Raw genomic sequence first — 288,358 nt, 5'->3', positions numbered from 1 at the left:
CCAGCAGGGTTAGGGTTCATTGCCATCCCAAGATAGTCAAGTGTAAAGGTCATTGGTCACTTTTCAGTATTTTTTTATTTTTTTTTAATTTTAGTTTTTGTTCCAGCACGAAGCCTTGAACTCAGGACCTGGGTACTGCCCTTTAGGTTTTTCACTCAATGTTGGTGCTCTACCATTTGAGCCACAGTGCCACTTTCAGCTTTTTGCTTGTTAATTAGAAATAAGAGTTGCACAGACTCTCTTGCCCAGGATGTCTTTGAACTGCAACCTTCAGATCTCAGCCTCTTGAGTAACCAGGATTATAGACATAAGCTACTTGTGCCAGGCTCAAGTCTGTAATTCTATAATTCATTGAGCCAACCTTATTGGTCCTTGCTACATCCAGTGTTGTCCAGAGCCCCACAGGATGGGAATCAGGCAGGAGGGTGGTTGAATGCAAATGTTCAGACCTTGTCATGTAACTTCCATATCTGCGTCTATACCTTAGCAAAATTTCCAAATGACTAGGGACACTAGAGCTGAGACGTCATATTGTGAATAACAGCAAAGGAACAAGATTCTGGAGTCTTTTTTTGGGGGGGGAGATCCGGTCATGGGGCCTGAACTCTGGGCCTGGGCGCTGTCCCTCAGCTCTTCAGCTCAAGGCTAGCGCTCTACCACTTGAGCCACAGCACCACTTCCGGCTTTTTTCTTTTTGCTTATGTGGTGCTGAGGAATCGAACCCAGAGCCTCTGGCATACAAGGCAAGCGCTCTACCACTGAGCCACTTTCCCAGCCCAATTCTGGAGTCTTGAGGTCCACAAGCTGGTTGGGAAGATGTGATTTATAGAATACACCATCATCAAACATATTCCTCTAGGAAACATATATTCAAAACCAAGTCCTGCCTCAGCCATTTACTCACTCTACTGAGCTCAACATCCTCATCTTGAAAGTGGAGACAACACTTGCTTTGTCTTCCTTATAGAAAACATAGAGAATGCAAGAAAGCAGTATACTGGTAGAAGTCACTGTTTAATGGTAGAAACTCTGAATGTTAGAGAAGTTCATATATGAGAGAATTCTGAATGGCTGGACAGTCTAGGAAGATCTAGCAGAAGAGTCTGGGGAGGCAGACGTATAGAGATGTCTACTAAACCAGGCAGTGGAGTAAAGCAGAATGGAAAATATGCAATTCAACCATGGCATCAATACAGCCAGTAGTCTGGGCCACAAGGAGCTTCCATTGCCCAGTGGATATCAACTAACTCCTGAAGGAGTCTGCTGAATGTCAACACCATGGGTCTCAGAGACAGTCAATATTCATGGGCTGCTTTACAAAATACACAAAGCAAACAGAGGTCTTTGTGGAAAGGCTGGCAAGAAGCCCAATTACTGCAAACTTCCCTCCAGATGGAGACACAGGAAAATGGATATTCTGTCATTTTTGTGGAACTGATCTGCAAAGATGACTAGACACTGCAAGCAAGAAGAATTAGGGAAAATAAATTAATGGGTGAGTTCATGTGTAATAGATTCCCTAGAAAATTCTTACACATGTTTGCTAGTTAGTTTTCATTTAATCCTTACCCCAGCCAAAAGGGGCTCTTGTCCTTATTTCCTAGATGAGGAAACTGGGGACTTGGGATTTGAATCCAGGTTGCTTTCCTTTCCAAAGTCTGTGACATTCACTGCAAGCTACACTGCTGAGGTAGTCAAAATCCCTATCCCTGGCCTTCCTTGAGCAAAATGGGAACCGGGGTAGCTGTGAAACCTGCTCTCTCTGACTTGCTGAGCTTCTCCAGAGAAATGTTGTCTTCTGGCAGGAAAAGATAAAAACAACTGATAGGCATGAGTCACACACTTGCTATAATTAACAGTGATGCAAGAGCCAGATGCAGAATAGAGGGGCCTGGAGACGCAGCTTTTAGTCTTCCCTAACTTTGAGCTGCCTTTCAGCGCTGAAAGAATCTCCATGACTAAGCTTCTGCCACCTCAAAGCACTTTTAAATGCAAACATGAAATTTAGAAAGCATGCTAGCTCCAAGATAATGAAGCTGAGCAAGCCACACCAAATGTATCTCTTTATTTACAATGGAAAACCATGTACCAGAACCATGAAGAGAGTTTACAGCTTATAGATAATGTAGATCTTTGCCTTCACACTGAGCTGTTCTGGGAAGTCTAAGCTGTTTTCCACCTGCTAAGATAATTTATGGAGAATACAGTTGTAAATTCAGTTGTATTAGGTGGTTAGCTTATAGGCCTCCTGATCTTAGGAATGGACCAGTACTTTCCAAAAAGACCAGTTATTATTAACACCTCTTTATTCTCTTTTTTGCTGGTGTCAAATTAGGAGTGATACAATGATGATCCAATTAACATACGCCATAGATCTCAATTCCCACCACACCATCCACACTCCCATCCAACCACAGTTTGCGTATAATCACCTCTTATGCAAGGTGGAGGTGTCCCCTTCTGCTTCTAGAACACAGTTCCCACCTGAGGTCTAACACAGCAAACTAAATTATGATCAGGACCTGGATGGGTTCACGAGTAGCTATTGGGATCAGAGGCATCTTTTTTATCTGTTTAAATGAGGTTTAGCTGGATACTGATGAATAACAACTGTAGTCCTAGCTAAATTCTGAGGATCCTAATTCAAAGCCAACCTGGGAAGTAAAGTCTTTGAGACTCTTTATGTCCAATCAAGACAAACAAAAACAAAAACAAAAAACAAAAGTGAAGCTGTGTTTCAAGTGGTAGAGCACTAGCCTTGAGGAGAAATGTCCAGGGATGACAGACCCAGGCCCTAAGTTCAAACATAGAAACAAACGAATAAATAAAATAGCTTTAACTGGCCTTCAAACCTGAATGAAATAGAGCTAATAGAATCTTGCCACTTCCTTTTTTCAACAGACTTTAATGGAGAGCAAAGTGAAAAAATGCAGGTTACATTTTTGTTGTGTTATTATCAATACACTGTAAGATTAACATCCAGACAGTGATGCATCTAATATTTAAACATTCCCTAATTTTAGTTGTCAAAGAGAAAAATCATATTCAGATACAGATATTTACATAGCAATTTCAAGCAACAGTAAATAATAAACTCCCTCCCTTAAAAAAAAAACAAAATGCACTCATACACATACATACACACACACAATCATCTTTAAACAATGGATTTCCTTCACAATAATAGATCTTATTTTTTCCCACATATACTTACAGAACCAAAGTTACTTAAGTTACTTAAGGACAGTCTTATCAGTGAAGATCCTGGACCAGCCCCTATTTTCTTTTAAAGACACTTTACTTTTTACAAGTTGAAGACACATAACTAGTGTGGTCTGTGTATTTGAAGACACCCAAGTGATACAAATAAATTCTACATCTCCTGTATAAGGAGAAAAACACATCTCTGAAAAAATGTGCCTTGGGTTTGGAGGCATGGCTCAGTTGGTGGAGCATTATTATCCACTGAGCAAAAGCATCAGGTACCAAGTTCAAGTCCTGGTCTCAGACCATTAAAAAAGAAAGAAAGAAAGAAAGGAAAGAAAGAAAGATGCGCCTAATTACAAGTCAAAAAAAAAAATCAAACCCACAAAAATCTCAGGACTTCAAACACGGTTTCTTAAGAGCATCATGTTAATATTAACATTGAATTAACAAAACAGTAAGATTCTTCTCGATTTCTATACAGAGGTACTGGTTAGTTCCAATTCTTTGTTCAGTGATTTGAAATGCATGACTTTCGAGTGTTGAATGTCACTTGGTGGCACTCACATCCTGCCTTCCAGGTTAGCAGCCCACTTCAATGTTAGATGAGACTTGTCCCCTCAATGCCTCCCTCTCTGATTTATTTCTTACCAGAGCCGTTAGTAAATGGCAACCATGACAAAGTTTACGTTAGCAGACGCACATGCACATCTTCTACCTATAAACATCCTGTGATGGCAATTGCGCCATCACTTCATTTCTAGTAAAAATGAGTATAAAGGAAGAAGAGGAAGTTAAGGGGACCTTATTAACAATGTTTTCTTTGTTTTTTTCTTACAATGGAGAATCGAAACCCAAGGGCCATGGGCTGTTAACTAACCAGACACTTGTCAGCCACTTTTCCAGGCCTGTGAGTCAATTACAAGTTGGCAGATCAGAGATCAACTCCTCTAGGCAAACCTGGTAGAATCCAGTGGTACCGGTCGTGTCTTGTCTTGGAGGTTGGGTGAAGGTCAAGGGCCACTTTCTTCAAAGACCAGATTTGAAAGTAGTTCACACACAGTCCTGCCTGGGACACCAAACTGTCCCCAAGTTGCGCCCTTCAAAGTGCCAGCTGGAGTTTGGTCATGTTTCTCTGGTGCATGTTGTGATGACGGACTAATTCATCTGACCGGGCAAACTTTTTCTGACAACTGGGCCACCGACAGCTGAAGGGCTTCTCACCTGTTGACACAATTGCTAGTCAGAGATATTTGTAATGGAGTGACCGGGCCCAAGTTTAACTAGCAAAGGCCCCTGTTAAATCATCACAGGCTCTTGCCTCAGATTCCTATAGGTCTCTCCCCTAAGCTAACAAGTGGATTATTAGCCTGGGCAGCCTGGGGTGGCACCTTTGGAGGGGTGGGAAGGGTTCTAATAATAGGACTCTTATAAGAATTATAAAACATTAAATCAGAAGACTTGGGGAATGGGAGAGAAGGAATAAATCTAGTTCATGGAGCTGTGTGGAAAAAAATTAAAGGAGAAACTATGTGTTTCGATCTACTGTTAGAATGTTTGGGGGATTGTAGACGTTACCTCAGTGCTGTCTAAGTGGGGAATTCTAGGTCAGCATTCTGGCTATTCCTAATCAATCCCTGTCCAGCAGTAGAGCTGCAACTAGCTTTACTAGCTCCATGCAGATATTTTCAAATAAGTTACAGATACCAGTGTATATGATATTGCCATAAAGTGTGCCTCTGCGAATCATCTGTTACATGGAAAATTTTTGTGGAGGTATGGTTCTGCTAAAAAAAAAAAAAAATCCAGGCTCCTCCATTTAAAGAGCCCTCATTAGGGATAATAACTAGCCTAATTTTATGCCATCTTATACTGTACTGGATATCACAGCATGTGTTGCTTCGTGTATTCCTTATAATAGCTCAAAAGAGAAAAGGCTATCTCCATTCTACAGATGAGGTTGGATGTCTGGTGAGGACAAAGGTAGGACTCAAGTCCAAGCTTGTCTAATTCTAAAGTCCACGCTTCTCTTGGGCTATCCTGAGGAAAACACCCCAGGAGCCAAATCAGAGTATGTTCCCAGGACACTCAGTGCTGGTCCCATTTAACTTTCTCTGACAACTGGTCAGGGCACAGGCTGAGAAATGTTCAGGAAGATGTGGTGTCCTGGGGACGGGCTGGGGGCTGGTCAAATATAGCATCAAACAGTTTGCTAGTGACCCGGGTCACTCTGGACATAAGCAGGGAATGAGTTGTACAGGAACAACACTTTCCCATCACCCTGTTAGCTAAGGGAGGAGAGCAAGACACCCATCTGACAATGCTTAAACACAGTTGCCTTGACTCTGTCTTTAAATGAGCAAGGATCTGGGACTGCCTGAGAGCTTATAATGTCATGTTTCTCTTCGCCTCCTGGTCATTGTCCCTCTTCCCTTCCTCATCTGGCCCCTCTCCCCACTCTCACCACCCCTTTATCTCAATGGTCCTCTTTCTTCTCCATCCCTTAGTAGCACTCAACTTCACTGACTGTAACTCTCTCCTCCTTTTTCTTTCTCCCTGCACTGCTTTGCGAAGTCATGGTTTTCCCAACAAATCAACCAAAGGTGTACAGTGTGCCACTCACTACCTTTGTGACTTTTCAGACAAGCCATTTGGCCACTACTGGCCTCAGACTCCACATCTGTACAATGAAGATAAAAGCATGCCTACACTACTTACAAAAAATGTCAAAGACAAAATGAAATAATCTAAGCAGTGTCTCTGCTTCCAAGAGCAGTCAATACCCAACAAAGATGGTGCTATTTTCATTATGAATGACACCAGCCTTTTAGAGAATAAGCAGCCAATGGATCTGTGAAAATCCTATTCCACTGTGTATAATAGTGCAAAGGAAATAATGCCTGTGCGTGTATGTGTGTGTTACTCTGGCAGAAACCAAGACTGTTCTCAAACATTAACTTTTGGAATTCACTCTCTAAACACGGTTGTAAAATATGGGTCCTCAGGAAAATAAATGCTGGGCTCGCTACAATTTCTGGGCTGGCGGCGGGGGAGGGGGATGGTTGTTAAGGTTAATTATCGTATCACACGAGTGATAAAAATGTGAGGTGACCACCTGGGGGTAGTAGGGACCCAGCTTTGCAGTTTCATTCTGGACATTTCCTTCTCGTCTCTCTCCTGCTTAGTACTCCCTCCACCCTCCTTTGCAAAACTTTACTACGTATATTTGAAGATAATCATGCACTATTCTTTCGCTCAAATGAATCTACACCTTAGAACTGTTCACACCATTTTCTTCTAGTCTCTCTCATCACAAACAACTTTAATCAATAGTAGTTCTTAAAAAAAATAATGAAAAATAAATGTGAAGAAAAGTTTACGCACTTGTTTTACCTGTATGAGTCCTGGTGTGGGTCTTCAGGTGGTCGGACCGGGAGAACTTTCGCTGACAAGTTTTACACTGGAATGGTTTCACACCTAAACGGACAGAGAAGGTCTAGCCTCGGCCCTAACAATGTGGGCACAGGGAGGCCCACCAGGTTGGCTCTGTGGTAGCTGGAGGACCCTCGGCATTTCCAGCCACACCTGTTGGTATCTACCTGGTCCTCAGAGGTTCCCAATTCCCCAGGCCCAGCAGGAACTCCCTGACTCTGCACAGTGACCTCGAGGACTTGCGTCTGTCTTTGGAAACAACCATTTCTTAACCACAAATATCCAAGGGTTTTGTTTTGTTTTATTTACCTGAGCCTAGGTCTCAGCTAGAACAGAGACTAAAAACAGTGAATCAAACTCTACAAGTCCAATTCTGTCCTCTACTACTCTTGGTTCTTCACTTATGTCTGGTGTTATCAACAGCCACTTGCAGTGGGAATCTCATTTGTTTACAGGAAAAATGTAGATTGTTTCCTAACTTTCCTTTTCTTTTTCTTTTCTTTTATGAGAAAAGAAAAGTCTCCAGGTGAGGAGAGAAAAGTAAACTCGAAAGACTAAATAGATGATATTCTCTCATCCACATTCAATAAGGAAGAGAACTGAAAAAAAAAAAAAAAATCAGCCCTAACCCAAGGGCATGTGACTGCCAGCAATGAGAAGTGAACCTACAAACCTGTATGTCTCCTTTGATGTCTTTTGAGCTGGTCTGAACGAGAAAACCTTCGCTCACAGTCCTTGAAGTCACACTGGTAGGGTTTCTCACCTTGAGGAAGACACATATTCTATTTGAGTACAATCCTAGAAATGCAAGCTCAGGAACGGCAACTATTGGGGTTGAAGGGATTCCAAAACACTTTGAGTGACTTGGGAGTCAGCAGGCAGCTTCTGAGGATAGCATTGTGCACTTTCTGGGCAAGAAAAGACCCAGCTGTGCACATACACGTGGACTCTGGGCTGGGTAAGAACCGGCCCTAACCAGCTCTGCCACTTACAACACCTTGTGAAGTGGCTTCCACGTTGTGAAATGGGGTCAATAATCTGACGACGTCAAAGAATTTATGAATAGATTAAATTAGGCCACCCATGTACAAGGCTCGGGCTAATGCCTAACAGAGGTAAAAAAAAAAATTAATTAAACATGAGTGGTAAATCTTTAGACAAATCAAAACCAAAGAACCTTAAAGTCCTAGATGGAGTCCAAGGCAGAATTCCAGAATGGATGTGCCTTGAGGCAGGGCCCATGAACAAGTGTTCTGAGTTTTATGGCCCAAAGATTCCATGTTCTATGCTATTGACTTCATGTTCTTGAGTCAAGCATAAATGACTCCAGGGTTGTGAGATGCTTCAATTAAACCAATAAATTAAATTTATCCAAGAGCGGCCAGCAGTGGAATTGCTCAATCCCTTCCTCTAATGGATAGCCACACCCCTGCCCTCCACAGAGAAAGTTCAGCCAAACATTGTGAACTGAGTCCTGAGTGCACTAAGCAACTGCAGGACCTCTCTCCTCTTAGGAGAATTCTATGTCACAACCTTCTGGGATGGAGTGGAAGCTACCTGGTTGGGGGGAGGGGGCAGGGGGAGGGTCTATAAGTCTTTCCAGGCAGCCCTACTGACTTTTGCCTCCAATCTCTGATGTCTCCCTGGTTCTTCTGTACTCCTGCTATAGAGGACTTCAACAATCTTGTACTTCGCACACACTCAGTGTACTCCATCCCTATACCCACATACCTATCCATCAAAGAGTGAACCTGCACATTCTCTTCAATGCCTGCTTGACAATCTCATGATAAAGTCAAAATTTCTTCCTTCCTTCCTTCCTTCCTTCCTCCCTTCCTTCCTTCCTTCATCAAAGGACTGATCCCATAACAACTAAGATAATAAGCCATAGTCTCAGTCTGTGGTCTGAAAAAATCCTAGAGTCTTTTCTTAGCTTTGGATTTATACCCAGCCCAGTGTCTTCTACCTCACCTCCATAGCCCAAAGGAGACAATACCCCTCTTAAATCCTATTTCTCGCACTTGCTGTTGATCTTCTGGTCATTCTTTCCTTCTTCTGCCTGACCTCATTAGCTTTGATAGTTAGTCCACGCCCTTCCTGCTCCCAGAAACATTCTCTGAAGCCAATAGCCCCAAACTACTCACTCCCAAGTCCATTCTAAGTCCTGTACGACTCCAGGCTCTCATTTAGTACACAAGCTTACACTTTGCTTTTTTCTCTCCCCACTTTTCAGGTGTGTCTATCCCAGCTCCCAAGTGGACTGGACACTCTTTGAGAAAGAGTGAAAAGGCAGACGTTTGAGTCTAGCTTCCACCGCCTCCTCCCTGCTTGATAATTAACTGAAATAATATATTCAGGTAGCCCAGTTGTTATGCTACTCTGTCCTATTATTATAAATGCAATTGAAAACACTGCACTCTTTCGGGGGTGGCTATAGTGAGGTTAAATACCAACCTGTGTAGCTTTGTCTCCTGCAAGAACTTTCTTAACCTCCAGCGATCTCAGGGTCTTGGCTACCTTGTTTTCAGCCTTTAATCAGTCATCTAATTCTTACTGATCTGTAAGTGTCTCTTTCTTAGGAAAAGTTTCTACACCCATATTGCCTTCACACATTCCCACTCCCGTTTCCAGGCAGAATTCTACCATTTTCCTTACAACCTTGTGAAAATAAGTGTAACTAGAACGTGCCACCAATGTTCTCATTTTAGCCTCAGTCTGTGGCCCACTGTGTATAAACTCAAGTCTGCCAGAATTGCATCCTCCACGTGCAATGATTGAGCCAAGTCCTTCAGCTTCCCAGCATGCAAGTCAGCAATAATAATTATTATTGATGATGATGATGACATTAGTCACCGCATGAAGCTGTCCTCTTGCTCAAAGCTAACTTGGACATACTTACCAGTGTGCTTCCGGCTGTGCATCTGTAGGTGGGACAGCTTAAAATATCTCTTATTGCAGCCCGGATAAGCACACATGAAGGGGCGTTTCTCACTGGTTTCAGATGCTGACCGGACAAGAGTTGGGGCTACTCCAGGCACACGCCGCACATCCTGAGAGTGTAAGAGGCACAGAGATTTTAAGCCACGATGAACATACGATTCAGTCCCAAGGGAAAGTGCCCTTGTAATACCACTACAGGAAGGAGATCTAAAACCACTTCCATCCACACCCCCAGATGCCTGTGACAGACATCACTAATGGATAACAGATCAAGACATGCTGTGATACAGAATTCTAATGTCATCATTACTGATTTAACAGAACTGAGAATTGAAGTGCAGCTTGTTTGAGGTCTCTGACATTGATGTTGGTGCCTGAAGGAGCTCCCAATCCATCCAGTGTCTCTGTATCTGCCCTCAAGACAGTAAGGTCTAGGGTCTAGAGTCCCAGATTAGATCTACTCTTTCCCAACTGATCCTGTGACCTTGTGTTTAATCTGCAAATGAGTAGGGAAAGTCTTATTAGAGGGGGGGGGGGGGAAGTGAGCTATTCAACAAGCCTTAAACTGATCCAGTCTTCCATAGGTAAACAAATGATGACAAAGGTGCCCCTGAATTGGATGTCCCTTGTCTGTGAAGGGAAGCTGAACCCACCAGCACCACCATGTGTAGCCAGAAAACCCTTTTTAAAACCCCAGAGAACACTGGACTCTGCCTTCTGAGTACTTCTGTGTCCTTTCCTTACAAGCTTGTTTGGAGGTTCTAGCAGGGCAGCGCAGCTACTCCTATACCCTTGACCCAAGACCTCCTCCTCTATCGGGGATGGCCGTCCTCTTTCACCGAGTGCACAGCTTTGGGAGGGACACACATAGAGCGGTGAGGGAGGAAGGGGACACCGGCCTAGCCAGCCAGATCAGCCGAATCAACCCTGGCAATCAATAGGATAACAGATGTCACAGCCAGATTGCCCTTACATCCTTTGTGTCCTTTACAGGGCCTAGATTGACAACTTTTTTACCTAGTAGGAGAGAAAAGCTGTCCTTCACGTCCTTAGGTTCAGTGAGTCATGCACATTTTGGAAGGTAAGTACCCTAAAGGGCCACAGAGCTTCCCTGTCCAGTCACAGATGGGCATGTCAAGGGCTCATCCATGTTTGCATCAAGACTAGAACACTTCTGAGCTTAACCAATCCCTGCCTCATATGTTTTCCACTCTATTCATGCTAATGTTCTCTCTGCTATTTCACATTGCCTTGCACTTCCATTTTTGCAAAAAGTGCTATAGTATAATGACATACAACATTGTGTCAATGGGTCAGTGTCCCAGGACAAATAAAATGGCAGGCCAGCAGTTTGATTGGTGAACTCCAGAGGAAATCAGCAGATAGTGAAACACTAAGTCAGAGTTTATTACAGGCAATGACAGAGGATCTGACAAATGGGGTCTGGTGGGCAGGAAGGCAAGGACATCTTTTTGCAATTCCTTTCATTATTCAAAATGCAGGACATGTGGGAATAGGACATTTAAAAAATGAGTTCTTGATGTCAGTCAGAGTCCGGGTGAAATGATGGATGCTGGCGGTATCTGTGGGGGAGAATACTGACACCTTTGTGGATCTTCATCAGATCTCTGTGTTTCTGACACCTGTGCTATTATTTCAACCTGAGGGAATACAATTTCATGACAGTTCTGGAAACTAATCAGGACAGTTCAGAGCTACTTGCCCACATTGGAGCATGGCCCACAAACAACTTATTTCTAGGCCATTCTATATCGATGATGGTAGCACAGCTGTTATGCTTACTGCAGCCACTGAGCCAACAAATGTGAATCACTGGTAATCATGGATGGTCTCAAAGAGGCTCTTTGGAAGTGGTCTTCCACCATTTGTACTGAGTTCTCTGAAATTATCACCTTTTCTGTTTTATTTTCTTTACTCTCCCTGAAGACTTCTCCCTCCTCCAAGCTGCTCACAGTCTCTGTCTCCCTAAGAAGCAGCACTATGTAATCATAAAAAACAGGGGTTCTATGGGCTGCAAAGTTGGCTCAGTGGTAGAGTGCTTGACTTGCATGCATGAGGCCCTGGGTTCCATTCCTCAGTACCACATAAACAGAAAAAGTCAGAAGTGGTGCTGTGGCTCAATGGTAGAGAGCTAGCCTTGAGCTGAAGAGCTAAGGGATAGCACCCAGGCCCAGAGTTCAAGCCCCACAACAGAAAAAAAAAAAAACAGGGGTTCTAGACTCAGACACAACATGTATTTTAGGTCAGTCTTGGTTCCATGACTAGCTATAGTGACTTGGGAAAAATCAATCATCTGCTGTAGGCTTCTGTTTTCTCATATGTTAAATGGAACTGACAACAGTACCCACCTCAAAGTGTGTACTGAGGATTAAATGAGGGCCACGTGTAAACATATAGGAATCTGAAATGCACAGGGCTAAATGGAAAAAGCCAATCTAGAAATGAAGCTACATAAATATGTTTCCAACTACATGACATCCTGAGAAAAGGTCGTGGTTATCAGGAGAAGAAGGAACAGAAAGGATTGTAATGAACGGGTGGAGTATTGAGTGTTTTTGAGGTGATAAACCTGTTTCACATGATACCATACTGAGATACATGGCATTAGACATTTATAACTATAAAACACAAAGAGTGAACCCTCATATAAACCACGGTCTGTAGTTACCAGTAATGTATCCGCATTGGATCATTAATTATAAAATGTCTTATACCCAATACAAAATGTTACTAATGGGGAAAACTGTGAGGGCGAAAGGGAACTCTCTGTTCTTTCTGTGAGATTTTTATGTAAACTTAAAACTCAGATAAAGTCCATTTCTGTGAGTCCACGTATAAAGCAACACATGGGAAATGTCCAGCCATAGGTGTACTGCAGTGATTGCTCTTATCAACATTTGGCAAGACCACTGACAGATGACCTCTGAGCCGTTTACAGTGCAGCCCAGATCTTAGAAATGGGTCTCCATTGTACAAGAGCCCACCCTGGAGAAGGATTTAAGCAGCAAAGGAGGTGAGAATGGGGAAGCATCTTGGTCCCAGTCAGCAGGAGATGGCATTTCTTAGCAAAGAGGAGGTACCTGACCAGCCCCAGTGAGTACAAAAATTTGTCCAGGCCAGATGATCCATTAAGCCAGGAACTGCAGGACACTTGAGCAGGGAAAGAGGCAGTGAAGGCAGCTTCCAGTCTGGTCCTCCAGTACTCACCTGAATGCCTCGGAACACGCCATGGGTATGTATTCTGTACTGAGCCCCACAGAGGATAGGTGTGGTGTGGCTCTCACTCTCGTACCCTGTGCCATGGCTGCAAACACAGAAAAGGGAAGCTGACGTTCAGGTTAGCTCATGGACCCACCTTTGAGAAATGCTAACTGTCAAGAAAACTCTTTTAAAAGTCCACAGCATGAGAATAGTTGGTCTTTGCTTCCCTCCAGGAGGCTAGTCTGTCCAACACTCCTGTCCTCACCACGAGGCCATCCCTCACCCTTCGATTCTGGCAGGCTCCTTGTGTGGATCTGGGTCTCACTCAGACACGCTGAGAAAAGCCCCAGTGGCAGATTTCATCCACAGCGAGTTGTTTACCATTTGAATGGTGGGCTGACAGCCACGGATATCTCAGGAATGAGCAGAATGCCTGGAGCTGAGTATGAAATGCGTTGGATTGTTGTCGGCACCTCATGACTCACATGTTACCAGATAGCACCAAGAAAGTGATGAAACTTACAAGAAGAGATGTCACGTCTTGGGGGGGGGGGGGGGGAACAAAGCTGCAGCCTTGTTCCACTTAACCTGCAGATCAGCTTTCCCAATCAACTTAACTCTTTGTAGCCAAACTATGCCAGGTCATCATCCTCCAGCATAAGACTCATTGGTCCCCTAGTTGGTGCTCAGGTGAACTTGGGACCAACTAGTAAGACCGGGGGAATGTAGAGTGTTCAAAGAATAATTTGGAAAAAGTGGTTGATCTGCTGCACAAATACTCTTTCCTTCAGGTACAATCCTTTCTGGTATCTATTCTGCAGTGATTCTATTCCCAGATGAAACAGAGCCAGGACAATAAGCCATTCTGGCAACACATTAGAATTACACTAAGAACCACCATGGGGATGGGGATGAAATTGCTTTGTGAAACATCTCTGTAAAATGGTGCAGCTGCTTCGGAAAGTGTCTGGCTGTCTTTCAAAAAAAAAAAAAAAAAAGATCTAAAGTTACCACATGACCCAGAAGTTCTGGGTCTATACCCAAGGGGAATAAAAGCAGATGTCTACATAAAAAAATATATATCCATTGTTCACCAACAGTATAATTATTTAGTAATAAAAGCCCCATACGAGAATCAACCCAAATGCGGATCAACTGGGGAAGGCACGAACAAAATAAAATATATTCATACAATGGAATATTATTTGGCAATAAAAAGGAACAAAGTTTTGATTTGTGCCCTGACAGGTACCAACCTTGAAAACATTATGCTAAGTAGAAGAAATTAATCCAGAAAGACCACTTGATGGATGATTCTATTTATAGGAAATGTCTTTAAAGGAGCAAATCAATAGAAAGTCAAGTCATGATTGATTGCCATTCCAACCTCCTCCAGGGCTGAGGGAGCTGGAGAGATGTGGAAAGTTGAAATGCCCTAAAATTGCAGGAATAATTATACAAATCTGGGAATGTAGGAAAGCCTAGAACGCTCACTGTTCATTCTAAAGGGGCAGGCTGCATGGTATTCGGATCAATAAAGTATCTTAAAAAAGTATGCATGAACTTTTTCTTAAGCCTCCAGGGAAAATTTACTGGCTATTGGGATTAAGAACCTGTATTCTCTGCCTCTATTACTGTAGCAGTTCCAGAATTGTGGGGCAGTAGGCAGATGACCTTGCAAAGCTCTCTGATGGCCGGGGGCTGCCTGGACTCACTTACCCAGGAGAGAAAATTCCTAGAAGGAAAGACTGAGCATCTGCCAGGACAACTGCAATGTCCACACGGCCTGGGGGCCACCACAGCTGTGGGGTTTCACATTTTATCCACGCATCTTAGAAAGAACTGTCTGCCTACATCGCATAATTGGGGGGACAAGTAGCAATTCTGTTCTCTCAACTGGCAGTACCTTGTCTTTCGTTCCCACTTCAGTTGGTTTTTCTCATTATCTTGGGCAAGAAGAAGGGATGGCACAAAGAACTAAAAGTAGGGTCAAACATGCTGCAATTGGGAAAAAAATGCCAAATCTAGACAGCACCTGCCTTTCTCACCCATGTGCTCGTGGAGAAAGCAAGGCCCTGCTCCCTTCCTGTCCATCATATTCACAGATGGGGGTGGGGGGGCGAAAGGGAGGAGGCTGTCCATGGCATGTGCAGAAGCAGAAAGGAGGCAGGGCCCGAATGGAACTGTCAGGACATGGCCTCAAAGGCTATGAGGAGAAGCTATAAGAAGTGCTATGGTTTCTGCATGTGACACACAGGGTCTCTAGGGTTAAGAGTTATGACATTAGTGGCGATCAGAATTATTTCCAAGTTTTGCCATGAAATAGGATAAACTAGGAATTTGTCTTTCTCTGGGTAATGTGTTTTTCTCGAGATAACTTGTCCAGTGACATCAAATGTTGTGTAACTCAGAACAGCATTAACCCTGGCATCCAAATGCAAGCCATCCAATGAAAGAAGCAACCATCAATAGGACTGTAACTGCCAACCATGCTTCCCGATTCTACTTTCTATAAATAAGAAAAACACCTGGTTCCTGCCTATTGGATCTTGTATTTCCAAAAGACAAATGACAATTCAAGTCCCTGGTGATTAGTCAGCTTCCACATGTGGTCTTCCCAGGGTACCACACAAAACCCATAGGCATTTAATTAGCAACAACAAGCAAAGAAAAACAAGGTGGTGGTCTTGGAACTATATACTAACAGAGGTAGAAAGGGCCTTAGGAAAGTCATGTGTTCTACCACCATTCAAATCAAGAATCTCTTCCACTTGGTGCTAACAGTTGTATGAAATGATTGGTAAGTAGTTTCTAAGGCAGCTTATTCTATCTGGGAAGTTTTGATTATAGGAAAGGCTATCCCAAACCAAGTTGAGTTCTACCTCTTTCTATTTGCCTTCTAGGCTAACTATTGAGTGATTATCACTACGTTAAAGCTGTCTCTGTACATCTTCTCTGCATGGTGGTAACTTTGGCCTTGAGTGTATAGACTCTTCAACCCTCTCCATCTTTTACTTCAATGACTAAAGTAGGCACATAGCTCATTAGTGTTTTCAATATGGACTAACTCTTCTTCCACATTTCAACCCTTCAGATATTTGAAGATAACATGCTAGGCTACCGAGCTGTATTCTCTCAACTATGACAATGTGAATCAGAGTCTTCATTCTTTTACTATCCCAATTGTCCTCTTCTGGGTCCTCTTCATTCTGTTAAGTCCTTCTTAAAGAGACAACTCAGGATAGATCTCAATACTGCAAAAGTGTGCTTCTATACAAGCTTTAAGAATCAAGACACAGCAAGGTACTGGTGCTCACACCTATAATTCTAGCTACTTAGGAAGCTGAGATCTGAAGATTGTAGTTGGAAGCCAGCCAGGATAGAAAAGTTTGTGAGATTCTAATCTTCAATTAACCACCAAACAGCAGAAGTAGAGCTGTGGCTCAAGTGTTAGAGCATTAACCTGAGCAAACAGAGTTCAGGGACAGTGCCCAGGCCTTGAGCTCAAGCTCCAGGATAGCACCCTTAAAAAAAATCAGGACAGAGCTGGGTGCCAGTTCTAATCTTAGATACTCAGGAGGCCAAGGTCTGAGAATAACAGTTTGAAGCTAATCCAAGCAGGAAAGTCCCCAGGGTACTCATCGCCAATAACCACTAAAAGGCTAGAAGTATAGCTGTGGGTCAAGTTGTAAAGTATCTGCCTTGAGCAAAAAAGCTCAGGTATAGTGCCCAGGCCCTGAGTTCAAGCCCAAAGAGTGGCACCAAAAAAAAAAAATCATGACAGTAATATAAATGCTTAAAACTGGTGACCTCACACCTCAGTGAAGGGATTACACTTCAGATCTTTTGAAATCAATATGTCAGTCAAACATGGTAGTCATTAACACATCTAAGAGCAAGTAACTTCATTGCACTCAGGTCATGGTGATCTTCCTCAGTCAAATCAAACCTCCAATTCCCCACCTTCATCCCTATCCCTGGCATCACCTAAGGTAGATACCTATAATCCAAAGTGAAATTGAGGGCTATTCTTCATATTTCATTCTAATTCTTCACAGGTCATCCCCAAATGCTGAAATCTTTTTCCACTCTGGATTATTACTTACAATACATTGGTTTTCCATCTCTATCTCATCTCACCTCTGCTTACAAAGCACCTTTTCTGAGTCTTCATAAGAGGAAACAATCTTCCATGCTGTTAATGGGGCCTCGTATATGTACAACACACATAAAAGATGTTTTCATGGTAGTGGATGAAGCGATAGGATTCTAGAAAGTCTCTCTTCGTGAGGAAATTCAGTCACTTGGACCAAGTACAGTCCACTGAGGCAAACATCATCAAGAGTTAATCCTGGGTAAGGAATGTGGCTTAGTGGTAGAGTGCTTGCTTAGCATGCATGAGGCCCTGGGTTCAATTCTTTGGTATCACATAAATACAAAAAATAAATAAAATTATTTGTTTTTAAAAAAGAGTTAATCCTGAAGGCTCAGGAAGGTGATGACTCTTGTTGGGACAGCCACTAACTTAAGACAGTCAAATAAAGCCATGCTTTTCTAAGACAGATCTGGTAACAGTATCTGAGAACTATGCTGTGAATAAACCAAGCAGGAATGAAGTAGAGGTCTGAGCCACAGGACTTCCAAGGAATGGCAAGGAATCACCAACCTAGTGAACATTTGTGGGGTCAAGATGCACGTTCCAGATAAAAGAATCACAGAGACCCAGATGGGTGCAGCATGAAAAATTAAAAGCATAAAAAAAATTAAAAGAAAACCACAGTAACTCAGAAAGTGAGGATGTTATCATTCATGGAGTGGATAAGCCTGGGTAAATCTGGACTTTCTTAGGATAAAAAGTTTATGCATTATTAATCTTTGTGTGTCTTGTTGTCTAGTTAAAAACAATAAGATACTTAATTGAACTGAACAACAGGAAGATGAGATTTGATATCTCCTGGGCCAAGATTACCAGGGACGTCAAAAAGATTTACAGTGAAATGAAACAGGTCAGGCACAGATGGGAAGAAAGTTGGTGGGCCTGGTACAGGCAGGTGAGGTTATGTTATGCCAAGGTAGCTCAGGTAGTGTGATTGTTTTTCCCATCATGCCAGAGGAGGAAAAACCATTCACTAGGTTCCCGAAGATGTTTCAGACAATGCCTTTGGTTTTGTTGCTCAACTAGGTGCAAATCATTTGTTTAAGCATTTAGCCCACTAATTCCCTATCATATCCACAGAAAAATCAAAAATAACCAGCTTATTTATAATACAGACTTGCAATATGATTTACTTTCTATTCTCAAACTCGGAATTCAACCACAAAAATTAAGTCTATGGCTATCTCCTACCCAACTTTGGCTCTCACTGATCTAGTTTCATTCCTGCATATACCCAAAAATCTGGCTGAATAACTTTTCCAGTCCATGCTCATCACATTGTTCTGTAGTTTCCAGAATCATTTGGGCTTATTCTCATTTGAAAACCAAGACATTTACACTGCCCCCCACCCCCACCCCCCCGACTCCATTCAGTGTCCAAAACCAGGACTCTAACTCCATACTTGCTTTCACTGACTGGCTAGCACTCTATTAAGTAAGCCACACCTCCAAGCCTTAATACCTGTCACATCTCTTATTCACCTATCTTTTTCTCCATTAAGTTCCAAGTTTTTGCCCAAGGGGGCAATTATTTTATGAAAGAATATAGATTTGACTTTTTTTTAGTTTAAAAAATCACAAGTGCAAATATTCCAATGGTGTTCAAATAAATTAGAGAAATAAACGCAGAAAAGCCCAGAAGAAATCAGATGTCTCTGAATTGACCAAGATAGTCACCCTGCCCCATGCTCAACAGAGACAGCCATGATTCAGCCCTATCCATCAACAACTGTCAATACTAACCTAGTGTTGTCACATGAAGAAAAGTTAGAAATCTAGGTTTCTCTAAGATCTTCTTAATTGTAAACTCTTGCAAATGACTGAAATTTTAAAACACATGCTTTCAAAGCCTAGTATTGAAGGTTATAATATAAACTGGAATACTCCATCTTGATTCTGCTGTATCTTACCACTAGGCAACAAAATTGAGGTGAAGATGTACATGATTCTTTGAAAACTAGGAATTAGAATCTTCTAAATCCTGAAAGCTTAGAAAAATGTTATCCTTACACAACAGAAGTGACCAGTGCAGTAAGAGAAAAATCTAGAAGCTTTTATCTTCAGGGATAAGTGGTTTGCCTCTTGTTTCACTGGACTATTTACACAAGGTATTGAGTTTACAGAGAGAAAACCCTATTTCCTGTCACAACAAAGTTATTTGTCTCCCATGACTGCTGCTGTTAATTACACAAATTCACTTTCTTGTAATTTTGGAGATCTTAGCAGCAAAATGAGCCTCACCAGATTCTGAAGGCAAGATATAGGCAGAGCAGCCCTCTTGAAATGACTCTGAAAGATAAATTTCTTTCCTTGTCTTTTTTTTTTTTTTTTTTTGCTAGTCCTGGGGCTTGAACTCACGGCCTGGGCACTGTCCTTGAGCCTCTTATATTCAAGACTAGCACTCTACCACTTGAGCCACATCACCACAGTTTATTGGAGATAAGAATCTCAGGGGGGACTTTTCTACCCAGGCTGGCTTCAAACAAGGATGCTGGGATCTCAGCCTCCTGAGTAGCTAGGATTTATAGGTGTGAGCCACCAGCACACAGCTTCCTTGCTTTTTGTAATGTCTAGAACATGCTTGCGTTCCAAGGTCCCTTCTTCCCATCACTCCCATCTCTTGCTGGCTCCAACTGCTCTTCTGTAGTCAAATAACCTTCTTACAAGGTTATTTGTTGTTCCATTTAGGTAATTCAGTCCACCCATATTATTCACCCATAAATCCCATATCAAGATCTTTAACTGAATCATGTCTGCAGAATATCTTTTGTTGCATAATGAAATACTCACAGGGTTCCAGAATTCTAATCTGGGTAACTCTGGGGTTGTTATTTAGCTTGTCATCCCAAGGGAGCTAGATCTGCCCAGTGTCTTGAAAATGGATTTGAGAAAACCAAATGAGTTTGGGTCCTGTATCTCTGGATTAGTCTGAGAACACATAGACTGATTCTGAAGATCTGGCTTCCAGACCCATTGCCACCATTCCATTCCTCTGTGAGTCCTCCAATCCCTCTGCATCACGGAGCCATCATTTGTAAAGCGGTATTAACAGATTTGCTGTTACAGATTTGTTTGAAAATCAGAGAGGTGAGCTATCAGAGGAACACAAGTCAAATACCATCCAGTAGCTTCATCCTAACAAAATATTCAAGAGGCCTATGACTATGTGCAATGGGTGACCAAGAACCATAAAAACTATTTACTTTATATTTCCTATGATTGAGATCACTAAATTGCTTACAACTGGAGGAGTTGTTTAAGGTGAACATGTCAGACAAATGATTTAGCCTTCCACTTTGATTTCGCTTCCACTTTGTGCAAAATAAAAACAACAACCTTACCAGCTGCTGGGTGGTTGACAAGTAGGTCAAGGGAGTTTTGGCAAATGCTTGGTCCATGGTAGGTACTAGGTAAAGAATGTTGATTATACAGTATCATCCCGCTTTACAGCAAAAGTACAGTGGGCAGAGGCTGACTTGCCCAAAGTCAGACAGAAGTTTCAGCACTCCCCTTCATCCTTCAGAATGAGCTGGGCAGCAGTGATTGGATAACCCCATTCTAAGGGTTCAATTCTATCATGACAACTGAATGACTCCCAGATCTTCTCTCCAGAGCATGAATGAACTTAGGCATCAGTGTAGTGGAGGAGTGAGCAGAAGAGCAAATTCAAAATCATCCCTTTCTGCTGCTGTTGTGAGGAGCAGTGTTTGTTTTTGTTTAAGAAAATACAAGGATAACTGATGGGAACGACCAGCAGTCCACATTGTGCCCAATTTTACAAAAACCAAGTCTTTTCCTTAACTGGAGAAATAGAAAAAGCAGACACAGCCATCAGCAGCAGAGCAGGTACCTCATGACTTCATTTCTAGCAGCAGCCTGGACTGGCTTTTTCTAAGCAACTTCAGCATATGTAAAAACGTATCCTGAGAAAGTTGGCTTTCCTAGACAGTTTTACAATGCATCTACACAAGTCCTTAAGACTTTGCAGGAAATAAAAACTGTCCCTTGAAGAACACAAATTATGAGTTTTCTTTCTGTGTAAAACATGTACTTTGAGGATTGGGTTAGGAAAAAAAAAAGCTTGAAGAGTAGCTTCTTTAGAAATGATTAATTTTGATATTCCACAGGCACAAGAAGATTAATAAAAAGGAATTGAGGTTTTACAGATGATGGAAACCAGAGCTGCCCTGAAATCCCTTATCAACAGGAGAAGTTTTAAAAAAAATTCTTTGAAGAAGAAAAAAGAAAGATAGAATGTAAAAGAAAAGAGACAGGGCTTTTTAAGGCAATTAGCATTTAATATGAATATTCAAAAGGAGAAACTTGAGCCTGTGATTTCTCTCTCCCACCTCTAGTTATTGGCCAGGTGGGTCCCTCACCCATCCTTACCTCTCTACAGTTCATCCGACTGCAGAAAAGTAATGGGAAAACCTCAAGCTCTGTATGCCCTGACATAGAATTTACCACAGGCCCACTTCTCTGTCTTTGATCCTCTTACATGGGAGATGCTTTAAGTGCCTGGTTCTTTCGATGTTTGACAATCAACTTTTCTATAAGCATGGCAGCCTATCAGGCTCCTTATCTAGCGTACCAGTTTCTGAGTAAAAAGAAGGAAGAAACCACATAAAAGTTGAAACACAAGAAATAAAGCTAAACTTGGTATTGCTCATCAATTATTCTTACCTAAAACAAAACAAAAAGAATCTACATAGAACCAACCCTCTAAATGTAACTATCTGATGATAGGAAATACAGGGATAGAGGCTCACAGTTAGGACACTGTAAAAGGAAGCAACCTCCAAACCCAGGTCACAGGATAGTCAACCAAACAATTGATCTATCTCCAACAAATCCACAGAGAGAAAAAGCAAAATGAGGGAGAGGGGGACTGTGGCAGTATCAAACGGATAACCAATACAATCTAATGAAACCATAAATTTTTCAGGACTGCTCATCATGCACAAAGGTAAACTAGAGATCCTTGGGTGGAAGTAACTAGTCTGAAGGACCTGGTGTCAAAAGACCCAAAGACCTCTCCTAAGAAGGCCTGGTACTCACTGCACAGTGCTTAGCTTTTAAGTCTGTCTGAATAAACATCCAACCTCCCTGTAGCCAGGGTAATTTCACAACTCATCTCCACATCCACGTCTAAGGTCTTACAAGAGAAATGAAGAGACGCAAGAATGCTCTAACTCAGAGCTGGCAGCAACCTGGTACAGGCACTTCTAAGTTCACACAAACATCCTTTGACTCTTCCCAGTTGTAATGAATGAAGGGCAATATTTTCATTAAATTTACCATTCTGCCTAGAAGTCATCAACAATACCGTCCAGCCATACTCTTTCCTTTGTGAGTTTGATGCAGCTTTTATAGTGGGACTACAACAAACTGATGTTAAAAAAAAAAAAAAAACCAAGTGAGTGCTCTGCTCTGGGCAAAATAAAAGGTAAAGTTTCTTTTGCTAATAAGCCAAAACAGAGAGTAAAAACCTAAAAGCAAAATAAATGAGTTAAATTTGATTAACTTTGAACACACACACACACACACACACACACACACACAGTGTGTTATCTGACAATTCAAAGGCATAAAACTTCCTTTGAAAATATCTACAGGAAAGAATGCATTATTGTGTTTTTTACCTGAACAATTTGCTTTCTTCTCTTCCCTGGTATTTCATTTCAGTTTAGATCTTAGAAGAAAACTGGGAATTTTGTTGCTATTGTTCTTAACAGAAACAATATACTTTAACTACTTTTCATTTCTAAAAAACACCCACACAATAGATACTTCTAACTAGTGTGTGTGTGTGTGTGTGTGTGTGTGTGTGTGTGTGTGTGTGTGTGTGTGTGTGTGTGTGTGTGTGTGTGTGTGTACCAGTCCTGAGCTTGAACTCAGTGAGCCGTGGGCACAGTCCTTGAGATTTTTTTGCCCAAGGCTACGGCTTTCCCACTTGAGCCACAGCTCCACTTTTAGCTTCTTGATGGTTAAATAAAGCAAAGAGTCTCAAACTTTCCTGCCTGGGCTGGCTTCAAATAGTGATCCTCAGATCTCAGCCTACTATTGTGCTTTTTGATAAGCATTCTTCCCAAGCAGACCACTACATTCTCCAGCCACACTACCCAACCTGGGCCAAGTAAATATCCTCCCTGGGTCTTTTCCTGGAAAAGAACCAATAGGGAGGCATTCTCCAAGCCAGAGCTGTTTTTGCCACAGCAGAAGGAGCTGTCTGAAAAGGTATCCAGTCCAGAGAACAGAGACAAAGACAATGAGCTAGTATTCTAACCATACTGCTTCAGTCCCTAAATCTAGACAAGGGTTTAAAAAATACAATACCAAGGCCGGGCCCCTGTGGCTCACGCCTGTAATCCTAGCTACTCAGGAGGCTGAGATCTGAGGATCATGGTTCAAAGCCAGCTGAGGCAGGAAAGTCCTTTAACTCCAATTAACTACCAGAAAACTGGAAGTGGTGCTGTGGTTCAAGTAGTAGAGCACTGGCCTTGAGCTGAAGAGTTCAGGAACAGCATTCAGGCCCAGTTCAAGCCCCATAACCAACAATAACAACAACAACCAAAAAAAAATAAAAAAACCCATAACCTACACTCTTCCTTAGACCTACATCCATTCTGACTGGGATTTTACCACCAATTATAAAAAAGGCCCTGCATAGTGATGCCTATTCTAATAGTAATCAGAAGTCCATAATCTATTACATTAAATCTTATTAGATTTATTTTTCAAAGATACATTAGAACATTGTAACTGCATAAGTTCTGATCCCTTCAAATTATTTGGAGAATGCCCCTTTAATCCAACCATACTACTAACCAAAACTTTGGTTATATTCCTCATTTCAAAAATTTCTTTACAGCTGGGTGCCAGTGGTTCACGCCTGTAATCCTAGCTACTCAGGAAGCTGAGATCTGAGGATCACGGTTCAAAGCCAGCCGGGGCAAGGAAAGTCCGTGAGACTCTTATCTCCAATAAACCACTAGAAAACCGGAAGTGGTGCTGTGGCTAAAGCACCTTAAGCTTAAGAGCTGAGGGATAGTGCCCAAGCCCAGAGTTCAAGCCCCACGACCGACCAAAAAAAGTTTTTTTTCTTTACAGTCAGGCCAAGTATGGAGGTATAAGCCTTTAATCTAAGCTACATGTGGGGTGGGGATGGGAAGAATGGAGGTTAGAGGCTAGCCTAGGCAAAAAGTTATCCAAAGAGACCCTATCTGGACACATAAACCAGACATGGTGATTCACACCAGTAATCTCACCTACATGAAAGGTATCCATAGAAGAAACAAAGTCTGAGGCTAGTCTCAGGCAAAAGATTAAGGCTCCATCCAAAAACCAATGAAAGCAGAAAAAGTGGCTCACATGGTAGAACACCTGCCTAGCAATTATGAGACTGAGTTCAAACACTGGCACTATCAAGAAGGATGGATAGATGGATGGATGGGAGGGAGAAGGAAGGAGGAAGGAGGGCAATGAAGGGAGGAGAAGAAGAAGGGAAAGAGAAAGAAGAAAAGTTTCTTTTTTTTTTTGGTCCGGTCGTGGGGCCTGCACTCTGGGCCTAGGCGCTGTCCCTCAGCTCTTCAGCTCAAGGCTAGCGCTCTACCACTTGAGCCACAGCGCCACTTCCGGCTTTTTTCTTTTTGCTTATGTGGTGCTGAGGAATCGAACCCAGGGCCTCAGGCATGCAAGGCAAGTGCTCTACCACTGAGCCACCTTCCCAGCCCCAAGAAAAGTTTCTTAACAGTCACAGTTTATCCATCTCTTTCTGCCATGCAGTCCAGTCTTCAGCCACAGTTTAATAAGGGACACAGACAGTGGTTAATAGCTGACAACTCCCTTGTATAAATCAACCCGTATGAACCATCAAGCTTTCCTCACCACTTGCAACGGTACACAAACCTCACCCAGCTGACCTTTATCCTCTTATTTCACACTCAAAGTAGAACTAAGAGACATTCTTTCATCGTTTCCTACAAGAGTTTGGAGGGAGCAAAGTTTTAAAACAAAAAACAAAATACTGATGTTTACTGCTGCTAGTGCTCCAAAGAACAGACTCACAGATCACATCAGCAGACAGTAGAAAACATTGCTACTTTGTCAGAATTCCAATTTTAATTTAACTCACTAGGTTCTATATTCTCAAGGCTTGGCTCTATGACCAGAGATTGCTGCTGACTCTGCCCAAACCCATGTGACAGATAAACCCTGCATCTCATCCCAGAAAGATGGGACAGGATCTTCACAGTCATGTTCTTAGAGGCTTTCATCCAACCTGCTCCCCTAAAACTCCAGGATCGGCACAGGGCTTTGAAGACTCACCTGGACAGATGGAAGGATCTAAGTAGAACCATTACTTCTGAAGGCCTCACCCTCCCAAGGGACCTTGAATAGCACAAATGAGCTGGAGGAGTGTCTGCCTAGCATTTGTGCCAATACCAGGATTTGAACTTGATCTTCTTGTTTGGTTAATGCTCTACCATCTGAGCCATGCCTCCAGTCTAGCTTTTTGCTAGTGGATTTGAGTCTAGTCTCACAGACTTAATTGCCCAGGCTGATTTCAAACCAAGATCCTCTAGAGCTCAGCTTCCTGGGTAGTTAAGATTAAAGGCATGAGCCACCAGTGCCTGGTTAACTTTTGTTTTGTTTTTTGTTTTTTAAATATCAGAAGTAAGCAAACAAGTTTAAAAAGAAAAATCCAGGATGGGAAAATGTTAAGCCATGACATAAAAGTCAAGAACTTGAAACTATGAAACTAAACATAATTCGAACTATTTAAAAAAAAAAAAAACTTCTGGCAGGAAAAAAAAAAAGTTACTGACAGAGCTAAGACACAAACCAGAGATGGCTGTTATAGTACAGATGGCAAGAAAAAGAGCTCTTATAAACAAAATTTACAAACCATTATTATTACTAGGTAAACTATCCCTGCTAAAGCCAACCCTCCACTTGCCTAAAGAGACTTTTCCCTTTCATCTTGCATTATTCCAATAATTCTTCCCCTCCCACCATCTTCCTGTTTGTGATGATCTGAATCAGCAACCAAACATGGAACTATTCTAAATATAAAAAGCAAAATAATTGTTTTTTTAAAAAAATCTCCAGATCTCTCCCCAGCAGAATCTCACTTCCTTTCTCCCCTCTACAGCAGAATGACCTTAAAGAAGCTGGTTTTATATCATGTCTCTAACTGCTGTCCTCCAAAGATGTCTCTTCCCCCAATACTGGGGATTAAACCCAGGATCTCATGCAGGCTAGGTTAGCACTCTACCACTAAGCTACACCTGCAGTTATGGAGATTTATTCTTCTTCTTCTTTTTCTTGCCAGTCCTGGGCCTTGAACTTGGGACTTAGGCATTGTCCTTCAGCTTCTTTTTGCCTAAGGACAGCACTCTACCACTTGAGCTACAACACCACTTCTGGCTTTTTCTTTTTATGTGGTAATGAGGAATCAAACCCAGGGCTTCATGCATGCTAGGCAAACACTCTACCACTAAGCCACATTCTCAGCCCTCTATTATTTCTTAAGGTAGTGTTAATAGGCCTTTTCCCCCTTCCCTCTAATCCATCCAGAGATAACTGTGGTTAATAGATAAGTGTTTCCAGTATCTTTTTTCTCTATAGATACAATGCACAATTTGGTGGTAAGATGACAAATGACTTTTCTTCTCTTCTTAATAATGTTTTGGTACTATCTGAATTTAAAAAAAAAAAAAAGACAAGCCTGCATTGATTTTCTGATCAAAAGAGAAAAAATAGTTGTTTTCATTTTAGATAAAGCAGCCAGCTTAGCTTCATAGAACACTCCATTTGTGATAAAAAATAAAGAATTAGGGGCTGGGAAGGTGGCTCAGTGGTAGAGCGCTTGCCTTGCATGCCTGAGGCCCTGGGTTCGATTCCCCAGCGCCACATAAACAAAAAGAAAAAAAGCTGGAAGTGGCACTGTGGCTCAAGTAGTAGAGCACTAGCCTTGAGCTGAAGAGCTGAGAGACAGCGCCCAGGCCCAGAGTTCAGGTCCCACAACCAGACCCAAAAAGAAAAATAAAAAAGAAGAGAATTAGAAATAAAGTTAGAATAAATAAATCCATTCACTTTTAGTAGAAAAACACCTACAACAATATGTAGTAGCTCCTCGTTTCTGAGAAATATTTGGGTGACTTTTCATTAGTGTAGATTTTAAATCAATATTTTTCTAGCTAGAGGTTATGATCTTTTCTTGAGCAGATGACAGGAAGGAGCATAAATAGTGAGCAGAGAGTCTCAAAACAGCAGGATAAGACTGCAGACCTGATAAATGCAAAATACTCCCTGGGGTCACAAAGGCATCCTCCCCCAGCCTAAGTTACCCTCTGCCCCTCCAGAAATCACATGCACACGCTCATCTTCTACTAACCAATCAGAACCTTCCTTAATCCCACTTCATCTCTCTGTGATACCATGATCTCAGTTCTAAGTTGTCCCCTTTACCACCACTTTCCCTGCTTAACTTTCCTACAAGACCTTCTACCCCTGCTACCCACATGTGAACAAACCTGTCCTTTACACTCACATTTATGAGATGAACTTATTTCCTGCTTTTAACACAAAATGGTTAGAAACACATTATAGAAACAACAAACCTACCGACCCCAAAATATTTTTTTTAATTTGGTATTGTTAAAATGCTTTTTAAAACTCAACTCTGATGAGGCTTCAAACTCAGAATTTACCAGAAGCCAGTGGTTCATGCCTAGAATCCTAACAACTCAGGAGATTCTGATGTGAGAATCATAGTTCAGAACCAGACAACGCAGACAAAAGTTCTCAAGACTCTTATCTCCTATTAACCAGCAAAAAGCTGGAAGTGGAAGTGTAGCCCAAGTGATGAGTGCCAACTAGGAGAGAAAAAGTCAAGCAAGAGATCAAAGCTCTGAGTTTAAGCCCCAGTGCTGGCCCCATAAGTAAATAAGAACTCTTCAATGCTCTATAAGTATGTACTTATGAATTTGGTTAGATCTAAAGTCAATTAATTTTTATAAAAAGGAAAGTAACAGAAAAAGATCTGAGAATGTGTACAACCCAATATTACATTATTTCATCTGAATTAATGGGGGAATTTTCCTTTCCTTTCCTGTATAGTTGTATGTTGAAATGTCCTATAATTTCTGTGATTAGTTACGTAATTTAACATTTATAATACATTATCTAGGTGTAGTGACACACATTTTGTATTAAGTACTCAGTAATCAGAAGCAAGAAGATCCAAGTTCATGGCCAGGCAGGTCAGTTAAGAAGGAGACCCCCATTTCAAAATCAAAATACAAAACACAAAGGCTGGGAGCATAGCTCAAGTAGAGAAGTGCTCCAGGCCCTAGATTTTGTCCCTAGAACATTAAAAAAAAAAAAAATTACGTAATTAAACACATCCAAACAGAAAATGCCAGTGGGGGTGGGAGTTGGGGAGAAGAAAATCAATGGAATGTAAAGACTTGAAGAGAGATTTATGAATTAGTCCTCACCAAGTGAGAGGGACAAGGGACATGACACTGTCCAGGGTCTCCAATTCCATCAAACCTAGGAGTTCACTTTTCCTTACGCTAGTCCAGCTATCAAACCCTAGCCAAAAACTGGATTAGAGAATGTAGCTCAATGGTAGAGTTCTTACATCTATGCTGAAGGCTCTGAGTTCAATCCCAGCATTAAAAAAATAAATCAAGCCCAGCACTGGTGGCTCACGCCTATAATCTTAGCTACTCAGGAGGCTAAGCCAGGTTCACCAGGTTCACCAGGTTCAAAGCCAGCCCACCAGGAAACTCCGTGAGACACTAATCTCCAATTAACCACCAGAAAAACTGGAAGTGGCGCTGTGGCACAAGTGGTAGAGCATATGCCTTGAGCTGAAGAGCTAAGGGACAGCACCCAGGCCCAGAGTTCAAGCCCCATGACCAACGACAACAACAACAACAACAAAAATGATTTGTGAGAAACACAAGGGGCAGAAAAGTTATGCCATGCTTGAAGGCAAAGGGAAAAAGTCAATTGCAATAGACACCTCCTGTCTTGTTCAGGTGCATTTCCTGTTGTCCACATCTACTTCAAGTCTCTCAAAATGCTCTAGAGTACACTGATGTGTCCCAGTCTCGCTTAGGGGTCTTTGTAACTGCTGGGGAACCTGAAGAAGCATTTCTCTTCTTGTATCTTCTTACAACTCACCTGTCCCTTTTGTTGAGGATACATCACGTGATCTCTACAAACATGTGACCTTTGAACACTTATATTAAATCACTCTCCTTCCCATCCCCATGGTGCTATTCTATCACCCTGTATTATTTCCTTCAAAGTATTCCCCAAGTGATCTTGTCGGTAATCTATTCTGTGTTTATTATATGTGGTATCACAGTAATGTGGTTATCTTATATGCTGCTGTCAGAGTATAGATGAGTATTGGGGACTAGGAAGCACTCACCAAATATCTTGCTGAGTAATTGAATTGTAGATCAGTATGACATCTCTGATGCTAGTCTTATTACAGTGTTTCAAAAGGAAAACTATCCAGATAATGAATCTAAATGTATGTTCAATTTCACATCTTCAGAGCATTCTTTGGGAAATGAAAATAATTTTGTGTACTCTATATACACATGTATCAATATCAATTAAAAACATTGATTTTAAAAAAAAAAAAGGAAAGGAGGGCTGGGAAGGGGGCTCAGTGGTAGAGTGCTTGCCTTGCACACATGAGGCCCTGGGTTTGATTCCTCAGCACCATATAAGCAGAAAAAGCTGGAAGTGGCGCTGTGGCTCAAGTGCTAGCCTTGAGCTGAAGAGCTGAGGGACAGCGCCCAGGTCCAGAGTTCAGGCCTCATGACCAGCAAAAAAAAAGGAAAAAACTGTTTCAATGCCAGGTGCCGATGGCTCACACCTGTAATCCTAGCTATTTAGGAGGCTGAGACCATGGTTCAAAGTTAGCCCAGACAGGAAAGTACATGAGACTCTTTTTTTTTGGGGGGGGGGTCCAGTCGCGGGGGCTGAACTCTGGGCCTGGGCGCTGTCCCTCAGCTCTTCAGCTCAAGGTTAGCGCTCTGCCACTTGAGCCACAGTGCCACTTTGGCTTTTTTTTTTCTTTTTGCTTATGTGGTGCTGAGGAATCGAACCCAGGGCCTCAGGCATGCAAGGCAAGTGCTCTTCCACTGAGCCACCTTCCCAGCTCCGTACATGAGACTCTTATCTCCAATTAACCACCAGAAAACTGGAAGTGGTACTGTGGCTCAAAGTGATAGAGTGCTAGCCTTGAGCAAAAAAGTCTAGGGACAATGCCCAGGCCCTGAGTTCAAGCCCCACAACACCCCCCCAAAAAAGAACTGTTTTAACATCATAAATGTAGCAGTCTGGAAGGAGGAAATGAACATATTCGTCCTTGGGGCACTGAAGGAGAAGACACTCATGAATGCTCTATTCACAGAACTGCTTATGCTGTGAGAACTGCCCCTTTCCACTTTTGTGTTGCAGCTCAAGCTCCAGGAGCCACTTAAATTTCAGGCTATCTGCTCTCAAGAAGTCAATCTCCTGGAAGGGTACCTTATGTTCATCAGAGGAAAGGGGAAGGTGTTGGGCTGTATTCTGGAGCTCCCAGCCAGAACCTCTATCTCTTTTGGCAGAGGTTGTGGAGGATGAGACTATGTCTAGAGGGGATTTTCTCTAGCTTTGACAACTTTGGCCCTACCAAAACACACAGCTTTGCTTCACCATCCATCACTCATCGTGAGGCTCCTCAGTTTTCCTTGTGAACATCCACAGGTCAAATACTGTGTGTTCCCCACAGTCTGTGAACTTCTTGGACCAGCCCTGGGACATTCATTTTGCTCAGCATGCCTTTCACATTTCCATTGTGTTCAATTTCCCACTCCCCCTACTCTGGTCCCCAGAGAGTAACTTCCTCCTTGTTTTAATAACTTGGACCACAGTCAAGGTTGATGTGTTTCTCCATTTTGCAGGATATTTTCTTCAGAAGAGACAAAACAGAGGCCAACAGGGTAGCCGAGCCTTGTCAGCAGCCTTAGAAGTCAGCAACCATTACGAATAAACCAAGAAAATGTTTTTAAACCAATAAAAGGCAGACAACACAAGACATCAGAGAAGTATTTATAATGGTGGGCTAAGGCTTAAATGCCTGTAATATTTTTTCCTCCTAGGGGCCCACTCTAAAAGAAATGAGTTTTATTTGTTTATAGGGGAAGAAAAGAAGGGGGAAAAGATAAAGTACTTTCAGCTTTCAGACTTAAGTTGAAATATACTGAAACATAAGATTCTCCCAGTAGCTCGGTCCCCAATAGACAGGTAAGGGTTAAAAAAAAAAAAAGTAACAAGCCAGTACCGGTAATTCTAAACTATACCTATAGTCCTAACTACTCCAAAGGCTGGAATCTGAAGCTCACAGATCAAAGACTGCCAGGGCAAAAAAAAGTCTATGGAGCTTTTATCTCTAATTAAGTACACCCCTCCCCCCCCCCCCACCCAAGAAAAAAATCAGAATTGGGGTTGTGCGTCAAATGGTAAAGTTCTAGTTTTGAGCAAAAAGCTCAAGGATAGTTCTCAGGCCCTGAGTTCAAAAAAATAAAGAAAAAACAACAGGCCAGGCACCGATGGCTCACACCTGTAATCCTAGCTACTCAAGAGTCTGAGACCTGAGGAGTAGAGTTCAGAGCCAGCCCAGGCAGGAAAGTCTATGACACTCTTACCTTTAATTGACCAGCAAAAGCCAGAAGTAGAGCTGTGGCTCAAGTGGTAGAATGCTAGCCTTGGGACAGTGCCCAAGAGACAGTGCCCAAGCCTAAGTTCAAGTCCTAGGACTTGCACACACAAGAAAAGGTGGGGGGGGGGGGGGAGGGAGAACAAGAGGAAGGGAGGGAGGAAGGAAGGAGAGAAAGAAAAAAAAGCAGTCTCACAAGAAGGGAGACAAGGGCGCAAGGGAGTGAATGACAAGACTAACCTCCCCACACACACACACACACACACACACACACGTGCCACGTCATGTTTTCCTTTCAGCTTACCACATTCTACTTATAATCCTGTCCCCACTGCTCTCTGACACCTAATGAAAAGCGTTTCTGTGGAATTGCTTAGGATACTTTGTGAAGGAAGTCAAGAATGAGTATTTACTGGTGTTTAGCCTGAAGTTCATGACCTTTAAATAAAAAACTGAATAATACTTCATTTTTACAAGTGATATGGAAATTGGTTTTTTCCTTTAAAACACAAGTCGAATCACCAGTTTTCATGTTATAGATCCACCAGGTCACCATGGTTTTTCACGCTATCGGGAAAAATCAACCTGTTTTAGATAGCTCCTTGAATAAAGTTTGTATTCAAGGAATGTATTTTCATTTGGGGAATCTTTTTCCAAACCAAGTGACAGATCAATGAAAACTGGTGCAGTTTTTAGCCCCTAATACAGAAGTGAACAAATTATTCATACTTTGTGCTTCATCCTGACAATACAGATTCTGATGCCCTAGTAAATAACAAATACCATGTTATCCAAAGACCTTTAAAAGTATCTAAATTACTTGAGCATGGTGGTACACCCCTGTAATTCTAGCTATGTAAGAAGCAAAAGTAAGTTGATGTCATTTAGATGACCAATCCTGGGCTTAAAGTTGAGACTCTAACTAATATGTGTCTGAGACAAGCAGAAAAGGTCAGATAAGCTGGTGTTAGGTGAAATGAACCTCAAGATAAGTATTCAAATGTTTTTTCTTTCATGTGATTGTTTCTAACATATTTATAAGATGATTTCTTTGTTGCTTTGTATGTCCCTCCCCCACGGTATAACCCTGCTTTCACAGTATTTGATGTTGGTATAATTTGTGGAGGGGAAGGGAAAAAAACAAATCGTTTAAATAGGGATACAGGTGGACCCACTGCAACAATGAGATGTACAAGTTGTTATGCCGAAAAACAAACTTTACAACTTTGGCAGGAGAGGGGGGGGGAAGGGGGAATATAGGGGGGCGGGCGGGGGGGAGATTAGAAGGGATAGGAAGGGGAAACAAAGGAGGCGGCAACAATGCTTGATAAGAAATGTACTCATTATCTTGCTCATGTAATTGTAACCCCACTGTAAGGTATTTTCACAATTAAAAAAACGAAACAAAACAAAACTTGAGACTCTATCCAGAAAGTACGTGGCTCAAGTGATAGGGCACTTGCCTAATGTAAGCACAAGGTCCTGAGTTCGAACTCCAATATCACTAAATAAATAAAGATATAAAAACTATCTATGGAACATCCACATTAGAATGCATTTCAAGATTCCTTACTTGTAATTTTTATAGATAATAAAAACCACCCAATCCTGTATTCCAACATAAAAGAAACATTTTTAATTGAAACACACTATTCCCTTCATAATCATGTTCCCGTCTGTTGCTGGCATTTCATCTGAGAGTTACTAATGTTAAGCAGAGGCCAGAGGATCTAGAAGGAAAGGGCGGGACCCAAAAGCCAAGAAATGGAAAGGAAGTTGAGAGCACGTAGAAAGAGAGAATGCTAAAACTGTCAGCAGGCCCTTGGATGGAAATGGCACGTGAAAAACAATTCCAAGCACTGAGGGCTTTTTTTTTCTTTTGGATCCAGAGGGAGGAAGTAGAGATCTGGATAAAACAGCAGAAAACTTGGGGGAGGTGGGGGGGGGGGGGCGGTGGGGAAGGGATCTACCAGTCAAGTCTAGGAGGATGAAAAGCCACTCTGTTGATCAGTGAGGAATGATCCAAAGACTGAGCCAAGAAAGGAAGAAAGATGGGGGCTGATTCTGGTCTTTAAGCAGAGAAAATAAAATCAAAAGAAAGAGCTACAGAACTTCCCCAGGATATGTTTCGAAATGGGAGAAAGAGGATCAGAAGTCTTTAGAAAGTCTGGCTCCAAATTTAGGTAAGCTGTCCTGGGAAATATAAAAAGTCTTGACTGATCTAAACAGAATATGTTTAATGCCACAACTTTGGTGTTTTTGAACCATTCACAAGGAATTGAGCAGTGTTCCTGCTGCACCATTTTTTCAAAAAAAATTTCCCCAGGGATGTGTGGATGAGAAACATCACCAATTCCACTTGACCCACAGTATGTGCACAATAAACAAGAGGCAGGGGGAGGAGGGGATAGATTTGCCCCATCCCCCAAATGCTACCCTGATTACCCACATCAGCCCTAACTCCTGCATGCTCAGATGTTAATTAACAAGGCCATGTCCACTCACTTGCTCTGCCCTTCTGTCCATTTCACTGAGCTGGAGCTCCCAGCAGCAACTCTAGAAGAGAAGAAGAGGTGGGGGTGGGGAATGGAGCATGCATGGCTCTGACAAGCCCCCCAGGTCCTAGAATCTAATGAGAAGCCACGAAATACACAAAGACATAAAGCTAGCGGACAAGAGTGTTGAACAAAGTCCCCAGTCCCACTGGGACCAGTGGTGGGTGGAAGGCTTCACAGAGACTGGACAGAGCTTGAGCACTGGAATCTGATTTGAGCTTGGAATACCAGATGTTCTGTGCAAAAGGATTTGGCCTTGCAAAAGGACTTAACTCTGGGTTTCATTTAGTTTAGTGATGCCATTAGTCTAATACAAAGATAAAGTGAAGCACCTGGTGCATTGTTGGTACTCCATGGGTATGATATCCAACTGCCATCTCCTCTGACTTGTGAAAAACTAAAGGCGAGTTCTCTCACCATTGAAAGCCTGCTCTTCCTTCCTTCCTTCTTCCTTCCCTCCTTCTCTCCCCTCCTTCCTTCCTTCATTCCTTCCTTCATTCTTTCCTTCCTTCCATCTCTTCCCTTCCCTTCTTCCTCTCTTCCTTCTGTCCTCCTTTCTTCCCTCCTTCTCTCCCCTCCTTCCTTCTTCATTCCTTCCTTCATTCTTTCCTTCCTTCCTCCCCTCCTTCCTTCCTTCCTTTCATCCTTCCTTCATTTTACAAATACAAAGCCTCTACTCTGGTTCAGCAACTGTCTTCTCCCTACGATGATCATACATCATGCATGAGCAAAAACTGTCGCTTGCAACAAGAGTGAGCATGTCTAGCTTTGGATTGTTCAAATCATCCTCACACAGATACAAATTTGGATCCTGGATTTTGTACATGCAAAGCATTTCTTGAAAAGATAATGTAATGGTTAACATCTGCGATAGCACTAGCAAAACATAAACGTTAAATGAGGTTACATGGACACGACATCTGTGAAGAATTCTAAAACATTCAGCAAGACAAGGCTCGGTATCCCAATTTCCCTGCTCCAGACCAAAAAAAAAATCCCTTTTACATTTTTGAAAATTTGATGCTGAACATAATCCATGAAGTAGACAAAAGAGCATCATAATGCTCCAGAGAGGTAGGCCCATTTTTCTGTACTGTGCTCCTTCCACAAGTGAGAAAGCACCTGGAAATTGTTTGAACGGGTATACATACTGTTGAAGTAAAGTGCTTACCCCTTTAAGGTGGCTCCAAGGTTCATCTGATTCCAGGTCATGCATTCCAGCTGGGAAGTCATTTGGTACAAGTTGTCACTGTTGGAAAACATCCAGAATTAGAAATACACAAATACATGTACACAAACACACGCCCACATGCACGCACATGCAATTGTTTCTTGCTGGGTGCTGGTGACTCATGCCTGAATCCTAGCTACTCAGGAGGCTGAGATCTGAGGACTGATGCTCCAAGCCAGCCTGGGCAGTAAGGTCTCTAAGCCTCTTATCTCCAATAAACTACCAAATGGCCAGAAGTGGAGCTGTGGCTCAAGTGGTAGAGTGTTGGCCTACAGTGAAAAAGCTAAGGGACAGAACTCGGACCCTGAGTCCAAGCCTTAGGACTGGCACCAAAGACAAAGCAATGGAGTTTTAGCTTGTGTTTATAAGCCACAACATTTTGTAGAATAATAGAGTATACTTGTCTGAAATGACTTTCATTTCACTCCATAGACCTCTACACAGTTATTCATTTCCCATACAGCAGAAGATTTAAAAGAGAAAGGAGGAAAAGAAGGAAGGGGGGAGGGAAAAGAAAAGAAAGAAGTAAATGAAAACACCTTAGAACACCAAACAATGGAGTTTCTGAAGAGGTAAACCTTGAAAAGAGGGTAAGAAAAGTGAGACTTTGAAAGGCAACACAGGCTGGATAACTCAACATTAAAGTTAAAAGCCTGAAACTGAGAGGAAAAAGACAGCAGATTAATTATTCATGAAAAGGCCATTAAGTTGTTTTAATCAAAAGGATAAGTATCTTGTGGATTATGAGGGTCTAAAAGTCACAGAGTGATGGGTGATGGATGGGCTGATTCAAAAGGATGTGACAAGCAGAAGATGGTGATAAAATCCTTGCACAGCTGAAAGAATTGCTCTCTACAGGATTTACAATCCTTGTACAAGTCAAATACAGTATGGACCTCTCCCCCGCCTCCCCCATCTGGCCAGACATTGGTGGCTCACTGCCTACCTACTCAGAAGGCTGAGATCTGAGGGTCCTGGTTTGAAGACAATCCCAATGAGCCAGCAAAAAGCTGGAAGGTATGGCTTAAATGGTAGAGCACCAGTTTTCAGAGGATAGCTAAGGGAGGATGCCTAGGCCCTGAGTTCAAGCCCCATTACTGGCAATAAATTAAATAGATAGACAGACAGACAGACAGACAGACAGACAGACAGACAGATAGATAGATAGATAGAAAGAAAGATAGATAGATATAGGCACAATTAATTATTTACAATAAGACCCCAAAGGAGAAAATAAAACACCAAAAGCTCTCATTGTCCCTTTATTTATCTTACTCCTAGCAAACGAGCACACAAATCAATTACTAAACATCTCCAACACTACCAAGCTCAAGTAGGAATAAATTTAGACCTGATCTTAAATAGTTAATTATGAAATCTGAAACCCCAGAGATTAATGGTTTTTCTGGGAACCTTTGGTTTTAAACACATCATAGAGAAAATTTTCACTCTACCTTCATGGCAGACATGAAAGGAGATAAGAAACAGTATCTAGGGTGTGATACCAGATCACAAACCCTAGACAGTCTCTATCTCGTCATGGCATTCCTTTCTGCTGCTTTATTGACAGAAGCAAGAGGAATTTTTAATTCAGAAAGAGTGTTCTTCAGCCAACTAAACTGGGAACATGGCGGGGCGGGGAGGGGGCTTGAGAGAAATTACAGCAACTGGGAAGAAATGAATACCGTGTAATCTCTTGACATACCTTGATAAATCATGGTAGAGTCTATTTGACTCACATATAATCACTCTGAAAATTATTTAGAACTCCTGTGTCGGGTATACAGGATAAGAAGGAAATCGGATCCAGGAGTGAATTTTGCATATGAAAAGTGGAGTGACTGCAAACTCAAAGTATGTGTAGTTTCATTAGTCAGTGAATATCTGGACCCCATCATTCATCCTGCGTCTGACTGGCTATTATGCTACTACAATATCCTACATATCAATGAAAAAAAATGACTCTCTTTCCCTGCAGCTTCCTGATTTGCAGCAGCGGCCCGTGCTGGCCTGTGCCACTACATTTTGCAATTCCACAAATTCTTGCTGTAAGGCTGATGTAATTAATTCCTGAAAAACCCCAACTTTTATTAGAAGTGCCAGCCTGCTGCATTTACCACAGGAGAGTTTCTTGAACTTTCTTTGGGCTGACAGTCCATTAATATGTGTCCTCCTCCACAATCTCTCCACTGGTTTTTGTTCTCCTGTGCCTTTTCATCAAGCAACCCATTTATTAATCTTGCCATTAATCTCAGCTAACAGGCTAACAGACATTGTATTCCCCAGGTAGCTCTATATTTTTTGTCACTAATTTTTTTTAAAAGATTGTCCACTCACTAAAATCACTCAGCCTCTGTTGACAATTTTCCTGGACCCTGTTAGGGGTGTAAGATCTTTCTGCAGTTATTTAACTCTTGCATATGACTAAGAAGCTGATCGCTTTCAAGAGGTTTGGGAAATAAAGATGGATGGCAGAGTGATTGCACAAATATCTAACTTTATTATTTAGGATTTTTCTCAAAGGACTCAAAGCATAGTTCCATGGGTTCCACAGTAGCTCTATCTAGAACGAATCCAAAGACAAAGCATTTTTTAAGGGCAATCCTTTTGTCCCCAGAAGGCAAACCTGCTCAAATATAGGGTCAGTGTCGTGTGTGTGTGTGTGTGTGTGTGTGTGTGTGTGTGTGTGTGTGTGTGTATGTGTACCTGTGTGTATGCACATTTGTGTGATGTGTAGGTCTTCCTTCTGGATACATAGTAAATCCTCTGTTCCACAATGCCCAGTACAGAAGTCATTGGCTATGTGTGGCCACTGAGCACCAGAAACTCAGCTGGTGCCACACACTGAAATAAGATTTTTGCTATAGTGGGTTGTGTAAAATATTTTAAAATTAGTTTCACTTTTTAAAAACAAATTTTATGTGGTTAACTAGCAAGTTGCAACTTACACATACAGCTTATATTATGTTTTGTTAAGCAATGGTCAGTTTTAGGACACTGGGCATATCACAGGTAAGTTTTCTCAAATGTCGAATAAGAATATTTGTCTTAATCTCATTTTACAGGGATTATGTGAAACTCGAAGAAGGTAAGGGCTCTTTAAAAAAAATGATACGATAACTGAAAATTGACTGATTTCTTTTTCTAACCTATCAAATTGTGTCCTACAGTTTCATACATTCTCAATACAGCTCACAACACCTTTGTGAGGTCAGTATAAGTATAATCTCTGCCAGGTAGTGGTGGCTCATGCATGTAATCCTAACTGCTCAAGAGGCTGAGATCTGAGGATTGCGGTTCAAAGACAGCTTGGACAAGAAAGTCCATGAGACTCATCTCCAATTAACCACCAGAAAACTGGAAGTAGTGCTATGGCTCAAAGTGGTAGATCATTAGCCTTGAACAAAAAGAGCTCAAGGACAGTGCCCAGGCCCTGAGTTCAAGCCCCGCAACTGACAAAAATAATAATAATAATAGTAATAGTAATAATAATAAGTATGACCTCCATTTGTCAGATGAAAACTGCCAACTAATGTTGGCATAACTGATTACCACCCCTCCTAGCTCTGCCCCTTTGGGATTTATTATCTGACCTCTGAACCTAGTCTTCTCACTATTGTAATAAAATGATGATGATGATGATGATGACGACGACGATGATGATGATGACACAAAAGGAGGAGGAGGAGGAGGAACGAGGGGAGGAGGAGAAGGAAGAAAAAGAAGAGAACATGCCCATGGGACCGTCAGAATCACAGACACTGCGATCGGGCAGGATGCCCACTGTAACCTATCCCTCACACTAACCACAATACTTCTTCTTCACACACTAATCACAGTACTTCTTCTTCAATTAACTATGATCTCAGTAAAACGTCCCACTTTGTGATTCAACTTGTCCTGGTAGCCCAGCCTACAAACCCTGGAAGAGGAAAGAAGCTGATGAAGACAGATGGGAGAAAAGGACTTCTAGAAAATTCCCAAGCTACTACAAGGTTTCCTGAGGCCAGCGATCAGATCACAGCACAATTTTCACCGCTGGCTGGATCTTCGAGGTGGCTCGGAGAATCAGCGAGACTGGCACAACCTTTCTCCTCCGCAAGTCAATGACAGTAACGACGGCTGGAGAAAGGACAGAATGTGAACTTGAGCTAAAAATACTGGGTCTAAGTATGTTCAGGCTCTGATCTCTTTGGGCAATCGGTCAACACCCAGCTCTTACCATGGAAACCCAAAGAAAGGGCAGCCACCTTTCAGGGAACATATGGCTTCTGGCAAATGAAGCATCTCATTATTAAATGGCCTCTCTAGGTGTCGACTACCTCATTCCCAAAGGAAACTGGACAAACAGGTGATCTCACTCACAATAACCATAGCAGTCACGTAGGCATTTCAGCTCCAACTGTCTAGCTCCGCCTGGTCGGAAATGAACTCTGAAATTGCATGCTGCCAAAACATATTCCAAAAGTCACGATGTCCTTTATTTTTATAAGTAGATCTTTTTTTTTTTTTGAAAGTCACTTGTTTCCTATGTGAGAAATGTTTGAAGTTAGAAGCAAGAGAGAGAGGGAAAAAAAACTTCTATAACTGGGATTAATGCAAGTTGGAGTAAAATAAAAGGAAGTCCGTCCTAGCAAAAAGAGGAACTTAAAAGGAAATCAGTAGTAGATCATATAGCGTTTGTTTTGGCCTGGACTGCAGTAATACTGAGTTCTCGACCTCTGTAGGAAAAGAAAGGAAGAAAAGAAAAACAGCTAAGCTATTATCTAGACCAGAACTCATCCACAATTCAAATGCATGAGTGACTCGAGAATGTTTTTATCTTTAAGTGTGCTGACTGTGTTCAACAGAACAAGGGAAAAGATTCATGTCACCACTGGATCAGAACCATCTAACCCAGTAGAGCTTCAGACTTTTTTCTACCACATGTTTACTAGCCTAAATGGCAACTTGGTAGAAATAGTTTTGAAAATGTTTTAAATGCCAAGAAAGCAGGGGGGGAGGGGGGGAGGACAAAGACACCTAGCAGCTGTGATCAGAACTCATGATCTTTCTGCTATCCTGACCCTGCCTTGTACCAAGGGAGAGATTTCAGAAGCTTTGTCTAGACCTGCCAAGCAAGAGGCTCACAGAGAAGGCTGCAAGTAGATATCCACACAGCCCTCTTCCTGCGCTCTTCCCTCCACGGCGCCTTGGAGGCTGCCCGCCCTGAACTTTCTACCCAGCAGGCCATGGTAAATAATTATTCCATAGACACTCTTTTGGTATTGTAATCTCTTGCAAGCTCACCAGCTAATCAAAGAAAAACCCACTGGGGATTCAATTTCTATTAATAAACACTGGGTCAGCACAAAAGTTACAGGAATACTTGGAACTAAATATGTCCCCTTCCCTGGAGACAGGATCAATTCAAGCCTCAATCTTTGATAACATTCCCCACCACCCTGGAAACCACTTCCCTCCTTCCTCCTTCTGCCTACTGGTGAAATGCTGTGTAAGATACACATAGATACACAAGTAAAATTAGGCATTGTAAATGATGAGTTTGTCTCCTTGGTCCATGAATTGTCACTTGATTTCTTTTTTTTCTTTTTTTTTTGGAGGTGGGGGGGTCAGCCATGGGGCTTGAATTCAGGGCCTGGGTGCTATCTCCGAGCATTTTGGCTCAAAGCTAGTGATCTGCTACTCTTGAGCGGATGACCTAAAAACCACTTCGGGTTTTTAGGTGGCTAATTGGAGGTAAGAATGTCACAGCCTTTCCTGCCCAAGCTGGCTTTGAACTGTTATCCTCAGATATCAGCCTCCTGGGTAACTAGGATAACAGGCATGAGCTATCATCAGCTTATCGAATTTCTTCTTATGTTGAAGCCCAAGTGGAAGTTGTAGCTCTGTAGATCCTAAGATTCCACAGAAAGTGTATGGCTTCTAAAAAGATATCTCAATGACTCACTGATTCCATCAACAACATCACTATTTAGGCATCAACAACACTCAGTTAAAAATACTCAACCCAACAATGATTGCTTCCACAGTTGAAGCAGTGTTAGCTGCTAATGGGCAAAAGTAGGATTCAAGGAAATACTATCATTTGAGCTGATAGCACTGTGAAGTTAAAAATAAAAAAGATATACATATTGATTATGATGCATTATACTCATAAATTGATAAGTTGAATGGAAACTCCTTTGTACTTGAAGATAATAGTTTAAGAGAAAGATGCAATGATAAGAGCAAAAGAGAAAAAGGGAAAGACTGGAATGTCTTTTAAAAAAAAACCCAGTTTAGTACAAATGGAAACATGTTTCAAACACAATGCTCAGAATTTGTCAAAGTAGCTATGAGGATGGATCCAGGAAGTGGGCACAGTCATGGACTGGGAATTCAAGGAGGGTCAAAACACAAGAGAAGCAGAGGGAAGAGGGAGCTAGCCTTGCTAGCTGCCTTTTCTAGGTAGAAATTGGATATTGCTGGGGCTGGGAAGGTGGCTCAGTGGTAGAGTGCTTGCCTTGCATGCATGAGGCCCTGGGTTCGATTCCTCAGCACCACATAAGCAGAAAAAGCTAGAAGTGGTGCTATGGTTCAAGTGGTAGAGCGCTAGCCTTGAGCTGAAGAGCTGAGGGACAGTGCTCAGGCCCAGAGTTCAGGCACCATGACTGGCAAAAAGAAAAAAGAAAAAAGAAAAGAAAAAGAAATTGGATATTGCTTTAATGAGTTAGTCTCCCCTTCTTCATGAGATCATGGGCTCCACCTTTCCCTAGAGCTTGCCTCTGGTCCCCCATCAGGGTTGCTCTTCCTGGGATAGGATGGACAGGGAGATAGGTCTCTGCCTGAAATTCTTTTAGGTACTCCAGGAGTTCATCTTACTCCAGAGGTAGAGACAAGCTAGAGAAGTCTGAGGCTTGTAAAAGCTACTTGGTAAGTTAGGATTTCAGGAAAAGGCTCAAATCTGTTCCTACTCATACTCATCAGAAAAAAATACAACCCCCAAACTACTAAAAGCTTTCTAGAGAGACCTGTAGGTAAACTAAATGGGGCTTTCACAACGGTGGGAAACATAGTCCATCCTCAAACAAGACCAAGCCAGATGTCAGCTACATAAAGAGAAGGGCACTTGGTCATATGAATAGAAGCAGGTGCAGGGGATAATAGATGAGATTTGGGAGACTTGCTTTCTTGAGTTTAAACAGCAATTCTGTCCATTTCCATGCCACTCTGGAGAAATTCACCTTGCAGTGCCTGTTTGTTCCTCTGTAAAATACAGGTGATGAGCCATTGACCACCTCCAAGTACCGTGTAGACTAAAGAAGTTCATACGTGTAAGGTGCTTACCAGTGGCACATAGTAAATATGCACATTTACTCTTGTTATTTATCACCCAAAGTTGCTAGCATGGACTGCAGAGAGGAATGATCCACATGAAGAATGCTGACTCCAGAATCACTCTGATTCAGAGCAGTCTTGAGCATTGAAATCAGAGAGATTGGACATCAGATCCTGGTTTCAAGGCTCACTTGCTGCGTGACCTTGAAAAAGTTACACCAATTCTCTGAATTTATTTACACCTCAGTAAAATGAAGATTATAGTGCTTGCCTCATAAAGTGGCCAGAAGGATGAAGTGAGCAAATTGAAGGAAGCACTTAGCCTAGTGCACAGTAGCACATAGTCAGGGGTTATTCTTCCGGGGACTATGTGTTCAACCAGTTCAATTTCTCAGTTCAGTAAGAATTAGCATCTGGCTTCAGATGGCTTAGTGACATTTAGTTAATACTCCACCCACTCTCAGTATTTTTGCACAGGTATGGGGTAGGGTGGTATGGAGGATGGGGACCTCTAGCTTCTCAGTGTGTAACTGCGAATTCCTCAAATCTATCACCTCAGAGGAGGGGATTCTGCAGGGATAAAGAAAGAGCTGGAATTTTGAGGCTCTCCTCAAAGCAACCCCCCATTGAATACTGCTTATTTTGTGTCCCAGATATTCCTTTCAGGTTTGAAAGGGAACCTAGGTCCCCAGACTTCGTTATCTCCAACCAAAAGCTTTGTTGATGAAAAAGCTGAGTCTCTCAGCTTTTTGCAACAAGGTATACTAAATATAAGGAAAGCCATTCCTAGGTGGTCCCAAGATTACATCTAAAAAAACAGTGGATTAATAGAATATCTAAAAAATTAAACTATTGAGCAAATTTTTCTAATATTTTCTATGGTTTTCAAACATTACAATCACAGAAGCATTTAACTGCACTTCAAACATTTTTGGGGAATTGGAAAGAAGGAAATACCCCCACTGCTCACAGTGACAATGGTTCACAAATTCAGTGTTAAGATATCCTTGTTCCTGGTCATTCATCACACTCCAGAAGAGATCAGACCTTGAGCTTCAAAGGCTCAGAGTGCACACTTCAAAGGATCAAACAGGTTTCCTATGAGGAGAGAGTCACAAGATTTTTGAGATGTTTCTATTTAGGAAAATTGTATAACAGGAGAAAATTGTATTTTTATGAGATACACATACAAACAGACCAAAGAAAGCTCCAGAATTACCCAGAAGGAAAAAAATGCCCAGAAGAAAAAGATAAACAACTATTTCTGAAAGATGAATCTGATTTTTTTTAATCGTTTCCTACAATGGTCAATGAAAAATGATTAGAAAATGTGAAAGTTATATGTATGTATGTATATATATATATATATATATATATATACTATTGAATAGTATAGTTGATTGTGTAATATTAATTCATGAAGCACTAGCTTCAATCCTCAGCACCACAAAGTTAAAAATCTGAAAAGTCACAAACACCTTAAGTCAAAAGCCATCAAAGGGATTCTCTTTGGAGAACTTGAATAAAACAAATGGTGGTCATCCATTTGATCCCAGCCTCCTCTTTCTGGGCTGCTCATCTCCTTTGATGGGTCTTTTCTTAGTCGTGTCCTTGAGCTAGTCTAGGCTTGGCAGAAAGGAGAGGAAAGGATGCAGCAGCATCACTATTGCCAGAGACAGCAATACCTCCCAGTCTCCCCACCCCTCCTTCCCCAAAGGAGGGATCCACCCCTCTCAACAATGCCCGCTCGCTCCCACACCAAGGTCTTCCTCTAGCCTGGGATGAAAACCAGGCTCGGTCTACAAGAAGCGGAGGCACAGAGGTAGGCCAAGGTCTTCCTGTGGGGAACGGGCCCAGCTGCCCCCCACCCCTTACAGCTACCAGAATAACCGCAGTGACACCCTGACAATGGGCAGCGGCCGGAGCAGCTGCTCCAGAAGGATGTCAGTAGCCCAGCTGCGGCGGTTCTGATAAGGGAGGAGGTTTACAGCCCAGAATGGATGTGAATCCCGAACCCATTGCGGTGCCTGGACCCCCAGAGGGGAAGCCCTGACGTGGAGGGCTTGGTTGGGGAGGGCAGGGCACGGGGTCTGCAGGGCCACAATAGTAATAGAATTGGTTTCCAGTGTCCAGCTAAAGAAGGATAAAAAGGATGTGTGGTGGGATCCTTTATCCGCACAGCTGGAGATTTCTCTTCCTTCTACACAAATCAGGCGAGTGGGGGCAATGGAATCCCAAATGCGAGGTGAGTTGCCAGATGGATTTCTAGATCAAAAGGAGGGTTTCCAAAATCCACACACACACACCCAGGCGAAGGTGTGACCCAGTCAGTACTCAGAACCTGTGGGGGGGGGGGGGGGCCTCCAAAACCAGCCTCGACCACGGTGATGAACAGCGGAGCAGAACCCCACAGCTGGGACGCGCCCCTCCTCCACCTGGAGGTCCCCCGGCGCAGCCATGCCCCCACCCCGCCTCCCAAAGCAGGCGCTCTTCCTTCCTTCATGACCTCACTGCCTCCTTCCCTTGACGTCAGCCCCGGGTCCTGGCGCAGCGGGGCGGGAGGGTGGGGATGGGTTGGGGGCAGTTGGTGTCAGGAGCCCCTTAGCACCCGCGGGAGGAGGAAGCTATGAGCTAATGTGCGCCCAATCCCCGGCTGCACCGAGCGCCGGCCGCCCCTTCCCACCCCCACCCCACCCCCGCCCCACCTTCTCGTGCGGCGCAGGCCCCGGTGTGCGCCGCAGTTACTTAGCAACCCTATCGGAGACGCGGGATGCCGGCCAAGTTCACCCAAAGTTGAAGAATAAATTGGGGGGCGGGGAGGGGGAGAGAGACGATAGAAAATAGAGCGAGAGAGAGAAGAGCCCGGGCAGGGGCGCAGGGCGGGGAGGGGCGGGGAGAGGCTACCCAAATGGGGAACAGGTTGGGGGCTTCCACTCTCTGGAACTAGAAAGGCGTGGGTGGGCCGGCGCGTCCCCACGCGGGACCCCACGAAGATCCCACTATGATCCCGGCAACCTTGCCTCCACGGACAGCCCACGAAACACTACCGCAGGTTGAAGTCTACGGAGTTGAGGAGTAGCTGGCCTTGGCCGGCCCCGGCCAATAGTAATAGTAGCGTCCAGTGAGACCCACTGGGGACGAAGGAGCTTGAGGAGAATCGCGCGGGAATGGACTCTTGTGTTTAATCTCTAGTCGGGAGGAAATTAAAGGCCTCCCCATAAAGTCCCTTATAAAAGTAACTCCTCCACGTACAGTTCCCTCTTCCTCAGCCCCGTACAGAAACTGCTCTCAACTAGAATCAAAACAAGACTAATCTGCAGGGGAGATCTACTTTAATTTGCTTCAAGTGGCTGGGTGAAATTAAGGCATTCTTTGTCTCCCAAGACCCCTGTGAATCTTGCAGTCAGGGCTGCCAGGGGGAGGGAGAGGCAGGGAGGGGTGTCTGCCGGTTCCAGGCCCCTCTCCCGCGTGGTGGTTACCCACACCCCGTCCCCCGCGCGCCTTCTTACCTGCTGTAGGGCGTCCTCAGCAGCAGAGCCTGGCTGCCCGTGCAGCTGTCGGTGGGCGTGTGACAGCCATAGACCGGAGGCGGCACCGAGTACTGCTGCTCGCCTGAGAAAAGAGCCGAGGACCACGGAGTGAGGGCGATCCCAAGGTTGAGGGGCATTGTGCAAGGTGGGGCACAGAGTAGACTGAGTTTTGGGGGGGCACTAGGGTGCCCAGCGGAGGCCACCCACCTCCGATTTCTTTCCCCTAGCACGCATTCCCCCTGGGGCTTGGAAAAGATCCTCGGGACACTGGCAGACTTGGAGTGGCATTTTGGGATTGGGGATGGAAAAAGACTGGATCTTTTTCTTTTAAATAGCGTGGGCTCTTTATTTCCCAGGTGCCTTTGGATGGATATCTTCTTCCTTCTCCAATGTGCCCTGGGTTGGAAATTCCAGGAGGGAGGTGTGCAAAAGGCGGGAAAGACCTGCGTCCACCCCACCTGCTTACCCAGCGAGCCTTGCTGGCCCATGGGGTCCTCGTGCTTGAAGGAATGGTTGGGGAACTGCGCAGCGTGGTGCGAAGCCGTGTGGCCATAGCTGGGTGTCCCATCAAAGGTGACCGTGCTGTATCCTGAGAGAGCGACAGAAACACATCCGTGTGACTCTTGGGGAAACAGAGGCAGAGGATCTAAACCAGAATTAGAGCAGCAAGAAGTAGTGCCTGACCCCTCAAATTCTGGCTTTCAAGGGAGGGGTGTATATACCACTTCAACTACCAAGACTTCTGTCCAGAAGAGCCTAAGTCCCAGGGACAGCCTTTGGCCACTAAAATCCTGACTCTCCTGCTTTTTTCCCAATCTATGTACACCCGGTCTTCCACAGTGACTGTAGCTTCCCGTACCCATAAAGTATGAAAACTTCACCAGCTTGATGGAGAAAGTATCTTCCCCCTCAGAAAAACAAACACCTAGGCTTTAGCGTGGAGGCTGCAGTGGGCAAGCAAAATGAATCTGCTCAGTTTGACCCTACGCTGACTCTAAGCTGTAAATCAGGAGCCCGTGCACCAACTTTCATTAATTACTCAGAGCCTGTTAAATGGCCAGCACTTTAAATGGGGAGAGTAATTACTGGGTAATGTTATCTGTCTGGGGGCTGCACAACCTGACACCATAACAGAGGCCCTGTTGGGGGTGGGGGGCTGGAGGAGAAAAGAAGGACCCTTTTCTGTGGGCAGAGGGAAGTCCAACTCGGACCACTGCTTTGGTGGCCAGCTTCCTTGTCCCACAGGCCAGAAACTGCTCAGGGAAATGTCTAGGTGTCCTTTCCTTTCCAGGGCAGTGCCTAGTGCTGCCTCGGTTTCCCTGCTGAGAAGCCAAGCTCCATGTTTATTCTTTGTCCCGAAAACACGAGAAAAGGAGGATTGTTTCTCAATTGGAAAACGTAGTCTGTTATGATTATTGTTATTAAATGACTTGGAATCGATGACTCCTTTGTGCCATCCCCAATCCTTCCATCCCTCTCTTCACCCCTGCTGTTAGCTCCTCGTGGGAACAGGGCATCCACACTGAAGATCAGCCCTGAGACCCTGAATCTTGGGGTGGGGCCTCTTCTATGCTCAAGGTCCAAAGGATGAATACCAAAGTCCTGGCCAAATGGCAAGCGGACACACATCGGCTCCCGCCCTGCAGGGCCAAAGCCAACTGAACCCCTCCTCCTCCCCCAGCGCGCCCCCCTCGGCCCTTTCCCTTCCTTCCGATCGGTCTCCAAATCCCACAAAATTTCTTGAGATCCCAGTCAGGCAAAAGACTTCCCCCACTCTTGTCGGAGTCTGACCCAAGTTCTGCAACAAGTGTTCCCGACAACTCAGTACCAAAACAAGAGGCTTAGTTAACGTCCACTTTCAAAGCGCGTCGTTGACACCCTCCCCGACAACAATCGAGATTCGATCGTTCACTCGGGGCCAAGAAAGACACAGTCCAGATAGTGGTAGCGTTTCCGAGCCAGAAGGAGGGAAAGAGAAAATCGTAATCACCTGAATGGTACAGGCCAAGCGCACGGCTTACGCGCCGCGCGCCGTGCGCAGATGGGTGTTAGGAAGCAAACGAGTTTTTTGTTTTTTGTTTTAAATTTGCGTGACCCTAGAAAGCCTCCATTTCTCGCCTGGTAAGTGAGCAAAGAGAACCCCCGTCCCACGAGCTCTCGGGCGCGAGTGAGCGCGCTGCGACTTCCTTTTGGAAGTGGAAGCTCGACCCTACCAATGAGCCTCCCAACGAAATTTGACTCCAGGCGCCCATCTGTGCCCAGAGAAAGAGCCGACTATCTGCAAGGGCATCTTCTGAATGAAGAGGGGCAATACAAGAAACAAAAGAAATTTTCTCTAAACGAACCCTTCTCCATTTTCGAGCGGAAGAGCAGGCAATGACTTCGGGGGGGGGGGACGCCCCCGTGCAACGTGGGACAGCCGCTGCTTAAGGATGCGGGGTGCTGGGCTGCGCTTCCTGGGCCGCCGGCTCCTTCTGCGATGGCCCCCCGAACTCCCGCGTAAGGATGCCGGTGCCCCGCGAGGCTCCCTAGCGCCCACTCTCTGAACGAGCAGACTTCGAACCCACTCTCCCTCGAGGCTCCCAGGAAGGGCAGTGCTGAAAACGCTCTCTGGACTGAGGGCTCTTTTAATTAGAGGCTTATCAGACCTGGGGCTGATTAGAGGCACACTGTCCCTTGGCCCCTGAGCTGGGCCTGGCCGGGAGGGTGAAGGCGGGAGCCGGGGGAGGAACCGCTGCTGGCTCGAAGGAGCTGTGTGTTCAAAGGCTCCTTGTACAGGCCTTGGGGCTGGAGGGCCCAGCAGCCAAGGTAGCGCCTTTCCCACGGTTAGTCGGGGGCCGGGGAGGGGAGTGCAACCTTGACTTCGAAGAGAAGAGGCTCGGAGCCTCCCTCCCCCATCAGTGGCTGCCAAGGAGCCCAGGTCCTTGCCTAGCTGGCCCTGGAGGAGTGGAGGGGTACAATGGACAGATGGACAGATTGTGGTAGAATGGATGATTGTGCCCACAAGGCTGAAAATGATCACTGTAGCTGCGATGTGGGGGGGGGGGGGGAGGGGGATGATAGGAGGAAATCTCCCCCAACGAAATACCCTCTCCCATGTGACCAAAGGGGGGCGCCTTTGGCCCTCAGGTTCAGCTTGTCTCCCCACATGACCCTAGGATAGCCTAGTAAGCCCAAGGCCTTGCACTTCAGTTTACCAGTCTGGCTATGGAGGAGCAGGACCTGAGTGGCAAAGTAGCCTTGTCTGTTCTGGGCCCCTTTCTAAACCTTGCATTCCAGCCAGGGTGAGGGAAGTCATTACCCGACTTCTGCTCTGAGAAACCATGCAACCATCAACACAGACAAGGGAGTGCACCTCCAAATTGGATAGAGGAAATTCATTTCAGCTACAGAGCCCCAGAAAACAGTGTGGTTTCAAATCCCACCTCTGTCACAACCTGAAAGATCTCTTGCACACTTCATCTGGTAGTGCCTGACTTTTTTCTTCCTTGTACAGAAAGAAGGTTCCTTCAGCCTCAGGCTTTGAGATTCTGTCAAAAGTTCCTGCCACTACCAACTGTCTCAATTAACATTCAGTCCCCAGTACCTGGCACAAAACAGAAGCTAAATGTTAGTTAAATTAATGTTTACAAGATTGGTCTGTCAACTATATTTATTTCGCCTATAAGAAATTTTGGAAGGGGTGAGTGGGCACCAGAAAGTGTCTTTGCCTATGGACCGGATTCTGAAGGACAAACAGCCTAGAGTCCTCTCCTTTGGAGTTTGGGCTTGGTGTGCTGATGGCCATAATCACAATGACACCTTAGCTTTTGCCAGCCCAAGCTACCTACCAGGCCTGGATTCCTGGTGAGAGAGCTACAGGAGCCCCTAAATCAAAGGACTAACTGTGGAAGAATCTTCCACCTTAAAAACCTACTTGTCTACTTTTTAAAGACGTTTTTAAAGAGTAGGGACTAGAAACCAAGTGCCAGTGTCTCACACCTATAATCCTAGCTATTCAGGAGGCTGAAATCTGAGGATCTCAGTTCAAAGTCAGCCAGAGCAGAAAAGTCCATGAGACTCTTATCTCCAATTATGCACCCAAAAGTGGGAAGTGGAGCTGTGGCTCAAGTAGTAGAGTGCTAGCCTTAAGGGAGGAAAAAAAAGCAGCTGGGGATAGTGCCCAAGCCTTGAGTGCAAATCCCAGGTCCAGCAAGTGTGGTGGGGAGGGATGGGGCGGCACACACACACACACACACACACACACACACACACACACAAATAGGGACTAAAGTGGCTTGTAAACACCACACAAATTCCAGCTCCTAACTGCCAAGTGAGTCCAAAGGGCTAGACAGGGTGACCCCCTTGTTTTGATTAGAAGGGAAAATGTAGGCTGAGGATAGGAACAAGTTTCTAGGAAAAGGTCCTAGTTTGGAAACGTCTTTCCACAGGGTTTTCCGCACGGGCAGGGTTGGTGAAATGTCTTCACCTGACCATCCTGGGCTTTGGCTGGTTCCCAAGTGAAGCCTGGCCTGTGTACTTGCGAAGACTCAAGAGTTTTCCCAGTGCCCATGGGGTTTAAGTCTATACACTGCACTACACTACACACACACAGAGAGAGAGAGAGAGAGAGAGAGAGACAGAGAGAGAGAGAGAGACAGAGAGGAGACAGAGAGAGAAAGAGAGAGGGGGGAGAGAAAAAGGGGGGCTAAGGAAGTGTAGGCACTTCCGCAGAATGCTGGACATAGGCGCCTAAGGCAAACAAGAATCCAGGTTTCAAAAGTACCAAAGGAACTTAGATGAACTTAAATAAAAGAGAATGGTGCACTAGTATTTTGCAGCCCAGGGGACTGGATCAGATAGCTCTGGAGCCTCTCCAAACACTCATCCAGCAGTCTCACTCACACCACACACCTGTGTGGCTCCGCTTCCCAGTGGGTGATGTTTCAGTGGGCAGCCCCTTGCCCTGAGCCTTGGGGAAGTCAGACTTTCACACCTATGGCTATAGTTTTATCAGGACCCAACCTCCAGGTTGCCCACCTTAGCTCTCCTTTTACAAAAAAGAGCAAAGGGCCCTGGAGATTCGCCAAGTTTAACAGTTGCCTGTTAAAAAAAAAGTGGCTGCGATCGACACTACACTGTTGCAACAAGCACAAAAGAATCTCAGAACGCCTTTGCATCTGCTCTAGACTCCTCCGTGGGTCTCAGGCCGCAGGCCCTGGATGAAGGGGGCAGTTTCGGTTTCACTAGGGCTTCGGATGGCCCAGGTGCTCCACAATCGGGCTAGACGAGGAATGACCTCAAGACATCCATTTAGGAGGCCGGGGAGAGAGCTGGTGAGAACAGAACCCTTAGGGCCAAGTGAAAGTTTCCGCACCTTGGCGATGGTCACACATTTTGTTTCTCCCATCCCACGCACTTCAGAACCACCCCCCCCACTCCTTAAACCAGTACGAATTCTTACACTTCAGGAAAAAAACATCCGCAAAACCATTTCCTAAAAGATCTAATTATACACCCAATTCGTTTGGGTTCTCAATATCAAATAAGTCAAATGAGAATAAAGAGATCTCACTCCAGTGGCTGGGCCCAAGGCGGTCCCTACGGGCTCTGCCGAAAGAGAGGTTGAGGCCAATGCCAGATAAGACAACAACAGATTTGCGCATGTCTGGGGGGGGGCACCTGCGCACAATCACTGAGGATGACCAACAAACCTGTTCTTGTCCTGACCCCCCCTCCCAAGTTCCTACAAAAACCTTCCCAGCTGAACCTCTAGAAAAGGCCTCAGCCCATTGCTTGTGATGGGACCAGGTCCCACATGATTTGTAATCGGATAAACCGGGTTCTCTTCCAGCCCCGTAGCCTGCCTGCGTGCCTGGCGCCTCCTGGAGAGGTGCCTGTTTTTCCATACCCAAGAGATAGATGCCAGACACAGACCTAAATAGTGGCCCATTCATTTACTCCGGTGTAGTGCTTGCAGCCCAATACTTACTGGGCGCCTGAGACCTCAAACCTCAGGAAGGACTAGGATACTCCTAGCAGAAGAAGGATAGGGAGCCTGGGGAGGGGGAAGGGAAGGAGAGTCCGTCCACCTCGCCCTGGCTCCCATCGGAATCCGAGGCCTAGATATCGGTAAAGCCCAATGCCCGTGACAACACGGCCAGATACCGAATACCGAATCTCCTTCTTCACTGCCCTGATGACTCTCGATCTCAGAATTGCCGGGCTCCTAGGGGCCCCCAGATGGCCTCCCGGCTCGTGCGAACTCATCAAGGGTTTCCCGCGTTTTGCTCTGCGGGGGGTGGGGGGAAGGAGAAGGGGAGCTCATGCCCCAGAGCACATTTTCCACCCCACCCCCCCACAACCGCTCCCACTTCTTCCATGGGGAGAAGCGCTGGGATTAAAGAAAGGCTAGGCGAGGAGAGAGGCGGGCCGGGGCGAGCTGCCCCGCGCGTAGGGGGCGCTCCCCGGTGTTACTCACCCTGGTTGCGAATAGCGGGCTGGCTCTCCAGGCAGCTGGGCAGGTAGGGCGCATTGGGGAACATCCTAGCCTGACCCGAGGACGCCTGGCTCGGCGGGGGAGGACCGAAGGGCCCGTAGCGGCAGGCTCCGGCGGTGCCGGTGAACTGACCGGAGAAGTGCACGGTGAAGGCGCTCAAGCATTGCTCCTCGTGCGGCTCCGCGCCGCCCCAGCTGGGCTCCTGTTTGATGAAGGAGTGGGGCGGCGGCGGGGGCGGCGGAGGCGGCGGGGCCGACGGCGGGGCCGGACCACCCAAGGAACCGTAAGCCGAAGCGCCCGGGGGCGCGAAGTCCAGCACCGGAGCCCATTGAGCCGCGCCGCTTACTGGCAGGGCGCAGCCACCGCCGCCCCCCAGCGAGGGTACGGCGGGCAGCAGCGCGTTCAGGTCCCGCACGTCGGAGCCCATTAGCTGCGGCTCAGACCCCGACAGCCTGCGGCTCCTCCGACCCGGCGGACGCTTGGCACTGGACTCGGCCGAGCCTAAGTTGTTGGGGAGGCTGCCCCGGCCTCGGCCCCTCCGCCGATCGGGATGCTGAAGGCACCCGGGTTCCAAGTAGAGCGCGTGCGGGACGCCGGCTTGGGGGGTGGGGGGCACACGTGGAAGAGCGGGCCCCAGCAGGAGGAGGAAGTCCGGGCTTCAGCAAGGAGGCGGCGGGACCCGGGGTTCCTGGGCTGCTGTCCCGGCTCTGGGTGGGTGGGTGAAAGAGTGGGAGGGAGGACGGGAAAGGAGGGGGGGAGCGCACAGGCGATCTGGGCGCGGAGAGCCCCCGGGTGTGGGCGCTGCCTTGAACTCCTTACCCCAGCTGCCTGGCTGCCCCCAGCTTCTCAAAGCTCAAATAAGAGGGGCCGGCAGCGGGGAAGGAGGAGGAGCCGGGAGGCTCGGCCGCTCCATTCACACAGCGGCTCTGGTCTAACGGGACAGCGCAGACTCTTCTGGGGCGCCCTCACAGCGGGGGCGGGGGGCGGGCCTGGAGGAACGTCCCTCTCGTCCAAGACACCCTCCTCTCCTGCCCGCCACGCGCTCTCCACTGGCCCGGATGGCGCAGCCCTCCCTCCCCCCTCCCCACCTCTCCTTCTGGGCCTTCGGGAGTGTGGGCGCCCAGCGGCACCAGCAAGTCCCTGCAGGTAAACGGGGTGTCCTCCCCCCCAGCCCCGGGACGCGGTAGAACAGACGGGGTTGTTAGACTGAGAGAGGGCGGGCTGGAGGGAGGGGCGGGTGGGCTCCAAGGGGGCGGGCACTTCAGCACAGCGAGGAGAACTCTGGAGGTTCAAAAGCCGCTGCTACCCCTGGTGTGATCACCGTACCCCCTGCGTCCTACAGTTCAACAAGCTTAGCTTTTGGTTGTTGGCGAGAAATCGGTTCCTGGAAGTTTGGGTGTCCAGGAGGGATGGCGTCAGTGATGACAAGAGGAAAGCCCCCCACCCCCACCCCCGGTCGTTTGGTGGAGATTTGGTCCCAGTGGAAAGTGGTCGGTGCTTACCTAAAATTGGTGTTGGAAGCAACACTTTAATTTTCCTTTCCATCTATTTCTATTCTATGATTAAACGGCAAGTGTGAGGGGGAAAGAAAGCCGTTGACGAGCAAACGCCTTGAGCCTGCTAGTTTAATCCCACTGTGGAGTTCGGGCGCCCCGTTGGGAAGGGTTTGGACACGGGTGGGACACGGTGTGGCTCCAGACGCCACTTGGCCACACACGGCTTTCGTTCCTGAGCCCTGATTTGATTCTGGATGCGCAGCGATCAACCCGGGAGGCGCACAGCGGTTAGGCTAACGGAGCCGTGGGCCTGGGAGGGCTCGGCTGGCCCACAGCCAGACGCGTGTTCACACCTTTGGCAGCGTGGAGCGCAAGGCAAAATGAACTCCTCCCTCCAGTTATTAGCTCTTTGGGAGCCCTGTGCCTTCGAACAGGTGTTTGGAGGTTGCTTTGGTCTATGGGTTGGTTCTTCTAATGTAGTCGGATCTTTTGGAGACACAGTCTGTAGGCGAAGGAGAAACGCTAGGAGTCTGGCGTGAAGTGCGTTTCTGGGCGCGTGGAAACGCCCAGGAGCGCCGGGAGGCAGCGGCGATGGCGGAGCCTGGGACTGCCAGGCGCGCCGGGCAGGAAGAGGCCGATTCCAGCCAGGACAACTGCACCAGGCTGTCTGGGCAACTTTTCTAGTCAAACCTAACGACGCAAAGCAACAATGGAGGCAACTGCTGTTTTACAAATAAAAAGAGCATCCCCGAGACCTTGCATTTGTTATACTTTGGTTTCATTGCACGGAGTAAACACAGTCGCCCTGAACTCTAGTTGCAGAAACGAAGTGCCGTGCCACGACCAACAATTGCCTCCTCTTCTTGGGGTTGCGCGCCCTGTAGGTGAAGACTGTGGGGTTAAAGGTTGAGAACCACACTTGTCTGCTACCCCGCCAACCCGGTGGTAGAAAACACAGCACTAACTTAGTGCTTGACTTTGCTGCGTCTTCACTTAGGACGTTGTTGTTTTTTCTTTAGAAAGGAGAGAGAGAGAGAGAGAGAGAGAGAGAGAGAGAGAGAGAGAGAGAGAGAGAGAGAGAGAGAGAGAGAGAGCGATCGCTGGGCTCTCCAGACTCCCCGGTGTGCCCCATCCCTAAACCTCCAGGGCTTGGCAGAGAGAAGCACAGAATGGTCGTTTTGGTGGAGACTCCTCATTTAAGACTAAACTTATCAAAGCCAAATTGACCTCCCAGGAACCCCAGCCGCCCCTTCTTCCATCCTCCTTTCCACCTCTTATTTCTACTTGGAAGTCATTTTCTTCACTAGGACTCAAGCACCGGCAGAGGGAAGAGAGCTCTGTGGAAAGCCAGAGTTTCATTCCCAAATGAAAAGGCTCCGATGGTTTCTCTTTTAATCGTTTTGCAAGGTTGGGTTTTGTTGGGGAGGCGGGGTGTGAGGTTGGTTCTCTGTTGAGAAGCTAGTTTGACGTGTGCTTTTGGGATCTCGAATCTCAAGCAGAGCAAAAAACAAATCTCTAACTGCACGCTTTACAAGCTGGTTTTTTTGCCTGGAGGTAGCCTTCCCAGGTGGGTGGGAGGAGAGGGGCGCTGGCAATTTAGGACTCTTCCGGCCATTTGTTTGTTTGATGGGGAACCCAGGAAGTGGGATGTTCATTTCAAACCCAGGGTGCCCCCCAACTCGCCCCGACTTCACCCCACCCCAGGGTGGGAGGAGTTCCTGGAAACCCTCCGGGAGGAGAAAGGAATACTCAAAAGTTTCAAGCCGCTCACCAACCAGGCCCCACCCCACCCGGTCGGACAGAGGTACCCTTGTACCCCCTCATCTTCCCTTTTCCGCGCACCCCGAAAGTCAACTCTGGAAAATCTATAAGCTTCCAAGGTTCCCGGGCAACGCGTTCTTTCCAAGTCTCCCTGGGACTTGGACTCTGCGGGCCTGCGCAGAAGCACCTAGGAGATGGTCGCGCTTTCCGCCCATCCTGCAACTGCTTCAGCCCGCAAAGCCCTTTGAGGTCCCAGAAAGATGAATTCTGTGGATTCCCAGACCTCGCTACTCCCCCCATTTCCCGCCGGGGTCAGCCCGGAGACCCCTTAGCAGAGGAGCTAGGTTTTAATCGTCAACGAATCAAGTTGGAGATTAAACTCCTGGTTTTAGAAAGGCGAAGTGTAGGACGCAGTGGTTAAGAGCAAGGGATTGGTGGTTTGTAAATCGAATGTCAGCTTCCTCCGGTCCTCAACAGCTGTGTCGTACTAGACCATGTCTGCAGCCCTTCCGAGCCTGTTTCCATAGGTAGCACCCACATGCTGCGCTACCCCGTAGGTTACATAGAAGCGCAAGAGTTGAGTTATGCAGCGGACAAACGGTAGTTTTTGCCTATTACGGTTCAAGGACACCTGTAGCAAGGCTATGCTGAAGCCCAGATTTCTCAACGTCCAGTTCTCCCATGGGGTGTCTTTAATTCTTGTCCTTCTGCTCTTGTAGAACTAATGGAAAGGAAAGGACGGACGTGGAAGCCCACGTTCAACATTGGTCAAGTAAAAACATTCCAGCCGATCAGGTGCCTAATTACTGCAATCTTAAAAACATCTCATCTCGGGGGGGGGGGGGGGGGAGAAAGTGAAGACCTCCCCGCCTTTCACCCCAGTGCTGTCAACTGCGTCTGGCAGAGCTTGGAGCTCAGCGGCTCCAACCGCGACTCCAGGGACCAGCGCGCACTCCCCGGCCGTGCGCGCCGGCCGTCACCCCGCGGCCGCGGACAACTGAATAAACATACCGAAGGGCAAGGAAGGACTGGGGCCACCAGCCCGCCGGCCGGGCTGCAGATCCCTAGCGTCTCCCCCCGGCCACCTCCTCCACCCCCTGGAAGGAACGGGCACCTCTCCCACCGGCTCGTGCCGAGGATCCCCAAGGGCAGGACAAACACCCCAACCGCTTCTCCCTCCCCTTTCAGCCAACTCCAACTCAACCATCTGCCTGTCTGCGCCGCTGGTTCCCATCCCGCATCGACGGCAAAAAGTTTAATTTCTAAAATTAATAATAATACATTAAACACGGGAGAGTCTTTTGTGATATACAGCCCGCTCCTAGGCACCCTCTGTTCACTGGAAAGTTATCTCGATCTATTTTGATCAGCTATTTGATCTATTTTGATTCACGGCTCAAACTCTCCTTTCTGATCTGATTTTGGGGCCCAGACCTATTGACGGCAGCTTGTTACGTGGTGCATTTTCCCTCTCCCCACTCCCCCACCCCCTCCCCAGCCACAGCCGGCGGTGCCTGGAGCCGCCGGGGTTACCCAACCCGGTCGGATCTGATGCGTCCGCGAGATGGTCCCCGAGTCCCCAATGAAAGGATTCCGCAGCGAGACCTCTATTATTATACCGTAAATCTTTTTAAATTCTGGAACTAATTATATAGAGGATATGTCTCAATTTGTTCTGCATTAATGCCACAGTGGGGATAGAGGCCAGGCCGTGGCCAGAGCAGATACGTAGGCCCATGAAATTGATGAACTGAGAGTTGCTTCCAGTCCTGGGCGCACCATCTGGAATTCCAGTCTGAGGTTACAATTAGAACTCCTGACCCCAGATTCAACTTTGCAAACAACCCGGGGGGGGGGGGGGAGTGGAGAATGGGGGGCAAAACACACACACACACACACACACACACACACAAGAAGAAACAACTTCTTTGCACCTGTAAAAAGAAAGAAGAAAAGAAAGGAGGAAGGGGGAAATCCCGATTTTAACATCTTTCCGTCTTAGAAATTTCTTTCCAAGTATTTCGTTTGTGTTTTTTAACCTATAAAAGATAATGGAATGTATTTTATAGGCTGGATTTTATCTTGTCTCCTTTCACTCTTCTGACTGCACTCGGTTTTGTAATTGTCATTTTCCCCTCAGCGTTGGGTTTGATTATATAGGACCAAAATAATCCTCAGTAAATTAGTTTGATAAGTATTGCCACTCTCATGATGTCCCTTTTGAAAAATAGCCTAATTATAGAAATCTACCTGGATCCAAGAACTCCTGTGTTTTTTTTTTTAATGCTACTTAAGCTTAACTGTAGTAATCAGAGATTTTATTTGTGCTGTAATTTTATTTGTATTCTAAATCCTTGGGGCAAATGTAACACACTTCTTTATTTTCCTCTCACTTTGACCTCCTGAAGAACTGAAGGACTAGGCAGTACTGGGAATTTGTTAAATTTATTAGCATACATGCTTAGACAAAACGGGATATAAATCATACAGATGTATTAAGCCATAAAGTATCCCAATGAAGTCAACCCCTTGCCAAGGACCTGGTGTGTAAATGTTCATATAAAACAAGGTATCAGTATTCTCTTTCAAACTGAATATGTGTTTTAGGAATACTCAGATGTTGAGTTAGAAATACCACAGGGAGAAGCAAGGCAAGGGATGGATGGGAGAGATTCTTTTGAACAGGCTCTTAATATTGTGGTGGCTCCTACATAGGCTAAGAAGACAAAATCTCAACAGTTTGCACTTGAAATGTTCTGTAGATGACTTAGGGCAGGTTGTTTGTTTGTTTTGTTGATTTTAAGAGATACATACAAGCTGTGTAATGGTAGGTAGCAAAAGAATAAGAAGGAAAAAAAACGAATAGAGGGCAAAAGGCAATGCTTTCTATAGATGAATTTCTCCCTCTAAAGTCAATTCAGCTTTGCAAAAAAAAAATCTAGTTAAGAAAGACACTGTATCTTCATAGAGATAACAGATTAGCCATTAGTGAAGAGCCACCTGGGCCTCTGTCTGCAAACCCGGATGTGCAGCTGGTGGACAGGAGAAGGATGTGTATTCACTGGAGAGGAGGAGCAGGCTGGGGGAGGGAGGAAGAGGAATTGATGGAATTCCAGCCTGAAGTTTACCAAGACAAAAATCAGACAAAATGTTGAAGGAGCTCATAATCATGTCTCTCTGTAAATCTCTGCAAATCAGGAGGCAGTCTTTGCCTTTTAGAAATGATGGTTCCCAGGGTGTTTTTAAGTCTAGTGTCACCGGATGAAGGGAATGGTCTCTCCTCTCCTCTCATTTTCAACCAGAGTTTCCTCATCCTTACTTTGCCACTCTCATTCATTGACCACATATCAGGCTTTATTGATACATCCGATGTGCAGTGTTGTAGCAGTGACTGGAAATAGGGCAGTGACACCACAACTCACCCTGCTTTCAGGGAACTTTCATTCCAGTGGCAATGACGAACCAAGTCACAAGCAAACTCATCAGATCTGTTCAGGAGTCATCATTGCTGTAAAGGAATGAAAGGATCTGAAGGACCAGAGAATGACTAAAGGGCAGACAAATATGGGGAGCAACAGAGAGCCCTCACTTCTTTCTGTGCCCACACTGTCCTGTCCCATCCTTTGGCCCAGATGCAGAACAAGTTTGAAGGATTTGGAATGCTTCAATTGGCCAAATCTTTACCTACAAGATGGGACTTCAGAGAGTCAGTAAGACAGCTATGAAATAAAGCTAAATTACAATAACCATTACCAGCTGAGTGACTTTGAAAGTTATTTAATTCCAAAGACAAACTCAAAATTTCTCTTCTTCAAGGTAAAAAGAACAACACAGTATTGAAGTTATGAGAACTAGGTGTGTAAGGTCAAACATGAACATTTCTTATTAGCCCATAGGAAGCAATCAGTGGTGACAATAACCTAAACAGATATAGGTTCTATGCTTTGCTTCTAATTAATTGACAAGTATCAGTATTCATGTGAGTTGAGAGAAGACAGGAATCTTGGTGCTTGTTAGACGAGGGAGTGAAACCTTTACTAAAAGGCCTGACCTTAAACAAGAGGGTTGCTATCTCAGTGGAATCATTTTGCCCAACACTCTAAACATGGGAAATAGATGGCTCTTTCTTCAAAACCAAGCTTAACTTCTTTCAGGCTACGTGGTAACACAAACTTGAAAAGGTCCGAATTGCACCAGTCACTACAGCCACATTTCAGGTGTGGAAGATGGTTCAGAATTTTTAAAAAATTCTGGTTCAAATCCTGGCTCTGCCAGTGATCATGACCTTGGGAAAAATCACATACATCCCTTAAGTTGCTATAATTTGTAACTGAGGGTGATAAAAAGTGAATTGGCTGAGCATGTTGGCTCATGCCTGTAACCCTAACTACTTGGGAGAGGGAGATGGGGAGGATGACAGAACTAAGCAAAGAGTTCTGAGATCCCATCTCACCCAATAAAAAGCTGGGTGTGGTAGCAACACTCTTGTCATCCCAGCTGTGCAAGAAGTGTAAATAGGAGGCTCTAGTGTCAGACTGCTGGTCATAAACATGAGATCCTATCTTTAAAAATAACAAAAACAGAAAGGAATGGAGACATGGCTCAAGTGGTTGAGCACCTGCCTACCAAACATAAGACCCTGAGTTCAAACCCCAGCACGGCAGGAAAAAAGTGGCTTAAAAAACTGTAGAATGCTAGACAGTGCCCAGAATCAGCACTGCTTCATGTGAACAGTGGAGAGGAAGATGTCTATTGAGAATTCTGGCACACTACTAGATGCCTGGCATGTTGTAGTCAAGCTTTCAATTTGTCTAATCAGATAATATTAATGAACTTTAGAAAAACAAGTCAGCAAGCTACAGCTTGGATCAGCATGATTCTGATTATGCATAGAAATGAATTTCCACTTTAGATAGATAGATAGATAGATAGATAGATAGATAGATAGATAGATAGATAGATAGATAGATAGATAGATAGATGTTGCTGTTCTGTTTTATTCTAGTACTGAGGATTGAACTCAAAGCCTGGAGGATGCCCCACGGGGTTTGGGGATCAAGGCTAGTGTTCTACTGCTTGAGCCACAGCTCTACTTCTGGCTTTTTGCTGAGTAATTGAAGATAAAAGTTTCATGGACTTTCCTGACATGTGGCTTTGAATTGAGATCCCTCAGGTCTCAGCCTCCTGAGTAGCTAGGGTTACAGGCATGAGCCACCACAGCCTGACTTCTCAACTTCGTTTTAACTTACCTGTGTCAAGGTGAAATCTCATTCTTTCTTATATGGAAAACTTTATAGTCAATGCATTAACTTTTAGATTTTTGACTATGAGCTCTTTAAGTTAACATTTAGAATCTCACTCTTAGTAAGAACTTTTGTGGAATACCCATCAGATATTAGGGACTCTGCTGAGTCGATGGTTTTCAAAATGAGCAGGAAATTGTTTTTAGCCAAAAGAGAGAAAAAAGTAGTTTGACCTTCCCCCAGAAGTTACCACATAACATTTATTAATAGTTCTATAAACAAGCTGAACATAGTATCAGCTTGCTGTTCAAGATATTACAGAAGTTTATGAGAAGTTGCTCAGGGAAAACAAGATAGTCATTAGAAATCTGATACTACTCAATAGTGCATTTATTCAAGTCTCCATAAATCACAAAGCAGTGAAACTTCATTGTGATCACTCTTCCAGATCTAAAGGACACTGCCCCCCCCCCCCCCCCCCCCGTAGAAATTAAATCCATTTCACAAAGCCCGGGATTTTTTCCTCTACCAATATAGAGGCTAATTACAAAATTTCCCAAGAGATAATAAATATTAGACTCTAATCAACACATATGACACAAGATAAATAAGCTTAAAACTTAATCATGATTTCCTATTTATCTTTAATTATCCCCCACCTGGTAATTGGATAAATAAATATTTTCTGTTTTACTTATTTATACCTAGAGTACCACACTTTAATTTTTCCCATGTCAGTCTCAGTTTAAGCTGCTCTTCCAACTTAATTATGAGCTGCTCTTTACTCCCAGAGTGTCTTGGTTTAATGATAAATGATAAGTACTCCATTTGCCTAAATTTTTATTTCATGGAAAAGGCAGATTTAATAAAGCCATGAGAGCATGAGCAAAAGACAAAGGGTTAAGTGAGATGAAAAGATTGTATTAATATTAGAAACAAAAGGATAAAAATAGTTACTAAAAATAGGACTTGGTTCTGAGCTTACTGACAGCCAAATCAAAAAGGCGAAATAACACTGGGTACATATCCCTCATTTTGTAATGAAGCAAGACATCCAGTTTTCAAAAGCAGCATTTTTTTTTCCTGGCACTAAACTCTAGGCCCATGAAACAATTGTTAGTATCTTCAACACTAACAAGAAAAATTTCAGAAGATATTGAGACATTCTCTAATTGATGGTTTCTCATTTCAATCCAATGGCCATATTAATATTATGACCCCACAGTATTAAAACTGTGTTCTGGAAGCTGTTCCTAAGACAACAGGCATGGTAACATATTCCCGTTTAATGGACCAGAGTTAATCTGATCTGATTCAAATAAAATCAATTTAAGTTTTAGAAATTCTCTTCTGGTAATTTTTAAAGTATTTTTCCATTCTTCTATTCATGAATTATTAAGCAACTTTGGACATGAACCCAAGCAAGGCTAAGGAGTTGATCCTTGATCTCTAGAATCTGAGTAGAATCAGAGGAGCTCAGAGCAGGAGTTTTCATTGAGAAGACATCTGGCATTGTCTAGAGACTTTTATGGACAGAGGGCTGCTGGCATCAGGTTGGCAGAGGCTTGAGGAAGATTCCATGTGCAATGCTACAATGAAGAGCTAGCCAGCCTAACATGTTGGAGTGGCTGAGAAAGTTGCCCTAGGGTATTCTCAGAAGAAGGTACTCTAAGTACCTACTACTGGGGTAAGTAGGAAAAAAAATTAGAAGAAAGGACCTTAGACTGAGTCTCCCAATCCATCAGAATACAGCCAGAAGATGGCTCTTCTTAAACTGGAGGAATTTTGGAAAAAAAAAAAAGAGTTAGAGTGTCTTGGAGGAGGAGGCAAGGCATGTGGTTGGGATGCAGCCTTCAGAGGGAATTGCAGATGAACTAGAAAAGAAGAGACTCCATGGAGAACAAAAGGGAGAAAGCCAGGAGAGTATGTGTAAATTTAGAGCAGAGTTTCTGTCCTGATGCTATGCTCCAAGACCTCTGAATATTGCTAGTATGTTTTAAAACCACACAAATCAAAAGACAGCATAAACTTTTATGTCCGCGAAGATCGTCTTTTGAATTCTAGCTGGGTGTATATATATGAATAAGTTCATATTTTGCTTCCTCTCCCACACATCATTCTTTTTTTACCACTTACATAAGGGGGAGTCATTGGAACGCAAGTTTGTATCACACTGGAGTTAAAAATGGGTGCCACCTTAAAAATATAACCTCTCAAGACTCAGAAAATTCTGGACCACTGCTGTAATTAGATGACACCATAGGAATCTCCATTAAGAAATATTATTCTGACCTAGTTCTCTATGTCACGCTGCAGATTGTCCTTCTCTTGAGTCATGGAACGCTTTGTGAGAAAAGACTACAAAGCTGAGTCTCTCGACACTAGCCATCTCACCCTTCAAAAGTTCAGCCAGGAGTGGGACACAACCCTCGTCACCGTGTTGACATGTTTATTTCTGGCATAGGAAAATATTGCTGTTGCCCAATTCAGCTTCCCAGTCCATTCACGTGCCTGGAGACATATATTTTATGTCTTCCTTTGATGATTTACAAATAAATTAGCACAATCCACTAAGGTCTGCCAACATATATGCATTACCAGAGAAATCAGAGATGTGGAAAAATGATGGTAATTTATTGTATCCCAATACTTTATCCTCAAGAATCAAATAAATATCACGGACTAGTTTCCATACCTGACATATTTATTGCCGCATTCCTGCTGAGAACTTCCCATTGTCGTGTGTTCTCACACATTGTTTTCACAAATTGTATTTTGAAAGAATTAAAGAGAAATTCGGGCCAGAGAAGCAAGATGTTATCTTTTGGAAAGGATGAGCCCACTGTAATGGAAGAGGCTAACCCATTCAGAATTTGGGAAAGGCAGAGTCCTCCAGTGGGTGTGATAAATCCACAGGATCTGAACCCAGGGTTTTGCACTGGGACCCTGAAGTCAGCATGAGCAATTCAGCATGTTCCAAATATCATAGTGTATCATTATTATGATTGGACAAGCATGAACCTCTGTTAGGTCAAGTTTGCCCTGTTTCCTTAAAGGCAGTTGGAGTCACTGAACCCTGTTCAAATTCCTTCTATCACAAACAGATCCAAGGTGCATATACAATGCCAGACCTATTCCTTGATCACTTCTGTGTTTGGAAATTAGATTTGAAGGAAGGAAAAACTCACCTGTTCATCTCAGTTTAAGTCCCCATGAGAGTTCCATAGAAAGCTGAAGTTCTCTTCTCAGTTCCACAAGTGTACTGTATTCAAAAGATGAGACATCTGGAATCAGCTGACCTTTTTTGTTTTGTTAAGTACTGTCCATGTCTTAAGTGGTCATGCAGAATATAAGTCTCACACAGTCACAAGCTCTTCATCACCCCCTTTGCCTAATTCACTGATACCTTCTCAACTATCACTCAGTTGGCACCAAATACACAAGACAGTTTTTACTCAGTTGAATCCTAGTTTACTAATCCTTTTCAGGGTGAGTCCTGGCAAAGGACTCTTGTGAAGACCCTGTGAGTCCTCCTTTTTCAGATAAACTGTATGAGTTGCCCGAGATCATATGCATTGATAGTGGTAGAGAATTTCTGAAGTCCAGGTCTGGGTGAAATGAGAGCCATCTTTTACTTTTTGGTGGTGGTACTAGGGTTCGAACTCAGGGCCACAGGCTTTCCAGGCACATGTTCTACCACTTGAGCCATGACAAGCAGAGAGCTGTCTTTTGAAAATGCTAACAGTATTCATCAACTTGAAGTACCTCGTATAGAGCCAGCCATCTGATCAGGGACACACAGTCTCAGCTCTAAAATGCCTTGTAGTCTGCTACAACACTTGGTTCTAATCAAAGCAGAACATTAAAGTTCTGATTAAGAACTGTCCTTGGAACAACCCTCATTCAAACCAGACCCAAGAATAGAATTCTCTTTGGTTTTCCCTGTGTTATTCAGAGAGACAATAAACCACTTTCTTGACTGTTCTGTAGAAGGTCTTTGGTGGGTATGTAAATGATTAGCTAATCACAATATTGTTAAAATTAGGAGAGTTTGGTTGTACCTTACCAGGACCCAGCCTATGAAGACGTGTGCCAGGCTGACAAGCTCTTTTGGCTTAGTTTAGCAACAAGGCTACCTGAAGGAGGAGCTCTTCTGGTTTGGAACTGAATTGGAATGACTTGGCCGATCAAACTTGAAAGCTCAAGTCTTTTATTTAGCAGTTTAGTCAAAGGAAGATAACCAGAAAGCCACAAAGAGGTTGTTAATCTGCTCCACCCTTTATTTTTGTTGCTTATTTGATGCTGATGAAATCCTGACATTGGGGGTAGCGGGTGGGGGTGAAGGGTTAACTGAGTATTACACAATGTACAAACATCACCGACATTTACCAAAGATCACATTCCAAGATGTAAAACGAAATACAAGAAAGAAAAGGAAAGAATTTCTCCCAATTGAATTCCCAGAGGATCTGAAAAGCATGTCCAATGTGTCTAGTAGGGCATTAAAAATAATTATCCCAGAAAGCTATCACTCCCTTGGTTGTTTTAATGTATTTTTGTCTACAAACAAGAGCAATTTTCTAAACCACTGCCTTGGCTTATTTTAAAAGGTCTTTAGAACAAAAATACTTGGATGAACCCAGGATTACTGGCAACAGCAACGCAGGGCTGTGAGTGAGAAAGATAAAAACCGATGATGCACGTTGTGATGTCAGGCTTAAAATATTGTATAATTAAAATAGGGTAAAATGCTGGAGCTTAGAAACAAAGAAATAATCCTATCAGGAAAATTAGCAAGTTTATTTAACAGGATGTTAAGTAAGAATTTTCAAAGCACAGTATAAAATTGCTCTTCTGCTGCCCAGATGGCTCCATGCAGTGACTTCTTCATGTAATTAGAATGCGCTCCCCTCCTCTTTCTGTCCTCCTCTCCTCCTCCTCCTTCTCTTTCTTATCCTTACAACAACAATAATCAGTATTATAAGTTATCACATACTGAGTGCTAGTCTTTCTCATCCATTTTCTCCACTTCTCATCATTTAAGTAAGCAGTTATTAGCACCATGTGCTAGGTGAGGAAGTTGAGGCTCCAAGGATTGGAACAACAGCCATTGGGTTGGATGGTGGAGCTTTAGTAGTCTGGAAGGAATGAAGTGCACTTAAGTAATGGTTGAGGATCCATTTCTGACACAAGCTCTAGTTGTAGTTTATCTGGCGATGATTCACAAGTCAAAGTGAAATTCAGTTGCTTCCCACTGACTGTTCCCACCATTCAATGTCAACTAAACTCTGCCCACCCATTTCCTGTTTGTAGCAAATTCTTACCTGTACTTTGTCCTTGAAATTATTATTTTTTTGTTAATTACAGAAAGCAACAGTGTGGATACATTGTGGAGGAGTTACCAAACGAATTTGCTACTAAAAGGAATCCCAAGGTGATGTTTTCCCTCTCTGAATCATTATTCTCTCTCCAAACTTGAGTTTTTCAATGCCAGGACTCAATAGAGAGGGAGAACAACAACAAATCCTCAAAGAAACAATTGCCCAATAAATAAGTGGGCTAAAGACTTAAAGAGAAACTTCTCTGAAGAGGAAACAAGGATGGCCAATAGACACATGAAGAAATGCTCAACCTCCCTAGCCATAAAAGAAATGCAAATCAAAACAACATTGAGATACCACCTCACCCCAGTTAGAATGGCTATAATCAAGAACTCTAACAACAACAGATGCTGGAGGGGATGTGGACAGAAGGGAACCTTACTGCATTGTTGGTGGGAGTGTAAACTTGTTCAACCACTTTGGAAAGTAGTATGGAGGTTCCTCAAAAGACTCCACATAGAGCTCCCCTATGACCCAGCAATCCCACTTTTGGGCATTTACCCAAATGATCACAAACAAGACCATACTAAAGGTACCAGACAACTATGTTTATTGCAGCATTATTTACCATAACTAAGATATGGAACCAACCCAGATGCCCCTCAGTAGATGAATGGATCAAGAAAATGTGGTATATATACACAATGGAATTCTTTTTTTTTTTTTTTGGTCGGTCGTGGGGCCTGAACTCTGGGCCTGGGCGCTGTCCCTCAGCTCTTCAGCTCAAGGCGAGCGCTCTACCACTTGAGCTACAGTGCCACTTCCGGTTTTCTGGCAGTTTATTGGAGATAGGAGTCTCACGGTCTCTCCTGCCCGGGCTGGCTTTGAACTGCGATCCTCAGATCTCAGCCTCCTGAGTAGCTAGGATTACAGGCGTGAGCCACCAGCGCCCGGCTTACACAATGGAATTCTATGCCTCCATCAGAAAGAATGACATTGCCCCATTTGTTAGGAAATGGAAAGACTTGGAAAAAATTATATTAAGTGAAGTAAGCCAGGCCCAAAGAAATATAGGTCCCACGGTTTCCCTTATTTGCAATAAGTAGTATATGTCTGAGACAAACAGAAACTGTCAGACAAGTTGATGTTAGGTGAAATGAACCCCAAGATAAGGATTCAAATTTTTTTTTCTTTCTTGCGATTGTTTCCAACATATTTATAAGATGATTTCTTTGTTGCTTTGTATGTCCCTCCCCCACGGTATAACTTCTGTTTTTACTGTAATTGATGTTGGTGTAATTTGTGGAGGGGAAGGGAAAAAACAAATTGTTTAAATAGGGATACAGGTGAACCCATTGCAACAATGAGATATACAAGACGTTAGTTATGTCGAGAAACGAACTTTACAATTTTGGCAGGGGGGTGTGGGGAAGGAGGGGAGATGGGAAGGGGAAACAAAGGAGGAGGCAACAATGCTTGATAAGAAATGTACTCACTATCTTGCCCCTGTAATTCTAATCCCTCTGTACAGTATTTTCACAATAAAAAAAATAGTGAGGGGGTAAAAATGTTGAACACACCCATATTGTATCTATAAATAAAGCAGGAGGCCTTTGAGCCAAAATAACTGCTCTGGTTTTAACAAGGTGCTTTCAAGAGATCTCAGAGCTACGTCAGTTTTGATGGTCACAGGAAGAAGGAAATACTCCTTCATAAACCCAGAGGCTCCTGAGTATGTGCAGCTATGCCCATGTAAGCCCACATGCTTCTGAATTATAGGAGCTATGGGGTGTGTGTGTGTGTGTGTGTGTGTGTGTGTGTGTGTGTGTGTGTTGTGGGCATCATCATCTTTTCCTTACATGCCTTTAATGTGATTCTTGTTCCTTCTCTTCCCTTTCACAGTGAACTCTCATTCACATTGCTGGTAGTTCCCATTTTTGTTCCCCAGCACCTTCACACAAATAATTCTGAAATTCTATTAACAAAATATTCTTTTCTTTTCTTTTCTTTTTTCTTTTTTTTTGGTCCGGTTGTGGGACCTGAACTCTGGGCCTGAGCACTGTGTCCCTCAGCTCTTCAGCTCAAGGCTAGTGCCCTACCACTTGAGCCACAGCACCACTTCCAGCTTTTTTCTTTTTGCTTATGTGGTGCTGAGGAATCGAACCCAGGGCCTCAGGCATGCAAGGCAAGTGCTCTACCACTGAGCCAACTTCCCAGCCCCAAAATATTCTTTTCTTAAAAAAGAAGCTGGCTCCATAGGCACCTGACACATACACTGAAATACAGAACTCCGACCAAAGTTCACTTTCTGGGACTTATCATGTTGTGGGTAGGGAAGAAGGGTTACACACTTCAGGCAAGGACTCAATGCTCCAAAGTGGACCCAGCTCTGGGCCCATGGAGCCATGGGTCCCCAGTCAGATCTTTGGGATCACAACTCCCCTAGGAAATGTGTCTGGGTTCCAGTTACTCCTTGATTTTTCCTGGAAAAGGGAAGGTCTGTGGGCAGGACTAAGAGCTAGCTATCAGAGGACACCCTGTCCAGCCTGCTAGGTTCAACCCAGAAAGCCTGAGCAGTGCTATTAACCCAAGCCACATGTGTGAGGCCTGGGTTCCCCTTTTGGAAACACGAATAGAACTTTAAGGCTTCATTTGGGCCACTTGGCCCTTTTGTAGAGCAGGAAGCTTTTGGCAAGCTAGCAATGGAACAGGAGGAGGAGGAAAAGGAGGAGGAGGAAGATGACTATATCTATAACCTGTTTATGACGTGATTGGCATGAAGATTACTGCTCAGGTCCCTGAATAGCACAGGTTCAAGTTAGCATTAAACTGTATATCTTTTCAATAACAACTTGGGGCCACAGACTTCAAAAGGCAGGCCCAGGAGATACTTCCCTGAGAACAAAGATATGTTTTGTTTTTAATGAGCTTATTGTTTTACAACAAGATAATAAGAGCTGGGAGAAGAGATTACCCTGTTGTAGGAACCCACCATCCAGTATGTTGTGGCCCTGAAACAGAACAATGGGTGACAGAAACTCTTTTGTGAGCTCTTTTGATGGAGCCAAAGTTGGTTGGCAGTACATGATTTCCACGGTCTACTGAGTGCCAAAGATGAGGATGGCTTGTTGCCATAAACTCAACTACACAGTCAGTCAGACCTAGTTTCACCAGCCTAAGGCTGCTCTGACTTTTGATAATTTTTTTAACAATAGAAATGAAACTGCCAGAGGGAGGAGAAGGAACAATGGTGTTTTGATAAATGGAATAAAGACAGAGTGTGACTGACAATTCAGGTCAGGAATAACAACAACAAAAATTAAGGCCCAGATTTATGTCCCTGTGCTGCCTGGCCAAGAAGCAAAGCCTCCAAGGGAGGTTCCCAGCGACATGGTGGATAGCTGGATGGTTGCCACTGAGACGCAGCAAATTTGTTGGATATTTTCTCCAAAATGACACTTTTTTCTAAAAGACTGCAAACACAATACACATGATGGCCAGAGAATCTCTGAGATTTAGGAAGGATGAACTAGAGCGAGATAGTGAGACTTCAGGCTAGTTGGAGATCAACTAGCATGATTCAGATGAGCTCTGGCCCATCAAACAAGTGAGGCTAAGAAGCCTCTAGCTGTCCTTTCTAGACTCAACAATCCTCTGAAACATGGCAATTAGGAAGCATTCATTCATGGCTTTAAAATATTGTTTATAAAAGTATAGCATAAAACAAGCTTGGAAGAGGCTTTATGTGAAAGTTCATGTGAGAAACGCAGCTCTTAGCACACATGCCATTCCCCACCTTGACCCCAAAAGGAATGTGTAAATTGTAACATATGGAATGTAAGCATCTCTGGAGTGTGGAGAAATTTCATAAATCTGCCTGGCAATGAGCATCACAAGCCTTGCATGAGAGCAGACCCCAGAAATAGAGAGATGGTGAATGTCATGTCTAAAGTTTACCTTTTAAGTTATTAATCAACCCAGAATCTGGCAATCAAAAAATTTCTACACAATGTTCCTTAATAATATTGATTATTTCCTGATAAGAAGGATCTTCTTTTATAGGATCTAGCCCAGAAATTGTTAACAGAATTATCTATCCATACATCCATTCAAAAACTCTCTACTGAGAGGCTGCAAGATGGCAGATAGTGTGCTATGGATTTCAGTGGAGAACAGGGCACTGTTGCTTTTGTGGGATTTACTAAATGGAAGAAAACAGGTATTAGAGAATAATAAAGAGTGCTGTGAAGGAGGAGATTAGCCTATACTAATATAGTGTAGCCACTTTTCCAAATCTTCTTGCATAGCTTATCTCATTTAATCCTGTACCAAATCCCCTGCAGGAGGCACTATCTCGAGCCTGGAGATGGAAGCCAGGAGGTCTTCGAGTCTTCCCCAAGACCACAAAGCTAACGGGTGGTGAGTTAACATGTAAAGTGTGAGTCCATGTCCCAAATTCTATTTTTTATGACCTGGATAGAGAAAAGATGCTGATTTAGATAAGAAGGCTCAAATACTTTCCAGGAGCTGAGGTTGGGGCTCAAATGGGTAGGACATCTGCCTAGCTAGTGGAAGGCACTGAGTTCAAACCCCAGCACTACCTCTAAAAAATACTTTTCAGGATACGATTTAGGGTTGAAACTCAAGAATAAGTAGGAATTTGTTGGGAAAAAGAAAGGTCAAGGGACAGTTCAGGATCGGGGAATCAAAAGACCCAGGAAAGTGGTTGGCCCTGGAGGTCCTGGGGACAGATGGATATTTCTGGAGGAGAGAGACCAAGTGGGGGGGAGGGGAAGATTGGAGAGGGAGTGAAGGGGCTGAGCACTTACAAGTCTTACTGAGACTATTTAACTAAATGCTGAGCCTCTGAGGATTGGGACCAAATAGCACAGTTCTGGGACATACTGCTACATCCAGGAGAGGTTTGCCCAAGGACACCTGCGCCTGATGCTGACTGAGTTGGTAACTCACTCTTCCTACCTGCCACCTTTGTAGGTAAGTGGGTCCTGGAAACTGTAACTTTAACAGATCGCTGTGCTCTGGTGCAGTGAAAAGACAGGGCTATCAGTGAAAGAGCCAAGGTTCCTTCTGCGCTCAGATCCGCTTCATATTAATTTCCCTTGTCATCATTAATTTGGGCATTGCCCAAACGGTGGGATCCTAATACAGTTTTAAAAAATGAGCAGGGCACTGGTGGCCCACACCTGTAATCCTGGCTACTCAGGAGGCTGAGATCTGAAGGTCACTGTTCAAAGCCAGCCAGGGCAAGAAAATCTGTGAGACTTTTATCTCTATTTAACCACCAGAAAACCAGAAATAGTGTTGTGGATCAAAGTGGTAGAGTGCTAGTCTTGAGCAAGAGAGCTCAGGAACAGCACCCAAGACCAGAGTTCATGGCCCACAGCAAAAAAAAAAAAAAAAAAAAGAAAGCAAAGAAAAGAAAAGAAAAGAAAAAAAAAAAGAAACATGATGCTTCCCCCAAATATCCATATTAAATATGGTAGTGTTTTCTTACACTCCCAGGACAGATACCCTGTACTTGTGTATTTATTTTGTCAGTTCTTCCATCCACTAATTAAAAGATTTCCATGTGCGTGGCACCACAAAGGTAATAAACTCAAAAGTAAATAATATGAAAGCCCTTGTGCTCCAGAGTGGAGTCTACTTCCAAGGTGGCTCTCATATCACATGATACCACCCATCCCCCATGGTAGACAAAATGGTGACTTCCCAGAGATGTTCTCAACCCAGTTTCTGGAACCTATGACTGAATATGATGGAAGTTGAAGGTCTTGAAATGAAAGCTTACCTAGGTGAGTACAGTGTAACCTCAAGAACCCTTACAACAGTGAGAGAGGATCTGAGTTGGAGAGAAAGCTTCCTAGGCAGAAATAGAGTGAGTGATGTAAATGCCACAAGGGGCCCCAAGCCAAGGAAAATGGGGAGTCAATAGAGCTGAGAAGGTCAGGTACAGATTCTCCACCAGATCCCCAAGAAAGAAGTGTAGAGTGCCAATGTCTTGATAACACCCAGCCAGGGCTTCCAGTCTCCATAACGGTAAAATGAAAATTGTTGTTGCTTTTAGGCCACTAAATTATTACATCAGTAATGGAAAACAAGGCCATTCCTCACTCAGACGATGACTGGACCCAGGACAGATTCCTATAATCTCTCACAATTTCCCACTGGGTCAAGAAACTCCTACAATCCTTCTTTACCAAATGCCTCCTATGAATCAGTGAAAAGCAATTCACTTGCAATCCATTAGGATCTATATAATTTATACCTGGCACCATGTAGATAGATTTGATATTTCTTTCATAGCTCTTTTTGATATGGGTCCCTAAAAGTAGTTCCTGAATTCTGTGCGTTCTTGGTCAAATCAGATACATCTCTTTTCTCTAAAATCTTCGTCTCTAAACTGAGTAGCAATGATGTCTATTTCCAGGATTACTGTAAAGATTAAATGAGCTCTAGATCAAAGCATTAGTGATAGTGCCTGGAGCAATGATGATGAGAATCGTCTTGGGGTTCAGTTCTGGCTTCAATATGGCAAACAAGGCAGGGGAGCAAAAGTGGGCACAATTTGACCAAATTGAATTGGGGGAGCAAATGGGATAAGGGTGATCATGGTTGAAATAGGAAGACACGAGTAGACCTGAGAGAAGTCTGAGGGGTGAACGTGCAAGCTTGTTAATGGATTGCACATGGAAATGAGGTTTGTCTGGGATGAGAGTAAAGAAGTATAATAATGCCAGGCACCAGAGGCTCAACATCAGTAATACTAGCTACTTGTAAGGCTAAGAATGGGAAAACTGAAGTTCAAGACCATTGCAGGCTGAGAAAGGATAGCTCCTTCTCATTCTATAGCTAGACACAATATCAGATACTGGTCACCCTAACCCCTGGAAGGCTGAGATTGGGAAGATTATAGTTTCAGACAAGTCACAGACAGAGTCTCACAGATTCTCAATAGAAGGAACTGGATACGCCTGTCATCCTAATTACAATGAGAAGCATGATTTGAGATCATATCTCAAAAATACCTAGCACAAAAAGGGCTGGATGCATGGCCCAGCAGTAGAGCTCTTGTCTAGCATGCATGAGGCCCTGAGTTCAAACTCTAGTACTACTGAAAGAAGGCTGATAATGACATGTAAATGCAATATGAAACAAATGTTTATCCTGCTCCTCTCGTTCCTTTCCTCCCATCTTTCCCCACTGTGATGTGTTTTTTCTTTCTTTTAGAGTAAAGACACAACCAAAAAATAAGAACAAGGACTCAAAGAAGGCTTCAAGTACGGAAACATGAACCATCTGACAACTTGTAGGAAAAACAAGAGATTCTTCTATCTGCATTTCAATTCGTCTGTGCCAGTATGTGAAGAAGGCATTGTAGGTGGGCAGAAGGAGGGAGGGAAAAATGAGAGAAAGAAAAAATAAAATGTAGATGTCTGAAATGATTTAAAAAAACAATTGTGTGGCATAAGAAAAAATGATTTTAATGCTTATAATGAAATCAAGTTAGAGCTGGGCTCCAAAGGCTCATGCGTGTAACCCTAGCTACTCAGGAAGCTGAAATCCAAGGATGGAGGTTCAAAACCAGTATGAACAGATAAATCTTAGAGACTCTTATTTCCAGTTAGCTAACAAAAAACCAGAAGTAGAGCTGTGGTTCAAGTGAAAGAAAAAGCTAAAGGATAGTACCCAGGCCCTGAGTTCAAGTCCTTAGCACAAAAGAGAGGGTGGGGGGAGACAGAGAAATTGGGTTGGAGCTGTGGTCAGTAGATGGAGATTAACAGGCCAGGTAGGGGGTGGGGTGTAGAGTGTTCTGAAGATGCAGGCAGAACAGGCGAACCCTGACTTTGCCCCAATGAACTCAGCCCTATATCTCCCCTTCTCCACTTGCCCTGCATGAGATGAGCTAGTACTTGTGTTTCTTGAGATAGGAAGGACCCCCCCAAAGACCCCTAATCGTAAGGAAGGAATCCTCAGGAACAATGTCATCCCAAGAAGCCCATCTAGTTTCTCTGGCTATACCAGCTTGGGGTGGCCACCTTACCCTGGAAGGACCTTCTGTCTCTGTCCTCCCAAAATACCTCCCTTAAAGGCAAAATGTTTGTGAGCTGGCCTACTCAGAATTGCTGAATAGTGCAGTATATCTGTGCATGCAACAAAATACCTTTTTTCCCCCTGACTTGGCTGTGCTCAGCAGAAGGGAGGCAGGAAGGTACACTTTGAAACTGTAGCCAGCAGATTGAATTCAATTTTAGATACAAATGTCAAGGAAAAGCTCCCTTGGCTCTGTGCTCCTTGCTTACTGAGGCGCAGTGTGATGCTCCATTGAAAGGCCTGCTGATCTGGCCAGCGTGGGGCTGATAATAATACAGGGAGGGGAGCGAGCAGCTGCCACTGCAGGACCAGTGACCTTCCCAAGGATGCAGAGGAAAAACTCTGCCAGAATCTGCTGTACTGCCTGGACAAAGCGAGAGAGCCATTTAAGACCCAGTATCACCACACATATGTTGTGTCACCCACTCCCTTAGCCTGGCCTTGGTTTTCCTAGCATTTAAAAGAACAAAAAGCTGGGCACTGTGACTCATACTTGTAATTCTAGCAACTCAGGAGGCTGAGATATGAGGATCCTGATTCAAAGCCAGACTGGGCAGGAAAATCTGTGAGACTCTTATTTCCAATTACTCACCAAAAAGCAGGGATTGGAACTACAGGCCAGAGTTGAGTGAAAAAGCTAATGGAACAGTGCCTAGGTTCTGAGTTCAAGCTCTAGTACCAGCCTTTAAAAGATAAAAATATGAAAGGATGGAAATAGATGATCTCTTAAGGCTTTTCTTTCTAGTATTTTTATGATCCTAGCATTTACAGCCTTTATAGAAGAACATAATTAATGTCTGCTAAAACGTGGCATAGCCTTGTGGTGGGTGATTTGATTGTAGCCTTTCTATCTTACAATAAGCATACCATTTGGCCCAGAATGTCAATTCTTTGCTGTAGTCTCTGGGAATCATTGACTACACAATGATGCAAACATGGATGCTTAGCACTGCAAACTATCAAAGGGAAATGATATACTCACTAGTAGGAACATGGTTAAAGAAAACTAGTACCTCGTAATCAGTGAGGGAAGGGTGGATTGGGACAGATGGGTGAGATAGGAAAGGGGCGACATTGTCCAAGATGCATTGTATTCATAAATTGCTTTGTTAAATAGCAACTCCTTTGTACAACTACTTAAAGATAATAAAGATTTAAAAATTAATAATGCAGATCCAATTAAAAAAAATAAGTGCAAAGCCCTGTAAAAAATGTATTCATCGTGGTTTTCTAGCTATTGAATTATAATTTATAAGCCAGCCTGGGGAAGGAAAAGTCCATGAGACTCTTATCTCCAATTAGCCACCAAAAAGCCAGAAGTAGAGCTGTGGCTCAAGTGCTAACCTTGAGTACAAAAGCCCACTGACAGTACCCAGGCCCTGAGTTCAAGCTCCAGGAGTGGTATACACACACACACACACACACACACACACACACACACACACACACAATTAGTAAACTAAAAAAAGAAGAAAGTAAGAAAAAGAATGCAGATCTGTATGAACTGAAAAGGAAAGAATAACAAAAAGGAAAAAAATCCTACAATGTGACTCTAGGTAAAGAAAATAGACGGTAGATTAAATCACACAGTAAGAGCATGATTTCCCTGAAAATGAACTTTAGGTATATATACTGTTATGTTATATATTATACTTGCTTTTCACACACTTGAAAACAGCAGTGGTATATATGGTAGTCACAGACCACATAGGGGTTTAAACTCAGGGCCTGGGCTCTGTCTCAGCTTTTTTGCTCAAGAGTATCATTCTACCACTTGAGCCACAGCTCCACTTCCAAATTTTTGGTGATTAATTTGAGGTAAGAGTCTCATGGACTTTTCTGCCTCCATCTGGCTTTGAACTGCAATTCTCAGATCTCAGCCTTCTGAGTAGCTAGGATTACAGGCTTGAGCCACCGATGCCCAGCTTTAACTATATTTTTTGGACAGCTGCTACAATTGAAAAACTGAGATATTAATTTATTCAATTTTAATTACTGCAAGTTTATTTTTTTTAATAACTGGCACTTAATTGAGTTATTGGACAGCTTTTCATATGTCTGCAACAACCTGGCTATGCAGATCCAGTTTTTCAACTGTATGTTTTATGAAATCTAAATTTTTAACATCTAAATGGAGATGAATACAAAATACACAGACTCAGGACAAAAAAGAATGAAAAAGTAGCTGCAATAATTTTACTTCTCATTATTTGATAATGTTACATATTGGAATGATTGCTTGGATATGTTGGATTTAATAAAATATATGACTAAGATTTATTTTACCTGTTTCTTTTTACTTGTTTAATGTGGCTACTGGGAAAATTTAAGTGATACATGTGACTCAGCTGAGATTGATGGGAGGAGGGAGGAAGGGAGGCCTAGACTTTCCTTTTTTACATTACATAGTTTTGTACTATTCAATTTTATTACAATATGCAGGGGTGACATTTATACTTTCATAATTTACAAAGAATAGTACAAACTTTTATATCATTGAAGCAAAAATTAATTTCAATTATAAACTGTGCGTGTGTGTGTGTGTGTGTGTGTGTGTGTGTGTGTGTGTGTGTGTACCAACATGTACCAGACAAGGGTTTAAAGTCAGTGCCTGGGCACTGTCCCTGAGCTTTTTTTATCTAGGCTGGTGTTTTGCCACTAGAACCACAGTTCCAGTTTTTAGTTTTTGGTGGTAAGTTGGAAATGAGAGTCTCATAAACATTTTCTCAGGCTGGCTTTGAACCATAATCCTCAGATCTGTCTCCTCAGTAACTACGATTACAAGCATAGGCCACTGTACCCTGGTAATAAACTTCTACAAACTAAGAAAATTTCTCCCTCTAATTCATTTCTTTTGTGATATTGTATCAGGGTCTGGAAGAAATATTTTGCCATCAGATGATTATAAACTAGAACTCTCCCTGGTGTCTTCATGATTTACCAGCAGTTTCTAATTGTCTAACCTTTTTTTTTTGATTACTGCTATCCTTGACAAGGTGTGATTGCCTGACAACCATCCCAGCTGTGTTGGGAAGGGAGATTTTTTTTTTTTTTTTTTTTCTCAGAGAGTAGGAGTTAAGCCCAGGAGAGTTGGGGAGAGGGAGAGATAAATAACCCTTAAAGAAATCTCCTCTTTCTCTCTCTAATTCCCTCCTTGCCCTGTATCAAGATTCCCCAAAGCCTCGGGAGCTGTAGCTTTAGGCTGAACTTCCTACCTCACTAAGTGACAAGGCCAGGATGTTACTGGTCCCCACACAGACACGTCTGTATTCTACATAAAGATGTCTGTGTTACACATAAACACGTTATGGCTGTAGCAATATCACTTTCAAAGGAGCACTAATCCGCTGAAGTCATCGAGTCAGAAAACATTTGCTTCTCCATGTCTGGTGTCTGAGCTGAGTGTGTGAGAGGGAGAAAGAGGAGGGAGGAAAGGATAGAAAGATAAAGAAAGAGCAATTGCGTTTTTATAAAACCTGACTCTGTAGATATAAAAGTATTCCTCTGGTTTCGTGTTTGTTATGGCATTGTTCTCCTATACTATTTACCCTGTGCTTTAAAACATGGATTATGATCTTTCTGTACAAACTTACAGATATCTCAAATCAGTGTTCTGGGTAAGAAGTAGTTGGGTTTGAATGGATGTCACAGAGTCACATGGGCAGAGAAAACTCAGCTGCAGTTCTCATAAAGCTCAGGAAATAACTGACTCACTGCTCCCCTAAAACTCTACACTACTCATATCACAGCCCCCATCTCCCAGATCATATTCGCCTATTTTTATTTGTCTGTCTTACTAGACTGAGCACACCGCGAAGCACCACTATCCCAGACACTGTAGACAGTAGGCTCTTGATTATAGTTTGTTGATTACAAGGAAGGAAGGAAAGGAAGAATGGAAGGAAGGAAGGAAAGAAGGAAGGAAGGAAAGAAGGAAGGAAGGAAGAAAGGAAGGAAAGTATAAAAGAAGGAAGAAAAGAAGGAAGGGAGGGTGGGAGGGAGGGAGGGGGAAGGAAGGGAGGAAGGAAAGGTAAGGGAGAAAGGGTTAGAGCTGGCATCTAACCATCATCACTAAAACATTAATAAAATGAGAATTTTATCACAACGACTTGTGGGATCTTCATCTTGATTAATACTATCATTTATATATGTATATATATAAATCCTATTATGGACTATAAGATGGCTAAGCAAATGTTAATTTTAACAAACACACACACACATCCCCGCTCTTGTGACATTTACAATCTAGGGAGAGAATAAAAGGCTTAAATAAATTAGAAATTAAAACTGGGGGAGAGAGAACAAAGGGGTGTTCAATATCCAAAAAGAAATGTGCTCTTTACCTGACTTATGTAACTGTAACTCCTCTGTACAGCACCTTTTTAATAACAATAAAAAATTAAAAATAAATAAATTAGAAATAAAAAATTGTTAGAGCATCTCTGAAGGATATGATCTAAAGCAAGGACGGCTGTTGGTGGGATGTAAATTAGTTCAGTCACTGTGGAATGTTCCTAAAAAAAAAAAAACCAAACATAGAATTATCACATGATCTGCCAATCCACTAATCCACTATTGGGTATATATCATTAGGACATGAAAGCAGTATATCAGACAATACTTGCACTCCTATTTTTATTGCAGTGCTATTCACAATAACCAGGAAATGAGATCCAAGGTATCCATCAATAGATGAATAAGATTATACATACACACATATACATACATGAATCTATGGTAGTGGTCTTTTAAAAATACATTTGTGTGAGTTCTACCAAAAAAATAATGAAGTGGTAATGGAAACTAGAGGGATAACATCAACTTAGCCAATCTGTGTTTTCTCTGAGGAAAAGACATTTACAGTGAGTCTCACACACACACACACACACACACACACACACACACACTCACTCACACACTCACACACACTCTTGGAGGGATGGAAACCATGCCCTCCTATGCTTAGCAGCACCATCATGAGCCATTTCCTTACACCAGGAGGCCACTATTAAACTACTTCTTTTTTGTGTGTGATGCAGGAATGGAGTAGTAGGAGAGAGAGGAGCTTTCCATGCATGCACTCAGCAACGGTTTTGGTTTTAGCGTTGCCTGCCTTTATGACTCACTGCTGAAATGAGCTATGTGATTTGAACTTGACTTGATTCATTTGGGTTTAAGAGGCCATGCTAATTTGCATGCCTGGCTAGATGTCAATGTCTGTTGGAAGCCATGCGTTCAGACTGTAAAGAGGGCCATTTCCCTTTTTTGAACGGCAGGGTGATCATGAGAGGTTGTTGTGGTAGTAGGTGAAGAAAAGGTGAGCAATGGTCTAGTGGAGTTCATTCACATCTTACAAAATCATCTCATGCCTCTTCTCACTAGTGTCAGTATTTCTGAACTGTTCCTATTTCCTGTTGTTCAATTTCTGTCTTAAGGATAGTTTTGTGTGTGTGTGTGTGTGTGTGTGTGTGTGTGTGTGTGTGTGTGTGTGTGTGTGTGCGCGCGCGTGCAGAGAGACAGTTGTTGATGAAGGAGTTCTGAGGATTCAAAAGTTAGAGAATTCTTACTTCTCACTTGCATCCCGTGCCCTTTTGAATATGTTTAACTATTAACTTTTTATAAACTAGTAAAATACAAATTGTAAACTATATGCAGTTCTATTTACCATACCATCCTATAACCAGGTGGTGCTTGTTTTTGTTTCTGGCTTTTGTTTTCTTCTGATGCAACACATGATCAATGCAACTAGATTGGAAATTTCATAATTTACTCATACAGAGATTACCTCCAATAATATTTCAATATATTTCTTCCCCAAATTCAAGGATCAAAATCTACATGAGAATTTCTTACCTGAGTTTTAATTCGGTATGTAGGCAACCTTCCCATGGTCATAAGTGTTAAAATTTTAGATTGGTATATCATACTTTAAGGTAAACCAGTTCCCTTTTGAAGGACACTTTGATTATAATTTTCAATGCATAATTAACTTGTAATGAATGTGTGTGAGTCCTGAGGTTTCAACTCCGGGCCTGGGTGCTGCTGTCCCTGTGCTTTCGGGCTTGAGCCACAGAGATAAGAGTCTCATGAACTTTCTTGCCTGGGCTGACTCTAAACTGTGATCCTCAGATCACTACTCTCTGACCAGCCAAGATAACAAGCATGAGCCACAAGTACCCTCCTAATTTTTAATCTAAATATTTACAAAATGTTATGTGCCTGTCAATATTCAACATAGCATCGATTCTTAGTAATCAAAAAATAAGATATTCTCTACAAGTAGTGAAGCATCTACTGGGGGCAAACTTGATATATAAGTGCCTAGGCTGAGCAAGTCAAATTCTAGATTGTTCCTAACTTCATAAATGAATTTAAATAGTCAAGTCTCACTTGGTTATCAGCTTCTAACAAGGCTGGCTGTGAGCAGCAGGGGAAAATGTCTTAGAAACATCTAATGATTGATTTTCCTTTATTATTTGCTTTTCAGTACTGGCATTTGAAGTGAGGTTATGCACTTACACATTTCACCTTTGTGTTAAGCTATTTTTCATAGACTCTCCAGCATTTTGTCCAGGATTAATCTTGGACATCAATCCCCCTACCTATACTGCCTAACTAGCTGGTATTGCCAACGTGAAACATTACACTTGTCTGTGCTTTGAGATAGGGTCTCTCTAAATACTTGCCTAAGCTTTTCTCAAACCACAATTATCCTAACTTCACCTCCAGTATAGCTGTGATTACAGATCTGAACCACCATGCCCAGATAATGGTTCATTTTAGACTGATTTTGTTTTTGTGGTTCTAGGGACAGATCACAGGTCCTTGTACACATGTGCTCTACCACAGAACTTTGCCAGGGCTCTGCTAAGGCTCCATTTTAAGAGCATCTTGCTTCATGGTAGATGCTAATCTCTACTTAAACCACAGTTTACCCTATGACCAGTAAATAGGGCAAGTTTGGATGTTGAGTTAAATGCTGAGTTCCAGGAGCCTAGGTGTCAGAAACAGAATGGGACCACACTGCCTGTCAGAAGCCCCCAACCAAGGTTGGGAAAAGGAAGTGTCACCAAATAACTTTTTTGTTTTTGGTTGGTAGTGGGGCTTGAACTCGACCTGGGCGCTGTCCCTCTATCATCTCAAGGCAAAGCACTCTACCACTTGAGCTACAGTACCACTTCCGATTTTCTGGTTAATTGGAGCTAAGGGGTCTCATGGACTTTCCTGCCTGGGCTGGCTTTGAACTGCGATCCTCAGATCTCAGCCTCCTGAGTAGCTAGGATTACAGGCATGAGTCACTGGTGCCCAGCTTACCAAATAACTCTTAACCAAACAGAATGCCAACTCCAGGCTGGATCAGCGGCTGTCTCCAAGTCTGAATACACACAAATCCATTCCTCCCTCAAACTTGACATTGCCCCTAGTTACAAGCCTGTGATTTCCAGGAAGACTGTTTTCTGTTTCTTTTCAGCTGTAGCAACCTGCTCTTTTAAATAGCTTCTTTATCTGCTGGGGTAATTACAGTCTGTGACTAACAGCTGCAGTTCATAAACATGAGTTTTGAGTTTGGGTCAGTAGTTCTCAGGTCTTTTCAGAATGGCAACTCCCCCGGCCCAGGCTGATCTTGGCAGTAGTAGAGATGCATCTCTCTTTCAGCACCCACACTGCCAGTACTCAGCGTGCAGTTAGTTCACTGAGGGCGGGAGTTCGATCTCCACTCATAAAAGAGGTCACAGTTTTGTTAAAAAGGCAAATCTAATATCAACACAAATCTCTGGATGTAGGTATTAATAGCAATTTTAATTTTTCCTTGAATTTTTTTTAATGCTCTCAATGGTTTACAATGGGCAAGCATGTCTTCTGTATTTAGGAATAAAATGGCATTTTCATAAAGCAATTCATTATTATAAAACTTTTAGAAGAAAATGTAGGAGAAGGCCGACATTAGCTTAGAAGCTAGGCTTGGGAAAAAAAAGAGTTCTTAGAAATATACTATATGTAGATATGAAAAGAACACAATGAAACGTATGTTCTCCACTTAAAAACTTTCTAGGAGCCTGTGCTGCTGGCCTTTACATCTAGCTACTCGGGAAGATCAAGGTTTGATGCCACCAAAAAGCTGGAAGTGGAGCTGTGGCTCAAGTAATAATGCCCTGAGTTCAAGCCTCAATATCGCACAGAAAAAAATAAGTTGTAAGAAAATTTTAAAAGGAGAGTGGGAAAGAGGAGGAAAAACAAAGAGCAATAGCAATGATGAATATGATCAACATAGATTATATGTATAATGGGAGTATTACAGCAAAATCTCTCACTTTGTACAATTGGTAAACAAGTAAAAATCTTTTTTAAAAAATCTCTTGATTAATTTAACTTATATTTGTATTTTAGCATATTTATTCATCTTCAATCATATATAGATGTTGGATTTTGTTCAAAATATTTTCTGCTCTACAAAAAATCTATTCTTAGAAAGCATCGAAAGCATAATCCTTAAACAAAAAAGGGGGTAGGTAAATTAGACTTGATGAAAGTTTAAAAAGAACTCTGGGAGCATCCATGTTAAGAGAATGAGATATAAACTACAGAGAAAATACCTACAAGCCACATATTCTAATAAGGACTAATATCCACACTAAAGAATTCTCACAAATCAACAGTGAAAATAGTCAAATTAAAAAAATGTACAAAAGATACAAAGAGTTTTCACTGAAGAATATATGCAGAGTGCAAATAAGCACAGAAAAAGTTATTCAACATCTTTTCCCCCTAAAGACAAAATGCAAATTAACACCACAAGGAAATATGACTACATACCTATTAGAACAGATGAAGTAAAAAAAAAAAAAAAGATGATTGCAGCTTTGGAAGCTGAGGCAGATGATCTAGTTCGAGACCATGTGGGCTGGATACTGAATTCAAGGCTTGGACTTGTGAGACTGTCTCAAACTAAGTCAAAACACATTTTTAAAAAACAGGACAGTAAGGATACTGAGAAATTGGGTCACTTCAACATTACTGTTAGAGGCAAATATTTGAACAGGAATTTCCAGTGGTAGCATTTTGAATTATCTCTATTGCTATGAGAGGCTATGGATTAGAAAAGAAATCCCAGAAATCTCAAAACTAACTAAGAAAATTCACTTTAAGTACTCTCAAAGTACCTAGAGATGATGTAGAATATAACCAGTGACTGGTTATGAATGTATATGTATATGCTATTATATCCAAGTAGAAAAGGTCTCAGGAAAAGCTAACAATGGAAAGGCTAGCATGTGAAGTGGGCAGGGGCAGATATAAGGAATGTTTCTTCAATTCTATACCATTGAGTGTGTTAACAAGAACAGATACACTTTTTAAAAATTATCTTTAAGCAGTTGTACGAAAGAGTTGCCATCTGACAGAGTAGTTTATGAATACAGCATATCTTGATCAATGTCACCTCTTTCAACATTTTCAGAAGACTTCTTTTGAAGTGGACGGATGGATGGAGAAATGAATAATCACTTTCCTAAACATTTCATGACTTCCAGAATTGCATAACTAGTGAGTTTTTCATTCATTTTGTTGGTGCACTTATCCACACTTTAACAGTATCAAGGAATTAAGACCCCAGAGTGACAAATGTGTGTCTTATGCTGTGTCTATGGCTGGTTCTTCAGTCCTTGGAAATAATGTGCTATGCCCAATTACTTATAACTTCCATTACACCTTCCAGCTTCGATGCCATTGTGCTTCTCTATTGTAATCAGTGTGTTTAAAGACAGAGCTCTGCAGCACTCCTGCCACAGTGGACAATTTCCACACGATTTTGTTAGGTTCTGCAGAGTATATTCCATATAAACTCATCATATCATTCCTAGAAATCTTGGTCACATGAGAGATAGACTTGCTCTTGGACAAATGTATCTGCTCTAGTAGGAAATGTATCTACTAGCTTTTTCTAGGAAGTCAGAGCAGTATCAGTGTAATTTTACAGACTGGGAAACAGAGGCATGGAAGGGTGGTCAGGCATGTCCAGTCGTCTGGCAGGTTAAAGGTGATGAGATAGTATGGATGCGGTATTAGAATCAGAACTTGGATTTCTAGTTTCAACTTGGAGCCACCTAGGGAGGTGGGGAGTTGTTTTGCTTTGTTTTATTGTACAGTTTAATTCCCTGAGCTCCAGTTTCCCTGTCAGTAAATCAAGTACTACAGTAAGTTTCCTAGAGTAATGCTACCATGAGAACACATAAACATTTTGCATATTATAAAGTGTCATAGAGCTGATAGGAGGAACAACCACCAGGAAATTACATACAAATAGTTACTACATTGTAGCTGACTATATAATTGTATAGTTTATATTTATATAGTTTATAATTATATAGTTTATATTTATTTATATTGTTTAGTTTTCTTAATGCCCCAAACAAAAAGAGTTTAAGGTCTTTTCATCTTTTTAGAAGCTAGCCCTCATTCTTAATTATTTATCTTATGGATTTTTTTCTTTCCACTAAATATTTCTGCAAACAGGTTAAAAGGAGACACCAAAGTATCAGTTCCCTGCTGAAGGCAACAATACATTAAGAATGCCATGCTAAATCAACTACCACTCTGGAAGTACATTAAAGTCGTTTGAAATGCTTCTAGGAGGAGGAAAAACTCTAATCCCCACAAGGCTCCCTTTAAATCCATATTTCTTAATTTCAGAAAATTTCCCAAGTCTTTCAAAAGGCCAAAATATCATTTTACAGTTTGGAAGTAGTAATGGAGACTATTTCAAAAAAATTCTTTTTAGATCATTCTTGTTTAAAGTAAGGCTCAATGAAGCTAGATCTCCTTTGCAAAGGGACTGGGCCAAGTAGTCCATTCCTGTCTTGGGGGAGGTGGGGAGAGGAGGAAGGGGAACGTGGGAGTCAGCCATCCCTAGGGCACTGAGCCTGGAGTTCAAGGCTAAATGACTACCTGGAGAATTCCTTAAAGCAGCAGAGTCAGGCATTTTCCCTGTTATTTCTGGGTGAGATTCTCATGTCTGTCATTGTGTGGAAGAACGCCCAGTCCCTCTACTAGGCAACACTAAAGGAAAGAAAGTTTCCAAATGAGAAGAAAAACAAGACTGGTTACAAGACAGGCCAATGAGACCATTTCCATGCCTTTAGAAAACAATTCTTTCACCTTCTCAGAGAGACAAACTCTCTTCCCCGTCATTCTCCTGCTGCTTATGAAAATGTCTAATTATAAAAGCCCCAGTGATCACAATGAGTATTTCTGGAAACTACCAATATGCCTGGCATGATACCAAAAATCCTATATACATGGGCTATCTCTGTCAATCTTGCCAGCAGCCTTGAGGCAGAAACCACTTATCAGTTCTGTTTTACAAATAAGAAGGTCAGGGTATATATGGATTAATTAAGCTATCTAATGTCACAATTACTGGTTGACTGATATTCAACACTGATCTTTCTTTCTTTCTTTTCTTTCTCCCTTCCTTCCTTTCTTCCTTCCTTACTTCTTTCCTTCCTTCCTTCCTTCTTTCCTTCCTTCTTCCCTTTCCTTTTCTCTTCTTTCCTTTGCTTTCTTTCCTCCCTTCATTCCTTTGTTCTTTCTTTTTTCTTCCTTTCTTCTTTCCTTATTCCCTTCCTTCTCTTTCTTTTTTTTTCTTTATTTCCTTTCATTTTCTCTTTCCTTTTTTCTATGCTGGTACTGGGACTTGAACTTAGGGATGGGCATTGTCCCTTAGATATTTCAGTCAAGGCTGATGCTCTACCACTTGAACCATAGCTCTACTTATGGCTTTTTGGTGTTCTACACCAGACTCTCCTTCTTGGGCTGGCTTCAAACTAAGATCCTTAGATATCATTCTCTTTAGTAGCTAAGATTACAGGTATGAGCCACAAGCACCCAGCTCTTCTTCTTCTCCCCACCAGGTTTTTTTGTTTGTTTGTTTGTTTTTTGTTTTGTTTTTTTGAGCCAGGGTTCTATTCTGTAATTCAAGCCACAAACTCAAAATCTTTTTGCATCAGCTTCCTGAGTGCTTATGATTATAACTATGCACTACCACACCTGGTTTCTGGTCTTCTGACTCTGAAATTTGTGTTTACCCAGAATGGCACACAGCTGAAATGTAGTCCCCAGATAGTTCCAGGGAGGCCCACACCAGATACTTAGGTTGCACCTTAATTGTGGGGTTGCTTTGTAATTAACAATCGTCACTGTATCCAGGTGAATGCTTTACATGCATGATCTCATTTACCACTTCCCAGCAGGCTTGAATGACACAAACTAACCTGACCCTGGAAGTATTTTGTTTCCTTCATCAGTCCCTTTTCCTTTTCCCCAGTTTCCTTCCCCCTCCCTCTGCAACGTGGAGATGAAGAGTTCCAGTTGCCCATGTCTCACCTTGCTTTTAGCCTGGCCTAAGATGCAAAACCATATAGGCAAGGAAGACAGGAATCTGTTTTAGGTGTCTCCTGGGTTTGCTTGAGAAGGAACAAGCATCCCTCTGCTCATCTTCAGGACAACTCCCTGTACACTGGGAGCCAGAGCAGTGACCTCAGACCACAGCTCCAACACTGATTACCAGTAATCCTGCTCAAGAGGTGATAGAGTGTCCTTTCTTTCAAAAAAAAAAAAAGGAGATAAAAATAGCCAAGAAACAACACTTTCTTTAGTTCTCTGAAAGCTTGGCAGCCTTCCAGAATAGACTTATGTACTTTTTGTACTTGGAGGGGAAAAAAGAGATGGGATTTGATCCAAGAATGGTCCTACAAATGAGAGAAATAGAGAGCAGGCAGCTGGAGCAGCAGGCCCAAGTGGTACCACCAGCTGCAGGCCCATTAATTAACGCTCCCTGGTATGCAGCCCATGCCCGTGACCTTGGTTCTTGTTGAATTCACAGAGATAATTTCTACAGAGCCTCTACTTTTCTCACTGCAGTATATTTATCCAAGGAGTATCTTACATATTTCCCCCTCATCTCTCTCTAAGCAGTAAATTTTATTCTAATTGCAAAGAGATATAGTAAAAGCCTGATTGAGCTCTTGGCAGTTTATAGAAATTTATTTCTAGGGCTGAAGGGTTGGGTTTGGTGGGTTTTTGGTGGTTTTTTTTAAGAATGTGTGACTAGAGAAGACCTGAGGGGAGCCAGGAAAAGGAGCCCAAGAGAAAATGTAAATTTAATGGATCTATAAACTAACCCTGCTGCAGATGAACTCTGTTTCCAAAAAGAGTTTAAATAGTCTGACCCAAGGCAGCCCCTGTGACAGCCAGTCCGACTAGAGATCTGTGAAGCATTGTACATTTCTCTCTGGGTTTTCAGGTTTCTCTGTGAAATTTGTTATTGCCCAAGCTAGGGGATGATGCAGAATCTGTCTCCCAGAGGGGAGGGAAGGCATATTGAACTACAAGAGCTAGCAGCTATGAAAAGAGGCAAAAGCAGACTCCAGCACCTGCCCTTAACATCACTGTCTTCTCAGGAACTCCGTCAAAGCTGAATTGTGACTTTTAAGCCGTGATTGTGGCAGGCGGATGAGGCGAGCCTGACCTTTGTCTGGGGGTTTCTGTACAAGAATGGGGAGTCTTCTGAAGTTCAGTCCCCTCAGGCACTTCCAGCTGATAAGGAGACAGACCAACACTCAAATCCCAAATGGGGCCTTCTGCTCCAAATAGGCTTTGCAAGCACACATTACTGAACATTTCCCTGGAATTCTTCTAGGCTTTTGATCCCAAGAGTGACATTCATCTTATTTGCAGCTGCTTTGCAAGTTATGCTGAGGATGAATTTTAGGACTTCCAACTGTGCAATTGGTTATATTGTAAATCTAATCATGGCACTAAAATGGAGACGTTTGTTCTGGTAGAAGAGGCAAAACAGGAAAGTATCTGAAGTGGATGCAAGAGGGAAATAAAGCCAGAGAGTGGACCACTGGTCTTCAGCCCTGGGTGAGTTTGAACTTGGGTTAGCACTTGATAGAATTCCTTCATTTCTGCTTTTTTTTTCCAGAAATTGGCGCAAGTAGATGTTGGGAGAAACTCTGTGTGTGTGTGTGTGTGTGTGTGTGTGTGTGTGTGTGTGTGTGTGTGTGTGTGTGTGTGTGTGTGTGTGTGTATGTGTGTGTGTGTGTGTGTGTATGCAGGAGTTCGCATACATACACACACAAGCCAGTCCTAGGGCTTGAACTCAGAGCCTCGTGCTCTTGCTCAACTTGCTGGCGCTTTACCACTTGAGTCATAGCCCCTAGTCTGGCATTTTGCTGATTAATTGGAGATTGAGTTCCATAGACTTGTCTGCCCAAGCTGGCTTCAAACTGTGATCCTCCAGGTTTCAGCCTTCCGAATAGCTAGAATTACATGTGTGAGTCACTTGGTACTTAGCAGAAATTGTCCTCTGCTGGAGAGATGACTGGGATAGAGGCAATATAGAGGCTTGAACTTAAGGCCTTCTGCTCTTGCTCAGCTCACTTGCTCACTGCTGATTACCACTTGAGCTGTGTCTCCAGTCTCTGAAAACTGGCTAGGCAAATATTAGATGCCGTAGTCCATATGTAGCATCTTGGACACATAGTGGTGTCTCCTGGACCCCAAAGGGCTGGAGCAGCTCCCATCCTGTGGCTTTGCTGTTTGCCTGTCGTGGGCTGGCTGTTTCCTATAGTTTTCCTCAACACATATTCCATGTCTCTGGCTTCTCTGATGTCCTGTGGTCTCTAGGTCCTCAGAAGGCATGCTCTATTCCTAGCATTTAAACATTCTTGTGCTTTCCCCTACAGCTTAGGCTCTCCCCTCACAGCTTCATCCATTACCCTGTGTATATGGGTAGGGGAAGACTCCTATAGTAATTCTGATCCTGCCACACATTGCCTGGTCTTCCTTGGAAATCTGGGTGGAACCCTCCACCATGCATTCTGCATGCCTGCAAAATCAGCATCATATGGATGTTGCCAAGAGCTGCTGCCATTTCAACAGTAACCTCTTGGTCCACTCCTTAAACCCTGGCTATAGTGGCCTTTGAGTGGTTGGGTGGCTTAGGGAAACTCTTCCCCAGGTAGCCCTGTATAAGCAGGATTCCTTGGAGATTTTCCAAGGAAAGTCTTTCAAACGAGTTCAACCTTGAGCCTCCCATGGGTGACAGGTATGTGTGTGCATATGTGTATATGTGCTTGTAAGAGGCTGTGTGCTCACATTAAAATGCAGGCTTTCCAGGTTCTAGCTCCTCTAAGGAAACGGATGAAGAAGCAGAGGGTGTAGCCCAGAAGGCAAATAGGTAAAGCTGAGAGTCATTTAACTCTATAGGGCTTCGTACATGTCAGAGAAGCTCAGGACTGACCAACATTTGTATGAAAAGGAGTTGAAAAAGAGCAGGAGAATGGCACAGATATTGTGGTATATGAATCCCTGGTTGATTCTCCATGGGAACTTAAATACAATGGTGTGATAGCTAGGCCTCTCTTCTGCTTCTGTGCTCTGCTTCAGCTTTCCTCCCCACAGCTGGGTACTTTTATAAGGCTCTTGGTTCTTGCCATGCCATAACTTGGACTTCAGTTTGTCTTTGGATTACAGTAGCCAGCACTGTTGATGTCCTCACATTCTCTGACTCTTTTGGGAGTTCACCTACAACAGTGCTAGACAGTTAACCACAAGCTGGCAATTCCTCATGCCAGCATCCATGTCTCTCTCTTCCCTCCCAGTCTTTTTTCTGCTCCATGGTGGCCTGCTAGGCTGCTGAGAGGTTCAGCAATGCCCATGGAGTTCAGAAGTTACTGAATGAATGATTCAATCTTCCTGCACCCCAGTGGGACACTTCTGAGGTGTTCCTCCAAGATTCTCAAGATGGATTTAGCCACAATTCCCTAAGGCAGTAACCTCTTCATGATGCATCTTTTATTCATTTTTCTTTCTCCTCTTTATTTTCTCCATCCTCACTGATGTTTCTTAGAACCACCTCCCAAATAAGCTTCCTATATCCACGTCTTTGTCTCAAGGTCAGCTTTTGGAGGTTCCCTACGACTTGCCCACAGCCACACTTTCTGACTCCTGGTTCCTAAGACTCTGCTTAGAACTTTGGAGATCTGACGGGTCCAGGTAAGGTTCAGAGTGCAGCCCAGGCTCACATAGATGTTCCCTGGTGGGTGAGTTTAGTACACAATCACCATTGCTAGCACACCTGACTTCTCTATGCTGGGTATTGTGCTGGAAAATGGTTCTTTGTTGAGAACAAAACACACTTTCTGCCCTTCAGGGGTTCCAACTGGGAAACTGAATTATAAATAATACTCATGTTAGAAAACAGCTTCATTTTATACAATTGTACAAGTGTTAGGAAAGCAGAATAACAAGAGTTTGAGGTATAGAGAAGAACTGACATTCAATTTCAGACTCCCCAAAGTTTGGCTATTAGAAATCTTAAGTACAAAATCTAAAAAAAAAGTATATAGAGCAATTATTATATGCTAGGGTCATGGCAAATTTCTACTTATTTAGTTCCCACAACAACTCCATGAAGTGAATATCTTGTTTCCATTTACAGCTAACCACATAATTCGTTTTAACCTTAGTTTCTTATTTGTAATATCATGAGCAGACAGCCTCTTGGAACTCTAAAATTCTGAGAATTTAAGAAAATGTCTGCTACACTCAATCACTCGGTTATTTGCAAATTCAGTTCCTTCCCTGTAGCAATTTTTGCAGAGAGCTAGCATACAAAGATGATCAAGACTGATGTAGTTGCTGCTTCTCAGGATCTGCAAAAGAAGGGTTTTTTAGACTTCATTGTCAGAGCACTCCTTTTTGATTCCCAGAACCAGAAAAATCAGGAATTTAGTCAGGTATGGTGATTCACAGCTGCAATCCCAGCAGTTGGGAGGATTATTAGTTTGAGGTCAATCTGGATTACATAGCAAATTCTGGACCAGCCTGTGCCACATAGGGTGACTCTGTCCCAGGAAAACAATAAACAACATAATGGGAAGTTAGCGTCTCATTTATTATGGGATCCTGTTGTAGAAGGAACTTTCAGGACCTGATTGAGGATTCTACTTCACCAAAGAGGTCCATTGGAAGAATCAAATAACTTTAACATGATTATTTAGGTGCATCTAGGTTTCAAATTTTCATCCTCAACCTCTGTGACGATTCAGTCCTTTATTTCTACCAATGTGGTGTACTTGGGCCCTGCTATGTGCTGACCCATTTCAAATCACTTAGCATTAAGTGTCTCATTTACTCCTTACAATAACCAAGTACCAGTAACCACTCCCATTTTACAGATGGGGGAACCTGCTGTAAATAACCTGCCTGAAGTCACAGAGCTGGTAAAGCAAGGTTTTAATCTCAGGCAGTATGGCTCCCAGGTCTATCCTTAAAATACTAGCATTAAACTGACACTTCTTTCTGAAAAAATAAGTTGCACAAAATAATGGGCTTCATTAGATTTTCACACATACATACAATGTCAAGCCCTCTCATGCCTTTCTTCCCTCCTCCTGATCCCTCTCCACACATAATCATCTCTTTAGGTTCATGTTCTTTGGCTAGCTTGTGTTTATGGGTCTAGATTCCATATGAGAGACAGTGTGGTATTTGTCTCAGTCTGATATATTACTTAACATGATGATGTCTAGTTCCACACACTTTCCTACAAATGACATAAATTTATTCTTCTTTATGGCTAAATAATACTCCAGTGTGTGTGTGTGTGTGTGTGTGTGTGTGTGTGTGTGTGTCACATTTTCCTTATCAAGTCATCAGTTCAGGGTATCAAGGCAGATTCCAAACTTTAGCTAGTATGAATAATGCTGCTACCAATGGCTATGCAGGTATCTCTATTGTATGCTGGTTTATATTCTTTGGTTATATGCTTAGAAATGGTATAGACAAATCACATGGAAATTGGATCTGTAGGGGTTTTTTAGGGACTTCCATGTTTATTTCCATGGTGGCTGCACTATTTACATTCCCACCAACAGTATAGAAGCGTGCCCTTTCCTCAAGATCCTTCCCAGAACTCATTGTTTAAACTACTACCATCCTCCCTCCCCCCACCCCCACCCAACCCTACCCCTGAGCTTTTTTGATCAAAGTTAGCACTCTACCACTTTGAGTCACAGTGCCACTTCTGGTTTTCTGGTGGTTAATTAGAGATGAAAGTCTCATGGACTTTCCTGCCTGGGCTGCCTTTGAACCACAATCTTCAGATCTCAGCCTCCTAAGTAGCTAGGATTAGAGGCATGAGCCACTGGTGCCCAGCCTAAACTGTTATTATTCTTAATAGTCAGATATTGCCCAAGAGATTTTCCATTGGAAACTTAAGAGTTGGCCTCTTTAAAGAGGTGAGCAGAACAAATAAGTGTTAAGCTCCAGTCTGATAATGTTCTAAGGAGACAATACAAACTTGAAAGCTTTTTATTTTAGCTAAGCACTAATCTCAGGGTTATGAATTTATCCATATGCTAGGGCATACTGCATGTGAGATGGTACATTAATATGGCATTTGTAGTACTGTTTTAAACCTTATGGTTCTACATGTCTGATAGAATTTCTGAAATTGCTTCCAAGACAAGCCTTTACTCTCTAATCTGAAGTAGGTTCTCTAAAGATTTCCAACACCATGCAGTATTTACTTAATGGCATCAATGATATAGATGAAAGACTCACATATTAAAAGTAGATTCATATTTTAATCATAAAATAGTGTGCTGCCAGAAGAAAACAAAATATGTCAAAGAAATGTGCACCATGCCATGTCAGTGAGAATTCTTGGTATCTCATTTTCAAAGTCACTTTGCATAGAAATGAGTAAAATATAAACACAGTACTTTATCTGGGACAAGAAACTTTAAGATGGTAATGTGTAGTAAGATAACATTCAAACCTATCCTTTCAGAGTTTCAGCCAATAATTTGTTTTTATACTTCCTTTGCAGTTAGCAAATAGCTAACCTCTACTTGAGATTTCCATTTCCAGGCTGACAGTCCAATCCAGTCTGGTATGTTGCTGTTACCTAGCCATGTGACGGGGACTAAATCACGTCCCCCAAACCCATAAGAATGGCTTAGATCACTCCAGTTTTCAACTCTGTGATTCTAGACAATGGATGGTGACAGATATCATAAAAAGTACTTACTAGAGGGATTGGGCTTTTAAAATGTAGGCTAGTGGGCTGGGAAGGTGGCTCAGTGGTAGAGCGCTTGCCTTGCATGCCTGAGGCCCTGGGTTTGATTCCTCAGCACCGCATAAGCAAAAAAGAAAAAAGCCAAAAGTGGCACTGTGGCTCAAGTGGTAGAGCACTAGCCTTGAGCTGAAGAGCTGAGGGACAGTGCCCAGGCCCAGAGTTCAGGCCCCACAACTGGACCTAAAAATAAATAAATAAATAAAATAAAATGTAGGCTAGTTAACTGTTTTGTGAGTGGCTTATTCTTCAGCCAGCTGAGAAGAGCATAGAAATGGCAGCTTCCAGGCCCTGGAGGGGGCTTGTTTGTCTTGATGTTGGTTAGCAGACATCAGGCATATTTTTGAGTAAGCAAGTACTCTTTGGACTTCCCAGAAACAAGAGTCTGACCATCTGTTTCTCTGACTTCCCATCACAAGAAAGGTCTCTGCGATTCTGGAGGAACTAGCAGTAGTTCCACGATCCACAAGGTGACTTTAGACATCATTTCTCTAACTACAATGTCGTGGGCCCGGGGATACACTACCCAGAGACTCCTCACGACCCAACATTTACCCTACCAGGCTTCCATCCCAGATGAAGGTTGGGCTGCTGCCATACTCTCCACTGAGAGCACTCTGGAGCTAGCCCTGGGCTCAAGGACCTGCTTTGCCCAAAGCCACATTGAAGGCCTGGCCCCTGGTCAACACACCCAACCCTGAAAAGTCATGCCCACGTGAAGTCCTTTGTGAGAGCCACATCTAGTGTGTGTGTGGGGGGGGGGATAGCTTCTCTCTGCACACCCATAATGCCCCAGCACTCCCCCCAAAACTCCCTGCACACAGAACTGTCTTGAGTCTACTTCCTAGACGTCCAGATCTGCCCCGGGCCTGAGGACTGAATTCCACACCCAGCTTGCCATAGTTCTAGGGTGAGATCTAGTTTCAGAAAAGCAAAAATAATCCCCACCTCCAAGACACACTTAACAAAGAAAGGAGCAAATGAAACACACAGTAAATAATTAATAACAATAAGTTACCATGTAGAGAGCTTCTCACCCATCCTGTGGTATTTTATGCACTTAACCACATAAGCACTCCGTGAGGGAAAAAAACATCCTTATGTTGTTAGGGGTGAGAAAAAACGGAGGCACTGAGAAGTTAAGTCACTTTGCCAAGGTCACACAGCTGATAACACACAGCCAAGAAAACAAAGCCAGGCAGCCAACTACAGAACAAGCATTTGAAGCTACAACTCTACTGCCTCCCATTGATGAAGGAAAATTTAGAAAGTAAAATCCCCATAAATGTCACCAGCTCCCAGAACCAGCTTTAAGACAAAGTAATTAATAGAAAAAATATTTTCACAAAGAATCTCTGGACTTTTATACTTGAATTTTAATATTAATAAAAGCTATGCTTATTTTTCTTTTATGGTGAAAATACCATACAGAGGGGTTACAAGTACATGAGCAAGGTAATGAGTACATTTCTTATCAAGCATTGTTGCCTCCTCCTTTGTTTCCCCTTCCCATCCCTTCCCATCTCCTCCTCCCCTGCCACCCCCCTACCAGCCCCGTCCCCCCCATGCTTATTTTTTGGCATCAGAATAACCTTGTACCCTCAAAGGTGGGTAATATAGTAAGCAGCTGGTTGAGACTATAATTTGCCACCTAATGTGACTGCCATGGGTCCCTCTACTAGATTATAAGATCATTTATTCTTGTTGGAGTTTTTTTTTTTGGTGTATTTTAATGAAACATGGACTGGGTTTCTTTCTTCATGAAATGTATAGAAGAGCTGGGTGCTGATGGCTCACCTCTGTAATCCTAGCTAATCAGGAGCCTGAGATCTGAGGATCCTGGTTCAAAAGCCAGCCCAGGCAGAAAAGTCTCTGTGAGACTCTTATCTTCAATTAGCCACTCAAAACCGGAAGTAGTGCTGTGGCTAGAGTGCTAGAGCCTTGAGCACAAAGAGGCTCAGGGACAGTGCCCAAGCCCTGAGTTCAAGTCCCACAACTGACAAAAACAAAAATTAAAAAAAAAAAACAGTATACAAGGCCCACAAATAAACCAATGACAAATTATTGATTAGGTAGTGATTTTGTACACTAGTATGGGTTCAAGTTACACCATACTTCCTATAGGTCAATACTAACCCTAGGATTCTGGAAGGCACTGGGACAAAAGTCCCTGCTGTGCACCTCCTGTCCCTGTTTATAGCTTATACTTGCGTTCCCTTCCAATTCATTTCCCCATTACACTCCTACTACAGTCAGGCTTATACCAGAAATGTTCTCTTAGAGGAAAAATGTGTGAACAATGTTTGTTTGGATCCCTCCCTGTTCTACCAGTAAAGTCAGAGAAATCTCTTACTCTTTAAGGCACAAGTCTGTTGCAGTTTTTATGACTTGCCAACAAAGTGGTTTTTCATCTTCTGCTATTAGACAGCTAAAGTAGAAGAGAGTGCCTTCCACACCAAATAAATTAAGCATCCAAGTAATTTACAGCTGTAGGTACGTTTGCCAGACTAGCATAACTGAATAAAGTCAACAGATTAAATGTTCCCTTGGCAATTGGTGAGGGTATGAGATACAGCACCTGGCCTGCGCCCGTGGGTCTTACCATTAAATCACAGGCAGGACCTCAGAATCCCGGGGTCCCGAGTGACAGGCGGGAGCTGATTCTGGAGATGGAGCTTTCCTTCCCTTCTAAGTGTCTGTAAATGAGAGAGGAGAAAACATAACTGGAGAGAGAGGGAGAGGGAAAAGGGAAAGAGGAAGGGAAGGAGGGAAACGAGCAGAGGGAAACTTCCTCCACTATGGGGAAATATAAATTGTTACTTACATGTCATTAAATTGAGTTTATCAATGTAACAGTGTGTATTTTCACATCTCAGAGCAAAAAAAAAATCACAGAAAGTTAGGAAACATTTGGTATTAAACTAATACTTGTCACCATCAATGTCAGAACAAAACCCAGAAGAACTAGCTGGTGTTTGCTTCTCCGTTTCTGGATGTTGACCAACATCTGCTTTTGCTAGAGAAGGGAAGTATAAGCCACAAGACTGATAGCGACAGAAGAGAAACATCAGCCTCCAAAGACTTATATGTAATACCTTATCCACCAGGTTTTAAGTGCCAGGACCCATTCACCTGACTTCTAATAAATGGAGTCTTAAAATCAGAACATGGTTTTGGCTTCAACCCATCCAGACAAAATTGGGTGGGGAAACAGCAGAGATGTTGATTTGGTGAGGATTTTTTTTTGCACTTTTACATACTATTTGTTGCACCTAGTAAACAAACAAGAGCTCTGCCTCCATGTCTCCCAGGAACCGAAATGCTAGGGAGCAAGAACTATGCTTCTAACTCTCAACCATTATTGGTATAGCGTCTCTGAAGATGAATGGGGTAGGCAAGAAGAAAAATAGAACACCCACACCACGTATGCTAAATGATTACTTTGGAGGAGGAAAAGAGGTGGGGGCAAGGGAGGGAGGGATATGGGTGATTTAGCATCCAACCTACAATGCATTGGAATATAAGGTTAAAAACAAAACCCTACCCATTGGGCTTGTAGCTGCCTTTTTACTGGGCATGCTAATGTTTTCATGTTCACTTAGAAAGAAAGGGAGATGAGAAGCTTCCCAGGGCTGGGTTATGAACGTGCAGCCTTGAAAATGTCAACAGACTTATTGTCTTGTTGAGTCTGCAGGCAGGAAGGCAGAAATGAACAGCAGCAAAGCAGGTGTGAGTCCCTCCCCACCCCCCATCTCTGTTTCACAGGCAGCTCACTTTGAAGCTGGAAAATCAAGGACACTGGTACCTTCAAGGAAACAAGGATATAATTATCACAAAACCCAATTTGCCAGTGACCTTCCATTCCTCAGGCCTGCCCTACTCCCTTTGCTGGCACCAACCCAGATCCTTACAGACAGAGCTAGATGTCCCAGACAGCTCAGATGGAGAAGCGACCCCCTCAAGTACCCTTTGAAACTGTTCTTAATCTCTTTCTACTACACTGCACTTGCTGACATAAATCCGCCAGCCCAAGGGGCCCGCAGAGCCTCTATGGAGGGAGGCCCATTCAGGCCAAGAGAAGTCTAGGCAGCCCCAGTGTAGAATTTATGCTTCCTCTCACCTGGGCCATCCATCTGTGACCTCAGCTCCAGCCTATTTGTGAAGGTTCGGACATAACCTCCCAGCCCCTGGCCAAACCTGCCATCACCACCCCGTCACAGGAGCCAGCTTCTCCAGGCCACGGGAAGCTCAGAGCAGAGACTCTTAACTTCCATTATTAGATCTGAAATGTTGAAAGCAGAAGCCTAATAAAATGAGTGCAGAAAAACAAAAAGGGCTATAAATTGTCATCTGAAAGGAGTGGCTAAATTCATCTACTCAGAATACCAAAGGGTGATTTCTCAGTTACAACTCTAATCGAGTATTCAGTTTCCTTTCCTTTCCTGGTAGAAAGTCTGGGCTGGGCTCCTCTAGCCCATATTCCTTTCTGCTTCTATAAGTCAAGTGTCCTGAGTCAAGAGTTAACACAGCATTCCTTTACCCTACTGTGTGTGTGTGTGTGTGTGTGTGTGTGTGTGTGTGTGTGTGTGTGTGTGTGTGTTCATGCACACACACATTTTGGCCCTCAGGAATCTACTGGGTTACTGGAATTCATTCAGAACACCAGGAATGTTTCTACCTTCTCACTCAATAATACTTGTTACAGTTGAACATTCCATTTATTTAAAAATAAGAATAAAATTCTATTTTCTAGACCCCATAAAGACTGTTTATAGGGGCTGGGAAGGTAGCTCAGTAGAGCGCTTGCCTTGCATGCCTGAGGCCCTGGGTTCGATTCCTCAGCACCACATAAGCAGGGGGAAAAAAAAAAGCCGGAAGTGGTGCTGTGGCTCAAGTGGTAGAGCGCTAGCCTTGAGCTGAAGAGCTGAGGGACAGCGCCCAGGCCCAGAGTTCAGGCCCCACGACCGGACCCAAAAAAAAGACTGCTTATGGTAAACTGATTCCTGGGAAACATCAAATGTATTATTGCAAGTAAAATCAGAAACAAATTAGCAATGCTCATATCATCGTTACTATTATGTAACATCTTGAAAATTCTAGGTCATTGATGCTTAACTGGTAGAAATTTTGCTCCTGTGTAGTCATAGGCCATGTGTAGGGCCAGTTTGGGTTGTGTCAGCTGTGAGGATGCAGGCGCCACCGGCATGAGGTGGGTGGAGGCCAGGGATATTGCCAAGCACCCTTCAATGTAACAGACAGCTCCACAGCAAAGAATTATCCAGCCGATCAGAGTGCTGAGATTAGGAAACTTCATTCTACATGATGCAACAAAACACACATAGATAAGAATAAATTTGGGGAAGTAACTAATTTTCATTATCATTAGTTACAAATGATATGTATCACCTAGGAAAACAAAACCACTAAATAGGTATTAAGAATATAGTTTAGCTAGAATGTGTGTGATTTTCTTTAACCTCGGGCCACCAAAAACTATAATCATTCATTCAAGGCACTAAAAACTCCACAAGCTAATTACATAATATTAGTTCATCTAAATGTCATATTGGTACCGATTCATGGTCCACAAAGTCTCAAATTCACTTAGGAATACATCCTAAAAATTCATTGGTGAAGCTTACAAACAAGAGAAACAATACCATTTATTGAGCACTTACTATGTGGCAGTCATCTCGTCACGGAACTTTCCACGTGTAATCTCAACTAAATCTCACAGCCATACCAGAGTTACATTGATGACTAATTTTAGTGTGAACTTGACTAGTCTAAAGGAAGGGCCAGATAGTTGGTTGTGTCTGTGAAGATGTTTCTGGAAGAGATTAGCATAAATTGGAAGCTGAGGAAAGATCACTGTCCCCATTGAGAGTAGGCAGCGCCCAACCCATCAAGGGTCTGGATAAAACTTCCTGTCAGTACTGGGGCATCCATCCTCCATACTGGACAGTAGTGCTTCTCCCTAGTTCTCAGACCTTTGGACTTAGACTGAACTATACCACCAGTTTTCCTGGGACTTCAGCTTGCAGACAGTAGATCAGACTTAATGGCCTTCCACAACCACATGAGTGGGCTCTGGTCAGAGCTCCTATGTCTTAGAAGCTCTAAGGAGACCCATTCCTTCTCTGGAGAAATGGAAAACAATTTTGGGGGGGAGGGTCTGTCATGATCTGATGTACACACCTGAAACAGGCCTCTGCCTGCTGGGTTGGGAACCGAGGAGGGGAGGGAGAAGAGGGAGAAGGAGGAGGGGCTTACATAATCAGATCAGAGGTAAGACCAACATCAAGGGAGTGACAAGGAAAGTCATTTTCAAAGGTCATAACCGGTGCTGGGATATAACCAGTGGCAGAGGGGTGGGTAGAGGCCAGGGATACTTAGTATCCCAGTATACTTAGTTTTTCATGGCTCTTGGGTTCAATCTCACCACCAAAAGCAAACCCACCTAAAAAAGGTCATATAGCCTTGTATACATTTTGAATTTATGGTCAATACAATTTTCCAGCAGATTGGACAGAGATATGAGGAAAAAGAAAAGAAGCCAGGGGACAAGGGGAATATCAGAGTTCTGTCTCTAGGAAGTTCAAGAAATGAAGCAGTAGCTGAGTGCTGGTAGCTCATGCCTGTAATCCTAACTACTCCGGAGGCTGAGATCTGAGGATCATGGTTTGACGCCAGCAAGAGGAGGAAAGTCTATGAGACTATCATCTCGCAAATTATCAGCAAAAAGCTGGAAGTAGGGCTTCAGCAGGCCCTGAGTTCATGCCCTAATACTGGCATGCACATGTGCACATGTGCCCAAACACACAGAAGCACACACACACACACACACACACACACACACTCTCTCTCTCTCTCAAAGACACAGAACAGAGCTCTTGCTAACAAGGATTGGAAAGGGTTGAGATGCCTGTTAGGAATCCAGGAATTCAGTCCAGGATATTGGCATCTGTTAAATCTCAAAACCCACGATCTAGCTAAGATCCTCAAACTTTTAATTTCACGAGCTTTTTCCGCTGGTTAAACAAAGGTGGGGGGGGGGGGAGGAATAGGTTTCCAGAAATTAGGAAAGATTAAAAAAAAGATGAAAAGAAAATCTCAAAATTGCATTTACATTATTATCTTTAAACTCTGAACCTTCCCAAGCCATTCCCCGTGATCAGGGCTCATTTCCTGCCTAACTTCCCCTCCTTCCATCTCCAAGTAAAATCTGCATGTGCCCTAGCTGGTTTTTGGCATGCTAACAACTAGAGGAATGTATGTTTGCCAGTAGGCTTTGTGGAAATAGTGACTGTGTTTGCTGACACTTGCTGAAGACTCCTCTTACATTCTTCTGGTAGTTGGGCTACCGGCTGCTTTGGATCTCTCAATCATTTCAGAGTTCCGTCAGGCTGCTGAAGGAGAAAGACTAGGAGTCAATCCTTTCATCCTATAGCCTTGCAGTACGTCAGGAGATTCATGAGCGTCCTTATCACATTATGCAATAAAAAAATCTTGGTTAGAAGTCAGGGTCACTGTGAGTTTTTTTTTCTTTGCAGCATTCAAAAGGGAGAGGCAATTGATCATTGTAGGAATAAATGACTGAATGATACCCCCAAACAGATGTCTTTTCTCATTAATGAAGTAAGTTTTATGGGTAAAGGGATTTGGGTTCAACAACATTTAGCGATCTACTACATTACTCTTGCTTCTGCTGATCTCATTTAATTTTCCCAGCCCCACTGAGAGATGAGACATTATCTTACGATAGGAGAAATGAGGAGGGAAGAGGGCAAGCAACTTGCCTAAAGCCACACAGCCTACGTGTGACCAGAGGGAGGCTGCAAACCCAGGGTGCTTCCGTGTCCCATTCTAGGCTCATTAGGAGCAAATAATGAAAAATTTAAGTGCAAACCAGTTTCCAAGCCCTCCGTTAGCCAAAGATGAAACTTTCTCCTCTTCAAAATGGAACTACTCATAGGGGAGAACTAACCAACTTTTGTGCTAACAAAAGAAATCTTCATATGTAAAAATCCTATCCCAGCTTTAAGATCAATAATGAGCTGAGTACAATAACTCACACTTTCAATCCAAGCTACATTTGAGGTGGAGATAGGAAAATCGAGGTTCAAGGTCAACCCTAGCACGTGCGCGCGCATGCGCGCTCACACACACACACACACACACACACACACACACACCCCAAGAACCCCTCATCTCAATCAATAAGTTGGGCATTGTAGTTCACACTTGTATCTCAGCTATTTGAAAGGCAGAGGTAGGAGGATCAGGCCCAAAGTGAGTCCTGGGTATAATTAATTAAAGCAAAAAAAAAAAAAAAATTGGACTGAAGCTTAAGCAGCCTAATAAGCACAAGGCCTTGGGTTCAAACTACCTTAATATTAATAATAGGAAGAAATAAAGCATATTACTACCTAATAATTTAATAGTTTCTCCCCTGCAGATTGGGAAATGTCAACCTTTATCTGTCTCTAGTCACAATTCATGTGGGGCCAGATTAGGGCTTCTCTGTCTTTCTAAGGAATGCTGTCCATAGGCACAAATCTGGGCATGGGTAGTGGGGGCTGGGATGGCATAAATATTTTCCAAGCTCTATTCAAACACTGACTTCTATCTCCTACATATACCCAGTGCTGCACTCATTTTTTTTTCTAACAGTTGATGGCAAATTCACCTCATAAATCAATCTGCACAAGAGGTTAGAGGCCAACCACAGCCAATTAAAACCTCTTGGCAATAATTCATCCAAGGTCTGAGTAAGGATTTTTTTTTCAAGACCTAGGAGGCTCTTGTTTATTCTAATCAGATCAGTAGAGGAAGAACTAAATTGGGTAGAGCTTACATTTTTCTCTTATCCCAGGGCACAAACTCGGATATTTTTGTAAGAGAAGGAAGAGGAAAAGGAAAAAGATATGAAAAAAAGTAGTGGGCGAAAGAAACGGAGAAACTTTCTCCACTTCAAGTAGTGTTACAAGAGAAGGCTCCTTCAAAGAGTGACCTGCTACAAATGGCTTCTTCCTCAAGGTTCTGTTCTACTGTTTTGGTCGGAGTCCTGCCAGAGCTGTGTCCAACAAATACAACTGAACTGCTACTTACTGCATGCCTGTGGGAGGTCAGATGCTGTGGAGAATGGAAACGAGTCCAGAGTGTTTTGTGCTTTTTGATTAGGGAAAGCTGCACAGGTGTGAGAAAATCCTGGGAAAACTAGGCTATATAACATATAAATCCATAACTATTCACACGCATGCCTTGTCCAAGGGAAGCCACATGGTTCAGTATACTCTCATTGGTTAGTTATTTCCCCTCAACGTGCAAGCAGACCTTGCAGCTACTTTTCTTATATAAAAATGCCGTGGGGGGGGGGGGGGGGGCGGTGAAGGGAAAGAGGGAGAAAAAAATGAAGAAAGGGGAAACAAGTTAGACAAGAAATATAATCACTACCTTACTCCTCTGTACATCACCTTGGCAATACATTTTTTTAATTAAAAATATAAAAAATTTAAAAAATAAAACCTGTGTTACATACAAAGTCCATCTATTCCTTTTTTCTGTAAAGTGCTTCATAAACACACATGTGTATATGTATACATATATGTATATATATTTATATATAAATATAAAACGAGTTCCATGATTATCTGTATCTGTATATCTATGTATGGGTATATAATTATCTATAGTTTTTTGTTTTTTTTTCGAGACTCCAGATTGAGCCCAGGACTTAACTCAAGCTAAACTCTTTACTACTGAGCTTCATCCTCACCCAATCATGACAAAAGATAGACACAGACAGACAGACAGATAGATAGTCCTGGGGCCTGGATGCTGTCACTGAATTTTTGCTCAAGTCTATCCTTCTACCACTAGAGCCACAGATCCATTTCTGATTTTTTGGTGATTAATTGGAGGTAAGAGTCTCATGGACTTTCCTGCTCTATCTGGCTTCAAACTGCAATTCTCAGATCTCAGCCTCCTGAGTAACTAGGATTATAGGTCTGAGTCACTGATGCCCAGCCTTAAGTATATTTTTGCTGTAGACTTGAAATGATCATGGACAAATTGCTGACTTCATCAAACTGTGTTGCACATCTATAAAATGGGTGATAGCCGTGCCCACTCATGGGCATGGCAAGTTCAATGAGATGTTTACAAAGTCAGCATGCTTGCTTAATGGTGGATCTAACTTTAAAACCAGGGGCAGGTTCCTAGGTTATCAGCTCATACTTGTCAAAGGCCATCCCCCAGCCCCTGGTCTTAATCCAACATGTGATTGATCACTTAAGGGGCCTGCAGTGACATCTACGGGAGGTCAGGGCTGAGGATCCACAGGCTCCCACAGGGAGTTGCCAACAGCTGGCTTCAGCCTCCTTCTTGTGGTGATTGGCCCAGGGGGCAGCTCTGCCTGGCCCGAAGGGCTTCACTTGGATCATATATTCCTACCTGGTTTAGTAAGGCTCACATTTAATCCTCCTCTCAGACAGCCTCAGGCACAATCTGCCCACAGGATTTCGTTTCTTTCTTTCTTTTTTTTAGACAGATTGTCTCTTTAAGTGAGACAGGCCTAAATTCAAGACCTTCCTGCTTCACATTCTCTAGTGCTTGAATTATCGGCATGTATCACCTCACCTGACTCTTCCAGCTACTATTAAAAACAAAAGATTCTAATTTTGTCTAAGTTATAAAAGCAAAAGATTACTGCTTATAACAAGTGGAACAACTCTGTTAAAAATTGTTTTTCTTTAGCCTTTGTACTGCACCCACTTGAGCCACAGGTGTTATATGGACACCCATCCAGACTTGTAAGGACAGCTGGACTTCTGGATGTGTTGGCTCACCATCCAATGATTCAATCAGCTGTCAATGGAAAATATTATTTTTTTAATTCTAGAAAGTTCTCAAAAGCAAAACCTGAAGTTGCTGTGTGCCAAGTATTAAACTGAATCCACAAAACTCAAGTGAGGTATAGGTATTGCATTGGGTATTATAAGTAATCTAGTGATGCTCTAAAGTGTACAGAATGGTGTAAATAGAGTATGTGTAAATATTTTTCCATTTTATATAAAGGGATGTGGGTTTGATATGTGAAAGGGATCGTGAAACCTATTTCCCACAGATGCCAAAGGATGACTGTGCTTTAAAAGTCTTCACATGAGCACATGCAACTGCACAGATACGTGATTAATACTTTGGTGTAATGTGACTTCTGTACAAAGTATGGCAGACAGGCATCTTTCCCAGGTGTCATTTAATAACTCTGGCAAAGCTATGGTCTTTCCCTAAGTTCTGCAGGACCCTCAACAAAGTAAACAAACAACAAAGCAAATTGATATACTAGCTTTACCTATTGTTACTCTTTCCAACTTCATTCAAGGAGGCCTGGTGTTAGGTTCTGAAACCTAGTTTGGGATGAGGAAGGAGGTCAAAGAATTCATACCTGTTAGTTAATTCTCCATTAAGCCAAGTAGTGATTTGAAAAACCAGTCCTGGCTGCTTGTGGTCTGTTTCTCTTTCCTAAGCAATTCTCTTTATTGCCAGGCACAGGTGGACACACTTAGCTATTCAGGAGGCTGAGCTCTGAGGATTACAATTTGAAGCCAGCTGGACAAATCTGTGAGACTCTTGTCTCCAATTAACCACCAAAAAGCTGAAAGTGGAGGCATGGCTCAAGTATAGAGTGTCAGCTGTGAGCAAAAATGCAGAGTGAGAACATGAGGTCCTGAGTTCAAACCCTGGTACCAGCTGAAGGAAGGAAGGAAGGAAGGAAGGAAGAAAGGAAAAGAGAAAGAAGGAAGGAAGGAGAAAAAAGAGATGAGGGAGAGGAAGAGAGAAAGAAAAAGAGAAGGAGAGAGAAATAGGAAAAAAGAAGAAATCAAGAGGAAAAGCGAAAGAAAAGGCTGGAGAGAGAAAAACAAAAGAAAAAAGAAAGAGGGAAAGAGGAAAAGGAATGGAAAGAAAAGGAAGAGGAAGAAAGGAAGGAAGGGAAGGAATTCTCTGTCCTCAGCTTTCTGAGATGTATGCATCATTTCTCATCAAGTCCCAAGCGCTACAGGAACAAAGAACAAACAAGAATTGGAAGTCTGTCCCATACCCAGGACTGCAAGAGACAGAAGGGGTGAGTAGAGGCTCATAGTGGTCACAGCCAACCCAACTCCCTCTCGTGCTCTGTATTGATCACCTGAACCACAGGGAAAGGGATGTGGAGGGAGGAAGATACTCCTGTGATGAAGTACTCTAGAAATTTCTCCCAACTCTTCCAGTAAGAAAAACTACTAGCACCTCCTTACATCCACTGGGGATTGGTGCAAGAGCAAAAGCAAAGATTCACAGTTGAGTGAACCAAGCGAAGAGAAAAGGAAAAGTAATGGATCTTGAGAGAAAGTATGCTGTCACCAAACTTAAGTCCCTAAATCCTGCCTTGCACTAAGGAGAATAAGGAGGCTCCAACCCCCTGGATGCACCGCAGCCCTCCTGGAGCTCCTTAACATTCGCCCACCATGTTTATTACTGTCTGAGAGCCAGTGAGAGAGGCTGTGTGTCTGGTAGGTGGGTGTAAGGGAAACCAGGGCAGGTGGCCTGGGAATTTTGAGAATTGGGGAGCTCAAGGGAACTGAGGAGGTGAGGAGACACTGGCCCTCCACCACACATATGAACTGTCACCCTGCGTCGATTTGCAGCTAGTCAGGAGCTTCCTGAAGATGAAGTGGGGGTTCATTCCCGCAGCATCTTCTCCAGGTCATTCTTTAACAGGAAATAAAGTTCATGAAGCAAGCATTCAACCGCTCTTCCCAAAGTGGAATCACTCAGAGTTCAGAATCACTTCTGATTGACAATAAAAATAATATCATCAACCAATAATATTGACTCTAGGACCCAGAGAAGGGGGTAGCCTTCAAACGCGCACTCCTTCCCTCCTTCCTTCTCTCTTCCCCTCCCTCCCTTCTCCTTCTTTCTTTCCTTTCTTCATTCCCTCCTCCTTTCTGCCCTCTCTCCCTCCCTATTTCCTTTCCTTCCCTCTCTCCTTTCTTCCTTCCCTCCCTCCTTCTTTCCTACCCTTCCTTCTCTCCCTTTCTCCCTCTCTCTCCCTACTTTCCTTCTCTCCTTCCTTCTTCTCTTCCCTCCTTCTTCCTTTCTCTCCCTCTCTACTTCACTTCCTTCCCTTCTCTCCTTCTTTTCTCCTTCTTCCCTTCCTCTCTCCCTTCCTACTTCCCTTCCTTCTTTCCTTTCCTTCTACTTCTCTGTTCCCTCCCTCCCTTCATTCACTCCTTTCCTCCTTCCCTCACTTACTCAATCTTTTTCTCCTTTCTCCTCTTTCCTTCCGCCTCCATTTTCCTTTCTTCCTCCATTCCTCCCTCCTCCTTTCTCCTCTCTTCTTTCTTTCTTCCTTTCTTAGTATGGTAATAACACACAACTACACAACATGAGATCTACCCTTTGAACAAACGTTTGAGTAAATATCACAGTATTGCTAACTCTAAGCATAATGTGGTACAACAAATCTCTAAAACTTAATCATCTGTGTATCAGAAACTGAAATAGTAACTCTCCGTTTCCCCTCTCCCAGCACTATTTTTAAAATAGTTCCTCTGAGCACGATTTAGGACACTTAGATTTAAGATGTCTAATTTGTCACTAGTGCTCAGTCTTCTCCTGCCAGCAGCTGAAATATGTAGGTATTTTTTTTATCTCCACAATTAATCAATAAAGACAAAGAACTTCAGCAGGAGCTCTTCATAGGAGTCATTCCTGAATTCTCATAAGCAAGAGAAACAGAACAAACACCATCAAGGAGCCAAAAGTTACCTCACAATAATGAAAATGCTTCATATATAGCTATTTCCTAATATTTTAATTAAATATACTTTTTCATTCTTGGTACTTCTAGGTAATTTTGGTAAGTCACTTTGTCAGCTCAGACGCCTTTACATATGTAAACATGTATTATTTAAAGCAAGTGACTGTCTATAGAATGTAAACTTTTTGGTTACAAAAAAAAAAAAAAAACACCATAAAATGGAAAGGAACCCTTATAGGAATCCTCGGCTTGACTCTCCTTCCACTTGAATACTGGGATGTGTTAGATACAGGTTGTCTTCCAAGGGCTCATATTAGTCCCCATGTGATGTTAAGGTGGTAGACCATTAGGAGGCAGATCCTAGTGGAGGGTTGCAAGAGCGGCCTTCGCCTCTCCTCTGGCTTCCTGTCTGTCTCCATATATGCTCCTCCTCTGAACCAAACTGACATGGGTGCCGTGCCCTTAAACAGGCAGGATTGTGACTTAAACAAACATTTTTTCTTTATAAAGTTAGCCAGCTTTGTGTACTACATTACAGCAGTGGGAAACTATTAGAGATGTAATTACACTTTATTATAATCATTCATGAAGTCAAGTTATTTATGGGTATACAAGCAATAGAGGAATGCCCTTGTCAGAGCAGCTATGTTATTCTTGATATTCATTCCCAGCCTTGAGAACACACATTGAGCAACACTTCGTTATCTAGTTGGAGAGATGTTTTGGTGGAAACCATGGTTAGAGTTAGCCTAAGCTGTGCTAAAGCAACAGCTGTGCCCTGGTTCTCCTGAGCAAATCAGATATGTAGCCCTAAGGCAGGGGCTGGAATGACTCAAGAGATACTAGTTTCACCTCCTAATTAGCCACATGGCATGGGATTGTAAGAACAGGAAACAATGAAGCTGATCATAATGGTAGACACCTGTGATTCCCAGCGCTGAGGCTGAAGCAGGAGGATCATAAGCTCATTGCCACAAAATGAGCTTGAAGCAGGGCTGGGCTAGAACTGTCGGAAAGAAGGAAGGAAGGAAGGAAGGAGGGAGGGAGGAGGCAGGGAGGGAGGAAGGAAGGAAGGAAGGAAGGAAGGAAGGAAGGAAGGAAGGAAGGAAGGAAGGAAGGAAGGAAGGAAGGGAGGAGAGAAAGGAAGGGAGGAGAGAAAGGAAGAGAGGGAAGGAGGAAGGAAGGGAGGAAGGAAGGAGGAAGGAAGGAAAGAAGGAGAGAGAGGAAGAGAGGGAAGGAGGAAGGGAGGAAGGAAGGAAGGAGGAAGGAAGGAAGGAAGGAAGACAGGGAAGGAGGAAGGAAGGAAGGAAGGAAGGAAGGAAGGAAGGAAGGAAGGAAGGAAGGAAGGAAGGAAGGAAGAAAGGAGAGAGGAAGAGAGGAAGAGAGGGAAGGAGGAAGGAAGGGAGGAAGGAAGGAAAGGAGAGAGAGGAAGAGAGGGAAGGAGGAAGGGAGGAAGGAAGGAAGGAGGAAGGAAGGAAGGAAGAGAGGGAAGGAGGAAGGAAGGAAGGAAGGAAGGAAGGAAGAAAGGAAGGAAGGAAGGAAGGAGTGAGGAAGAGAGGGAAGGATGAAGGAAGGGAGGAAGGAAGGAAGGAGGAAGGAAGGAAGGAAGGAAGGAAGGAAGGAAGGAAGGAAGGAAGGAAGGAAGGAAGGAAGGAAGAGAGGGAGGGAGGAAGGAAGAGAGGGAGGGAGGAAGGGGGGGAAGGGAAGGAGGGCCTGACATACAGCTTGTGCTATTGATTTTTATGCCATGATTCCTGCAAAAGGGCTGTCTGACAGGGGTTGTTTGTTCCTTGACCTAGAAAACATTAAGAAAACATTTTGCTCAGCAAAGAAGCCTAATACAGCTGGGGATGCATCTCCCTGATAAAATGCTTGTCTAGCATGCTGAAGGCCTTGGGTTCAATTCCCAGCATGGGGGAAGGGAGGGGAAAGGAGAAATTTGGAGGAAGAGGAGGGGGATAAAGAAGAGGGAGAAATAGCCTAATAAAAACTACATTCTATATAATTACATTTGTATGAAATCCTGATGTCCAGTGACAAAGACCACATCTGTGGCTAGCTGGGGCTGGAGAGGACTGCACAGCAGAGATTGACTATAAAGACACTAGAAGATTTGGGGTTTGGCAGAAATTTGTTATATCTTGATTGTACTGTTGGATACACAATAGTATACTGGTCAGAACTCAAACTATATGCCTAAACTGGAGGCACTCAGATGTGTGTAAATTATATAAAGTTAAAAAATGGTTTAAAATGCTGCATGTGGCTTTGTTTTTATTTGCTGGGTGTGCACTTCAGGGCTAGTGTGGCATCAACATGTCCCTTGGCTCCTGAGTGTTGCGGTTACCATGTGCTGCAGTGCCTATTTGTTCGGAAGCCAGCCCTACATTTTCATCACCAAGAGACCACTGCGGACCGCTGCCCCCAGAGTTCATGATCTCAGCACTTACTGCTTTGTTTTTGTTTTTTCAAAATACAGAAAAGTAATTAGAAGCCATGATGGGCAATAACCTCTGTGCCAAATTACCTTGTTTTAATTTGATGATGCTTTTGAATTGTTCAAGCTCAAATAATTAATTTAAAATTTTTTGGGGGGGGGGGCCTAGGGAATGTGCATGACAAGTATTATAAGGAATGTTTTCTCTGGTGAAAACAATCCCTTAAAACATGCAATGACCACTGGACCACTGATCTGCTTCAAATGTTCAAAAGATAATAATCCACATGGCGGGGTTGACTGCCTGGCCAGCCTCTAGGAGTGAAGTTTGACTGTTTCTTCGGGGACACTGATAAGACTCCATTGCACTAATCAAATCATGAAAAGGCTGAATGAGGTTTTAGATCTCCTTAGGGTTAATAATTAAGTTCATTCCTGAAAGTGCTACGGGGCATAGGTACAACCATGCAAAAGAAGGATTTTCTTTTCTTTTCCTTCTTTCTTTCCTTACATCCTCCTTCCCTCCCTCCCTTTCTCCTTCCTTCCTTCCTTCCTGTCTGTCTTTACTAGGGCTTGAACTCAGGGCCTGGACACTTAGCCTTTTAACTCAAGGATTGCATTCTTGTTCTTGAGTCACAGCTCTATTTCCAGCTTTTTGCTGGTTAATTGGAGATATGAGTTCTAGGATTTGTCGGCCTTAGCTGGCTTCAATTTGCTACCTTCAGATCTCAGCCTCCTGACTAGCTAGGATTACCAGCATGAGCCACTGACAAAGAGAGATTTGAAAAGAAGGATGGTGACATGAGCAAAGAAAATATTCCCCATTTAGCATGTTCTTGGAAATAGCTTTGCCAAAACCTGAGGTTAATGGAGGGAAAATTGTGGGAAAGACTATGTATTAATAAGTTCTCTGTGGGAGGGAAGAAAAGGGAGAGAAGTTCAGCTTCATGGACACTGTTGACAGCGTCCTTTAGGCCTCATGTGGAGCTCCATGCCCTGTGCCTTCTTGCCTACAGGATGTGCCGCCTGATCTTTCCCACCACTGTGGAAAAGCATAATTGGCTTCCCTATTAAAACCCAGAGAAAAATTCCTGACCATCTTCTGTAAATATTTGTTCTTCAAAAGGGCAAGGTGACTTCCTAAGTAGGTAAGCTGGCCAAAGATCAGAGTGAGCTTGGAAGAGAGAGCCAGGCCTGTCCTTGAACCTGAAGAGATGTGCGCAGCAGCCCTGGCATCAGGCCCTGAAGTGGAGCCCAAAGTGGCCTCAGGAAGGTCACAGCGCATCCAGAGCTCAGGCCTCACATCTACCTCTAAGTCTCAGTCCTTGTAGGGAGTGAGCCTTGAATCGTCTTTGCTTATACAGTGTTAGAGAATGGCCTCATGCGCTATAGATACCAGGTTTTAGTCTCATTTATGTGAAGCATAGAGCCTCAGGGTTGTCTCATGCAAAGTGAATCTATAGACCACATAGCAAGTTTCAGATTTTTTTGCACCTAGTATGTGCCTGATAGGGAGCCAGCACTCAGTGATGTTTGAACAACTAAGTTTGGCTTAGGATTCCACTTATCTACCTATGCCTTCATGTTATGCCTTCTTGCTATCACAAATGTACCTATTTTTCAAAGTGAGGATTGAGCCAGGTGCTGGTAATCTATGCCTTTAATCCTAGCTACTCTGGAGGCTGCAATCTGAGAGTTGTGGTTCAAAGCCAGCCTGGGCAGGAAAGTCCATGGGATTCTTATCTCCAATTAACCACTAGAAAACTGGAAGTGGGCCTGTGGCTCATAGTGGTAGAGTACTAGCCTTGAGCACAAAAGCTCAGGAACAGTACCCAGGCCCTGAGTTCAAGCCCTAGGACTGACAGATTAAAAAAAAAGTGAGGATTGAGGTTCAGAGCCAGACTGGGTAAGCAAATCTGAGACTCCTCTACCCAATTAACCACCAAAAACCCAGAAGTAGAAGAGTGGCTCAACTGAAAAAGCACAAGACTTGAGAATAAAAAGCAAAGCAAGAGCTTGAGGTCCTAAATTTAAGGCTCCAGTAAAACATACACACACACACACACACACACACACACACACACACACACACACACACAAACACAAGTGTAGATCAAGTATGGTTAATAAGATGTACACTTTTGGAAATGGTTGTGATGCCTGTGTTTCCCCATAGACATTTCAGACAGCCTTAGGTCTTTGAGCCAACATACCAATGGGATGAAAGACTGGTCCCATCTTTTTGTATAGGTACCATTGCCCTAAATCTAAGTCTTGCCAGACTTAGTTGGTGCCAGACAACTAAATCAAAGATTTTAAGATTCCAACTTAAGGAATCTATCTTGTGGTTAGTCATTTTGTCCTACAAGTTTAAGAAATCATGTTGAAATTGAACAATACAATTTATGGATAGGGACAGGAGGGAAAAACTGGGAGAGAGCAAGGGAAGGGGTGACACTGCCCAAAAAGAAATGTACTCTATCCCTTGTTTATGTGACTGTAACCACTCCACACATCAACTTCATAACAACAATAATTTTTTTTAAAAATAAATGTACTCTCTACTTAACTTAGGTAACTGTAACCCCTCTGAATATTACTTTATAATAACAATTTAAAAATTTTATAACACAAACAATGCCACACTAAAGCTACCAGTACAACAATGCTCATTGCAGTATTATTTACCATAGCCAAGATATGTAATCAACCTAGATGCCCCTCAATGGATGAATGGATCAAGCAAATATGGTATATATACACAATGGAATTCTATGCTTCCATAAGAAAGAATGATATTGTACCATCCAGAAGGAAATGGAAAGACTTGGAAAAATTATATTAAGTAAAGCAAGCCAGACCCAAAGAAACACAGGTTTCATGGTTTCCCTCATTTTTTATAACTAGAATATGCTTATAAATGTACAAGTAAACACACTAGGTGGTAAAAACAAAAACAAAAAGAATATACTTGAACATGATAAATTATATAAGACTCTAGACATTTATATAATAAGACCAAAGAAGGATATTCATAGGATTAGATCATGAAGGCTCAATAGCTAGGTGCATGTGATCCTATGAAATGGTATCTATCAAAATGAACTTAAATGGAAACAAGAATTTTTTTGTTATTTGGGAATTTGTTCTTTTTTTCTTTTGCTGCTGTTTTTGTTTTCTGTGACTTTTGTCTTATTTGTAACTTTATCTGCTTTGGGGAGGGCAGGGGGCACAGAAATGGTGGGACAAAGGGTGGACAAATGCAGCTCTGATACTCACTAGACACTATGTTGAAAATGAGCTATGAAACTTGCGGGAGGGGGATAGGGAAAACTGGCAGAAAATGAGGGAAGGAGTCACACTGTTCAAAAAGAAATGTACTCATTACCTAACTACATAATGTAACAATAACAATTTTTTTAAGCTGAAAAGGATTTTTTTTTTAAGTTTCAGAAATCCTAGCCACATAGATAATAAAAATCAGGGTCATATATCTTTCTAGAGCCAATAAGACTGCTCATTATTTAAAGGCTCTTCCAGGGTTTTAAATTCTACACCACCATCTTTGTTTCTGGTAATGGATGCCCATGTGACCCCCCCTCCCCAATTCCTCTTAATTGTGAGCTGAATTTATGTCAGTTTTATGCCAGGTATGAAAAAGGCTTCATCAGAAAAGCAACTCAGCAAGATGCTCTCATACTGTTATCTTTGGATTATAGTTTGATGTTCTCATAGCTTAAAGATTTTGTTGGGAATATTTAGCTTTGATTATGTCACAAGACCAAACCTACTGATTTTTTTGGGGGGGGGGGGTCCGGTCATGGGGCCTGATCTCAGGGCTTGGGCTCTGTCCCTCAGCTCTTCAGCTCAAGGCTAGCGCTCTACCACTTGAGCCACAGCGCCACTTCTGGCTTTTTTCTTTTTGCTTATGTGGTGCTGAGGAATCGAACCCAGGGCCTCAGGCATGCAAGGCAAGCGCTCTACCACTGAGCCACCTTCCCAGCCCCCTACTGATATTTTTAGTGTACTAAGAATGCTCATGCTTGTATTGGTTCTGTGTAGTCCCTTTGCTTTCTACCACCTGCCTTTCTTCTCCATCCTTGACTACTGAGGGCTTCCACAACATCACTGTAGTAGTGTTCACAGTCCAGAGCTATGCTGTCCAGTTCTTATTTGCCTCCTGAGCTTCCAGAGTTCTTCTCTGAATCCATTACCCTTTTTAAGGCACATAATTTGAGTTGCATTATTAATACTGTTCCACTTTTCTTCTGAATATCTCAGCATTGTATCAAGAAGATTTAAAGTTCTTACAGAACAGGAACATTGTCTTGCATTTCATTCACACATTTTGTCAGCTTTTTGAGAGTGTTGCAAAAATACACATTTAGGGCCCAGTCAATGCTGGTTGATTGATAAGTCACTGTGTTAATTCAGTTATGAGTTTGGGACACTAGCACAGAGGGTCTGGAAAGGGCAGTCCTCATTGGTAGACATGTGTCACTGAAGCTAAACACTATTTCTAAGTAGGAAACTGGGAGGCAGAGCAGGACAGCACTCCCGCGTAACTGGAAGGCACACACAGTTTCACAATTCTGGACAAAAGGGCAGCCTTTCCCATTTTATGTGATGATTAGATTGCCCACACATTTGTTAACACAGCAAATTGTTCTTGAGTCAATGAGCATGTGCTATGTATGAAGTAATGTGCACCTTATGGAGGATACAGAGAGATAATTCAGAATCTTGCCATTTGGGGTGCCCAATCTCAGAACGAATTAAAACCAGCTCTATTTCCTAAAAGAGTCTTGGGGGCAGAATCTGCAAATCATGGGCATCTGACATCAGTATCTGGGCTGCTCCCTTGTACCCCCACCTTTGGGCTAAAACAGCCTATCCTGGTGGAAAGAGAAGCTAAGGATCTGGACCTTTGAATCAAAATTCTTTGAAACTTCTTTCTATATTTTATAGAACTCAAAAGCATGTTAACAAGGAGCATTAGGGTGATATCTTTCACACATCCTGTTAGCAGATGTGCAGTGAGCTCATACCAGGGCATTGTGCTAGCACAGGGTGGGGGGGGTGGAGAGGGGAGTGATACGAAGATTAGTTACTATCTTTGTTAATAAAGCATCTGGAGGAAAGGAGATAAAACATACTTAAAGAAATATAGACAAAAAATGTGATAAGCTATGCAACAGAATAAAAATGTTGAAGAGAGAGGTCAGAGACCCATACCCAGAAAGGAGATAAGAGGGCGGTGAAGGAAGGGTGGGCAACAAGCATGTGTAAATGCGAATCAGACTGAAGACTGAGGGTTAGAACAAATTTTTCTGCAGGGGCAGAAATACATAAGACTTGGACATGGAAGAGTGAACAGTTCCATTTGATGGAAAAGAAAAAAAAGTGGGTGCCAGTGACTCATGCTTGTAATCCTAGCTCCTCAGGCGGCTAAGATCTGGTGATCACCTATCAAAGCCAGCCCTGGCAGGAAAGTCCATGAGACGCTTATCTCCAATTAATCACAGGAAAATCCAGAAATGGTGCTGTGCCTCAAGTGGTAGAGTCCTAGCTTCAAACAAAAGGAGTTCAGGGACAGTGCACAGAGTTCAAGCCCCAGGACCACCAAAAAGATGAAAGAAAGAAAGGCAGAAGGAAAGAAAGAAAGAAGGAAGAAGGAAGGAAGGAAGGAAAGAAAGGCAGAAGGAAAGAAAGAAAGAAAGAAAGAAAGAAAGAAAGAAAGAAAGAAAGAAAGAAAGAAAGAAAGAAAGAAAGAAAGAAAGAAAGAAAGAAAGAAAGAAAGAAAGAAAGAAAGGCAGGAAGACAGGAAGGCAGGAAGGCAGGAAGGCAGGAAGGCATGACTCCCCAGCTAGGAATGGCTGGATAATATACCTAGGTGAGGTTGCCATACAATGTATTATCCCTATTAAGACACATTAGTGTGAGCATGTTAGCAGGATCCCTTAGGGAAAAATTCTTAATGTAAGAATTTATACCTTCAAAGTGTCCTTTCTTTGACTGAAAAATGTTCTTCACTTCTTTTGGGGGAAAAAAAAAAAAAGAAGCAGCTAAATGTGACCAGAAGCATTCCCATCTGCCATTTTGAATAGGCACTGCATGCCCTTGAGTTAAGCAATCCCAGGAACTTACCACCATATTTCCTTCTTAAACTATCACCCTAACCGAGCATGCTCAGTAATATATATTGTAAATTGAGCATGCTCAGGAATGTCTGCCTCCCCAAGTGCTTTCCTATATAAATATGTATACGCTCCCTGAATAAAATCCTCACACTTCTGGTTCTCAAGGAAGCTATTGCTTCTTACCTGACATGAGTAAACTTTTCTCCTCTGTTTTGACTGTGGTTGTTTGGATTTGCACTTGCCAAGATATAAACCTGTTGTGTTCAGTTACTAAAAGAGACATAAAAATGATTTAAGTTATATGCACTTTGAAATATTTTGACCACCATATTTTATTGTATTGGTGAACCTCTTTAAAGTTATATTGAAAACTATCTTAATCAACCTATTTTTAGTTTTAAAAATGCCCATCATTATTTAGATATCAAGCAAAAAATTTAAACCTCTACATTGGTCATCGGAACATTTACCATAACATAATCAGAACCATCATGCTTGATATTCTCATATTTGAATCCATTTCTTGGGTAGTTCTGGCTTTAATATTATATATAACATTATATAACATATATTACATATAACACTAGTATCTTTTTCTGAAAGATTATTATGTTTACACTGTTCATGAAATTATCTGTTCTTCAAAGTTATTATCTGTTCTTCAAAGTTAGCTTGAAGCTTGATACTTTTCATTTTTATCAAGGAAGAATGAGAGAAAAGAAAGAAAGGGAGAAGAAGGAGAATGAGGATGAGGAAAAGGAGGAGGACAAAGGAGAAGGGAGGGGAGAGGAAGGGAAGGAAAAGAATGGGAAAAGAAGGAACATTCCAAGTTTCAGCATCATGGTATTCATTTTGTTAGACTATATGCTAGTTGTTTAAAGGAGTTACACCATTAGAATTATCCTTTGCATATACCATACTCAGGTAATATATTTGTGTATATAGGTATATGACCCTGAATATATGTTTTACATATATAATTATAAACCCTGAAAAAGTCAATAACCCAATTAATAAATGGACAAAAGAGCTAAATAGAGACTTCTCAGAAGAAGTAAAAATGGCCAATATACACATGAAGAAATGTTCAATATCTTTTGCCATAAGGGAAATGCAAATCAAAGCAACATTGAAATTCCATCTCACCCCAGTAAGAATGACCATCATCAAGAATATAGATGTGGTAAAAAATACGGAGGAAACAGGATCCCAATACATTGGTAGAAATGTCAATTCATGAAACCACTATGGAAAGCAGTTTGGAGATTCCTTTAAAAAAAAAAAAAAAACACCTAAGTATAGACCTACCCCATGATCCAGAGATACCATTCTTGGGCACTTATCCAAAAAATTACAACTCAGGATACAAGAAGGTCACTTGTACAACCATGTTTGTTGCTGTACTATTCACCATAGTCAAGTTATGGAAATAGCTCAGACCCTTTTCAATGGATTAATGCCTCAAGAAAATGGGATATATATGCATATATAATTAGATGTACATTCACAAATATATGTGCATATATAATTTTAATATGAATATGTTCATAAATGTACACATATACATTCATGTATATATAAATGTCACTCATCTATCAGGAAGAATGATATAACATCATTTGCAGGGAAATGGTTGGACCTGGAAAAAAGTATGTTAAGTGAAGTAAATCAGTCTCACAGAGACAAAGGATACATATTTCTCTTATATGTGGAAGTTAGATCTATTTTATAAATATATATGTAGGCATATACAGGGTCATATGCATATATCCACATATGACTTCTTGTCCATACAGTTTAAGGGCAATGGGCAGTTTAAGGGGAAGACTTGGAAGGCTCAATGTATCAAATAACCATCTTAGACAAGTTAGGCTTAGTTGAACATTAATGTGCCTAGTAACCTCCTACCTATCTTAGGTAGAAGATAACTTCTTCAGCATACAAAAAAAAAAATAATCAAGCATCAACACAGGCTCCAGCCTACTGCACTGCAATTGGCTATCTAATAATGGGTTTCTATAGCAGTGGTAGAAATATCTAACTTGCACTATTGGAAGACAGGGAAATAATGATAGTCCTACCTCCACTAAAATTTTAAAATATAATTCTATTATTAAGGTGCATACAGAGGGGTTACTGTTTCATAAGTCAGGTAATGAGCACAAAATCTCCTAACTCAATTCCAGACATAGATCTTTATCGCAACACCATGTCATTTGCAAGAATTAGGTAATAGGTTCAAAACAGTTAGACCAGCCCCTGAAAGTTGACACCTGTAATTTGTGATGATTAATTTTGTATTTGAGAGAATCAGAAACTGTTACAGAAATTTCTGAAGTAGACAGACACATTTTAGTGTTTTTTTTTTCCAAGTAACCATTGAGATCTCTGTGAATTCCTTGCTGGTTATTTATTTTGGTCAGCATCTATTCATGGTAATGCTTATGACTGGCAGAACCTCGTTGTCAGGCATCACTGTCATTTAATCACCCCAGCAAATTACCACCAAAATTTTATTGTTGCAGCTCATTCTTTAACTAGTCTAAACTGAATTCGATAAGCCATATACTAATAAACTTTAAGAAGAAATTAGTTTTTAGATTAAATGAATTCATTCTGATGTTCAATTTCCAGACAGTAATTGCTCTTCAGAATGCCAGCAGCACACACATAGCTGTAAACTCAGAGAAATGTGAACATTCAGAGAACAGCCAGCCCAGTTACGATGTCATTAAATAAAACACACACTCACATAACCAGGAGCCACACAGACCATAAAGCAGCTGATTTCTTTCCACAAAGACCAAATGCACCTACTTGAAGAGTGAGGACTGGTTTTCCCAATTAGATTATTTCCATAAATTGAATGCAGATATTCTGAGGCTCCAAGGATTTACTAAAAACACATGTACATAATGTGTCAATATAAAATAATTTAGGAAAAACAAAAACATCAACGAAAGAGTATTGAACTAAAAAGGGTTTGGATATTCCTATAGTGGGTTAGAAGGAGAAGTCATGACATTGTAAGTAGAAAAGTAATGCATGTACTTAATCATTTGGTAACATTTTGATAAAAGCTTCAAATTTACATTGGCAATTGAGGAAACAAATTATTCTAACAGCTGAATCAAAAGACATTTCTACAAAATTAAAATATGTAATTTAGTTGATTATGTTAGTTGATAGAAAAATGGTTAATTCTGGATAATTGTGCTGTTTTTAACACAAATTTGGGAAGAAGCTTAAAGTATTGGATGACATTGTCCAAATCTTATTTTTCAATCTAGAAGTGACATAAGTCTTCATATCTCAAGGAAAATTAGCCTAGAATTACTATAGAAAACCTGTTTTATTGTAAGTAATATCAATCTATGGATATATGAATCCATTTTTAAAGGGCTTTTTTGTGTTTTTTGTTTGTTTGTTTGTTTTGCTTTGCTTTTTGTTTTTGTCGGTTTTGGGGCTTGAACTCTGGGCCTAGGCGCTGTCCCTCAGCTCTTCAGCTCAAGGCTAGCACTCTACCACTTGGGCCACAGTGCCACTTCAAGCTTTTTCTGCTTATGTGGTGCGGAGGAATCGAACCCAGGGCCTCATGCACACAAGGCAAGCACTCAACCACTGATCCATGTTCCCAGCCCTAAAATTGTTTTTTTTTAACCAGTGCAAAAAATGTAACCCAGGTCCTTGCACATACTATGCTGAGCTACACCCTCAGCTAAACAATTTTTTCAGAATGCCCATCTGTCTCACAAATCTCTTTTTTATAAGTTTTTTTTTATTGTGAAAATACCGTACAGAGGGATTACAGTTACATGAGCAAGGTATGAGTACATTTCTTATCAAGCATTGTTGCCTCCTTTGTTTTTCCCCTACCATCCCTTCCCTCCCACCTTCTAAACTACACCCCCATCTCCCCACCCTAAATTGTAAAGTTTGTTTTTCAACAGTCTTGTACATCTCATTGTTGCAATGGGTTAACCTGTATTACTATTTAAACATTTTGTTTTTTTCCCTTCCCCTCCCTAAATTATACCAACATCAAATGCAGTGAAAACAGGGGTTATACCATGGGGGAGGGACATACAAAGCAACAAAAAAAATCACATAGTACCTTATGAATACGTTAGAAACAATAGCAAGCAAGAAAGAAACACTTGTGTCCCTATCTTGGGGTCTTATAATCTGTTGGTGAATTGTGTATTACAATTTACTGTGTAGTGATAATGTAACTAATCTGGAATAAAAATTTAAACTTTTATGGGTTTATTATTATAGAAAAAAATAAATTTTGATTTCCATTTCTTTATGTATTTCTGCAGCAGAAAATAACAGAAGGTGATCAACAACCCTTCAAGGTTAAAGCCGCTTATGTATGGATCACATTCCATGGAGTCAGCAGAAAGAAATAGAAACTTAACAGCAAATAGAAAAGACACAAAGTTTTCAATTGTTAAAGACCAGTAGTGGGCTGGGAAGGTGGCTCAGTGGTAGAGCGCTTGCCTTGCATGCCTGAGGCCTTGGATTCCATTCCTCAGCACTACATAAGCAGAAAAAAAAAAGCCAGAAGTGGTGCTATGGCTCAAGTGGTAGAGCGCTAGCCTTGAGGTGAAGAGCTGAGGGACAACACCCAGGCCCAGAGTTCAGGCCCCATGACCGGACCCTCCCCCCCAAAAAAAAGATGAGTAGTTTCTGCTTAATAAGAAATGTACTCATTATCTTGCCCATGTAATTGTAACCTCTCTGTACAGTATTTTCACAATAAAAAAAGAAGAGTAGTTTCATATATTCTTTAGGCAATGGAGTCAAAAACTATAAAGGCTATAAAGTATCAGTTATGAAAGATGAATAGAAGACCTAATACAAGGTATGGTGGTTGTAGTTTACTAGATTGTATGCTTGAAATGTATTTATGTATTTCAAAGTGTCATAATGCATGCTGTGGTGACACCTGGAATTCCAGCTCTTAGAAGGCTGAGTATACATTTGAAGCCAGTCAGGACTAAATAATGAGAAATAAATAAATTACAATCAAAATTTAAAACATCACATTGTATAATTTAAATATATATGAATTTCATTTGTCAATTATACCTCAATAAAGCTGGCTAGAAGTAGATAAGGGCATAAAATGACTCAAATATCTAAATTCCATTGGATACATTTAGAAGCGCTATTTTTCAAATGTCCATGTTTATAATAACTACATATGATATACTTTGCCATTGTCTGAACTGAGTATGGCACTTGTATTTCAGGGTGGGGGTGCTGTTCTGAGGTTTGAATGCAGCCCCTAGTGTAGGCCTTTTACCACTTGAGCCACACTACCAGCTCTATTTTTTATTTTATTTTATTTCTTGTCCATCATGGGGCTTGAACTCTGTCTGGGCCTGGGCACTTTGCCTGAGCTCTTTAGCGCAAGGCAAAGCACTCTACCACTTGAGCCACAGTGCCACTTCTGGTTTTCTGGTGGTATTGGAGATAAGAGTCTCATGGACTTTCCTGCCCCGGCTGAACCGTGATTCTCAGATCTCAGCCTCCTGAGTAGCTAGGATTACAGGCCCAGCTCTATTTTTCTAATAGAGTCTTGAATTTTCGCCCAAACTGGCCTTAGACTATAATCATCTTATCTGTGCCTCCTATGTAACTGTGATGTAAGGCCCAGCCCCATACCTAGCTACTGGTTAAGACAGGGTCTCAAAAACTATTGCCCATGCTGGCTTCAAATCTTTTATATATATATATATATATATATATATATATATAATTGTAAAATTACAGTTACATGAGTAAGGTACATTTCCTATCGAACATTGTTATCCCCTCCTTTGTTTTTCCCCTACCATCCCTTCCCTCCCCACCTCCCCAACTCCTCCCTCCCCACCCCCAAGTTGTAAAGTTCATTTTCAACATAGTGTCTTGTACATCTCATTGTTACAATGGGTCAACCTGTATCCTTGTTTCAGCATTTTGTTATTTCCCTTCTCCTTCCCAAATTAGAAAAATGTATGTACAAGATTCAGGGCACCAGAATCAAATGCAGTAAAAACAGGGGTTATACCATGGGGGAAGAACATACAAAAGAATCAAAAAAAAAAAAAATCACATAGTGCATTAAAAACAACAGACACAAAGATAAAACCTCTTGTGTCCCTACCTTGGGGTTCATTTCACTTAACATCATCATATATGGTCATTTGTACATAGCTTTTGACCTTTTCTGCTTGTCTAGCAAGATTATCCTAGACGTATACTAGTTATTGCAAATAAGAGAAGCAAGCCGTGGGACCTGTTTCTTTGGGCCTGGCTTACTTCACTTAATATAATTTTTTCAAGTCTTTCCATTTCGTAACAAAGGGGAAGTGTCATTCTTTCTGATGGAGGCATAGAATTCATATATATACCACATTCATCTACTGAGCAGCATCTGGGTTGGCTCCATATCTTAGCTATGGTAAATAATGCTGTGATAAACATAGTTGTGCTGATAGCTTTAGTATGGTCTTGTTTGTGATCATTTGGGTAAATGCCCAAAAGTGGGATTGCTGGGTCATAGGGGAGCTCTATGTGGAGTCTTTTGAGGAACCTCCATACTACTTTCCAAAGTGGTTGAATAAGTTTACAGTACCACCAGCAATACAGTAGGGTTCCCTTTTTGGCCTCAAATCTTGATCCTCTGAGTTTCCATGTCCAGAGTAGCTAGTTACAGGCCTGAGCCACTATGATTAGACTAATACTTTCTGATGATTGATACCAATTGTGCAGGAAGTGCATAGATTTTTTACATAAATTTGGCTAAGTATGAGAGCAAAATCACTAGATAATCCTTCTGTGGGGCACAACATACACATGGAATCCGAAAGGATTAAAAAGGGAAGTCCAGAAGGAAGAGGCTGAAGCCAATCACATGGCTTCACCAAGACTCAGTTTTCTAATATGTAAAAAAGGTAATGGTGACATGACTAGATCATAAAATGTATATCTTATAAACTGTAAAGTGACAGAACAGTATTATGCAATTCACAATAAACATACAAATTAGAATGAGTATATAGGCATTAGTCACACCCACCAGTAATTTTGTACATTTGTTAGTCTAAGTGTGTGTGTGTGTGTGTGTGTGTGTGTGTGTGTGTGTGTGTGTGTGTAGCTTAAATTCATTATATGGAAGAGAAGGTATAGGGGTAATTTCCATACATGTTTACAATACATTCCAATCACTGTTTCTGCTTCCTTACCCTCTTCCCAAAACAGTTTCAACAGGCTTCATTGTTCTATTTTCATGGTTGCAAATAATCTATTTTGACAGTATTCTACCTCTTTCATCGTCTTTTTTAACCCAACCCTCTCCTGAAAATCTCTCTCCTCACTAGTCTAATGATAATTTTGTTTTGAAGAGCATAGAAGGGATAGTGGGAGAAAAACAAGGGAAGGAGTAACAATGCTTGACAAGAAATGTACTCGTTGCCTTACTCATGTAACTGTAACCCTTCTGTACAGCATCTTTATAGGAATGACAGAATAATAACATAGAACTCGGGAGCTGGAAAAGTCTGCTGTGACCATCAAATCAAAGTCTCTAATTTCATTAAAAAGAAGCTGACTCCCAGAGACACCTAGTGACTTGTCTAAGACCACATAGCTAACAAATGACAGAATCAGGACTGATTTAAGCTTTCTTAGCCTTGTACAAAGTCTACTTACCATGATACTACTTAAGTGTGATTTGTCAGTTGAGGTGTCACATGCTATTTCTACTACATTATAGTGATGCTTTAGTTTTTCACAAAGGTGAGATCTGCTTGTCTTTATAAAGAGCAGTCTACGCTGCAGAGTCTCCAGTGGGAAGAGAAACTCATGTTAAATAACAGGATTCATGCCTTCAGGCACAAAGATAAGGAAATCACATTGGCTTGGGCCTAGGAATGGCTATGCTGAACCCACAGCAGCCACAACATACATAGCCTTGCTAAATCTTGGCAGGGTCAACATGAGAGCTTAACCTTTTAGGACAGATAAATTGAGCTTTTGGAATGTCCCTGCTTAGTAAACTCATAGGGGTCTTTTGGATGAACCCCTTGTTAAGTGAAGCTCAGTCTGCTTTGCATCAACTTTTCACAGTCCTGAGATCATCTTCAACTGGATCTCCAGGAGGTCAAAGCCAGGGAATTATTCTAACAGGCTATCAACTTTTTGTTTGCATGGAAGAAATAACTGTGTGGTTCATGGCAACATTATTCATCAGGGAAAATCTTGGAAACTGCCTCTACGTTCAAAAATTAAGAAATGTTTAAGTAAACTATGATCTATTTGTAGGAGAAGACATTGTGCAGCCAATGAATAGTATTACTTTCTTAGAATTAAATATCTTAACTGAGCATGATGATACATACTAGCTACTTGGAAAGGTGAACAGGTGAACCTGCTTGGGTTACTTAGTGAGATCCTGTCTCAAAATTAAAAATTAAAAATAAAGAGGATATATATATAAACTATATATAACTATATAACTACACATATAAAACTATATAACTATATATATGTATAGATATATACAGTTCAATGGTAGAGAGCTTGCTTAGCATAAGGGAAGCCCTAGGTACAATCCCAGTATAAGAAAGAAAGATTAGAAACTAGATCTAAAATACACTGGGACATGATAAATTATATCTCTAGACATTCACACATAGTGAGATCAAAGGAGGATATTCTTAGAAGAGGATCACCACGAAGTCCCAATGCCTATGTGCCTCTGATTTTACAAAGTATTTACCAAAATGAACTCCAAGAAATGGAGATGTCTTTTTGCCTTGTTTGTGGGTTTATTTGTCTTTGGGAAGGTAAGAGAAGGCACAGAAATGGAGGGACAAAGGGTGAGCAAATGTAGCAGTGGCACTCACTAGACACTATGTTGAACATGAACTACACAACCTGTGGATGGGGAGGGGAGGGAAAACTAGGAGAAAGTGAGGGAAGGGGTGAAACTTTACCTGACTTATGTAACTGTAACCTTCTGTAGATCACCTTTATAATAACAATAAAAAATTTAAAAGAGAGAATGAGCTGGATGTGGTAGCTTACACCTATAATCCTAGCTACTCAGGAGGCTGAGATCTGAGGATCACGGTTCAAAGCCAGCCCAGACAGGAAAGTCAGTGAAACTCACCTCCAGTTAACCACCAGAAAACCAGAAGTCACTCTGTGACTCAATGTGTTAGGATGCTATCTTTGAGTGAAAAAGCTCAGGAACAGCACCCAGCCCCTCAGTTCAAGCCCTGGGATAGATATTTTTTTAATTGCTTATGAGCCTGAAAAGTAGCATTAGTGTCCTTAGCCAAATAAATGGAAACAACTCAAATTTCCAGCAATTGATGAATGGACAAAACACGGCACATGCTGACAATGGACTATCTAGCCATAAAAAGAAACAAAAGTATCAGTATATGCTATAATATGGATGCACTGCAAAACATTAGGTTAAATTAAAGAAGCCAATTTAAAAAACACATGCAGTAGGATTTCATTTATATGAAATATTCCTTAAACAGACGAGATAGATTAGTGGTTGCCCAGAGATGGACAGTTGTGCAGGGTAGAAGGGTAATTTCCTGTGGGGTGATGGCAACATTATAAAATTGATTTTGGTGATGGTATAACCACTCTGTATATACTAAAAATACAGAGTTATATACACTTTGAGTGGATGGATGATACATAAATTATATCTCAAAGACTAAAGTATTCTTCCATTCAACGCGAGATCGATCACACACATTAGGAAGTGGAACACTTGTTTCTTCCATGAGTTTGAAAGTCTGAGGTACTCAAAAGTCTCAATTTCAGGTCCATCGGACATGAATGTGAAGCCACCAACAGATGCACCGGTCAAACTTAAGTCTGAAGGACAATACTCCCAGACTATTTTTTAAGACCCCATCAAGTAGTGAATGGATCATAAAATTGACACAATTAAACGAGCTAAGCATAAACCATCACCAAAGTCAGTGGAAAACTGTAATTTTCATGGTATTTAGGGATACCAGCTTGGTGACTGCCTTAACCAATCAATCCTAATGTGCCTATCAGAAGTGGATGGGATTTTGATGTATCTTTTGCTTTCGCCAGGGGGAGGAAGACATTCCCACATAATAATCACATCCTTAGAGAAATTGGAAACGTATGTTCAAGTCATGGTGGTCCTGGAAAAACATAAACTCAGATAGGGTTTCTTGATTGTCACAATTCATTTTGCCCACTGGAATAACCAGAGTTTTACCAGCCTAGACATTGACTGATAGCTTTTTCATAATAGGATATTTTACAAAATATTGAAATGTAGCTCTATTTCTACCTGACAAATGCCCGGACCTGTAAACTTTGAACCCTCATTGGCCTTTATTTCTAGTGACCTTGTTTAAATGATTAATGTTCTTGTAACCACTGCTGGCCTTGGAAGGCAGTATGTATTTCTTTTGTGTGGACTCTTTATTTGAGGCAAAGTGAAATTGTTCAAACTCAAAGCTTCTAGTCATATACCCTCTGGAACATAGTTGGATCATTTTTATTTGTTTCTCTATTAAGGGGAAGGGGTTCATAACATGTATTTTTGAGACATAGATCTTCTAGTTTTAAAAGTTGTAAAATACCCTTCAGGCTTTTAATTTCTAAAAAATAATACAAATGGTATATTGATACAACTCATCTTCAAACACAAAATGAAAGGATAATTACATATTAACTTATAATTCACTTTTCCCATGTTTTGTGGCATTTGGTACCATTTTGCTGTTATCATCCAAAGTGGTGAGTTACATCACTTTCAAACTGTTAAGCCTCAACTCTCCACACCTCAATCTCTATCCACAATTAAAGTTCAAAACTTAAACATCAAAAGTTTGAATTCACCAGAAGTCAATAGTTTCTTTCAGGGACTGGGTAAAAAATGGCCTGAGTCCTTCTTACTAACATCATTCTGGAAATGGTAAAGACAGAACAAATTTCTCTTGTCTTTGTACTAGTTTTGAGAACAAAAGCCAGAAAGGAGAGACAGACAGACAAACAGACAGACAGACAGGAGGAGGGGGGAGGAGGAGGGGGGAGGAGGAGGGGAGGAGGAAGAAGAAGAGGAAGAAGAAGGAGGAGGAGGAGGAGGAGGAGGAGGAGGAGGAGAAAGGGAGAGAAGAAAGAGCTGGGAGGCAGGAATTAGAAGAGAGGAAGCAAAGAGGAGAAAGAAGAGAAACAGGGAGAAAGGAGAGAGGGTAAGGAAAAAGAGAAGCAGAAGGGAGAAAAAGGAACAAGAGCAGTAAAGAAGAGAGAAAGAAAAGAGAAGGTAAAGAGAAAAACGAGGTGAGAAAAACAGAGAGAGTGAGAGGAGAGAGGGCAGCCTCCATGCTTACAAAATGTTTAATGAACCTAATGTCCCCTTGTAAAGGTTCACGGGAAATAAATTAAATGATCAGTCTTTAGCAACTTGCTTAGCATACATCATTGCTCCTAGTAGGTAAAAGGATTTTTTTTTAGTTTTGTTTTTTGGGTTGTTTTTTTTTTTTTTTTGGTAAGTCATGGGGCTTGAACTCTGGGCTTGGGCGCTCTCCCTTAGCTCTTCAGCTCAAGGCAAGTGCTCTACCACTTGAGCCACAGCGCCACTTCCAGTTTTCTAGTGATTTATTGGAGATAAGAGTCTCACAGACTTTTCTGCTTGGGCTGGCTTTGAACTGTGATCCTCAGATCTCAGCCTCCTGAGTAGCTAGGATTACAGGCGTGAGCCACCAGCGCCCAGCTAAAAGGATTTTTGCAACGCTGAAAGTATGTTTTATCAACTAACATTTTCTTGTGGCTTTGGTAAGAAAGATCCTCCTTGTTTAAGGATAAGGGACCCTGGGGATGGAGAGAAGCCGGGAATTGGGAGCCCAGCTTTGTTCTAAAAGCCTGTTTACCCTAAAGTCAATGGATTCTTAACACCAACAAGTCACTTCCTACCTCACCAGATTCCAAGGTACTGTGTGTAGAATTTTTGTTGAGCAATTTACATAAATTACCTATAGTATTAGAGGTAAAGAGTGTGTGTGTGTGTGTGTGTGTGTGTGTGTGAGTGTATCTGTACATTTCTTAATGGCTCTAAGGTTAAAGTTGAAAATACCAACAAGGCTATGCAGAGATGTGGCAAGATTGAATGTCAGGTCCACATTTTCCAGTAAATCTTTTCATTATCCCTAAGAATAATCTTCACTGGCTTTACAAATAATTGCTTTGCTATACTTAAAGGAAGTCTGATTTTAATTTGCTATCTACATCTCCATTCTGCTATTCTTTTAATAGATTTTAACAAGTTATCAGTAGAATCTTCCTTCACTCAAACATTAGTGAAAGTTTTATCTATCTGGAGATATCTCTAAAATGATTTACGGCCAGAGAAACAAAACCTTTTGTCTCAAAAATATATTTTTCCGCCGACAGCTGTGGTATTTCACGGAAAGCACCAGAGCTATGACGGTCTGGACTGCAATCAACCATTCTTAATAGGAAATTTTACAGACTTTTAATAAGATATCCTTGAATAATTTATGGGGAGAGGTTTTGAAGTAAAGAGGCATTGTTTGCCAATATGTTCTTCCTCTAATCTCAGGAAATTTAAATAAAAGAGTACTCATTTCCTCTGAACTCCGCAGTTCTCCTTTAAAAGAAAAAAAAAAGATTAAGTAAAACACCTGCTACCAAACTCCCAAAACATGGTTTACATTCTCCTAACAAAGTATGCTAACACAAACAAACAAACAAACATGAACTTCAGCACGAGAGTACTCTTATAGGCTTCCTGGTCTCTGACAGGTTAGAAATTTCCACGGAGGAATACACAGGACAAGGTTGTTTGAAAACCATCAGAGAAGTTGTTCTTTGCTTATAAAGTATGTGGAGAATCCCCAGATCTCCTGCCCAGTCAGACCACTGCTTCCTAATCCCCTCCATATGACCAACCCCACCCCTGCCCAGCTGCTTTCTTGTTACCATCTTGATTCCGTGCTTAATTCTTCCCATCTTCATCATTTTCCTACTATTTTGGAGGTTTTGTTTGCTTGCTTTGCTTTTAGATTATAATATTGTTTTTCTAATGACAGCATTCATTCCATTGATTTCCCACAAGGAGTACTAGGTAGACTAGATTTGTACCTCACAAGTTATTTGCTTCCTTATTAGTTTATTTCTATATTTATTTATAATATTTATAAGTATTTATGATAGTTATAATATGATGAGTGATTCAGGGCTGATCCTCCTGATATTCACCTCCTGAGCGAGTAGGATTATAGGCATGAGCCACCATGCCAAGCTTCCTCTCAAGTTTTAATGATACAAATCATTTGACATCTGTGTTTAAAAGCTGGTTTTTGTCTTATAAGGTCTGCATCTCTGCTGCATCTGCTGGGTGGTGCCATGTTACCACGCCTGGGGTCAATCCCTGAGAAGCAAAGACTAGATGATATTAAAGGTCCTTTCAATGTTCGATGCAATCTCTTGGGGTGTCAATGGAGTTCCTGTAGGGTCACTCAAGGATCTACAAATGATCCAAAAACTTGATGAGAAAAGTTCAAACAAGTTGGCAGCCACTCATGTCCATTTCCCTTCTTTCAGAATTACAATAAGGAAAAGAAAAAGAAACCAAACATTAACTGATTAGCAGTAAATGTGATGTTGAAGGGATCTTTGCCTTAAGTCAAGAGGTTATTTTATGTATTTTCATGCCATCTCTTTCTCTCCCTCTCTCCTTTTTTCCCCCATCTCCTTCACACACTGACAGTTGAGCAGCTCCTGAACTTAAATTTTGTTTACATTCATCAACTACTATTCAAAAACTCATGGCTATATGGTTAAAACAAAGGATGAAAAAAGATACAGAGCTAGACCTCTGATAAGATGTATAGTTTACTGAAAGCTCAGCAGGATTGAGAAGCAATGTAGATTCAACTTATTGATTCTCAAGATATCCTGAAGCTTTAGCCACTTAATCTAAGAGATCCCTTTCTCCAGTAACTGCTTATTCCTACCTCATTCCACTAAGTCTATAACTAGGGGTGGATCATTCTTAGACTTTCAATCAAGATGGGAATAAAGATTTCTTTCAAGTTAAAAGAAAGAACTGATTTAGCTTATGACCTATTGTGATGGGCTGGCTGTCATGGATTTTTCTTCTTTCCTCTTTCAAGCAAGAAATATAGTAATTTTTTTAAAGCTAGAAAAAAGAAAGATGGAAAACAAAATCTCAGTTTTGTTATTTCTTATTTTAGACTATACTAGGGATTGAAGTAAGGGCTTATGCTTGCTATGTAGGTGCTTTACCACTTGAGACATGCCTCTAGCCCCTTTGTCTGTTGGTCTTTTTTTTTTGGTCAGTTGTGGGGCTTGAACTCTGGGCCTGAGCACTGTCTCTCAGCTCTTCAGCTCAAGGCAAGCACTTTACCACTTGAGCCACAATGCCACGTATAGTTTTTGAGTGGCTAATTGAAGATAAGAGTCTCACAGCCTTTCCTATTCTGGCTGGCTTTGAACTGCGATCCTCAGATCTCAGCCTCTTGAGTAGCTAGAATTACAGGTGTGAGACACCTGTGCCCATCTGTTGGTTATTTTTGAGGTGGATCTCAATTTATGCCTGGGCCAACTAGCCTGTGATCCTCCTACTTGTTCTTCCCTGTGTCACTGGGGATGACAGACATTTGTCATTGTGCCCAGCCATAGGTTGACAAGGAGTCTCATGAACTTTTATGCACTGGCAGGTCTCAAAATGTGATCCCTGATAGCTAGAACTACAAGCTTAAACTGCCAAGCCCAGTGTGTTTTCTAGTATTTTTCTTCCTATTTTCTGTATTTTTCAAGAGTACATACCAAGGATATGTAGATGAATATCTAAATTAATAAAAGACTTCAACAGTATTCATGCTTACCATGTATAGATGAGAAGAATTTTCCAGAAATACACTTTTAATGAAATTTCCAAATCCATTTGCATAAGCCTTTGGTTAGATTGTTTGAACTTATCAAAGAACAAAATAGCTAATGCTTGACATAAAGTCAAAGGTCTTAGCAACTACAGCAAACAAAAAGAGGAAGAATAGAGCAGAAGACAAAGAGGAAAGAACAGACTAAAACTGAAAGAGTTTGCTCTTGCTGGGGAGGTTTCCTTTAGGAGGAACTTTTCAGGCTATGAGAAAGAAAAGGAACCAGTGGCTCATGGCTGTAACCCTAGCTAATCAGGAGGCTGCAATCTGAGGATCACAGTTCAAAGCCAGCCCGGGTAGGAAACTCTGTGAGACTCTTATCTCCAGCTAACCACCAGAAAATCAGAAATGGAGCTGTGGCTAAAAGGGGTAGAGCACCAGCCTTGAGCAGAAAAGCTTAAGGACAGTGCCTAGGCCCTGAGTTCAAACCCCACAATTGACCAAAAAAAAAGGAAAGAAAGAAAGAAACTATGCCTTGGCAGGTACCATGAACAATGTACCAGCAGATGTGGACAAAAGGCTTAGTTCACTATTCATTGCTGTATAACAAACAATCTCAAAACTTAGTGTCTTTAAACAGTAACTCTATTATGTCTTACAACTTTGTAGGCCAAAGCTTTGATGGAGGCTTAGCTATTTCATAAGTTGTCAATAGAGGCCACTTGGAGATATTCAGCAGAAGGTAAGGAGAATGAGGTCATCCGTAGCATCCAAACTGGCTTCACTCCCACACCTGGGAACCTGACAGGATGCTCAGTTGGAATGCTTGATGATATCCAAAGACCTCTCTGGCAAGACTTGTCAGAAAGGCCATTTTAGTGACAAGGAAGAGTCTGCATGCATTTTGTGACTCAGCTTTGGAGGTCACATAACCCCACTTCTTGGAATTCTTTTGTCAAAGCAGTTACAAACCTGCTATAGTCAAAGAGAAGGGACAGAGACTCCATTTCTTGAAAGGAGGAGTGTCTATTTTTTAAAAATTCTTACATCCCAAATGCATGAAGTACTTTAGAAATATTCATAGTGAGTATAAATTCAAGCAAATACAAACTGTTTTTCTTGCTGTATATATAAAATGACATAATAAAAAGAGAGGACAAAACGGTTCCTTTGAAACTATATTATTCAATTTGGCAAAAATGTAGTTACTTTCTTTTATATTGCTACTGGTATTTTATGCTATTGTCAGCCGCTTTGTGAAGTCTGCAAATATTGGAGTTTGCAGTCCAAAATATGTGACAATAAATTATAGTTCTTACTAACAATAATATCCTGGAAATTTGTTATTATACTTCCCACATTAGGATTTTATTTCCCTAAGAAACAGAGACATCAATGGATTACAAAGTGTTTTGAAGTTGCTCATGGTGGCTCATCTCAGTAAACCCAATACTGGAGAGGCTGAGGGAGAAAGATTGTGAGTTCAAGGTTAGCCTGAGTTTGGACCACATAGCATGACCCTGTGAAAGAAAGGAAAGAAAGATAAAGGGTGAGGAGGGAAGTAGTAAGAAGGAGGGAAGAGCGAGTGGGAGGAAGGAGGCAAGCAAGGAATGAGAGAAAGAAAAAGAAAGAAAGAAAGAAAGAAGGAAGGAAGGAAGGAAGGGAGAGAGAGAGAGAGAAGGAAGGAAGGAAGGAAGGAAAGAAGGAAGGAAGGAAGGAAAGAAGGAAGGAAGGAAGGAAAGAAGGAAGGAAGGAAGGAAGGAAGGAAGGCAAGGCAAGGAAAAGAAAGAAAGAGAGAAAGAAGCTTTGGTACCTAAAATTCAATACTACTGGCAACACAAATTAGTCAGTTTCTTTAGAGGCTTGAGCCAGATACTATCTTAGATCATTTATTCATCACTTCTAATCTTTGCAAGTAGGTTATTCAATTATTAACTAAAGTAAACAATACAAATAGGATTATTAACTAAAGTAACTTAAAATCTAGGAGAAATTCTTTTTAAGTAAATGCTATACAATGAGATTTTCACACTTTATATCATTCACTGTCCAAGTTACTCTGTACTGGCAGCAGCTGAGATTAGCAAGCAGTTAATAAAATTAAAATTGGTCAAAATCTGAAAAATCAAGACCCTGGAACAGAATTGCTCATGAGATAGAGAGGGAGGGAGAGAAGGAGAGAGAGAGAGAGAGAGAGAGAGAGAGGACAGCCACACACCACCATGAGGAAAAGAGTGAGCATCTGACCTCCTAAATAATGCATTCCTGGGTAAACTCTTCCTAGCTACACCCCAGGAGTGACTGCCACTGGGATATGGTTCCTTTTAGGAAGCATGGAAATATTCTAGAATTATATAATAGTCATGGTTCCACAGTTCCTAAAAAAAAAAAAAGTACTGAATTGTGTCTTTAAAGAGGTGAATTTTAAAGTATGTGAATTATATCTTTAAAAATGTAAATAAAGTATTAACAATGCATGTTCCTTATAGAAAAATGGGGCAAAGGAATGCCAGTAACACCAGATAATCTTTAAAAATGCCTATTAGCAAGTCAAGTTACTATACACAGTGTATTATGCAGTGCAATCTAATTTATATTTTCTACCACGTGCATTGACAGTACCAACAACTCTGAGGTATTAAATCTGCAGTCAGGAAAATGAGTAGTGAGTTAATCCTCTCACCCTAGCAGCCATACTCCCTTAACTGATCATTAAAATGTCATGGAAAGAATGTGACCCAGCCTTCTCAACCCTGCTCCAATAAGACCTCAGCACTACCAAATCAATACGGAAATGCACACCATCAGCTGTTGGCAACTACTCAGAGTGGAGTTTACTTTTGAAGTCGCCGTGAATAAAACCCCACAAAACTGCACATTCATGCTATTCATAGTTACTAGGGATTGTTTGCTCATATAATAGGTATAACTTCTTTTTCTGTCTTTTCTCGACCTAAGTGGGTTTAAACAACATAGAGGCCCACATTGTACTAAAAATACCATTTTGAAGTGACACGTCACTACAAATAGGCCAATCATGAGTGCTAAGATAGTAGGATATGTTACCAATGTACTCTGATGGCATAAAAAATATTTTAAATTCCAGGATAAATGGATAAAGTTCATAGATTCAAGCATCCAAATCTAGGGTTTTAACTAGAATTCAAATCCCCCACCAAACTCTTCCACAGCTACAAATATCCTACATGATTGCCCCTGGAGTGCAATCTGTGCTGGATTTCCTTTGAACGTGGCAGAGATCCCGGTGCTGTTAAAGGACCCTGAGAGATCAAAGGGCAGTGGTACCAACTCATGTGAGTAGGGTAATGAGATCCCATCCCCAAAGCCTGTTCTCATTTGTGGCCCTGCCTCTCATGAGCTCTCAGGCCTCTGTTGGCCCTGACTGCTCTGTGATGCCTGGAGTCCCTGATGTGGCTCTCCATTCCAGCTATCACCCCTGACCTTGCCCTCTCCTCCCATGTTGTCCTCCCATGCCTCTTCATCAAAGCTCCAATCACCTCACCGACCCTTTCTCACTGTTGTTCAAAAAGTGTTATGGAGTATGCAAATGCTCTGAAAACTGCACAGCTCTGTACTCGTGGTCTTAGCTGTGGTAACTAACTTCAGGGTGACTTGTGTTCATATTTTAAAAAGACAGCTTGCAGTGATAACTTTGATCCAAGGAATGCATCTGTAATGGTAGAATGGTGAATAGGAGGAATGCTTTGGGAACTAGAGCTTTCCCAGCCAGCCAGCCATAAATCACATCATATAGGTGCTGTACGCTCTGGGATAGTGTTCACTACACACAGCTTCTAACTTCATTTGTTTGTAGAGAGGCTGAACTTTCATCTTTAATGCTAAATTGCTTATTATTGGATGACTGCTACCATATGGCTTGGAAAATGATGACCATTTCAGTTCAGTGAGTTTCTAAGTACATAGCAAAATATTTACTAAAGTATTTACTACTACTACTACTACATCTACTACTACTACTACTACTTTGGGACAGTCATCATTCAAAGTTGTCTCTTCTGTCCTTAAATTGTCTAGCCGTCCAGGTACCACACCCCTGTTCTTCATGGAAAGAAGGTTCTACTGAACCATGGAAGACATTTTCCCTGTTCTCTCATCACTGTGGTCTCAGATTCTAGATCCACCACCTTACTTCCATGTGCTGACTCTCCCTTCAGTTCAAAGGACCATCTACATCCTCTTCTGGCTTTTTGTGTTTTGTCTAAACTTTGCTCCTTCTCCCAGTTCTTTCAGATGAAGTACTCTAGATAGATGTCTACAAGGTTCAGTCCACCCTCTCAGCAAAGCTGCAGGAGAATTCACAAGGGAAGAATCTTACCTTTCACGCTAGTAATTGTTATGTAAAATAACCACTTGTTATATATAATGGGTTACTGAAATTATTTTGCTAGGACAAATGGGGAAAATAATTCTTCTATAGAACTATAAACCCACTTAACCAGAATGCAGGACATGTATTCTATGCTATAGTGCCTAAGTACTTATGCTCAGCTTCAGCAGCTACTCCAATATGCACCACACAAACCCACCAAGCAAATGGCTGTGGAAATTTAAAAGTCCATTTTGTTAAGCAATAAAGTACCCTTCAAGGCTTCACAAATCAAAGAAAATTCAGTCAAATTGGACTGAGCCCAAGGAAGAAGACATTTTAAAGAAAAATGGTATTTTTCTTGAAATGGTATTTTGTTGTGCTTGGTTTATGACAATTTAAAGGGACATATATGAAGATGGATCTGTGACTTTATAACTGTCAATGAGTTTATTTGAATTTGACTGTCACTAAACAGACATGCTGAGAATAAACTTCATTTCCATCCTCATTCATTTAACTTTCCTTACCCAAGTGGGTAAGTCTCTCATCCAGGAAAGGCTGGAAAATGGAAAGATTGCTTTCTTGGGTCACTGGAAGCTAAGTGGATCCTAAAACTTCCATAACGAATGACCACAAATTAGGTGGATTAGAATGGCAGAAATATATCATTTCAGAAGTGGAAGATCAAGATGTTGGCAAGACTACATTCCCTCCGGAGGCTATAAGAAGATGCCCTCATGCCGCTTCCAGCTTTCAGTGGCCCCAGGTGTGCTTTGGTTTGAGACTGCATTATTCCATCTCACGCAGCCTTTTCTTCTCTGTCTTGTAATCTTCTGTCTCTTACAATGATATTTGCCCAAGTAAGCCAGGATGGGCTTATTTTTGAGACTCTCAATATAAACACGTCTGCAAAGATACAAGCTTGGGAGACTTGCAAGTTCAGGTTCCAGATGGACATTCAGCCCACTAGGAAAGCATACCTGAAGATGAACTGGGTTCTGTCCATTCGATGTACCATGTGGAGGTTGAAAGACAGAAGTGAGGAGAGGCTATCTTTCTATTACTTTGGTCAAAGCTGTTGATAATCATTTATGAAGATCTTGGGATTTACTGAAGTATGTTAGCAGTGGATAGTCTTTAGATTTGTCAAGGAAGGTCAAAAGTAACTACAGAAGTATCTTTCTGATCGCTAGAGTCCAAAGCCATCCTTAAGTTTTAGAAGTCAACCTGCTTCTAGTTCCTCACTAGAGGAGAAGCAGCAGCTATCTGAATAAACTAGTGCTTTGATGTTATTCTAGGAGTTAAATTCTGGAGGTCCAGCCTACAACTTATCACTCTAGTATATATATAGTTGGCTCTAGTATATAATCCCCTGTATTAAATCACATCTCACTTTAAGATAGTTGTGTTTCCTTCAGCTAACCCTGACAATACAGGGTAGATAAAACTTTAATATTTTAATTTTAATATTCACAATAATGTCATTTTGTTTGAGCTCCATACTATATCTGATCTTGTTTCATAGTGACTGAATTTTTTTTTAATCATATGAGCAGTAATGCAGAGATTTGTGTGTGTGTGTCTTTATATTTGCACACACACCAGTCACATGGTTTGAACTAAGGGCCTCAGCACTGCCCCTGAGCTTTTTCACTCAAGGTTAGTGCTCTACCACTTGAACGACAGCTCCACTTCTGGCTTTTTGGGTAGTTAATTGGAGATACTCGACTTTCCTGCCCCAGGCTGGCTTTGAACCACAATCCTCAGATTCAGCCTCCTGAGTAGTTAGGATTAGAGACGTGAGCCATTGGCACCCAGCTGAGAATCTCTTTTGGGATAGTGAAACTATATGGTGCAGAAATGGTGAATAGATGATAGTATACATTTACCAAAACCATAGAATAGGATACTTCTTCATTCTTCCCTGGGATATTCTATTTTGAAGCTATGAGTCCTGATCTTTTCTCATACATAAACTACATATCCTCAAAAAGATGAAAAGTATCCCTAAGCTAATAACTGGGCTGTCAGATAGTGGAATAATGGAACTAGTTGCTGGCATTTCAAGATTAGAGATTTATATATTGTGATATGAATTTATAGCTTTAAAATAAAAAGAGGCACTTATAAGACCAAGCCCAAATTTGCATCCAACAGCATGCACAGAAATCATCATCTAGAGCTAAGCTTATGTTGGTTCTTTAGATACTACTATCCATTCTGTCACAGTCTCCACCAGGCCCACAGCCCTCCACTAGTTACTTACCCCATCTGAATGTGCAGCCCCCGAGGTAATGGGGATGAAGGTAGTCCCCACAGCTGACCTCCTCTCCCCTTCTGGCCCTTGTTCCCCTTCTTTAAGATTCACCACCTGCCTCTTTTCCCAAGACTCTTTCCTAACCTATTTCCTCAGAAAAGAAAAGCAATCCGGCAATGCCTGACAATTTAGCACCTTTGTATTTGCAGAGAAGAATCTAGAAAAGACTGCAGTAGAAAAGAATTTAACACTTGTGTGAGTGTTTAACTTGTAACAAAGACTGATAGATGTGATTTAGAACTCACCATTCAGGATGAGTTCAATTCATCTAAGAAGGAATATGATGTTTTTTAAAGAAAAGAGTGAACATTTCTGGCAGCGTTCCAGGCACCATCAGAAACATTCTCAGCTCTACCACTGCTGCCACTACTCAATCTCTTTATAATGTAACTCTTGGACACATTCTCTGGCAAAGCTCGAGAGACATGTCCTTAGTTAGAATTGAGATTTTTTTTTTCTTACCATGGACACAGCAATAGTGAAACATATCAACTAGTAAGCCTTTAGTGTTGAAACTCATTAAATTTATTGGTTCTTTGAAGTCCAATTCATGGCAAACTCTCATGGTTATTTTGCCAAAAGATGTCAAGGTCATAAAGTTGTATTTTTTTAATGAGTATTGATACACTCTTATGAAAAGAACTTTGTGGAATTTTCTAAGGAACATCCATTTCTCTTCTTCCTAAGTATAGTAACCTTGTCATGGCCCTTTGAGTATTCAACACCAGTGTGAATGCTGTTTTCTCATGAATTGCACAACGGATCTGACAAAGTATTCTGACTTCTGCACCTAAATGTCAAAACCTTTCAGTTGTCCAAGAGAAGAAAACATCATTATCAAAAGCTTTTTTCATGCCGTACTTATGGAAACCACTAACCATATTAGGAAAACTAACAGGCCAGCAAAGTTCAAATGAAGAAATTCATCTTTCTTTTGTGATAAAAAGTTTGGCCATGACTTGAGAACTCACTACATGCTTCATTGGCAGCAATACGGTCTTTCTGCATGAAAGCCTGGGTACTTCAGACGGGCCTCCCCTCCTGAGGATGAGTAAAAACAATATCATTTTCCCTGATAGCTGCTGAACTGCAGGGAAGGATTATTTATTTAAACTTCTGAAGCATGAAGCAAAATGCAGCCAGTGTGTACTGTGTCTGTCTGAGAAACCATAAGTCAGAGATAAGAGTTTACGAAGCGTTAGGTCAGCAGGATGAGTCTCACTTTCTCATGTGGAGCCCCAAAGAGCAGCAGGCTGCTGCAGCCACAGGCTTCGCTAAAGGAACCAGTGCTCTGTGCTCCTGCTCCTAAAGATTTCTTTACCTCTTCTTTCTTCCCAGAAATATGGACTGTTTTAGTACTTTCTAACAGCGATTGTTAGTACTCAATACAGTATCATAGCGCTGGGAAGGTGGCTCAGTGGTAGAGTGCTTGACTTCCATGCATGAGGCCCTGGGTTCAATTCCTCAGCACCACATGAGCAGAAAAGGCCAGAAGTGGAGCTATAACTCAAAGGGTTGAGCGCTAGCCTTGAGCTGAAGAGATGAGGGACAGCGCCCAGGCCCAGATTTCAGGCCCACGATTGGCAAAATAAATAAATAAATGAATAAATACAGTAGTTGTGTGTGTGTGTGTGTGTGTGTGTGTGTGTGTGTGCTGGTACTTGTGCTTTAACTCAAGGGCTGGGCACTGTCCCTGAGGGTTTTTTTTTTATTGTTTTTTTTTGTTGTTGTTGGCTGTGCGGCTTGAACTCAGGGCCTGGGTGCTGTCCATAGCTCTTTTCTTCAAGGCTAGTACTCCACCACTTTGATCCACAGCTCTACTTCTGGTTTTCTGGTTAATTGAAGATAAGAGTCTCATGAACTTTCCTGCCCAGTCTGGCTTTGAACTACAATCCTTACATCTCAGCCTCCTAGTAGCTAGAATTACAGATATGAGCCACCTGTGCCCATCTGTCCCTGAGATTTTTTGCTCAAAGCTTGTACCCTACCACTGGAGCAACAGCCCCACTTTTGGATGGTTAACTGGAGATAAGAGTCTCATGCCAGGGCTAGCTTTAGACTGCAATCGGCAGACCTTAGCCTCCTAAGAAGAGTATTTGTGAAAGCCTCTCTTCCCTACCCATCCAGCCACCAGCCCCTCATAGCAAGGGTTGGCCAAATCCCATCCCTTCAGCACCCAATTGTTTTTCAAAGTTGCATTCATTCCTTACAGCCTGGCTTTGGTTACCTGCAATCAGAACTCCTGCAGCCCAGCCTCCAACCGACTTGTCTTCAAGAGCTGCTTGGGCCTAAGGTACAGGTGCTGTTAACTACTCTTTGGCCCAGGTGCTGTGAACTACTCCTTGGCCTTGTTAACTACTCCGTTTATTTTCAGCTAAACACAAGCCCTCCAGGGGCCCTAAGAGGTCTTCTAATACTCCCAGCTCCCTCAGTTGTTGTTATGGGCCAAAGTACCCTGTTCACCTCCTTTCTTGGTTTTTCCAATAATGCTCAATGCTCAGTATTCGTATCCTAGTAATGTCCTACCAAATGGTCACAAACATATTGGTTTGAAACAACAGAAATTTCTTCTCTTATAGTTCTTTTTTTTTTTGGTGGGGGGGTCACTCATGGGGCTTGAACTCTGGGCCTGGACACTGTCCCTCAGCTCTTCAGCTCAAGGCTAGCAGTCTACCACTTGAGCCACAGCACCACTTGAAGATAGGAGTCTCCTGGACTTTCCTGCCTGAGCTGGCTTTGAACCTCGATCCTCAGATCTCAGCCTCCTGAGTAGCTAGGATTACAGGCGTGAGCCACCGGTGCCCAGGTTCTCTTACAGTTCTTTTAAGACAGAAGTCCAAAAGAAGTTTTATGGATCTAAGTTCAACTTTCAGCAAGATGGGTTCTTTCAAGAAGCTCCAAAAGGAAATCTGTTCCTTGCCTCTTTTGGTTTCTAATTGCTGCTGCCATTCTTTGGCTTGTGGCCATATCACTCTAATCTCTGCTTCCCATGTCATATTCCCTTCTCTTCTGTAGTCTAATCTCCCTCTGTCTCTCTTTTATAAGGGCATCTGGAATTAAACCAGGATAATTTCCCTATCTTCAGATCTCTAAAACTCCTTTTGTCATATAAAGTAACAGGTTCTAAGGCTTAAGTCAGGGACATTTAATGGTGAGAGGTTGGTACACACACACACACACACACACACACACATCATGTTACAAAGATGAATCCATGTTTTGACTATTGTTTCCTTCTTGGTAATATGTTTTTGTTTTGAACATGGCTGTTAGGAGAATATAAAACTTTATCAAAATAGCAACTTTTTTTGTTTTTATTTATCCTTCTTTTGTACAACCTATAATCAAGTAGTTGATAAGATATAGATAGACAAATAGATAGATAGATAGATAGATAGATAGATAGATAGAATGACTTCACCTGATAAATAGAATTGTAGAATTAAAAGGCTCAAGGCAGCCAGTGGGCAGTGGCTCAGACCTGTAATCCTAGCTACTCAAGAGGCTGAGATCTATGGATAGCTCTTCAAAGCCAGCAGGAAAGTCTATGAGACTCTATTTCAGTTAACTACCAAAAAACCAGAAGTGGAGCTGTGGCTCAAATGGTAGAACACCAACCTTGAAAAGAAAAGCTTAGGGATAGTTCCCAGCCCCTAGGAATGGCCCCCACCAAAAAAGGGTGGGGGCTCAAGGCAGCCCCCTAACAAACTAATGAATTGTGTAATCCCTAATGAATGAATCCATCTGCATAATGATGATCCATAGCTATCAATTCACAAACCTGTAGTAACGGACCATGACCCTTTTTGGCAGAGACATGCACTCCTAAGTCACTTTACAGAAAAAGGATGCCAAAGTAAACCTAAACAAAATTCTAAACCTAATCACTAGTGTTCAGAAAATGCAGAGAGAAAGGAACATGTTCAACAATACAAGGTAGATGCAGTTTGTAAAATTTGTAGGAGAGGAACTCCGCAGGACAAAAATTGGTTGGGGAAAAAAATGACCGAGGAATGTTTAAATTTTAAAAGGTTTCAGTTGGTATATCTATTGATCATAAAGTAGAGATGATAGTTTTATTGTTGTTTAGACTAACTATTAAAATGTATCAATAGAATAATCCAGAAAATAAAAACTATGAGTAAATATTTAGTGATGTTAAGGAATTGGTATTAAACTTTTAAAGATCATTTGTATAGTAGTTTTAGATTCATAGGAAAATTAAGTGGAAAGTACAGAGATTTCCCATAACTGCCTGCACCACACACACACACACACACACGCACACACACACACACACACACACACACACACACACACACACTCACACACACACACAGCCTCCTTCATTATCAGCAGCCTCACCAGACTGGTATATTCGTTACAACTGATGAGCCTACACTGATCTATCCTAATCATTCAAAGCCCATATCTTACAGTAGGGCTTATTCTTGGTGCTGAACATCTTGCAGGTTTAGACTGATGTATACTGATAACATTATATATTATAGTAGGGGACACATGATCCCAAGTTCAAGTATTGGTACACTGTTTCACTACATGAATTTTACTCGAATGTCCCATTTTTTAATATATTATATATTTTATATATTATGGCTAGACATATGATTTAAATGGGCTATAACTCTTTACAATTTCATGGATTGCTCCTATTACCTATTCTCAAATGTCTTGATAATATCCAAAGCTATAAATCTTATATCAGGTCATACCCTTTTGTATCTTGGCACTGGAGAGAAAATTCCAAGCAAAAGTCAACCCATCTCCTAATGCAGACTTGCATTTGGGAAAATAATATGTAAAAATAGTAGCATACTTGTTAAACTATAAAGATCTTCCAAAGATATACCATGCTTTAAGTAAATCAGACTCAACACCTTGGTATAATTATTGATACATCCTGTATGACTTTTACGTTAGATATTTTTTGAGTAAGTACTATGTGCTTGTCATTGATAATATAAAGGAACACATATATTCTTGTTCATGAACAACAAAGCCTAGTGGATGGAAAAGAACAGATATCTGGCAGTCATTTGACTCAAAGCTCATGAGGACATGTTGAACAAAAGGTGCAAGTTTTATCTTATGGTATGAACAAGTTCTGGGGATCTTATTACAGCATGAGTGAAGATGGACGTTGCTAATTTAATTGTGATAATCTTATACAACATTGGACATTGCTAATTTAATTATGATAATCTTATACAACATCTATATAAATCATCATAACATACATCTTGATACAACCTTGTCAATGAAGGAGTTTACTTAAGTTTTAGGAAAAGAACCTAGCAAATGTTCTGATGGAAGCGCTCACATTTTTCATCTTGTTGTTGTTGTTGTTGTTAGTCATGGGGCTTAAACTCTAGGCCTGGGTGCTGTCCCTTTAGCCCTTCAGCTCAAGGCTAGCACTCCACCACTTGAGCCATAATACCACTTCTGGTTTTCTGATGGTTTATTGGAGATAAGAGTCTCATGGGCTTTCCTGCCCAGGCTGGCTTTGAACTGCAATCCTCAGACTTCAGCCTGCTGAGTAGCTAGCATTACAGGTGTGAGCCACTGGTACCCGGCTCACATTCTTCATCTTTTGCGTGTCATTGTTTCCCTCTGGTTCTCAATAGCCATTATCTGAACCACCATGCAGTGTCACTTCAGACAGTGTGGTCCATTCCCAAGAGACATGAAAACACACAGTTAGGGGCCCAGACTTCAGTGCTGGACTCTATTGGTGAAAGTCTTGCTTACATAGCAATATACCTTGGAGACATTTTGTATATATGTATCTCTGCACCTTCCTCATCTATAACCTAGGGTAAGGATCATACCACCTCATAAGGTTGTTGTTAGGCTTTTATGAGTCAATATCTATAGAGAAAAAGAACCCGATCTGAAAAGACCCTAGGAGTGTTTGCTACAATCACTGCTGCTCTATTTGTGGGAATCCACAAACACATCCTACTCATTGTTCATTGCCCATGACTCTTGATTGCTTCCTTCTCTATCTTACTACTTATTCAAGCTGCTCTCCTTGCTTCCTCTAATTCTTCAAGTCCTCCCAGTAAGAAACTATTATTGTTCATATAGGCTACTGTACCTGGAGTGACTCTTTTCAAAAAGTCACTTTGAAGGCAACTCTCTGCTCATCCCTTGGCCTGCTACGGTGTTTGAGGACTCTGCCCTGAAGTTCATCACAGGTGTCCGCAGCCTATCCTCGGTCCCCACTCCCTCCCCGGCATGCCAAAATCTCTCCCTTGGTCCTAGTAAGTAAAAAACCTCTGTTTCAGTAATAATTTCTTCACGAATGTTCCCTGCTCACAGTAAGACACTTTTCACTGTTAGGCAAAGCAATTTAGCATAATTTAGTATCCCAAGCTGCTTTATGTCAAAGCAGTATTTCCTTTTACCTTTGCATAATTCAAAAGGCTCATTATATGTTATTTTTCTTACAAAGTAAATGAACAGTCTTCACTTAAAGAATTCCCCAGCCACGTCTAGACTGACATTAACTCCATTTATTTCCTTTGGTTTTAAATTATTTTGAGTTCCTGGTACATATGCATAGACAAATCTCATGAACAAATCCAAGAAGGCTTCCGAGTAACGCTTAAGTCTTAACCTACCTCCACTTCACATTCTTCTTGCTCACTGTGTGTCAGGGGTAAGGAAGAGAAAGGGACTGAGGTGAAATATGGCACACCCAAGCAGTGAGTATCTCTGGGTGAGGGACTTTGGGTGATTGTTTTTCTTCTTTATACTTTTTATACTACCCAACTTGCTACAATGAATATGCTACGTTCAGTATAAGAGTAAAAAACTGGCACCAAAACTTGTCTCCTATCTAATGTTCCCTTTCATTCTTGTTGCCCTCACCTTCTTCCCAGGTCCTTTGATCTTGACATTCCCCTACTTGCACCTAACAGTGCCCCCCCCCCCCGCTTTTTCCATCCAGATCTAATAAATGACTTGCAGGCTTGTCTATAATGAATCCTACTCCACCTCCAATTATATTTCCCCCTTCTTACACTCATTATTCAATCCAAAATTTCAAAGGGAAGTGACTGTTTTTCATGGTTCTGAGATCTCTTAAGAGAAATATCCCACGGTGTCTAAAAATGCTTCCTTGAATAGATCATAAGGGTCAGCTACATACAAAGGTGTCAACATGTGTATCTCCTTTCTAGGAATTGCCATTACTATTCACAAGAGTCATGCAGCTACTAACTGCAATGTTTCATAGATAAGGCTAAGAAAGTTACCCAATACATAGGGCTAGAGGAATCCAGGACCTGAGTCAGGACACAGGTCTGCTGAACGTCAAAGTCACGCTCTTTCTATTACACCATGCCTTTGGCAAAGCGCATTAGTCATATTTATATTCACAATGAGCTATACACTCAGACACATGAGTTGAAATTAAAATATCCTTTCTAACAAAATCATTATTCTCACAGTCTTTGCCTGTGGCCTATAATTTAGCACATTTTATATTATATTGGATTTTTACTATGTCTTCTATGTCCTGTCTCCTTAACAAGATCATTGACTTAATGAAGTAATGCCCACTAGCTATGTACATACTCAGAACTTACATATGAAGAACTTCTTTTTTATTGACTGCTTCTTTTACCAAGAATTGAAGTTTATATAATTCCTTCTAAAAGCATGAAATGAAAGGATAATTTGTCAAACATAAACATTAATTAAATGTTTTTGAAGACAAAGGAGAAGCTAATATGTATCTTATGAAACTATGTGTTACATTATCTACTATCAATATTTTCCAAACACTGATGGCTCTACTACTTTTACAAATATATATGTATGTGTGTATGTGTGTTGTCATCTAATCTACAAAGGAAAATACAAATGGACACACATTTTAAAGCAAGATAGATAGATAGATAGATAGATAGAACTACTTGGGAGAGCAGAAATTAAATTTTTAAAAACAATTTTTTGGGTGGACAATCTTGGAGCTAAAACTGTCCCTAAATTTTTATACTCAGGACTAGTGCTCTACTACTTGAGAAATAGCTGTACTTCCAGTTTTTAATGTTTAATTGGAGATAAGAGGATCATGGGCCGGGCACTTGAGGCTCACACCTGTAATCTTACCTACTCAAGAGGCTGAGATCTGAGGATCATGGTTCCAAGCCAGCCTGGGCAGGAAAGTCTGTGAGACTCTTATCTCTAATAAACCACTCAGAAAACCAGAAGTGGCACTATGGTTCAAGTGGTAGAGTACTAGCCTTGAGTTGAAGAGTTGAGGGACAGGGCCCAGGCCCAAAATTCAAGTCCCACGGCCCACGGGGGAGGGGGGTGATTGGGGGGAAAGAGTCTCATGGATTTTTCTGCCCAAGCTGGCTTTAAATCATGTTCCTCAGGTCTTAGTCACCTGAGTAGCTATGATTACAGGCACAATCCACCAGAATCCAGTTAGAAAGAACTTTTTTAAAGGAGTAAGAAACCAAACCAAGAAAACTGAGAGAGTAACTCAAATTTATATTCAAGAAAAGTCTACAGAAATTACTTAATCTGTCAAGGATGGATTTCTACCCAACCAATTCTTCTTTTATTTTTTTTCTCTTCTTTCTTTCTTCTTTTTTTTTTTTTTTCTGTTGGTCATGGGGCCTGAACTCTGGGCCTGGGTGCTATCCCTCAGCTCTTCAGCTCAAGGCTACTGCTCTACCACTTGAGCCATAGCTCCACTTCCAGCTTTTTCCACTTATGTGGTGCTGAGGAATCGAACCCAGGGCCTCATGCATGCAAGGCAAGCGCTCTACCACTGAGCCACCTTCCCAACCTCCCAACCAATTCTTAAGACAGAAAAAGCAGTCTGTAGATTGACCCAGATGTTTCTGTAATGAGGATTACTTCCGATCTGATGCCAAGAAACTCATGATACCGAACTATCATCATTTAATTATAAACTATTGCCTTTGCAATGATAGATTACATAGAATAGCTATGTACAAAATGAAACTTTCTACCAGGTTATTTCTTCTTCCTGTTCTGCCTCATTGGAGACAGAGGAACGACAGAGGTGTTATTTAGCAAGTCATTTCTTCCGTAAAACAACATATACAACTTTCTGTTCTTGTAAGGCGTCTCAACTTCTCCAATCTCCACCCTCACCAGCATTTTCCTTTGGGACTGGATCCTGTTTTTACATACTTGACTGTACTTGTTTTCATTTCATTACTTTTTTCTGGTTGGATTATAAGGTCTCCCGCAGTTGGTTTTCTGTCTTTTCCATAAAAACAGTATCCTCTTAGCTCTTTGTACAGTGCAGTGCCAGAACAGACATTCAATAAATTAAAGCTTTATTGGGTTTTGTTCTCCTAGGGTCGTTCCCCTGCTTTTCTCCTCAAGTCTTTGGCCTTCTCAAAAACCACACTCCTATATACAGCACAGCTGAAATAACAACGCCAGCTTGCCTTTTTATAGTACCATATAGTTTTCAAAGTGTTTTCCTATCTCTTATCTCATGTCTTCTTCACCAAAATCCTATGAGGTAAGTAGAGCAGATATGGTTCGTCTTATTTGATAAATGGTAAAACAGAGGAAGAGGGAGGTTAAGTGACTTGCCCAGTCTCTCACCACTCCACTACATCTGCCAGAATTATCTGCCTCAAAATAAATATAAACATGTCATTCCCCTGCATAAAATCATCAACGGGACTCTGGCTGTCTACAGGGTAAAGTGCAAACTCCTTAGGAGGGCATGTGTGTCCCTTCATATCCTGGCCTCCTGCTCCTGAGCAGCTTCATCTCCCACCACTTCAGCCAGCATACCACATTCCCCCAGCCAGTCCTGTCCCCCAGTGACATCATCTCCTGCCTCTGACACATGGCTTTCTCTGCCTGGACAGCCCTTTCAGCTTAAACCTCTCCCTGCCACCCTTTAACCTGAGATGTCCTGGCTCAGTCTCCTGTGAGTCAATCAAATGAAACCTCCTCTACCATCTCCCCTCTGCGCTACTACTTCCCATCTTCCTCTCTGCTGGGTAAGTCAGCCACTTATTTATTCATTTAGTTAAAGACATGGTCTTGTCATGTAGCCCAGGTTACCCTGAAACACAGGCTCTGCTTGTGTCAGCCTCTGGAGTACTGAGATTACAGTCATGTGAAACCATGTCCAGTAGGCTAGTCAAGTATTACAAACTACCAGTCCATACAATGGTGTTCCTCATTACCCTATTTTTCCTTTTCCTTTTTCTATATACTCCTAACATACTGTATACTTTAAGTCCTCAAGTTCTATTCTGCTAGAACAGAAGCCCCACAAAGGCAGGGAGCTTGGAGGGGTTTGCTCACTGGTATATCCCATGGACTTAGAATATAGTAATGGTCAGAACATAAATGCACGATACCTTCTAAAAGCATTCACTAGGGCCTGGCAATGTGGCTTAGTGTTCAAGTACATGCCTAGCATGTGCATGTGTACAAAGTCCACGGTTTAATCTCCAGCATATCAATCTCTCTCTCCTCCCCGCTCTCCTCCTCCCTCTCCTTTCTCTCTCCTCTCCCTTTCTCTCTTCCATTAAGAAACCATTATTCTGATATGAAGACTACCCAGATAACCAGGTGCTGGTGGCTCACACCTGTAATCCTAACTACTCAGGAGGCTGTGATCAAAGGATAATAGTTCGAAACCAGCCAAGGCAGAAAAGTCAATGAGACTTTTTTCTCCAGTTAACAACTAGAAAACCAGAAGTGGAGCTGTGGCTCAAAGTGATAGAGTGCTAGCCTTGAGCACAAAAGCTCAGGAACAGCACCAGGCCCTGTATTCAAATCCCAGAACCAACCAAAAAAAAAGTATCAAATAAACTGTAGTTTCTTTGGTCTATGAGAGAGGAGGGGGGAGAGAGGGAGAGAGGAAGAGAGGGAGAGAGAGGGAGAGATATGAACTGAACCACACAGAGAACTATAATGGTCACAGTGTGACCTAGGGACACAAATAAGGAGCACAAGGAGCCAGAGACTAGGGATAGGGTATAGGCTGAGTACAGACAGGAAAGGCCAAAGGGGTACATGCATAATAAAGAAAACTTTGACATCCATATACAGGTCAACCAAGTTGACAAAGAGCATCTTTCTATTAGTCATTACAAGTAAGTGTTTAGAGCATGATTAGGATGCATGGAAAGTAGATATAAAACTAGAGTAGTAGCAGGCTGCCAGTGGCTCATGCCTGTAATCCTAGCTGAGATCTGAGGATCTCAGTTTGAAGCCAGCCAGGGCAGGAAAGTCCATGAGACTTTTACCTCCAATTAATCACAGAAAAACCAGGACTGGTGCTGTGACACAAGGGGTAGAGTACTAGCCTTGAGCAAAAGAAGTTCAGGGACAGTGCCCAGGCTCAGAGTTCAAGCCCCATCCCCACCAAAAAAAAAAAAAAAAAAAAAAAAGACAAACAAACAAACACCAGAGCAGTAATGACTGTATAGGAAAGGCCGACGAGCCCCTGAGCAGTAAAGACCATACCTTCACATGTACTTGGATGTTTCCACCCCTAAAACTGTTTTACAAAACTTTTACTTGTAATGAAAAACTGCCAGAAATGAACAATTCTGATGTTATTAGTTTCAAGAGGAAATCGGTCTGGACTCAAAGCATTTCACCCAGATCTCCGTATGACTCAGAGAAAATCCTAGCACTCATATCTTGAAATATTAAACCTGTTCATTCATAGAGCTTCTAGATTAGCAGAAATCTGATACATTTTCCCTTATAAAAGCCCCTTCTTTTGCCCTTTTTAGTTTAAAACAAATTTTCATAACTAGAAGTATATCTAGGAGTGATTAATTGCGGTATTTGGCTTAATTTTTTTTAATTTTTTATTGTAAAGATATTATACAGAGGGTTACAGTTACATGAGCAAGATAATGAGTACACTTCCTATTGAGCATTGTTACCCCCTCCATTGTTTTCCCACTACATCCCTTCCCTCCCTACCTTCCCCGAGGTTCTTTTTGTTTTTTTTAATTGTGGTTAAGTGATCACATAATTTCCCAAATTTCACAGTATTGTGGAATAATGATGCTCATTTAAAGTCACAAGTTCATTTTAACTTTCCTGGAGCAAATCGTCTATCACAGTCTATAACATATAACGGTGTTCACATGTTATACACCATACATGTGATCAGCAGCATGGGGATATTTAGTAGTGGTTCGACCAGATGAGTGGGAGTTCTTTGTTTCTTAAGTCCTGTTAATTTTGTCGTATCACCTAATATTTTGGATTTAGCATCCACTTATCAGGGAGACCATGTACCGTTTGTCTCTTTGCTCTTGGCTTACCTCGCTCAACATGATTCCTTCTAGCTCCATCCATTTCCCTGCAAATGCCATTACTTTGTCATTTCTAATGGCTGCATAATATTCCATTGTGTATAGATACCACAATTTTTGGATCCATTCATCTGTGGTGGGGCATCTAGGTTGTTTCCATATCCTAGCTATTGTGAACAGTGCTGCAATAAACATGGAGGTGCACGTGTCCTTGTATATTGGTTCCTGTTGTTCAGGGTAGATGCCTAGAAGTGGTATGACTGGGTCGTAAGGGAGGTCAATCTTTAGCTTTCTAAGGACCCTCCAAAGTGGTTGTATAAGTGTACATTCCCACCAGCAGTGTAATAGGGTTCCTCTTTCTCCACATCCTCTCCAGCATTTGTCGTTGGCTGATTTGTGGATGTGGGACATTCTGACTGGGGTAAGGTGGTATCTCAGGGTTGTCTTTATTTGCATTTCCTTCACCACCAGGGATGATGAACATTTCCTCATGTGTTTCTTTGTATTTGGCTTAATTTTAACAGTAATACTTTTATTCTTTCATTAGCTCAATTTCTTTCTTTCTTTTCTTGGGGGAGGGGGCTGGTGCTGAGGATTGAATTCAGGACCTCACCCTCTCTATTAGGGTTCTACCACCTGAGTCATAGCCAGTCCTTCTGCTTTTAGTTCTGTTTTTTTTTTTTTTTTTTTTTCAGATGTCTCAGGCTTTTGATGGGGCCAACCTCATGCTGAGATCACCTTGTCTTCCTCTTAAGTAGCTGGGTAGCTGGGATTACTGGCAGGAACCACCACACCCAGTTCTTGCTTAGCAATTTAAACTAATGTGCTTGGTCACTTGTGACAAAGACTAGTGACTCACGGTCATGGCTGTTATAGCTTTTGTAGACTGGGATGGACAGGCAGATGTGTAAGTGTCATATAAATGTTACAGCAATAAATTATGGAAGTATACACAAGAGTCAGAGGGCAGACAAGGAAGGAAGTGCTTCATTACTCTGGGAGAGAGGGAAAGAGGAAAGCAGGGCTACAAGGCATCTCAAAAGAGAGGACACCTGATCTAGGTCTTGAAGTTCTGTGTATACTCAAGGTAAAGGAGGAAACATGGGAACAGGATTGAGATCTGAAACCGACTGAAGTGTTCAAGGAAATACAAGCAGTTCAATATGGCGGGGCTGGTTGTGGGGTGGGGGGCGCTTGAGTGTGTTACATGATATGGTAAGGAGTTGGGATTTTACTCAGTTGGGATTTTACTCAGGCCAATGTGCTCTCAAATTGTGATTCCATTATGGTCCTCATTAAATTGTAGATTCTGGATTCTCAAGAGGAATGATGGGTAAGTTTGGATAGAATGAGAATCTTAAGGTTTTCTAGATGTCTGCATTGTACAATGAAAGCTTGAGGACCGCTGTAACAGGTGATTGGCAGCCATTCAAAGGTTGTAAACAAAAGCAAACCAATTGGATTTGCTTTTATCAAGAGTATTTCCTAGTTCCAGTGGTGCAGAAGATCCTAAACTCTGATGTTTACAAGAGCAAGATATGTAATACTTTTTTCATGTAAAGCAGGCTGTACGTGTGATAAACTAGGGAATGGTGATGACTGACAATTGAGGAGCCTGGCACTTGGTTAAAGGAAGTAACCATTCTGCAGCTTCAATTCTTGACTAGCAGGAATTTCAATCCGGTGCCATCAGACTAGTGATTCTTTTCTTTCCAAAGTAAATGAACTACCTTAGTTCATTGGAGGTTACTCTAACAGCACTGGAGACTGAAGATGTAGGATTGCTCCACTGTGTTATCGTGCAAAACCAGTATGCATTCCATAGAAACTATACTTGCAATTTCGAGTTTCTACTATTTTTTTCTGACAGCTTGCAAGACTCAGTGGGATACTCTCACAATGCTGGGAGCTGCAGCAAACCACAGCACATGGTCAGCCACATGACCATGAAGGTGAACAACTGGTACTCTATGGTTTGCTGGGCTATGTTAAGATATCCAATGGCTTAGGTGTATTCAATACGTTTTCAACTTAATGGTGTTTTCAAATTATGATGAGGTTTATTAGGGACATTATTCCATGAGCATCATACTCATTGAATCCATATTTCCATGTTGTTTCTCTGTATATGTTACAAGCAGAAGCACTGATACCACTTGTTCTGAGATTTCCAGCTTCTTAGGATAAGCACACTGGATCTGTGGCTCTCCAGCCCACAGAAGGCCACGGTGAAACTACTCAGCCTCTGATGGTGTAAGTCAATCTAATAAACCCTGCTTAAAATTTTGTGTATAAAATTATACATAATATACAATTATATATAACATATTATATATGCATACCATATAATATAATATATATTATGTAATAGTATAATATAAAATATATTATTATATAATAAATTATAATATATAAAATGATACATTATGAATATATTATACATAATTATATATATAATTTATATACATGTATATATGTCTATATATAGGCATATATGTATAAACATGCCTATATAGACATGTCTACATATGTTTATATGTCTATATACGTTTATATTTAAACATATATAGTATGTGTGTATATATGTATATATATGTATATAATATATTTATATGTAAACATATATGTGTGTGTATATACATACACAGAGAAAGAGAAAGAGAGAGAAAGAGAAAGAGATTTTAGTGGTTCTGTTTTGCTAGAGAACTCTGAACAATGCAACAAGGTTATAGTTTAATGTGGAACTCTTTTGGAGCTCAAACTAATATTTTTCCCTAAAAAAATAAAAAATTATGAGCTCATAAAACTCCTCTTACATTTGTATTGTTTGCAGTTGATAAGCCTTTTGACTACTATATTTCATTTTCTTCCTCTTCTAAAGTCATTGTAAAAAAAAAACCTGGGTGATGATTATGTCTTCCTTGAATTGAACAGATTTATGAATGTCTCAATAACTGACTATGTCATGTGAAGTGAAGAGGTTAACCTTATGAACTTTCTCTTACTACAAAGACTACGGGGAGGGTTAACACTTTCTTGTGCTGAGTGTGTTTAAGATTTCAGGTACTGTGTTCTACTGCTGGACTATAGCGTCAATGTAATACATTTCAATAAGGTACTAATCAACTGGCTTAATCATCATTTGTTTCACCTATAAAGTCAACTGCAATCATATGTTATGTCACTAATATAAAATTTAATTATTAGCTATAAATCCCTGAGATCCAAAAATGATAGTATCTTTGTAAATTCAGTGTTACATTGTAACAATCATGAGTCCAAGATTCCCACCATAAACAGACAATAAAATTTTGTTAATTTGCACTTACATAAACCTTCTACTTACAAAATTACGACTGTGAACTTCCAAGTTTTCTTTCTATGTCTAAGAGAATAGCAGTGTAATAGCACATAAAGTGAGATGGAGGTTTATCTTCTGTGCTAATACAAGCTTAGAGGTAGGCATTCATGGACTGGCACCACCCTCTCCTGATGTCACCAGGGATATGGGCTCCTTCCATCTTTCCTCCCCCTGGTTGTGGCATCCACCTTTAAGGTCATGGTTCCATGTTATCTCATGTTTCAAGCACAGAAAGGGAAAGATCAAAGTCAGTTTCCAAGCTCTTTTTTAAAAACCCAAGACTCCCTCTTAAAACTACTATTTACAACTTATTGGCAATGTCTAGTTATAATAAAACTGATCAATTTGGCTTCATAGAAACGTATACTGCTACACCTACAATGACACACTAGTTTGCTACTAAAGTGGAGATCAGGTTGTCAAGACTTTGCCACACATCTACAAAATTATTCCCCATGTCTTTCTAACATGTTGCTCTCATTCATTTTCATGCAAAGATTTAATTCACTATTAAATGTTAAAGCAATTATTGGAGATTTATTACAAATCAGTTCAATGAATCAATTATTAGGGTGCTATTCACTAGCGTACCTTCTTTGTATCAGACATTCTGGTAAAGAGATGGTGTGTACTAATGGCACACCCCCCTCCTTTTCAGAGCTCAAAGTTGATTTACGCCAGGCACGGGGCATGCCTGTAATCTTAGCTACTCAGGAGGCTGAGATCTGAGGAACACGATTCAAAGCCAGCCCAGCTTTCCAGTCTCACTGGAAAGTCCGTGAGACTCTTATCTCCAATAAACCACTAGAAAACCGGACGTGGCACTGTGGCTCAAGTAGTAGAGTGCTTGCCTTGAGCTGAAGAGTGCAGGGACAGGTCCCAAGTCCAGAGTTCAAACCTCATAACCAACAACAACAACAAAAAAGTTGATTCACTAAAATTATGAGGTACTAATTATATAAATAATGCCCATTTGGAATAGGTCACTCTCCTATGTGGCATTTGTATTCAAGTAAAATTGTATGTAATATTTTAACATAAACATATACTTTGATCAGATGAATAGTTACACAGTTCTAGAATATCTATTAGATTTGAAGAGTTTTATAAATCTGTATCAGGTGAAGTGTTCTCTTTGTAAAAAATAAATAAATAAAGTTTTTGGTACAATAGTAACTTTTCAAGTACTTAATGTGGCCATGCATGATTAATATAGAGCTAAATCCAGTTTTTCCCAAAATTTGCATCATAAAGAAACCACAGAAATAACAACAGAGGGAAGGTAAATTAAATAACTGAAACTATGGACATTTGGTTTCTTTTTCAGGTTGAAAAAGACAGCTAAAGGAATTTAACTTATTCTTGTCTTGAAGAGTATTTGAGGCTTGGTTTAATTTTCTGATTGCTCTTTACTAGACAGTTCCTAGGAATGTCTTTGAGAAACTCTAAAGAAGAATATGATACAATAATAACAGGTTGCTATCATAGTGGTGGAAATGACAGCTCTTTATTAGCTTTAACAACCAGTGACCTATATTTTATTTCATGCATATGATCAAGTTGGAATTGGCCAGCTTCAATTTCAACTAAAGCATTTGGAACTTTTCATACCATACGTAATAAAATAGTATTTCTTGCACTGTTTGTCTGAGTTAATTGAGGTTTAAGACCAGAACAAAATGACTAGAATACATTGATTTCATTTAATAAAAATCAAACTTAAAATGGTTTGATTCATTTAAAAATGAATTTAATCTCAGCTGTCATTAAAAATGAATACAGGGGGCTGGGAAGGTGGCTCAGTGATAGAGCACTCGCCTTGCATGCCTGAGGCCCTGGGTTCCATTCCTCAGCACCACATAAGCAAGAAGAAAAAAAGCCGGAAGTGGCGCTGTGGCTCAAGTGGTAGAGCGCTAGCCTTGAGCTGAAGAGCTGAGGGACAGCGCCCAGGCCCAGAGTTCAGGCCCCACGACCGGACCCCAAAAAAAAAAAATGAATACAGGGCTCAGACTATAGCTTAATGATAAAGTGCTTGCCTAGCATGTGCCAAGCCCTAAGCCTGATCCCAGCACAGCAAAATAAGATCAACATAAAGCATCAGCATACAGAATTCATACCACATCCATGAGACTGGAACTTCCATCACTACGGAGTGGCTCCTCTCCCCAAAGCTATCAAGAATGAAACTCAAAGTTCTGAGTTCTGAGAATTAGACATGTTTAGAAAAATAGATTTTAGCTGGGACACCAAAACCATTCCTATCCTCACTTAAAATACAGCACTTGATTTTACAACAGTTCCTGGCACATAATAGAGACAAATACTACTTTTTTAAGAAATAAAGTTTACTCTTCTGCACTTAATCTTTCACACCACAATGTTCTTTTACTTCACAAGGACCATAGAATTAAGGAAAATACTAAAATGAGCAAGGCTTTTAATCAGTCAGTGAAAGATATGTTTCACTTTGCATTCGTAGAATTCACCAGTAAGATGGTCAGAGATTATTCCTTCAGTACCAACAGATATATGTTGATTCTCAGGGGCTGAGTACTGAGGTAGGAGCAGGAAATGTAGAGTTCCATACACAAGTTCTCTATCTTCAAGTTCAGTCCTTCCTTCCTTCCTTCTTTCCTTCTTTCCTCCTTTCATTCTTCCTTCCTCTTCCTCTTTCCTCTCTCCTCTCTCTCCCTCCCCATCCCCTTACCTCCTCTTTCTGTACTGGAGTTGGAATTTGGGCCTCACACTTGTTAGAAAAGTACTCTACTACATGAGTCACAATTTAGGTATTTTTAAGGTAGATCTCAAGTGTTTGTCCAGGACAGACTGCAATCCTCCTACTTAGAGCCTCATATATTGTGGGATTTCAGGTGAGTGCCACTATGTTCATATTATTGGTTGAGACGTGGTCATCCCTAATTTTTTGCCCAGATGTCATGAAACCAAGATCTTGCTGATCACTGTCTCCTGAGTAGGTGGGAGCACAGGCATGGGCACCATGACTGGCTTTTTTTTTCTTTTTAAAGTTAATTAATGTAATTGCAATACTGGGAATTGAACCTAGGGCCTCATGCATACGAGGTAAGTGTTTTACCACCTGAATCTATCTCACTCCCAGCCCCTTTTGCTTTGTTTTTGAGGTAGGATTTTGCTAGTTTGGCCTGAACCTTGATCTCGTGATCCTCCTGTGCTGCCATGATAGTTAGCTTCTACAGCATTAATGTTATTTCACAAGAGAATGATTTGTTTTTCATTCTGGAATTGAACCCAGGGTTTATGCAAGCTAAGCCCTAGTCCTACAGTACCAAACCTTGTTTGGTTTTGTTTTGGGTTTTTTGTTGTTGTTTTGGTTGCCTGGTTTTGTTGTTTGCTTTTTAGTTGTTGTTTGAGACAGAGTCCCTGTATATAGCCCAGGCTGATCTCAAACTCACTGTCCTATGGACTCTACCTCCAAAGTGCTGAGATTACTAACATGAACCACATCCAGCCAAGAATGGAGTGTGTGTATATGTGTGCATGCACATGCACATGCATGAGTGCTTGTGCCAGTCCTGAGATTACTAACATGTACCACATCCAGCCAAGAATGGAGTGTGTGTATATGTGTGCATGCACATGAACATGCATGAGTGCTTGTGCCAGTCCTGGGGCTTGAACTCAGGGCCTGGGCCTTGAACTCAGGGCCTGGGCCTGGGCACTTTTCCTGAGCTTTTGTGCTCACAGCTAATGCTCTTCCACTTGAGCAACAGCTCCACTTCTGGCTTTTTTTTTTTTTTTTGGGTCCAGTCGTGGGGCCTGAACTCTGGGGCTGGACGCTGTCCCTCAGCTCTTCAGCTCAAGGCTAGCGCCCTACCATTAGAGCCACAGCACCACTTCCGGCTTTTTTCTTTTTTTTTGCTTATGTGGTGCTGAGGAATCGAACCCAGGGCCTCATGCATGCAAGGCAAGCGCTCTACCACTGAGCCACCTTCCCAGCCCCCACTTCTGGCTTTTTGATGGTTAGATGTAGATAAGGGTTTCACAGACTTTTCTACCTATGCTAGCTTTGAACTGTGATCCTCTGATCTCAGCCTCTTAAGTAGCTAGGATTACAGGCCTTTGCCATTGGCGCCCAGAAAGTATTTTTTAGTTTAATCTAGCCAGATATTTTGAGCTCTTTTCTTCCACATGTTTGTTTTGCTTTGTCTAGCATTTTCTTATATTGAAATAAAATTCTAGTATCAGTAAATAACATATTTTAGAAGTATACAACTTGATATGTGTGTACATTTATACACATGTATATACAACCATTAACATAGTCACCACAATCAAAATAATGGCATATCTATAACACCTAAAAGTTCCCTTGTGCAGCTTTGTGATCATTTTCCCTCTTTCTTGCCCAGCTTCTATTTCCTAGGCAATAACAGCAATGAATAGTGCTGCCAATGAAGATTAGTTTGACTCTTCCTGACTTCTCTATGAATGGCATCAGAGAACATGTCTGGCTTCTTTTACTCAGCAAAGTGACTCCAAGATACAGGAATGTTTTTCGCAGGCTCCTAAAGTTCATCATTCAATTACCCCACACTGTTTCATTACCTGCTGCCGTATGGCCATTTGTTTATTGATTTCATTCATCTGTCCATGAACAGTTGGCCTATTTTCAGGTTTTGGATATTGAAAATACAATGACTGCCCCTTTTGGAAAATAACTCCTGAAAGCCAAACATGACGTCAACACAGAACTCAGTGGCTCCTCTTATAGGTGTATGCCACGAGAATATAAACACACATTCTCAAATATCTCCTACCTGAGTGTTTATGGAAGCATTATTGATGATAGCCCCCAAATTGAGAAACAACCCAAATACCCACCAAATGATGGTTGGATAAACAAAAAGTGGAATATTAATAACACTGGTATATTATTATAAAAAGGAATGAAGGACTGACATATGTTTCAACATGGATATGCCTTAAAAACCTGCTAAGTAAAAGAAGCCAGACATAAAAGGTCATACATTTTATGGTTTCATTTATAAGGAATGTCTAGAAAAGGCAAATTCATGGAAGGAGAGAGAGCAGAGTAACGGCTGCTGGGGCCTTGGGTTGAGGAGGGGGAATGGAGCATGGCTGCTAATGGATACAAGGGTTTCTTTTCAGTTTGACAGGATCCTAAAATTAGTAGTGATGGTAAGAATTTTATGTGGGAAGTGGTTTTTTTCTTTCTTGCTATTGTTTTTAACGTATTTAAAAGCACTCTTGTATGTTCTTCCCCCACAGTATAACCCATTTTCACTGTATTTGATGTCGGTGCCCTGCATCTTGTATATGCATTTTTCTAATTTGGGGAGGGGAAGTGAAATAACAAAATGCTGAAATAAGGATACAGGTTGACCCATTGTAATGAGATGTACAAGACACTATGTTGAAAACGAACTTTACAACTTGGTGGGGGGCAGGCAGAAGGAGGAGTTGGAGAGGTGGGGAGGGAAGGGATAGTACGGGAAAAACAAAGCAGGAGGTAACAATGCTCGATAGGGAATGTACACATTACCTTACTCATATAATTGTAACCCCTCTGTACAGAATTTTTACAATAAAAAGATTTGAAAAAAGGAAAAAAAAGAATTTTATATGGGATTTTATGTGACTAACATGTAATCTTTCCAATAAAAATTGCATCAAAAAATTCATGTGTAAGTCTTTTGTGTGGATTTGACGTTTTTCTTGGTAAACAGTAGAATAATTGGGCCAAATGATGTGTATGCTAAATTTTTTAGGAACTATTTCTGTCTTGCAAAAGTGACTGTAACCATTTTGCATTCCTGGCATGTATGTAGATCCCAAGTCCTACACACATACACCAATATTCAGTATAGACATTTTTTTCACTTCAGATATTCTTGTAAATATATAGTGCTAATTTCATTTAACTCACATTTTCCTAGAATCATGTTGCTGTGTTTCCTTCTGCTTACTGAATATCTGTGCATATTCTTTTTTTTTTTTTTTTTTTTGGGTCCAGTCGTGGGGCCTGAACTCTGGGCCTGGGCGCTGTCCCTCAGCTCTTCAGCTCAAGGTTAGGGCTCTACCACTTGAGCCACAGCGCCACTTCCGGCTTTTTTCTTTTTGCTTATGTGGTGCTGAGGAATCGAACCCAGGGCCTCATGCACTGCAAGGCAAGTGCTCTGCCACTGAGCCAACTTCCCAGATCCTATCTGTACATATTCTTTAGTAAAGTGTGCTCAAAGTTTTTGCCCACTCTTTTTGAAATTTTAATTTATGGAAGTAGTAGAGTTTGAATTCAGGGACTCATGCTTACAAGGAAAGCACAATACCAGTTATGCCAAATAGTTATGCCCTTTTTTGCTTTAGTTATTCTTCTGATAGGGTTCTGAGCTTTCTGCCTAGGAATTATTTCAGACCATAATCCCCCTACTCAGCTCCTGTGTAGTTGAGATTACAGATGTTTGTCACCATGCCCAGCCCCTTTGCTCACTTAAAAAAAATATCGTATTGTTGTAGAGGTGATATACAGAGGTTACAGTTACATAAAGCAAGTAATGAGTACATCTCTTTTTGAACCATGTCACCACTTCCCTCGCTCTCTCCCAACTTTTTCCTCCGGTCCCTACCCACAAAGTGAATAGCTCATTTTCCACATAGTGTCTAGTAAATACCATTGTATTTACTAGACATTGTGATCGCTCTTTCTTCCACCTTTTCTTTGCTCCCTCTTACCCTCCCAAAGACAATTAAACTAACAAACAAGACAAGAGGAACAGATTACAAAAACAGCAGCAACAACAAAAAATTCCTTTTCCTGGAGCTCATTCTGTAAGATTTGGGGGGAGTGGGGGACCTGGTCCTAGGGCTTGAATTCAGGGCCTGGGCACTGTCTCTGGGCCTCTTTATTCTCAAGACTAGCAATCTAACACTTGAGCTACAGCACACTTCTGGCTTTTTCTGAGTAGTTAAAATAAGAGTCTCACGGACTTTTCTGCCCTGTCTTCAAACCCCAATCCTCAGATCCTAGCCTCCTGAGTACCTAGGATTCCAGGCATGAGCCACCAGTGCCCAACCATAAGATGTTCTTTTATATGATCATATGCATATAGCTATTGAGCCTTTATGATCCGCTCCTGAATATCCTTCTTTTGTCTCATTGTGTGAATGTCTAGAGACCTGTATAATTTATCATATCCCAGAGTACTTTTTTAAACCATCCAGTATGCTTACTTGTAGATGTATAGGCACATTCTAGTTACACAAAATGAGGGAAACTATGCAACCTGTGTTTGAACTCAGTGCCTTGAACTTACTCTTTGGCACTGTACCATTGGAGCCATACCTGCAGTCTGGCTTGTTACTGGATATTTCAGAGATGGAGTCTAGCTGCTCAGGAAGACCTCAATCACCATCCTCCAGATCTTAGCCTTCTGAGTAGTAGCTTAGATTATAAATGTGAACCACTGGCACCCTGCAACAGCACACTACTTTGATTATTTTTAACACTATTGCATTCCTACCAGCAATGAGTAAAACTTCTGTTACTCCTTGTCCTTGTTAACACTTGTATCTTCAGTTTAAAAGATAGTACATTTTTTAATCTATTATAATAAGCATGTAGTAGTATCTCATCTCAATTGGAATTGTTTTCTTACTACCAAGTTTCTCATCTTTTTCATTTAAATTTTCCCTAGTTCCCAAAACAAAAAATAATAACCATTCCAGTGTGTATCAAGACCTCTTTGTTGTGTTTCCTTGCACTTTCAAATTAGAAAACTTGCAAATTTTGCAAGTAGATATTCTGCCCCAGATTACTAAAGAATATTAGCTTGAATTCAACCAAGCCTTTGGAATCACCCTGATTTCCTTTTTCTCTCACACTCCATGTTTGATCTGTCAGCAAGCCAATTTTGCCATTAAAATGACCAAAATCCAATCAATTTCTCATTATGATTCTATCATCCTCTGTGGCCTGGCATCTATAATAATGTCCTACTGGAGGTGAGAATGTGGCTTAGTGGTAGAGTGTTTACCTTGCATATGTGAAACCCTGGGTTCAATTCCTCTGTACCACATAAACAGAAAAAGCCAGAAGTGGCACTATGGCTCGAGTGGTAGAGTGCTAGCCTTGAGCAAAAACAGGCCCTGAGTTCAAGCCCTAGGCCTAGCAAAAATAAAAATAAAAAATAAATGTCCTATCTGGTATCCCTAATTTGGCTTTTATTCACTTAAGTCAACTTGTAAAGCACCCACTGAAGTAATACTCTACCAGAATAACAGTCTACAAAAAGTGTTAAGTTTGATCTCTTCACTCTTTTGAGCAAGGTTGTGAAGTCATGAAGGGTTAAAACAAACATTCATCATTGCTGAAAAGACTCCAACCCCATCAGACAATAGCTATCTCCTCTCCTGTTGCTCCTTTCTTCCTCATACTCAGCCATAGGCCTCCTGGCACAGACTTCAAAATCCTTTTCTTAGGTGTTCAATAAATACTTCTTCCACCGATTTCTTCCTTGTTACTTTCCTCATTTCCTTCAGATCTCAAATACCAGTTGGGCTGTTTTCTTTGATTACTGTATCTAAACAGGCATGAACAGACAGACTTACCCACCACCCATTTATTCATTTTCTGAGTGCTACTATGTTTCCTACAGAAATTATTTAGTAATACTCCCTTACAGTGCTCACTGTGTACTGAGGTTTTTACAAATTAACTCACTCCTCACAATACTGTCGATGAATTAAGTATTCTTACATTTCCAAGAGGAAAATGAAGCCCAGAGACCAGGCAATTACTCAAATCACCCAGCCATCCAGCCCTCCAATGGAGCATCTGGGACTCTATCCCCAGGAGTTCCACTGTGGAGAGCCGGCCAGCTAGGCCTGCCTTTCTAATTACTTTCTAGTGATCGTGGGTCCCAACTGAAACGCAAGCTGCACTAGGGGGCACCCTTTGAAAAGCAGTCGCCCGAACTCGGGGAAGCTTCCGGCCAGCTGGTCCCTCAAACAGGTCAAATCATGCCACGAAGGCCGGGGTGGAGCGGGGAGCGGGAAGGAAACCTGTCCGCTTGGGAGCAGACCTGGAACCTGAAAGCTCTGCGCGACGCTCGGGCGCTGGTTTGGGCAGAAGATTAGGGCAAATCAACTTTCAATGGCCAACAGGTCTAAAATTCCAGGGAGGGACCCGCAGGGAGGTGAGCCGAAGCCCAGGCCCCCAGGGATCTGGACGCCGAGGGCCGGCGTTCGGAGGCGCTCTGCGCGGCGACGTTCACGCAAGCACGCCCGCCACGCCCACAGCAAGCACTCCCGCCACGCCCACAGCCGCCGCGGGAGCCAGAGGACTTCAGGCCCCGCCCCGCGACCTGCCCCGCCCCGTGGCCCCGCCCCTGCCCGGACCGGCGCGGGGGTGACCCGGAAGCGGTTGTGCGGCACTGAAGTTCTTGCCCTGTTCTCTTTTCCGGTTGGCGTGGTCTGCGTGTGTGGCGTCCGCGGCGCCCAGGCCTTCGCCATGAGCGTCCCGGCCTTCATCGACATCAGTGAGGAAGATCAGGTGCGCTCCGGGGCCGTGGGCACCGCCTCGGGGGGCGCGGGGACGTCCCAGGGGCCGCTGCCGGGTCTGGGCCGGGCGCGTGGCACCGCGCCCGGCGGGCGGGGATCCGCGGGTTTCACCCCCACGTGGGAGTCGCGAGGCCGCGGGCCCGGGTCGTGCGGCCCCGCCGCGGGTCGCCGGCGGGCACCGAGCCGCCATCGCCGTTCGTTGCCAGCCTCCTGCGAGTCGGGACTTGCAGCTGTCGTCGGTGTGGACGACCGTATTTTTCGGCCGATTAGGAATGGTGACTGCTTCCGTCCCTCGATTGCAGCCACTTCCGGTCTGCGGGGAAAGTCATTTTGTATTAAAGTTGCAAAAACTGCTCTTACTACTGTGCAATCACAAAGGCGAAGGAGACTGGTATTGTCATACGTGGACTGTTGTTGTCTTCTGTTCTTGTTAGTGCGGGGATGAGATCTGTAACTTCAAACTATATTGTCAGTCTGTCCTTAAAGGCTCTGAGCCATTACGCCTGGAGCACCATCTGGATCTATACCGATCCTTGAAATGTAGTTTGGGGTTTGCGCTTTGGTATTCAGGGCTGATGGCTGATGGATTTAGTTTTCCCCGTAACAGAAGTTTTGACTAATTGGTTGGGAGCTAAACTAAACGTGAAATTATAGTAATTCTCGAAGTTTTAGCTTCGTCCTTTTTTTCGCTTGCTACTCCACGAAGATGGGGGTTTTGGCTTCCACATCTTTGCTGGTCTAAGATAACTTGTGGGAATGTAAGAAAAATACTGATTTAACAAAGTAAACTTGCTACTCGTAATTGGTTATATATTACTTTAAAATAATGGGTTTTTCTTAGCATATAAAAGGATTCATGAATGAAGATGCTCTTGTCATTGATCTTATAAAGCCTCATTTGTTAGGTTACAATATTGGTGTAATACATGAGTTTCTAAGTAGCTGTTCCTTTCAAGGAAGTACTTGACTGCTCCAGGTGTTAATGTCTGGTCAGATGGTCAGTATGATTGGCATTGAGATAGTAAATGCCCCAGAACCATTTGTGGCATGTTAGAATGGCATTATTATTGTTATTATTATTACCATCATCTTGGGCCAGTACTGAGGCTTGAACTCAGAGTCTGGGTGCTGTTCCTTAGCTTTTTTCCACTCAAGACTTGAGCCACAACAACTCCACTTCTGGCTTTTTACTAGCAAGTTAGAGATGAGTCTCACAGACTTTTCTGCTCAGGCTTGCTTTGAACTGCAGTCCTCACAGCTCCTGAGTAGGTGTGAGCTGCCGGTGCCTGGTCTCATTTCATCGTTTTTAAAGCTGTCTGCATTAATATTTGACTACCAAGTCTCAATGCTATATGTAGGCAGTAGGGTAGAAAATGTCCAAATAACTGGATGTAGTAGCTCAATTATTTTTAAGTTTTCCTGGACAAACTGATTATTGTATTAGAAATACAAAATACAAGTGACAGGAGGCTCCATATAAATGGTAGGTAGTATCCCTGGAGCCACAGGCCTTGTGGAGGGAGGAAAACCTGTGGCTCCTATGGAAGAAGTGGGGAGATGCCTTTTAAAGCAGATTAGTTAATACTTGTCTCCTTTTTTCAAAAGGTCTGAGATCTTGTGTTTTGACATATATAACAACTCTTTTCGGTTCCACAGGCTGCTGAGCTTCGTGCTTATCTGAAATCTAAAGGAGCTGAGATCTCAGAAGAGAACTCAGAAGGTGGACTTCATGTGGATTTAGCTCAAATTATTGAAGCCTGTGATGTATGTCTGAAGGAAGATGATAAAGGTTTGTTTTTAATATTTTTTCTATTTCTTGATAATCATAAAAACAGACTTTAAGGTTTCAGTGGAGGAGGCCAGCCTGAGCAAACAGAAATTCATGAACTATGTCAGCCACTGGCTGGGCATGATGATTTGCACCTCACACCTGCTATCACAGCAGTAGGGGAAAGCACAATGGCTGGCTGCAGTGGCACATACTTGTCATACCCAGAAAAAATAGAAAAATCACTAGGAGGCTTGCAGCCCAGGCTGGCCTAGGCTTGTAGTAAAACCTTACCTCAAAAATCAGTGGCTAGCTATGCATTAGTGGTTTACACCTATTATCCTAGCTGTACAAGAGGCTGAGATCTGACGATTGAAATTCTGAGCCAGCAGGGGCAGCAAAGTCCATAACTATCTCCAATTAAGCAGCAAAAAGCTAGAAGTGGGAGGTTTAGCTCAAATGGTAAAGCACCAGCTATGAGCAAAATATTCCAAGTGAGAAAGAGATGCTGTGCTCTGAGTTAAAGCATCAGTAGTGGCAAAAATAAATAAATAATAAAAATAAAAAATGTAATCAGTGGAAAAAGGGGCTGGAGGTGTGGTACCTGTGGAACCTGTCTAGCAATCAACAGGCCTGAATCAACAGGGGGAGGTCCGGTCGTGGGGCCTGAACTCTGGGTCTGGGTGCTGTCCCTCAGCTCTTCAGCTCAAGGCTAGCGCTCTACCACTTGAGCCACAGTGCCACTTCTGGCTTTTTTCTTTTTGCTTATGTGGTGCTGAGGAATCGAACCCAGGGTCTCATGCATGCAAGGCAAGTGCTCTACCACTGAGCCACCTTCCCAGCCCTTTTTTTTTTCATTTTTGCACATTCTTTGAGTTTATCTTATCTGTTAAACATGTGCAGTAACGTGTTTTGAGAAAAACCTTTTAGTATGTATAAAGAGCCGGAAGTGGCACTGTGGTAAAATTGGCATTGGAATAATATCTATAATACCTGAAAATAAATCATTTAACCAGAAAATTAATAGCTTTCTTTTCTGAATAATTCTTTATATAAGTACCAGGTTTTCCTCAATTCAGACAGCATTCTGACCTAAAACCTAACAAATAATACCTTTATCATTGAATACCTGCCAGTAAAATATTATAGAAGTTTGTATATGGACATGTATGTCACCTATCTTTTACTGGTTAGAAACCAAAACTTAGCTAGCAGTTGCTGTCTTCTTTTGTAAAATACACACACTGCTTTCTGAATGTTGCTGAGCAACAGTGCTTATTTAGATTGAATTCATAATACTCTATGTTTGCAGCTTTCCATTGACAGAAAAGAGCCCTCTAGTACTGTTTCATAGTAAGTAACCAAATGACATATTTTAATGTCTTAAGTATAATTTTTTCATTATTATGAGAATGCTTATTAGACACATTTCGTATTATAGCATCACTGTTGTGTTATTGGTACTTGTGTAGATGTTGAAAGTGTGATGAACAGCGTGGTATCACTCCTGTTGATCCTGGAACCAGACAAGCAAGAAGCATTGATTGAGAGCCTATGTGAAAAGCTGGTTAAGTTTCGGGAAGGCGAGCGCCCATCTCTGAGACTGCAGCTGTAAGTTAAGATCTGAAAGAGGCCTGTCTGTTTTAATGGCACTACCTTTTAATGACTAAAAGCAAGAATTTTTGAAACTTTGACTGTCCCCTATGGCTCTTACTAGTTGTGACCTTGGGTAGTCACTTAACTTTTGTGTATCTTAATTCCTTCCTTGATAATAGGGAAGTTACTATTAGTACCATCTCAAGTTCGTTGTGAGAGCAAATAACTGAACTTAATATGGTGGTGTCTCATCTTAAACATTGTTTTACTTGTTAACCAGGCTAAGCAACCTTTTTCATGGGATGGATAAGAATACTCCTGTAAGATACACCGTGTACTGCAGCCTCATTAAAGTGGCTGCATCTTGTGGGGCCATCCAGTACATTCCAACTGAGCTGGATCAAGTGAGTTACTTATGGAACACTTGCTCTGCTTATACAAAATGTAGTTTTATATTGTAGCTAAAATAATAATCTGTTTTTTGTATCCTAAATGTTATCTTTAAGTTGTGAAAATGCACTCTGCCATGATACTAAGTTTTCTCCTGTTGTGAATCTCATTGTAGGTGAGAAAATGGATTTCTGACTGGAATCTCACCACTGAAAAGAAACACACCCTTTTAAGACTACTTTATGAGGCACTTGTGGATTGTAAGAAAAGGTATTCAGAAGTAGTGAACTTATAACTTAATAGGGAATATAAATAGGTGGGTGTGGTTTTTGAAGACTAGTAAAGCCAGTCATTTTTATTCTACTTTGTTCTCCACAGTTGTTATAAACCTATTTCTATAAATTGTACCTTCTATATTAAAAGATAGTTGCAGAGATTAAAGTGTTTTACCTCATCTGTAAACTTGTTAAAAGCCAACACTTGCTTTTGTTTTGGAACTAGTACGGTTGTTAATTCCAAAACTCTGTGTGACATTTGACTGGTTTAATTAATGGTGCTTTCATATCTTAGTACAGTCATGCTGTTGCTTTTGTTGAGTGGTGGTGAGGGTACATCAGTCAGAGGTTCTCACAGCTGGATGCCAATGGCTAATGCCTGTAATCTTAACAACTTGAGAGATTGAGATCTGGAGGGTTGTGTGCCAGGCCAGCCAGGGCAGAGAAGTTCATGCAACTCATTAAAACAGGAAGAAAGCTGCATGTAGTGACGCATGTCTGTTATCCCAGTTATGACAGGAAGCCTAAAACAGTTGGATTTCAGGACAGGTATGAATCTGGGAGAAAAGCAAGACCATGTCTCCAAATAATCAGTGCCAAGAAGACTGGAGGCATTACTCAGCAACCTGGAGGCACTGCTAGGCATTGCCTAGCCAGTGAGAGGCCCTGGGTTCAAAACCTGAGTTCTACTCAAAAAAAGACAAACCTATTCCTACAATATTTATTATTCTTTATATGTACTTTTAGAATGCCAACAAATGCTAGCTCTCTGTTACTTGAGCCACAGGTCTACTTCCAGCTTTTTTGGTACTTAATTGGAGAAAAGAGTCTCCTGGACTTTCCTGCCTGGGCTGGCTTTAAAGTGTAATCCTCAGATTTCAGCCTTCTGAGTAGCTAACATTACAGGTGTGAGCCACCATCAACCCAGCCAGACCCAGCTTTTTAGTTTTCTCAGATAAGTTTTATGCTAGCTTTTAGTGCCAAAATGTTTAATGTATTAGTATCAGCAAGAACAGTTACCATGTAAAAGCTAGATGTGGTGGCTCAAGCCTGTAATCACACTTACTTCACACTTACTTCAGAGGCAAAGATCAGGAGGATGGCACTTTGAGCCCATCCTGAACAAAAAAGTGAGACCTCATCTTAATTCAGCAAGCTAAGCACAATGATGGACACCTGCCATCCAAGTTATACAGGAAGTATAGACACGATTTTGGTGCAGGCCTATAGAGGCAATAATTTTTACTAAAACTAAACAAAAAACTAAAAAGGACCAGAAGCAACTTTCAAGTAGCACAGGGCCTGTCAAGCTAGCACAAGGACCTGAGGTCAAACTCAATACCAACAGAAAAAAATTGTTTCCTTTCTACAGAGAATCTTCTAGTGGCTTTATTTAGAGAAAAAGAGTCAACTCCAGCACCATAGTACTCACTCTTCTAATAGTAAACTCTTTTGTATCCATGTTGCTTCCTGCCCCACCCCTACCCTCTTCACATCTACTTAGTTTTTGTGAGAAACACTTCCTAGTACCTTGTAGCTAGCTAACAGCACCACCCCATCCCTATTGTATTATTTTTCCATTGTGCTAGCTATTACTAACAGGTATCCTAAATATTTAATGTTTAGTATCCCCACAAGAACGTAAGTTTCATGATGGTAGGGATTTTGCTTTGTTACTAGAACAGTACATGACTCTGGTAGACAACTGATACATATTTGTTGGGAGAATGACTATTCTCAAAACTAAACAGTGGCAAAAAAGTCAGACACACAAGACAATAATATGAAGTGATAGTTTGAACTACAGATTATATGCTCTTTCCAAAGACAGTCACATGAAATTATCATAACACTTTCCAAGTATAACAGCCTTGACTTTCCTCTAGTTTTCTGAAGTGAAAATTAGTTTGCAGTATTTGAATTTCAGGTCCTGTAAGAACAGATACAGCCCAGTGGACATTCTGTAGACCCAGTCCTGGCCTTTCAACAGTATTGTACCCCTTTCCCTCAGAAGCTCTTCTCATGGCTGATTCCTACTGTGCCAGTTTTCTCCACCTCTTTGACAGTTCATTTTGGTACCTTTGTAAATGACTAGTCTTATTCCTTAGATGATTGGTATTACTCAAGCTGTCAGCCTAGAACCTTTCTGCTCACTTGGCTCCCTTTTCCTGGGTCATCTGATATGTTCCCATGGCCTCTATCACCTACAGAGTAACAGTCTAGGTCTTGAACCCAGACTGATCTTCCAAGCTTCAGATCTGTATGTCAACTGCTTCCTGTTTCTGTCTGCATGTGGCCCAGAGGTGCCACAAACTCAATGTAATCAAAATGAATTTAGTGTTCACTTCTGCAAGTGAAGTCTCTGTGTTCTTACTAGCACATGGTCAATCTCATATCATCCTTAACATATACACCCCCTGCCTCCTTCATCTTCTTATTGAAAGTACCATATTTGGTTATTTCTGCCTTCACAGTAATTACCTCTCTATAAACCAGTACTATCTCTGAGCTTGTCACAGGTCTTCACTGTGCAGCCACTGCTGTTGTAAACTTCAGCATATTCCTTGGATATTCACTTTCTCCAGGTTATAGTACAAATTCTTAATATAGGGTATAAGGCCTCTCTCTGGGGCCTCAGCTTGGTGAAAGTGATGAAAATCATTTTTGGATGGCTCAGTGACAGACTATAAAAGCTTTCCTCTGTGTTAACACACATACCTCACCCCACCTGCCCTCTCTTGTTATATCACCTTGACATAATGAACCTGTGTCCGGGACACACCACCAAGACCTTTCCCAGCTGGATAGTTAATGGCACCTATGGATGGCCCACAAGCTAAGAATGTTTTTTATTTAATTACTTTTGTTGGTTATGGGGCTTGAACACTGTCCCTGAGCTTTTGTGCTCAAGGCTAATGCTCTGCCACTTTTGAGCCTCAGCTCCACTTATTGTTTTGGAATGGTTAATTGGAGATAAAGAATCTCATGGACTTTCCCGCTTTGGCTAGCTTCGTGATACTCAGATATCAGCTTCCTGAGTAGCTGGGATTACAAGTGTGAGCCACTAGCACTGGCAGTTTTTATAATCAAAGCAAGAGTAATATTACATGATGAGAACATTATATGGATACCATATTTTGGTGTCCATGAAGTTTTATGAGTAACACATGTGCTGACTCATTTCTGCACTGTCTCTGGCTACTTTTGTCAAGTTGAGTAGGTAGGTGCAGCAGAGATCTCAGCCTACAAAACCTAAAATATTGACTCCCTATTTCAGAAAGTATGTCCTTGTTAGACACGATCTAGTCCATACAACTTCATTTCTACCTGAAACATTCCTTTTTGAGGCTCAGTTCTTTTTATAGCACCGTATTTTTATTTCTTTGTCAGTCATGGGGCTTGAACTCTGGGCCTGGGCACTGTCCTTGAGCTCAAGGCAGGCACTCTACCACTTGAGTCACAATGTCAGTTCCAGTTTTCTGGGTTTATTGGAGATAAGAGTCCCAGACTTTCCTGCCCAAGCTGGCTCTGAACCACTATCCTCACATCTCAGCCTCCTGAGTAGTTAGGATTACAGGTATGAGCCACCAGCGCCTGGCCAAACACTGCATTTTTATGAGAGCATTGAATGCCCTTTGTTAAATATAGGTGCAGGTTCAATGAAAACAAAGAACTTTGTCAACCTTTGCACTCCCAAGAATCTTCAGCACATAATGGGCACTGAGTGGGTAGAGTGACACCCAAAGAAGGAACTGGAATTAAAGACAATAGTTGGTGCAGATGTGAAGACAAAAGTGTTTTAGAGAAACTCAGGTCTGTTTTCTCCCACTACAGCAGAGCTTTCTTAACTAGCTCAAGATTCATGGGTTAAAGGAAGTAATGAAGGGTGAAGAGAAACAATTTTCTGAGTTCAAATGAAATGAATGTATTTAGCTACTTTATCCTCTTCTTGGCAGAAATCATTGATCGTGTGTATAATTCCAAGGATAATTTAATTGGAGAGATAGCTTAAACAGTTCTGTAAATATTTGATGTTGGCTCAGCGGCCATCTTTGTCTCAACAGTTTCCCATCCTATGCCTTTAGTTCAGTCTTCTCTCATTCTGGAAAATCATCTTCCCCCACCTTCCACCAATAGCTTTTTACACAGCCAAGTCAAGAATAATGAGGGATATTTTATACCTTGGGTCTCTATTTACTTGTCATTTCTTGAGAGAGACTTCCTGCTCACTTGATAAAGCAATCTTCCCTTTCTACTTTATTTTCTTGTGACTTTTGTTACTTCACCATTTATTTCCTTCATAGCATTTACTCATTATTTTCCCCTTAGTTTTATCTAGACTTTCATATTAAAAGGGAAGTGCCATGATTATTATTTCTTTTTTTTCCTTCTCTTTTGTAGACAGGGACTGTGTCTTGTTCTCTATTATATACCATTACAGGTTTTGTCATGTACTTTCAACTGCGTGATAGTAACATTCAGTTCCTAAAGCAGTATTTCTTTTTAGTGATGCTGCTTCAAAAGTCATGGTGGAATTGCTTGGAAGTTACACAGAAGACAATGCTTCCCAGGCTCGAGTTGATGCCCACAGGTAATATTAAGCTTTGCTCTGATGAGAACAAGTATGGGTCTTACAGGCTGAACTGCCACATTCAAAATTTTGCTCCATACCTTATTTAGAACTTGCTGAGAAGTTACTTGTTCTTTTTGGGCTTCTTTCTAAATGATGACAAATAGGCATGATGGTATTGTATGTGTCAGCGTTGGAGGGATGACTTATGAGGAGCCTATAAAGCACTTGACACATGGTACAAGACAAGGTGCTGCTGCTTGCTCTCTGTTCACCTTGGTGCTTTCTCCTCAGCTTGTTTGTCTGCCATCTATTTTATTTCATCATATTAAGACAAGTATATCTGCATTTTAAAGATTTATAAGCCTATTTGAACCTCTTGAACCTTTCTTGTAGTGTTGTATATTAGATTCTTGGTTTATTGAAAATATTTTGTGATCTTCAAAAGTATATATGGTTAGGATTTCAATACTCTGATCATGCCTTTTTGTTTTGTTTTCTAACTAAGGTGTATTGTACGAGCACTGAAAGATCCAAATGCATTTCTCTTTGACCATCTTCTTACTTTAAAACCAGTCAAGTTTTTGGAAGGCGAGCTTATTCATGATGTAAGTAGTTGTTTTCCAAAACGTTACATGCTGGAGCAACAAGTTTGCATTAGACTTCTATTTGCATTGATTGATATAACTACTAGAGAGATCCTACTGCCCTTATATCCAGATCAGGCTGCTATTTAGGCCCACGTCTTCTCCACCACTAAAAACAGTGGTATTCTTCCTTACTGTCATCTCCTTAGTCCATTATGAACTTTGATAGTACACTCTTCTTTGAATTACTTCCAAATTGGGAAGATACATCTAATATTTTATCATAAGCCAGTTGCTACATGGTTTATGCTGTAATTCTAGCTACTTGGGAATCTTGAGATCTGAATATTGCAATTCAAAGCCAGTGTGAAAGACTTATCTCCAGTTAACCACCAAAAAAAAAAACAAAAACAGCCATAAACAACCATGTATGCCTATACTTTTCTATAACCACAACAGTTAGAAGGCTGAAGGTAGAGGCTTGCAAGCTCAATGCCAATCTGGGCTACCTTCCAAGACCCTCTCAAAAATAAACTGAAAAACCCTCGTAAACATACTTTTGAAATGCAAGTATAAATACTTTTTTGATTATTTTCCATTGAGTTGTTCCATTCACACCATCCTTCATTGCTCATAGCATATTAATGAGCTATATGAAAGTAGATGACTTGAATGGTAATCTGATGAAACCACTGATTCTTCCCTAAAATATTTTCTTATTAGGTCAGTGGGGGGCTGGGTGGAGGAACCTTGATTGTGAGTCTTAATTCTGTTTTAATGGCTTTTTTTCCTTGTCTCTTTTTAGCTTTTAACCATTTTTGTGAGTGCTAAATTGGCATCCTATGTCAAATTTTATCAGAATAATAAAGACTTCATTGATTCACTTGGTAAGTTTTGGGATTTTGATGAGATAGAAAGATGGGATAATGCTACTCTGTAAAAGTTGTCCACTGTGAGACCCTGCAAATATACTTCAGGCTTTATATGTAGATTACCCTAATGAGTGCTGTGTTATAGAACAGTGACCTACATTAACAGTTGAAAAGATGACCTAAGGATGAATTAGGAACCAGAAACAAGGATATAAACAGCATTTTAAAAAAAATTTTTTTAGACAAGAGCAGGAAACTAGCTGGTAAATAACCTGGATCTTTTTCACTTCCATGAAGTCTTTAGGCCCTTCTAACTCTGCATTACTGTGATTCTCATTAAATTCTAGCAAAAAAAAAAAAAAAAGGTGTGTTTAGAAAAGAGACAGATAAAAATAGTTTCATTAATAATGTGTTTTTAAAATTTGTGAGAGAAGGTGCAGAAAAGTAATTGAAAGAATTTTTACTTTAGTTATAATGGGGGAGAGTGGGGGGAGATGGGAAGGGGAAACAAAGGAGGAAGCAACAATGATTGATAAGAAATGTATTCAGGGGCTGGGAAGGTAGCTCAGTGGTAGAGTGCTTGCCTTGCATGCATGAGGCCCTAGGTTCGATTCCTCAGCACCACATAAGCAGAAAAATCTGGAAGTGGCGCTATGGCTCAAGTGGTATAGCACTAGCCTTGAGCTGAAGAGCTAAGGGACAGTGCCCAGGCCCAGAGTTTAGGCCCCATGGCCAGCAAAAAAAAAGTATTCATTACCTTGCCCATGTAATTGTATTTTCACAATTAAAAAAAATAAAAGTTGTTTATGGGGCTGGGAAGGTGGCTCAGTGGTAGAGTGCTTACTTTGCATGCATGAGGCCCTGGTTCAGTTCCTTAGTACTACAAAAGCAGAAAAGTGGAAGTGGCTCAAATGGTAGAGCGCTAGCCTTGAACTGAAGAGCTGATAGACCAGTGCCCAGACCCAGAGTTCAGGCCCCACAACCAACAAAAATAAATTTGTTTAAAGAGTGTGTATATGTATGTACATATGTATGCGTGTGCAACATTATTCTCTAGATACATTGTGATTTATATTTTTGACTGCTATTTGTTCTTAATAGATGCAGTTAAAAGACTGTAACAGTTCTTTTCCTCCATCGTATTTCATTCTTGCTTGGACACCACCTACACATTCCCTCCCCCCAACTCCCTTCACCCATTACCCCACCTCATCCATCATCATGACCCATCTGCCCAAAATTTAAGAGTTACAGAAGTATGTACCATTATTAATTAGATCTAAAGAAATAGAAATGAGTATGTATTGATTTTACTCAATTTCAATAGAAACGTGGCTGGCCTCCATTTTGTTGAAGACAGTATAAAAATTCTGATTTTGATCTTTGAATTTCATTACCTTAATTCATCAGATCTCAGAAAATTGAATAACTTCAGTATTTTTTGTCTTTCAGAGATTTTTTTTAAATTACAGACCACTTAGAAAAGTTGCAACTTTACAGATTCTAATTGTAAAACTACTAAGTTTTTGTGTTTGTTTTGTCAGTTTTTTGACAAGGTCATCAACTATGAAACTAATGGGCTTATTTTTCTGTTAGGCAATAACCAAAATCCCTTAGAGGTTGACTATGTTTCATATTAAAACTGAATTATAACTTTCTTGGTTGAGGTATAGATGAAAGAAGAGTGTAATTATAATCTACTTGACTAGACTTAGCCTAGTCTTGACCAGACTTAATTCCTGTCATCTGTAAATCTGTGCAGCCATTGGGATTGGGAAAGATTGATTTATTTGATAGTAAGGCAGTTGAAATATAACAAAGATTTAAATAGATGCAAAAGCGTGTAGAATGCTTTGCCAAGTGCACTAGACCCAGAAAACCACATTCTGTCCCAGTTAATTTGCTTTGTGGCATGAAGCTGTGTGATGGAATGTTAATGTCAGCATCCTCTTTATTTACGCACCAAGGCAAAAGGAGTAGTAATTAACACTTTGACACTCCCCCATTGATGTGTAATTGACTGTTTCAAAGGAGCACTGGTTCATAAGCTATTGCATGCATTAAAACTGCGTTTTCTATATTGCAGCATTTTAAGACGGGTCAGTGACAATGCAGAAATTGCTCAATGGTGCACATTTTTTTATTACTGCATTAAGCTCTTGACATATTAGTAATGAATAAATGTTTCCATAAAATTAGATTTTTTATAACTTTAAAATTGAAATATGACACACAACATTGTGCCTTCCTCTTTGAAGGTAGTATTCTAGTTTTATGAAACAAATAAAGCTTCCTGTAAATCTTTAACTCATACCTTACCTGCTTGCTTAACAGTTTGATGGTTAGAACAGAAGCACAAGAGGCTTTAAATTTGGTTTATTTTAGTAGTTACTTTAAGCATTTATTTGAAGTGTTTTTAGACATAAGCTTCCACATGTAAAATAGATAAGAATTTTATATAGTTTATCCTAGAAATAATCTTCATCCCTTTGATACGCTTATTTCACTTGCATTAAGGTCGTAGCTGTACAAAGTAACAGTGAAATTTAAAGAATACTTTTAATTGGATTTTAGAAATGTCAAAAGCTTCAACTCATTTTGTCATATTCAAAGAAGATATATGCCCATAGAAGTAGAATATTTAGGAATTTTTGAGCTTCTGTAATGTTTTTATATAATTATTACATGTTATTGATAGGAAAAAATTCCTAACATTGCTAACTTATTGTGCCAGCTAGAAATCAGATTCCCTAATCTGATTTTGAACATCTGTGCAAATTAAGAATCTTCTATTAGCAATTTGTTCATATTAAAATGCCTTGGAGAAAACATTTCATTAAAAGTTTATGTTTGGGGTTCTTAATGTAGTAAGTATTTGTTACAGCTGAAAGTTGATTCCACAGGTGGTATCAGGGTGTTAAAGCATGTATTTTTTTATTAACACTGACAACTTGGGGCAGTAGTATCATTATCTTGTGTCAACTGAATTGCCCTAACATGTCCACATGTAATCTGGTCTTATCTAATTGTTACCTTCTTGCTTCAGAAAGTTAATCAGCATCTGATTTGCATTTGTTAATTAGGGTTAATGTGCACTAATTGATTTTTTTGATGCTTGTAGATTACCATTAAACCTAGTTAACAATACTTACTTTTGCACCTCATTCATTTGAGTTATGATGATCATGTTTTTTGTTGAATCTGTGCCAAATAGGAAGTCTGTATCATAATTACAGCTAATTAACAGATGATCATGTGCTACATTAATGAGGTTTCTCTAATAAATGAATGTTATAAATTTCATTTTAGAGAGTGCTCAGACATAGAACTTTTTTAGCAATACAGACTTAGACTGATAATGACCATTTGCTGAGTTTATGTAATTTCAAAGTTGAAAAAAGGAACATGCAAATCTATATTCGTTTAAAAATTTTTATAATACCATTAGAACAAATACATAAGATATACTTTAATTCTGTTTCAGCTTGGAACCATGATATAATTTAGATATGTAGAATTTTTAAATTATTTTTTCTTTTAAGTGCTTTGTTTTATAAATGGACCTAAGTTCTAGGCCTTGGACAGCTGCTGACTTTGTAACTTTAAGTTAGTCATTTAATCTCTTTGGTTTTGTTTTTTAAAGTAAAAGAATCATATTTTTAAACTTTCTTCCTAGGCTTAACTACAACAGCATGTTTCGTTAGAAATTATAACACAAACTTTGATAGAGTTTCCTACTTTTTTCCTTAATACTAGATAATTTTATCTAGTATTAAAGTATATTGGCCTATAACTGAATATATACTTATGTAATGTATGTATGTTACAAATACTGAGCACATTTTTGGCAAGTTTTGATTTTTAATATTAGATCCAGAGTAGCATAACAGGAAACGAAGTATTTTTATAACTGAAAATGAAAATGTTAAGAATGTTAAATGAAAAGAAACGTTACAAAAAATAAGTGTGTGTGTATAATGCATTTGTAAAAATTATCGGGGAGGTGTTATGGTATATCCATATAGCTATACATATACCAAACAAATTCACCCCTCAACCATACTCCTGTTCTTCCCCTCCCTCCTTTCCAATTTTGAAAATAAGTTTTAAACACTATAATGTCAGTGCATGGTTTGCAAAAATAACTTTATTCTAAATGCTCAGTGATTTCTACAGCTTAACTCAGAGTTATAATTGTGTAGATGTTTCATTAATTTAGGTACTCAACAAGTTTCACTATTGTATTATTCAGGCCTGTTACATGAACAGAACATGGCAAAAATGAGACTACTTACTTTTATGGGAATGGCAGTAGAAAATAAAGAAATTTCTTTTGATACAATGCAGCAAGAACTTCAGATTGGAGCTGATGATGTTGAAGCCTTTGTTATTGATGGTAAGACAACTAGAACTTTTTTTTCTTACTATGTAGAAATTTGTATTTTTACCTTGAAACTTATGTTAACAAAACAGATTGTTTTGTAGCAAATATATATGTTTATTTTATTTATTTTTTGGTCTGGTCGTGGGGCCTGAACTCTGGGCCTGAGCGCTGTCCCTCAGCTCTTCAGCTCAAGGCTAGCACTCTACCACTTGAGCCACCACAGCGCCACTTCCGGCTTTTTTTTTCTGCTTATGTGGTGCTGAGGAATCGAACCCAGGGCCTCACAAATGCAAGGCAAGCGCTCTACCACTGAGCCAACTTCCCAGCCCCAATATATATGTTTAATTGATAAGCAGATACATTTGTAGATTGAAAATTCAGCAGACATTGGTTTGGGTGTTCTACCTTCTAAAATTGCATAAATCGTAGTCTTTTAGGTGTTTGAAAGCATAGATTTAGCATCAGATTTAGGTTTAAGACTAGATTTTCTTTGTTGGGTATGCAACAATTCACTTGTAATTATGAGTTCTAAATGAATTAATGTAGATAAATTACGGTTCCTGGCACATAGCAAATACTTTGCAAATATTAAACATTGCCAATTTTTTTTTATAATTAGGTCAGAAATAAGATTTCCTCCTCAACAATCACATTATAAAGTAATTGAGTTAATCAAGAATTTTCCCCCATTTTTTGATTTAAAGCTTGGAAGATAATAAATTAAAATCTATAGAGGCATTGACATCATTTCTAATGATGTAACTCTCAATAGTCATCTAAGAGTAAAGAGTAAAACCTTAGTAGGAACTTACTTCACCTGCTGTGTACAATTATAGGAAGAACTGGAATTATTTTTGTTCTAGTTCCTGTACTGGGTCCTTGTACTCCTCCTCACAAGTCGTGCTTTACTACTTGAGGCACACCTCCACTTCTGGCTTTTGTCTAGTTAACTACAGTGAATCTCTCCAGTCTGCCTAGCGTGGCCCAGAACCTTTGTACTCAGATCTCAGCCTCCCCAATTGCTAGGATTATAGGTGTGAGCAACTGGAGTCTAGCTATAACTAGAAGTCTAAAATTGTATAGTAATAATTGAGTAGATTGACCCATCAGCCATAGGACTGTCAATTACATAACCTTCCTCTTAATTGCAGTATATTGCTTTTCTTACAAGATTCACAGAGTTTTGTTTTTTGTTTTGGTTTTTTTTTTTTTTTTTTTTTTGGGGTCCGGTCGTGGGGCCTGAGCTCTGGGCCTGGGCGCTGTCCCTCAGCTCTTCAGCTCAAAGCTAGCGCTCTACCACTTGAGCCACAGCGCCACTTCCAGCTTTTTTCTTTTTGCTTATGTGGTGCTGAGGAATCGAACCCAAGGCCTCGAGCATGCAAGGCAAGCGCTCTACCACTGAGACACCTTCCCAGCCCCAAGATTCACAGAGTTATTTTATAAAACAAAGCAAATTTTTATTGTGTTTTGTTTTCTCTTAACTGTCTTTCTTAGAAAGTTTCTGTATGACATATCTTATGAAAAATCTTTTTTCAGCAGTGAGAACTAAAATGGTCTACTGCAAAATTGATCAGACCCAGAGAAAAGTAGTGGTCAGGTAAGATATTTAATATGTTGCTGCTTTTTGTAGAACATTTAGTTTATTCTGATCATTTATTTCATGAAAATATTTAGAGAACCAAGGTGGTATTCTGTTGACTGTAGTTAAATAGTGGCTGTTTATCATAATTTTATTAAAGTTCAAACTGAATGTGATTAGCTTATTTAATGAAAGAGTCCTATTTTCCAGCACATTTCATTTAATGACTGAGCATTGTCTAGAATACTAATGACTTTTGAGTCTGTTTTTGTAGTTGGTGAGAATAGAAGGTTTAGAATCAATATGGCAAAAACTATTTTTTTAAATAAGCATCTGATTTTTAAATTCTCTAATTTTAAATTGTCTGTTATTAAAGGTTTGCTTTTAAGTAGATTCAAGTGTGTACTATGATGAAAGTATACTAGAGGATAGAAGATTGACTAATATTTTGTTTTAATTTTTTGATTTTTAGTCATAGCACACATCGGACATTTGGAAAACAGCAGTGGCAACAACTGTATGACACACTTAATGCTTGGAAACAAAACTTGAACAAAGTGAAAAACAGCCTTTTGAGTCTTTCTGATACCTGAAATTTAATGCATACAATTTTGTTCTTTTGGGGGGAAAAAAAAGAAATCCTAGTAAAATATACTAAAATCTTTTATAGTCTGGACATTTGTTCTCTCAAAGTTAAAGTATAATCGAAAACTCCAGGAATTAGAAAGTTATAGATTGTAACTTGGAAAGAATTACATCTAAAAATTATTATTGATATATTTGCAGAATAAATACATAACAAAACCATCACATTCAAAAAACTGGGAAACTCAAGACAACTGTGTAGCTTTATATGAAGTTTTTCACTCCAATAAAAATTATGCCAGTGTTTCATTCATATCATTTCACCAGTGAATGCATTTATCAACACTACTCAGTCTATTTTTTCCAACATCTCTTCTGCTTTTCTTTTTTTAGATTGGTTGTCATTTTCTGCATTTAGGAAATTTGCAATTTCAGTTAGTTGATTTGTAACATGATCCTGCCAATCATCTTCATCAGAAATGGCAGCCAGATCAAGAGTAGCTTTAACCTTGATTGCTTGAAAATGGCTTTGTAGCACAGGTGAAATCAGAGCCTTTCCTTTTACCTAAGAAAGATGGAATTTATTTTGTCTTTGAAAAAAACTGGTAAGCCTCTTAAATTGTCAGTATTTAATACAGCCAACATCTCTGTAGCTAACAATGACATTAGTAGTTTTAGCACATACAATAAAATCCTGTACAATATGAATATGTGTTTTTATGTGGTAGCTCTGCAAAATATAATCAGTTCCAGGAATACCACATTTCTAAAAGTCTTGTGTTTACAATGAAAGAAATTTATACAGGTAAAATCTAGTTTCATTTTTCACATCTTTTCCAAACATGTCTATTTTTGTGTCTTTTATCAAAACTGGTGGAAACCTAAACATTCAAACGGAAGTAAATGGTCAATTTTCCTTGTTCATGTTTCCTCTCGTTTCTGAGCTCCATTGTTGATGAAACAGGAAGATGCAATGAGTTATTTAAAAGTTGGCATGCTTCCAAGACACTGCATCAAGTGCTACTTATAAAATACCATGTTTTTAAAAAATAACTTCATTGTAAGGACTTTTTTCCTAATAATAAAATACTTGTTAGAAATTTAAAAATAGAAAAACCTATGTAAAAAACTAAAAATTATTTGTAATTCACTACCCAAAATGTTGAGACCAACATTTTACCATTTCATACAAGTCTTTTTTTCCCCTTCTTTTAGCATTTTTTATCTCTATAGAATTTCCTATCTTGCCTTTTCCTATGACTAGTTTTAGAGGTCTTTGCAAAACTTTTATTTTTTTATTTTATTTTTTTTTGGGGGTCCGGTCATGGGGCCTAAACTCTGGGCCTAAGTACTGTCCCTCAGCTCTTCAGCTCAAGGCTAGCGCTCTACCACAGCACCACTTCTGGCTATTTTCTTTTTGCTTATGTGGTGCTAAGGAGTCGAACCCAGGGCCTCATGCATGCAAGGCAAGCGCTCTACCTCTGAGCACCTTCCCAGCCCCTCTTTGAAACTTTTAATAAGCAACTGTCTGTGGCAGCAAAAAAAACAAAATCCTTTTATTAACTGTAATGATTTAACTATGTTCTACTGAATGTTGAAATTGTCTTCCAGTTTATCCAATCAAAAATAGAGATCTGGAGATGTGCCTCAGCATCTGTAGTGCATTTAGCATTGTAAGATGGAGGCCCTAAATTCAAAGCCCAATACTGAAGAAAAAAATAAATAAATTTTAGGTGATTTCCTGTGAAAATCGGTTAGAGTCCCAGATTTAGTGTATTCATCTTTGCTAAATACCTTTTAGATAAGTTATTGTGCTTTACGTATAAGAAAAATGTATGTGTGTTTTAGAAAAAATACAACAGGATAAGAATCACATTAAAGATCCCAAACATTCAACATTTTGGTGTAAATCTTCTAGACTTAAGTGTGTTTGTGTGTGTTATGTGTCAGTAGTGGGGCTTGAATTTAGGTCCTCGAGCTCTCACAGCTGATGCTCTATCACAGGAATCATGATTCCACTTCTGGCTTTTTGCTGGTTAATTAAGAGATAAGAGTAGACACTTTGTCTGGCTGGGCTGGTTTCAAATCTCAATCCTTAAGAATTCGGCTTTCTGAATAGCTATGATTATAGATATCAACTTTTGGTCTTTAAAAAATATTTTTATGAGGTTTATATTGCAGTACCAAAACAATTTTAGCATTTACTTATTTCTTACAGATCTGTTAGGAGGACTCCATCATATATCCTATAATTTAATATACTATTGGATGCCTACAATTTAAGAAAGTGATCACTTTCAGAAACTAGGCTATACTAGTCATTTGTCCATAAATTCTTGTGAAGGCCTTTGAGCACTGACTGAAATCTTTCCAGTTTGGTGAAAGTGCAGTTTAGTAACATTTTAATTCTTAATATGAAATTAGAGTAATAAATTCATTTTTAAATGTTAGGATCTGCTGGGCACTGGTGGCTCATGACTCAGTATGTGAGAGTCATAGTTCAAAGCCAGCCTGGGCAGAAATGCTCATGAGACATTTCCAATTAACCAGCAAAAAGCCAGAAGTGGAACTGTGGCTCAAATGGTAAGAGTGCCAGCCTTGAGCACAAAAGTTAAGGAACAGTACCCACACCTTGAGTTCAAGCCTCAGTACTGGCACACTGAATGACTGAATGAATGGTTTGTAATTAACCAGTTCCCTAACTATTGCTATAGTTGACTCCCTAAAAAATTATACAGACACTAGTTGGGTTGAGAACATATTCGTAAAAGGTGACCAAGAGATTGGGCATGTCTTAGTCTTTATGAGCCTCGTTTTTTCAGCTTCTTTTAGATCCTAGATTTTATTACTGTAAAGAGATAACTGGTATAGAGTAAAAATGTGTATAAATGTATGAATTTCTGGTAATTCAACAAACCCTATTTAACTCAGAACCAAAATGGATTCTAAGAAACCCACATAATAGTGAGATTAGATGAGGAGAGAAAGATAAAATATAAAACTTGATGATCTTTCAAACTCAATCTTATTTTACCACCAAACTGGCAATTTCCAAAAATTCTGATTCTTTTGCTTTTTAATTTCTGATTAAAAGGAAGAACATATTTACACCTATATGCTTTAATTTCTTTTCATTAACAAAACACATAGTGAGGGGATGGAGCAGAGATTTACCTTAAAGAAACAAAGTAGAATGTAGATTAAGATTTTACTTACCTAATGAAATTTCTCCTATTTACCATAACTAAGGTTCCTGTAGCCTACTGCAATAATTTTAGTTCCAGCTATTGCCAGTCATGTTGTCATATGTCTTTCTCTTCCCCTTTCTATATTCCTTCAGAAATTTTGCTGTTTCTGGGCTGGGAAGGTGGCTCAGTGGTAGAGCGCATGCCTTGTATGCCAGAGGCCCTGGGTTTGATTCCTCAGCACCACATAAGCAAAATGAAAAAAGCCCGGAAGTGGCGCTGTGGCTCAAGTGGTAGAGCGCAAGCCTTGAGCTGAAGAGCTGAGGGACAGCGCCCAGGCCCAGGGTTCAGGTCCCACAACCGGACCCAAAAAAAAAAAAAAAAAGAAATTTTGCTGTTTCTTACTGCTTCCTACCTGACATTTCTTATAGCTTTAATACTATTTCATTTATTTCTGCCTGGGATTAAATATATGAAATGAATAGACTTACTCTAGGCCCTTTCTACATTTTCATTCCTGAATATAATCAATACTGTAGCAGGCTACCAACCAGACCCAAGAAGAAAACAGACTCTTTTCAAGCAGTTCTGGTTTCACATGAACAAAGTGAATTCGCACCTAGTATCTACATTAAGTTTTACAGAATTGTGCAGACTACAGAAAGAATGCAGTGAAAAAGAACTTTTTTGGCTGGAAAAAAAGAATGCAGTGAAAAAGAACTTTTTTGGCTGGAAAAAAAATTCACTTGAAACTATGTAATAATAAGGCCAGGGGTAGTGGTTTAACATGAGCTACTCAGAAACTGGAGGATCATGTTTTGAAGCATGCTCAGGCAACAAGCCCATCTCAACAAACTTTACAGGTGATTCACAACTATAATCCTAGCTATATTGGTGGTAGAGGTAGGAGGCTCACCCTGGACAAAAAGCTTAATCTCTAGCTTAAAAAAAAAAAAAGATAAAAAGGTCTGGTAGTGTGCCTCAAGTAATTGTTGAGTGCCTGCCTGCCTAGCAAGTCAAAGGCCAAGTTTAAGTGCCAGCACTGCCTACCCACACAAAAGACAAGGGGTACTGTAGGCCAAATTGCCTCAACAGCTCAGTTTTATCACCACAGGGCAAAAAAAGACAACCGAGTATGGATTTGCTATAATCAGATTTTACTTCCATAAGATCTACTTCTGGACTTAGCTACATTATATTGGTAACTTAAGCTTAACCTAGGATATAGTGCTTAGTATTGTGCTTGACAAACACTAAGATGCATATTTAGAAAACAAACATTAATATGTATATTTAGAAAACAATCTAGTCAGTGTTTCATATTTAGCAGCGTGGTTTTGTTTTTGTTTTTTTTTAATGAAATGTTTTCTATGATAGTTGAGGAAAACACAGTAACATCTGACTCAGACCCAACCATCTAGCCTGGGTGTGCTGTAGATCAGCTCTAAATGACCCTGGGAAATCACTGAACATCTTGGATTAAATAGAAAAAGAGTTATTTATCTTACAGGATGTGGGACTATTTCTTTGAGGTCTCAGAAACAGCATTAATTACAGTTAAGAACACCAGGAATTAGACACAGAACTTCCCGATTAGGTTAGTTATAAAAATAGGCTTTCTAGACATTTAAATTTCCATTGCACTAAGATGTATGGGATATCTAGCTCTGATCTCAAACTTTCTCCTTGATTCTCTGATTTACCCAGTTGTTCCAAGAAAAAAAAACATAGTTTTGCTAATGCCAAATTTATGACTCCAGCTACCCTGTGTCAGTACTTACACATACCAAGTGGAAAGTAGACCTCTGTCTCTAAGTCTGGTTATGAAAATTTGAAAAGGATAGGATATTCCTGATTTTTTGCTTCAGTTCTTAATTTGAGATTTCTCCAATTCAAAAAAAGGAAAAATACATTTTTAAAGAGCTGTTATTTGCTAAGGATGTGTTGATTTTATCATTTTATGCTACAGGAAAAAGTGTGCCTCTAAAATATAATCATTTCTAACATTTGAAGTCACCTTCTAATCAGTTACTGCCCATACTCTTCTTTTTGGAAAACTTTGACCTCTACACTTTTTCTTGCTTACATTTTGCAACAGAAAACAATAAAACGTACACATTTAGCCAAATAACCTGTCAACTATATTTAGTTAGGAGTCATATGACCTCTACAAATACTCTGCTTAATACATCCATACTTAGGATATATCATGTTATATTTCAGTTATTTTATCCTATCATACTCTATATTCTAATTCAAAATCCTCAGTTTCCAAAAATAACATAAATTAAACTAGGTGTAACAAAAGCAGCTAAGCTTGACTTGCTTATTTTTAGGCATCTTTGTTAATAAAAATATTTGGGTGTTCAGAATGTACTATTTGTAAACTGATGTGACGAAAATGTACAAGTAAATAATAGGATGTCATCATACTCTCCTTTCCAAAACAAGCTGGATTCTATCTATTTGATTTACACACTGTGACTTTTTCCTGCTGTTTTCTATCAACCTTAACTGTGAAAAATGGTGCCGTGTTGCCCTCTTAATATTATTTTGGAGATCAGTTAGGCCTTAAAGCATCCAGATACATACAGTACTACACATATCTATAGAATTAGCTCACTAAGTTCTGCTCAGTAATATTTTTAATTGACTTACATGCTCTGTGGGAAAAGAAGAATCATAAAAAGTTTTTGCAACTGCATTCCTCTCTTCACTGGGCTCCCCCTGGGGATCTGGATGGTTACTCCAGTTAGTCAAAGTGTCAGCAACTCTGTTAATGCTGGTAGCGTCTGATTGACAAAGAAGAAATGGCAACAACTGAATTTTGTTCTCTAGATACTCATTTTAGTAACTGAACTTTCTCTCCCATACTCTTGTATTTAGAAAGTATTTTTTTCCTTTTACTTCAAATCTTAAAACCTGCTGGTCACCATAATTTCATATTAAAAAGTGAAATTGGATAAATAGCTTCTGAAAGAAAATAGCTCAGAAAATTGCTACCTTTATTCCTGTTTACTGTATTACACATGTAAACAACTCTGTAATGACCATATATAGAATATTGAGAAAGACTGAACGTTTATAAACTATATTTGAAGAAGCTGCTATCAAAATAACTCCACAAAGACTGGTTAGAAAGGTAAATAAAAGGTTCATCAAGCTTCAATAAATAAAACTGATTTAAAGAAACTATACTATAAAGGTTACAGACATACCATGCTTAATAAACGTTCCAAATTCAATTCAAAATTTTAGATGTCTTTCATATTTTCCTTATAACATTGAAATGGTACTGGGAAAATTTATTAGGCCAGCCCCTGAGGCAGAACTTAATTCAAAATTAACACAATCTAAAATAACATTTCACTGGGAATAAGTGGCTCATGGTTTGAAACCAGCCTGGGCAGTAAGGTCCATGAGACTCTTATCTCCAACAAATTACTCAGAGTCCTGTGGCTCAAGTGCTAGAGTGCTAGCCTTGAACACAAAGAGAGGACAGTGCCCAAGCCCTGAGTTCAAGCCCCAGGACCAGCAAAAAATAACATTTTGTTTCAAAATAACATAATACTACAAATGTCATTTTGTGTATGTTCATCTTTACACATTAATATATAATCCTTTACATTCAAGATTATAGTGTGGGAAATGAAGTTAACATGTCAGCATTTTGTTTTATTGTGCTAGTAAACATGGCATATTTGTTTTATTTTTAATCTCCAAATATTTTTTAAATTTTTTTCTCAATTTTCTCTTTAAAAGCCTATAGAGGACCATATAAAGCTTTTCTGTATTTTACTGCATTTCTTCAACAGGTCTAAGTGCATTGTTAAATAGAGTTCCTTAAAATTAGTGAGGACATGGTGGCAACTCCTGTAGTCACAGCACTGAAGCTGAGGCAGTATTGTGAGTTTCAAGCCAGCTTGAACTACCTTACAAGAGCCTATCAAAAACAGAATTAAATTTTTCAAAAATCTCAATATGTCATCTCAAGAATCTTGATTATGAGACTTACTAACAAACATTTTTCTCATTGCTTTTTATCTTCAGTTTATAGCTAGTCATATGTAATGTTTGTAAATATTCATATAAAATATTCATATAAAAATAGAGAACATAGGCCACAGTGTACCTATCACCCAGCTTCAGCCCATTAAGTCATATTGATCAAATTAACTCTTCTATTTTTTTCCTGGAATATTTATTTTATTTATTTATTTATTTATTTAGTCAGTAGTGGGGCTTGAACTCTGGGCCTGGGTGCTGTCCCTGCAACTCTTCAGCTCAAGGTGAGCACTCTACCGCTTGAGCTACAATGCCACTTCCGGTTTTCTAGTGGTTTATTGGGGATTAGAGTCTCACAGACTTCCCTGCCCAGGCTGGGAACTGTGATCCTCAGATCTCAGCCTCCTGAGTAGCTAGGATTACAGGCATGAGCCACTGGTGCCCAGCACCTGGATTATTTTAAAGGAAAGCTTAGACATGTCATTTCATGTGCTCATTTTTTAAGAATAAAATAGCCCCCCTATCCTCTTAAGCTATTTAATATTTGAATGTATTAATATAGGTACATAGGTATTCAGGCATTCAATATAAAGTATTTCAGACAGTAACAGATGTTAATAATATAAAATTCTTCTGTTGTACTATTAGAAAACAAGAACAAGCTAAATTTGTGGTGATGGAAAAAGACTAGAAACAAGTAGAAAAACTGCAGGGGAAAAAAAAAAAAACTAAGGGAAGAAAAATGACAACCATAGGTGGCTCACACCTTTAATCCTACTGAGGAGGCTTAGATCTGAGGATGGTGGTCCAGAGCCAGCCAGGAAGGAAAGTCCATGATACATGTACTTCTAATTATCAACCAAAAAGCCGAAGTGGAGCTGTGGTTCAAGTGGCAGAATACTAATCCGTGAGCAGAAATTGTTCAGGGACAGTGCCCAGGCCTTGAGTTCAAGACCCCAAACTGACACCAAAACAAGAAATAAATATAAATGTGTGTTTGATGGAAGAAGGTAAGGATGCTGACAGGATAGATAGGAAAGGAATAAACATGCACATTGTCAGGAACCTTACCAACTCCTCAGATTCATCGGTTCTAAAAAGTAAAAGAAGATTCAAAAGTAGGTCATTAAGTAACTAATCCTAGGTTAAAATTAATGACCCAAACCTATTATGCCTTCATGATAGAAAAAAAAAAACCCTTAACAATTCTAAATGTGATTGTACACATTGGTAATACTGGCCTAGATTTAGGTTTTAAAAATCTCTATAGATCTAAATCTTTCAAACTTTTACCTATCTACATATGTATATAATACATTAGGCTTAGACAAAAATAAGTATTTTCATTTTAAACAGTCAATTTGGAAAGCTCTTACCAAGAATAAGAAGTAGTAAAACAAATTTTAAGAACTAAGATATACCCTGGTTTTCTTACCTGGCTGATTATCCTTTGTACCATCCTCCATACCAACATTTTTACAAGGAGTCACTGACATGATCCTTTTGTTTTCTGTTGGACCTGCTGGTCTCTCCTTCACCAACAAAGGAATACTACAGGTTAAAGTACTCACTATTTGACTTTCATTTTGATTTGCTTTTGACCAAGGACTAGTATCTAAATTCCTGTGTACTGGGGTTTTCTCAATTTGTTTATCTGAAGTAGAAAAATCAAAGGATGACCTTACACTCCTGTTTACTAAATCTTCAGATGGTTTTATGTGAAATGAATGCGATTCTTCCAGCTGACCTTCATTGTACATTTTTTCTGAAATGATGTCATTTAATGACTCTGTTTTCTCTGTATTCTTTAACAATGTATGCTGTCTTTTGTTAACATTGACAAAAAAGGGACTATTTTTTGTAGTTTCAGTTATCTGATTTTCATCAACCTGTCTTTCAGTGGAAAACTGTAATTCTGTGGATGTTTTCACATGAACACAAGTTTCCAAATCTTTGCTCTCATGGTTAATCTGAAGATGGGAATTGGTTACATTGTTTTCCACATATCCCAAACAGTTCTTAGATGGACTGTTTTGCATATTATTCACAGTTTTCCCTACAGTCCCTTCTTCAGGGCTTGAGTTGGTTTTCACTAACTTGAGCATAATATTGTTTTCTGAATTTTTAAGCACTTTCAAATTAGCAAAAGGAGCAGATGAAGTGGGGCAGTTGATTGTTGTATCACAAGGAATAGTCTGGTCAGGTTTTTCTTTAGTCTCATGATAGACCTGGTGGAAATTTGAAGTTTGTTTAAAAGGTAATGTGCTGCATTCACTTTTTTTATTTAACAGTTGCATTTGTTTTCTGTTATACAGTTCAATATCTAATCTAACTTTATTTGAATCCTTTAAGCTATATTCACACTGAGAGGGATTCATTTTTACATCTTGAGACAAATCCAGTTCTGCTTTGTTTTGGTATCTATTTGAATTTTCCTTCTCCATAACATTTTCTTGAGTCCCTATAAGCATTATGAATTGTTTGCAAGGTTCATTCTGAGAAACATCCTTATTATTTTTTTCCTGAGCCATAGCATCTAAAATACTATCAACTGATCCTCTGTTATTTTCCATGTCCAGAAGTACACCCACATCTGTATGCTGAAGACCTAATCCTTCTGTTTCTCGTGGGTGTCTCTTTTCTGTTTCTATTAGCATGTCCACGGCTGAAAAGGGATCCTGTGGTAATTTAAAATCTGTATATCCACTGCCTTTTTCCAAATCTTCCTTGTCTTTGATTTCTGTAGTAACTGATTTTCTACATTCAGTAACATTCAAAGCTTGTTCTTGACTAACTGCAACTTTATCTATGCAGAAAGTTTTGCTTAGAGAGATTTCACTTTGATTTCTACTCTGAGATGATACCGTCATACTAATTTCATTCTTGAGGCTCTTTTCAAAAATCTGTAAGTCTGTCATAAAGAGAACACAGTAAAATTTTATGTTGAAAACTAAAGTTTACTCTTTCATAAAACATATGTGTTAACCTATTTTTATAAAAAACAAAAACATTTAACCTTAAATATTTTATTGGCCAATTACTGCACAAATATTATGCCATCATTTTATCTAAAACTTGGAATCCTTTAATTAAAACAAGTATTCTAACAGGTTACACTCTCATTTCTATAACAGCCAAGGTCTAACAATATTTAGAATTGCTAGCTTCAAATCTAAAATCATTACTTTTTTATTTACTATGCTTTAAATATTTTCAAATTCTGTAGCATATATTTGTAGATATATACTATTAGTTTTATTCATTTATGTTCTAACTGTATATATCAAATCTTAAGTATAGTTAACATAATATAGAATACAAAATTGTCTTGAAGGGGTTTTTTAGTCCAACCATTCTTTCTACAACATCTCCACCAAGTGGTTGGTTCTTCAGCCTAGGATTGAACACCTTCAATCAGCAGCATATTTAAACAAGTCTTTCTCAAGATGGAAGAATTAGTACATCACTGGTTATGGGTCATTTGAATTAAGAAAAGTGCTCTATTCTTCTCAGAAAGGCATTGCTGATTTAGAACATCCCCACAACATCAAAAGATGAAAGCAAAAATACAAGAAATAGAGGTAGCAATGCAGAAATCTAGCTTTCCACAAAAATGTGTGTTATAAATATTGACTTAAGGAAGAGCTTCAATGATGCTTTCTTGACATACAAAGTTTCTCCAACTATACTACACAGTCTTAAAAGGCTATTCCCCTAAATTCCATTGACAACCCACCATGGTACTTTATTTATGCTGATCCTTTATTTGTAGGGGGAAAAAACCCTCAAATATACAAGTTAGAATATGTGTAACTTTAAGTTACCGTCGGTAGTGGTTTCTTCTACTGGTAAGTGGTCTATCTTTTCTGCTTCTTCCCTGTATTCAGTATCTGAACAAAAACTTTTAGTATTTTCTTCCATTATTTCAAGCCCAGATTTGTATTTCTGTAACATGATGCTTTCTGACTTTTCAGTTGATAAATCACTTCTTTCGTTATTTATTTCTGGAACATTCTAGTATAAAATGGAAAAGACAACTTTACTGTAGAACAAGACTTTTTAGAATATATTACATTTGAGTAAATTTTGCTGGTAAAAGTAGAACTGAGCTGGGCACCAATGGCTCATACCTATAATCCTAGCTCTGCAGAAGGCAATCTGAGGATTGCAGTTTGAAGCCAGCCTACGCAGGAAAGTCCATGAGACCCATATCTCCAATTAACAACTAAAAGGCTAGAAGTGGAGCTGTGGCTCTAGTGATAGAGTGCTAGCCTTGAGCAAATAAGCTGAGAGACAGTGCCTAGGCTCTGAATTCAAGTCCCAGGACCAGTTCAAGAAAAAGATAAAAATGACAGAGAGAGAAAAAAGAAAGATTAGAATGAAAGAGAAAGAAAGGGAAGGGAAAAGAAGGGGAAAAGGAAATAAAGGAAGGAGAAAGAGGAAGAAGGATAAGCTGATTCTAAAAGTAATAGGAAAATTAAACATTGATAAAATAATTTTGAAAAAACAACAGAACTGAAGAGCTTATACCACATCCTAAGACATCTTAAAATGCTACCATTTCTTAAAAATATTGTGGTACTGGTTTAAATATAGATACCAATGAAACTGAATGGTCCTGAAATTGGCACATATGTATTTAATCAATTGATTTTTAAAGAAATTACCAAGGTACAATATAAAAAAGTAGGATATTTTCAACAAATATGTCCTGGGACAACTAGAAATCCATACCCCAAATTAGGACTCTTGATCTTTGTCTGTTTTTCTGTTTGTTTTTGGCCAGTCCTGGGGCTTGAACTCATGGCCTGGGCACTGTCTTTGAGCTTCTTTTTCTCAAGGCTAGCACCCAACCACTTGAGCCACAGCACCACTTCCAGCTTTTTCTATTTATGAAGTACGGAGGAATTGAACCCAGGGCTTCATACATGCTAGGCAAGCACTCTACCACTACGCCACATTCCCAGCCCTCTTTGTCTTACTGTATGGAAGAGAAGTTAACTAAAAATGTGTTGTAGATCACATGCTCATACTCATTCTTATCCCGCATGGCTGGTGCCCTACCACTTCAGCCACACCTCAACCTTAAACCCATTTTTGGAAATTTAGAAACATAATAAGCAAAGAGAAAATTATCAGTGACGGTAACTACAGTTTATATCCCAAAACCCTTGAAATTTACCTGAAGTTTCTTGTCTTCCTCAAACTTTTTCTGATCATATACTTTGTTGTAATGTTCTTGTAACTTACTATGTGTTTCTTTAAGTGATGATAATGCATTTTTAATATCATTTATTTCTCCATTAAGTTCTTCAGCCTATAATAACATTTAACCCAAATGAGTGAGTGTTTTAAGTATGCTTTGTCCAAAAATAGTAATACAAGTTTTGTAGGATAATAACTAGACACATATATCCATATGTAACGAATTCATTATTAATATTGAAAAAGAACATTTATGTAAATGTACTGAGCTCTTACACATAATCATATACTCAAAAAAACTATGAGATACTGAATCAAGTAACTTACCCAGGATCATGTAAATATAAAATGGCAGGATTAAAATCCAAAGCCAAATACAAGGGTTGTATACTTACACCAAACAGCCTCTTCTTACTACTAACAATATTACTTTCAGTCATAATAATCCAAAAGAATGTATATTTTTATTGTTGCAAGTTGGATATACAGATTATAACATTATCCAATGAAGAACAGCCTTTAAATAGTACAGTAGAAACTGACATGGAGTGTCTGCATTGTATTTATATCTACACCTATAAAACTTCATAATCTTTTTCTTAGGGGAGTACTCTTTCATACAAACACCATCAAATGTGAGACAAGGTCTGAAGAGAAAAATACCATTTTATCATAGGGATGATAATTCTCTTAAAAAAATTTTAAACTGCAGTCATAAATCTCATATATGTGTGTAGCATTCCTTATAGAGCCAGCAGGTATAAGCTTACAATACTATCTTGTCCTGTCCATTCCTGGTTTTTGTTTTTTTGTTTGTTTTTTTTTTTGCGGGAGGCAGTCCTGGGTTTTGAACTCTGGGCCTTGGTACTGTCCCTGAGCACTTTTGCTCAAGGCTAGTGCTCTACCACTTTGAGCCACAGCCCCACTTCTGGCTTTTTCTAAGTAGTTTATTGAAGATGAATCTCATGGACTTTCCTGCCCCAGCTGCTTTGAACCAAGATCTTCAGATCTCAGCCTCCTGTGTAGCTAGGATTATAGCCGTTAGCCACCAGTACCAACTATATCATTTCTTTGAACCATCTTTTAATCTAGCTCCACAGCACATCTTTTCCAAGGCAACATTCTTCATGTGTTCTCTGTCCCAGCCCCTATTCTCCTTAGTCTTGATTCAAGCATTTTTCTCTTTTCTTCTACCTGTGCTTACTCTCTTATTGTGAGCATTTTCTGTTCTGCTCACAAATACCCTCCCCTCATATTCCTGATTTTTTCTTTTTAACGCAGTTATTCTTATTTCTCAAAATAATCCACACTTGATATTTTCAAATTCTAACCTACCATGTCTTAACAACTTGACTTCAGCCATCATTGTTCTACTGATTATTTACTACTTCTCAGGCTGGGAATGTGGCTTAGTGGTAGAGTGTTTGCCTAGCATGCATGAAGCGCTGGGTTCAATTCCTCAGTACCACATCAGCAGAAAAAGCCAGAAGTGGTGCTGTGGCTCAAGTGGTAGATCACTAGCCTTTGCACAGAGAGGCTCAGGGACAGTGCCCAGGCCCTGAGTTCAAGTCCTAGGACTGGCAAAAAATAACAAAAAACAAAAAACTATTTCTCAAATAGTAACTGTAAATTAGCAAATGATGTTTTTCACATCACACCATTTAAAAGCTTTGACAATGTTGATTATTATTTTTATGATACTGGGGTTTGCACTTGCTAGTCATGTGCTCTACCATATAAACCACACTGCTAGTCTTTTTTGCTTTGGTTATTTTTTCAGATCGAGTCTCCCATTTTACCCAACCCCGCCTCATACTTTGATCCTTCTATCAATGCCTCTCAGTCTGTTGGGATTACAAACTCACAGCACCACATCCAATTTGTTGGTTCAGATGACAATTTCTTAACTTTTTGCCCAGGCTATCCTTGAACAGTACCTCACAATCTCTGCCTCCCAAGTAGCTGGGATTACAGGCATGTACCCATACCTAGTCTACTACTTTTCTTTTTGTTGTTGTTGCTGTTATTGTTGTCAGTTGTAGGGCTTAAACTCAGAGCATAGGCACTGTCCCTGAGATCTTTTGCACAAGGAGAGCGCTCTACCACTTGAGCCATAATGCCAATTCTAGGTTTTGGGTGGTTAATTGGAGATAAGGCTGGCTTTGAACTGTAATGCTCAGATCTCAGCCTACTGGGTAGCTAGGGTTATAACTGTGAACTACTGGCACCCAACTAATTCCCATTACTATTCTTGAAACAGATGCCTTTCATAATACTATGCTCTTTATCCTGCCATCTTTCTATTTTGATCAGATTGCCCTCCCCTCCAGCTCCCAAATAGGACTAAAAAAAATGTTGCTACTCCCCAAGGTTCTTCCTTGTTTAGCACTGTTCAAGCTTTCCATTCTTTCTATAGATGGTCTTACTTCCCCTGTAACTTCAAAAATCCCCTCCATGCTAATAAATTTTAAATCTATACCTCCTCCCCAACCTCTCCCTTAAGATGAAATTCACATTTCCAAATGCATGATATGCATTTCAAGCTAAATGTCCTGCAGGAACCATAAATTCAGCGGTTCTCAAATTAAAGTCATTATTTCTATCCTCCAAATCTGTTTCTCCTTTTACATTTTTCATGTCATTTAATGATATCATCCTATGAATTATACTAATCTTGGCATCATCTTTTTTTTTCTTTTCCCCTTCTAATAGCTATTATATATAAGAAGTCACTAAATCTGCCAATTCTATTCCCAAAATTCTTCTTGCATCTATCCCTTGTCTTTACTATCACTCCTACTGCTATAACTCACATTCTTCTGGGCTAATGGCTAAAGGGCTGTTTTATTCTCCTCACTGGTCTCCTTCCATACAATTATCATTCATACTTTGCAAGAGTTATTTTGCAAATCTCAAATCTGCCTATGTCACTTCTCTGCTTTCAGACTTTCCATGGTGCCAGATGCCAGCAGCTCATGCCTATAATCCTAGCTATTTAGGAGGCTAAGACCTGGAGGATCTTAGCCCAAATCCAGCCCAAGAAGAAAAGTTTGTGAGCCTCCATCTTCAACTAACCAGTAAAATGCCAGGCTGGAGCCAAGACTCAAATAGTAAAAGTGCCAGTTATGAGCAAGAAAGCCAAGCAAGAATGTGAGGCCCTGAGTTCAAACCCCATTACACACACACACAAATACACACATATGTGCTTGGTGCCCATGGATCATGCCACTCAAGAGGCTGAGATCTTGGGACAGCAGTTTGAAGTCAGCCCAGCCAGACAAATCTGAGAAAATCTTATCTCTAATTAACCAGCTGAAAATGGAGATATGGCTCAAGAGGTAGAGTGAATGAAAAAGCTAAGATAAAGCTCAAGGCCCTGAGTTCAAGCTCCAGTACTAACATAAAAATAACCAAAATAAAAAACTTAAAGTTGCTTCTTATAAAATTCAAATCTCTTAGGAAGACAGGGAACAATGGATACCTTTTCCTTGGTGAAATCCTGTAACATCTTTCAAGCCCAAACTTGTATCTTTTTCTCTAAAACTGTCTAACTAAAAGCTATAGAACTTTGTTAGTAATCCTAAAAATAACTCTACAGTCTAGGTGTTGGTGGCTTACACCTGTAATCCTTGCTACTCAGGAGGCTGAGATCTAAGGATTGCGGTTTGAAGCAGCCCAGATAGGAAAGTCCGTTGACACTGTTATCTCCAATTAACTACCTAAAAACCAGAAATGTAGCTGTGGCTCATAGTGGTAGAATGCTAGCCTTCAGCATAAAATAAAAGCTCAGGGTCAGCACCAGGCCCTGAGTTCAAGCCCCACAACCAACAAAAATAAAACCCTCTACACTATTGTGTTTAATTCAGTATCTATCCCTGAATAGTAGGGGCTCTCATCTTTGCATTTTAGGCATTTTTGACATTCTACTGTCAGGTATAGTAACATACACCTGAAATCTCAGCAACTGGGAAGCAGAAGTAGGAAGATCAAGAGTTGAGGCCAACCTGGGCTATGTGAAAAGGCCCTGTCTCAAAAACACCAAAAAGTAAAGAAAATCCACTGCCTATAATAGTAATAATACACAGTATATACTTAAGGTTGATAATTTCTCTTGTTAACTCTTTCTCCTTAAATAATTCATCTGTCCATACATATAAATAAAGATATATAATCAATGGATATATATGGATATATTCCATGGATTATAAAACTAGTCCATATAACAGATGGATAAAAAAATATATAACATTGGTTTTTTTAAATATTTAAATGAATTTTAAATATAGATTCTAGTATAGACTACGTTTTATTAACATACTGTTTTCTTTTCATAGTATTTTCTTTTCATACATGAAATGGTATTTCATACTATTTTTGAGTGACCAAGTTTGAATGACTACTTTTAGGAATTCTACCTTATTTTGTCAGTATCATTAGAAGAGACAGTATCATAAAGAAGAGACAGAAAGAGAGTGCACAGATTCAATCTCCCATTCAAGAATATGGTTACAGGGCTGGGAAGGTGGCTCAGTGGTAGAGTGATTGCCTTGCATGCATGAGGCCCTGGGTTCGATTCCTCAGCACCACATAAGAAAAAAGAAAAAAGCCGGAAGTAGCACTGTGGCTCAAGTGGTAGAGCACTAGCCTTGAGCTGAAGAGCTGAGGGACAGCGCCCAGGCCCAGAGTTCAGGCCCCACTACCAGACCAAAAATAAAAAAAAATTTAAAAAAAGAATGTGGTTACAGAACCAAAGCAACTTTTTCTTACTTAATTATAGTCTATACTAAAGCATTAGAAAAGTAAAAGGATGTTTTAATAAAAAAATTATAAAACTATTTTATCCAAAAATAGGTTACAGTCTTATCAGTAAAGCACCTACAGTTTCTTGATTCAATCATTTTTTAATCTGGAAGATAACTTCATAGTCTCTTAAGAGAAAATGAATGCTTAATTTTCTGTGGTATGTTGGGACATTTAATATCTATTTTCATTTTACAGGGATTTTTGGGGGGGGGTTGGTCAGTGTGGGATTTGAACTCTGGCCCTGGGTGTTGTCCCTCAGCTCTTCAGCTCAAGGCTGGTGCTCTACCACTTGAGCCACAGCACTACTTCCAGTTTTTGAGTGGTTAATTGGAGATAACAATCTCACAGGGACTTTTCTACCTGAGCTGGCTTCAAACAGTGATCCTCGGATTTCAGCCTCATGAGTAGCTAGGATTACAGGTGTGAGCCACGAACACCTGCCTCATTTTACAGTTTTCTTTCTTTTTGTTTGTTTTTTGTTTTGGTTTTTTTTTTTTTTTTTTGGTCAGTCGTGGGGCCTGAACTCTGGGCCTGGCGCTGTCCCTCAGCTCTTCAACTCAAGGCTAGTGCTCTACCACTTGAGCCATAATGCCACTTCTGGCTTTTTCTGCTTATGTGGTGATGAGGAATTGAACCCAGGGCCTCATGTATGCAAGGCAAGGCCACTGAGCCACCTTCCCAGCCCTTATACTTGTTTTTTAATTATGAATTTTTCTGATAGATTATTAGTATTATTATTTCTAAATGTTTATTCTAAATTTGAATAAAACTTAACAAAATCAGTAGTGAAAATTTGTGTCTCTCCAAACTATAAATATAGAAAATATGTTAACTACAAATGAATAAAAACAATAGCTACTTATATAATAGTAAATCAAATAAAATCCTCATAGAAAATTTGATCAACCAGATATTTAGGTGATATATTAGTATAATTAAAACATATACTAAAATTAGTGTAAGAGTCTCTGTAATTATACAGTTCTAAAAACAGCTTCAGAAACTCATACTGACTTTTTTTTTACTGACTTTCTATTCTACTAAATCATGTTTTTGTTTTTGCTTTTTGGAGTGCTAGAGATTGAACACAAAACATGTGCTTCATTCAATCTCAGCATATTGTGTTTAATTCCTTAAAAAGAATTGAAGACAATGAAAATTGATATTAAAATACAATAATCAATTCTGTGGTTCAAAAATACTTAATGTAAACCTTTTATTTCACAACTTGAATTATTACCATTTTATATATAATTTTATCGACTTAAATTAAAATTTAGTGTGAAATAAACAAATGTGCTTTAAGAAAATAGCTGTTCACAACATTTCAACTCTTATGATAAAATGTTAATACAATAAAAACAAAACTACTGTGTACTTGCTCTACATATATCCCTAATACATCTCAACAAAACTGCTGAGGAAAGCAAAATAGATCTATTAACAATAGTCCATTTTTAACTCTAATCATTTGCTAAAATACACTGCAAGGGTTTTATGGAAAAGCAAATTAATTTTCCTTTGTCACATATAGAAAGTTATTCAATATACATTCAAATACATCTACACATACATATGTATGCAAACATGTATATGTATGGTCTTCCAAGCATGAAAACATTACTGGGAATTTTATTAAATTTACCTTATTAAAAAACACTCTAGAAATATGAATGCAAGAAGATATGTCTGACTTTATTTTTGAATTACTTTTGCAATATTTTTTTAGTATTTAATAGTTATTTTAAAAGTCTACATCTATGTAAATACTTTAATATTTTACAATTTAATAAACATACATGTCTCTTCCAAGTTCCTAGTTCTTTCTCATGCTCATTTTGAAGATTAAGGAACTTTTCTTCATTTTCTTTTACCTTCTCCCTTTGCAGCTCATTATCTCTTTCAAGGGTCTGCAATAAAATTAATTATCCAAAAAAGAATCAATACCACATTAATGAATTTTGATGTGTTTTATGTTGCTTGGACCTTTACTTTGAACATGCTGAAAGTGCCATACAGATCAGTGATAATGTGCTATCTCAACAATCATTTTCATAAATTAGCAGAAAGGTGCTTATAGTTTAGTCAACAGGAAATAGGGGGAGGTTATGATAAAGAAATGGCTATAAAAGGGTATAAAAACATTGCCATTATTCAGTTTCACTGCATAAGTTTTAATGTACTGAAAAAGTAATATAAAGTACAGAACTGAAAAGTATGAAATGTAGCATAATCCAGCCTAACCCTACTAAAAAGTATTTAACTACCACAGGACATTTTAATTTAGAAATTAACTGTCTAGTAAACTCTAAAATACAATTTTAACTTTAAATTCATGCTTTTTAGCCTAAATTAAATATTTGTCATTTAACTATTTCATTGCAATAATGTAATAGAATCATTACCACACTTTTCCTCCCCCAAAATAACTTCAAAAATGCCAAGTATTTTCTAAGACTATATCAGTGTAATCATTAGTATTAGTTATCTTCAATGTCTGCTTATAATCTAAGCAAACTTCTGTAAATAAGTAAATATAAGAATTCATTTATACATCTAATACATCTGGGAATTTTGAGTTCATTTATTTGTCATTCTTAAGCTATGTAAAGTCATGGTTAAAAATTTCAAGTTGCATAAAAACACATAAGTAGAAAAAGTAAAATTATCCTCTATCAGTTTGCCTCCCAAAAGTAATTACTAGTTTGATTACAGAAGCTGCCTATAATATGCATGTGTATGAAATACAGAGGATACCATCTCATAATACTTACTGTTATATAATCTGTTTTTTCCCTAAAAAAGAACAGTCTTGTTTACTTTCTATACTATTAAATATAAGCCCATCTCATTTTAAAGGTTTAATAACCTATTTAAAGTATCAATATGCAAATATATAATTGTGCAAAATTAGAGCAACTTATCTGAGAACAAACATTTTACAACGTCCAACTAAAAATTTATCTTTCTTATAAATATTCATTTTTAAGAACCTCCAAACAAATACTTATTTTAGTTGTCTATTTCAGGATAATATAAATTTTTGTGTGACTGTGTGCTGGTCCTGGGACTTGAACTCAGGGCCTGAGCACTGTCCCTGACCTTTGTTTTTGTTTGTGGGGTTTTTTTGCTCAAGGCTAGCACTCTACCATTCCTTGAGCCACAGACAGATGAGTCTCACGAATTTTCCTGCCTGGGTTACTTCAGACCTTGGTCCTCAGATCTCATCCTCCTGAGTAGCCAGGATTACAAGTGTGAGCCATAGATACCCAATCCTGTAAGTATTTTCATATAAAACACATTTCCTTAATTCATTGCTTCATGTAGTAATAGTTTCTAAATAGTTAAAACAGTGTAAAATTAATAGATGCTCAGTACACTCACATTCTAACAAATATTTTACATTATTTACATTATTAACAAATATTAACAAATTTACATTATTTACATTATTAACAAATATTAACAAGTATTTTACATTATTACATTTTTATAAAACAAACAAACCATAATTTTAGAGAAAAGATTAGAGAACAAAGTTATTCGCTAAACCCAGTAACAGTAACTGACCGAGAGCATTATGTTCTTAAAACGGTGCACAGATACATTCATCATTTCCTGTCCTGACCCATATCCTCACCTAATTGACTCTTCAGGTATCTCTCAGTTTCAGCTTTTATGGAAACACTCCATCCTTCCACTACAATTTGCATATTCCTTTCAGTCCGCTGCACAAAACATGTTATCTATCAGGACTCCTATTGCTCTTTTGTCATAGGTCTCCTGTTTCCTAGATCCCAGTGTCCTCAGTCTTGTATTACTGCCTTTTCATGAAATAGCAACTTTTCTGTTCATTTTTTTTCTGAAGTACTGAGCACTGAACTTAGGGCCTTGAGCTTGGTAGGAACAGGCCCTACTTCCCAGGCCTTTTGCTTTTAATTTGTTCTTCAGATATACTCTTGTGCTCACTTTGCCTGGGCTGATCTCCAAATGAGATCTTCCTGCCACTACCTCCCAATTAGCTGGGACCACCATATCTGGCTTGTTTGTGATGTAGATGTCACTTTGGTCCAGGCTGCCTTCTCTTTTTCCTTTTTTTCTTGATGGAGCTGTAGTTTGAATTCAAGTCCTTTCTTTTTTGGGGGGGGTCCGGTCGTGGGGCCTGAACTCTGGGGCTGGGCGCTGTCCCTCAGCTCTTCAGCTCAAGGCTAGCGCTCTACCACTTGAGCCACAGCACCACTTCCGGCTTTTTTCTTTTTGCTTATGTGGTGCTGAGGAATGGAACCCAGGGCCTCAGGCATGCAAGGCATGCGCTCTACCACTGAACCACCTTCCCAGCCCAAGTCCTTTCATTTGATAGCAAGGACTCTACAATTTGAGCCATGCCTCCAAATTCTTTTTGTTTTACTTTTTAAGATAGTGTCTCATGCTTTTGGCCTGGGCTGGCCTCAGACTATGATCCTCCTACCCACATCTCCTATGCACCTGGGATTATAGCTAAATGCCATCATTACCTGGCTTGTTCTTTGGTTGGTGGTGGTGGTGGTTCTAGGGCTTGAACTCAGGCCTGGGCACTGTCCCTGAGCTCTTTTTGCTCAAGGCTAGCCTTCTACCACTATGAGCTACAGTTTCACTTCCAGTTTTTGAGTGGTTAGTTGGAGATAAGAGTCTAACAGGGACTTTTCTGCCCAGGATAGCTTCAAATCACAATCCTCAGATCTCAGCCTCCTGAATAGCTAAGAGTACAGGCGTGAGCCTCCAGAGCCAGGCTACCTGGCTTGTTCTTTGAGATAGTCTTCCCATCTCCACTTCTCAGGCAGCTAGCATTACAGGCATGAAGCACAATTTCCAAGTGGGCATTATTTCTTGATAAAGAACACACACATAAAATTTTTCATACTATGCAGGTCTGCAAACATTTTTATTCTACTAGTTCTTGGCAATTAGATTAGCTCTATTTTAGAAATCAATTTCTTCCCAACCTCTGCATGCATGGTTCTATTATCTTCTTCCTTCCAATACTGCCACTGAGAAACTGGAGGCCAATATATTGTCATTCTCATTCTTAGTCCTTCATATTGTTATCTTTCTTCCTTCAGTTTTAGAATCATCTCTTCAGGTGTAGTATAAAATATCATATTGATATACATCAGGCAAAAAAAATCATTCTTTCTCCCTCCATTTTCTTTGTTCTCTCTCTAAAACTCGCCGGATTCCTTGGATTGACCCTTATTTTCTTTCTCCCTTGTTTTCAAACTTATTGTCTTTCAGTTCTACTTTCTACAAGACTTTCTCAACATTATCTTCCAACCTTTCCACTGCACTTTTTTTTTTTTTTAATGTCAGTCCTGTGAGCAGTCTCTGAGATTTTTTGCTCATAGCTAGTGCTCTACCATTTGAGACACTTCTGGCTTTTGGAGGGTTAATCAGCAATGAAAGTCTCACACACTTTCCTTTCCAGGAAGCTTTGATCTCAGCCTCTGAGTAGCTAAGGATTGCAGGTATGAGCCAACAGTGCCCAGCAGCTTACTTCTTTATTTTTATTTATTTTTGTGTGCCAGTTTAAGGCTTGACAGCCTGAGTGCTGCCCCTGAGCTTTTCTTTTCAATTTTCTGCTCTACCACTTTTTGTCTGCTAATATATTTGCCTTCAATGAAAGCTTCCTTATGTACTCTTAATTACTGATTTGTGGATCAATGTTATCTTTAAAACATATTTTCTTAGTTTCTATGTATTCTGTTGTAGTATTCCATGTATCTTTTTTCATACTGGAGACTTTCTTCAAATGTCCAGTGATCCTTAATTACCTATTCATAATTAAGAATGAGACACTAAGCTGATTAGAAGCTTTGTCAAATGGTGAGTTTCACTGTAGTTTCATCTGACTGAACTACTTCATATAGAGACCTTTTCTTTTAGGGTGGCAAGCTTCCACAAAAAGGAATCTTCCCAGGGGTTAGGCTAGTTGCTCTCTAAATGAGCAAACTACACTGGGAGGCCTCATTTAGTATTTATTTTTTTATCCTATTTCAGTTTAATATTCTCAACACTGTACTTAGTGAACTGGGTAAAGAGGAGAAAAGGAGAGGGAAAGAGATTAACTTTTAGTATCTGACATTTTCATTCTTGTTAAATATTGCCATCATGGGCAATTTCAAGCCACTACTTTTATAGCAACCAATTCTCAAAATTTTCTTACTGCCTAACAATCAGAACTCACTGTGTTACAAAGCTTGCTCCAGAATACCACTGAATCCTTCCCCAATCTCAGTCTCAGCTTTCTCTCAAATTTCCAGCAGAAACCTCTAATATTCTGCAAAGTAAGAATGGGGCAGTGTTTGTCTGAGTCTAGGGTTTCAAAAGGGTCTTACATAGGTCTTCTAGTTTGGGGATTCCATTGCAAACTCTACTTTATAGTTCCTGCCCATTCCTCTGTGTGTTTAGGTGTGTATACATGTGCATGTTGGTTGTTTTATATGGCAGTGTTGGGAAATGAACAGTGTCTTATGCTAGGTAAGGATCAATGGAATCACATCAAAGCCACCATTCCTACATCTTTGACTTGTATTTCAACTTCTTTTATGTGTTAAATTACCATCTGTCTACCTAGTTCACATCTTTAAAACTTATTTTTAACCTTGCTCCCCTACTTCCTTGTCCTTGTGGATTTATTAGTGTAATTCTATTGCCGTTTCAGAAGGAAGTAGAAGCAAATGTGTGTTCAATTCAATGTGTTTAGCTAGAATCTCTAACCAGGAAATATATAAACTTGGGAAGAGAATGTGTTTATTCCTATTCATTTATTTTAAAAAACTTAATGAGGTAAAAAAAAAAAACTTAATGAGGTCCTATTGTGTCCTTAACCCTATTTAATTTTCTTATGCTATGTAAGTGAAAATGTTGTTATCCTCATGGAGTTTATACAGTTTTCCAGCAGAAAAGTATTTGTTATTACTTGCAAGTGACTTAATAAATCTGAAAAAAAATCTGTGAAAAGGGGATATTGTGGAAGATTAAAGTAAAAATCAACTACTAACATTTAAAAACAAATCAACTGTACTAATAGTGTAGTTATAGAAATAAACCAAGTATATCATTCTTAGTGCTAGACTATAGTAATATAACTAATAACTAGACTGCACTATCATTAAATCATAGTAGAAAGTATTTTCAACTTGAGAATTTAAGTCTCTGTGCTCTAAAATTTACTACTAAGAAAGTAAGACAGATGACAGTACAATTATAGAGCATTGAAAAACAGTTGGCCATTATCAAGAGTAATGAGCCCTTTTAATACAGATGGAATTAAAATGCTCCTCAAGACAACACTTGCAATGTCTATGCAGTATAATCCTTAGCAACAGGTCAACACTCATGTTTTGTTATGCTATATATCAGTGGTTCTCAGACACCAGTCTTCAGGCAAGTACTTATCCATGACAAAACATTCACTAGGCAAAAAAAAATCAATATATAACCATCAAATGACTTTTACTAGGAACTGTCTTTTATCTTCAGATTATATCCTTAATACATTCAGATGTCAAAATGTTCTATTTTATCAAATAATAGTCATGATAGTATTTCTTGTTCCTTAATGTTTTTATTAAAATAAACAATTCTGGGTTTGACAATACTATGAAATATCAAGAAAAAGGTAATAACTGTAATAATTAAAGGGAAAGGTATTTAAGTTACCTAAGATATTGGTAGTTATAGTTAAAAGATCCTGAGACCATATATATAACCATGATTAACTCAAAGAAATATTCAAGTATATATTTGTGACTCCATTCATGTCTGTAGAATTTATATATAACTGTATATTGGGCTTGGAGCTTATAGTCAATTTGAGAGTTGTAGTTTTGGTATAAATAATCTAAGAATATTGGCAGCTCTTATAGATTTAGGAAAAATATTTTAAGGGTATAACATTGTGGAAATAGTACTGAATTAGATTTAAACTGGTTTTGCCACTAATTATAAGACCTTGAACACCATTGCTTATTATCTTCTAGCTCTCTATTTCATCATGCAACGAACTAGATTAATCTCGTAATATTTGTTTCATCCTAAAAAAATCTATGTTTCAACTCCTTTATGAATTAGGAGATAGTCTTGGTGAGAGCTACTCGTAAAGATTTTGGCCAAGTAGGATAGTACACACCTATCATTCTAGTACTGTCTGAGGCAGGAAAATATCCAGTTCAGAGCCAGCCTAAGCTAAACAGTGAGACCTTGTCTTAGGCAATTTTTAAATGAAAGAATAAGGAAAGAAAAAAAAAAGAAAAGGGAAAGGAAAGGGAGGAAGGGAAAATGGGAGGAAGGGAAGAGGCAGAGAAGGAAGAGGAGTGAGGAAGAAGGAAGAAGAATTTGAGTAAGCAATATGTTCTTAGAAGAAGGGTAAACATATTAGGGAAATAGTCCCAGTTATCCAATTATAGTGTGTGGTAGGAAGAGGTAATGTGGGAAGAGGTTCTTGCTTGTAAGGGAAGTAGACTTGGAGATAATTTTTAATTAGTCTTCTTTTAGAATACATGCAAGGATTAAGGGAAGAGAGAAATTTAACTCTAGCACACCACTGCTTTCTCCCTCTTTCTCTTTGCCATGTAACTCCTACAGTATGAGAGCAGGTAAAACTCCCTTTATATGAGAAGTAATTAAAACAGAAACATGGGTTTAAAAAAAGATTAATTGCATTGCTCAGGTCAATTTTAGTCCCAGTCATTAGTGAGAGACTACATAAATTTTGTGGTTAGGAACAAAAAATTAAAAGGTAATGTTATTAGAAAATGCTATTAGAAGTACAAAAATATGTGATCTCTCTGAGAGATTCTGTGTGTCTCTCTGTGTCTTTGTGTCTCTGTCTCTGTGTCTCTCTGTGTGTCTCTGTCTCTCTCTGTGTCTCTGTCTCTCTCTGTGTCTCTCTCCCCTCTTCTCTCCCATCATTCCCCTCCCTGCCATGGTTCTTTTTAATTTCTATTTACTAGCATGATCTGCTGGTCAGGGAAAAACAGAACAAATGTCACAGATGTCCTAAGGACTCCTTACCATCCAACACAGCATGAGTGAAATCCACTGGTTATCAGGTTCTCTTTCTTGCCAGTTTCTTCACCCATGTACTGTTCTTGTCAGAAAAGGAAAACAAATCTTCCCTTCCGAGGGACACTTTACCCAACTGATTTCATTATGGTGACTGTTAAAGGATTTCAACTACCAGGCAGATGCACTTCCAAGCAAGTATGAAATCAGTCTTTGGACTGGGACTCCCCGTGACCCTGCCAAGGTACTGCCAATCTTTATCAGGGACAGCAGCTGCCATTCCCAGACCCCAAATGTTTCATGGTTGCATGCCAGGGGACAGGGAGAATTTCTTTTTCCAGAAACTACAGAGTCTAGAATTTCAAGTATGCACAAAAACTACACCAAAAACCAAAAATATTTTCAAATTTCCTCTTTCTGCTCTATTGCTAAGGACCTGCCTCCCATTCCAAGATACTCCAACCTGAAACAGGGGCAGCCGCCACCATGCCTCCACTGATGCTGCAGAGTGTATGTACCCAAGCTTCCCCGCCTGCATTTAGACACACAGAAATAAAGGTTGATGGTACAACATAGGTCTTTCCTCATGTCTTTCCTCACAAATGAGACCCAGTTAACCAGCAACAGTGAGAGAAAAAGAGGAGGGCAGGTAGAAGTCCAGAAGTGCTTGCAGCCAAGAACTAAGACTGGGAAACAGAGACAAGAAAATGCTGACGGCAAGCCTCTAGAGCACATGCTCTATTGTCCAATAGACAATCTATGAAATAGAAATTCAGGGGTAAAAAGTAATTTTTTAAAAACCTCAAAGATAATGTCTGCAAAAATTAACTGAAGGCCCTTCTGAGTGTGGGTTTCTAGGCAACTCAACAGTCACATACTCATAAAGTTGGCAGTAGTCTCTACTAGTTGAGAGGCACCTAGTTTTCACTAGAAATGTTCACTGGATTATATTTCCTTTGCTACCAAAAAATCAGAGAGGAAGAAGTAACCTCTACTGGCCATCCCAAGCTCGTTCTGAATCAGAAATCTCATCACTTGGTCAATGGCTCCTCTCCCTGCTCTCACCTCTATGTTCCTTCATATGACTCCAGAACCACCAGGTTCTTTCTTGTACACCATTCCAGAATCACACACTACTGAATCAACCAAAAAACTTTTTTTTGGAGGGGGTCCAGTCGTGGGGCCTGAACTCTGGGCCTGGGCCCTGTCCCTCAGCTCTTCAGCTCAAGGCTAGCGCTCTACCACCTGAGCCACAGTGCCACTTCCAGCTTTTTTCTTTTTGCTTATGTGGTGCTGAGGAATCGAACCCAGGGCCTCATGCATGCAAGGCAAGTGCTCTACCACTGAGCCACCTTCCCAGCCCCAAACTTTTCAAGCCTAATTTTTTTTTTTTTTTTTTTTGGGTCCAGTTGTGGGCCTGAACTCTGGGCCTGGGCACTGTCCCTCAGCTCTTCAGCTCAAGGCTAGCGCTCTACCACTTGAGCCACAGTGCCACTTCCGGCTTTTTTCTTTTTGCTTATGTGGTGCTGAGGAATCGAACCCAGGGCCTCATGCATGCAAGGCAAGCACTCTACCACTGAGCCACCTTCCCAGCCCTTCAAGCCTCTCTAACAGAGAAATCTCTAGACCTGAATTGGACATCAGTCTGGATGTTCCTTTTTTTTGGTCATGGAGCTTGAGCTATAGGACTGGGCACTGTCCTGCAGCTCTTCAGCTTAAGCCTAGTGCTCTACCACTTGAGCCACAACACCACTTCTGGCTTTTTTCTCCTTATGTGATACTAAGGAATTGAACCCAGGGTCTCATGCATGCAAGGCAAGCACTCTACCACCATCCCAGCCCTCAGTCTGGATATTCTTGGCAAGCTTCCAACTATAAAAAAATATATGCCACCTCCTCCACATGAACTTACTATACTTGTAACCAAGACAGGCCCTCTGGCATCTATAGAAATCTCAAGCATCCATCAAATACAAGGTAAAAGCCTCTCCTTATATCAAACTTTATGAAAGCTTTTATTTATTAGCTTACATTATAGAGGATTTCAATGTTGAATTTCCACAGGTGTTTACAATGTGTTCCATCAATTTCAACCCCTCTAGAGGGATTTTTCTTCTAGATCCTCTCACTTAGCTTTATGCTCCCCCACTAGGGAAGTAAAAGGAAAGCCTTTTGTTTTGAATTGTAAATTCTAAAATATTAATGGTAATAGCATGTTTTCCTCCTCATTTTCTTACATATACTGGGAAGTGAATGCTGGGGAGATTGGGCTAATGTGGTAATTCTATCAAATTCCTGCAAGAATATATCAGGCCAAAACTTTTAAAAAAAATTTCAATGGGTTTTCTTACATTATTCTCATACATACATATTAAGAACTTTGATAATATTTATTTTCCCATCGCTGTCTCCTTTTGCACTCTTCCCTCCCCAAATAGTCACACTTTTACAGTCATGTCATTTTGTTAGGTCTAGATTCCCCACATTAAAGAAATGTGTGACTTACTTAATCTAACATGATAGTCTCCAGTTGTATCCATTTTCCTTGAAACACCATAACTTTATTCTTCTTTATGGCTGAATAATGCTCTACTGTGAATATATACTACCTTTTTAAAAATGCATTTATCATTTATTTGCCACTTAGGCTGATTGTATAGCTTGACTATTGTGAATAATATTGCATTAAACATGGATATGCAGGTATCTCTATCACATTGCAGCTAACATTCCTTCAGATATACGCTACATATATACAATTTGATTTCTTTTATTCCTATTTGTTTCCCTTTCCTTCTCTTGCCTCAATATTCTGGCTAAGAACTCAAGCACTATATTGAGTAAGAGTGGTAAAAATAGACACCCTGGCTGGGCACCGGTGTCTCACACCTGTAATCCTAGCTACTCAGGAGGCTGAGATCTGAGGATCACAGTTCAAAGCCAGTCCGGGCAGCAAAGTCCATGAGACTCTTATCTCCAATAAACCACTAGAAAACCGGAAGTAGTGCTGTTGCTCAAGCAGTAGAGCACTCACCTTGAGCTGAAGAGCTCAGGGACAGTGCCCAAACCCAGAGTTCAAGCCCCAAGACAGACCAAAAAAAAAAAAAAAAGACACCCTTGTCTTGCTCCTATCTTTAGAGAAATAGTTTGTTTTTCCCCATTTAGTACAATGTTGCCTACTGGTTCATCATAAATAGCTTTATTATATTCTATTCCCAGTTTCTCCAAGGCTTTTATCATGAAGGGATACTGAGTTTGGTTAAAGTCATTTCACATCTATTAAGATAATGATGTGATTTTTGCCTTTTAATACTATATAGATGATATTGTTTTATGTATCTTGAACCAAAATATCATCCTTGGAATTGACTAGATAATAGTATCATGTTCTTTTTAAATGTGTTAACTTCAATTTGCAAGTATTTATAGAGGATTTTTGTGTCTATAGTCATTAAAGAAATTTTATTTTTCTATTGCATTTTTTGGTACTTGATGCTTTTGCTTATTGGCTGGCACTCTACCAACTGAGCCATTCCTCCAACTCCTTCTACTGCATTCTTACCCAGTTTTGGCTTCAGGTTAATACTGGCTTCAGGTAATGAGAGTGGTAGCATTCTGTCCCTTTCTATGTTATGGAATAGTCTGAGGAGCACTAGTGTGGCTTTTCTTTAAATGTCTGATAGAATTCAATGTAAATTCATCTGGTTGTGGGCTTTTGTTGGGAAATTCTAGTACTGAGTCAATCTCATTGCTTATAGATCAGTTTAAGTGGTGAAAAAGTTATTGGCTCAGCTTTGGTGGTTCATATGTATCTCAAAATATATCCTTTAACTGGCACTTCTTCTATGCCAATGTCTTTGCCTTTTAGTAATGTTTCAGAAGTCTACCGTGTTCCATTTATATTTTTCTCTTTATCTTTATTTAACGTCCTAATTTATCTAATTTGACTTCAACCTAATCTAACCTATTGGTAAAGCTATCAACTGAATTTATTTATTTAGAACTTTTCATTTCCAGAATTCCAACATTATTTCAGGATTTCTATAACATTATTCATTTCCACTTTCACATCCTACATTCAAGATTACATTCCTTATTCCATTTATCTGTTCATTTGTATTCTCTTTACATTTATTTGGGTATTTGTACCTGCTCCCTTAAATTCTGTTAATAATTCTAGTAATCATTCTTTTGAGTTCAGGACTTCATCCACTTCACATCCATTATTGTGGAGTTATGTTTTAAAAGGGTTGTGTTGCCTTCGTTTTTTTTCATATTTCCTGCATTTCAACAGAAGTATTGTTAATATTCAGCCAGGGCTGTATAATGGCAGGAATGAGGTACCGTCTTTCACACTGGACTGGGGATATACTCAGTAGGCAAGCATTTGTCCACATGCTCAAGGCACTCTGGCAAAACCATTATCACTAAGACCAAGGAAAACTACACAAGTTTCTTATACTTCCTAGGGTACAGGTTGGTACTGTATGTGGGTGAAGGGCAAAGACAGTCAAGAATCAGTTGTCCACTTCTAGGCTGCTTTCATTTCAGAAGCTTCCCTTATTTATTCACTGGGATCTGCTGTTAGTCACAAGAAGAACTGCAGTCTATGTGTCACATTTGTTTCATTAGCCCCCAGTTTGTGCTTCCAGTGGCAATAAGTGTCCAAGCCTAGAGGTGTTGTCCAAATGTACTACATATGGGGCGGGGGAAGGAGGTGGGACAGGGGAAGGCAGACCTGAAGGACTAAGACATTCTGCCTTCTGGTTTCAAATGTTTTCAGACTGTCCAGTAGTTGAACATCCTATACGAGGGATGAGGTTGATGATTTGATATGACATGACACACAGGCTCTAAGGGTCAGAACCAATCTCAACCTGATAGGCAGTATACCACTCCATGGGAAAGAAGAGACTGACTTCCCGAAACATTTTGAGATCTAGTTTATTACTTTCTTAAAATGTGGTTGATACTTTCAACTTTCATTTTTAATTTTAGACCTTGATACAATTCTAAGACAAAGTCTGACTTATCCCACTATAAAATGAATTCAAATACTGAATAAAATCTGTAGTTTGGCACTGGTGACTCATATTGGCTACTCAGGAGGCTAAGATCAGGAGGACTATGATTCAAGACATCCCAGGCAGAAAAGTCAACTAGACTGCATTTCCAAAATAATCAGCAAAAAGCTTGGCTGGAGGGATGGCTCAAATGTTAAATAACATCCAAGCAAACAAGCTGAGTTTAAACCAAAGACTGAGTTTAAATCCTAGTGCTAGCAAAAACAAATAAATGGAGGGAGGGGGGACCAAGATGGCGACGGGGCAGTAGGGAAACGCCACAGCTCTCTCCAACCAAAAAGAGAGTTCGAGTTCCAACGCTTAATCTCCCCAAGAGACCGACAACAACAAAAAGACGAACACTCAGAGAAAAACCAGAGGTGGAAAATAACAAAAAAAGAAAGAAAGGAAAAGAAGAATTTCAGAACAGAAAAGAGCGAAGACCCCTCCCCCAATCTTTACTGGCCGCGCGGCAGTGCGCCAAGCCGCCGGCCAGCCGGCCCGGCGGGGGCTGCCGGAGCCCCAGAGTCACAGGGGGCTGCTTGCAGATCACCAGGTACCGGATTGCAGAACAGCGGATCGCCAGGAACAGAGAAACCTACCAGCCGGGAGTCTCCACGAGGATCTCACCCCCACCCCTCACTCTCCACCGGAGCGGAGAGGGCTCCATCCCGCCAAAGCCGCCCAGCACCAGCAGCTTGACAAAGGGACCTGTCGGCAGACCACCCGCCCGATCGCGATCGCAACGACCCGGCGGGGGCCGCCCAACCCAGCCCGCAACCACCCCAACTGAACTCGGATTGCAACAACAACTGACGACCTACAGGGTGAGTACCCCACAGGGGACAGTGAATCCCTCAAGGGAGACCAGAGTTGGAGGGAATCCCCAGACCCTGACCTAGACTCCCTACCCCAACACCCGGACCACAGGACCCACTAAAACCGGGAACTGTTCGAGAGCTCCACTCTGCTGGCCAGGCCAGAGCAAGAGCGCCCCTGGAAGAGAGCTTAAATGCCCAAGCCAGGAACAGCGCCCCTGGGTCAAGACTACCAACAGTAGAAGAAATTTGAACTGTGTCCTCCAGGCTGCATAACCTAGGTGGTATACACATTACCACAGGCCTAACGAGCGCGCTCCAGGCTGGGGCCGGAACCAGGCCCGGGGACCTGGAGCCTGAACAACACAATCAACTCCTCTCAACTGAAGTAAAAAAGCTGAGCATACGCCTCAACAGAGGGGAGAAACCCAGGAAACAACACTCCCCGGGAAGCACGCCTGTGACAACAAAAGACCTGGAGGCTCAGGACAAGAGAAGCCCAAACCCCACCAAAACTCCACCCATATACCCTAGGCTGGGAATTGGGCAACACAGGCTGCCAGCACCTGATAGTAAGCAGGAGCTCAGGCTGATAAGGCGGCTCAGCAATAGAGTGATAGTCTTGGATGTATGAGGCCCTGGATCTGATTCCTCAGCATCACAAAAGCAAAAAGGGTCAGAAGTGGTGCTGTGGCTCAAATGGTAGGGTGCCAGCCTTGAGCTGAAGAGCTGAGGGACAGCACCCAAACCTAGAGTTCAAGCCCACAACCAGCCCAAAACAAACAAACAAAAACACATCAGGAGCCCATAGCAGACTCCAGTATTTGGGAGAGTGCATCCAGAGCATCTGATCTTCCCAAGAGCACGCGTAGGAGCAAACACAAGCAGTCTAGGCTGCTCAACCCTTCCAAAGGTGGGAATTGCCAGCAATCTACAGCAGAGAGCTGAGAATCCTAAGTAAGTCAGAATAGCAGCTGGAAATAGGCTCCCAACAGAATCCAGATCAGGCACAGACTCTCTCTACCAATACAGAATCAGCAACCAAGCAAAGACAGACACACCAAAACAAAATTGAAGAGCAGTCTCCTGAACCCCCATGTGAAAATCACAGAGAAAATTCACAAGGTTTACCACTACCCAGGACAGCAAGCTCACCTCAAAAGCCAGCAGCCACGCAGGGGAGAGCCCCAGTGGGAGCAAAGCAGGAATGGAAGACAAAAGCTACATCCAAGGGTTGCTGGAGGCAATGACTCAAGAAATAAAGCGAGAAATGGATCAGAAATTGAAAGAGCACAAGGATGAACTATCAAAAGATATACAGGATATCAAACAAAAGTTGGATGCAAAAATAGAAGCTGCACAAACCTCAGTAAGAAGTGAGATAAACGCCAAATTAGAGGTAATGCATACTGATCTCACCTCATTGAGAGGTGAGATCAGTACTCTGAGAACCAACATTGAATCCATAAAGGGATCCATTTCCTCCATGCAAACCACAATAGAAGCCACGGTCAACAGAGTGAATGAAATGGAAGGTAGAGTGTCAGATACAGAAGACAGAATACACCAACTGGACCAAAAAGTGACAGATATGGAAAAATCACTCAAATTAAACCAAAGGGAAATTCAAGAGCAAGCAGATAATGCTAAAAAATTTAACCTTCGCATAATCGGAGTGGACGAAGGTGAGGAATTCCAGAGCAAGGGAATGCAACCTATTTAACAAGATAGTCAATGAAAATTTTCCCCACCTCAAAAACGACCATCTTCACTACATCACAAAAGCTTATCGAACACCCAACAAGCAAGATCCCAGGAGAAACACTTCTAGACACATTATAGTAAAAATGATGGATCTGAATAATAAGGAAACAATCCTGCATGCAGCAAAAATGAAGAAGGAGCTATACTACAACGGGAAAAAAATTAGAATCACTGCAGATCTCTCCACACAAACAATGAATGCAAGAAAAGCCTGGGAAAGCACCATACGAGCCCTGAGAGCCAATAACTGCCAACCCAGACTGATATACCCGGCAAAGCTAGCATTCACATTCGATGGAGAACTGAAAACTTTTAATAGCAAAGAAAAACTAAATGAATACATAAACATTAAGCCAGCATTACAAAGAATTCTAAGAGGGGGGACACAACCTGAAGAAAGCAACCAGGAACTGGGACCTGCCCCAAACAGGCATTACTCAAAGTCTAACTGAGCAAGCACAGGAGGAAAGGAAAGAAGAAAAACTTAGGAAAACGGAATGGCAGGGACAACAATGCATCTCTCTATACTTTCTCTTAATATAAATGGGCTGAATTCGCCAATTAAAAGAAAACGAACTGAGGACTGGATCAGAAAACAAGACCCATCCATCTGTTGCCTTCAGGAGACCCACCTCTCAGCCAAACATACAAACAAACTCAGAGTGAAGGGGTGGAAAACGATCTACCAATCAAATGCCCCCAGTAAGAAAGCAGGTGTAGCTATCCTGATATCTGACAAAATAAACTTTTCATTAAAATCAGTACAGAAAGACAAGGACGGACACTACATATTAATAAAGGGAACAATCCAAGAGGAGGATATAACCATCATCAACTTATATGCCCCAAATATCGGTGCACCCAGATATGTCAAACAAATGCTCTCAAACTTACAGAATAAAATAGATCCCAATACGATAATACTAGGAGACTTTAACACGCCACTCTCACCAAAGGACAGGTCTACCAACCAGAGGATTGGCAAAGAAGCTACCGAATTAAGTGAGGCCATACTTCAAGCAGAATTAACTGACATCTACCGAGTATTTCACCCTAAAACAACACAGTACACATTCTTCTCAGCAGCTCATGGAACTTTCTCCAAAATAGACCATATCATAGTTCATGCAAGGAACTTAAGCAAATACAAAGGGATCGACATAATCCCCTGTATCCTATCTGACCACAGTGGAATCAAGCTAGCTCTCAATAACAAAGCATACCGCAGAAATTTCTCTAATACATGGAAATTGAACAGCACACTCCTTAACAAGGCCTGGGTAACAGAAGAGATCAGAGAAGAAATAAAGCATTTCCTAGAACTCAATGAAAATGAAAACACCTCACAAAGAAACTTGTGGGACACAGCAAAAGCAGTCCTGAGGGGCAAATTTATTGCCCTCAGTGCCCACATCAAGAGAATGGAGACAGACCAAGTAAATAATCTCATGTTGCAACTAAAACAGCTAGAAAAACAAGAAAAAATGGGACCTAAAGCTACTAGACGAAGCCAGATAACCAAATTAAGAGCAGAGATTAACCAATTAGAAAATCAGAAAACCATAACCAAAATAAACCAAACAAAAAGCTGGTTCTTTGAAAAAATAAATAAAATTGATGGCCCGTTGGCAAGATTAATTGAAAAAAGAAGAGAGGAAACCCATATTAATAGGATTAGGGATGCCACCGGAAACATTACAACACGTACCCAAGATATCCAAACAATTCTAACAGACTACTTTCAAAAGCTATACTCTCTAAAGGAAGAAAATCTGGCGGAAATGGATGCATTTTTAGAGAAATACAAGTTACCCAAACTGAGCAAAGAAGAAGTTAACCAATTAAATAAGCCAATATCCTATAATGAGATACAGGAAGCTATCAAAAGTCTTCCAACAAAAAAAAGCCCAGGACCAGATGGATTCACAGCAGAATTCTATAAGACCTTTAAAGAAGAACTAATACCCATACTCCTCAAGCTCTTCAGAGAAACAGAGAAGGAGGGAGCTATCCCAAACTCATTCTACGAAGCCAGTATCACACTCATCCCCAAACCAGGCAAAGACCCAACCAAAAAGGAGAATTACAGGCCAATTTCCTTGATAAACACAGATGCAAAGATCCTTAACGAGATTCTAGCTAACAGAATCCAGAAACACATAAAAAAAAATAATACACTATGATCAGGTAGGCTTCATCCCAGAGACACAGGGATGATTTAACATACGTAAGTCAATAAATGTAATCCAGCATATCAACAGAGCCAAGGTCAAGAATCACATGATTATCGCCACAGATGCAGAAAAGGCCTTTGATAAAATTCAACATTCATTCATGCTAAAAGCTCTGGAGAAAATAGGAATAGAAGGAACATTTCTAAAAACAATAAAAGCCATTTATGACAGACCAATAGCCAATATTATACTTAATGGGGAAAAGCTACAACCAATCCTCCTAAAATCAGGAACAAGGCAAGGATGCCCACTGTCTCCACTCCTCTTCAACATAGTCCTAGAACCCTTAGCCAGGGCAATAAGGCAAGAAAAAGACATTAAAGGGATCCGCATAGGGAAAGAAGAAGTGAAACTATCCCTTTTTGCAGACGACATGATACTATACCTCCACGATCCCAAAAACTCCATCCCCAAACTTTTAGAAATCATAAGTCACTTCGGCAAAATAGCAGGATACAAAATAAACCCACAAAAATCAGTTGCCTTCCTATACACTGATAACGTACAGGAAGAGAGGGAAATAAAGGGAGCAACCCCATTCACAATAACCTCCCAAAAAATAAAATATTTAGGAATTAACCTAACCAAAGATGTAAAAGAACTATTTAATGAGAACTATAAAAAGTTAAAGAAAGAAATTGCAGAAGACACTAGGAAATGGAAAGACCTCCCATGCTCCTGGATAGGCCGACTTAATATAGTAAAGATGGTAATACTTCCAAAACTAATATACAAATTCAATGCAATTCCTATTAAAATCCCAATGAAACAAAGAACTCCCGCTCATCTGGTTGAACCACTACTAAATATCCCCATGCTGCTGATCACAAATATGGTATGTAACATGTGAACACTGTTATATATTACAGACTGTGGTAGACAATTTGCTCCAGGGAAGTTAGAATGAACTTGTGACTTTGAAATTATGTAATCACTCAATCACAATCAAAAAAAAAAAAAAGAACCTCGGGGAAGGGAGGGAGGGAGGGGATGGTAGGGGGAAAACAATGGAGGGGGTAACAATGTTCAAGAGGAAGTGTACTCATTACCTCACTCATGTAACTGTAACCCTCTGTATAGTATCTTTACAATAAAAAAAAAAAAACAAATAAATGACATTTAACTATTACTTAAATGTTACAAAAATGTATTTGTTACTTTAAATACTGATACCACAACTTGTTGAAGGAATCTAGTATCTTACTCCTAAAACTTAAAATGATCTTGATAAAAAACAACTAGGTGTGAACAATGAGGAAGCTTATTAGATAGAAATACATTATCACATATGCTAATATATGTATATAAATTACCTGGTTGTTTTCTCTTAGTATCTTCAATTCTGCATTTATTTCAGCATTAGCTTTAATTTGTTGCTGAAGTAACTGCTGCATATGTTGAAAAGAAATGATGATATCCTTCAAAAATATAAATGATATATTTATCATATATATATAAATAATAAAAATAGCATATATTTTAAAATTAATTTTTGATATAAATTTTCTACTTAATCCATTATCTTTAAGGCTTAATTTCAATGTTTTATGTTTAACTAATAGCATATTTTATCATTTACTTTTTTAAAATATTTGTATTATCTTTAAGTAGTTGTACAAAGAAGTTGCCATTCACCAAAGCAGTTTATGAATACAGTATATTTTGATCACTGTCACCCTTTTTAACATTCTCAGCCATCCTCCCAATAATTTACTATTTAAAATAATTTATATTTTGCAGTTTCCTAAAAAATACTGCATGAAAAGTACCTTAAGCTGGGCGCCAATGGCTCATGCCTGTAATCCTAGCTATTCAGGAGGCTGAGATCTGAGAATTATGATTCAAAGCCAGCCTGGGAAGAAAAGCCCCCGAGACTCTTATCTCTAATTTACCACTCAAAAACCAGAAGTAGAGTTGTGGCTCAAAGTGGTAGAACACTAGCCTTGAGCAGGAAGAGCTCAGGGACAGTGCCCAGATCCAAAGAACAAGCCCCTCAACCAACAAAAATAAATAAATAAAAGTGCCTTAAATAATTAAGTTTTTTAATTACCATAGATTTTACGATGTTATTGAAAATGTGGAAAAAAATCAAAACTAACATAAATTTTTGTTGGCTTTTCTTATCCCCAAATAGTGAAAATACTTCTCTCCTAAAATTTCATATGGGCTATAAAATTATAAAATGCCATACTGTACTAGAACATCATAAATCAAATGGAATAAAAACAGAGTAGAAAAGAGACCAACCCTTTTTGTAAATATAATTATTACAAAAAACAGATTCCAATGGGAGAAAAATGTCCTATAAAAGCATGTTCACATATAAGTACATGTCAATAACTATCTGCCAGCATGCCACTAGCTAAACAAAGAAAAAACAAATCTTTTAAAATGAGATTATAGCCAGACACTGGAAACCCACACCTGTAATTCTAGTTATTTGGGAGGCTGAGCTCTAAGGCTCATAATTCAAAGTCAACCAGGGAAGGAAAGTTCATAAGCTGTGAGACTCTAATCTTCAATTAACTGCCAAAAAGCCAGGAGTGAAGATGAAGCTCAACCGGTAGAACACACATCTTGAGCAAAAAAGCTCAAGGGCAGTGCCCAGACCCTGAATTCAACTCCCCCAGGACAAGGAAGGAAGGAAGGAAAGAAGGAAGGAAGGAAGGAAGGAAGGAAGGAAGGAAGGAAGGAAGGAAGGGAGGGAGGGAGGGAGGGAGGGAGGGAGGAAGGAAGGAAGGAAGGAAGGAAGGAAGGAAGGAAGGAAGGAAGGAAGGAAGGAAGGAAGGAAGGAAGGAAGGAAGGAAAACTAATAAATATCCATGTATTCATTCAACATATATTAACCAAGTACTTACAAATGTAATTATGCCAAACCTTCATAGGCCATGATTCCATCTGTTACTTAGTTTCTTATTTCTTTTTTGCCACACAATAGCTAATTTTCTTTTGGCAGTAGTCAGGTTTGAACTTAGAGCCACAAGCTGAACAATACCAATGAGTCACACATCTAGTCCTATTCTTTTCTCTGGTTCTTTCTAGAATAGTCTTGCTTCCCACTTGGGGAGTAAGCCTGAGCTGAGCCACTATCTGGGACTTCTCATCATTGCTGGGATCACAGACACAATGTGGCTGGGCTCTCAATCTCAGCTATGGGTTGAAAAGGGGTCTTCCTAACCAACTTTTCTGCCTAGGCTGACCTCTAATCACATTCTTTTATTCTTAGCCTCCAAAGTAGCTAGGATTACTGGCATCAGTCAACTGTACCCAGCTATTATAGGTTTGTTTGTTTTTTTTAAATACATGCTGGACCTTAAGGTATCTAATAACTGCTTACCTGCTTTTCTTCTTGAATACAGCTCATCTCCTCATTAATCTTCTTGTTTAATTCCAACTCCTTCAAAATTGAATAATTTTAAAATTATGATGTAAACTTCAGCATATTCTGTATTCAATTTAGTACCCACATTCATGTGTGGTCAAAAAAATAAGTTCTAATGAATTAGAAAAGGTCTTAGAACCCAATAAGGGCAACATGTAAATATTAAAATTACAATTTTCTTATCTCCAAAGCTGTTTCAAGATACCACTGGACCAAAACTGAGTGCCAGTGGCTCATAATCCCAGCTATTCAGGGGGCTGAGAACTGAGGATCAAGATTTGAAGCCAGCCCAGGCAGAAAACTCTGTGAGACTCTTATATCCAATAAGCTACTCAAAAAAGCTGGAAATGGCACTGTGGTACAAGTGGTAGAATGCTTGCCTTGAGCAAAAGAAACTCAGGGACAGTGACTAGGCTCAGCATTCAAGCCCCAGATCTGGGGGAATAAAAAACATAACCACTAGACCAAGATCTGAAATGGTATCTGAAAAACATATTTAAGGAGAAATAAAATGGGCATAGCCAAATTTTGTTGTTCTAAAGTTCTAGTATGACAAAAATTACATAATAATTTTTAAAGCAGACTCATAATTTTATTACATATATTAATTTTATAAATTAATATTTTATATAATCCTGAACTCATGTTTTATTGTAAGTTATTAATTTTACATTAACTTAATTTTATATAATTTTATATTAATCCAATACCACATTGAGTCTTTCCTGAAGTTCTTCACATTTTTGTTCTTTAATTGTTAGACTGATGTTTTCTTCTCCCATCTTACACTGACAGGTAACCTTGGACTTTATCAAGTCTGAAGCTACTTTTTTTAGTTCCTTAATAAAAGAAACATCAGAAAATTCAGTACATAAATTTCATCAAAGCAAGATACAATCTAAACAATCTAAACATCCACCTTTAAATCTCCAATTATATCCTAATATCTAATTATATCTTAAAGTTTACATTCCTTAGATCCTTTGTAAGATTAGCCTTAATCTTACAAAGCTCACCATGACAGCATGTCCCATATGGTGGGAATGCTGTATGTGGTTATAGAATAGGCAAGGCCAATACATGGAGATAGAAAAATGTGTACTAAGTGTCATAACAAAATGTATATCCAGTTACAGGCATCACGTAGGCACTATACAGAGAGGCTGGAGTGGTGGTGCACACTTGTAATCCCAACTACTTGAAAGGTGGAGACAAGAAGATAGTGATTAAAAGCAGCCTAGGAAAAGTTAACAAGAATCTATCTCAAAAAAAAAGCTGGGGGCCGGCGCTGGTGGCTCACGCCTGTAATCCTAGCTACTCAGGAGGCTGAGATCTGAGAATCGCGGTTCAAAGCCAGCCCGGGCAGGAGAGACCGTGAGACTCCTATCTCCAATAAACCACCAGAAAACCGGAAGTGGCGCTGTAGCTCAAGTGGTAGAGTGCTAGCCTTGAGCTTAAGAGCTGAGGGACAGCGCCCAGGCCCAGAGTTCAAGCTCCAGGACCGACAAAAAACAAAAACAAAAACAAAAAAACAAAAAACTGGGTGTAATAGCACAAGTCTGTGGTCCCAGCTGTGTGAGAGGCCATATGTAAGAGGATCTTGGCCTAGGCTGCCTCTAGGAAAAAATATAAGACTCTACCTGAAAAACAACTATAACAACAAACAATAAAAGAGACTGGGGTATGACTCAAGTGGTAGAAAACATACTTGTCAAATACAAGGTCAGGTATTATTCCCTCGAAGAAACAATTTTCATATGTAGTTTACAAAATAGTATTTAAAGCTATATAGGAACATATTAATAGAGGACAAAAGATGAAAAATGACTGAGTCCTAAGTACCTCCAACATATGTAGTTTAGCAAAAAAGCCAATATAGAAGGCTGAAAAGTAGCTAACTCAAGCAGAAGGTGATACAAGAATGTGGTATCAAGGAAAACTAACACAGCAGCAGCAGAAAACAGATGCTCTCTATGGCCTACATGTTAGTTTTACTCAATTATACCTTAACCTCCAATTCAAAATCCAAGAGGAAAAAAATCATTAGTCTTAGTTCACACACCACTTTTGAATACGAACATTGCACAAAATGACTGCTAGAATAACTCTATGGATCAAGAGCTAGGACTCTATTCTCAGAAAAGCAAATTAATGTCTGGTATAAAGAGAATAACCTGGTATAAAGAGAATAACCAAGTTGTATTAAAGTAATGAAAGTCTATAAGAAGGACTTGAAAAAGTAGTAAGCTGGATATACTCCATTTGTCCTCCTAATTTAGTTTCTCTTCTATCTCTACAATGCTCTGTGCCCAGAGATAGTCCAATTAACATAGAAGCAGGGCTTCCATGACCCATTGAAAGCTCACTATGACAGCATGTCCCGTGAAGGTCAAACAGAGTAAAAAACACATATTTTTCATGCTGGGATTTGGGTTTGGTCTCATCATTTATTTCTATGCCATTTAGAATGGAAATGTTATCTCATGTTGAAAACACATAATGTTTTTAAACAGGGGCTCAATGTAGAAACTTGAAGTGGCCTTTTAAAAAGTACTATATTAATATTTCACTTTTTAAACTGATTTCTTAGAGTAGTTTTAGTGTCATAGCAAAACTACAAACCAGTTCCCATTAACTGGACTTTTGAGAAATGCTGGAACTGTTGAGATTTTTGGAACTCTAATTTTGCATTAGATGGACATGAGCCTTTGGGGGCCAGAGGTAGAATGTTATGATTTTACAATGAATTGAATCCCAGAAGACAGGCTTGTAGAATCTCAGCTACCAGGGATGCAAAGACTGAGGAGCATGATTCAAGGCTAGCCTGGGCAAAAAGTTAATGAGACCCCCATTTCAATAAGCTAGTTTGGACATGCTGGAATATACTCATCATCCCAGCTATGTGGGAAGGAAAAGTAGAGAGCTCCTGGTTAAGGCTAGTTTGTGTAAAACATAAGAATTTACCTGAAAAATAACTAGAGCAAAAGGGGATGGAGGTGTGGCTCATGTGGTACAGCACCTGTCCAGTAAGTGTAAGGTCCTGAATTCCAATCTCAGTACTGACAAAATTAAAGAGATGTCTCATACATGAACATATATTGGGGATTTGGTTGCCAGCAGACAGGCTTTTGGGAAGTGACTAGTTCATGAGGACTCTGCCTTTGCGAATGGATTAATCCAATGATGTATTCAACATCTGACCAGACTATTGGGATATAGTGGTACTGTGAAAGATAGGTCCTGAAGAGGGACTCTTAGGGGACTATATCTTGCCTTTTTTTTTTTTTTGTAAAGGTGATGTACACAGGGTTACAGTTAGGTAAGTCTGAACAGTGTCACCCCCTCCCTCATTTTCTCCCAGTTTTTCCCTCCTGACCCTCCTTTTTCCCCAAGTTGTATACTGTTAGTTCATTTCCAACATGTGCCTAGTGAGTATCATTGCTGAATTGGTTCACCCCTGTGCCACCATTTCTGTGCTTCCCCTACCACTCCCCAAATCAGATGTATATACAAGAAAGAAATCAAAAAATGACCTTAAAAAAAGGGAATAAAAACAAAGGGGGATGATTTAAAAAAACCACAAACAGTACAATTAAAAAAAACAAAAACAAAAAACCTATTCCATCCTGTAATGTTTTCAGGGTGTCTGCTTTGACTTCGAGGTCTTTGATCCATTTGGAGTTGATTTGGTGCAGGGTGATATATAAGGATCTAGCTTTAGTTTTCTACATGTAGTTAACCAATTTTGCCAGCACCATTTACTGAAGAGGCTGTCTGTCTTCCATTCTATTGTTTTAGCTCCCTTATCGAAGATTAGATGGCTATAGGTCTGTAGGTTCATTTCTGGGTTTTCAATTCTATTCCATTGGTCCTGAGGTCTGTTCTTATGCCAATACCAAACTGTTTTTATTACTATGGTTTTATAGTAGAGTCTGAAATTTGGTATCGATATTCCTCCAGCAGTGTTCTTTCCGTTGAGGAGCGTTTTTACTTTTATTGTTCCATATAAATTTTTGGATTGCCTCTTCTATTTCCTTGAAGAATGAGGTTGGAATTTTGATAGGTATCGCATTGAATTTGTAGATAGCCTTGGGAAGTATTGCCATTTTCACGATGTTAATCTTCCCAATCCAGGAGCATGGGAGGTTTTGCCATTTTCTAAGTTCTGTTTTGATTTCCTTTTTCAAAATTTTAAAGTTTTCATCATAGAGGTCCTTCACTTCTTTTGGAAAGCAGTATGGAGGTTCCTCAAAAGACTTCACATAGAGCTCCCTATGACCCAGCAATCCCACTTTTGGGCATTTACCCAAATGTTTACAAACAAGACCACACTAAAGCTACCAGCACAACTATGTTTATTGCAGCATTATTTACCATAGCTAAGATATGGAACCAGCCCAGATGCCCCTCAGTAGATGAATGGATCAAAAAAATGTGGTATATATTCACAATGGAATTCTATGCCTCCATCAGAAAGAATGACATTGCCCCATTTGTTAGGAAATGGAAAGGCTTGGAAAAAATTATATTAAGTGAAGTAAGCCAGGCCCAAAGAAACATAGGTCCCATGGTATCCCTTATTTGCAATATCTAGTATATGTATGAGTCAAGCGGAAAAGGTCAGATAATGTGATGTTAGGAAAATGAACCCTTAAATATGTATTTAAAGGTATTTTTCTTTCATGCATTTGTTTCTAACGTATTTATAAGATTATTTCTTTGTTGCTTTGTATGTCCCTCCCCCACAGTATAACCCCTGCTTTCACTATATTTGATGTCGGTATAATTTGTAGAGGAGATGGGGACAAACAAGTCGTTTAAGGATACAGGTGGACCCGTTGCAACAATGAGAAGTACAAGTTGTCATGTCGAAAACAAACTTTACAACTTTGGTGCGGGGGGGGGGGGGGGGGGGGATTGGGTGGGGGGGCAGGGGGAGGCTGGGAAGGGATGTGAAGGGCAAACAAAGGAGGAGGCTGCAATGCTTGATAAGAAATGTACTCATTATCTTGCCCATGTAATTGTAACCCCTCTGTACAGTATGTTCACAAAAAATAAAAAAATAATAATAATAATAAAAAAATATAAAAAACCTCATTTTCCATATCTTGGGAGTATATTTTAATAAGCATCATTATATATGGTCATATGCACATAGCTATTGAGCCCTTGTGATCCTCTCCTAAAAATATCCTCCTTTGGTTTCCCTGTGTGAATGTTTAGAGTCCTGTTTAATCATGACCAAGTATAATTTTTTTGTCTTTTACTATCCATTGGGTTTCCTGGCAGATTTATGGGCATACTCTAATTGTTACAAATGAGGAAAATCATGCAGCCTATGCTTACTTTGCTTAATGGAAATACTTGGAAAAACTATATCTTACCTTTATAGTTGAAAGGACTGCTCTTTCTTGCTCTCTTCCCCCGACCCTTGAAGGGACTGCTTCTTCTCCTAACCCCCCTTCCTTCCTTTCCTGTTTTTCTCTCCCTCCCTCTCTCTATTTCTTTCTCTTTCTCTCCTCCCTGACCGCTATAAGTTAACATTTCTGCCACATACTCCTGCCACTATAATATTGTGCCACACAATAGGCCCAGAATCAATGAGCTAAGGGCTATGTAGCCCTAAGCAAATAATTCCGTCCTTTCGTGCAGTTGATTTCAGTATTTTGTCACAGCAATGAAAAGTCTAACTGATCTGATACAGTTCCACCATAAGATAAATGATTTTTAGTGGACAATTCAAGAGAGGAAAAAAAAACTTGTGTGAGTGGTTTAATGCTTTTATTATCAATAAAATGGTTAAGATCAGAATCTGGGGCCAAATCTGTCTTTCAATCTTGGTTCTATTTTCTTTGTTTTGTAGCTTTAGTCAAGTTACTTAATTTCATTCTGCATCTAAGTTCCTCATCTGTAAAATGGAGGTAATAAACTTTTAAAGGTCTCTGGTATGTAATAATCCATGCAGCAAGTATTTGCTAGACATGTAATATATGCTAGATAATGTCACCTGTACCACTATGCTTCAGCAAGGAATTTTATAATTTCTACAGCTACAGTATAATATAGAATTATGCTCCTACTTATAGAATACAGCACTCTGAAGTCTTAATTATCATCATAAATATTAAGTGTACTTTTTATTTAATTAAAGAATTAAGATTTGTCCACTTGTGGAACAAGAGCTTTCTTTTATAAATACCTCAAAGGAAGGTACCATGTTTCATATTTACTTTATATTTTATAGCACCTTAATTTATTCAGAAATCTAAAAGTTACAGTATCAATAGAAAATTATAATAAAGGGCTGGGAAGGTGGCTCAGTGGTAGAGCGCTTGCCTTGCATGCATGAGGCCCTGGGTTCCATTCCTCAGCACCACATAAGCCAAAAAGAAAAAAAAAAGCTGGAAGTAGCGCTGTAGCTCAAGTGGTAGAGCGCTAGCCTTGAGCTCAAGAGCTGAGGGACAGCGCCCAGGCCCAAGGTTCAGGCCCCACGACCAGACCCCCAAAAAAAAAAAATTATAATAAACATATGATAAAATGTAACAAACATGTCTAAAACAAAATTTTAGTGAATTAAAAGTTTTAATGCACTTAGAATAAAGTAAGTGGCAATAAAGATAATTGATAAGATCAGTCAGTGTCAGTCAACAGACTGTTTACTGGTATAGGAGTTCATAGTCTATTTGCAAGGTTGCTTAGAAAGTAGTGAAGTAAGGAGACTGGTTCTAAGAAAAAGGACATTCTTTTGCTTAAAAATGTGTTTTGAGTTGCTAAGTTCCAGAAAAGTCTTAGTCTCCTTAGTTCTTGGTTTCCCTTGATTGTGTATATTTAACATCTTTGTTGGATTTGAGCATTCTCTGGTTTTTATTTACTGATTGTGTTCATGTCTGATTTAATTTCTACTTTGTTTCGTGCCCCTTGTGTGGTTTTGGGTGTGCAAGCTGTGTGTTAGTTGTCCTCAGGGCAGTAGGGCTTTGTGACTGGAGCCCCTGCCGCCTGCTCCAATAAAGACTCCAGAGTCAGCCTTGTAAGTGGTGGCCTCTCTGATCTCACTTCCGGACAACAGTGGTGGGCTTGATGGTGCTGTTAACGCTTTAATCACTGGTTGCATCAATAGGCCTATTCCAGTCAAATGAAATACACTTCACATCACCAGAGTAAAGCAAAAACTTTTGATTTAAGTACGAACACAGCACTGCAATGTTATTACCAATACTGAAAAACTACAGCTTAGGAGATGGCAAGTTATTCACATTGTGTTAACTTTAAAAGAACAGTTTATTTTGACTGGAAAATAATTTTAACTGTTGTAACTAACTTCCTTAAACTATGAGTTTAAAATAAGTTAATTCTCAGTGATAGAGTACTTGCATGGTACTTGAACAAGATCCTCATTTAATCCCTAGCACCACAAAATAAAAGGTAAATTTTCAATTTCAAGTTCAGATTCAAGAATATGCTATACAATAATTTATAGAAATAAGTATAACAAATCATTTTTCTGGTCAAGAGGCCAAATGGTTTTTCACTTACTAAAACAATTTATTGATGTTGCTGTTAAAATTGTTATGGATACAAGAAGATGGACAAATAAATGTACCAGCATCAGTAACTCTCAAAATTTATAAAATGTGAGGCTATAGAACACACTGAATGAAAGGAAATTACCTGACTCAAGTAATAATCCCTCTGTACATCACCTTTATAACAATAAAGTAAATTAACTTAAAAATTTATAAATTGAATGAAAAGGAAAAATATCTGCTAGAGGACTCTTTAATCTCAACTCAGATATACAGGATGTTTGACTAATATTTACATTGTTATACAGTCAAATACTACCAGAGTATTAAAATCTCTTTTGTGGGCTGGGAAGGTGGCTCAGTGGTAGAGTGCTTGCCTTGCATGCATGAGGCCCTGAGTTCGATTCCTCAGCATCACATAAGCAGAAAAAGCCAGAAGTAGCACTGTGGCTCTAGTGGTAGGGTACTAACCCTGAGTTGAAGAGCTGAGGGACAGCGCCCAAGCCCAGAGTTCAGGCCAGAGTTCCTTTGTTCAACTGATTCGATATTTTTAATAAGAAATAACAATATCAGGGTTTTCTTTTTACATAACAGTGTTTCTAAAATCTTGTTTTCAACTTGTTTTTAGGCATAAGGATAAGGGTTTTGTTGTTGTTGCTTTTTTTTTTCTTTTTGGTCAGTCATAGGTCTTGGGAGCTGTCCCTGAGCTCCTTTGCTTAAGGCTAACGTGCAACAACTTTGAGCCACAGTTCCTCTTCCATTTTCTGGTGGTTAATTGAAGATAAAGAGTCTCACAGGGCTGGGAAGGTGGCTCAGTGGGAGAGCGCTTGCCTTGCATGCTCAAGGCCCTGGGTTCGATTCCTCAGCACCACATAAGAAAAAAGAAAAAAGCCGAAAGTGGCGCTGTAGCTCAAGTGGTAGAGCGCTAGCCTTGAGCTGAAGAGCTGAGGGACAGCGCCCAGACCCCGAGTTCAGGCCCCACGACCGGACCCCAAAAAAAAAGAGTCTCACAGACTTTCCTGCTTGGGCTGACTTTGAACCATGATCTTCAGATCTCAGACTCCTAAGAAGCTAAGATAACAGGCATGAGCCACAAGTGCCTGGCCACTAAAGATAGGCAAATAATATTCTGAAATTGTGTTTTTTTGTTTTTTTTTTGTCTGGTCGTGGGGCCTGAACTCTGTGCCTGGGCGTTGTCCCTCAGCTCTTCAGCTCAAGGCTAGCACTCCACCACTTGAGCCACAACGCCACTTCCGGCTTTTTTCTTTCTTTTTTTTTTTTTTTTTTTTTTGCTTGTGTGATGCTGAGGAATTGAACCCAGGGCCTCAGCATGCAAGGCAAGCGCTCTACCACTGAGCCACCTTCCCAGCCCCTGAAATTGTGTTTTTTAAGGTGTCTCCTAAAGCAAAATATACCTGTATGACATAAATAAAATGTTCAATCTACTTAGAAATTAAATTAGATGTTCGTTTAATACATCTTAATACAAAATTGCATCATAGGTTAATAGTTAAATCTTATATTTACTTATATACTATTCTCTAAATAAATAAAGGTGCTGTTTTCAAAGGTTTTTTCCTTCTAGGTTATACAATGTAACAAACTTTTTTTCCTTCCTTTTTCAAAAACTGAAGTTGTTGGAATCTGCTATCACGGGAGCTACTCTAAAATGTATCAATTCCTATTAAAATAGTTCTTATTAAATAACAGGAAAGTAAGGAGAATAGTGAAGAGAGAAAGTCATTATATGACTGACAAAAGTAAAAATAAATAATTTTATATCTGTCTCACATTAATTAATCTTAAGACTATAATAAATTAAAATCAAAGACCTCCATGAAATGATTTTCCACTGAAAAATACACTTCTGATTTTATAGCCTTTACAAGCTTTTAAATATCCTGAACTTTTAGTACATTGTCTGTTTTCTAACCATTTTATTCAAAGCTGTTAGTGAAGCAAATAAACAGTACATGCTTTGATCTCATTAAATTACAACTTATAGTTCCTAGAGTCATAAATACTGTGCTGTTTTCTGCTTCACCCTTCCTCTTCTGGCTTAGGGTAGTCTGTTTAATATCACTATCTCCTTGAGTGTACTGACATTTACTCAGACAAATAACAGAGGTTATGAATGCTGCTCATAGATAATATCAGGAATTCCTCATGATTGCCATAATAGTGAACCCAACATTCAGAACTGTAATACCTATTTTATCTAACAACTAAGTTTGATCTGTTTAACTGTGCTCTGCAAAAAAAGGAATTCCACCTTATCATAAACCAATAACTTAAGTGTTCTGGACAAAATCAAATAACAGTATAAAACAAAAATGAAAATTATCTTTGAGAAAATTAATGCTCAGAAGTTTTAAATGAGTGATATAATCAGTGTTTGTAGATTTGATTAGCTTCTGAAAAACAAAGTCAAAAACTGAAAAAAAAATCTAATGAACCTAGACTGTAAAATTGGCTCTTAAAAATACTTTTTTATATTTTCACCCTTGTAGTCACTCAGACTTTGAAGTCTCAAAAGTAACAGCATTCTCTTATTTTACTCTTTCATACAATCTCTCTTCAAAAGAACAATTTGGCAGAATAGACTCTGTTATGGTTTGGATGTGAAAGGTCCTTCCACAGGTTGGCTGCAGGAGGCCCGGTTCTTAGCTGCTTTAGGAGGTGGAGACTGACTGGAGGAAAGTCACTGAGAGCTGTATCTTAGCCTCTCTACACTTCTATCTCTGTCTCTGCTAACCACCTGAGGTGAGCTGTTTTGCTCCAACACATGCTCCCCACCAAGATATTCTGTCTACCATTGGCACAGAAGCAATGCAGCCAAGGACTGTGAACAAACGACAGAAAGAAATCCTTCCTTATGCATGACATCTGTTCTTTCTATTAAAGTCATGGTTTGCCTATGGACTTCTAATCATATTACTTATTGACCTGAACTCCAAGAAATGAATAAGTGGTTTCTCTCTTTGTTGTTGTTTTGTTTTCTTTTTGTCATTTGTTTATCTCTCTTTGGAGGGTAAGGGACAACACAGAAAAGGAGGTACAAAGAGTAAACAGATGCACTAGTGGTACTCTCTAAACATTATGTTGAAAATGAACTATACAACTTATGGGTGGGGACAGGAGGGAAAAATTGGGTCTCAGAGAGCAAGGGAACATTGTCCAATAAGAAATGTACTCTTGGGGCTGGGAAGGTGGCTCAATGGTAGAGCGCTTGCCTTACATGCCTGAGGCCCTGGGTTCGATTCCTCAGCACCACATAAGCAAAAAGAAAAAAGCCAGAAGTGGTGCTGTGGCTCAAGTGGTAGAGCACTAGCCTTGAGCTGAAGAGCTGAGGGACAGTGCCCAGGCCCAGAGTTCAGGCCCTACAACCAGACTCAAAAATAAATAAATTAATTAATTAATTAATTTAAAAAAAAAGAAAAGAAAAAGAAATGTACTCTTGGGGCTGGGAAGGTGGCTCAGTGGTAGAGTGCTTGCCTTGCATGCATGAGGCCTGGGTTCTATTCCTCCACACCACATAAGCAGAAAAAGCCGAAAGTGGTGCTGTCGCTCCAGTGGTAGAGTATTAGCCTTGAACTGAAGAGCTGAGGAACACGCCCAGGCCCAGAGTTCAAGGTACACAGACAGACAGACAGACAGAGACAGACAGAAAGAAAGAAAGAAAGGTACTCATTACCTGGCTTATGTAACTGTAACTACTCTGTACATCACTTTTTTTTTTTTTTTTGGGTCCGGTCGTGGGGCCTGAACTCTGGGCCTGGGCGCTGTCCCTCAGCTCTTCAGCTCAAGGCTAGCGCTCTACCACCTGAGCCACAGCGCCACTTCCGGCTTTTTTCTTTTTGCTTATGTGGTGCTGAGGAATCGAACCCAGGGCCTCGAGCATGCAAGGCAAGCGCTCTACCACTGAGCCACCTTCCCAACCCCTGTACATCACTTTTATAATAACAATAAAAAACAAAAATTTTTAAGGCCATTGCTATGTTAATCATAATTTTTTTTAACTCCTTGTTTGATAATTCCAGCATTCTGGCCATGTCTGAATCTGGTTTGTATGCTTGTTCAATGCTTTCAAATTTTTTCCTTTGCAACATAGCTAGGGAATAAATAGAAAACCCATAGAATGGGAGAAATTTTTTACTAGCTGTTCATCAGACAAAGGCTTCATATCTAAAATATACTTAGAAGCTGGGAAGGTGGCTCAGTGGTAGAGCACTTGCCTTGCATGCATGAGGCCCTGGGTTCGATTCCTCAGCACCACATAAGCAAAAAAGATAAAATATACTTAGAAGCTCAAAAAAATTAGACCTCCCAAAAACAAATCTTCAAAGAAACAACAACCTAATTAATAAGTGAGCTAAAGACTTAGAGAGACTTCTCTAGAGAAGAAATAGGAATGGCCAATAAACACATGAAGAAATGTTCAACATCTCTGGCCAAAAAAGAAATGCAAACCAAAACAACACTGAGATTCCACTTCACCCCAGTTAAAATGGCCATTTTCATAACAGATGCTGGCAGACATGAGGTCAAAAGGGAATGCTACTATACTGTTGGTAGGAATGTAAACTTCTTCAACCACTCTGGAAAGCAGTGTGGAGGTTCCTCAAAAGACTAAACACAGACCTTCCCTATGACACACAATCCCACTCCTGAGCATTTATCTAATTGACCACAAACCAGGCCACACTAAAGCTACCAGCACAACTATGTTCACTGCAACATTGTTTAACATAGCTAAGATATAGAATCAATCCAAATGCCCCTCAGTGGATGGATGGATCAAGAAAATGTGGTATATATACACAATAGAATTCTATGCTTCCATCAGAAAGAATAGTATTACCCTCATTCATAAGGAAATGGAAAGTCCTGGAAAAAATTATACTAAGCAAAGTAAGCTAGACCCAGGAAACATAGGTTGCCTGGTTTCCCTCATTTGTAATAAATAGAATGTGCCTATAAATCCCTGAGTAAACCCAATGGACAATAAAAGACAAAAAATTACACTTGGACATGATTAATTAGACAGGACTCTAACCATTCAAACAGTAAGACAAAAGGAGGATATTCTTAGAAGAGGATCACAAAGGCTCAATAGCTATGTGCACATAATCATATAAAATGTGCTTATCAAAATGTACACCAAAAGTGGGATTGCTGGGACATAGGGGAGCTCTATGTGAGGTCTTTTGAGGAACCTCCATACTGCTTTCCAAAGTGGTTGAACAAGTTTACATTTCCACCAACAATGAAGTAATGTTCCCTTCTGTCCACATCCCCTCCAGCATCTGCTGTTGTTAGAGTTCTTGATTTTTGCCATTCTAACTGGAGTGAGGTGGTATCTCAATATTGTTTTGATTTGCATTTCTTTTATGGCTAGGGATGTTGAGCATTTCTTCATGTGTTTATTGGCCATCCTTCTTTCTTCTTCAGAGAAGTTTCTCTTTAAGTCTTTAGTCCACTTATTTATTGGGCAGTTGTTTCTTTGAGGATTTGTTGTTGGGGGATTTAATTTTTTGAGTTCCAAGTATATTTTAGATATGAGACCCTTGTCTGTTGTATGGCTAGTGAAGATCTTCTCCCAATCCGTGGGCTTTCTATTGATCTTGCTAGCTATGTCCTTTGCCATGCAGAAGCTCTGCAACTTCATGCAATCCCATTTGTCCAACCTTTCTTTGATTTGTTATGTTTCCCGGTCTCTATTCAGAAAATGTCAGCCTGAGCCAAGGAGACCTAGGGTTTCTCCTATTCCATCCTGTAATGTTTTCAGAGTGTCTGCTTTGACTTCGAGGTCTTTGATCCATTTGGAGTTGATTTGGTGCAGGGTGATATATAAGGATCTAGCTTTAGTTTTCTACAAGTAGTTAACCAATTTTGCCAGCACCATTTACTGAAGAGGCTGTCTTTCTTCCATTCTATTGTTTTAGCTCCCTTATCGAAGATTAGATGGCTATAGGTCTGTAGGCTCATTTCTGGGTTTTCAATTCTATTCCATTGGTCCTGAGGTTTGTTCTTATGCCAATACCAAACTGTTTTTATTACTATGGTTTTATAGTAGAGTTTGAAATTTGGTATTGATATTCCTCCAGCAGTGTTCTTTCCGTTGAGGAGCGTTTTTGCTATTCGGGATCTTTTATTGTTCCATATGAATTTTTGGATTGCCTCTTCTATTTCCTTGAAGAATGAGGTTGGAATTTTGATAGGTATCGCATTGAATTTGTAGATAGCCTTGGGAAGTATTGCCATTTTCACGATGTTCATCTTCCCAATCCAGGAGCATGGGAGGTTTTGCCATTTTCTAAGTTCTGTTTTGATTTCCTTTTTCAAAATTTTAAAGTTTTCATCATAGAGGTCCTTCACTTCTTTTGGAAAGCAGTATGGAGGTTCCTCAAAAGACTTCACATAGAGCTCCCTATGACCCAGCAATCCCACTTTTGGGCATTTACCCAAATGTTTACAAACAAGACCACACTAAAGCTACCAGCACAACTATGTTTATTGCAGCATTATTTACCATAGCTAAGATATGGAACCAGCCCAGATGCCCCTCAGTAGATGAATGGATCAAAAAAATGTGGTATAGATTCACAATGGAATTCTATGCCTCCATCAGAAAGAATGACATTTCCCCATTTGTTAGGAAATGGAAAGGCTTGGAAAAAATTATATTAAGTGAAGTAAGCCAGGCCCAAAGAAACATAGGTCCCATGGTATCCCTTATTTGCAATATCTAGTATATGTATGAGTCAAGCGGAAAAGGTCAGATAATGTGATGTTAGGAAAATGAATCCTTAGATATGTATTTTAATGTTTTTTTTCCTTTCATGCATTTGTTTCTAACGCATTTATAAGATTATCTCTTTGTAGCTTTGTATGTCCCTCCCCCACAATATAACCCCTGCTTTCACTATATTTGATGTCAGTATAACTTGTAGAGGAGATGGATTAAAACAAGTCGTTTAAGGATACAGGTGGTCCTGTTGCAACAATGAGAAGTACAAGTAGTCATGTCGAAAATGAGCTTTACAATGTTGGTGGGGGGGGGGAAGCGGGGAGGATTGGGTGGGGGGGGTGGGGGAGGAGGCTGGGAAGGGATGTGAAGTGTAAACAAAGGAGGAGGCCGCAATGCTTGATAAGAAATGTACGCATTAACCTGCCCATGTAATTGTAACCCCTCTGTACAGTGTGTTCACAAAAAATTAAAAAAATAAAGAAAAATATCAGTAAATAAAATATTCAAACATCCGGAAAAAAAAAACGTACACCAAGAAATGGAAGCAAGAGATTTTTATTGTACTGTTTGTGGTTCTTTTTTCTTTCCTTTTTTCTTTGGTTTATTCCCTTTTGTCGCTGTTTTAGATTTCTGTATCCTATTTCTGTATCCTTTTTTATTGTGAAAATACCTTACAGAGGGGTTACAATTACATGGGCAAGATAATGAGTACATTTCTTATCAAGCATTGTTGCCTCCTCCCTTGTTTCCCCTTCCCATCCCTTCCCATCTCCCACCCCAACAACCACCCTCCTCACCAAAATTACTTGTACATCTCATTGTTGCAATGGGTCCTTATATATAAGTTTGATTTGGGGAGGGGAAGAGGAAGCACAGATGTGGTGGGAACAAAGGGCAAACCAATTCAACAGTGACACTCACTAGACACTATATTGGAAATGAACTAGACAACCACTTGTGGGGGAAGGGAGTTGGGAGGGAAAAAACTGGAAGAGAATAAGGGAAGGAAATGTACACATCACCTAACTTATGTAACTAACCCCTCTGTACATCACCTTTACTATACATTTTGTTTCCTGTAATCAAAGAAATACCTATTTATTTATTTTTGAGATTAAGTGATTACATAAATTTCACAGTATTGTGGGGCAGTGATACTTAGCTAAAGTCACAAACACATTTTAACCTTCACAAGGCAAATTGTCATTATTTTGGTCTATAAAGCTTATGAACTCTATGAACTTGACAAATAGAACTATTTCTTCCAAATTAGGTGATATGTACATTGCTTTCATTTTGCTTAGTGTAAACTGTTCAAAATTTTTTTTAAAAATTGTCCTTTGCCTCTTACTATACTTAGTAATTGTTTTCACTGAAAGGTAGATATGTATACTAGATATAAGGAGCTGGGGTGAATAGGCCTTTAGTAATAAAGTGGTAAGGTGTTAGGAAGGGAAGCATTGTATGATGCTTTGATGAACTTTTACCACTATGCTTTTTTCCAGTTTTTTCCCATTCCCCTTAGGTGGGCCAAATATTCAATGGAGGAAGCTGGAGTTTGGTATTTACCCTTCTCCAACGAATATTTGGTTCTGATATGACCCTACAAGTTAGGCTTTTATAAAATAGCTCCTGAAGACAGGCCACACCAGGAATGAGACAGCTAAGGCACACTTGAAAATGGTTCTTTTCCCTCCCACTGCTTGAAATACAGGAGGTTTCTGTTTTATTCATCTGTAGGATCAAGGCAATCACAGTCAAAATACAAATAACTATTTTGTAGATACTAATACTAGTTCTAAGTTTATACAGAGAGGGTAATAAATAGTCAATTCAACATTGTAAAAGAACCAAGTTGCAGAATTGATACTATATAACTTCAAGGCTTATTATAAAATGCCAGTAATAAAGACAGTGTGGGGTAAAAAACCATAGCTGAAAAGTCTATAGGTAGAATATGATGAGGGCTTGGTTGATTCACAGACTCAATAATGTCATAGGATAAGTAACCCTTGAAAAATTCTTTTGCTAGTATTGATGCACCATGCCACCAATCCTAAATAAGTTCTTCTCACTTTTTTCCCCAAGGCCACCCTGGTATCATGGTCTTAACTACTTATGCCTCCTACATTACTAGATCACAGGGACACATCACCATTCTTGACCAGTTGAGATGAAGGTCTAGCAAATTTTTTTATCTGCACTGGCTTCAAACCAAAATCCACCCAATCTCCACCTCCAATATGGCTATGGTTGTAGATTCTGAGCCACTGAATCTGGCTAAAAAATAGGTACCTTTATGTAACAATACTATGCCATTTACATGTCAAGCTCCTCTCTTTTGGATTCTCTCATGGTTGCTGGAAAAAGCTTCTATGGGTTACTTTTTTTCTTTCTTTCTTTTTTTTTTTTTTTTTTTTTGGCCATAGGGTTTGAACTCTGGGCCTGGGCACTGTCCCTCAGCCCTTCAGTTCAAGGCAAGGTCTCTACCATTTGAGCCACAGCCCCACTTCCATTTTTCTGGTGATTTATTGGCGATAAGAGTATCCCAGCTTTCCTCTCTGGGCTTGCTTTGAACCATGATCCTCAGATCTCAGCCTCCTGAGTAGCTAGGATTACAGGCTTGAGCACCTAGCTGACATTTTTCTTTATTTATAACCACTAAGGCTACTTGTCCATTCTTGAACCAATGACTATGGGGAGATAAAAAGAAATGTCATGGACTTCTGCTTAAATGAAGAGGCACCAAAATAAAATATGAAGAATGTTAAGAGGAGAAAAAGGGATGCTGGTGCACAGTATGTAACCAATGCATTCTTCTTCAGGATGCAACTTTTTTCTATTTTCAAATATGCTAAACTCTTTCCTGCCTCAACACCATTGAATATATTGTTATTCTTGTCTAAAAGTATTATCTTCTGTCCTCCACTTTATCCCCAATCCAATAGTCATCACATTCCAATTTTTTCTTCAGTTCATTTATATAGTTTTAAATTATTTTTATATGTATGCTTAATTGTTTTATTCCAAACTCCCCTACTGAACAACAGTAGAATTATGTTTTATTTTCTTCATAGTTCTATCCTAGTCTATATAGTGCACTTTTGTGTGTGTGTGGCACACAGTAAATACTGAATTAATGTCTGAATGATACTAACAGTGAATTCTTGTTGATTGCTCACATTGCTATAAAAATTCATGCCACAGATAAGTCAAAAGAAACAATACATGGATTTGAACAAATTCATTGATTATATTCACTAGAGTCATAACTCAAACTTTATGAATCTACATTTATCTTTGTATCAGTAATATCAACCCAGCATTTTTGTGGTATTCCATAGAACTAATTATTTTAAACTATATTTTTATTTATTTGTATAAAGTTTTGTAAGCTATACCTTTTTTAAGCTGCATAGTTCAGATTCTTGTTTTTCATTTAAAATTGAAAGTTGTTTATTTAATTGTATTGCTTCCTGTACTGTAATAAAAACCCAAGAAAATATTATATTAATTGTACATTTCAAAAAGTATCACTGACATAACAGAAACATTGTCCCAATGTAATATATAACTATGACTTGATTTAATGCTAGTATCAGATAAGTTCAATTTATTCATGAGAGTTCCAATTAAATGTTCTCCCCTGAACATGTAAGTTTAAACAAGATAGTACCTACCATTTTGTTCTAACTTTACATGATCCTCTTTCACCAATCCAAATTGACTTGTTATTGCCACACAGTATTTCTCAATTTCATTCCACTGTTTATGATGATCTTCTTTAGCCAAAAGATTTAATTGGACCTTTTGTTCCTAGTTGGCAGAACAATTTTAAAGTCATTTTTTTCTTTATCTCTCCCTCTCTCTCTCCTTCCTGCCCCCTCTATCTCCCTCTCTCTCTCTCTCTCCATCTCTTTCTCACACACACAAACATACACAGAAACACAGAAAATATGTAAATATATAGTGGTAAACAACTGCTTCTTGTTAATATGTCAAAAATAAATGTCATAAAAAGCATTCTCTGAAGATCCACCATAGTAGGGAGAAAATATTTATTAGGAGATACTTCTTAATCTAAGTAAAACAATTCTCTTTCTATAATGAAACAATCATTTCAGGTTAGGTTATACTGTTTTCAATTTATTTCTCAAATTCAAACTGCTTTATTTATAAAAAGTTTATCAGTGTCTGGCACTTATGGCTCATGCCTCTAATCCCAGAAACTCAGCATTATGGATCCAAAGGATCACTGTTCTAGACTGGCTTAGGCAGAAAAGTCTATAAGACTTCATCTCAAATATAACCAGCTTAAGAGTTGAACTGGACATTCAAGTAGTGAGCATCAGACAAGTCATACTAGGAACTGAGTTCAAACCCTGGCAGAGTAGGGGTGCAGAAGAAGGGTAGAAAAGGAGGGAGGGAGGGAGAGGGAGAGAGACAGAGACAGAAAGAGAAGAGAGGAGAGAAGTGGGAGAATCTACTTCAGTTAGACATAATTGGTTAAAAAAAATTAAGCCCTATTTAAAATAAAAGTCTCAGGCTGGGAAGGTGGCTCAGTGGTAGAGCGCTTGCCTTGCATGCTTGAGGCCCTGGGTTCGATTCCTCAGCACCACATAAGCAGGAAAAAAAAGCCGGAAGTGGCCCTGTGGCTCAAGTGGTAGAGTGCTAGCCTTGAGCTGAAGAGCTGAGGGACAGCGCCCAGGCCCAGAGATCAGGCCTCACGAACAGACCCAAAAATAAATAAATTAAATAAATAAATTAAATAAAGGTCTCTACTGTTTTCAGCTAAGAGGGCTTTAACCATGTTTAGAAAAAATGGCAACAGATGGGCCTGGAAGGTGGCTCAGTGGTAGAGCGCACACCTTGCATGCTTGAGGCCCTGGGTTCGATTCCTCAGCACCACATAAGCAAAAAGAAAAAAGCCGGAAGTGGTGCTGTGGCTCAAGTGGTAGAGTGCTAGCCTTGAGCTGAAGAGCTGAGGAACAGCGCCCAGGCCCAGAGTTCAGGCCCCACGACTGGACCCCACACACACATATAAAAAAGAAAGAAAAATGGTAACAGAATCAACAATAGTCTTTAAAAGTTTTTTATGTTGACTTGATATTAATTGGCTTCACTTAAAAAAAAAAAAATCAAAAAAACAAAAAAAAAAAATTGTTTCTGGGCTGGGAAGGTAGAGTGCTTGCCCAGCATGCATGAAGCCCTCAGTACCACATAAACAGAAAATGCTAGAAGTGGCACTGTGGCTCAAGTAGTAGAGTGCTAGCCTTGAGCAAAAGCAGCTCAGGGACAGTGCCTAGGCCCTGAGTTCAAGCCCCAGGGCTGGCAAAAAAAAAAAAAAAAAGCAACTGTTTCTGATTCTTAAAATAAAGAATGGTATATGCCAATCAGGTGGCACTCACTAATTTTTTTTTCTTTTTTAAATCGGTCATGGGGCTTGAATTCTGGGCCTGAGCACTGTCCCTCAGCTCTTCAGCTCAAGGTTAGCGCTCTACCACTTGAGCCACAGCACCTTCTGACTTTTTCTGTTTATGTGATGCTGAGGAATCAAACCCAGGGCCTCATGATTGCAAGGAAAGCACTCTACCACTGAGCTACCTCTTTCCAGCCCTCAATAATTGTTTTCTGAATGAATTGTTGTCCTATAAACTTCCAAAGTGGAAATTTGTTAGATTCCTCCTAACCAGGATCCATTTCCTTTGTCTGACAGAACTATAATGTTCATTATTGATTCAAGGACCCTATTCTTCCATAGTAAAGAGAAGTTGATGTTACTCAAAATAAACCAATTTATTTCTGCCTTCCCAGAACTGAATCTCAAGAAACAAAAACACTTAACTAAAATAAATAGCTCAATGGTATTCCTATCCAAAGCTTGTTTGGGATTTCTATATCTTGCTCCATAAACTCTGAAATTAAACTTCTCCCTGTTGAGTACCAAAGTAATTCTCTATTGTCTACCTGGTTGTAAATGCCTTCACTCAATTTACATTTGTGTAAGTTAACTGGAATTATTTTGTACTGCTTTAAACCAAAGTACATAAAATATGGCACAGTGGTCAAAAGCGAATCTGCCTATAAATTCTGCCTTTAATTTCTGCCAATGTGATCCTGACTACCAGGAGGATAGGATAAAATGAATGTATAAAAACTACACAACAAAGCCCAACACAAAATGATCAACATGAGGTGTTTATTTATTTTTGTTACAAGATCCTCTGCACTTGAGGCCTTTATTTATTACTATTTAATGGTACTGGGATTGAACCCAGGGCTTTCTATACTAGGCAAATGCTCTACCACTAAGTCATGCTTTCAACCCAGTATGAGGTTTTATTATTCCTTTGCTGATAAAACTATCTTTAACAATTTTAATTTTTGTTTAAAATAAAAACAGCTTTCACTAATACTAATAAAGAAAACACATTACAATTTGAGCTATAGCTTACTAAATTATCTTGGTAAATCTTATACTAGTTTTAACTTTTTCAAAGTTATTTTTTAATTATTTTAAATAAAGTGATAGTGTAATTGGCAATTATGTTAGATCAGCTGAAAGTTTCTGACATATTTCTGTGGTCTTTCAGAGTCACAATTTGATCCATCTGTATAGATTGTGTGGCAGTTACAAATAAAACAAGTTGACAACCTTTGAGATCTTCTATTTACTTGAGTAATCATTATTTTCAATTACTAAACAATGAAAAATAATGACCCATATTAATCTTGTCTAAAGTATCATTTAATTGCTGACTTATGAAATTATATTAACCTGTAGCAGATGTATAGAAATCAAATACTATTTCACTAAAAACTGTTTAACAGTATATTTTCAATTTAAAGAATTTTCCAGTTTTTTAATTCAAATCAGTATTTGTATAGATGTTAAGAGAACACTTTCTACTACATATTATTACACAACTCTACAAAAGCCTCCTTAGCCTCCATGAGCAGAAAATAATGTAGTAACTACAATAATGTTCAGGAAAAAATATACTGAAACAATATTCTATAGGCACTCCCTATTCATAGAGCTCAATATACATTACTTTGGTATGATACATTCTAGTCTAACATCCTTTGCTTAAAATCAAGGTTGAACTCAAGGAAAATGCAATAGAGAAAAATGGAAGGGGTGACATTATTCAATATGCTTTGTACAAATAAACTGAGATGCTGAATTGAAATCATTTTGTATAACTCCTTAAGGACAACTTTTTAAGACTCCAGATATCTGGAAGGTCTTCAGTGAATAAAACCATAGTGAAATGAAGGAGGAGGAGGAGGAGATGGGGAGGAGGGGAGGAAAAGGAAGAGAGAGAGGAAGAGGAAGAGACAGAAAACTCAGTTTCATTTCTTTGCATGATATAATTCTGCTTTTCAAATTCAAAGTAATGATATTATTATCATTAAAGCTTAAAAATTACATGCAATATCCTAACCACAAAGATTGTATTGTTGAACTGAATTAAGTACATATTATGTTTTCTTCTTCCCTCTGTGAATTGAATTATTATTTCTCCTACACTATTTTACTACTAAAATAGTAAAGATTTACTAAGTTCACAAGACTTAGTTTAAAGGAAAATAGCAAGATGCACTACCCTCTAAATCATGTGAACCTCATTTTAAACTAATCTATAAAAATCAAGATTAGAGAAAAAACATGTGCATAGTTATATATGTGTGTGTAGTCTTTGTTTACTTTAAAGCCTTAAGATATTTAAAGTGGGAATAATTTTAAAATAGTATTTGTACATATTTTTTTAGAAAGACATGCACTAATAAAAATCATAGCTATACATTTCCTTTCTTCTTATTTGCTTCAGAAGAATAATGTAAAAACTTCTGGAGACAATTATTCATAGATAAATTTCATAGAAAAAAACTTAAGGTAAATTTTACATATTCTTAATTTCCAATTTTGCTGTGTTTTTCATATAAACCCAGACCAAACAATAATTAGAAAACTCAATCTTTTTCTTTAAGAGAGAGAGTGTGTGTGTGTGTGTGTGTGTGCGTGCGTGCATGCGTACGTGCGTGTGTGTGCGTGTGTGTGTGTGTGTGTGTGTGTGTGTGTGTGTGTGTGTGTGTGTGTCTCTAAGTGTTATCCTTTAGCTTTTTTACTCAGGCTAGTGCTCTATCATGTGAGCCACAGCTCTACTTCTGAATTTTTTTTTTTTTTGAGTAGTTTATTGGATATAAGTCTCACAGACATTCCTGCCTGGGCTGGCTTCAAACCATGATCCTCAGATCTCCTACTCCTGAGTTGCTAGAATTACAGGTATGAACCACAAATACCCAGCATAAAACTCAATTTTTACAAATAGATGACATTTTGGGGGGGAGGAGGGTCGGTTCTGGGGCTTGAATACTGGGCCTGGGCACTGTTCCTCAGCTCTTCAGCTCAAGGCTAGAGCTCTACCACTTGGTCCACAACACCACTTCCGGTTTTCAAGGTAGCTTCCAGTTTCCTGAGTAGTTAGGATTACAGGCTTGAGCCACCAGCACGCCCAAACTGATATCTTTCTTATCTTTATTTCTTTAGTCATTAATATAAAGCATGCATATTACTTATAAAACCTAAAGGTATGATGTTAATATGTGTATATAGATAATACATAATATTTACAATCATGAAGTAATTTCCAGACAATCTTCAATCTAAAAACATTTTATTCTGAAAGAAAATACATAATTATCAATCATATCAACCTTTGCTTTAGTTAAAAAAGAAATTATAGGGATTGGAAAGGTGGCTCAGTGGTAGAGTGCTAGCTTTGAGCTGAAGAGCTGAGGGACACATCCAGGCCCAGAGTTCAGGCCCCACTACCAACAAAAAAAAAGAAAAAAAGAAATTATAGCAGCCATTATGGAAATCAGTATGAAGGTCCTTTTAAAAACTAAAAATAATTGGGCACTGGTAGCTCACACCTGTAATCCTAGCTACTGAGGACCTGAGGACTGCTGTTCAAAGCCAACCCAGGCAGGAAAGTCCATGAGATTCTTTTTTTTTTTGTTTGGGTCCAGTCGTGGGGCCTGAACTCTGGGCCTGGGCTCTGTCCCTCAGCTCTTCAGCTCAAGGCTAGCGCTCTACCACTTGAGCCACAGCGCCACTTCTGGCTTTTTTCTTTTTGCTTATGTGGTGCTGAGGAATCGAACCCAGGGCTTCATGCATGCAAGGCAAGCACTCTACCACTGAGCCACCTTCCCAGCCCCGTCCATGAGATTCTTATCTCCAATTAATCAACAAAAACCTGAAGTGACCCTGTCGTTCTAGCCTTGAACAAAAAGAGCTTGGGGGACAGAGCCCAGTCCCTGAGTTTAAGCCTCATGACCAATTAAAAAAAAAAAAACACTAAAAATAGAACTGCCATATGATTTTGCTAAGCTATACCATTCTGGGGGCCTCTACCCAAAGGAACAGATCAACATACAACAGAGATAGCTGCACACTCATGTTTACAGCAGTACTATTCATAATATCCAAGCTATGGAATCATCTACAGACCCAACAATCAGTAAGTAGACAGAAAGAATGTGATACATATATTCAATGGAGTACTTTTCAGCCATAACAAAAAGTTTGAAATTAAGTTAGTTGCAAGAAAATGGATGGTACCAGAAACTATCATCTTGAGCAAGGTAAGCTCAGAAAGATATCATTTGAACTCCTATGAGAGATCTAGACTTAAAATAATAAGTAAGCATCATAATATAGTGTGATTTTAAATAGGGGGCTGTTGGGGGGAAAACAGTAACATGGAGGAAGAAAGAAGACAGAGGTGAGAGGTGAATATGATCAAAAGTACATTATATATGCATGAAAATAGCATAAAGAAATCCATGAGAAAAGAGAGGAACAGAGGGGCTAAAGAAAGACATAGAGGGAGTAAATTTGATCGAAGTACATTATATGCACTAAGTAAATATCACAAAGAAACCCCTTTGTATATTAATTTACACAAATAAAAATGTGAAAACCTGCTCGCTTCAGTAGCACATATACTAAAACTGGAATGATACACAGAATTAGTATGGCCCCTGCACAAGGGTGACACACAAATGTGTGAAGCATTCCTTATTTCTTTAATGTGGAAAAAAATGAGATCTTTCTTTTACATGTCTTCTGTAAGAAAAAGTGATAAAAAAAAAAAAACAAGTAAATACAACTTAAACGCTCCCTAGTACCAAAAAAGAAAAGACAAAAAAATGTGATTTAAAGATGATCTGATAAATTTTTACCTATCAAGCAATATTAGCTTACACAGTTATACAACAGTCATCTATAATTAAAGTATATAAGATATCGATATAGTTAAAACTGAACACAACAGGAAAGATTTTTCTTACTTACCAAATCACAGTGATAGCTAATTTAATATTCTATATTTTTTCTCTAACATGTTTTGATACATTCCTTTTTGGTAACTACTATAATCTTTTTTCAAGGATAGGTTTACAGAATAGAGTTTAATAGACAAATCTCTCCATTCATGATAAACATATCTAGAGAAAAACCACCACTTCTACAAGAAAATCAGCTTACTGAATTTCCAGAAGACAGAGATTTACTAGTACTTAAGTGCTTACCTGTAGGAAATGAGACGATGGATTTTTTTTTCAGTAGTAGAGTCTGGGTTTGAACTCAGGTCTTTTTAAGCAATCACTCTACCACTCGACCCTGCCAAGCCCCATTTTTGCCTTAGTTACTTTTCAATTAGGGTCTCAAATTTTTGCTCAAGGCCAGCTTCAAACTATGGTCCTCCTACTTATAGCCTCCAATGTAGATAGGATCACATGCACACCAAACGCCTAGTTTATTTGTTGAAAAGGAATCTAACCAATTATTTGCTTGAGCTGAACTTGAACTGTGATCCTCCTGATCTCCATCTTCCAAGTTATATAAGATTACAAACATGAGCCTCTATAACCAGCCTATCATGGACTTCTTTTAAAAGTTTCTTGCTGGGTGTGGTGGCTCATGCCCGTCATTCTAACTACCTGGGAGGCTAAGATCAGGGGGCTTGCTGTTGAGGTTTGCTTAGGCAAAAAGTTTGAAAGATCTCATCTCAACTGAAAAAAATCTAAGTGTAGCTGTGCATACTTGTCAGACTAGTGTAAGAAGAGTAACTAGGAAGATCTTGGTCCAGGTCAGCCAGAGCAAAGAGTGAGACTATTATCAAGTGTATCAAGTAACAGACAGTCTGCCTACAGGTATGAAGCCCTGAGTTCAAAATGAGGTCCCACCTTTACATTACTATAGTTGCTAACTTATTTCCTGTCTTGCCCATAAAGACAAATATTATAAAAGGATGATATACCACTTAGAATAAACTAAGATTAAATTTAAATAATGAAAAGATGATATAATTTATATAATAAAATAATAATGAGATAAGAATTACAACCTAAGACAAAAATATACAAGACTATTTAGAATGAAAGAATATTTGTAACTTTTGAATAAAAATATAAGTATTCTGTCAGAGGATATATAAAACACTGATCAATACACAAAATTATTTTAATGAACAGTAATATAAATGACAGTAATATAAATGCTTTGAACTGCCAGAAAAATTATAACTATAACTCAAATAGCATTTAAGCTAAGATTCATAGTAACAAAAAAACTTGGAAAGTAACCAAACACTAGGATAAGTGTACTGCATTCCCATGTTTTTTAAGGTTATAATATCTGTTTAATGAAATTTTAAGCTAGAATAAAATAAAAGACATTTTATGTTGGTGTTGATCTTTAACTTGTAGTCCTATCTCCCAGGTCAAAGGGCATATTATTCAATTTCACTATATTTTGTGTAAAACCATTGTAGCGTTGAAGATGACTTTCTGTACAAATGTCACAGTACTTAAAGCTAAACTGGAATCTAGTTTTTCAGCTTCTTAATTAAAATTGCAGTTTAAAATAGTCTGACAATATTATCTTTACTCTTTCCAGTTGAACAGCAACAGAATTTTCACATCTTTTATTCAATCAAGCTTAACAGCAATCTTCTATGAACTCTTTTATTTTTTGATGCACCAAAACAATTCAAAGAAGCAAAATATCTATGCCATAGGAGTGTTCTGTTATTTCTTACTATATATATATGTATAATATGGCATGCTCAAAAATTAATTTTACTTGTGTTACTCCAGAGAATGAAGACTGCATAGCACAAACCCATACAAGAAGCCTTCTGAAGATTTAAGTGGATATAGAAGAATTTTGTTCAATCAAAATCACAGAAAAAATCTTTCTAAATCAAAAAGGGTTACAAAAGGAGACTATTAAAGAAAATATTCTATAAAATGTTATACTGTAAAAAGCAGAAATATTAATTTATATATAAAATAAGAAATAAATACTTGTTGAACAATAAATAATAAATACCATATCCTAAGTGTAGAACTCTATAGAATAAATACCATGAAATTCCACTATATATTTTTTCAGTCTATAATAACTATATTTATACATAAATACCTAGAAAAATCATTAGATTTTAGAACTCATTTTGCAATATGTAAGATTATGAAAACTACAAATAAATTTGTGAAATAATTCACCTAAACTATACTGTACTTGAAATTATGGTAGGCCTTTAGATGATATAGCAATATCCAGTTTAAACTATTTATGTTATTGTTTTTGAAACCAATGTCAGATTTAAAATCACAATATTTCAATAGATCTTATGTATACTTAGCCAAGTGGGTAATTTATATATATATATAGTAATTTCCTTACCATTTCACTCACTTTCTTCTGTAAAGAATATTCAGAAACCTTGAAATATGAAGAAAGAAAAGCTCATTAAAAGTCATTATTGGGCTGGAAGGATGGCTCAGTGGTAGAATGCTTGTCTTGCATGCATGAGGCCCTGGGTTCCATTCCTCAGAGCCACATAAGCAGAAAAAGCCAGAAGTGGCACTGTGGTTCAAGTGGTAGAGTGCTAGCCTTGAGCTTAAATACTGAGGGACAGCACCCAGGCCCAGCGTTCAGATCCCACGACTGACAAAAAAAAAGTCATTATTACAAACTCCTTTGGAGTTTAAAATTGTATGATACTTGATATTTGTTTTCTATGCATATTTGTTTTCAATGCACAATTTTAGATGTTTTAATTTTTTTAATTAAGTAGTTGTAGAAAGGTGTCAATTCCATAAGTCAGATTATGAGTACAATGCATCTTGGACAAGATCACTCTTTCCATTATTCTTCCCCATTTTTCCCCTTATGCTCAAGTTATATAGTTCAGTTTTTACATAATGTACATTGAATATGACTGCATTTACTCACCCTTTCTCCTTCCATTTGTGTGCACTCCTCTTCAAACATGAAATTTTTACTTTTTTCAAAAGCTTATTTACAATAAAATTTTCTTTGTAACAAAAACAATATATTCACTAATTTGCTTAATGTGTATTTATAGCACCTACTATATATACTAGACATTTTTCCTAGGCTCTTGGGATACAGCAATGTACAAAACAAGTCACTGTCCTTCTGAAGAATTTTTCCCAGCAGGAGTGGTGGTAGACTAAGTAACATAAGCACAATATAAATAATATATGTCAGAGTGATAAATACTAAGACAAAAATTAAAAAGTGGGATAGAGAAAACAGACTAAGAGAATTTCCTGTCTCATATTAGCTCTTCACTGAAGAAAATTTGAAGGAACAGATAAGGATAGGAATGAAAGTTATTATAAATAAATCATCTCACAATCCAAAGATAAATCATTAATACTTTAGTACTTTCAATTCTTCTTTGTATTTATGCTTTTAAAAAGTGGCAGGGGCCTGGGAATGTGGCTTAGTAGTAGAGTGCTTGCCTTGCATGCATGAAGACCTGAGTTCAATTCCTCAGTACCACATACACAGAAAAAGCCAGAAGTAGCACTGTAGCTCAAGTGGTAGAGTGCTATCCTTGAGCAAAAGAATCCTAGGGACAGTGCCCAAGCCCTGAGTTCAATCCCCAGGACTGGCAAGAAGAAGAAGAAGAAGAAGAGCCAGGAATGTGGAGCACCAGTGGCTCACACCTGTAATCCTAGCTGCTCAGGAGGCTGAGATCTGAGGATTGTGATTCAAAGCCAGCCTGGAAAGGAAAGTCAATGAGATTCTTTTCTCCAATTAACCACCAAAAAGCCAAAGGTGAAACTATGGCTTAAGTAGTCAAGCACTAGCATTGGGCAGGAGGTGAGGGTGGGGCTCAAGAACAGAACCTAGGCCCTGAGTTCAAGCCCAAAGATCTGAACACACACAAAAAAGGAAGGAGTAACTTTCAAAACTTTTTGAAGGCACTGTTCAAACCATATCACTTTTGCATTTTATGTTTACTAAATCCACAGCTAAATTTTATTAACATTTCTAAAGCACTGCCCAGTTGTAGCTTAAGTTTGAAAGTAATATAATTACATTGACATACAATCTTTTTTATGGATGATTATACACACACACACACACATGCAGTTATGGAGTTTGAACTTCCTAAGCCCACACTACCATGTAAGCCACACTCCTACTACTTTATTTTACTTTAGTTATTTTTTGGATAGGATCTTTTGTCTTTGCCCTAGGAAGGCCTTGGACTAAAATCGTGTTACCTATGGTCTCCCAAGTAACTGGGATCACAGACGTGATTCTCCGAACCTAGCTTATTGGTTGAGATGGGTTCTCAACAATTTTTTTTGGAGGGGTGGCCTAGATGAAATCCTCTCAATCTCTGCCACTGGACTAGCTTGAATTAAAGAAATGGGTCACTATGACTAGCTAGATAGTACACTTAATGTTTGCTTTTTAACTCAAAAATATCACATAATAATTGATTAACAGCACCAGACATAGACGGCTATGTAGTATAGAAAGCTGATACTAATTAGTGAAGTAACTATAAAAGGCAATTACAAATATGATACATAAATTCTATAGTTATGATAGGCGCCAGTGGCTAGGCATCTAGCTACTATAGTTATTATGTTACAGAAAATTTTTAATTGGCTAAATAGCATACTTATTTAAGGAAACTATTTTCCTATTTTCAGGGTTATGAAAATTGGAAAAATAGGCCCAAAATACATTGTTCAAAAGCATTTAATCCTTTTCTTTTCCTGGCCAATTCAGTCCAGTTCAGGCCGAACAAAGTAGGGGTCTATGAAGAAGTGAAAAAAAGAGTTATGACTGGATCATTCTAGAAGAGACTATATCAGCCTGGGTGAGTAGAAGAGGATTCCCTACAGGAGAGAAGGACAGTTCATTGTGGAGAGTCAGGATGGAGCCAGAAATATGATTCAGTAGCACATATGAGGCCTAGGGTTCAATCCTCAAAAAGAAAGGAAAAAAATTGAGGAGGCTGAGGAGGATGACCCTGTAAAAGTGCAACCCAACTAAACGTATTATAATTACATAATTATAGGAAGAAATCATAATTACAGTTAGGATGGACAGTGTGTTGGTCAAAGAATGACATACATGGTGATTTTACAACTAGGTGAATATATAAGCAATAAAAGATTTTTCACTAAAATGGAAAGAAAGGTATCAATTCAAGAAAGACTAAACTAAAATGATGTTTATGATTTGAGACTAGAATTGGACATGGCATGAATTAGTGGTTTTCAAAATACATACAGGGCTGGGAAGGTGGCTCAGTGGTAGATCGTTTGCCTTGCAGGCATGAAGCCCTAGGTTTGATTCGTCAGCACCACATAAGCAAAAAGAAAAAAGCCGGAAGTGGCACTGTGGCTCAAGTGGTAGAGTGCTAGCCTTGAGCTGAAGAACTGAGGGACAGTGCCCAGGCCCAGAGTTCAGACCCCACGACCAGACCCCCCAAAAAAAACAAAAAACAAAATCAAAATACATACAAATAAAAATAAAGATATTACAAGTGTATATATACATATAGATGTATATATTTATATATATACATATCTATATATATATATATATATTCCTTTCCAATATTCAGAAGATCTGAGATCAGTGACAACCCAATGCAGATGTATAATAATGCCCAGATCTTGTCTTGTACATACCACTTCTACTAACAGGAACACTTTCTTTTTTGTCTGTCATAGGGGCTGAACTCTGGGCCTGGGTACTGTCCCTCAGCTTTCCAGCTCAAGGCTAGCGCTCTACCACTGAGCCACAGTGACACTTCCAGGTTTTTTTCTGTTTATATGGTGCTGAGGAATCAAACCCAGGGCCTCATGCATGCAAGGCAAGCACTTTACCTCTGAGCCACCTTTCCAGCCTCAACAGGAACACTTTTAAGATGAAGAAATTTTTTTCCAGAAAAAGATCAGGTAATATACAAGGTGATTATGATAACTTTTATTTTAATGTAAAGATGCATGACATCCATAAATGGGCATGTTAAAATGAAAAACACCCTTGAGCTAGGTGTCAGTGGCTCATATCTGTAATCCTAGATACTCAAGAGGCTGAAATCTGAGGATGTGGCTTAAAGTCAGCCAAGCAGAAAAGTTCATGAGACTCTTCTCTCCAATAAACTAGTCAGAAAAAGTCGGAAGTGACGCTGTGACTCAGTTGGTAGAGCACTATCCTTGAGCATAGAGAGGCTCAGGGACAGTGCCCAGGCCCTGAATTGAAGTCCTAAGACTGGGGAAAAAAGGAACACCCTGTTCCACTAACTAATAAAAAGTAGTGAGCCAAGCCTCATTGGGTCAAGCCTGTAATCCTAGCTACTCAGGAGGATGAGATCTGAGAATTGCAGTTCAAAGCTAGCCTGGGCAGGAAAGTCTGTGAAATTTTATCTCCACTAAACTATCAAAAAAGCCAGAAACAGAGCTGTGGCTCAAGTGATAGAGTGCTAACCTTGAGCAAAAGAAGCTTAGGGACAGCATCCAGGCTCTGTTCAAGTTCCAGGACTGGCACCAAAAAAAAATGTGTATTTTTATAAAGAGAGTATAAACCGATGGCAAAGTCAAAGGTTTCTCCATTGAGAAAGAATCTGGGTTACCAAGAAGAGGTTGCATTCAGAAGAGAAAAAAGAAAGAGAAAATGAGAGGAATCATACTGAGAACCACAAAGAAACAAACAGTATGATGAAACAGAAAGGTGACTGGGTAAATCAGGAGCAGTTAGCTGTCCAGCCTCAACTCCCTGGAAGGGAAAGAAAGCTGAAACCTCCAATGTACTGTAAGCTAAATGGTTTCTGTGACAGATGGTAGACCTAACCGCAGATAAGCCTATACCTTCCCCAAGTCTTTTTTTTTTTTTTTGCCAGTCATGGTGCCTGAACTCTGGGCCTGGGCGCTGTCCCTCAGCTCTTCAGCTCAGGGCTAGCGCTCTACCACTTGAGCCACAGCACCACTTCCGGCTTTTTTTCTGCTTATGTGATGCTAAGGAATCGAACCCAGGGCCTCATGCATGCAAGGCAAGCACTCTACCACTGAGCCACCTTCCCAGCCCTTTTTTTTTTTTTTGTAGTGGGGTCTGAATTCTGGGCCAGGGTGCTGTCCCTCAGCTCTTCAGCTCAAGGCTAGCACTCTACCACTTGAGTGCCACTTCCAGCTTTTTCTGCTTATGTGGTGCCGAGGAATCCCTTCCCCAAGTCTTAAACCTTATTGTGGGTAGGGATAGGTGGGACACTGACTTCTTCAGCATAAGAGACTGACATTAGAGAAGACACTCTTTCAGTCTCCATATCTCAAGAGTAGGGGCAAGGAACTATCTTGAGAAAGGATCTCCTGTTCAAGGTTGAGGTACTCAGGGGATCTAAAAACAAGGACAACCCTAAGTTATGGTTGTCTTGAGACATCCCAACAACACAGGGTCTGGGAGGGAGACAAAAAGAGGTTCATGGAGAAGGAAAAGAGCTAGACATGGATGAGCTGAAAAATTAATGGGAGCCTGGGAAGCAAAAGAAATAGTAGTTACTAGCACTGCCTACTTAATTATGAGCACAATTTCACTGCCTAAGGTTCATTTTAGCAACTAAACTCTTGAGCCTTTGGCTGGTAGAGAACTCAGGTTCTAGGAGCTGCCAGATGTTACAAGGTCAACAGCCAAGCAGGGTGTAAGACTGAACTATGGACACAAAGAACAGTGGAGCTCAGGAAGTCCAGTGACAGTATCTGAGAAATAAAAGGTCATAAGAGGGTGGTTTTAAAGAGAAAGGGTTTTTGATGTAGGCAAGCTGAGAAATTAAAATAACACCCAACACTCTGTAAGTGAAGGGCCTGGTAGTTCTGTCTTCCCTACAAGTACCTGAGGATTAACTACACATGTCTTCAAATGTTCCTTTCTGTTAAATATCTTCAAGGTTTTCTATACCTGAATGGCTGTTTCTTACTTAAGATATAAGAGATTTTGTTGCTATTTCATTTAGCTTCCACTTTAGCTTGTACTTCCTCCTTCATCCATGCTCCTGATTTGTAAATTTGGTCTTTTAATACTGTACCAGTGGTATTGCATGTTCCATTTGTATTTCTTTTCCTTTTATTTGACTGTTCTAATATATCTATCTTGTCCTCAAGCCCTTGTTTTGGGGAGTTGGCATGGGGAGCTTGTAGTGGAGTTTGAACTCAAGGCCTTGCATTTCATAAGCTGGTGCTCTACCACTGAAGCCCAGCTTTTGTTGATTATTTTGGAGATTGAGTCTAATATCACATATTTTCACTCATATGTAGAGTCTAGACCTTAAAATGTAATAACATGACATTATTATACAAGAGGTATATTTTGAAGGGGAAGAGACCAGTAGGTAAAGGAAAGGTAGAGGATAATGGAGTGTATTAAAAAGTAATACACCTGGGCATCAGTGGCTCACACTGTAATTCTAGCTACTCAGAAGGGTGAGATATGAGAATTACACTAGGAAGCTAGCCTAGGCAGGAAAGTTCGTAAAACTCTTATCTCCAATTAACCACCAAGATGCCAGAAGTGGAGCTATGGCTCAAGTGTCAGAGCACTGGCCTTGAGAAAAACAGCTCAGGAACAGTGTCCAGGCACTGAGTTCAAGCCCCAGCATAAAAACAAAACAAACGCATATACATATACATACACATACGCATATGCATATGCATATACATATACATATATATATATATATATATATATGTAGTATAGTAAAACCTACCAAAAACCCACAGAAAAGGAAGTGAAGGGGCGCTAAGAAAGTAATATAGATGCAGTGAATTTAATCAAAATACATTATATGCATGCTCACATATCACAATAAGGCCCCTTTATATAATTAATTTATGCTAGTAAATTTTTTTTTTTTTTGGGTCCGGTGGTGGGGCCTGAACTCTGGGCCTGGGCACTGTCCCTCAGCTCTTCAGCTCAAGGCTAGCACTCTACCACTTGAGCCACAGTGTCACTTCCGGCTTTTTTCTTTTTGCTTATATGGTGCTGAGGAATCGAACCCAGGGCCTCAGGCTTGCAAGGCAAGCGCTCTACCACTGAGCCACCTTCCCAGCCCGCTAGTAAAAATTTTAAAAAGAAGTAATAATATATAAAAATATTGGCTCATAATGTCAATAAGCACATTATGTCTCATAATTTATTTAGAATTCCAATAATTTCTCTGAACAGTGTATTACAATTTTAGTCTATAAGTATTACACATTGGTAATTTTCCCAAACTATTTCCTAATTTTTGTGCTGTCATAAACTATATCATAGTTGTATTTCAACTTCTGAATGTCTTTTTTTTTTTTTTGTCTGTTCTAGGGTTTGAACTCAGGGCCTAAGCACTGTCCCTGAGCTCTTTTGCTCAAGGCCACTTGAATCACAGCTTCACTTCCAGCTTTTTTATTTTCTTTTTCTTTTTGATAGTTTATTGGAGATAAGAGTCTCATAGACTTTCCTTTCTGGGCTGGCTTCAAATTGTGATCCTCAGATCTCAGCCTCATTTGCTAGGATTACAGGTATGAGCCACTGGCGCCTGGCTCTGAGTGTCTTTTGTAATAAATATAAAATTTGTTTTTATATATTGACCTTGTATATTGTGACACTGCCTAACTCACTTATTCATTCTAGCTAGTTCTTTGTAGAAGCTTATTTCATGTAAAATGACTATTTTGTCCTCAAAGATTTAGTACTTTTTCTAGTCTTCTTAAAGAATTTTATATCCAGAGAAAACATTCTACATGAATAAAGGTAAAGTAAAAACATACTTAGATAAAGAAAATCAACCACCAGTAAACCTAGCATAAAAAGAATTGCTGAAACAATTTCTCCAGACAGGAAAGGAATAGTAACAGATGGAAACTTGAAATCAGGAAGGAAGAATGAAAAGTCTAGGTTAATAGTTTATTCTTTTCCTCTTGATTATTGAAAATTATATTTAATTGTTGAAAGTAAAAATTCTAACATTTCTGATGAGTTGTACAGGGAGATAATATGAAGACAACAATATCATGAAGTATGAAGAATATCAAAGTGTCTATAATCACTTACAAGAGTAAAATGTTGCTCCTGTAAGGTGAATATAAGAAATTAATTATGTGTGCGTATGTGTGTGTGTAAATATACATATATATATACATATATATATATATATTTGAAGCCATGAGACTACGTTTTTTCCCCAATAATCATTCTGTTTTTACTTCATTTTATGTTTCGTAAGATATATAAGGACAGAAGTTTTTCTCTTTACTCATTGCTGTATCCTCGGTGTTAAGAAAAGAATTTGGCACATAGCAGACATTAAATAAATGCATACTGAGTGAATTATCATCATTAACTGACTTCTGTATTTTCTACAATACTGTGAACAATTTAAAGGCAAAGGTGATGCATTCATAACCTATATTTGCACACAATACTTAATACATACTTAAGGATTCCATCAATGCTATGTTATCTTAATTTTTAGGGACAAATAAGTTATAATATATAGACTTTACTTATTTTCTTCATATATAAAATAGTCAAGTATTATTTAACAATGATGACATGGAATATTTTTTAAATAAATGATGATAAAATAAAATCCTAGCTAGGCGCCAGTGGCTCACCCCTGTAATCCTAGCTACTCAGGAGTCTGAGATCTGAGGATGGTGGTTCAAAGCCAGCCCAGGCAGAAAAGTCTGTGAGACTGTTATCTCCAACAAACCACTCAGAAAACTGGAAGTGGCAGTGTAGCTCAAGTGGTAGAGTGCTAGCCTTGAGCTGAATAGCTGAGGGACAGCGCCCAGGCCTAGAGTTCAAGCCCCATGACAGACCAAAAAAAAAAAAAATCCTAATTTGAAACTTAAAGCTCTCAGGAAGAGTATTAAATTATATAATATGAATGTTGTCAGCTTTGCTTTGCTAGCTTGTAGTGGTGTTTTACTTACACAATGCTAAAATAGCAAAATTCTTCTTAAATAATAGTTACTTTACCTGTAGTGTTTTTAATGTTTTCTTCAATCCTTCTATTTCTTTTTCTTTTATTTCTGTAGCAAGTTGGTATTGTCCCTTTAAGTAAAAATTTTATTTCAATTACATTTATAAGATAAATATTAGAAAAGGGAAAATATAAGAGCTCAAAAAAAACAAAATCTGTATCTGCAGAGTAAATTACATGCCTATTGAAACATAGCATTAGGCCTTTGTATATTACAGATTTCATAATATGAAGTATCTTTTTTTTTATGGTACTAGGTACTGAATTCAAGATCTTTCACTTGTTAGGCTGGTACTCTACCACGTAAGCCACTCCTCCAGCCCCTTTTGCCTTTGTTATTTTTTTTTTGGTTGGTCATGGGGCTTGAACTCTGGGCTTGGGCACTGTCCCTCAGCTCTTCTGCTCAAGGCGAGCATTCTACCGCTTGAGCCACAGCACCACTTCCGGTTTTCTAGTGGTTATTGGAGATAAGAGTCTCACGGACTTTCCTGCCCCGGCTGGCTTTGAACCTCGATCCTCAGATCTCAGCCTCCTGAGTAGCTAGGATTACAGGCATGAGCCACCAGTGCTAGGCTTGCCTTTGTTATTTTCAAGGCAGGATCTCATTTATGCCTAGGCTGTGATCCTCCTACTGCTGCTTACCCATATCACTGGAGATAAGAGACCATGCCACTGTTTTCAGCCATTTTGTTTGCCCTGTAGCTGGGATAACAGGTACACATCACTCCACCCAAAGTTAGTGCTCTACACTTGAGCCACAGTTCTACTTCTGGCTTTTTGGTGGTTAACTGGAGATGAGTCTCACAGACTTTCCTACCAAGATTGGCTTCAAACTGTGATCCTGAGATTTCAGCCTCTTCAGTAACTAGGATCATAGGCATAAGCCACCAGTGTCCAGCTTAATGAAATATTAAGCTGGGAATGTGGCTTAGTGGTAGAGTGCTTGCCTAGCATGCATGAAGCCCTGGGTTCAATTCCTCAGTACCACACAAACAGAAAAAGCCAGAAGTGGCACTATGGCTCAAGTGGTACAGTGCTAGCCTTGAGCAAAAAGGAGCTCAGAGACGGCACACAGGCCCCAAGTTCAAACCCCAGGTCTGGCAAAAATAAATACATTTTAATTTTAAAAAATTAATCATTTTTATCAGCAGAGCTTTCCTAAGAGAATTTCTAGATAGCTATTGTTTTACATTCTTAAATCTGGAATATACCCTCTTCTCCCAAAATCTGTAATTAATTAGTTCTAAAACTTCCATGAATAAAATATGAGGAGGCTCAAGTCACTCATATTACAAAGTGACAAGAAAAACATCTATACATATCCTGTACAGATGTAACATTTCTTTCCTAATATTCTGAAACAGAATTTGGTTGTACTTTTGAATGTGAAACCTGTTGCTAAAGAGCCTCCTGATTAATAAGGTATATATTTGCATGATGAATGTAAGAATGGGGGAGATTTCTTCCTAAAAGGCCTTTTGCTAAAAATAACTATAAGTGAATATTGTAAAAATCTCACAGTGAATGTAAACATTGTAGCCGAATACAAAGAACATTAATTTCAAGAGTAACCATTTTCTGTATTTTATTCCCAACTTTACTCTGTCAAATCTTTGGACTTGGGGAAGTTGTTTATATGGGTTTTTTCTTTTTTGATTTTGTTTATTTGAAACAAAGTCATACTGTGTAGCTGAGGCTGCCCTTGAACTTATTCTACAACCCAGGCAGGTCTTGAACTGGCATATGCCACCACATCTGGCTATGTCTTTTAACCTTGTTAGGCCTAAGTATTCTCAATTATAAATTGAAAAGGGTAAAGTAACATGAATATCTGTTCATAAGATTTTAAGCAATCAGCTTAAAATCAGGCTCACACGTATACTAGCTACTCGGGAGGCTAAGAGCTGATCCTCACAGTTTGAAGCCAGCCCCCACATACAGGAAATCTCTGAGACCTTTATCTCCTATTAGCTAATAAACTGCCAGAAATAGATCTGTGGCTGAATTGGTAGAGCACTAGCCCTGAGCAAAAAAGCTTAGGGACCCGAGCATTGGTGGCTCACATCTGTAATCCTAGCTACTCAGGAGGCTGAGATCTGAGGATCACCGTTCAAAGCCAGCCCAGGTAGGAAAATCCGTAAGACTCTTGTCTCCAATAAACAACTAGAAAACCAGAAGTGGCACGGTAGCTCAACTGGTAGAGCCCTAGCCTTGAGCTGAAGAGCTGAGGGACAACTCCCGGGTTCAGAGTTCAAGCCTTATTACCAATGGAAAAAAAAAAAAAAAAGGGCTGGGAATGTGGCTCAGTGGTAGAGCACTTGCCTTGCATGCATGAAGCCCTAGGTTCAATTCCTCAGCACCACATAAGGAGGAAAAAAAAAGCCGGAAGTGGCACTGTGGCTCAAGTGGTAGAGCGCTAGCCTTGAGCTGAAGAGCTGAGGGACAGTGCCCAGGCCCAGAGTTCAGGCCCATGACCGGACCCAAAAAAAAAAAAGCTTAGGGACAGTGTTCAGGCCCAGAATTCAGGCCCCAAGGCTAGCACCAAAACAAAAAAAAAAAACACTTTTTTTAAGCAATCAACATTCTCCATTAATTATTGACACTCCTAGTATAATAAAAAATTATAATTACATTCATTTATAGTTTAATTTTTAATGAATACATACCTTATCTTCTTCCAAAGCATACATCTTCATTTGAAACTAATAGTTTTTAAAATTAAAATAAAAATTAATAAGCTGTTATAGTAAATTATATTAGTTAATAAGACTATAAAATATTTTACATCTCTATGTTCTTTAGCTTTAATATAAAGTGAACATGCTACTTCCACATTTAGAAAATAACTAATGATATAAAAGGAGAAAAGCCCATTGTTAAAGTAAATAAACAACTGAATCACATTCAGACAAAAATAATCTCTCAAAGTTTAGTTTTCTCTTCCAGAAATTTTCTTAAATGTCAGAATATTTTGCCATCTCCTCCTAAATAATCTCCTAAATAATATCATGTATCATTTTTAGAAAGTGTAGCTTATGAAATCAATATAATTTGTATTTAAACGTTAGAAAATATGTTCTGGAATTTTTAACACGTGATAGTAAAATAATGACCTTTCCAAAGTAATGACATTTTAAAACAGAGAAACTGAAGTATACATGCCACAAAAAAATAATATTCTAATAAGCATAAGTTATTTTAGTAAGATTGTCAAGGAATAAAGGTTTCTTTGGAAATTCCCTCTCTCCTTTTCTAAACTATTTACTTACATTAAAAAATTCTTTGTTTATTGGGGGGGGGGGGGGGGGGAGGCTGGGAAGGGATGAGAAGGGGAAACAAAGGAGGAGGCTACAATGCTTGATAAGAAATGTACTCATTACCTTGCCCACGTAATTGTAACCCCTCTGTACAGTATTTTCACAATAAAAAAATAAAAAAGAAAAGAAAATTTTTTGAATAATATTGAAAAAAAAAATTCTTTGTTTAACCAAATTCAGTGGTAGAGTACTGATCTAGCAAGTGTAAGACCCTGAGTTTGATCTCCAATACTATAAAACAAAAAGAACCCTCTGCTAACTTTCAAGTATCTAAGTATTCTTATCTTACCCAAAGTCTCTTCTGATGGCAGAGATGACTTGTTCTCTCTAGAGAACACTATACTATACTTGGGCTTTCTTTGCCTTTCAATTAAAACTCTCCTAAGCCTAGTTTAGGCCTATTTCAGATTAAAGGAAGAAAGTCTGTCATTTATTTAAACAAATTCATTCTAAGATGTAAATGATCAGTAGTCTTAACCCACAAGTGATGTAAAATATATAGGTTTATTTCTTTGGATGCATTTCTTTTCTAAACACACACTTAAATAGAGATGAAAACAAAAAGAAAAAGAAAACTAAGGATGCCGAATTAGATATAAGGAAAAAAAATCTCAGAGGATATTTACATCAATGCATTTTCTTACTCTATTTGGAACAGTGAAGGGCTATGGAATTCAAATTAACTGCCTGAATAGTTGATTTGTTTCTTTAAAGTCTTTTTTTTTTTTTTTGGTCAGTCCTGGGGCTTGAACTCCAGGCCTGGGCTCTGTCCCTGAGCTCTTCAGCTCAAGACTAGTGCTTTATCACTTGAGCCAAAGTACCACTTCCAGCCTTTTCTGTTTATGTGGTGCTGAGGAATTGAACCCAGAGCCTCATACATGTGAGGCAAGCATGCTACTGCTGAGCTACTTTCCCAGCCCCTCTTTCTCTATTTTCTACTGGTCTTTCTTATTTACTGATGGGTTAGCCTATGATAATTATCCCTTCTTAACCTTTACAACCCCCTATCTTTTTTTTTTTTTTTTTTTGCTTGTGGGGCTTGATGGGGCCTGGGAGCTGTCCCTGATCTCCTTTGCTCAAGGCCAGCACTCTAGCACATGGAGCTATAGTGCCACTTCTGGTTTTTGAGTGATTAATTGAAGATAAGAATCTCACAGGAGGGCTGGGAAGGTGGCTCAGTGGTAGAGCGCTTGCCTTGCATGCCTAAGGCTCTGGATTCAATTCCCCAGCACCACATAAGCAAAAAGAAAAAAAGCCGGAAGTGGCGCTGTGGCTCAAGTTGTAGAGCACTAGCTTTGGGCTGAAGAGCTGAGGGACAGTGCCCAGGCCCAGAGTTCAGCCCCCACGACCGGACCTCCCCAGAAAAAAAGAATCTCACGGGACTCTCCTGTCCAGGCTGGCTTTGAACCCCAATCCTCAGATCTCAGCTTCCTGAATAGCTAGGATTACAGGTGTGAGCCACCAGTGCCCAGCTCTCTAACTGCATCTTAGCTCTTCGAAAGTATTATGACTAACTTTAATTAAGGTGCAATGTGAAAAAGTTAAGATCCTAGAATACTTTAACCAAAAAAAAAAAGAGAAAAAGCACACATTAGAACAAATGAAAACACGTCCTCTATCTCCAAGAAAAATTTTCCAACCTGCTTTAAAAAGTTTTCCAAATTGCCTTTACATTCTTTGTAATCACTAATTATTCAAAATATTTATTCATTTTTTTACTTTCCATAAAACCTCTTTTCTTTTTGTCTTCTGTGAACACTAGGCACAGCAAGTTGTAATGTTCATGGGAAAAGAATTATAATCTTATAATATCTATTTTTTTACCTGTTTTTTCAAACCTTCCATTGCTTCTTTGTGTTGCTTTACTAATGCTTCCTTTTCATTTACAAGAGTTTCCTATTGTAAAAATAAGGAAAATTTAAACCAAGTTCCTATTTTATCAGTTTAAAACTTGACTGGATTCACAAGTTAAATAAAATTAAAACACATTTTATGCTCTTGAAATGTAATTTTAAGTCGAATTGGTTTTTTGTAATTGAATCATTATATAATATTTGTTTTCATGACCATCTTCATGATAAAACACATTAAGTTTTTTTAGGTTTGGGGCATGATTAATTGGTAGAGTTCCTATCTAACATGCATTAGGCCCTGAGTTCAGCATAATAGTAATAACAACAACAACATTAACAGTACCACCTAATATTAAAAATGACAAATAGTTTTACACTTTTTAATTTTCTTTAGACTCTAGATATAACTGGCTCCAAAGCATTTTTTAAGGAAATACCTTTTATCCAAACTACAAGTATAGTTTAAAAGTAGATGCAGGTCTTAGGATTTCTAGACAAACCAGTATTATTATCCAAGCACAAACATTAATATATGATTTTAATTCATTGAAATACATTTCTACAAATCTGAAGGTACCACTACATACTTTTCCATGTTTTTTTGTTATTATAAAGGTGATGGGGGGGAAAAAAGCTGGGCACTGGTCTCATACACTTGTAATGATAGCTACTTGGAAGGCTGAGATCTGAGGATCACAGTTTGAAGCCAGTATGGACAGTAAAGTCAGTGAGACTCTTGCTTCAATTAACCCCAAGAAAACAAGAAGCAGCACTGTGGCTCAAAGTGGTAGAGTGCTAGCCTTGAACACAAAAGTTCAGGAACAGCACCCAGGCCCTGAGTTCAAACCCCATGACCAAAAAATAAATAGAAAGTTACAGCTACATAAATCAGGTAGAGAGTACATTTCTTTTTCAACAATGTCATCCCTTCCCTCATTCTCTCCCAGTTTTTGTCCTGTCCTACCCACAAGTTACATAGTTCATTTCAACAGTGGCTAGTGAATACCACTGTTGTTCACCTTTCTTCTCTCCATTTCTGTGCTTCCCTTACTCTCCCAAAGGCAGAGGGGTGACCAAACAAGACCAAAAAAAAAAAAAAAAAATTGACAACAAAGAAAAAAAACCTCTTCTTTCCATTTTCTGGAGTTCATTTCAATAAATATTAATTTATATGATCAGAAGGACATAGGCATCTTGTCTTGGTGTTCCTCCAGGTATTTTTAATGCCCATGTAATTCCATTTCTTTTCCTCCTTTTTAGATGCAAGTCATATATGTCTTTAGATCTAAGAAAATTTTTAATTTTTCTTGTGTTTTTACTAATGATTTTTATCAATTCAATTCTCATCATCCTAGGTCTAAAAATGGAAATTACTTTCAAACTTTTATTATTTTTCTCAATGTTTCTAAATGATACATTGATTTAACCATTTTAAAGTTTACATCTACTGAACTCCTATTACGCTGGAAGTTTAATTTTCCTATACAGTCATTACCCCACATTTTCTCCTCTTCTTCCAACAGTTGTAACACAACTGCTCCTAAAATTGATAGTATTTAAATTATTATGATTAATTATTCAGTATTGAGCCATGTAGTATATCATGATTACATTTTTAACCTCATATATTTTGTTTTTCTGAAGTTAAAAATAATGTAAATCCCATACCTAATTTTTAAAAATAGTACTGCCTACTTCCAGATATGTACCAACTGGTTACTATTTTAAGATGGAATAAGCACAAACAACAAAGAATGGAAAATGGAAAATTTGATGAGGAGATCCCAAAATGGTTTGGAAAATCAACCACCTAAGAAATGGTGGCTCAGGGGCTGGGAAGGTGACTCAGTGGTAGAGTGCTTGCCTTGCATGCCTGAGGCCCTGGGTTCGATTCCTCAGCACCACATAAGCAAAAAGAAAAAAGCCAGAAGTGGCACTGTGGCTCAAGTGGTAGAGTGCTAGCCTTGAGCTGAAGAGCTGAGGGACAGTGCCCAGGCCCAGAGTTCAGTCCCCACGACCGGACCCAAAAAAAAAAAAAAAAAGAAATGGTGGCTCAGTGGTAGAGTGCTTGCCTCGCATGCATGAGGCCCTGGGTTCAATTCATCAGCATCACATATGCAGAAAAAGTCGAAGTGGCTCTGTGACTCAAGTGGTAGAGCGCTAGCCTTGAGCTAAAGAGCTGAGGGACAGTGCCCAGACTCAAGTGGTAGAACGCTAGCCTTGAGCTGAAGAGCTGAGGGACAGTGCCCAGACCCAGAGTTCAGGCCCCACGACCGGACCCAAAAAAAAAAAAAAACGAATGCTCTTTCAAGCAAAGAAGAAAGTCTCCTGATAAAGATTATTATAAGCAGTAAAAAAACACTGGAAAATAATTTTTCTGTTCTAGATAAAACAAAAATAAAGGAGAAAAATCAAGTGAATAATCAATTACATTACTCGGGAAGGAAATTATATACCTGATTTTTATTCTCAAACTTTCAGAGAAATTTCTGTAAATATTAAAAGAAACTTTCAGCTGGGAATATAGCTTTGTGGTATAGTGCTTGCCTCACATGCATGAAGCACTGGCTTCAATTCATCAGCACCACCTACACAGAAAAGGCTGAAGTGGTACTGTGGCTCAAGTGCTAAGGTACTAGCCTTGAGCAAAAGAAGCTGGGGATAGTGCCCATGCCCTGAGGTCAAATCCCAGGACTGGATAAATAAACAAACAAACAAACAAACTTTCACAGTTCATGACCTACTGATAATGGTCATCTGTAATAATCCTCATTTACCTTCTTCTGTAGTCTGTGAACGTTAGCCCTGGATTTTCAAGTGAAAAATACAATATTCTCATTTATGATCCTATAGCCATTAACTTAAAAGATATGCATGCATATATGTACATGAAAGTGAAAATTAAATGTTTAAATCTTTTTTATTGCCATTTAGTTGCCTCAGTCTCTTTTTTTATGTGTATGTTCCAGTCCTTGAACTCAGGGCCTGGGCACTGTCCTGAGCTTCTTTTGCTCAAGGCTAGCACTCTAGCTTTTTCTACACAGATACTGAGGAATCGATCCCAGGGCTTCATGCATGCTAGACAAGCACTCTACCACTAAATCACATTCCCAGCCCTATCTCAGCCTCTTAAGTGCTAGCATTAAGGGGGTGCCCCCATGCCTATTTCACGTCATTTATTTTATATATGTATGGACATTTTTATTCATTTTATATATATGAAAGAATCTGAATGGAAAGTTCAACGTTTTGAATTTGTGTGTGTGTGTGTCCTAGAAATTGAACTCAGCCCTGGACTTTTGTCCTTGAGCCTCTTTTTACTCAAGGCTAGGACTCTCCTACTTAAGCCACAGCTTCACTAATGGTGCTTTTTGTTGTTGTTCCTGGTGGTTGTGGTGGTGGTGGTGGTGGTGGTGATACTGTTTTTAGTAGTTTCCTGGAGATAAGAGTCTCACAGATTTTCCTGCCCAGGTTGGCTTGAACTATGATCCTCAGATCTCCCCCTCCAGAGTATCTAGGATTGCAGGCATGAACCACTATCACCCAACAAAATTAGGTCAATAAAAAAGATAAACTACAGTAAAGTAGTAAGAGAAAGTATACAGTGTTTGACAATTTTTCAAGAAATACTTCAATGAACAGCAACTTCTTATACAATATGTATCTTTGATCTCTATATCTAATAAATATCACTGACAGAGAAAATTTTTTAAAGCTTGCTGTTCTATTATTCAATAGAGGAAAATCATGACAATATTGTCTCTAAGCAATGACTATGATATAAACTTAGTAAATGTTCTCCCTAAATTAAGTATAGGTATAATCTTGTTAGTTAACAGGTCATTTATTGAAACTCAAAGGGAAAAATATCAGATAGGATACTCTGAAAAAGTCTCAACTAACCTCTATATTATCACTCCTTACCAGAACTAAAATCAGCCAAGATACAGAACTTACACACCTAGGCAAAGTTTGCCAGTTGTCCACAGGTAAGAGCTAATTTTCAGAGCAGTATGCCTTTGGAGGTGTTCATGATTTCAGCATACTGTAAAAATAGTAAGGATTTCTGACCTCAGTAGGAATCCCAATTTCAAATGATCAATAATTTTCAGTACACTAATCCTGAGGTGATTATCATAAATCTACACTAAAAAATGGTAAAATCTAAAGGAAATGTCTTAGCATTCTTCATGATATAAGGTTTTGACCCCATGAAAACCAAAAAGTCAAATCTTTGCAAAGATTAGAAAGGGTTATTTTGAAATACCTACAATTAGCTCCAGCATATGAAGAAAGCATGATTAGTAAATTATAAGACATAAACTCTTTCAGGACACTTGCTGGACAGACACTTGGTGGCACCAGAGGACCTCAACAGAACTTCACAAAAAATTTAATTGCAACTACCTATCAGACAAAGGATAGATTGAAAACTGCACTAAACAAGCACTGATGGAAACTTTTACTAAGATTGCTAATGATGTTCCTGTTAGGTATTTCATCTGTCATCAGACCCAACCTAATGAAACTGTTATCCTTGCAAATTCGAACTTCAGGATGCCTAACAGATTTTCTAAAATTAGCCCCTGTACTGGGTCTGGGACGTGATATTATCATTCCTTACTTCTTTCTAGAATGGACTGACATTTCTTGCCAAAGAACTACCATTCTGAGCATAAAAAAAAACAACAACAATTTTCTTTGTGTGATCATACCCCTGAGGTTTTCGCCAGTGAAAGGCACTGAGACTGTTATTAAATAAATTTGAAAAGCCTTGTCATTTATTTAGAAATTCATTGCCCCTATATAAAAATGGAAAAGTACAATGGTACATTCTTTTATCCTTGATCTTAGAATCCTTCCTGAGACTATGAGGTCTATGATTTTCAGCATATTAATCTTGTTAGAGGTTGCTCTATAAAACTGGCTACTTTCCCCTGATCTGAACCATCTGCTTACTTTAAACAAACCTGGTAAAATATTGAAGGGATTAATGAAATTTTCTTAAGAATGTTATCAATAAACATAAGCTCACTTTCTCTTCATGATCTAAAATTCAGTGATGATGTCTTCTATAAATGAAGCCAGAAATAAAACAAAACACCTTGAAACCATGTTTTAACATTTCTATCGGGTGCAATAACTAAACTCCAGGGCATAGATCCCTGGGTTCACATCTCCTTCAGGGATGAGGAAGTTGGTTTTTTTCTGCCAAGGATATTTATAATATCATTACAAGTCATACAATATTATCAGTACAGGCAGCTACCAGCCAATGAGAAGCTTTTCCTATATGTAACACTTTGTACCAAATTGTTTCACTGGCCTTGTAACATTCCTCACCCTTGTCAGTGGACTGCCATTCCACCAATAGCTTTAAAACTAGAGTACTAAGGAAAAAAAGATTCTGAAAAAAAGATTCTACACTGGAATTATGGGTCTGGAAGACAGCTATCTACTAAGATAGCCTCTACCAAAGACACACAGAATAAGATCTAGGTTAGAGTTCAATAATTATGACCGACAGGCCAAGTCTAGTCAATTACTTCCTTTTATACAACATGTGAGAAAAAAATTATATTTACATTGTGGCACTGGTAGCTCATATTTGTAATGATAGCTCTTCAAGAGACTGAGTTCTGAAAATTGCAGGGGGGTGTTTTGTTTTGTTTGCTTTTGCCATGCCTGAGGTTTGAATTCAGGGCCTGGGAGCTGTTCCTGAGCCTCTTTGTGCTCAAAGCTAACACTATACCACTTGAGGCACTTCCAGCTTTTTCTTTGTTTTTTGTTTTTGTTTTTTTTTTTGGGTCCGGTCGTGGGGCCTGAACTCTGGGCCTGGGCGCTGTCCCTCAGCTCTTCAGCTCAAGGCTAGCACTCTACCACTTGAGCCACAGTGCCACTTCCGGCTTTTTTCTTTTTGCTTATGTGGTGCTGAGGAATCGAACCAAGGGCCTCAGGCATGCAAGGCAAGTGCTCTACCACTGGGCCACCTTCCCAGCCCACTTCCAGCTTTTTCTTAGTAGTTTGCTGGAGATAAACAGATCTGAGCTTCCTGAGTAGCTAGGATTATAGGCATATGCCACTGGCACCCAGCTTTACAGGGTTTGTTTTGATTTTTTGTGCAGGACCTGGGGCTTGCACTCAAGTCCTGGGTGTTGTACCTGAGCTCTTTTGCTCAAGGCTAACACCCTATTACTGAAGCCAAAGCTCCACTTTTGGCTTTTTGGAAGTTAATTGGAGATTAACAGTCTATAGACTTTCCTGTCCAGGCTAGATTTGAACTGCAATCCTCAGATCTTACCCTCCTGAATATTTAGTATTACAGCTATGAGCCACCAGAGCCTGGCTTGAGAATCACAGTTTGAAGCCACCCTGGGCAGACAAATCTGAGAGGCCTTTATTTCCAACTAACCAGCAAGAAGTCACAATGTCAGAGTGGATGTGTGGCTCAAGTAGTGGAATGCTAGCTGTGAGTGAAAAAAGTTGAGAGAGTGGGAGGCCTAGAATTCAAATCCCAGTAAAGGGAGGAAGAAAAGCTTTTTACATTTTTAAGTGGCTAAAGAGAAAAAAAATCAGGGCTGGGAATGTGGCTTAGTGGTAGAGTGATTGCCTAGCATGCATGAAGCCCTGGGTTCAAATCCTCAGTACCACATAAACAGAAAAACCTAGAAATGGTGATGTGGCTCAAGTGGTAGAGTGGTAGAGTGCTAACCTTGAGCAAAAGAAGCTCAAGGACAGTGCCCAAGCCCTGAGTTCAAGCCCCAGGACTGGCCAAAAAGAAGAAAGAAAAAAGAAAAAGAAAGAAAGAAATCAAAAGAGGAATAATATTTCAAAATTGTGTGAAAACTGAACTTTAGTGTCTGTAAAGTTTTATTAGAATATACATGCACTTATTCATGTAAGTACTGCCCATGGCGGCTTTCACACTACAACAGAATTAGGTAGAGATCATATGGTCCACAAAGCTTACGTACTTACATATGGCTCTTTACAGAAAAAAACATGCTGATCTTTCATCTAAATGAGCAGAACTACTAGTTGTGATACTTTGATTGTCCCTTACTTTCCTTAATACTTTATTTCCTCTCTGTTAACACTCAAGAACCTTGTGCAGCCCTTAGCTGCACCACTTGAGGTAAATTTGATTTGGTGATCACCTCTGTTCTCTTGGTTTGAGTATTTGGTTACTGACTTATAAGTGATGTACACCCCTAAATATGTTACCAGGCTTCTATATTCAAACATTCTAATGTGTAACTTCTAGAGTCATACCTTTTTTTGGTGGTAGTACTGGGAGTTGAAATCAAGGCCTTGTGCTTGCTAGGCAGTACCTTTTTGCTTTATTTTGGGGACAGGCTCTCACATTTTTGCCAGGGCCAGGACTATAAGCCTCTAATTTATACTTCCTAGATAGCTGTGATCAAAGGTCAATACCACCACACCCAGCAATTGGCTAAAATGAGGTTCTGACTAATTTTTTTTTGGGGGGGGCGGTGGAGGGTCTGAGCTAACTTTGAAAATGATACTCCCAATTTCCACCTCCCAGGTAGCTTGGTTTTAGGTGTGAGCCAACATCCCTGGCTACTAGTATTAAATACCATTGTACAGGCACTATCCGATAAGGTGATCCAATAAATAATAATAAAGTAGGAAATAACCATCACCGTATTACATAGTTAAGATAAACAGTCATCATCAAAGATAACCATATATATTATCATGATTTTCATAAAGCATAAAGTAGTATAGATTTTGACTTATCACAACTTAAATAATAAAGGTTCTTCTGCCAACTGAAGCAAAAGCAGAAGAGAAGGAATGAAAACTGCAACCACAGTTGAAGTTAGGGAAATGAACCCTAAGATATGTATTCAAATGTTTTTTTCTTTCATACAATTGTTTCTAACACATTTATAAGATTATTTCTTTGTTGTTTTGTATGTCCTTCCCCCACGGTATAACCCCTGCTTTCACTGTATTTGATATTGTTATAATTTGTGGAGGGGAAAGGAAAAAACAAATAGTTTAAATAGGAATACAGGTGGACCCAGTGCAACAATGAGACGTACAAGTCGTTATGTCAAAAACGAACTTTACAACTTTGGGGGGGGAGGGTTAGGTGGGGGTGTGGGGGGAGGATGGGATGGGAAGGGGAAACAAAGGAGGAGGCTACAATGCTTGATAAGAAATGTACTCATTATCTTGCCCATGTAATTGTAACCCCTCTGTACAGTATTTTCACAATAAAAAATAAATTAAAAAAAGAAAACTGCAACCACCTATATCAACAGAATTATCAGTAATAAGAACTGAGAATACTTATATCAATATGGCTTAGTTTTTTGTTGTTGTTCAAGGGAACATTTGTTCAGTAAATACCATTTATTGAATAATCTATCCTTCCTCACTGATTTGAAAAACACATATATCATTCACTAAACTATTTTATGTATTTGGATCTATTATGTTCTATTGAACATGACAATTCATGAATGTGACCAACTTGTTTTTATTTCTATAGCTTTACAATATTAAGTATGACTATATCACCTTATTTTTTTTTCAAAACTATCCCAAACATTCTTGTATGTTTATTTACACATGAAACTTACAATCAGCCTAAGTCCGAACAGGCCTTTAGTATTTTTTACTTGGGTTATGGTTAACTTGGAATTAAAATAACTTTATACTATTAATTCTCACTCACCAAAAAACAAGATATAGAAGCATGATTCAAGCAATAGAGTACCTACATCACAAGCACAGGCCCTGAGTTCAATTACAGTACTGGGGAAAAAATATACACACACACACACACACACACACACACACACACACACACACACACACACACACACACAGTGCACACCTGTAGTCTCAGCTACTCAAAAGCTGAGGTAAAGAGCACATAAGCCCAGAAGTCCAAGAGCAAGACATACATCTCAAAGCAAACAAATAATCAAAATTGAAAAGAAGAGAAGGAAGATGGGACAATACTTGTGTGTATGTGCACATGTGCACCATGTCCATATTCTGTACGATCTTGTGAGTCTCTCTGGCCCCCCAAATTCTAACAACTTCTAGTTAGTTTTAAATTATGCCATTTGAATTCATAGTCAAATATGTTACCCTTAAATTCCTGTTTAAATATTTAAAGAAGGAACTATCATTAACTTTTTAACTATCAATATTAACCTTTCACTTTTTAGTTTAGTGCATGAATGCTTTAATATATTAAGTTGGAGAAAATCAGACCTGATGTTATTTTTTCCTATTTGACTGCATCATATAACAATACTCGTTCTAGTGCTGAGGTCTCACTGCTTTCAAATTGTTCTCATTCTTCTGTAACACTACTATGTTTTTTATTTGCAAAATACAAGTTTTCAGAGTTATCCTCAGTGTAATATCAGAAAGACTAAATAAAGCCAGCCTCAGTGGCTCATACCTGTAATCCTAGCTACTTAGGAGGCTGAGATATAGCAAATAAGAATTCAAAACCGTATCAAAATATAAATGCACATGACTCATCTCCAATTAATCAGCAAAATATCAGGCTACACATTTAGCTCGTGATAGAGCACCAGCTTTGAATAAACAAGCTGAGCAAGATCCTGAGGCACCAAGTTATTTTACCTGACTGATGAAATAAGCAACTAAATGAATAAATAAATAGCCTGAACAAAACTTTTACTCTCAGTTTTATGAAAACCCAAATATCAAAAACAACTTTAGTTGGAATTGTCCTGAAGTTTTGTTTCAAGTAATGTACTACTCTTGGATATATTTAGGAAATTTAAAATTTTCATTTTAGCAATAACTAGTATACATTATAAATGGATGCTAAAAATGCCAATTGAGGGGGAAAACACTCACCTTTTGCCATTTAAGTTCTTGTGTTTCCATAATAATTTTACCAATCTGTTTTTCATATTGGATTTCAGCCTCCTAAATCAAGAAAAGAAAAGTGCTATGAAAATTAGAATCTCAAGCCAGCATGTTGTGTCATGCCTATAATCCTAGCTACTCAGCAAGCTGAGATCTGAGGATTGCAGTTCAAAGCCAGCCCCGGCAGGAAAGTTCATGAGACTCCTATCTCCAATTAACCACCAGAAAACCAGAAGTGGTGCTGTGGCTCAAGTGACAGAGTGCTCGCCTTGAGCTAAAGAGCTGAGGGACAGTGCCCAGGCCCAGAGTTCAAGCCCCATGACTAACCAACAAAAGAAAATTAGAATCTCAAGACATTCATTTCCAGCTCTTTCTAGAGAAAAAGAAACTATCTTCTCACAACCATTTTTTTTAAAGCTGGAAAATTGCAAATTAAATGAAAGTTCTTACATGAGCTACTTTAAGACCATGGATCAGAGGCTTGGAAGGTGGCTCAGTGGTAGAGTGCATGCCTTGCATGCATGAGGCCCTGGGTTCAATTTTTCAGCACCACATAAGCAGAAAAACCATGAAGTAGCGCTGAGGCTCAATGGTAGAGCACTAGCCTTGAGCTGAGAGCTGAGGGACAGCGCCCAGGCCTACAGATCAGGCCCCACAACTGATCAAAAAAAATAGGATCCATGGTTGCCAGGACCACTTCTAAGACCAGCCACAGATATACCTACAGATCTGCACCTGCCTAAGGAATGCTAAAGAACCCTTCCAAAAGATAACCCTAGACTGCAAAGGCATTGACAAGGTGCTGATAAAGTTCCTATGATCAGCTTCACTGGGGCCACATGATAACAGGCCATTTGTCCAGCAAAGCAGAGTTCTCACCAACTGTGCATGAACTGGGAACAAGGATAATGACCCTATAATGACTTTTGACCATACAATTCCCAGATTCTTACTTTAAGACTGCCCAATCTCTATGAGGAACATGTACAAATTCATCCCAGAAAGTCTCAACAAATGTAGGCATGCACAATGTGTTTGTGCATGAAAGCACTGACTAAAAATCACTAGACTAGTTTAGGATACACAAGGAGAGGAAAAAAGCAAGCTACAGGAAAGCAACAAAATGACAAGAAACACGACATATTTCTCCATAGTAGCTAAACATCATGGACTCAACTTCCAAACTAAAAAAAGCAAGCCCCACTTGTCAATCAACCTGTTCATTCAAATAAAGGATGGACTACCATAGCTCTACCAAACAAACCACACACTTTTTCTGAGCTGCCTACAAAAAGCACTTTCCCACAGCCCATTATTGTAGTCTCACAGGGCATACATTCCCTTTCAATATATCTATATATTCCTTTATCCTGCTCAATTCCTTATTTGGAACACAAAAGACTTGGAACCAAGATCCAGATAGGGGACTCCCTTTCTTCAAACATTCACCTGGTAACACAGACATAGTTGAAAAGCTGGGTAGTTGGCAACAACTACCCAGGGGTCCAATCAACAGGCATCACTGAACACTCTTAACGCAACAGATCTGTCTTCCTTGTCTCCTCTAAGAAACAAAAGCTTTAATGTTCAGGGGGAAGTCCAATACAAATCATAACCTCACTATACTTCTGGAAACCTACTGCAACTGAGAGGAGAAAACCAAGAAAACAAAATTACAGCTGGCAGAAATTCATGCTATGCCCAGCACTGTATCTAAAAGAGGGATCAGAACAGTTGGGAAGATCTCATCCTAAGACTCAGGTTCAGCTAAGACTAAGGACTAATAGCAGTATCACAGAATGTCCTCCTCCCATCTGTTACTACCACCGCACTAACAATTAAAAAGAGGGGGTTAGGAAGTTGGTTCAGTGGTAGAGTGCTTGCCTCTCATGCATGAGGCCCTGGGTTCGATTCCTCAGCACCACATAAGCAGAAAAAGCCAGAAGTGGTGCAAAGGCTTAAGTGGTAGGGTGCTAGCTTTGAGCTGAAAAGCTAGGGACAGCGCCCAGACACAATTCAGGCCCCACCGCCTATTAAAAAATACATAAATAAAAAGAACGTGGAGCCCAGTGCTGGTGGCTCATGCCTTAATCCTAGCTACTCAGGAGTCTGAGATCTGAAGATCACGGTTCAAAGCCAGCCCGGGCAGGAAAGTCCTTGAAACTCTTATCTCCAATAAACCACCAGAAAACTGAAAGTGGTGCTGTGGCTCAAGTGGTAGAGCACTAGCCTTGAGCTGAAGAGGGATAGCGCCCAGGCCCAGAGTTCAAGCCCCAAGACTGACAAAAAAAAAAAAATGGACATTATATTGAGAGACCTGCAAAGACAGTCTCTGTAGGAAGCAGAATGAAAGGAAGACACAAAGATATGTGGGGAGGCAGAAAGCCAGCAAGAAGCAGCCATTTGGAAACATCCTCTGGTTTTGTTTAAAATAATATACTCTTGAACCAGTTGCCTATAATGCTAGCTACTGAGGAAGCTGAGATCTAATGATAGTGGTTCTAAGCCAGCCCAGGCAGGAAAATCCATGAGACTTTTATTTCCAATTAACCACGGAAAACTGGAAGTGGTATTGTGGCTCCAAGTGGTAGAGTGAAAAAGCTCAAGAACAGAACCTAGGCCCTGAGTTCAAGCCCCATGATCCACAATCATCATCATCATCTTTTTTTTTTGGTCAGTTGTGGGGCTTGAACTCTGGGCCTGAACACTATCCCTGAGCTCTTCAGCTCAAGGCTACTTCTCTTCCACATCATCAACTCTTGAATTGGCCAACACCATATACATAAGATAGCATTAGAAAAATCGGAAGCTTCTGATGAAAATCTCAATATGTAGAGTTGAAAACTGCCTGTCTGAGTGTTAAAAATGTGCCTCAAAATACCTAGAGCCTTTATGTGAAGACCAGAAGGTCTCCTGTAGATATTTAAGGATATCTTGATCAAATCTCAGCCTGACCATTCAACTAGTAAATGGCAACTTTAGTAGTCACATATGACAAAGACTACAGACTTAACAAATAGTTCAGAAAAGTTTTTAAACAAATGACAGTAAGGAACAACCCTAGAGTGGAGCAAAATTTAGTTTTCAGTGTTTCTGAATGCGCAAGAATTTCATTCTCAACAAAAGAAAACTCATATGGCATGCAAAGGCGTAAATCCATCTACTAGGAAAAAAAATTAGGACAGAAATCCATGAGGCAAGAAAATCCATGAGAGTCTTATCTTCAATTAAGCACCAGAAAACTGGAGGTGGCACTGTGGCTTAAAGTGGTAGAGTGCTAGCCTTGACCAAAAAGTTCAGCTACAGTGCCCAGGCCCTGAGTTCAAGCCCTGACTGGCCCCCCAAAAAATATGTATATGTGTGTATTCATATATATATATATACATATATATATATATAGGAAGCTGTTCTCAAGTAAGTCCACATACTAAATTCATTACACAAAGACTTTTTAAATCAATTATTTAAATATGCTCCAAGAAAAAGTATATACAAAAAATACCTCAGTCATTAAAAAGGCATTAAGAGAATGTCTTTTTAAAAAACTTTTTACTTATTTGTCAATTATAAACAACTTAAACAATTTAAATAGACAAAACCCACAAACTTCCTAAATTTCACTAAAATAATATAAACAATCCAAATACCTTTACGACCACTAAAGAAGTTGATTTTGTAACTAAAAACTCCCTCATATAATATTTCACTGAAAAATTCTACCAAATATCTAAAGAATGAATGTTACTTTACCAAGTCTCTTCTAGAAAAAGAGAGAAACAAACACACTACCTTCCTTTAAGGGGTTCACATTATGCCAAACCAAAGATACAAGAAAAAGAGAAGTATCATACAAATTTTAATGTAAGTCTTTTTTTCTTCAACAGGTGAGATTGTATAATCTGGACTTGCAACACAGGGTTGGGGAAGAAGAAGATGAGGACACAGGTACACTGAATTAGTACTGAAAAACCTAAGTGGTCCCATTTGGAGTTTCTAAATAAAGTCTCACAAAGTCAAATATATTGGCTAAGACAAGGTTTTATCCATAATCTCTGAGAAAGAATTCATTCCCAAATTCATATAGGTCAATAACTGAATTTACTTTTTCATAAAGCTAAAGTCCCTGTTTCCCTTAGAGCCTTCCCCAGGGGCTTGACTTTGCTGCTCCATGAAGCCCACAGGAAGAGGTGATCAAGCCCCACTCGATCTTTCAGACTCTTTGACTTTAATATAAGTCTTTAAGGACACTAACAAACATAATCCACCAGTGATTCAACAATATAACTGTTTAAATCAGTCAGTGAAGTTTACTCATATCAATAAGCTAAAGAAGAAAAATATCAATTGATACAGAAAGAAGTTTTGACAAAGCTAAACATCCATTCATGATTTTTAAAGTTCTCAGCAAGGTAGGAAAGGAGGAAAGTACCTTTACTTTTGCAAAGACATTTAGAAAATCCTTACAGGGCTGGGAAGGTGGCTCAGTGGTAGAGCACTTGCCTTGCATGCCTGAGGCCATGGGTTCGATTCCTCAGCACCACATAAGCAAAAAGAAAAAAGCCGGAAGTGGCGCTATGGCTCAAGTGGTAGAGTGCTAGGCCTTGAGCTGAAGAGCTGAGGGACAGTGCCCAGGCCCAGAGTTCAGGCCCCATGACCGGACCCCCCCACCCAAAAAAAAAGAAAAAAATAAAAAACCCTTACATTAACAATGTTGAAAAACTGAATGTTTTATTTCAATCAAGAAGATACAGGGATGTCTACTCTCATTGCTCCTGTTCAATACAATACTGAAAGTTTAGTCACTGCAACAGCCATAAGTAAAAACAAACAAAAAAAGATTAGAACAGAAGAAAAAACTGTCTATTTGCTGATAAATGTCTATACATAATCCTAAGAAATATACACAAAAAAAGTCTCCTAGAATTAGTGAGTTCAGCAAGATTTAGTGCCCAAGTCTCTATTTATTTGGCTTTCTTAGTTTTTTGAGACAGGGTCTTTCTACATATCCCAAGATGGCCTCAAACTTACAACTTCCTTGCCTTGGATTTCTCAGTGCTGGGATTACAGATGTGCATCACCACATGAGTCCCAACATAACTTCACTTGACTCTTACATTTCACAACAATCCGGTAAAGTATGTTTTTGTTCATTAAATCAGTTCAGAGATCAGTAGAAGGGCTTCAGGGCAGGTACCTTCTCTAACCTATCCATTGTGTAATACATCAGAAATTGCTTGTGGACAAATAAGATTAGCTTGAAAAAATAATGATCTTTGTTCTTGAAATGTACACATCTGATAAATACCTTGTGATCAGGTAACTACTGTGAGTCATTTGGCCACATACTTTCACTAGTGAGAAGTCTCCCATCAGTCTTCAATCACCCATATTTTATATAAACCACCACTAAAACAGTCTTCAGAGAAGATGGTCCTTCAGAGAAGATGGTTCTCCATCTTCCAATCAGCTTGCTGATCATAATGAATTTTTTTCTCTGCTACCACCTTGCCTCTCAAGTAACTGGCTTCTAATTGCTTCCCTCATGGATGCATAGAGCAACCCTTTTTTTGAGGTACAAACAATATATAAGGTCAATACACAAAAAATATTAGTCACATTTCTTAATATTAATGATGAACACAAAGAAAACAAAATTTAAAATACAATTTATGGCCAGGAGCCAGAAATTCACACTTGTAATCCTAGCAATTTAGGAGGCCAAGAGCTGAGGATTGTGGTGCAAAGCCAGCCCAGGAAGGAAAGTCTGAGACTCTTATCTCCAGTTAACCAACAAAAAGCCAGAAGTAGAGCTGTGGCACAAATGGTAGAGCGCTAACTTTGAGCAAAACGAAGCTCAGGGGCATCTGGGTTGGTTCCATATCCATTATTTACCATATGGTAAATAATGCTGCAATAAACATAGTTGTGCTAGTAGCTTTAGTATGGTCTTGTGATCATTTGGGTAAATGCCCAAAAGTGGGATTGCTGGGTCATAGGGGAGCTCTACATGAAGTCTTTTGAGGAACTTCCATACTACTTTCCAAAGTGGTTGAACAAGTTTACACTCCCATCAACAATGCAGTAAGATTCCCTTCTGTCCACATCCCCTCCAGCATCTGTTGTTATTAGAGTTCTTGATTATAGCCATTCTAACTGGGGTGAGGTGGTATCTCAATGTTGTTTTGACTTGTATTTCTTTTGTGCTAGGGAGGTTGAGCATTTCTTCATGTGTCTATTGGTCATCCTTCTTTCCTCTTCAGAGAAGTTTCTCTTTAAGTCTTTAGCCCAGTTATTTATTGGGCAGTTGTTTCTTTAAGGATTTGTTGTTGGGGGATTTAATTTTTTGAGTTCCAGGTATTATTTTAGATATGAGATCCTTGTCCGTTGTATGGCTAGTGAAGATCTTCTCCCAATCCGTGGGCTTTCTATTGATGTTGCTAGCTATGTCCTTTGCCATGCAGTAGATGAATGGATCAAGAAAATGTGGTGTATATATACACAATGGAATTCCATGCCTCCACCAGAAAAATGACATTGCCCCATTTGTTGGAAATGGAAAGACTGGGAAAAAATTATATTAAGTGAAGTAAGCCAGGCCCAAAGAAACATAGGTCCCATGGTTTCCCTTATTTGCAATAACTAGTATATGTTTGAGACAAGCAGAAATGGTCAGATAAGTTGATGTTAGATGAAATGAACCCCAAGATAAGGATTCAAATGTTTTTTCTTTCTTGTGATTGTTTCTAACATATAAGATGATTTCTTTGTTGCTTTGTATGTCCCTCCCTCACGGTATAACCCATTTTCACTGTATTTGATGTTGGTATAATTTGTGGAGGGGAAGGGAAAAAACAAATTGTTTTAATAGGGATACAGGTGGACCCATTGAAACAATGAGATTATAAGAGGTTATATCAAAAAACAAACTTTACAACTTTGGCAGGGGGAGAGGGGGATTCAGTGAAGGAGGGAGATGGGAAGGGATGGGAAGGGGAAACAAAGGAGGAGACAACAATGCTTGATAAGAAATGTACTCATTGCCTTGCCAATGTAATTGTAACCCCTCTGTATGGTATTTTCACAATAAAATAAAAAAGAAAAGAAAAGGAATCCATAAAATCATAAAAAAAGAAGCTCAGGAACAGTGCCCAGGCCCTGTTCAAGCCCCAGGACCAGCACATACATACATACATAAACAGAGCAATTCTAGGATTATTTCAGTGGCTTACTCAACAATAGCATCAAAAGGTATGACTATGTCCCATCTTTTCATATTGCCATTATCAAAGTAATTTTCCTTAGTCTTTCCACACACTTTATGGTTAGAAAACAGCTCTCACAACTAAGCATTAATGACAGATAGGAGAGAAACTTATAGCAGAAAAGTAAATCCTCTTAAAAGGATAATGAAAATCTTCCAGGAGCTTCCCAAAAGATATCCTCTAATATCTTATTGCCATAACTGGATTACTTACCCACCTCTAAATCAATCATTAGCTAGAAGGATACACTCAAGCTTCAAGACTAAGACCGGTAAGGATTTATTTGATTCACACTGGTGAGAGGCACCTCAAGGTTGTTTCAACTTAGAAGAAAACAGGAAAAACATAGCACTAGATACCAACAGTGTGTGCTACATGATAAGGGAGATTAGAATCTCTTACAGTACACCCATTATCAAAATCTATTTGCAGCAAGAAATCCAGGCCTATATTTTCAGCTGACCTGCCTGGGCAACCTAAAGAAATTCTTCTAAAAACAACAACAAAATGCAGAAAGAATGTGTGTATGCATGTATTTGTTCAAGGATATGAAGAAGGAAGTATAATAACACACATACATTCTCAAAGCACTTGAACTTAAAATAATGCAAGATCTGTTTTCACATATATCTTATTATGAATTTATGGTTGGTTGTTTGTTGCTAGAGTAGATTCTAAGATTTTATCATGACCCAGGTATTGTACAAAGCACTTTTTATGTATTTATTAACCATAAGATAAATTATAAAAATATATTCTTATTATTATTTTACAGATGAAGAAACTGAAGTGGCAAGATAATATATAATTTGCCTAATGTCACAACAGATAAACAAGCAAAGCCAATTTTTTAGTTTGGCTTGTCTTTTTCTTTTTTTGGAGGGGGGGGGTGTGGAGGGGAAAGGGAGGATTAGTACTGAGGCTTTAAGTTATTGCTTCTCACTCTTCTTGGCTTTTCCACAAAAGGCTAGCACTCTACCAGTCAAGCCATACCCCACTTCTAGGTTTTTATAGATTTTAATTGGAGATAAGAGTCTCTCAGATTTGTCTGCCTGAACTGGCTTTGAACCAGATCCTCAGATCTCTGTCTCTGAGGAGCTAGGATTGCAGCAGTGAGCCACCAGTGCTTGGCTGGTTTGTCTTTTGAGATGGGATCTTGCTATGTTGCCCAAGATAGTCTAAATGAGCTCTTCCCAAGTCAGCCTCCTGAATAACTGGTACAACAAGTGCACACCCTCACACCTGGCTCAAAAGCTCATATTTGGGCTTCCCTATCTCCAGAGTTTCTAGCATTGAATGATACTATCTTTAAAAGATTGTAGCTACAATAAAAGAGTTGTGTTATATTACTCACCTTCAAAAATCCCAGAATTCATTTGTCATATCCTACAAAAGTCAGATAACCATTCAAAATCATCTTACCTGTGTTAAATATATAAGCACATCCTATTTTTTTGATAGAATGCTTCAAGATAAAAACAAGAAATACTTGCATGAAAACCAGAAGAATTTAAGAACTGCTGGACTGGGAATCTGGCTGAGGTGGTAGAATGATTGCCTAACAAATTAAGGCTCTAATTTAAGCATTAGTACTGCCAAAAATAAAAATAAAAATGCTGTGGGCCAGGTATGGTGACGCACTCCTGAAATCCCAGCTACTCAAGAATAGAGATCAGAAAGATTGAGGCCAGCCCTCAAAAAAACTTAGTAAGACCCTCATCTCAACAAACAACCTGAGCATGGAGATATATCCTGTAAACATAGCTCCAAAGGCAGAATAGTGAAAAGGATCAAAATCCAAGGCCAATACTGGGCAAAATACACAAGGCCTAACCTAGCAAGACAACACCTAGGAAGTAGAAGGCCCTAAATTCAAAGCTCAGTGCCACCAAAAACAAAAAGAGTTGCTATGAACATTTCAATACTAATATTTTTCTGTATCAGAAATTGTCATAATATATTAAGTATGTATTGAGCTCAGGAATTTGTGATTACTAGACAAGTTCTTCACCAGTTGAGCTATGCCTCAGTTGGAAAAGATACTTTAAATAAATTTTTAAGCTATCCATGAATATTAAGTATATTTATCTTGAAAACTGTTTAATAAGACCAAGAAAGTATCTAGAAGAATGTGGTTTGTTTTTTTGTGTTTTTTTGTCGATCATGGGGCTTGAACTCTGGGCTTGGGCGCTATCCCTCAGCTCTTCAGCTCAAGGCGAGCACTCTACCACTTGAGTCACAGCGCCACTTCCAGTTTTCTAGTGGTTTTTTGAGTCTCATGGACTTTCATGCCTGGGCTGGCTTTGAACCACGATCCTCAGATCTCAGCCTCCTGAGTAGCTAGGATTAGCCCGGCTTGTGGCGGTTTTTTTTAGACAACATAAGAAAGTAAGTTGAGCCATTGTGTAGGAGATAAATCATAAGTTTGAAAAGGACAGTGAAAGTATCCATTGACAGTTTGGGCTTCTTGGAGATGTGTCTGCTGTATATACTATCTCCCTAAATCTGTTCAGGGTCAAGAACTGAAAAGGTCTGACCAATACACAGCCCATCTTGTAAAACTACAGCCTGAAGCAAGCACTTTAAAAAAAGCATGACACTTTCAAAAGGTTATAAAGAGTAAATAAACCATCAAATTACTCCTCTTTTATTGTTTTTGTAAAAACACTTAAATCCTTGTAGTCCTAAGGCATCTAATAAAAATAAACACTTTTAGGATTCTATATTCTGGGATACTTTATTGAACTTAGAGATGGGATTTTCTTGCTAAATTTAGTATTTTATTTTCTCAGTGACAATTTCTTAGGAATTATTAAAAAAAAACTTTTAAAAGCTGCTTGAAGAACAGATAGAAAATGAAAGATAAATAATATCTGAAGAAAGTATGACAAATTAAAATTCTACTATAGTAGAAGCACATACTAATGCTTTATGGCTAACACCAAATACCCATCAATTTTCCAGGTAGGATAAAAATATTTATCCTATGAATTATAATACTCATAAAGGGGTATGAATCTATTTATTAGTAATTCCTGTAATTTTATGAGGCACTGAATACTGTTTGTTCTTACACTACTAACTGCCCAGTTTTCCCTCATAATTTCCTTAGCAAATCATTGTTACTTTACCCAACACTCCATTGAATTTATTGTTTATTTAGAATTCAAAAATTTATTTCTATAAAATATTTTGCAAATTCAATGTGTCCTTTTTCTCAACTACAATAAAATTTTGTTTATAACTCTATTATGGAGCCAATGACTCACACCTGTAATCCTAGTACTCAGAAGGCTGTGAGATCTGAGTATCATTGTTCAAAGCCATCCTAGGAGAAAAAAAATCCAGTGAAACTCTTATCTCCAATTAACTACCACAAAACCAGAAGTGGCACTATCAAAGTGATAGAGAACTATTCTTGAGTGAAAAAGCAAGGAAACAGTGCCCAGGCCCTGAGTTCAAGCTTCAGGACTGGCAAAAATTTAACAAATACCAATAATAATTAACTACTTAATTAATTTTTTTTTTTTTTTTTTTTTTTTTTTGTCGGTCATGGGGCTTGAACTCTGTGCCTGGGCGCTGTCCCTCAGCTCTTCAGCTCAAGGCAAGTACTCTACCACTTGAGCTACAGCACCACTTCCGGTTTTCTGGTGGTTTATTGGAGATAGGAGTCTCACCGCCTTTCCTGCCCCGGGCTGGCTTTGAACCGAGATCCTCAGATCTCATCCTCCTGAGTAGCTAGGATTACAGGCGTGAGCCACCAGCGCCCAGCTTACTTAATTAAATTTTAATTCTCTTATAGACTGAGAAAATTTGTAAAAAGTTATGAGTGGATAAAATGAATGGATAATAGTCTCAACTCTTCACCATAGAATCTTTAATTACAGTGTAACACTATAAAATACTGTACTAGAAACCTATTTGTTTAAAAACCTTCAAGCCACTTTCAATTTTTAAATCTAAAAGATGTCAAGTTGAAATATGGATTTCTAATTTCTTTTCATTAGGTCACAGGACCTCCAATTCAACATAATTCAACCACACTACATAATTATTATGCACTAATAAAAGCTGTTGCATCTCAGAGATCAAGGATAGTTTGGATTAGAAAGAGTCTGGGAAGCAACAATATGCAGTCCTCTTACCTATATGGATTGAAGGCTAAAAAATTAATTTTATACTTCATTCTCTATTTTATATTGTAAGAAAAATATATAAACAAATATTATTAAGTTTAATAACAGGCATATTAAAGTAATTTGCAATTTATTTGAAAATGTATCAGAAAAACAAACTCAATGCCAGATGGATATATTATCTGAGTGCACAACAGAACCTAGATGGTAGGTACATTCAATTTCTAGTGCTGTAACAAATTATAGCATTATTCTCTATAGATGAAAAGGCCAGAAGGCTGAGGGATACAGATCTTCTGGAACCTCTGGGGAAGAATCTATTTCCTTTCCTCTTTCAGCATCACATTCATACATTTTCTAACATGTAGTGTAGTGCTTTCCTCCACCTTCAAAGCCAACAGCGTAACATCTTCAAATCTATTTCTCTTACGGTAATCCCTACTTTCATCACCATATCTATTTCTTTGACTCTGAGTCTCTTGATACCTCTTATAAGAACCTCTTTTGAAAAACTACTCAGGTAGGAGGCTGTGGCAAGAGGATAACAAGTCTGAAGCTAGGCTGGGTTAAAAGCAAGATCCTGATTCAAAACAAAACAAAACAAAACAAAAAACCACACCTTTGTGATTACACTGCACATATAGAAATACAACATGATCTCTCCATCTCAAAATCCCTAATCACAACTGTAGTCTGTTTTGTCATATAAGCTAATATATTTTCATGTTCTCAGGACTAAGAGTATGGATATTCTTTGTTCCATTAGTATATACCAAGCTATATATTATATTCATATAGTAGATATATAAGTATTCATTTTCAACTGTTTTTAAACTATTGTGTATATTTGAAATTTTCTTAATTTGAAAAAAATTAAAGTCTAGCAAAACAGATGAAATATTGCCATCTGAATAAACATGAAAAATAAAAATTGCTTTCTTCCAATAAAAGGCAGAAAAAATTCCCATTTCCTCATCATTGAAATTTCATTGGAAGTAGTATATATACTTACATTTATTCAAAAGACTATTCCTACTCTTAAGTCCAGTTTTTAGGAGCATTCAAAAAATAGCTCTCCTGGGCTGGGAAGGTAGCTCAGTGGTAGAGCGCTTGCCTTGCATGCATGAGGCCCTGGGTTCGATTCCTCAGCACCACATAAGCAAACAGAAAAAAGCCAGAAGTGGCACTGTGGCTCAAGTGGCAGAGTGCTAGCCTTGAGCTGAAGAGCTGAGGGACAGCGCCCAGGCCCAGAGTTCAGGCCCCACGACCAGACCTTAAAAAAAAAAAAAAAATAGCTCTCCTGCTGAAACCAACACTCTTGATTTTTTTTTTTTAAAGAGAAGGTCTCTCTATATACTCCAAGGTAGCCTCAAACTCAAAATCCTCAGGCCTCAGCCTCTAATTGCTAGAATTACAGGTACACACTATCACACTCAGACCATCTTTTACAATTTTAAACAATATATATTCCAGAGTTGTCTCTTTAAAACATAAGGGGCCAGGTGCCAGTAGCTCACGCCTTTAATCCTAGCTACTCAGGAGGCTGAGATCTGAGGATCATAGTTCAAAGCCAGCCTGAGCAGGAAAGTCCGTGAGACTCTTATTCCAATAAACCACTAGAAAACCAGAAGTGGTGCTGTGGCTCAAGTGGTAGAGTGCTTGCCTTGAGCTGAAGAGCACAGGGACAGCGCCCAGGTCCAGAGATCAAGCCTCATGACCGACAAAAAATAAATAAATAAATAAAACATAAGGGAATTGTGTGTGTGTGTGTGTGTGTGTGCGCGCGCGCGCTAGACCTAGGGCTTGAACTCAGGTTCAAGTTGTTGTCTCTGAACCTCTTTTTGCTCAAGGATAGCACCTTACCACTTGAGCCAGAGCTCCATTTCAGGTTTTTTTGGTTGGGGGGTACTTTATTAGAGATAAGAGTCTCAAGGATTTTCCTGTCTGGGCTGGCTTTGAACCATGATCCTTAGATTTCATCCTCCTGAGTAGCTAGGATTATGTATAAGCGACACCAGCACCCAGCTTAACATAAAGGAATTTTATTGCTTGAACTCAGAATATTTATAATATACATTTACTTTGTTGTTTAACCAATGCTGCTTTGTTTAATCACTTCAAAGGCACCTATCTTATAACTTAATAAAAATGTAATATCCCCAAGAGTAGTTATTTTTAATCAACCATGGTATCTAATGCATGTGTAAGACACAATAATGAAACCTCTTTAAACAATTAACATTTTAACAACAACAAAAGAATATTAGGAATTTGAAACATTTCATGTCTGAAGTGTTGACATTAGTGGGAGGGGGAAGACAAATGAAGAAAGGGAGGGAGGATGAATATAGACAAAATACTTTAAATATGTGTGTAAAAATGGAACATGGCAACTTGATGAGACTGGTTTAGGGAGGGAAAGGAGGGAGAATGGTTACAGGGATGATTATGATCAGAAGGCACTATATACATAAATGGACTTGTTAAAATGAAACCCCCTTGTACAACTCATTCATGTCAATAAAAAAAAAAACAGCTTACCCTCCTCATTCGCAATTCTTCTAATGCTTCCAGTAAACTTGTTTTAAAATCTAAGAGCTGAATAGAAACCATTGTCTCTGAAGAACTTTGAAGTGTAAAGATAGATGATGATTCAGAATTGAAATTGTTCTCCATATTAACATTTCCTGTAATATAAAAGGTTTCAAATGAAAAAAATCATGTTTTTCAAGTAGATAGCATAAAAAACTAACAAGCTGTATCTCATGATCCCCCCCCAAGATAAACACTGAATAAGTTTTGTATTACTCCTATCCAATGCCCCCCCCTTCTCTCTTTCTCTCTCTCATTTGGCAGCAATAGTCTATTCTATATACCTAAATAGCCCTGGAGACTGTATTTCAGCCTTTAAAACAAGTCTTCCAAAGGCTGGGTTCTAAATATTACTATCAAGGGTTGAGCCCTCACTAGTTGATTCATGAAAGACAAATACACATTCTCTTCCTAAAATTTGTCTTGTCATAGCTATTTTGCAAGGATTAAATGAACATTAACTCATAATAATGCAATCTTCAATAAAAAGGCCTCACACAGAAGCCCCTTCATTGTCATATCTATTCCCTTCCCCTAATCTTAAACCCTAGCAAATTTCAAATGAATTGGTTAAGGAAAGTTGTATTATGTTGGGTGATAATTTTAAAACCCTCAACTTATTAAAACAGTTTGAAATGAAGACATTAGTAATGTTTATAAGAACCTTGCAGAAACAAACAAAAATTTCTTCCTGAGGGCTAAGAAGGTGGCTCAGTGGTAGAGTGCTTGCCTTGCAAGCATGAGGCCCTGGGTTCAATTCCTCAGCACCACATAAGCAGAAAAAAGCCAGAAGTGGTGCTGTGGCTCAGGTCGAAGAGTGCTAGCCTTGAGCTGAAAGCTGAGAGACAGTGCCCAGACCCAGAGTTCAGGCCCCACGACCAAAAAAAAAAATTTCTTTTTAAATTTCTTCCAGAATAATGTAATTTTATCCCAAGTACTCAATAAATTTTCAGAAATAAATTTTCAGAAAAAAAGAAACAGCACACAAATGTTAAGAGGCATGGAAATCCATGTGGTATTATTAGAGCCAATTGAAAAGCATATGGATGGGGCTGGGGCTCAGTGGTAGAGCGCTTGCCTTGCATGCCTGAGGCCCTGAGTTCGACTCCTCAGCACCACATAAGCAAAAAGAAAAAAGCCGGAAGTGGCCCTGTGGCTCAAGTGGTAGAGTGCTAGCCTTGAGCTGAAGAGCTGAGGGACAGTGCCCAGGCCCAGAGTTCAGGCCCCACGACCTGACTCAAAAAAAAAAAAAAAAAAGAAAAGCATATGGATGGAAATAAATACACACATATTGCAGATTTTGGCTTTATCTCATACAACATATATGAGCAACTATGCTTACTATGTTTAAAGAAATAAAGCAAAACAAAATTATCTAAAAAAGAGTAGATATTTTTTGTTTTGGGTTTTTTTTTTTTTTTGATAAAGGGTTTCCCTATGTAGCCCGTTATCCTTAAACTCAGGTAACAACTATAGGCTAGCCTCAGAATTGAGATCCTCTTATCCAAAGTGCTAGGATTGAAGGTGTACCACCACACAATCTGTGTGTGTGTGTGGTATTGAGGCTTGAACTCAGAGCCTTGTGGTGTGTGTGTGTGTGTGTGTGTGTGTGTGTGTGTGTGTGTGTGTGTGTGTGTGTGTTAGTGAGGCTTGAACTCAGAGTGTGTGTGTGTGTGTGTGTGTGTGTGTGTGTGTGTGTGTGTGTTAGTGAGGCTTGAACTCAGAGTGTGTGTGTGTGTGTGTGTGTGTGTGTGTGTTAGTGAGGCTTGAACTCAGAGCCTTGTGCGCCTGACCTGATTTTTCGACTCATGGCAAGCACACTACCCACTTAAGCCATGCCTTGCTTCTGGATTTTTTTCTTGTTAACTGGAAATAAGAATCTCATTGACATTTCTGCCTGGGCTGACTTTGATCATCAGATTTCATCCTCCTGAGTAGCTAGGATTATAAGCATAAGCCACTAGCACCAGGCCATTGTGCCAATGATTCCTTCTTCTTTTTTTTTTTTTTGGGGGGGGGGTCCGGTTGTGGGGCCTGAACTCTGGGCCTGGACGCTGTCCCTCAGCTCTTCAGCTCTAGGCTAGCACTCTACCACCTGAGCCACAGAGCCACTTCTGGCTTTTTTCTTTTTCCTTATGTGGTGCTGAGGAATCGAACCCAGGGCCTCAGGCATGCAAGGCAAGCTCTCTACCACTGAGCCACCTTCCCAGCTTCCAATTATTTCTTCTTGAGATAACAAAATACGCTCTGGAAATTAGTAGTAGTGGTAGTTGCAACCTTCAGAATACACTAAAAAAACTAAATTGTATATATATATATATTTTTTTTTTTGGGTCCGGTCATGGGGCCTGAACTCTGGGCCTGGGCGCTGCCCCTCAGCTCTTCAGCTCAAGGCTAGCGCTCTACCACTGAGCCATCTTCCCAGCCCCTAAATTGTATATTTTAAAGAGTTAATTTTACAATATTAGAATTCTATTTTGGTAAGATTATGTTTTAGGAGTATAAAAACATTTTAATAAGGAAAGTTTTTCTTCAGAAAAAAAAAAGGAAAATGAATTTGTCTTTACAAAAAAAAAAGAAAGAAAGATGAAGCTGAGAATGTGGCTTAGTGGTAGAGGGCTTGCCTAGCATGCATGAAGCCCTGGGTTCAATTCCTCAGTACCACTAAGCAGAAAAACGCAGAAGTGACACTGTGGCTCAAGTGATAGAGTGCTAGCCTTGAGCAAAAGAAGCCCAGGGACAGTGCCCAGGTCCTGAGTTCAAGCCTCAGGACTGGCAAAAAGAAGGAGGAGGAGGAGGAGGAGGAAGAGGAGGAGGAAGAGGAAGAGGAGAAGGAAAGGAAGGAAGAAGAAAGGAAGAGGGGAAGAAAGAGAGAAAGAAAAAGAAAGAAAGAAAGAAAGAAAGAAAGGAAGGAAGGAAGGAAGGAAGGAAGGAAGGAAAGAAGGAAGGAAGGAAGGAAAAGAAAAGAAAGCCAGGCTCTGGTGGCTCACACCTATAATCCTAGCTACTCAGGAGGTTGAGATCTGAGGATCATGGTTCAAAGCCAACTCAGGCAGAAAAGTCTGTGAGACTCTTATCTCTAATAATCCACTCAGAAAACAGGAAGTGGTGCTGTGGCTCAAGTGGTAGAGCTCGAGCCTTGAGCTAAAGAGCCAAGGGACAGCACCCTGGCCCAGAGTTTAAACCCTACAACCAACAAAAAAAAAAGGGCGGGGGAGGGAAGGAGGGGGGGAGGCAAGGAGGGGGAGAGGGAAGGAGGAGGGGAGGGAAGGAAGGAAGGAAGGAAGGAAGGAAGGAAGGAAACTCAAGCTAGATATGGAAGCTCACATCTATAATCCTAATTATTCAAGAATTGAGATCAGGAGGATTACTGTTTTAAATGACAGCCCAAGCAAAAAGTCCAGGTGATCTTTTCTCAACCAATAGCTGGGTATAGTATTATACACCTGTCATACCAGATACACAAGAGGCTGAGATTAGGAATACTACAGTCAGGCCAAGCTGAGCATAAATTTCACAAGACTCTATTTCAATGGAAGAAGTTAGGCATGGTGATTTGTGTCAGTCATCCCAGCAATAGCAAGAAGCATAATATAGGAGAATCACAATCCAGGTAAATACCAGTACAAGAAGTAAGACCAATCTCAAAAATAACCATTTCAGGGCTGGGAAGGTAGCTTTGTGGTAGAGTGCTTGCCTAGCATGCATGAAGCCCTGGGTTCAATTCCTCAGTACCACATAAACAGAAAAAGCCAGAAGTGGCATTGTGGCTCAAGTGATACAGTGCTAGCCTTGAGCAAAAGAAGCTCAGGGACAGTGCCCAGGCCCTGAGTTCAAGCCCCAGGACTGGCAAAAAAAAAAAATATCCAGGCACTTGTGGCTCACACCTGTAATCCTAGGAGGCTGAAATCTGAGGCTCACAATTTAAAGCCAGCGTGGGAGGAAAGTCCAAGAGACTCTTATCTCCAATTAATCACCAGAAAACCAGAAGTGGCGTTGTGGCTCAAATGGTAGAACAATAGGCTTGAGCTGAAGAGCTGAGGGACAGAGCCCAGACCCAGAGTTCAAGCCCCACAAATGACAAAATAAAATTTTAAAAATTTAAGAATTTTTAAAAAATAAATAAAAAATAACCAGTCCAACTTGGCACCAGTGGCTCACATCTACAAAACCAGGCACTTACAAAGCTGAAATATGAGAATCACAGTTTAAAGCTAGTCCAGGCAGACAGTCCCAGAGACTCTTATTTCCAATTAACCAGCAAAAAGCCAGAACTGGAGGCACTGCTCAAGTGGAAGAGTGCCAGCAATAGGCGAAAAGATGAACAAGAGCATAAGAACCTGAGTTCAAGCCCCAGTACTGAAACAATAATAATAATAATAATAACCAGTACAAATAGGCGAATAGTAGTACAAGTAGGGACACGTATTAGATGCTGACTTTTTTTTTTTG

At 40.0% G+C, this 288,358-nt stretch overlaps 3 protein-coding genes, 1 long non-coding RNA gene and 1 other non-coding gene across 7 annotated transcripts; 3 read left to right on the top strand and 2 right to left on the bottom strand.

Annotated features, from left to right (window-relative positions):
* Positions 1 to 3,521: 3,521 nt before the first annotated feature.
* Wt1 (WT1 transcription factor) lies at positions 3,522 to 53,316 on the bottom strand. Of its 2 annotated transcripts, XM_042691687.1 has the most exons (10): positions 51,684 to 51,702; positions 46,791 to 46,913; positions 46,304 to 46,406; positions 35,415 to 35,492; positions 34,194 to 34,244; positions 12,805 to 12,901; positions 9,536 to 9,686; positions 7,310 to 7,399; positions 6,589 to 6,681; positions 3,522 to 4,428 (listed from the first exon to the last, which is right to left on the bottom strand). In XM_042691687.1, exons 1-10 carry the CDS (start codon positions 51,700 to 51,702, stop codon positions 4,307 to 4,309), a joined length of 927 nt encoding a protein of 308 aa, XP_042547621.1. In that variant the 3' UTR covers positions 3,522 to 4,306. The 2 variants fall into 2 exon arrangements, with proteins under 2 accessions (XP_042547621.1, XP_042547620.1); XM_042691686.1 differs by lacking the exons at positions 34,194 to 34,244; positions 51,684 to 51,702 and adding an exon at positions 52,788 to 53,316.
* Positions 53,317 to 53,842: 526 nt separating this feature from the next.
* Positions 53,843 to 74,210, top strand: LOC122117834. 2 transcript variants are annotated; one of them, XR_006149241.1, is made up of 4 exons: positions 53,843 to 53,951; positions 66,673 to 66,739; positions 70,970 to 71,045; positions 73,875 to 74,210. It is a non-coding gene; the product is annotated as an uncharacterized LOC122117834 (long non-coding RNA). The 2 variants fall into 2 exon arrangements; XR_006149240.1 differs by lacking the exon at positions 66,673 to 66,739.
* An 88,754-nt stretch (positions 74,211 to 162,964) lies between these two features.
* On the top strand, positions 162,965 to 179,829 carry Eif3m (eukaryotic translation initiation factor 3 subunit M). Its single transcript, XM_042691503.1, has 11 exons — positions 162,965 to 163,095; positions 164,760 to 164,892; positions 166,344 to 166,482; positions 166,748 to 166,871; positions 167,033 to 167,127; positions 171,640 to 171,723; positions 172,211 to 172,310; positions 173,095 to 173,176; positions 177,414 to 177,557; positions 179,082 to 179,142; positions 179,597 to 179,829. Exons 1-11 carry the CDS (start codon positions 163,054 to 163,056, stop codon positions 179,715 to 179,717), a joined length of 1,125 nt encoding a protein of 374 aa, XP_042547437.1. The 5' UTR covers positions 162,965 to 163,053; the 3' UTR covers positions 179,718 to 179,829.
* An 88-nt stretch (positions 179,830 to 179,917) lies between these two features.
* On the bottom strand, positions 179,918 to 283,990 carry Ccdc73 (coiled-coil domain containing 73). Its single transcript, XM_042691502.1, has 17 exons — positions 283,856 to 283,990; positions 269,905 to 269,976; positions 260,000 to 260,071; positions 257,525 to 257,560; positions 254,855 to 254,929; positions 246,245 to 246,283; positions 237,165 to 237,300; positions 236,886 to 236,965; positions 219,921 to 220,049; positions 219,166 to 219,225; positions 217,142 to 217,246; positions 198,707 to 198,817; positions 192,082 to 192,216; positions 190,724 to 190,913; positions 188,335 to 189,810; positions 185,553 to 185,686; positions 179,918 to 180,274 (listed from the first exon to the last, which is right to left on the bottom strand). The coding sequence occupies exons 1-17, from the start codon at positions 283,988 to 283,990 to the stop codon at positions 180,059 to 180,061; spliced, it is 3,201 nt and encodes a 1,066-aa protein (XP_042547436.1). The 3' UTR covers positions 179,918 to 180,058.
* On the top strand, positions 243,475 to 243,579 carry LOC122117932. The gene has a single exon (XR_006149252.1). It is a non-coding gene; the product is annotated as a U6 spliceosomal RNA (small nuclear RNA).
* Positions 283,991 to 288,358: the final 4,368 nt, after the last annotated feature.

Source organism: Dipodomys spectabilis, unplaced genomic scaffold (genome assembly GCF_019054845.1).
Source record: "Dipodomys spectabilis isolate Male_0828 unplaced genomic scaffold, ASM1905484v1 ptg000145l, whole genome shotgun sequence".
Classification (NCBI taxonomy): Eukaryota; Metazoa; Chordata; class Mammalia; order Rodentia; family Heteromyidae; genus Dipodomys; species Dipodomys spectabilis.
The sequence above is the reverse complement of the archived record's forward strand: the minus strand, read 5'-3'. Positions and strand labels throughout refer to the sequence as shown.

What these genes read in the sequence shown, in the direction of transcription:
- Ccdc73 (XM_042691502.1), bottom strand. Translation starts at nt 283,990, where the DNA reads ATGGAGAACAATTTCAATTCTGAATCATCATCTATCTTTACACTTCAA. An exon ending in AAACATTAAAAACACTACAG is followed by an intron (nt 246,284 to 254,854) that starts GTAAAGTAACTA and finishes TCATATTTCAAG; the next exon opens with GTTTCTGAATATTCTTTACA. An exon ending in CTTCTTTTCCCACAGAGCAT is followed by an intron (nt 180,275 to 185,552) that starts GTAAGTCAATTA and finishes CATCTTTCTTAG; the next exon opens with GTAAAAGGAAAGGCTCTGAT.
- Eif3m (XM_042691503.1), top strand. Translation starts at nt 163,054, where the DNA reads ATGAGCGTCCCGGCCTTCATCGACATCAGTGAGGAAGATCAG. An exon ending in AAGGCGAGCTTATTCATGAT is followed by an intron (nt 172,311 to 173,094) that starts GTAAGTAGTTGT and finishes GTCTCTTTTTAG; the next exon opens with CTTTTAACCATTTTTGTGAG. An exon ending in CAGAGAAAAGTAGTGGTCAG is followed by an intron (nt 179,143 to 179,596) that starts GTAAGATATTTA and finishes TTTGATTTTTAG; the next exon opens with TCATAGCACACATCGGACAT.
- Wt1 (XM_042691686.1), bottom strand. Translation starts at nt 53,232, where the DNA reads ATGGGCTCCGACGTGCGGGACCTGAACGCGCTGCTGCCCGCCGTACCC. An exon ending in CTGAGGACGCCCTACAGCAG is followed by an intron (nt 35,493 to 46,303) that starts GTAAGAAGGCGC and finishes GTTTTCCAACAG; the next exon opens with TGACAACTTGTACCAAATGA. An exon ending in GACTCATACAGGTAAAACAA is followed by an intron (nt 4,429 to 6,588) that starts GTGCGTAAACTT and finishes TTGTGTCAACAG; the next exon opens with GTGAGAAGCCCTTCAGCTGT.